This window comes from Emydura macquarii, unplaced genomic scaffold, assembly GCF_026122565.2.
Source record: "Emydura macquarii macquarii isolate MOO-44397 ecotype Brisbane River unplaced genomic scaffold, CSIRO-AGI_Emac_v2 contig_509, whole genome shotgun sequence".
NCBI lineage: Eukaryota > Metazoa > Chordata > Testudines > Chelidae > Emydura > Emydura macquarii.
This window is the reverse complement of record NW_027130646.1, coordinates 213,676-447,066: the sequence shown is the minus strand read 5'-3', so window position 1 is coordinate 447,066 and position 233,391 is coordinate 213,676. Positions and strand designations below refer to the sequence as shown.

The following is a 233,391-nucleotide window of genomic DNA, read 5'->3' as shown; positions in this document are numbered from 1 at the left end:
AAGAGGATCCAGAAGATTATAAACCAGTCAGTCTAACTTTGATTCCTGGAGAAATACTGGAACAAATTATTAAACTATCCATTTGTAAGCCTCTAGAGGGTAAGAAGGTTATAAGAAATAGCCAGGATGGATATTTGTCAAGAACAAATCCTGCCAAACTAACCTTACTTCCTCCTTGGACAGAGTGACTGGCCTAGTGGACACAGGGCAAGCAGATAGGATATCTTGAGTTGAGTAAGGTTTTTGACAGTCCCACGTGACTTTCTCTTAAGCAAACTAGGGAAATGGGGTCTAGATTAAATTACTAATCGGCGGGTGCACAACTCTTTGAAAGGCTGTATTTAAAGAGCAGTTATCTGTGGGTTGCTGTCAAACTTGGGGGGATGTATTTAGTCTTTCAGGGCCTGTCCTGAGTCTGATACAAGTCCATATTTTCATTAATGACCATGCTTAGAAAATGTACAGATCACCCGAAGCTGGGAGGGGTTGCCAGCACTTTGGAAACAACTCTGACAAATCGGAGAACTGGTCTGAAATCAACCACATGACATTCGATAAAGACCAGTGCAACGTACTCCACGAGGAAGGAAAAATCAAATGCACAACTGCCTAATGGGGGATGAGAGAGGAGGGGGTAGTATTGCTGCAGACGATCTGGGGTTTATAACGGAGCACAAATTGAACATGAGCCAGCAATGTGATGGAGTTGCACAAAAGGCTGATGTGATTCTGGGGTGGATTGACAGGAGTGTCTCGTGTGAAGCACAGCAGGTAATTGTCCTGCTCGACTCAGCACTGGTGAGACATCAGCTGGAATACTGCGTCCAGTTCTGGGGGACCACACTTTAGGAAGGAGATGGACAAACTGGAGACAGTCCAGAGGAGAGCAGCAAAATGATCCCAAATGTAGAAAACCCGACCTATGAGGAAAGGTTAAAAATACTGGACATATTTAGTTTTAAGAAAAGACGGAGGCAGAAGGAGACCTGATAAGTCTTCAGATATGTTAAGGGCTGTTCTAAGGAGAATGGTGATCAATTCCCCCCCTCCTCCCCGCCCCGCGTCCCACCAAAAAACACCAAAGAACAAACAAACGTGGCTGATTACCTGCCTGGTGGGCGGGTGGCACACGTGTGCATTCGATGCGGGCGTTCCTGGCCCTCAGGCTCTGCGTCCAGACTCTGGGATCAGAGCAGCTGATCGGCAGGAGCTAAAGGAGAAAGAGAAGTACACAGAGGAGATTTTCAGGAACACGGCCGAGCGGTCCCACCCCGGGTCTGACCACCTCTGCTGTTGAGGAGGGTGAAAGTCTCAGGGAAGGAGAACATCAAACTGGAACAGAGGGAAACAATCCCATAGTTGGGGGCCTCCCTCCAGATGGTCTCCTCTCACCCTGAGATACCCCTCCTGGGGCAAGGAACCCCAGTGATTCGGAAGAGGCAGGTAATAGTAATGGGGGGTTTGATTATTAGAAAGATAGCTGGGTTTGCGATGAACCGCGTGGTGAATTGTCTGCCGGGTGCAAAAGTTGTGGATCTCTTGAGACATCTAGACAGACTTTATGTGTAGTGCTGGGGAGATGGTCATGGTCATGGTCCATGTGGGTACCAGTGACATAGGGAAGGATGGGGGAGAGGTCCTGGAGGCCAAATTTAGGCTGCTGGGTAAGAGATTGAAGTCCAGGACCTCCATGGGAGCATTCTCTGAAATGCTTCCAGTTCCCCACACAGAGCCAATTAGACAGGCCGAGATAACTGCAGGGTCTCAATGCGTGGATGAGACGATGGTGTAGAGAGAAGGGGTTTAGATTTATTATGAACTGGGGAACCGTTTGGGAGAGGGGGAGCCTATATAGGAAGGACGGACTCCACCTAAACCAAAACCTGATTGCTGGCTTGTAACATTAAGAAAAGGTTGTAGAGGAGTTTTTAAACTAAGGGCTGGGGGAAAGCCGACAGGTGCGGAGAAGCACGTGGTTCGGACAGACACATCCCTTAGGGAAGGATCTATTAATGGAGATTCTCTGTATCCCAGTAAAGAGGAGAAGATAGAAGTTGATAATGTATAAGTAGGAGGTGAAAAGAAATAGTCAAATGAAAGAGTCCCAGTCAATCACGTTATCTTTTGGCAGACAAGTAAATATTGATAAATTTCATAAGAACAGCGATACTGGGTCAGACCAATGGTCCATCTAGCCCAGTATCCTGGCTGCCGACAGTGGCCAACGCCAGGTGCTTCAGAGGGAATGAACAGAACAGGCAAGCACTGAGTGACCCATCCCCTGTCACCCATTCCCACTTTTTGGTGAACAGAGGCTAGGGACACTTCAGAGCATGGTTTTGCATCCCGCCCATCCTGGCTAATAGCCATTGATGGACCTATCCTCCATGAACTTACCTAGTTCTTTTTTGAACCCCGTTACAGTGTTCTGGCCTTCACAACATCCTCTAGCAAAGCGTTCCACAGGTTTTCTGTGTGTTGTGTGAAGAAATACTGCCTTTCGTTCATTTTAAACCTGCTGCCTATTCATTTCATTTGGTGACCCCTAGCTCTTGTATAATGAGGAGCAAATAACACTTCCTTGTTTACTTTCTGCACACCAGACATGATTTTATAGACCTGTATCATATCCCCTCTTAGTCGTCTCTTTTCCAAGCTGAAAAGTCCCAGTCTTATTAATCTCTCCTCACATGGAAGCTGTTCCATACCCCTGACCTTTTTTGTTGCCCTTTTCTGCACCTTTTGCAATGACAATATATCTTTTTGGAGATGGGGTGACCAGATCTGCAGGCAGTATTCACTATATGGGCGTACCATGGATTTATAAAGAGGCACTAGGATATTTTCTGTCTTATTATCTATCCCTTTCCTAATGATTCACAACAGTCCGTTAACTATTTGACTGCCGCTGCACATTGAGGGGATATTTTCAGAGAACTATCCACAGTGACTCCAAGATCTCTTGCTGGAGTGGTATCGGCTAATTAGCCCCCATCATTTTCTATGTATTGTTGGGATTATATTTTCCAATGTGCATGACTTTGCATTTATCAACACTGAATTTCATCTGCCATTTGTTGCCCAGTCACCCAGTTCTGTGAGATCCCTTTGTAACTCTTCACAGTCTGCTTTGGCCTGGACTATCTTGAGTAGTTTTGTATCATCTGCAAATTTTGCCACCTCCCAGTTTACCCCTTTTTCCAGATCAGTTATGAATATGTTGCACAGCACTGGTCCCAGAACAGATCCCTGGGGACACCACTATTTACCTCTCTCCATTCTGAAAACTGACCATTTAGTCCTACCCTTTGTTTCCTCTTTTTCAACCAGTTACTGACCCAGGAGAGGACCTTCCCTATTATCCCATGACAGCTGACTTTGCTTAAAAGAGCCTTTGGTGAGAAACTTTGTCAAAGGCTTTCTGAAAATCTAAGTACCCTGTATCCACTGGATCACCCTTGTCCACATGTTCGTTGACCCCCTCAAAGAAGTCTAGTAGATTGGTGAGGCATGATTTCCCTTCACAAAAACCACGTTGACTCTTGCCTGACAAATCATGTTCGTCCGTGTGGCTGATAATTCTCTTCTTTACTATGGTTTCAAACAATTTGCCTGGTACTGAAGGTAAATTAGTTGAAACTATAGCAAAGATTGTTGTGACGCTCTTCTCACCTGGCTTCTGAGAGTCTGTCTGCACTGCAGCTGGGTGTGTGATTGCACCAGTGATTGCTAGCGTTGAGGTAGCTAACTCAGGTCTCCCTAGCAGTGACACTGTGACATGGGCCTTCACTGATGGTGCTGGCATTAGACACGTCCTTATCTTGCTGTAACACACTGCTTCCCAGCCTGGGCCGGACACTCTGCTAATACCTTGCCCTGGTGCCATCCCTCTGAAGGACCCTAAATATTTTACAAACATCAGTGAAGCCTGGGAGGTGGATCAGTATCATTCTCCCCCATTGTACAGGTGGGGAAACTGAGGCCCAGTACCCCACTGAGGGTGCATCTACACTGCAGCTGGGAGGTGTAACTGCAGCTCAGGTGGACCTGCACACGTCAGCACTGATCGAGGCCGTGGCCCGGGCAGCGGCTCGTCTGAGTCCGTACCTAGGATCTCTGACCGGATTGGACTGTCCCAGCCACTGCCTGTGCCGCCACGGCCGGGCTGTTGTTTTTATCCTACTGAGCTAGTGCACAGACGTCTGCCCGGCCTGGAACTTACACCATCTCTCTGCTGGAGCCACAAGGCCGTCATCCTCTCTGTCAGCCCCACAATGCCCCGTTGGTGCATCGGAAACACCCAGATACCATGGGCACATGTCCCCCTCTCTGGGCACTCTGCACTCTCCAGGTGGGCAAGCTGGGTGGAACAACAGGATGGGGCAGGCAGACCATCAGATTGCAGAAAGACCACCTGCCACCAGCCCTTGGAGGAGATAGGGGGCAGCTTTCCAGGTTTCTGCCCTCCGTTTTCCCCCCGTGTCAGAGGCTTTTTTCACCACCGGCATCACTGGTGGGGTGAGAGCACCCACCCAGCTGTGGTATGTTATTCCCCTTTCTAGTCCTCCTGCTAAGCAGATCATTGCATCCCTGCCTGGATAATTTCTCCTCTCCCCCCTGCAGCGAGAGGAAAACGGATGCTCCAGCCCCCTGCATGTGCTTTCTTCCCAGCCAAGGGTCTGACTTCTCATGTGGCTAACGAGCCCCTCACTTGGGCTGGATCCATGCGGGGGCACCTGGCGCCTGTGAGCTGGGAGGTCCCCGGGGCAGAGCCGGTTAGCGTGGCCACAGGGCAGTCCCGTGAAGCAGGAGGGGCTGCGTCTCTTGGACGCTGAGGGTCCTTCTGCCCGCGTGCCTGCTGGTTCGGCTGGGAGCTGGAGCCCTTGGCTCTGCCACGGCCCCATTTCCCAAGCGCTAGCCCAGAGCGACAGGATCACGTCTCCCACACGCGGCAGGGGGGGATGAGGGGGCCGAAGGCTGACTCCTGCTTTTGTCCCTTCTGCCTGTTTCCAACCTGCAGGCCTGTGTTCCCCTCAGACATCTCAGCCAAGAGAGACTCCAGAACCCTAACGAACGGGTGAGTGACCCTACAATAACAAACCAGTGTGCGTGGCATTTCTGAGTGGCTAACAAACCGGTATGCCCAGCCCTTGTGAGTGACCCTACAATAACGAACCCGGGCTTACAGGCCAGCACGCCAGACCCTACAATAACAGTGGGAACCCGGCACTGAAAACCCCGCGATAACCAGTCAGGCTATCCCTGGCAACGTTGACGACCCTTTGATACCAAACCAGAGGGGCTGAGCCTAGCGCTGGGGTCATGAATGACCCACGTCTACACCGGTCATGTGCAACCCAATGCAGGCGACTGACTCTGCAACACCCAACCTCTGCGCGCACCCCGGGAAGACCCTACGATAACAAAGCCCGGCATGCCGCGCAGTGGCCCTGAGGAACCCTGCCACAAGAAAGCCGCGCTCCCGGCCCTCCTCCATTTTTCTCAGGGTGCTTTTGCAAACTAACGAAGGATCCCAGCCGGGAGATCTGATCCGCTCCCACCCGGCGCTGCATGCGGGGGGCAGAGAATTTGGTGGTGTCCATAGCGCTGGTCTGCAGCACCTGGTTGTTTACAAGCTGGCTCGGTGGAGCCGATCAAAGGGAGGAATCCACCAGCGCTCAGGAGCCTTTCCACAGGGGACAGCGAGGCGGAGGGGGAATAACCCTCCCAGATTGTTTTATTTGTTTTTAATTGTGTTTCAGGAAAAGGAGCCGGTTTGCCTTTAAGCAAACAGCAGAGGGTTAAAGGGCTCCCTGTGACAGATCAAATAAATGTGGCTCTGCAGCCGAGCCCAGAAACAATAAAACCCAGGCAGGATCTGGAGGGTAGGAACATCAGGCTGTGACGGGAGAAATTCAATTACGGCCAGCCTTCAGCCCCGTGCCGGGCTCGTAATTTGATTAGGAGCAGGCAAGCTCCAGCTAGAGAAGGGGCCGCAGAGCAGGTCCCAAGTCAGAGCTCCTCATCTGTGTTCACACAAACAATACAGCAGAAAGTCCGGCGTGGAAAGCTGGGCTGGGCGGGCTTCGGCTGTGTGACGCGTAAAGATCATGGACGTTAGCGAGGGGGTGACCCTGGCGATGCAGGATCGCGCCTGCCGGGGCGTGGCCCTCTGCTTTTCCTGGGATGGAAATAGGGTCTTGCTGGTCCAGGCGAGAGGATCTTAACATCAAAGCCACTGGGTGCACACAGTGCCGGTCCCAGGATATTAGAGAGACGATGTGGGGGGAGGGCATCTCTTTTATTGGGCCCACTTCTGTCGGTGAGAGAGACACGCTTTTGAGCCTACTCAGCTCTCGTGTAAGCACCTAAATGAGGCCCCGATTTCCAGAAGCACTCTGCACCCCACCACTTCCACCGGGACCCTGAGGGCCAGCCGCCAACCTCCCAAGCTTCGGGGCCCCGTGTCTGCAGACCCCGGGGGGGGGGGTGATGGAGCTCTTTGCCCTGTGGCGATCCCTATTGCCACGAACCTGTCTGTCGTTCTGTGAAAACCTGAGCTCAGAGCAGGTCCAAGGCTGGCTGCAGCAGGGAGCCGCCAGCTCCGGCTCTCTTTGGTGTGGGTTCGTGTGGGTGGAGGTTCTGGATTTTTAAGAACAAAAGTCGGGTTCGGTGGCAATCTGCCAGCCAGGGTATTTATGTTGGAGCTGAGCGCCCGGTGCGAATGCTGGGAACCCAACAGGAGTTTAACTCCAGGTTCACGTGGTCCCCAGGTGGGGAGGGAACCTCCTTCGTGCCCCTCTTTGTCGTGAATGTAGCGTGGGCGGGAGATGCTGGAGCCTGGAGTCTTGTATCTAGCCATGGGCAGAGTCACTGCACGCTTTCCTGAACGAGGGGCCTCAGCCGGGACCGGTAGGGACCACTTCAGGGGTGAGACTGGGGGTCCATCCTTCCCCCCTCTGCTGAGACTGCCAGCCAGGGGGACAACGGGTGCTGATTAGCTCTAAGAACTGGACTGAGACCCGAACTCCTGGGGCCACCCGATGACTTTGGCTTGCTCCTGGCCTGGGCCCGCTTTCAGCCAGCAATCCTGCATGCCTCATGTGCCTGATTCTGGCCTCACGCCGGGAGCAAATCAGCAGCCACTTTCCCAGTGTCCCAGGAGCAACACGGGGGGTGGGAGGGGAGCAGGAGCGGGCCCACTGCTTTCAGCTGGAACTTTGGGGGCAAACGGAGGATGCAAGAGCTTTCCGAAAGGCCAACGGTTCGTCTTTGATCATAGGGGCGATGGGCCTTGGGGTTGAAATCTCTGCAGGATGAGGAGAAAGATGCAATTGGAGGAGATTTTTGCCCAGAAGAGTTTGCTTTGTCAGCTCCTGGGGGGAATAGATTCTCGCCACGAGCTAAACCCCTTCTTTATTACAGCAGCGGGATAGCACCACACGAGGGATATATTTAGGGACAGAATTGTAAAGGTCTTTAAGCACCCGAAGCTGCAGATGGGCCGGAGTTACTATTTGATTTCCCTCTCACTGAGATTCGCAGCTAAGTCCTAGCTTTTGGAACCGCGTTCAGCTACTGTTTTTAACAAATGCTACATTGCGGGAAAGTCCGCCCTTGGAAAGAACTCGTTGTTCTGAAACTGACTGTGAGGAAAGGACCTGCTGCCCGTGTGTGTCGCCGTCACAGCGACTGACTTCCGGGCTAGCGCTAAGTTTGTCACTAAATCGCAAGTTCCTCCTAAGAACTTGATGCTAGTAGGAAGTTTAGACCCCTGCCAGCCCTGCAGAGTCCACAGCAGGAGCGGAGAGGGAGCTGGCATCTAATCTGGCTCAGGCATCGTCACCAGAATTATTAAGTTCCAGGCTTGTCTATCCCTTGAATCGTAACCAGCACGTATGCGAAGCTTTGCATTAGTCATCGGCCTTCCCGGAGCAGGCAGCATTTGAAAATGGCTGAGCAGAGAGTCCAGTGAAAGTCGTGGGGAAAACCTGCTCTAGGGTGAAGTATACAAAACATGCAGCATATTGAAAAGGGGATGAGTCATTTTGCTTATGACAGGGTCAGGATGATCGGCCAAGCCTGCATCACAGAGAGGTGTGCGGGCGTCCCACGCGCGGACAGAGAAAAAGCACTGGTTTATGTGTCGCCCTGGGGGTCCTTCACTCCCTCTCGCTCAGAAATAGTGGGTCTGGTTTTTTAAAAAGACCCCACTTTACACCGCTTGAGTACTGAGAACGCTGCATCACAGGCTGCAGTTTTCTGTGCGTGCAGTGACATCACGCAGACAGTGTGAAGGGCTGGCATTCCAGGCATGGGTGGCCCTTGGTAAACGAAGAAGACAAAGCTGGGACTCGAGCCGTGTGGGAGCCTGTCTGTTTATGTCTGGTGCTGTTTTGTTTCATAAATGCCTCCAGTTTAAGAGAGTCCCGTGATTTCCCGTAGTGTAACACAAGTGACAGTTGGGGTTGTCTGCTCCAGTCTGGATAAAGTAGCTGCCATCTCTGGAAAATTATCCTTTCAGCCCTAGATTGGGCAGACTTTGGGCCCTTGTTATAAGGAACTGATGGCTTGCGTAAAGGATCTGGCTGATATGCAAAGGGAGACACTGCCTCTGGGTTCTCCTGTCTTTGTCTATGAGGGGAGAGAAGTAACATTCCCCACAGCAGATGAGGAGGGCCAAGCTGTGCCTCTGCATGCAGACGTGTGCGAAAGCTGCGGAGACGCACATATAAGGGCAAGATGCGCCCAGGTTTGCACCCACAGCAGACGAGGAGAGGCACTCGGGGGCCCCGGGACATTCTGCCTGTAGCCAGCGCAGTCTGTGCCTGCAGCTCCTAAAACGCCGTCTCTCCGCAGGCAGAGCCCTCGCTGGTTAACAGGCCAGATCGCTGTGTCCAGTGCAGCTTTACTGAACTTTGTCTGGCTCCTCCGTGCGGAGTGTAAGATCCGCGGGGCAGAGCCTGTCTGTGCAGCACAGCGGGGTCCCACCTGGGCACTCTCGCCTTTCCCGTAATGCCGGCCAACGAGAAGAGAAACACACGCCACCGTGGCATGGCTGTGGAGGGGCTGAGGGACCGCCCACCACCTGGAAAGCAACAGGAAACTGAGCCGTGGCTCCAAACCCCTTTGCTGGGTCTAACGGCAGCTAACTTAGTAGCTCTCTGATGTCTGTGCAGGGGGATGGCAAAGGGCCATTGCTAGACACCTCCCGGCGTTTGCGGAGAGGCAGGACAAAGGAGACACTCCCAGTACTTTAATCCCCGCTGGGGTGACTACAACAATTCTGGGACGTCAGTTAACCCCCAAAGAGAAATGAAAACCCGCGGCAGTGCAGGGGAGTGGGGAGAGAGATTCCTGGAGGCAGGAGAGGACGTGCGGGAGCCAGGAGCGTCTGGGAAAGAGTGCGGCCCTTGGGCACTGGGGATTCGTGTCGCTTTCAGCCGTCCGTGGCCGGCGGTTGGTGTGGCTGCAGCGCCAGGAGCTGGGAGGGGACAGCAGGGGACGGATCACTCGCTGATTGCCCGCTGGTCAGTCCCATTGAAGCACCTGGCATGGGCCGCTGTCGGACGCCGGGATTCTGGGCGAGACGGACCCTTCATCTGACCCACGCTGGCCGTTCCGATGGGATGTCCTTGTGCTCCCAATGGGCAAAGCTGCTCTCAGCTGCGATTCGGGCAGGTGCGACTTGTCGCAGCCGTACCAGGGCCAGCCCGGCGTCCGTTTGGACCAGTGCAGCCTCGGCGCTGGCTGACCCGGCCTGAGAATCCCTGGCCGGACAGGGGGAAACCCAGCAGCTGCCTCTGGCAAGCATGCCGTGACGGATCCACCTCGCCCTCTTCGCCGCGGCATCGGGTCACGTCCAGTGGAGGCCCCGGCTGCATGGGGCATGTTCATTGATGTGAGGGTTTGCCTGGCACCGGAATCGTGGCAGGCCCTGCCCTGTAGCCCTCCCACTCAGGCCTGGCCCCGGGGAGCGGAGATCCAGCCAGAGTTCCTTGAGCGGCGCACACGAAGGGCCGATGCCCTGCCACGGCCCCCAGGGCCGTGTGGGGGCAGAACGTTCCCGGGCCGAGTCAGGAGCCTTTCGCACCCGGTTTGCAGAGGCGGTGACGGCAGCCCGAGGGGCAGAGCCCTGGCAGGTCAGGCTCCCCCACCCCGTGTTATAAAGCTGAAGTGGGCGGCGTAGGTCGTGCGGCCGCTGCGTTTCCCCCGGGCGCCTGCGTCGGGCCCTGTGCTTTGCTCTTGGCGAGTGAGATCTGCAGGGAGACGAGCGGGGGGGAACGGGCGCAGGCTGCGGGCCGGCTAAGCACGGGAAGCTGGAGAGCGCAGCGGAGAAATCAGACGCTGAGGGACCAAGGATCTGTGCAGACGCCGCAGAGAGAGGCTCATGTTTTCCCCGCATCTCCCCTCAGCCGTACCCCAAAGTCCTTCCAGCCAGTTTGTTTGAGTTGCCCTTGCTCCTGTCTTCTGCGTGGGCCTGACGCGAGGCTGTTTCATCCCAGGCAGGCAGGGCCTTGGCTAGGTACAAATTTGCCACGGTAAAGCAGAGGGGAGCTGCCTCCATCCCCCCGGGGCAGGGGGAAATAACAGCATGCCCCCACGGTGCCCTCGCCTGTTTGGATGGTGCCATACGAGTTCCCCCGGCTGTTTCAATGTATTTTAACCCCTTGTGGTAGATGGCCCAGAGCTTCATGACCTTCCCTCTCCGTCCTTGTGTGCTTTGATCGGCACTGACATAGTTCATCATGTGGAGATTTGCCGTGTTTCATTAGGTTTCAGAGTTAACGCGCCGTTGAGACGACCACGAGTCGTCCACGCCTCTCCTGGAGCAGGTGGTTCAGACTGTCTGCAGACTCAGGCGGGCGTCGGTCACGTGCCGTTTTTTCTTTGCAGCCCCCCACGGGCTAGAGACTTGATTCAGTTTTTCAAATGGAAGCTGAGACTCCCAGTGACCGAACTGGCGCCGCTGCCACAGATTGGCCCGTTTGGACCCCTGCCCAATTTTTTCACACACCCTCCCCCGGAGGCAGATCAGTTTCATTATCCCCATGTTGCAGGTGGGGAAACCGAGGCACAGAAGGGAGCGATGGCCACAAGTTTCTAACCTGGCTGCCTAAAGTTTGCCACTGACTCACTGGGTGACCCTGGGTAGGTCACTTAAGCCAAAATGTTGAAATCTGTGTGGCTAAAGGCAGGCCCTGAAGTGAATAGGGCCTGCTGGCTTTAGCACCAGATTTCAACTGCTGAAAATCAGGCCACTTCTTTAGATGCATTTCAGTGCCTGAGTCAGGTCTAGAACCCAGGGGTCCGGTACTCTCCCCCGAGGCAACAGGCATTACCCACTGCCTGCCCCAGGCGTCTGGCTCTTTCACTGGGTATTTCTAGGATGCTCGTTGCTGGGATAGCTCAAACCCTCCTTCTGTCCACACAGAAATCAGTCCAACTCAGGTCAGCAAGCACCCAGGACCTGGGTCCTAGGACCCTGCTAGGGGGATGGGTCAGAGCCTGGGTCCTGCTGAGACTCAGGTCCAAACCCTGTCATTTTGCAGTGTGGACGCAGCTCAAGCCGAGTCAGAAGGGCTGCGCAGGGCAGTCTGCACGTGGCTGTGAGAGACCCGGCTCGGGCAGGCACACACCTGGCTTTACAGCGCAGTGCGGATGCTCCAGCGCACGCTTGGCGAAGCCAAGTCCGCAGCCCCAGCTCCACAATGCCACGCAGCCATAGCCCGTGGGGCCGGTTTCTGCCAGGCTGTTTGCTAGATATTAACCCTTGCGCTTCAGAGCTTCAACTAGTCTCTTGTCAGGTACCAAGGTGAGCTGTAATGTGGCGGCAGATTATCCCACATCTGCTAGTGTGAGCTTCTTCCAGCTGTGCCGGCCAGGCAGGAGACTGGGCTGGCTGCACCTTTTAGCTAAGCCAGGTTAGCTGTTCCCACGGCCCAGGCTGGACTCGCTCTAAAATCTGCCTATGCCCCTGGCTTTTTCGCTCTCTCTTTTTCTACGGACTGGCTTTCTTCCCCCGGCTCTGGGCCGTCGTTTCTTTTTCTCTCTCCACCTCTTTGTCCTGCCATTTTCGCTTCCGTCCATCTTTCGCTTTGTCCATTTTTCTTTCTTTCCACCCTCCCCCCCACCCCCACACCCCCTTCGTCCTCCCTCTTCTGCCTCCCCCTCTATTCTGCCCCTGGCTCCCGGTAGCAATAGCAGCAGCTCCTCGCGTGGCAGATTGCTGCCTAATTAGTTTAGAGGGAAAACTTAATTGAATTAACTTTTTCACAACTCCGCCAGCCTGACAGTTGGGGCTCTCTTTCACCAGCCAGCTTCCATCTCCTTGATCTAATTAACTTGTTTAGCAACCTGCCTGGGTCCAGAGACAGCAGTTCCAGGCCAGCACCCAGCAGCAGCAGCTGGAGGTGGGGCGGGGAAGAGAAGGTTATTTCAAAAAAAAAAAAAAAAAAGATCTGTGCGCTGCCCTGACGGCTCGCAGGTTTTCAGCCGCAGCAGCAGCTCAGGCCCGAGAGATGCACAAAGGAACTTGTCTGGCTTTGCACAGTCGCCTTCTCCAGGCCAGAGGCCCAGGGCCTGGGTCTACGAGCCAGCTGCAGACAAGTATGCGCTGGTGCCCTTTGCAAAGGGTGGCTGAGAATGGGGGTCCCCCTAAGAGAGCAGATCTTGGGAAAGATCCAGTGGGGAAGCAGAGTAGCTTTAAGGCACGGCCGTGTTTCCTGGCTGAGGGGCGTGTGGATGCTCGGGCCGGACAGCAGGTTCCCAACCCCCAGGGAGGAAAGGATCCAGGGAAAAAGCAGCCTGCTCAGGACTGGATGGAGAAGGAGGGCAGGCTCCCGTCCCCCCTTTAAATGTTGACCCCAGCAGGATGGATCCTGAGGCTGAAATAGGATTGGAGCCCATGTGATACACCCCAGGGAGCTAGTGATTCTGCTGCTCTCTGCAATTCCTGTTTAAATGTCCCTAATACCCTCTAGCCCAGAGTGTCCCAGAAGAAAGGGGGGGAGACAGGAGGGGGGGCTTTGTGCAGCTGTGCATTGTGGGGCCCAGCTTTCTCTTGCTAGATCCTCCTGGCAGAGGGTCTCGTCACGGCAGGAAGCCATGTCAGATCCCTGCTAGTTTATTGAGTTCGCCCCCTTTGGATGCAACCCCGGGAGAAACTGCCCCATTGAACGCGCCGGGAGCTTGACTCTCCCGGCCCAGGCAGTGACAAAGCCCTTAGCCCGGCCTGTAATTAGACTTTTAAATCCTCTTTAGTGAAAGTGTTTGTCTTGAAAATGTCCCTAATCCTTCCTAATTCCTCCTCTGATGTCTCTGAAAAGGGGCAAAGCCTTTACCTTGGACTTTAACATTCATCGACGCCCAGCAGGGTATTAATGAGCAAACCTTTGGCGTTCCTGGGGGTCTGGATAAATACAGGTGGGGACAAAAGTCAGCTCAGTCTTCAGGGGACAGAGAGCGAAGGGGGTGCGCGTGTGTACGGTCATGAGCCGGAGCTTCATAGAGGGTAGGGCCAGGAGAAGCCAGGAGGTTGTCCAGTTGGATTTCCTGCATTGCACAGGCTGGAGAATTCCCCCAGTCATTCCTGCAGTGGGTGGATTTTTTTTTCCCTCTTGGGTAAGGAAAGTGGCTGCCAGCTCCTCGAAGGGCTGGCGCAGAGCGGGTTTGCATCCTCCGTTATCATACAATCAGAGAAGACGAGGGTTGGAAGGGACCTCAGGAGGTGTCTAGCCCAACCCCCTGCTCACAGCAGGACCAACCTCAGCTAAATCATCCCAGCCAGGGCTTTGCCAAGCCGGGCCTTAGAAACTTCTAGGGATGGAGATTTCACCCCCTCCCTAGGTCACCCATTCCAGTGCTTCACCACCCGCCTACTGACAAAGTCAAAACCCTGTGTGGGAAGGTTGTTAAGGTTGCAAAGTGCTGGCCTGCAGAGTTTGGACGGGCCAGTGTGACAGCCGCTGCTGCCACCCCACTGTTCCTTTGGTGTTCGTGCTTGCAATGCAGTGAGTTCCCAGCTGCCCCTGGAGCCCTCGGGCCCCCGTTGTGCCTGGTGCTGCACAAACGGAATGACAGTCCCTGCCCCAAAGAGCTAAGAGACTGACAGAGGGAGACCCGGTTTCGGACAGGCCAGGCCAGACAGAATGTGCTTCCTTTGCCTTTTCAGAAGTGATTTGCCAACAAGAGGCGAAGGCTGGTCTTGGGGGTTAAAGTGCTGGGCTCCCCTGGCGAGGTCTGAGCTCCTCCGTTCCCAGCTCTTCCATCCCCTCCTTTTATTTGCCTTCTCTGAGCCTCAATTCCCCACCTGTAAACTGAGGCTAACACTCCTGCCTGCTCCATTTAAAGCTGAAACTCTTTGGGCAGGGTTTGTCCCTCACCGTGTACGTACAGCACCTTGCACAACAGGCCCCCGGTCTCAGTGAGCTGCTACCACATTACAGGGATTGATAATAGTCATGGTGCCAGAAGGACTGACGCGGCCCAGAGACACATCTGTATGGCAGCGTCTGAAGGCAGAGTGCTGTTAACAAGTGGCTGTTCTGCACACAGGACAAGCGATAGCGCGTAAAAAAAATAGCTAAGATTTTTTGGGGCAGGGGACCTCTCTCCAAATCTCTTCAATCCTCATGCTTCAGGGCATGAGCCAACGCTAACTTAATGGGGGTCAGGCCAGAACTTTCCCTGGTGGACGATTATCCCCTAACTGCTTGCCGCAGGCTTTATGCTGCCGGCCGTTCTCGGATGCTCGCATTACTGGCTGCCGTCAAAGATGGGGCGCTGTCTAGATGGACCGGTGGGCTGATCCAGTCTGGCAGTTCCTGTCTTCCTAGCAAGCCTCAGGGAAAATAATAACGGTTGTGATCCAATCAAAGGCGCAAGACTCTGGGGAGCTGGGTTCTTGCGCGGCGCAGCCGTTGACCGGCCCAGCAGAGGTGCAGCGAGCTCGCTGGCATACAACGGAGGGAGGGGAGACAGCGCCGAGAGGGAGATGCAGATGTCTCTGCCGACATGAACCAAGACAGATTTCTCATGGATGCAAGAGATGCCGTCAATAGACAGGGGGCGCGCAGGAAGATGGATGGATGGATTGATGGAGGGGGAGACTGCGGGGGTGAAGGGGACAAGCGACTGGAAAAGGGATGCTGAGAGCCAGACTGAAACAAGCTGCTCCCTGCGTGGCGTTACGGGCGTGGCTTCTTCCCTGGACCATGGAACACATTCTTCTTTTGCTTCTAGGGTACCATTCCCGCTCGCCTTCACGCATGGAAGTGACCCACTTGTGTGCCCCAGCCACAGGGACCCCTTCCCCTCTGCCTGGGGCTTTTTTATTGTCAACACAGAATTAACGAGGAAGCAAAGAACGCAATGGGTATACTCCAGCCCAGCACCAGATGCCAGGGCATTGCTTGACAAGGCTTTGACAAGTCTGGGGGGAGTGTATTAGCCCCTCCGTCCATGCTGCATGGCACGTGTGCATGCACACACACACACAGTACACACGTTTTCTCACACACACACACAGCACGCGCGTTTACTCTCACACACACACACGGCAGACATAGCTACACCCCACACAGACACACCCCAGATATTTTTCCCCCCTGGATATTCCTGGTCTGTGTTGATTTAGTGCTAAGTGGCAGAGACCCCCCAAGAATTTTGTAAATGGCGTTTGGTTCCCTTCTTTCTTTCCAGACAACTGAGTTTCAAGCCCACCCCAAGCTGAATTCTTCACTAGGCAGGTGGTGAAGCACTGGAATGGGTTACCTAGGGAGGTGGCGGAATCTCCATCCTTAGAGGTTTTTAAGGCCCAGCTTGATAAAGCCCTGGCTGGGATGGTTTAGTTGGGTTTGGTCCTGCTTGGAGCAGGGGATTGGACTAAATCACAGAGTCATGGAAGATGAGGGTTGGAAGGGACCTCAGGAGGTGTCTAGTCAAAGCAGGACCAACTCTGATTAAACCAGCCCAGCCATGACGTCCTGAGGTCCCTTCCAACCCTCATCCTCTAGGATTCTCTGGCTGACCCTCCCGCGATGGATTATAATGTAGCTATAGCTGGGAGAAGAGGGTGCTCCAGACCATGAGCCAGCCCCTCCCGGATAGGGATGATGGAGAAATATTCCCCCTGGTTAGCCCATAGCTCTTTCGTGCAAGGCTTCTTGTACCATCCGTGAAGCAGCTGGTCCTAGCCCCTGGAGAGAGGACACTGGATCTGCTCTGTGATTCCCACGTTCTCAAGAGAACTGAGTCAGCTGTCATGGGTGTTTTATTGCCGTGTAGACAGACCCTAATAGTTAGAGATGGTTAGCCGGCTGTGCTGGAGGGAGCAGGGATGCCGGGCCGGGTGCCGGGGGGCACAGGGCAGCCTGCACCATCTGTAAAGTCCTCTGGTGCAGCAGAGCCATGGACCGGCTCCGCCCGGCTCCCAGGACAGGTGTCGGCCCGGCTCTGGTTCCCCTCGCTCGGTCCCCGGCCCTGGACGCAGCCCGACTCCCCCGGTGACGCCCGGAGCCAGGCCAAGGGAGGCGCACGGGGCACCTCAGCCCTGGCAGAGCTTTTCAGGGGGGGCCCGTGTCCTTCAGCTCCTCCGGGCTCCCCCGCCGCGCCCGGAGCCCCAGACACGCGTGACATGAGTGGGGAGATGGGACCAGGGCCCTGCCTGCCCCCAGCACAGCACTGGGCTAAAAGTGACCAGAGGGGGAGGCGCTGCCCCCCACGTCTGCACGGGGGGGGGGGGGGCTCTTCCTTCAACTGCCCCGGCTTCTCCCTCCATTTCCACCCCGGCTGGGTCCCCTCGCCCCTCCCCCAGGAGAGGGGCATCTCTCCCCCATCCCCCACCCCCCCGTTTCCCTTTCCTTTGGGTGGGTGGGTATAGCTCCAGGCCGGGCAGCCCCCCCCCGGCTGACCACACACACCCGGCCCGGGGCTGAGGAGGGGCAGGGCTGCTCCGAGGGAGATCTGGTTTTGAAAGGGATTCGTGGCAACAGGAACCAGTTCAGGACCGCGGGGGGGGGGGAGATAAAAAAAATCCCCCAGAAGAGCCAAATATCCCGCCCCCCCTCCTCAAAATCACCCAGACAAACCCCTTCCCCACTCGTCCGCCCCCTCCGCCGTGTAAACAGAGTCCGCTCCGGTTCCCAGGGCCGTGTTCTACCGCCCCGGTTCCGTGTGTCTGGACCCAGATCGCGTGCCCCCCCAGGCCCATGGGGCACGGGTTCGTAGGGGGGGCTCGCCTAGGAGGCATCAGCCCCCCGCCCCGCTCCCCTGGCTGCCGGGGGGCCGAGATTTGGTTTGCATCGCAATTCCCACCCGGTTTCGCCTCCGAGCCGCGTGGGAACGGTCCAGGCTGGCCCCGGATCAAACCCGCTCGGGCTGAACAACGAAATCAAACGGACCCGCCGCCGCCCCGCGGAGCAGGGGCCGGCCGGGCGCTGGTTTTGTTTGTCGGGCCGGGGGGAGCGTCTGAATCACGGGAGCCGCGCAACGAAAGCGGGGTCCCGGGGAGCCAGGGCAGGGGGGAGCTCGGGGGTGCCTCTGCGGCCCCCCACCCAGCCGGAGCAGGTTGGAGTTGGCCGAGCGGCTCCCAGCGGAAGGCCCCGATCCGGGATTCCCGGGGTCCTCCCGTCCGAAAACTCCCATTGACCTGACCCAGGATCGGGCCCGGGGGGGGTGTCAGCCCTGAGCGCTCTGCGGGGGGGTCTAGCCGGTGTGTCCCTGGGCTGGGGGGGTAAGATCCGGGGCGCCCGCGGGGTCTCTCGAGTTCCCAGCCCGGCGGGCTCTGCCCGGGGAACCGGGCGCTGCAGATTCTGTTCACCCCGACGGGGAAGGGCCCGTGTGAACGGCTGCTCCTCGCTCCGGCGCTGGGCCGAGCCCTGGACACCGACCCCCCCTTTCTCGGCTCCGCTTGCCCAGGCAGAGGCAGACCCCTGCACCCCGGGGGACCCCCCCCTCCCCACCTCAGCGGAGCCGGACCCCGGGGGGGGGGGGCCCGACAGCTGCTGGGGACCTGAATTTCCCAGCCAGCCCCTTCAGCCGGAGCCTTTCCCGAAGGGGCAGGGCCGGGGGGGGGGGTTAAAAAGTCTTTCGGGGGCTTGGGGGACCAGCCCCCCGGAAATCGAGCGGGGCTTCCTGGGCTTGGAGCAGGAGCAGCCGCGCCCGGCCCCGCGCACCACAAAGGGTTAAGGGGTGAGGTAGTGGGAGGCGCTTTCCCAGCCCCCCCCCCCCCCCCCCCCATAGACATTGTCATGCAAAAGAAACCAACGCCTCAGCCATTGTCTGCCCCGGCCCCGGCCCCGTTATATCGGCCCGCCCCGCACCTCCAGCCAGGCAGGCGCAGCGCGGCGGCCGGGGGGCAGCCGGGGGTGCATGGAGAAGCCCCCTCCGACGGCAGCCGGGGACCAGGGCGCGGGCCAACTTGGGCAGCCGGCCGGGCACGGGGCTCAGCCCGGGGGTGTCTCGCCAAGGGCGGCCGGGCAGCCGGGCGCAGGCTCCAGCCGGCCCCTCTCCTCCGCCCCCCGCACCCCTCGGCCCCCTCCAGCCCCCGGCCGGGCCCCGCTCCATGTACACGATGGATTACTCCTACCTCAACTCCTACGACTCCTGCATGGCCGCGATGGAAGCCTCCGCCTACGCCGACTTCAGCTCCTGCAGCCAGGCCAACACCTTCCAGTACAACCCGATCCGGAGCGGCTTCGGAGCCAGCCCCGGCTGCCCGCCGCTCACCACGACCAACTGCAGCCTGGGGGCCCTGCGGGACCACCAGCCCTCGCCTTACTCCACAGGTAAACCCAGCCGCTCGCACCACGGGCGGGGAGGAGGCGGTGAAGGCGGCCCCGGGGTTCTCCAGCCGGGTCGGCGGGGGATGGACGATCCCGGGCCGCCCCGATCGCTCGGTGGAAACGGCCAAGTGGCGCAGATCAAAGCGTGGCCCGGCTTGGGCGGCTCTCCGCTGGGCGAGGGGCCCCGCGATCTCTTTCTAGCCCTTTGCCCTCCGCCCCCCGGCCCGGATTTGTGTGTTCGTTCGTTCGTTTTATTTTAAAACCCAACCCAGGTGTAAACCGATTGCTACGAAGATCTGAGATTGGCGTCTAATCCGGTTACGGCCCGCGTTCGCAGCCAGCCCGAATTAGCGGGTAATCGGGTTAGCGCCGGCGGAGGGGCCGACCCAGAAACCGAATCGAGCCTTTGCAGAAATGGCTCCTCGGGGTGTTTATCCGGTTAGGAAATGATTCGTTTTGCGATCTGGGGGGGGGCTGTGTGGGGTCGGTTTGTGTCCCACCCAGACCGGCCAGCGCTGCCAAGCCGACACCGCCGGACAGCTTCCCCCGCTCCGGTTCCCGGCAGCCGGCACCGGCTCGGCTGGTGCTGGTCATTTACCAACCCAAACCCGGTCCCCAGCTCCGGCCGGCCCGGTGCCGTCACCGGCTGTGTCGGTCCAAGACACAGACCTAGCCCGCTGCCGCTTCCGACAGCACTAGATCTCACTCCGCTTTCAGTCCCATTCCTGAGCACATGCGGCCCCCAGATTCGGCGCAGGGGTTGGAGGGACCCAGGGGCTGCCTAGGAGATATTTCAGGAGTTGCACGATCCTCTGCCAGCCCGAGAAACCCGCCTGTGTCTGGAGCAGGGAGCCCCGCATACACCGAGTTAGAGGGCTACAGACCCGTACAGATGTGCGGGGACAGGTGCCGGTCCCGGAGCGAGGGACACACGTAAATAGCCAGACAGAGACACGTTTAGATACAGCCGCCCAGAGATGGGAACAGCAGAACCGGGCACATTCAGCGTTGTACGCCGAGAATCTCGCTCTTTATTTAACAACCGATTTACTCCTGAACGAATCGGTGTCAAACCGGTTTTCTCTCTCTCTCTGGAGTAAGTGGCTGGTTACTGCGGTTGGTTTCCTCCCTTTTCTCCGTTGAATCGTGCCGCTCTCTGCTCTTCCTGTCGCCCGGCCAGCCCGGCCCGCTCCCCGCTTTCCCGCGGTGTAAACGCGGCGTTGGAAGAGCCGCTTTCGCCGCTGAAGCGGCGTCGCCACTTCACGAGAATAGTTTGAGACCCGCCGGTTTTACATTTCAACCGGCCGCTCCCGCGTCGGGCCGGGGCATCGCTTCCCGGACTGTCCGGAAAGGAGGAATTCCTTCGAATTCCGCTAATCCGAGCCCTTCCCACGGGCACAAACCGGAGCGATGTTCAATCCCCTTGTCCAGATACCGCCGGCATCAGCCAGAAATACTCCTGGGCTGTGTTCTTCACAGAGACCTTAGGGTAGTCATGCAGCAACGAATGGGGTGAGACGGGGAATCTTTCGAAAGGCAGATATATAAACATCTCAGTGAATTAATGTGACCAACTAACTCTTACATGCCCCGCTAATTAACAGCGCAGTAAATAATCATAATACTGGAAAACTCCGCTCTGAAAAGAATGAACGCATTCAGACTGGAGAATAATGCAGAATAATTCATAGTGGATCGGTCATCAAATAATAGCGGTGTAACATCGAATACACCAATCCAGCAATTGATAACATGGAAATAGTTCTTCTCTGCATAGTAACTGACAGCCGGCCATGTAATAATCCTTAGCCACTGCAATCTGAATACCTAAATAGCAACCAGGAACGGTGATATTATGACAAGAGAAACAAGAGACTCCTAGACGTGCAGGTATTAATATTGACCTGATTACTAGTCAAACGCACAATAATTAACCAACAGCCAACAATGTAATAATTGTTAGCGAATACAATGTGAATACTGTGGTTATTACTACAATTAAAACAAGTGTGTTTGCTTCGGCAGCACATATACTAAAATGATTAATACAATTAAAACAATCATTAAGGCTGCGTGTCTCATAAAATCTTAAGGGAGTTAGGAACCAAAGTCGATGGGAACTGGGTGCAGGTCCTTTGTAAATGCCAGTCTGAATTGCTCTTCATTGTCCATAGCGATCTCTAGCTCTGGCTAGATCTAGGGGATATCTGGAGCTAGATACAGAAATATTCCACCTTTAGCTGCACTCTCTGCCTTTCAGACCTGCTGACATTTTCCTTTCCCTCCTTCAGTTCCCTACAAGTTCTTCTCCGACCCCTCGGGCATCAACGAGAAGCGAAAGCAGAGAAGGATCAGGACCACGTTCACCAGTTCCCAGCTGAAGGAGCTGGAGAGGGTCTTTGCTGAGACCCACTACCCAGACATCTACACGCGGGAGGAGCTGGCACTGAAGATAGACCTCACTGAAGCCAGGGTCCAGGTAAGAACAACCCAGTTACACCTGATGTGGCTGGCCTAGTCCTTACCCATCTCTGTCCTGAACTGCAGCGTAGCCGCTGTGTATTATAATGAATTCACAATAGAGAAGTGCCGCCTTTTATCTAGCGCCGTCCATGCCAGCATCTCTAAGTGCCCTTGTGGGGTCGAGCTTCTCACCAGGTGGGATCGTGGCGTTGCTCAGATGGGGAAACTGAGGCAAGGCGCAGGGCCGTGACCTGTCCAGGCTCACGCAGTGAATTAGTGGCAAAGCCAGGACGAGAAGCCGGGAGTCCTGGCGCTCAGCTGCATGCCAGTTGTGTTGTGTCAGATTTCCTTTGTGTAGAGTCCCTATTCAACACTGCTCTTCAGCCGGTGCTTCATTTTAAGCAGATGCCGATAGTTTATTCACTTCATTGGCGCCTGCTTCAGTGCTTTCCTCAGCTGGGGATCTCTGCGCCCTCTTTCCCACCCGTAAAATGATAACATTTCCCTACCTCCCGGGGGGTTGATAATCATAGAACCTCGGAAATGAGGGGCTGGAAGGGACTTCCAGAAATCATCTAGGCCAGCCGCCAGTGCTGAGGCGGGGCCAAGTAAAGCTGCCTTAGAAAGGTTTCCCTAATATCTGACCTACAGCTCCTTTGCTGCTGATCATTTCTTATCCTACCATCAGTGGACAGGGAGAACAATTGACCCCCTGTCCTCTTTAGAAGAGCCCTGCACAGAGCTGAAGACTATCGGGTTCCCCCCGCAGCCTTCTGTTCTCAAGGCTAACCAGGCCCCGGTTTTTTAATCTTTCCTCTCAGGTCAGTTTCTCTAAAACCTTTGATCGTTTTTGTGGCTCTTCTCTGGACTCTCTCCAGTTGTCCACATCCTTCCTAAAGCGCGGTGCCCAGAACGGGACACAGCACTCCAGCGGCGGCCTCACTGGTGCTGAGTAGAGGGGACAATTATCTCCCGTGTCTTAGATACACTACTCCTGTTAACACACCCCAGAACGATAGCAGCCTTTTTTGCAACTGCATCGCACTCTTGGCTCATGTTCAATCTGTGAGCTATTACAACCCTCAAATCTCTTTCAGCCCCACTATCGCCTCGCGAGTTATCCCCCTTTTTGTGGCTGGGCATTTGATTTTTTCCTCCCGAAGTGTAGAACTTGGCACTTGTCTTTATTGAATTTCAGCGTGTTGATTTCAGACCCATTCTCCGATTTGTCGAGGTCATTTTGAATTCTAACCCCGGCCTCCGAAGTGCCGGCAGCCCTTCCCAGCTGGGTGTCACCTGCGGATTTTATAAGCCGCCGCTCCACTCGGTTATCCAAGTCAGTAATCAAAGTATTGAATAGCACTGGACGCAGGACAGACCCCTAGTAGATCCGTCCGCCTGGTGTGACAGCAAATCATTGATAGCTACTCTTTGAGTACGTTTTTTTTTCAGCCAGGTGTGCGCCCGCAAAATAATTCTATCTAAACCACAGATCCCTGGTTTGCTTATGAGACTGTCATGTGGGACTGTGTTAAAAGCCTTAGTAAAATCAAGCTGTGTCACGTCTGCTGCTCTCCCCCCTCCGCTGGCAAAATAATGAAGCTTGAGATGAGAATAAATCCCGAGCGGCTGCCTGGCGTGAGGCCATCTAAGTCACTAGATGTGATGGTGCATTATGTAGGGCCGGGACCGGGGGGTCAGGACTCCATCCGCTCGTTGTGTAACAATGTACAAGTCGCACGTCGCCTCTCCCTCACCCTGCTTCGCCAGCTGTAAAATGGGGGAGACCAGTGCCTCCGGCGCAGGGATGGCGCCAGGGGTAGAGGTTTTGAAACGGCAGCTTGACAAAGCCCTGGCTGGGATGGTTTAGCTGAGGTTGGTCCTGCTTTGAGCAGGGGGTGGGACTAGATACCTCCTGAGGTCCCTTCCAACCCTCATCTTCTCTGATTCTGTGATGGTCTGTTCCTCGGTGCTCGCAGAGCTCTGCGCGCAGTGCAGAAAGCTAGGGCGATGGCTCCCACAGCGTCAGATACAATCAGCCGGATTCTAGGTAGGTAGCCGGCCAGCTCTGGGCCCCATGGTGCCAGGTGCTGCACAGAGGCATCCGAAGATGTGGGCCCAGCCCCCCAAAGATTCCAGAAGAGAAACACCCCGAGCGAGCAGCCTGCAGTTCCAGGCCCCAGTTCAGGAAAACATCCCTGCTGAGGCGAGCACGTCAGCACACGTTTAACCTTAAGCGCGCGCTTGCCTGACTACGGTGCACGAGGTGCGCCTTGTTTTCGCAGGGAGGGTAATTAACCATCGGAACAACTTGCCTAGTGATGGTGGATTCTCCATCCCCTGGCTGGCTTGCTAAAAGAGACGCTCTGGAGCCATCCGACGTTGCGGGTCTGGTGCCAGAGTCCCGGGGCGTGGCTCTCTGGCCTGTGCGCCAGGCGGGGCTCAGACGACATGAGCACAGGGGGCCCTGCCAGCCGTAGACGCTATGAATTTCAGAATGCGCCTCCTTGCCTCAGTCAGGTGCAAAGTCACGGCTCAGCCCCTGCCCCGCCAACACGCAGAGTGTCCCTCCCAGACGTGGCGACCCCAACGGGACCTCAGCCCGCGTACCAATGGTCCCGTGCGGCGCTGGCTGGGGGGCCTCAGTGCAGACGAGGTCTCTGCGTTTCAGTAGCACGGCAGGTCGCTTTCCCCGCCCCCGGCTCAGACACACACAGAGCCTGGTGGGCCTCCTCCCCCCCGCCCCGGCGAGCGGGGCTTTACCAAACCACTGGTCGTGGGGTGGCGGAGGGACACAGCTGGGCTTCAGGGCAGGTGAGCCGTGGGAGCAGGGATCTGAAGGAGAAGGGGGCGGGGGGGGCACCAGGGCGAGGAATCCAGGGGTGCAGGAGCAGGTTGGGTGGAAGCATTGGCCAGTGCGAGGGGCTGGGCAGGGCAGGAGAAGGAGCTTGCCCTGGGTGCGCAGAGGGCGGCTGAGCCAGTGGAGGGCTCGGGGTCGGCGCAGTGGGCGGGGACAAGACTGGCAGCTGGACGGCAGAGCCCGGTGGGCGTGTCTGGCTCAGTGACGCTAACGGGCGGGCTGGGAGGGAGGCGAGACCGGCCGCGGTTGCTCAAGGGAGCATCTGTTGGTTTTTTCCTGGGGATGAAGCACTGGGGGATGGGGCTGGCCCGACGGTGCAGGGGCCCTGAGTCCGTGCGTCACCCCAGGCAGCAACTCCTGGGGCTGTGCCGAAGGACCCACCTCTAGATGCCCTGGAAGCATTGGCCAGCGGACGCCCAGACTGGGGTTAGCGCCGCTCGGCCCCCGGAGCGCAAAGCGCTTTACCCAAGTGACACGTCCCATGAGCCACATTGTACAGATGGGGAAACTGAGGCAGCAAGAGGGGAAGGGACGTCGCTAGGGTCATGGGGCAGAGCTGGCAGAGCTGTGTCTCCTGACTCTCATGCTTAGTCCCTAAATCACGGGGCCCCTCTACAGGAGGCTCCTCTTTTAATTCGGCACCAGGAGCTTGTTACAGAGTCACCGCAGGGTCTCTGTGCCCATCCTGTCCTTGTCCTGTCACGCTCTGCTGAGACCCCCAAGAGAGGTGCAAATTAGGGCAAATTAGGGAGGCAGGGGGAAGGGAGGGTTAAACCCTACCCCTTGCAAAGTCCCTCCCCTAACGCACCCAGCATCAGTGGCCGTTCTGGCACAATGGCCTGGCTGGGTGATCACGGCCTGCCCTCCTCTGTCGTCCGAGGGGCCAGCAGACCCGGCAGTTGCGATGTGGACAAGTCTGTCTCCACCCCTCTTTAGTGCCCCTGTGTGCTGTGATTCCCTGGTGCCCCCGGAGACATTCACATGATAACGGGGGTTTTTGTCTGCTAAGACTCAGCTTCTGCCCTTAGACACACGGACGTGCCGGTCCCACTGGCCTGCGTCCCCCCACGAGGCCGTCCGCTCCTGCTGCTTATTTCCCTGTCTGAAGCCGTCCCGGTCTGCGTGCGAGCGTGCTGCTCTGCTGTGAGCGGCCGTTCCCGAGCCCGGTGGCGTCAGAAGAAGTAGCAGACGCAGCCAAATCCGTCGGAAGCAAAGCTCCGGTCTTTGTGCAAACATCCCTGTGTGTCACGAACTACGCCCGGGCTCTGCAGGGGCCCGACCCAGGGCCTTTAACACCAGCCTTGACCTGAAAGGTCTTCTGGTGGGGAGTAGCCGCCTCTTAGCCGTCCCTGTGTCCACCATGAGAGGGAGCCGCGGCCCCACAGCGTCAGTTAATTTAAGCCTAGCCATGGACAAACGTAAGAAGTAGGACCCGCAGAAATGCCGGCACATTGTGATTTTATTTTCCAGCGGGTAGCAAAATGCGTCTTGAGACAGGCAGGGAGAGAGACAAAAGCCAAAGGGCTTGATCCGCCCCCTGCATTCAGGGCTCTCCCGGCAGGTACCAAGCACTAAGAATAAAGGCTGGGCAAGGAAAGGCCTTTTCGTTGCCCTAACGGTAATTTCTCGGCGGCCCAGCTCTGCTTTCCGCGACACCGCTGAGAAGCCAGGCACCGCCAGCGGTGACGCTGACAGGGGATCTGGTGCCCAGGCTGCAGGGCAAATCAGCCAGCAGCGGTGCCGTCAGCCAGGCGCAGCGTGGAACGGGCAGGCACGGTGACCCCTCACCAACCGCCCCGTGGCACAAGACATACGCCTTTTAGCGACAGGGACCGTCCTTATGTTATCGGTGCACCCAACGCATGTGTGTGTGTGTGTGTGTGTGTGTGTGTGTGTGTCTCTGGGCACTGTTGCACTACAGCTGTGGGCGTGCCACCCCCAAGCATTCAACAATCATGTGTCAGGCCCCCACAGCATTAGATTTATTTTAAAAAAAAATTCAGGATCTGCTTATTTGCCTGCTCCTTTCTGAGACTGCAGCGTGCTGTTGGAGGGGGGGACGTTCATAATCGTCTCTGCAACCGTGAAGGCTAAAAACTTATTTATTTATTAAAAAAAAAGAAGAAGAAGAAGAAAAAGAACGAAAGCTGAGATTCTCACGCAATCTCCTGACTCCAGGAACTGGAGCTTTTAAGGGGCAAACACGAGCTATTGAGAGACTTGGGCAAGTCATTGCCCTGCCCACGAGGAGATCTGTTCCTGGCTGTTATAAAGGGGATGGTGCTCAGTTGTTCTCTGTATCCACTGAAGGGAGAACAAGACCCAGAGCCGGCTTAATCTGCAGCGAGGGAGCGTTGGCTTAGCTAGGAAACGCTGCCTAATGCTAAGGGGAGCTAAGTTCTGCAATAGGCGTCCGGGGGAGGTCGTGTATTGGCAGAGTTTGAATAGTTAATTTGGGGGGGGGGGAAGCGGTAGGGAGGTTAGGGCATCCCATGGGGGAGCATGACCACCCCCCATCGGCGGCGGCGTGCCGCGGGGGGTGTTTGCGGGCCCGTTTCCTGCCCTCCCCCGTGGGGCTGGTGGGTGCTGGCCGGGGGAGGGGGGGGTAGCCAGGACCTCCTTGGCGGAATCACCCCTCCCCACGGCGGCCGCGCTGTCCTGGCCCGCAGCTCCTGTCCCTAGTTGAGCCCAGCGTGGGGCTGGAAGTGGAGGGGCCAGGTGGGCATGCGGGGATGTCAGTGGGGGGGGGGGGGCAGCTGCTCCACCAAGAGCCTGGCTGGTGCCTGCCCATGCCAGTGCCCGGGGGCATGGCCCCCTCCCTCCGTATGCCACTGAGGCTGGGACACCTGGCAGGGGCGGGGGCAGTGCCGGGCGGCGCACAGGGCGGGGATTAAAAAAATCATCATAAATTTGGGGGGGGGGGCATTGCCTCTCCAGGCATCCCCAAACTCCACCCACGAGGCTGTGGAATCCCCTTTATCGGAGGTTTTTAAGCCCAGGCAGGACAGACACCTGCCAGGCCTGGTCTGGGTTTACTTGGTCCCACCTCCGTGCAGGGGGCTGGAGGTGATGCCCTTTTGAGGTCCCTTCCAGCCCCACATTTCTGTGATGCCATGAACACTGCAAATAGCAATAATTATACAAGCACTAAACGGATGTAGTCGGGGCTGGTCCTGCTTTGAGCAGGGGCTTGGACTAGACACCTCCTGAGGTCCCTTCCAACCTTCCTCTTCTCTGATTCTAACCAACAGCCTGTCAGTGAAATTAACGGCTGATAAATTTCCAGCGCTAAAGAAAAGGGATGGGAATTGGACAGCGAATATGATCACCCTGTGTAGTCAACAGCCACCCAGGCGCCCCTCAGATCCCTCCTTTAAACTCGGCCCCCCGACGCCTCGCCCGCCCCAGATAAGACCACACCGAAGGAAAGGCCCAGCCATCAGCCCCACAGATTCCCGTCTATCACTGTTGGGCCACGGCTGGGCCTGATGCTTTAGCGATCAGCTTAGAAGTAGCAGCACTGAGCCCCTCCGTTAACCTAGTCCCAGATCCTCGAAGGCATTTGTTACCTCCATGGCATGCACCCAGCGACGTTAGAGAACAACATAAATCCGCTTGCTGGGGGCTTGCAATGTAACGCTGCGTTATTACTTAGACTTCAGAACGCTGACGCGCAAGAACCAGAGAGAGAGAAAGCAGGCTGCTCTCTGAGGCAGGGCCCACCTCACCCCGCCTCTTTGCAGCCGGATTGCTGCTGGCTAGCCCAGATTGCAGGCTTCCCGGCCGAGCCCCCTAGGCAGCAAGCAGGCTCAGGAAAACACCCTAAGCATTTAAAGTGACAGCTTACCATTGCAATAGAGTTTTCAATACACTGCCGTATTCAGGTCCCAGTGAGAACCGTGGGAGTTAGGTCCTTAAACACCTTCAAGGATCTGGGCCCTACTGCCTTTGGGAAATCGGATCGAGAGGTGGGGATTTATCTAGGCTGCGGGATGGAGATCCTCAGCTGGGCGGTGTCCGAGAGGTGCTATTAATCGAGACTAGGAATCCGTGGTTCAAGAGCCTGCTGGCTAGGGGGCTCTTTCCTTGCCTGACTTGTTTTTTCTGTCCTCTCCGCCCCGTTTCCTGTCACCCTCCCATCCCTCGCCCCATCCAGGTCTGGTTCCAGAACCGCCGCGCTAAGTTCCGCAAGCAAGAACGGGCCGCCAACGCCAAGGGGGTGACGGGCGGCTCCGCGGCCAGCAAGAAAGCCGACCCGCGCTCCTCTTCGGAAGACGACGAGTCCAAGGAGTCCAACTGCAGCCCCACCCCGGACAGCACCGCTTCGCTGCCCACCACGGGCAGCCTCAACAGCCCCGGGAGCAGCCTGAGCCCCAGCCCCGGCACGGGGCAGGGCCTGGGACCCAGCCACGCCGCCCAGTCCTTAAAGGCACCCATCTGGCCAGGGGTCAGCACCAGCAACGGCGCCACCAACACGGCGGAGCTGCTGAAGGCGTGGCAGCCGGCCGAGGCCATGCCTGGACCTTTCTCGGGCGTCCTCTCCTCTTTCCACAGGAAGCCCAACGCCCTCAAGACAAACCTGTTCTAGTGCCTGGGGCCTGACCGCGCCAGACAGACATTGCCAACTCCTTCGTGTGCCATCGTGTGCAAGATCCACTAGCCCCCTCTACCCCTCCCCTAGCTATTAGTCTCCAAGGATCCTTTCTCTGGCCGCAGAGCTGGGTGGACCCCCCCGCATCTCCCCAAAGCAAACCCGGCTGGAGGGATTTACCGACGCAGCTTGTCCGTGTGTAGAGCAGTAGCCAAGAAGACAAACGATGCCCCCCCTCCTCCCTGCACTGACCTGCCCCGCGCCCCGCATAGCCCCAGGGACGTCCACCTTGCCCAGCCAGGAGGCGGGCTGAGCGCCCAGTCGTCAGGGCGCAGCTGTCTGGTGGATCAGCTCCTGGGGCAGCCGTGCCTGCCCCCCCGCTAACGTACACTGGACCATCACCTTCTGCTGCCACCACTGATCTGGGCTTAGCGCACGCTGGGGGAATGGCCTGGCCCTTTGAGCTGGGACGCCAGGGTCCCCCTGGGCCGGCAGGGGTCTCCGGCGCAGGCCGGGCATGGCCCCCTTTTAAAGTCTGCACCGACGTCTCTAGCGCTAGGGCAGGAGGGTGCCCCGAGGGCCAGCAGCACATGCAGGGCAGCTAATCCTTCTGCTGTGGGACCTTCCCCTCGCGTTCCCCTGAGCCTTTTCCCACGCCAGCTGGGGCCGGACAGGCGTGGCAGGCAGGGCATCTCGTGGCCGAGCTCTTGAGTGAGACAGAGCAGCGCGAACGTCACGTCAGCTGCCCGGCGGCCTTTGAGAACTCAAGGAAGGGCTAGAACTGCCCGCGGAGTCCCGGGGCTGCAGGTGGGAGTAGTGGGAAGCTGTGAGCAGACAGCCCCCCTGCCTCCACCCAGGTCAGAAAGAGCCAGCGTCTCTCCCCCACAACCTCCATTGACCTTGACCCCCCTCCTGAGAGGTAGCTGCGGCTGGAAACCTGGCCTCACGTCACCACCACCTCGCCACGGGGAGCGGTGGGTGGGCACCAAGGGAGCCTCTTCTGCGCCCACCCCACCACTGCCGGGGACCACCAGGCCAGGCCCCTGGCAGGCCCTAGCACCCTCGACACGTAGCCCCCACCCAGCCTGGCGGGGCAGCCCTGTTGAAAGACTAGCTCCGGCGCGGCGCATCACCACCCAACTGCAGTCTCCTACAACGTAACACTGTGATTGAAATACTGCGCGGGGGGGGCAGCCAGCCGCCCGTGGCACCGGACTGGTTTCTCCTTCACGCCAAGCAGCCGCTCATTCGCTGCATCGTTGCGGCTCCTTCTGCGTCCGGCCGAGGGCAGATGTCAGACCCCGGGGGGGGGCGAAGGAGAAGCACGTTCTTCCCCCGGGGGGGTGGCCCGTTGCTCATCATATCTGTGCTGCTCAGCACTGAGTTTAAAGCGAGGGGGCGCCCCGTCGCGGAAGCAGGAACGAAAGCACTTTATGGCCAGCTGACCCCCCCCGTCTTGGCATCCAGCTCGCTGGGTGAGCGAGACACAGAAAGACACCGGCCCGGAGGCATTGCCTGCGCTTCTGCAGAGAAAATCGCCAGCAACGTCCGGACCCGCTGCCCCAAACTCTGCTGCCACAAGGACCCCCGGAGCGCCAGCCGGCAGTGCCCCCCATTGCTGCCCGGGTGCAGACAGGAAGCGAGGCCAAGCTGTTTTGCTTAGGACCTTTCCTCCCGCCGGCTCTCAGCGCGTTGCCCAGCCCCTCACCCAAGCGGCTGGGCCAGGCCGTGGAGAGGAATGCAGTGACCACACAGCGCCCCAGAGGGCAGTTGAGGGCGGTGGGACGTGCGGACTGAGAGAAGGGCCGTGAGACCGGCATGGTTTTGCATCGTGCCAGCAGCCGGCACGGCTCACTCGCAGGCGGGGTCACGGGGAGACCCTCCCCTCAGACGCCGTGGCGGGGCATTGAGTGACCGTCCCGCAGCGCAGCACCTCACGGTGGCGTCTTGTGTCGCCCTTGGACGATCTGCGGAGGACTGGCTGCAGGCTGCGGACACCTCAGACACTGACTAAATGTCCAGGCCGCATCTGTGCTTCTGGGAGCTAGCCCCTCCTTTTGAAAGACGCCTGTGGAGAGAGACGTGACTTGTGTCCCTCTTCCTTTGGGGGAAGTTGAGGGGGGGGCCCGCACGGCCTTGACAGTTCAAGAAGAGGATCCTGGTCAATATTAACACGTATTGACCGCCTGGGAGCTTGCAGAGCAGAAGCGGCCGAACGGCTGCTGCGGGCGGGGTTGGGTTGTAAACAGAGCTGGAAAGGGGCCGGTTCCCTGAATGGGTATCGCCGGCCCGGAGCACACAGCCAGCGCTCACCACCGCTGGGCCTTTCCAAGGAGGCTAATGCAGTGAGGTGCCCAAATCCCACAGGAGTACTATGGGAGTTGGGCACCAAGGCCAGCCGCAGGCATTCCTGTGCCCGGGGTGGCAGTGCTGCTTTTTGGGTTGTCAGCTGGGCCCGGCCCTCCCTCGGCTGCGGGAGAGGCGAAACAGGAAGTGGTATTTAGCCACGCGCCAGTCACTTGATGTTATTGTGTTTAGCCGGGCCTGGGGGGGATGGGGGCTGAGATTCCATTCCCGGGGAACGTAGCTCGTAGCGGCCCCCACCCGAGATGAACCTCACCTCCGGGGAGGCTTATGAGCCAGTAAAAGGGTCGTTAACGTGGGAGACGCAAAGTCAGGACAGTCCCCTGCAGATCTTAGCAAAGGGCACGGGGCCGCGGGGGCCACCTCTGCTGACTTCAGGAGAACCCGCTGCTGTGAGGAACCGAGCCCTTAACGAGCCGCACTGAAAGCAGACAAGCCCAAAGCGCCGGCGTCGGGGCAAGCTCATGAATTCAGTGAGTCCCCCTGAAAGGGGCAGCGTGGGATCACCGGCCAGCCCCCTTCCACTGAACGCTCACTCCGCGAACGCGGCGCGGCCCTGCGGGAGCCCAGACTTCCGTGCCGCCCAGGGGCTCTTCTGTTGCTCTCCTGCCGTCTGCCAGGCCAAAGAGGACGCGGCAGGGGCCAGCGGAGAAGTCCTAGATCTAGTGGCCCAGGGGCCAGGAGCATGCCCGTTGTTAGCAGAGGAGCGGGACGCTTGGGACCTTGCCAGGTGGGCTGGTTACCAGGCATGGGGCGTCTGGCTGACTGAGCCATCTCCCACGGACCGGCTCTGCAGCCCCGGTGGAAGCCGAGGTCCCCGCTCGTTGGACGCTGTATGACCTTTGTTTTTGTTTTTTTAAACTGTTCTGTAATTTATTGAACCCATTTGCAAATGATACTAATCCAAATAAAACTTAATTTATTGAAGACGCCATTGGCCGTCTCTGCTCTGCGGGAAGCGGGCCGGGGGGGGGGGGAATCCCAGTTTGGACGTAGAGATGGGAAATGGGGGGGCTCAGGCGGGATGTTAACGGCCACAGCTCATAACCCAAGGGTTAGGAAGGACACTGGGTGTCCTGCCCGAGCGTATCTGCAGGCACCCTTCCTCGCCAAGGGCCGCAGAAGACAGTTAAGCCATTGCTTTCTTTGGGGCAGTCAGGCTATATCGTGCTTCAATGCCTGGCGCTGTCACAGGGCTAGCCTGGGCCGAGGCCCGTGAAGCAGGTGCTCCTGAGTGCCAATCCCAGCACTGACACCGTCTCCCTCTGTGGAATTGGTCAAGTCCCAGCACAGCTCTGTGCCTCAGTTTCCCCAGTAAGGATCCTGCCCTGCCATACGGGGGGAGGGGAGGGGGGGGGAAATTAATGACTGTCTGGAACGCATCATGCTGTGTGCGCTGAGGTAGCCAGATCTCTCCATATTCAGCCTCCCCACAACGATGAGAAAGAAGGGCTCCTCCTCTCGAAGGGTGAAGTGAATTTCCAGTCTGGGTGCAGGAGGGGCCTCCATAGAGAGAGAGAAGCACCCAAAAATCGGCAGAGGTGGGCTTGAAATATCAGCTTCTTCTGCACCTTTCTTAGCGATGCTGTACTATGCTTTGACTGCTGTAAGGTATTGGACTTGTACCTCACAATATTTTGATTAAAAAACTAAAACATCATCAAATTAACATGACCAGGCCGGTGAGGGAATATCTTTTAGTGACCCAACTTCTGTTGGTACGAAAGAGATGCTTTTGAGCCATAAGAAGAACTTTGTATGGCTTTAAAGCTTGTCTCTCTCATGAACAGAAGCTGGTCCAATGAAAGATATTCCCTCACCCACCTTAGCTCTCTAGTAGCCTGGGACCAACATGGCTACCCTACACTGTATACATAAAATTAACATAGCACACATTAACTGGATTAAAAACTGGCTAACTGATAGATCTCAAAATGTAATTGTAAACGGGGATTCATCATAAAGCAGGTGGGGGGGTCTCACAGGAATCAGGTCTTGGCCTTACCTTATTTAACTTTTTATCAATGACCTGGAAGAAAATGTAAAATTGTCTCTGATTAAGTTTGCAGATGCTGCAAAAATTGGAGGCGTGGGAAATAATGAAGAGGACAGGTCGCTGAGTCAGAGTGAGCTGGATGGCTTGATAAACTGGGGATAAGCAAATGATGTTTGTTTTAATACAGCTAAATGTACATGTACACATCTAGGAACAAAGAATGAAGGTTATACTTCCAGGCTGGGGACTCGGAAAAAGATTGGGGGGGTCATGGTGGATAATGAGCTGAGTGCGAGCTCCCAGTGTGACATTGTGACCAAAAGGGCTAATGCGATCCTGGGATGCATAAACAGGGGGATTTTGAATAGGAGCAGAGAGGTTATTTTACCTCTGCATTTGGTCCTGGTGTGACCGCGGCTGGAATCCCGGGTCCAGTTCTGGTGCTCACAGTTCAAGAGGGATGTTGATAAATTGGAGAGGGGGTCACAGAAGAGCCACGAGAATGATTAAAGGATCAGAACACCTGCCTTATCATGAGAGACTCCAGGAGCTCCGTCTATTTAGTTTAACAAAGGGCTGGGCAAGCGGTGACTTGATTGCAGTCTGTAAGTATCTACACAGGGAACAAACATTTAATAATGGGCTCTTCAGGCTAGCAGAGAAAGGTCTAACACGATGCAATGGCTGGAAATGGAAGCTAAACACATTCAGACTGGAAAGACGGCATACATTTTTAACGGTGAGAGTAATTAACTATTGGCACCATTTGGCAGTTTTTCTAAAAGATTTGCTCTAGGGCTTATTCTGTGGCAATTCTCTGGCCTGTGTGATCCAGGCGGTCAGATTAGATGACAACAGTGATCCCTTCTGATATTGGAATCTCTGAATCTCTGAAATGCAGCCACCTCTGGGGAGGAATGTGGCAGCTGTTTAGCAGCCATGCAGCACCACAAGACAGCAGTTTGGGACAGGTGGGGTGACGCCTACTGTATGTGACTGGGACTGAAGGGGGAATTTTAGGGAAGCACCATGGAATTTTACAAATGCGAATTGTAGCAGGAATGTGGGAAACCTCCGGAGAAGATGCCCTTGTAACAGAGTGGACTGGCTGTTTAAGGGCCCTGTTCCCACCTCATCCCAGAACCAAGGCATTCTGGGACTGGTAGTTCCCAGGACTGAGGGGAGTGGTTCTAGGCAGCAATGGATGCTGGGAAATGGGGCAGTACATAAAAGAGCTCTTTTTTCCTGGTCTGGAGATGGCCTGGAGAGGAGACGATTTGGCATCTTGTCAGCATCCTAAGCCACCCACCCCTGAAGGGAACAAGGTGATTCCTGCCCTGGTGCCGGCGGGTGGGTGGAGGAGCTGCGTGAAGAGTGGAATGGCTGGCGAGGAAAAGCCAGGACACAAGTTTAATCTCTTGCTGCTCTCTCTTGGGGCTCAGGGCAGGAGCTGCTGACAGGTTCCCCAGAAACGTTGGCTTGAGCGGCTCCCTATGGCAGAGCAGTCCCTCCCAGGTTACCGGACCAGGCGGCAGAGCACGGTGCCGGCAGAGCGGCCGCAAAGCCGGGTCTGTCTGCGCGCTGGCGGCTCTGGAGAGAGGCAGCTCTTGTCACCGAGTGGCCTGGCCCGGGGATGAGGGAGGCTGTTTCTATTCCCCGGGAGAATTGGGGGTTGGGGTGTCCTTGTCTCCAGCGGGCTGGGGGAAAGGACTTTGACTATGGGGGGACCTTCTGGGGCGACTCCAGCACCGTGGGCTGTCACCGCAGCCCATGTTCATGCCCAACCGGCCCTTCTGCCCTGGATAACAGGAGTCTGAGATGAACCCTTCCACTGGGCTGTCCCTTGGACGGTCCCTGCAAGACACAGCATGCTCCATACGTCCCTGTGGGCCCCCCCCCGGTATATTCGGAGGTGCAAGAAAAGGCCCCTCTCCAGGCTGGGCTCCCTGGCCAGTTGACACCAGATCTCTGAGGTACGTGGACCCCTCGGTGCTGGAGTCCTTCAGCATCTCCCAACGGACGCCAGGAAGGGCTGAATTTCCCCCTTTACGCGGCCCACATCATGGCAAGAACTAGAGGGGGTGTAGGAGGGGGGAGATGCCCCAGTGACATCAGCTCTGCACGCCACAGGAAGGCGACAGCCAGGACCCTGGGCTGGGGGGACAGTGATGTGACCCCAGAGGTGCGTATCAAGTCAGCCCGGTGCACAGGAGTGTGAGATGAGGGCCCTGAATGGCCACCGGGGCATCCCAGCGACTGCTGGCTCCAAGTGCAGTGGGTCACTAGCCCAGGGCATGGTAGGTGTCTGACTGGTAGGCAGCGCTGTCAAAGGAGGACGTGGCGGAGAAGAAAGGCCGGTGTTTCTATAGCACCTGCTGTGCTGGAGGATCCGAAATGCTTGATAAACCGTCTGTTAACTACAGCTTTTGTCTGGGGCTAGCCGGAGATAAAGATCCAGTCCTGCCTTCCATCGGTGACCGGGGGGACCCTTTGCAGAAGGACCTCGCGTGAGTAAAGCGTGCGTGATCAGGCTTTACGTCAGCCAGCAGACGCCAGGGCTGGGAAAGAGCCATGAGGTCAGCTCGTCCCCAGCCCCAGCAGACGGTGGTTTCTGACGGTGCCTTGTCAAATCTAGTCTTCATCTCCCAAGGAACAGGGCGTCCATCTCTCCTGGGGCAGATTCCCCAGTCTCAAGGAGCTCTCCTCCTTGTCTACACTGGGGCTTTCTGCCATTGGCGCCAGCCAGGGGGGCAACTGCACCAGTGCAAATACCCAGTGTCGACTCCTGGGGTATCTCCATGGCCATTACACCCCTTGGCTGGGCCAGCCGCGGGGATTTAATCGCTGTGTGAACATCTGCCAAGACACTATTTGCTTTGCCCTGGGTCAGCTGGCCTCTGCTTGGAACCAGGTAGGACAAACTAATGCAAATCCCGACTCAGTCCGTCTACACCAGGGCTGGCTGCGCTGGCGGAAACTGGAGCAAATCACAAGTGTAGACAAGGGCTTGGCTGTCACCCCCTTCTCCTTTCTGTGCCCCTTTGCCCATGCCTACGTACGGCGATGTGAACGTAAAACCAGGCGGGTGGAATATGGCCATTCTAGAGGGTCCTTGGATTCCAGGATGTGGGGGATTAAGGCTCCAGACAGAACCTGACCCCATATCCCCCATTCCCTGACCAGCTGATGGACACAGTGGTAGCAAGTGCTAACGTCTCATTCTGAGGAAGTTAGAGAGGGTAGGGTGCAAAGTTGGCCTTATAAAAAGACTTGCTGAGTCACTATCTTGGCAATAATGGGAGCCATTAGACCCAAAATAGCAAGGCAGCCACCTCTGGGGAGGAACATGGCAGCTGTTTAACAGCACACAGTAACACTGCTTGTAGGTTTGGGGCAGGAAAGGAAGGCGAATATCCTATCCCCTTGAAGCTGCAGGGGGAGTTAGGGCAGGTGGTAGCGAGATGGAATTTGAGCAGGACGTGAGAACTAACGTGTTGTGGGAGCTTTCGTACGCAGAAACGGTGAGGCCTTTCCCCCTTGAATGCAGGCACTCCCCTGCCAACAGCACCATGCGAGGAAATTAAGTCCGTGCAGCGTCAAAAGGGAGCGCGCCAGCTACTGACTCACCAGCAGGATTTCTGCTGCATCCAGGTGCGTCTCGCCTGGGTCTCCCATCTGGGTAATGACCCAGCCTGCGGCGGAGGGAGGGAGAAAACACGGGTAGCCATTTCTAAGCAAACAAGCCCTTTTATTGCTTCAGACTGGAATAATCCTGGACATAAAAAGTGAACATCTCGGAAAATCTGCAGAGCCTAACACAATTTGCATCTCCTTCCCTCCCCCGTCATATTAAGCATTAAAATGAGTTTCAAAGAACAATTAAATTAAAAAAATATCTCATGATTTAAACCAAAACGAAAAAAAAAAAACACCCCACAACACAACGGTATTTTAGTAGGATTAAAGTCACACCAAACGCCTCACTAAATAACAAAGAGACAAGGTGGGGTGCAGAAAGATTGCCGGACCGCACGGGCACCATCTCTTCCCTCTGCCTGATAGCTAAACCGCCTGGGAAACCAAAACACATCCTTCATTTCAGCTGGCTGGAGCAGGCTTTCCCCTGGACAGCTCCAGAAAAGTTTACAAGGATCACTGCCCCCATTTTACAGATGGGGAAACTGAGGCACGGATGGGGTGAAATGAGTGGGCCAAGGCCAAGGAAGTGAGGCTGTGTCAGAGCTGGGAACAGAACCCAAAGCTCCTGGCTTCGAGCCCGGTGGGCTTCTCCGCAAGTCAATAGCCCAGAAGAGCCGCTGGCCCCAGCAGGTGACGCCGGGGCTGGGGGTGGGGAGGTATTTTGCCAGTTCCAGTCCACCCTGGCATGGAGACAGCTGTGTGAACACAGAGCCAACAGCACGCCCCGTTTCACTGGCGCCGGAGGGAGGGAATGGGAACCAAATCACAGTGATGATCCCTTTGATTTTATGCCCAGCATGGAAATCGGCGAGCAGGGGCCAGCCAGGGCCGCTCCCCATGGCAGCTGGTGGGTTTAACTGAGAACTGTGCTTAAAACATAACCGAGGACACACCGGGTTGGATTAACCCCTTCCTGGAAAGCGTGCGGGGCTTCTTTAAGGCTGGAGCTCTCCCTGGGCCACTTAACCCCATCCCCGGGGATAGCCCTGATGGCCAACAGGGAAAGGGGCCTGGAGAAACAGGCAACTCAGGGGCCAGCCCCAGAGTCTGTGTCTCCGCAGCCCATGGCCTTTCCCCGGAGACTGCTAGCCAGGGGATGAAACGCGCTAGCCTTGCCGCCGAGTTGGCCGCAGCCCAGACTGCCAGGGCTAACCTCATCGCGCGGTCGCCACCCTCGCCTCTGGCCGGATTCAAACTCTCCCCGAAGCGGGGAAGGTTCTCGCAGCCTCGCATCAGTCCCTGGGGCTGCCCCCCCTGGGCAGCAGGCCCCAGCCAGTGGAGTCAACCCTCTACGTAGCCCAGCATCCGGCTGGGGCAGCGGCAACCGGGGTTAATGTGAAACGCTGGCGAAATGCGTGTGGCTCCCCATTGAGTGGCCAGGCCGCTGAGATGAACGTGTCAGCCAGTCAGGGCCAGCGTCCAGCAGCAGGCCCCAATAGCTGGAGGGGGGCAGAACTGCGTTCCTTTTCACTGCTGACGGGATCAGGGGAGAACCTGCCCCCCCGTTTCCATCTACCCCCTGCCTCCTCCGGCAGCTCGTCCCCGCCCCACCCCAGGGCCTGGCAGACCAACTTCTTGAGTGCCACCAAGGGATCCCCAGAGACCTGGTTCTAACGTGGCAGGTGAAGCAGGGCGGCCAGCCGGGAAGATGTTACTTGCTTCCGCTCCGGTCCCTGAGAAATTGGTTACGCCCCAGCAGCTCGAGACTGTGTGTGGGGTGGTGGGGGGTGATCTAAGGGAGCGGAATGACCCACCCTGGCTGGCTTATTTCACAGGCACCTGGAAAGGCTCTGGGGGTGCTAGGGCGCTGGAGTTCCTCTCCCCAAAGAGGATCTGCTTATGGTCCTGGTGATATACGGGCTCCTTCGCCGGCGTTCGTGAAATCGCCTCCCTCTGCCCTCAGCACACTCAGTCCTGCCTGGCCTGGCGGGGGGTGGCTGGATTTGTTCAGCAGCCGGCGAGGACGCTGCAGCCACAAGCCAGCACTTTCCCCGTTGTGATTTCAAACCGATTCCATTAAACTGGAGCAAAACCCAGCGTGTGCGCTCTCAATCCGATTGCAGCCCAGTTTATATCAACTTAGCTTCAGTCGGGAAGGAATCCATCTAACCTACATGGATCTAAACCAGACTGAATTTGGATTAAGGGCATTGACGCTGTTTTCTCCTCTGGTTTAACTGAACTGGGTTGAAATAACGCTTTCAGTTGAAGTGACGCAACTTTGCTGTCACCTGCTTCACCCTGCTCTCTGCTGGCATGGCGGCGTGATGGGCAAAGACGCAACGCCAGTGGGGTGTCTTGCTCTCCAGAACGCGCCGTGCCAGCCCCCAGCACAGGGGGCAAGGCGCACACAGGGCCCTGAACGCCATCCTGACGGCCTGCAAGGCTGACCTGCCACCGCTGACGCAGGGGAGGCATTTCGCGGGAACGCTCGCGCAGGGCTGGCCTTCGCCGCAGAGGTACCTCGGGTGGCGCCTCTATTTTGAGCCCCACCCATTCGCTGGCCCCCGGCCGTGTGCTGAACTCCCGCCGGCCGGCCCGCAGGGGGCGACAAGCCACAGCTCCAGGGAGCTGAACTCATCAGCTGCGAACGTGAACCCCTCCGCCGTGCGGACGCAGGCTAGCACCACGCCAGAGCCGGCACTTCTCCGGGGCCTTTCCACGGGCCGTGCCCCTAGACGGCACAGCACCAGCCGTGAGAGTAGCCCCGCTAGTACGTGGCTCCCGCGAGCCGGGGCATGTGCTCAGAGTCCCTGGCGTGCAGACCACCCACGATAACCCTGCAGTGAAGGCAGACCCGCGGGGGGAATAAGGCACTGGGGACGAACATTGCACCTTGCTTTCACAAAGGGTGGGCACGGATTAAGGCAGGACCCGTGGGTCCCACGCCCGGGGAGAAGCACCTTGAAGAGAGGGGCAGCGGGCAGCTGGACGTCCGATGGGAAGGGCTGAGCTGGCGCTGGGGAAGATCGACCAGTGGCGGGAGCGACCGGGTTCAATTCCTGCTCCGCTCCAGACTTCCCCTGTGGCCCTGGGCTGGTCCCGCAGGCCCGGCTGCCGCCGGCCGTCCTCTGAAAAAAACCAAGCCAAGCCCAGGCTCCCTGGCAGTGAAACGAGACGAATGTCCTGCCCGTAGCTCAATAAATACGCAATAACTTAGGTAGCAGAGCGCTTTGCTCCCAGCCGCTTCTGCCGCAGAACAGCCACTTCCTCCCCCTTGCTCCGGGATGGCCCTGCCCAGCCCCCGGGTGGCTCTCTGGCCTCCTCCCACCCATCGCCCCCTTGCTCCGGCTTGGCTCAGCCCCGATTCCTCCAGGAAGGCATCCCGTCCCCCCCCGGCAGTCGCAGCGCTGAGCCAGTGTCTCACGGAGCTGCTGCAGCTGGGGGAGGAGGGGGGACTGGAGCGCTGCCCTGCACTCCAAGAAGGTCAGCGGCTTCCTTGAGCCCCCTGTTCCCTGCCGGGGTATGGGGGGCACAGGCCAGCCCTGGGGGAGCCCCAGTGATCCCCACACAGCGGGCGGCCGGAAGTGGGGGCTGGCAGTGGCGTGCAAGAGCGGAGCGGCACGCCCGGGAGCCCGGCAGGCAGGGCGCCCCGCTACTTCCGGAGCTTCAGCAGGTTCTCCAGCAGGAGGCGCTTGTGGTTGGGATCCAGCACCCCGACCTCGTCCAGGTCCTCGTCCGTGATGTCACTGGGGGGGGAGAAGACAGGAGCTCAACGCTGGGTCTCTGGAAATCAGGTGAGTAAACAGGCCCCCCCACTGATTGGTGGAGCACACACGCCGCCGTGAACCCGTGCAGCCCCCTGGGAGCTGGGTGCGTGACACCCCCTCCTCTTCCCCTGGGAGCTGCAGACGGGGGACGTTGGTGATCCCCCACGAGCCAGGCGCGGAGCCCTAAATGGAACCCAGGCGTCCGGGCCCCTGCTCTAACACTCCTCCGACCCCATCTCACGTCCCCAAGGAGACCCAGGCAGGGGTGAGATTCCCGCTGGCACATGCGGCTGACTGCCCCCCTCTCGCTGGGCTGGGCGAGGCGCTGCAGTGGCTGGAGACCCCTGCCTGGGATCGGGGCCCCGGGCAGAAGGAAGGCGGGCGGCGTCTACTCCGTGCCCTTCCCTGCAGAGCAACGGCCTGGCAGAGATCTCCTCGGCGGGCAGACGTGTCACCGGCACAGGACGGGGCGTCGGGCGACCGGCGCCACGCTCCAAACCCGTGCCAGGCGTCCGCGCACGGGGAACCTCGCACCGCGCAGCACACACCTGCACGAGAAGGGCGGCGCCCCTCCAGGGGACCCTACAGGCCGCTGCCCCGCTCAGCTGGTCCCGCCCGGGCTGGGGAAAGGGACCCGGTTCTGCAGGGCCCTTATCGGCACGAAGGCCGAACTTCGCCCCGCGCTCCAACCCGTTGGCAAGCGGAGATGGAGCGCAAGGGCCTCGTTCTGTCCCCCCTCCGCCAGCGCCGGCGTCGCTCTGCGTGGCGGGACGGGGCGAGCTCACCAGCCAGGCTGACGGCTCTGTGCAGGCGGCGCCCGCGTCACCGTCCGCTGCCCCGTCACAGACGCCGACCGGGGCCGCCTCGGCCCTTCCTGCACCCTACATTCCTCTCTGCCGTTGGCCATCTCCATCCCCAGCCTCTCTCGGGCCCCTTTAGATTCACCCGCCCCCTCCCCCCAACCCGGACGCGCTGCCCCAGCCAACGGAGCGACCCCTGGGTGCGCTGGTCCCGCGCTCCGGCGCCTGAGTGGCAGCGGGCCCCGCTCACCTGAGGAACTCCAGGTCGTCCCAGCCGTTGTGGATCAGTCCCTCTTCGTACCTCTCCAGCCCGATGGCCTGGAGCCATTCGCCCACGCTGCACTCACTGGAACCGCTCCTCCCTCCCTGGCCCAGCGCCTGCGCGGAGCAGATGGGCCCAGTGCATCAGACACACCCCCAGGCTCCCGCTGCCCCCGGGACCACCCCGCGGGACCACCCCAAGGGGGGCTAGTTCCACGGCTTTCGTGCCTGCTCCGGGCATGGGTCAGTCAGAGCAACGCAGGGTATCCTCCTTCCCAGGATCCCCAGCAACGGGTGAATTAATGCCTGGGGGAGGAGGTGAAACTGAGGCATGGAGCAGGCCCGGGACCTGCCCGCAGCTGTGCAGCGAGTCAGTGGCAGAGCTGGGAGGAGGGACTCAGTTCCCCTGACACCCGCTGGCAGGACCAGGTGGAAGGCTACTACAGGCAGGGGACATAGACCCCAGGGTTGCTGAGACCACACGGCCTCCAGCCATTTAAACCTGGGGCCTCTTAACCGGGGCGGCTGGGCTGAGCCGGCCTATCCCAGTGGGGCGTGGGGCAGAGGGACCCCTGATCCCACCGGGCCTGCGACAGCCGGCCCCAGACTGACAGCTCTGTGCATGCCGCAGCCCTGTCACCGCTGGCTGCCCCATCAGACGCCCCGCGTACCTCTTCAGCCAGGTCCTCCTCGATGCTCTCCCGGATGGAGCGGGGCGGGAAGGTGATGGGCCGGCTGTAATCGGGGTGCATGCACCTGGGGGGCAGCTCCAGCCTCCCTGCGCCGAGGAGATGGGGGGGCGGCCGGCCCTGCTGCTCCCGCCCCAGGCCGCTGCCCCCTTTGTTGCCTGGATAATCCACCTCGCTCAGGGTCTTGGCCATCTGCAGCACGGAGCAGGAGCGATCGTCCAGGAGGCCTCCCTGGGTCTGGGGGGTGCCGGGGGGCTCCATCAAGAAGCCAGGTCCCGGGGAGAGGGGGGGCCTGGGGTGCAGCTTGGGCAAAGGCAGCCTGGACTCCAAGGGGTCGCCGAAGGCCACGGCGGCCCACGGTTTGGCGGGGCCGGGCTCCTCCCGGCCGGCCGCCCCGCCCAGGTCCTTGGCGCTGGCGTAGAACGGGTTGTCGGCCATCTCGAACTCCACCGCCTTGGGCAGGGGCGGGGGCGGGAAGTCGGGGGGCGGCAGGCTGAGGGTGCCCACCTCCTCGTCCGAGGCGCTCTCCTCGCCCCGGCCCGGGAGCGGCTGGCCGGCCGAGGGGCACCGGCGCCGGTCCGGCTGCCCGGGCACCGTGATCTGCACTTTGTTCTTGGGGGCCGGCGCTTTGGCGGGGGCCGGCGGGTCCCCGGCCAGCAGCTGGTGGGGTACCCCCTCCAGCACGTAGTAGGCCGGGTTGTTGAAGCTGTTCTTCGTGGGGCCGCCGTCGGGCTCCGAGCCCTGCTTGGGTCTGAGGGCACGAAACGGGAGAGTCAGGGGCGGGCGCGCGCCAGGGGCAGGAGCAGAGGCTGGCCCGGGGCTGGGGGGGGCACCTCGCTGAGAGGCCGCAGGCATGGGGCAAAGCCAGGGCGAGCCCAGGGGGTGCACAGACCCACGGCCGCCCGGCACTGCGCAGCGGCCAGCGGGGCATGGACCAGGAGTGGGGACTTGGGAGACGCAGGATCCGATCCCAGCCCTGCGGCTGGGCGGCCTTGGGCAAATCACACGGCCCTCCGCTCCCCGGCGCAGCTAAGGGGACCTGCCTCTCGCTGTGGGGTACGTACGATGCTCCGGACCCGCCCCTCACAGCTGTACACGCACCCTCTGATCAGCCCGGCTCTTGAGGACCCCTCTACCCCAGGCATCTCTCCCCAACGGACGGTCCCCTCCTGCCCCTGGGGACTTCACAGCCAAGGCATTTCCCGGATTGAAGCCGCCCCCCCCCGACCCCCAACACAGGGGGATCCCCAGCCCCCAACACGGGGGGATCCCCGGCCGTTCTCCTCCACCGGGGGAACGTCCTGCCAGCTCTGCGGTGAGAGGCTGCCTTGTTCTGCCCAGGTCACTGCAATGCCCAGGGGGCAGGGAGCCCGGCCTGCCCCGCACTGACCTGCTCTGGGAGGTCTCCTCCTTGGAGGTGCTGCGGAGCGGGGCCGGCAGGCGGCCGGCAGTCAGGGCGCTGGTCTTCTCGGGCTCGTCAAACAGCTTCCCCAGGGGGCCGGCGGGCGGCTGCTCCCCCGGTAGGTGCTTCCGTCCGGCGGATCTAGGGAGAGGGGGAGACCGTGAGCAGGTGGGGGCAAGGCGCTTCCAGCTGGAAGCTCCCCGGTTCTCTGCAGGGCTCCGTGACCGTCCCCCCCCCCCCGGCCCTTCCCGGGGACGTCAGCAGCAAAGCCAGGCCCAAGCGCCCGCATCATTCCAGGGTGCTCCGAGAGCGACTCCTCCGCTGCGGCGCCGATCCGTCCACCGGGAGGCACATCCCAGCTAGGGGCTAACACCCAGCACCGGGCCCGAGGAGGCCAGAAAGGTGCCGTGCCACCCCTCCCCGCGGGCCGGTCCAGGCCTGCTCCCAGTGCATCAGACATCGACGGGGATCAACCCCCCGCCCAGCCTGGGGACGGAGCTGTGATCTCCCGCACTCAGCCAGCGGGTGGGCATTTGCCCTGCAGGGCGATGCTGCTGCAGCCCCTTCACCCAAAACCTTCCAGCCCCCGCCAACCCGTCTGTTCCTGGGAAGCTTCTCCAGCAAGGGCCCAGCCTCAAGAGCCCCCCGCCCGCCTCCAGGCCAGCAGAGAGGGTAACAGACCTTCCCCATGAGTGACTGGGCTCAGCAGACAGTCACGCCCCGTGGATCCCTGCCCCAGACGGAGACCGGCCCCGCCCCCCGAGGCGACGGAAGGATGCTCCACCAGCCTTGCTTTTCCCCAGAGAGTCATTGCCGCAGAGGGACCCCGCCCCCCACTTACTTGGCGTACTCCTGGCTGGCCCGGGAGACCGACGGCGGCTTCCCCTTGGCAGCTCCTGTTTCGTCCTTGTCGATGCTGATCCACTCTGCGGGCAGGAGACACGCACGGGCTCAGCGGCGGAGCACGGCTCCTCGAACACAAGTTCGTGGCGGCAGATTCCCAGGCCAGATTCCCCTCCATCACCCCACCCAGCCGGCAGGTCTCTGCCCTGGGCTGGCAGGACCAGAGATCCCCTCTTTGATCCTTCAATGCCTTGCCCGGGCCGGCGGAGATGGAGACGCCCATCTTCTTCCCCACCGCTCCCGGCTTGGCCCGGATTCAAACCGGCGCCTAGGCGCTGAGACGTTTCATAGCCAGTTCCCGGTGCCCTGAGCCATTCAACAGCAGCAACCAGGCTCCAACCTGGGTCTCTACTTAACCGTGGAACAATATCCCAGCTTCTTTTAGGCAAATCCCCGCCCCATCTGCCGGCTAACGGCTCCACCAGACCCTGCAGTCGGCAGCAGCCGTGGGGCCCTGCGTTCCCGCGGAGTGTAGCCCCTCGGAGACCCGGAGGAAAGAGCCCCCCCCCTCACCGTAGAGCCTCTCCCGGGTGCCCATCCGCTCTGCCGGGACCCGGACCTTCATGGAGCCCCGGATGTTGCCCGTCTCCTCCCCGCGGTGGGACAGGAAAGTGAGGAACTGCTGGGCCGTGCTGCCGATCATGGACTTCAGGGCGATGACGCACTCCCCTGGAGGACAGGCAGGAGAAGGGGCGTCGGCAGAGCAGTCAGAAGGCAGGCACCGGTCGGGGGCAACGGGGAGAGGTAGGGGTGGCAGGGAAGAGAGAGATGCTCCTGGAACTGCCCTGGCCCGTGACCCCAAAGGAGAGTGGTGGAGGAAGAAAGCAGCAGCGGCAGCACCACTGATGGGAGACGGGGCCGGACTCCTGCATGGGGGAGCAACTCCGCGATGGCACGCGGGCGCCATGCCCGTGGAGCGAGGGGAAAGCGGGCTGAGCGGCCAGGGCTCTGGACCGGGGCTGGTTCAATTCCCAGCTCTGTACCGCACTCCCTGTCTGGCCGGGGGCACGTCACTTAATATCTCCGTTCCCCAGCTGTGAAATGGACATAACGATGCTTCCCTGCTGCCAGCGGGGCGGGGCAGGGCGAGGCTAAACCGCAGTGTGGGTGATCAGATGCCATGGTGAGGAGAAGATGAGCAAGGCAGGAGATGTTGCATTATACAGCAAGAACATATACATTTGTTCTGAGCTCTGGTGGGAGGCAGAGCAGAAAGTCTCTGGGTAAAAATAAAAGGGGGAAAAATAGGGGTGACATCATGGTAAGGGTCCACTATAGACCACCAGAGAAGGAGATCTTTCTACCACAAATAACAGAGATATCCAAAATGCAAGCCCTGGTGATAACAGAGGGACTATAACTACCCAGACATCTGTTGGAAAATGCAACACACAGATTTCCAGCAAGTCCCTGGAACGTACGGGGGACAACTTGCTGCTTCAGAAAGTGGAGGAAGTAACCAGGGGCACCAGCCCTTTTAGACTTCATTCTAAAAGCTGATGGTCCAGGGAGAAGGGTTTTAAGTTTATTAGGAACTGAGGAACCTCCTGGGAAAGGGGGAGCCTATATAGGAAGAATGGGCTGCACCTAAACCAGAATGAAACCAGATTGCTGGCATGTAAAATTAAAAAGGAGTTTTTAAACTAAGGGCTGGGGAAAAGTCGACGGGTGTGGAGGAGCATATGGTTCGGACAGAGACATCCCTTAAGGGAGGATCTATTAACAGGAATTCTCTGTATCTTAGTTAAGAGAAGAGGATAGAAGAGAAGAGGATAGAAGGATAGAAGGAAGAGGATAGAAGCTGACATGAAGTACATGAAGGCAGACAACTAAATATGGAGAAGTTTTATAAATGCATGTGTACAAATGCAAGAAGTCTAAATAAGTGAACTTGAGTGCCTGGTATTAAATGAGGATGTTGATGTAATAGGCATCATAGAAACTTGGTGGAATGATAATCATCAATAGGACCTGGTAATACCAGGTACAAACTATGTCGGAATGACAGAGCAGGTCATGCTGATGGGGCAGTGGCGCTGTATGTGAAAGAAAGCAGAGTCAAATATCGTAAAAATCTTAAATGAATCAAACTGTGCCAGAGAATCTCGACGGATAGAAATTCCATGCTTGAATCAGAGTTCAGCCAAGACTATAATGGGGTTCAGAAAAGACCTAGATACGTTCATGGAGGATAGGTACAACAATGGCTATTGTTAGAAGCTGGGAATGGGCGCCAGGGGATGCATCACTCGATGATGACCTGTTCTGTTCGTTCCCTCGGAAGCACCAGGCATTGGCCTCTGTCGGAAGACAGGATGTTGGGCTACATGGACCATTGGTTTAACCCAGTGTGGTCGTTCTTATGTTCTTATTGAGCAGAGTTTCAGAGAACTATCCACAGTGACTCCAAGATCTCTTTCTTGAGTGGTATCGGCTAATTTAGACCCCATCACTTTGTATGTATAGCTGGGATTATGTTTTCCAATGTGCACGACTCTGCATTAGTTAAAACTGAATTGCATCTGCCACAGTGTTGCCCAGTCAACCAGTTTTGTGAGATCCCTTCATAACTCCTTGCAGTCTGCTTTGGATTTAACTCTCTGGAGTAGTTTTGTATCATCTGCAAATTTTGCCACCTCCCTGTTTACCCCTTTTTCCTGATCAGTTATGATTTTTATGAACAGCACAGGTCCCAGTACAAATCCCTGGGGGACAGCACTATTTACCTCTCTCCATTCTGAAAAAGGACCATTTATTCCTACTCTTTGTTTCCTGCTTTTAATCAGTTACTGATCCAGGAGAGGACCTTCCCTCTTATCCCATGACAGCTTACTTTGCTTAAGAGCCTTCTCAAAGGCTTTCTGAAAATCTAAGTACCCTATATCCACCAGATCACCCTTGTCCACATGCTTGTTGACCCACTCAAAGAATTCTAGTAGATTGGTGAGGTATGATTTTCCTTTACAAAAAACTTATTGACTCCTATATGTCTGAAAATTTTATTCTTTACTATAGTTTCAACCTCTTGGACCAGATCCTGTGCTCCACTTAGAACTAAATCAAGAATTGCCTCTCCTCTTGTGGGTTCCAGGACGAGCTGCTCCAAAAAGCAGTCATTTAAGATGTCAAGAAACTTTATCTCTGCATCCCGTCCTGACGTGACATCTACCTAGTCAATACCGGGATAGTTGAAATCCCCCATTATCATTGAGTTTTTTATTTTTATAGCCTCTCTAATCTCCCTGAGCATTTCACAGTCACTATCACCGTCCTGGCCAGGTGGTCGGTTGTATATCCCTACTGCTTTAATCTTATTATTCAAGCATGGAATTACTATCCATATCATGCAGTCAAAAAAGCTAACAGAATGTTAGGAACCATTAGGAAACGGATAGATAATAAGAGACAATATCAATAATGCCACTTTATAAATCCACTGTATGCTCACCCCTTGAATATTGCCCGCAGTTCTGGTCGCCCCATCTCAAAAAAGACATATTAGAATTGGAAAAGGTACAGAGAAGGACAACAGAAATGATTAAGGGTATGGAACAGCTTCTGTATGAGGAGAGATTAATAAGTCTGGGACTGATTATTTTGGAAAAGAAACGACTAAGAGGGGATATGATAGAGATCTATAAAATAGTGACTGGTGTGGAGAAAGTAAACAAGGAAATGTTATTTACTCCTTCACATAGCAGAAGAACCAGGGGACACCCAATGAAATGAATAGGCAGCAGGTTTAAAACAAACAAAAGGAAGCACTTCACACAACACACAGTCAACCTGTGGAACTCCTTGCCAGGGGATGTTGTGAAGGCCAAGACTGTAACGGAGTTCAAAAAGGAACTAGATCAGTTCATGGAGGATAGGGTCCATCAATGGCTCTTAGCGAAGATGGTCAGGGATGCAATCCCATATTATGGCTGTCCTTAGACTCTGTTTGCCAGAAGCTGGGAATGGCCGATGGGATGGATCACTTGTTGATGACCTGTTCTATTCGTTCCCTCTGAAGCACCTGGCATTGGCTACTGCCAGCAAACAGGACACTGGGCTAGATGGACCCTTGGTCTGACCCAGTGTGGATCTTCTTATGTTTCCAGGTCATAGCACATGGGAGTCAGTGACCGAGCTGGGAACATCTAAGACAGCCAGGACTAGAACCCAGGGCCTCTAGCACCAAAACCCAGAATGCAGCCCTTTGAACCAAAGGAGAATGCCAGCCACCGTAGTAGCTCCCCTCCCTCAAGCTCTCTGTGACCCGGCCACTGGCAGCCAAATTACCCCACGCAGCGTCCCCCACCCACTCCTTACCGTAGGATTCATAGCCATCGAGGGACTTGACTGTGAGCAGCAGGTGCTGGTCCTGGAGATACTCGATGTCGGACAGAATTGGTTTCAGCTGCAGACGGGGCAGTCAATGGAGAATGGACATTTAAAGACAGCCCCACAGGGGCTATGGGGCACAGCTGCACAGCGGAGCAAGGGGCAGTAATACAGGGATCCCACTCTCCCCTCCAATCAAACCCACTGCCCCCATTCTCCCACCCCAACAGGAAGGCAGTGTGGTCTAGTGCATAGAGCACTGAGCTGCTGGGTGACATTGTGTAAGTCAAGTCTCTGCTCTGTGCCTCAGTTTCCCCATCTGGAAGATGAGAGATAATGCCACTGACCTGTTCTGTAAAGAGCTAGGGATTGCTACTGTTATTAACAAGGGGCATCTCCTCTGCACAGAGGGGGTGGCAGGGTGGTGGGCTGGGGAAGTTCTCACCGTGGGCAGCTGCCTGGACGACCACTGAACCTTCAGGAAGTTGATGTTGTCGCTGCTCTGCATGTCGTTCTCGAAGCTCTTCTTAAACTCTAGGGCAAGGAAGTGGCAGGTCTCAGGTTACGCACACACTCCCCCTGCGTTCACAGTGGAGCAGTCCCACGGTATGCATCCCCCCACCTCATCCCCATCCAGCCCGAATGGACCTGTCTTAGGACTAAACTGGCCCTCCTGCCCTGCTCCACAGAACCCAGGCCTCTGCTGCTTGAGCTAAAGGAGAATCTCCACTAGCACAAGCAGAATTAGGGCTTTTATATCCTCTGCTGGCTGTAGCCGCTGGAGGGTGACGGGCTCGCACACAGCAGGTGGCAGCGAGGCTCCCATCTACATGAGAGGGATTCTGCAGGAATCTGTTCTGGATCCGATGTTATTTAACACCTTTATCAAAGAGCTGGCTGTAGGAATAGAGAGCAGACTGACCACATTTGCAGATGACGCAAAGCTGGGGGCCGGGGAGGTTGCAAACACTTTGGAGGATAGAGCTAAAATTCAGAGATCTTGATAAATTGGAGAACGGGGCTATAGACAACAAAATGAAATGCAAGAACACAAGAGTAAGGTGCTACACTTCGGGGGAAAAACCAAACGCACAAACACAGGATGGGGGATAACTGGCTTGGCAGCAGCAAGGTCAAGAAGGATCTGGGAGTTGTGGAGGATCACAACCTCAACTGGAGTCAGCAATGCGATGCTGTTGCAAAAAAAGCAAATGCAATTTTAGGTTGCATTAACAGAGGCACGGCAGGCAAGTCACGGGTAGTGATAGTACAGCTCCATTCAGCGCTGGTTGGGGTTCAGCTGGAGAACTGTGTCCGATTTTGGTCACCAACGTATAGAAAGGACGTAGAGAAACTGGCAAAGATCCAGAGCTCAGCGACACAGATGATCAAAGGCACAGAACGCAAGCCCAGATAAGCAAAGGCGGAAGGAACCGGGTATGTTTAGTTTGGAAAAGAGGAGGTGACGGGGGATATGATAGCGGTCGACAGGTACTTGAAAGGCTGCCATAAAAAAGATGGAGAAAAGTTGCTCTCTCTTGCCGGAGAGGGCAGGGCCAGAGGCGATGGGTTCAAACTACAGCCTGTGAAATTTAGATTAAATCTCAGGGAAAACTTCCTAACTGTAAGAACAGTAGGACAATGGACTTGGGAGGTTATAGAAGCTTCTTCACTGGAGGTTTTCCAAAGGAGGCTGAGTAGCCACCTGTCTTGGATGGCTCAGACAGGACAGATCCTGGTTCTTGGGAAGGGGTTGGACTAGTGGACCCTGGTGGTCCCTTCTAGCCCTGTGGGTCCCTGATTCTGCACTAGCCAGTGGGCGCCACGTAACGTGTGAAGGCAGGAGAGCAGGGGGGCCGGGCACTCACCTTCCAGGCAGGTGGAGTAGAACTCGATAAAGAACTTGGTCCTGCTGGCCGTCTTCACGATGGCTTCGATGTTCTCAAACTCAATGTAAGCCTGGTCTGAGGACTTGGAGAGACCTGAGAACAGAGAGTGATAATCAAACATCTCGCCGGGCTAGCGCTTACCTAGCACTTTTCTGCCAGCGCTGTACAAAGGAGGGCGGGGTCATTCTCCCCATTTGACAGATGGGGAAACTGAGGCACAGTCACCCAGGGTCACCCATCAGGCCAGTGGCGGCGCTGGGAATGGACACCAGGTCTGCTGTGTCCCAGTCCAGTGTTCTAGCCACGAGGCCACACCATGGAGAGGGCCCTCGCTGACCGAAGAGGGCAGGAATCCCTCAGGCCCAAAGGCATCTATGAGGGACTACAAGGGAGATGTCCCTGGCTTGGTTTTTACTACAGCCGGTCTCTCGCATGGACAGCTACCAGGTGTGCCGAGCCCCAAGCAAGCCCCAGGGGCAGCCGTTCCAGCAAAGGGGCAGCGAGGAAAGGAGCCAGGTCCGTCTCCCTTCTGCGGGTGGGGTGATGGAGCCGGGGGCGCTCCAGAACGGCCACTGGGCACAGCCGAGGGCAGGAGAGGAGAGCAGGGCCTAGGCGGGGGTTGCCTTCTTCTGGAGCAGCGAGACGGGACCACGCTGGGGTCAGGCAATCCTGAGGTGGTGACATCCAGGCCTGGGGAGGTTGCTATTGCCTTCGCAACCGGGTGGGAGGCTGAGGATGGGCCGTTCGCAGCGTGGCGGGGAAGGAGATCAAAGATAACCGAGCCACGGCTCCAAACCCGCACGAAAACTTCGCATCGGTGTGCACGAGCGATGGTGATGGCATGTGGACGGAGGCAGGACGGCTGCCGGAAACGAGCGTCTAGAAATGGCGTTTGCCATAGCTGAGGCGGAAGAAAAACTGAAAGAGCTTAATGGGCTGCGGTCGGGGGGACCGGACCGTTTCCCTCCCAGGCTACTGATGCTAGTGCGGCAGGAAGGGGTTGTTAAAACATCCCGCTGTTCGGGGTAGTGCCGGGGTATGACTGGAGACTAGCTAACACCACACCTGGACGTAAGAAAGGGGGGAAAAGTGAGCCGGGCAACCACAGACCTGCTCGCCGGACCTGAGCAGCGTGCCAGGCTTCAGAACAAATTGTGAAGGAAAAGAATAATTCAATTCAGGGGGGTACACAGCAAAGGGGTTGTAACGGACCATGGGTCTACCAAAGGTAGATCATGCCAGACCAGCCCAATTCCCTTCTTTGAGACAACAGCGGATTCTTTAGACGAGGGACGTGCAGAGGACCTAATATCCTTCGACTCCAGTCAAGCGTTTGACTCAGCGCCCCGTGGGAAATGACTAAATTAGGGGAAATGGGGATCAACGCAAGACCCGTAAGGTGGGTAAGGCACAGGCTGAAGGGGTGAAGGTTACACTGAAAGATGAACCATTGGAGGTTCCTAGCAGAGTTCTCCAAGGACCTGTCTTGGGACCAGTCTTATTCAGTGTTTATTAACGACCGTGACGCAACCAGTAGGTGCGTGTTGGCGAAATCTGCTGACTACACAGAGTGAGGAGGCAGCGTCAGTACAGAGGAGCAGCGGGACGTCATCACAGGAAGATCTGATGACCTTGAAGACCGGAGCGACAGGCGTGGGATGAAATTCAACAAAGCCGAGTGCACGGTCACACGCGCGTAGGGGCTAAATAAGAATTTCTGCGCCAGGCTGGGAGCTCGTTGGCTGAACGTGACAGAGAAGGAGAGACCTGGGTATAAGGGTCGGTCCCAGGGTGACCATGAGCCAGCAGTGTGACGTGGCTGTGAAAAAGTCAAATGGGATCCCAGGATGCATTCGGAGAGGCAGAGACAGAGAGAGAGAAGTATGAATCCCACTGTACAAGGCACAGACCGTATCGGGAATATTGTGTGCGATTCTGGGCACCCGTGTGCAGGCAAGAGGAATTCACACTGGGACAGGTGCAGAGAAGAGCCACTAGGATGAGGGGAGGGAGGGCCTGTCTTAGGAGAGGACACTGGATGAACTTGGCTGGGTTAGCCCGGCAAAAAGAAGGCTGAGAGGGGATGGGGTTGCTCCATAAATATATCGGGGGGGGGGGGGGGTGCAGTGAGTACCAGGGAGGGAGAAGAGCTCTTGAAGCCACAGGACAACGTTGGACAAGAACAAATGGACACAAAACTGGCCATGAACAAATTCAGGCTGGAAATTTCTAACCATCCGTAGGATTTGCAGGGGAAACAATGGAATGAGTTTTAAGAGCGGGAACTGCATCCTGGGGTTGGTGGGGCTCACTTCCGGTCTCTGTCCTAGGTTCCCAAACCTCATGCTTCAGGGTTTCAGCCACTGGCAGGGGTCAGGAAGGGATTTCTCCCCCTCCCCCAATGTATTCTGGGCCTTTTTTTTTTATCTCCGTCCTCTGACGCATGAGGGATGGCCAGGGCTGGAGATGGGACATAGGACCGGGGGGGGGCAGGGTTATCTGGGTGTGTCTCGCTGACTCATTTCCCCACCACTGCTGGGGCCTCGCGCACGGCCCGCGGCACATCTAGTCTACACTCAGTGACAAATCAGGGCCAGGCAGAGTGTCGCCTGGCCAGCGCAGGGCGCGCCCCCCCTACCTTTCTTGGAGACGAACTGGGACGTCACTCCGACCTCAAAGGCTCCGAAGACAGGGGAGTGGTCGCTGGTCATGACGTCGTCGGTGCATCCTGCCAAGAAGCAGGCGCCACTGGTGAGCTAGCCCGGCGCCCGGGGCTGGGAGCGGGCAGAGCAGGGGCCGCGGGCCACCCCTGGCTGCCCTGCCCACGCGCCCGCCCCAGGCCGAGACGGGAGCTCGCTCTCCCACAGCATCTTCAGCTCTGGGCAGCTCACGGGGTGGAGACCCCTGCCCCGGGAACAGATCCCACGTCCCCCAGGGAACAGATCCCACATCCCCCAGGGAACCGGACCCAGACCCGCAACTCGCAGGCCTCAGCGACTAGAGCCGTTTGGGCTGGATTTGAACCCGGGGGCTAGCAGGGAGAGACGGCAGAGCTGGTTCCCAGCCCCGGTCCCACCCTGTCTGCCCCCCACCAGGAGGGCTTTCCTCTAGAAACCCCCACGGAGGGGCCCCCGCCCCGCATCACTGCCGCCTCGCCCAGCCGCACGGAGGGAGGCAGTGCCCGGGAGGTCTGGGCTAGCCAGCGCGGCGGACACAGCCTGGGGGTGGGTGAGCCAGGGCAGCCACTAGCGGGCGAGTGAGGGGGGGGGGATCCCGGCCAGCAGGGGGTGCCGCTACCCGCCCCCCCAAAAAAACACACTCACCGTAGCTGTTGCAGGTGATGTGGGTCTCGGGGTACGACTTCCACAGGATGCGGTCACACCAGGAGGGGACGTTGGTGCGGACCTGGGCCGGGGGGCGGGAGGCACAGGACACTGGGGTGAGGCATGGCCAGGCAGCCCCCTCCCCACAGCCCATCCAGGCTCCCGGCACTGGCCCCTCACTAGCCTCCAGGGCCCAAAGATCCGGCCGCGGGAAATGGCTGGCCCTACCCGCCCCCGCCTGAAACACGCCCTCCCTTCCCCCAGCCCCCGGCCCGCCTCCAACACCTACCCCAGTGGGCTTCTGCTTGTGCCAGACGTAAGCGTCGCGGGAGCCCCGCTCGTAGCGGTAGGTCGGGGGGAAGGTGATCTCCTCCTCGCCTGCGGAGACACGGCCCAGGGCGTCAGGGGCAACAGCACCCCGGGAAGCCTGGGGCTCAGCGGGGGGCGAGACACCAGCAAACTGGACCCCCGGCAATGAAGAGCCAGGAGCTGCTGATCCCTGAAGGGGAGACACCCTCATCCCCCGCCCACAGGTCCCCCCCCCCAGCCGGGAAGCGGCCGAGCCGCTGGGCGAAGCAGCCAGCACCCCGCCCGTGGCAGAGCCGCCCTCACCGAATCGCAGGAAGACCTTGTGCTTCTCCTTCTCCAGGTTGAGCTGATCCACTTTGAGCAGCGGCTCGAACTCCTTGCGGCTGATGTAGTTGAGGATCTCCTGGGGGAGGCAGGGGCGGGCAGGCAGGTTGGAGCGGGGGAGGACCAGGCCATCCTCCCCCGGGCCCCCCTAATGCCATTCCCCCCCCCCAGCCCCGGGCCTGTTTGCCCACCCCTTCCCATGCTGCACCCCTCTCCCGTCGGGCTGCCCTTCCCCCCGACAGACCCGCGCCCCCCTCACCTGGATGTCCATGTCCAGGCGGTAGTTGAGGTCCCCGAACCAGAAGAGATGGGTGAAGCGGAGCGAGATGTCGAAGGAGCTCAGCTGCTTGTCGCCCAGGGACAGCAAGCGCAGGATATCCAGGTAGTTCTGGTTCCGCCTGGGGGGAGAGGGGAGCTGTGGGCCGGCAGACGGGGAGCCAGGGCCAGGGAGGGGGCACAGGGCAGAGCCTCCGGGGGCACGGCCCTTGGAAACGCAAACCCAAGGCCACGACGGCTCCTAGTTATTAAAGATCCCCAGGAGCGTCCCACAAGAGCCCGGTGTTTGTCTCAGTGCCCTAGTTTGAGTGCTGCCCGTCCAGTTCAACCGCTCCTCCCCAGAGGCAGACGCACTGACCCCGTTTGTGGGGCTTGTTAAGCGCGTACAGGCCTCTAGGATCCATCAGGAGGGTGCTAGATGGCAGAGGTTGTTAATACCACAGGCAGTGGGTGTTTAATATTCTCAGCGCATCTACCAAAGAGAAGGCTTCTGGAGAATTCATGCTCTCCCCGGGCTAATGGCTCCTGGCCTGACAGACAGACCGGGGTGCAGGCGAGGGTGGTTCTCCAGACGGCAGACCCACCGGAGCGCAGCTCCATCCCGGCAGCGCTCGCTGCTTAGCAAGGGAACATCTGTGCTTGCAGTTTCCATCCAACAGGGCCGGAGCGTGCGCGCTAACAGCGACCATCGCCGCGTGCCAAGCGCCAGGCCCAGGACAACGCGGCCCCAAGGAGCACGGCGTGGGACGGTGCATGGGAACACGCCGGGACAGGATGAACTCAAGCGTGTCGGGGCATGCGCAAGCATGCAAGGCTGAGCCCGAGTCCGTCTAAGAAAGCAGGAGGGAGCATGCAGAGGTCAGAGCGAGCAAGAGCGTCCCAGCGTAGGCGTGCGAGGGGACGAGCCTGTTCGAACCAGCACACGGGTGCAAGGCGCGCCTGCCCCAGCATGACTTCGGGAGTGCAAGCGGGCTCGGGCGAACGCTAGTGCGCCAGAGAGAGCACGAGCATGTCAGAGCGAGCAGGAGCGTGTCCGGGGGCAGGTGCGAGTGTATCCAAGGGGAGCGTGTCCGTGTCCAAGAACGACAAGTGTGCACGAGCGTGCGAGCGGCAGCACGGCAGACGGCCTGCACGTCCCGGAGCAGGCTCGGCTCTCCCTGGCGACGCAAAGCGACTCCCCCTGCACCGCGCTCTCATGCCTCTGCCTGGAGACCAAGGCGGCGCCTCTCCACGTTCCCGTTCTGCCCACGGCCAGGGGCAGGAGGTCAGAGCAGGTGCTACCAGCAGCTCCCCTCTTAGCCCGGCTGGCAAGACCCCCCACCCTCCCGCTGTGAAGGCGGCTGCCCTGCCCCTCGCCCGGGGTGGGCGCCCCGCACTCACCTGGCCGTCTTTTCGTTGCCCGAGGTCAGGTGGCAATTGACGAAGCCGAAAGAGGTGCCGTTGAACATGAAGGAGACGCCCACGGCCCCTTTGTTGCCTGCAAAACAGAGACGGGGACCGGGGCGAGCCCCATTCAGGCCGGGTTCCCTGGCCGCTCTGGAGCAGGAGGGAGACCCACCAACATACTTCACACAGGCCGCTGAAGAGGCATAGACATGAGCGACTCACGCCGGGTCAGGATGGTATTCCAATCCCCTGAGCCAGCCAGTCCCCGCCCCCCATGCTACAGCCCCCCCCCCAGATCTAACCCCGCCCCGAGCATCGGAAAACGCTCATTTCTGGATGCCAGCCCCAGCGGCGCTGGCGGGCCCAGAATACACAGACGCGTTGCAAAGGCTCCGTGTGCACCCACACAATTGCGGTGTCAATCACACACGCACAGGGCCCTGGCCCAGAACTCTTGACGTGCAGCCCCACAGGAATCTACCGCTGGGGTAGAAAAGGACCATAGATTCTGTGGTCCGGAGGCTAGCCGGCACAACAAGGGTGAGTGCGGAGGGCTACGGCCGTCTGTCCCAGGCCCCCAGGCCATGCAGCACCTAGACTGGCCCTACCCAGCGTGTTTGCAATCCCGGTCTTCACGCTCGAGGTGCTGACGTGACTGATCCGGTTCTCGTGCTCCGGTTTCACCAGGACGGCGATCTTAATGTTCCACAAGGACTGCATGGCAACCTGGCAGGGAGTCAACCAGACAGCGTCACACCTCGGCTCTCCCCAGCGAGAACCACGCAGGCCGAAACCGCCAAGATGCAGGAGCGCTTGCAAAGCCGCTATTGGTCGGTGCTTGCAAACCGGGGTTTCGGGGAAGTGAGCGGAGGTTGAAAGTGGTCGGGGGGCTGCTGGGAATCTGTGCCCAATGGCAGACACGTTGGATAGCTAATTCCCCCACCTTCCCTGCTCCAGTAAGGATATTTCTGAACAACCAAGGTTCAAGCCAGATGTTTACAGCAGGCTTCTCTTCCTCCTAAGTTTTTTCTGCGTCAGGAGTCCCTAGGTCTTGTGTTATATTAACAGCTGCAGGTTTGTCCCAGTGGGAAGAGAGTCAGGGACAGCATGATTTTCTTATTTGTTCACGACTTTATTACGTGTTCCGGACTCCCTCTGGAGCTGGGCCTGGCTCCCCGCTCCGGGCGCTGTCACCAGGGACGTGGGGTCAGAGCAGCGCTCAGGGTTGGCGTCGCCAGCCCTCCATCATGACGGAGGAGTGGGGGACCCCTGAGCAGGGCTGCAACCCGCACGGCAGGTGGCAACGCTCGGAGTGGGGAGACAGGCCCGGCCCGGCTGGCGGGACACAGGAGCTGCCACCGGCTGGAGTGAGGGCAGGGCGGGCTCGGTCTCCAGCCCTCGGCCCCAGGCCAGGTTTGAGGTTGCTGTGTCAGGGAAGAGGACACTGCTGCAGGCGCCTGGGGCCCCTCATTTTTCAGGACATCTTTTTTTTAAATCAAAAATCACCGAGCAGTCACTAAAGCCGGGACCGCACTGCGATGCCTGATCCAAAATGCTGTGTCAGATCTAGTTAGGTTTCCCCCAGGAGGAAAGGGAGACGAGCCCCGTGAAACGCGACGGCTCACGTTTCCTGCCACTCCGCTGGTGCTGAAGGATCCCGAAGCACAAAGGGGGGGAGCCTGATTTTCAGATCCCCCCCCCACAGCTCCCACTCAAATCTCAGGCACGCACGAATCATGCAGCCACCTCTGGGGAGGGGCAGGGGGCATACAGCCACCAGTGCGCAACACTCCGAATGCTAGCGGGCGAATGGAAAATGCTGGCCAACGACACCCCGCCTGCCAGCCCTCACTCCAAAAGCGAAGCGTGTGGGAGCTGACAGATCTACCTCAGAAGGCTAAAGGGCTGAGAGGCCCTGGGGTCAGAGGCTTTCACCGCACGGTCCCTGAGCCGCCCCCCACATCAACTGTTCTAGGTGAAAATGGCAAATCCAGCCAGGCTGAGGATTGGGGAGAATGGTAACCACGGCAACCGTCTCCCCAAGCCTCTCTGCTCTCCCGTGCCCATCCACTGCCTGGGAGCGCTCTGGATTTGGAGGCTGGCCCTAAAACAGACATCCTGGGTCTGCATGTGGGGGGCAGCCCCTGGAGGCGACAGCTGCCCAGCAGGCAACGCTCCACCTCCGGCCGAGCGGCATGGCCAGAGCATGGCATGCGGGGGAGCCGCCGCCGTCTCATAGAAACATAGAATATTAGAGTTGGAAGGGACCTCAGGAGGTGTCTAGTCCAACCCCCTGCTCAAAGCAGGACTAACCTCAGCTAGATCATCCCAGCCAGGGTTTTGTCAAGCCGCAGTTTAAAAACCTCTAAAGATGGAGGTTCCACCACCTCCCTAGGTAACCCATTCCAGTGCTTCACCACCCGCCTAGTGAAAAACTTTTTCCTAATGTCCAACCTAGACCTCCCGCCCTGCAACTTGAGACCATTGCTCCTTGTTCTGTTATCTGCCACCACCGAGAACAGCCTAGCTCCATCCTCCTGGAACCCCCTTTCAGGTAGTTGAAGGCCGCTATCAAATCCCCCCTCATTCTTCTCTTTTGCATCCGCTCGAGACAGGCGCGGTCCAGCGCGGCCGCAGCGTAGAACCGCACGGCATTGGGCTCCTGCCCCTTACCGGGCGATACTCGATCTCCGTGAACTCCTTCAGCACCCCCCGCAGGAAGTCGACCCACTCCTTGTCCCCCAGCGAGTTCTCCTGGGTGCCGAAGACGTAGATGTCATGGGGAATGGTGACCGTCATCTCGTCCAGGGTCTTCCCCAGGCCCTTTGACGTAAACCAGGCCGTGACGCTCTTCGGTGGAGGCACACTTCCTGTTGGGAGAGGGCATGGCCCAACAGAGCTGCGGTCACGGACGGGGTCACTCTGCTCAGTCCCAGAAGGATAGGCCCCTGGATGGGCCGCAAGCCTGGGACTTAAGAGACCAGGGTTTAATTCCCTCCTCTGCAACGGGCTCCCCGTGGTGACCTTGGGCCAGTCATTTAGCCTCTCTGTGCCTCCGTTTCCCATCTCTACAGTGGGGGTCATGACCTGGAGCGGGTTTGCGAACGGGCGTCAGGAGGTCGCAACCAACCTGCCCTGCCCATGTTGCTAAAATTGGAGGGGAGCCTGCTACAGAAAAGATGGAGAATGACTGACTTAGAGTAGCTAGAATAATGGTACAGTATAGTCACTTGCAATAAGTCATTCAGCCACTAGATGTCACTGTGTATTGCATGGGCTTCCCTACAGGTGTGGTTCCTGGCGAACAAGGCCGACAAAGGCAGAACGCGAGAGGCGTGGAAGCCTGCGTGTCCGTGCCTGGAGATGGCAGCTGTTTCGTTTCAGACGGACTGTGATTCCGTCTGACATGACAGCAGGGGGCTGGAGGATAGCTGGGCAGGGTATCTGGCTCGCGAGTGGGATCACAGACTTCATGGCATCCAGGTGGGAGGTGTTTAGTGGGGCTGGACACTCCCTGTGATGCTGGGCCATGCTCCCCGGGCTGAGAGGAGCTCCCACAGGGCTCTGTCCTGAGCGCTCCACATTGCCCTTTCCCACGTTCCCTGGGCCACCTGAAGGGCAGCGCCCGAAAAGGCCTGCCCCGGGCACCCCATGGCACTGACCCATGTTCCACGTGCCGATGAAGATGGAGATCATGTCCGGCTCATCCTGGTTGGAATGTTTGTTTTTCATCAGCTGCAGCAGCTGGCAGAACGCCTCCCGCTTCTGGAGGAAAGGCAGACAAAGGAGGCAGGTTAGGCCGCAAGAAGAGATGGGCTCTGGACAGGAGACCCGGGTACAATCCCTGGTCCTGGCCATCCACACGTGAGCCAGCAAGGGCTCGGACAGGTGAGGACCATACAGGGAATTGTTCACCCACCATGGAAATGCAGCCACCTCTGGGGTGGAATGCGGTTTCTGTTTAACAGGCCACAGCAACATCATGCAGCAGTTTAGGACAGGAAGTGAAGAATTCCCTAACCAGTTTACAGGGGGGAATTTGAGGCCAGGGCATCATTAATGGTCATGAGTGGTTATGGCCTTGGTTATTACACGTTAGCTGAAAGGCAGCCGCCCTCCGTTCAGCCCACAGACTCATCCTGGACTTTGCTGGGTCCTTTACTTCCACCGCATCCTCACTAGCGTTAAGATTTTGCAGTCAAACCCTGCCCTCAGCGACCGCTCCGCAACCCCTTTTAACTGTGCCCTCGGTGACCCTCGGGACAGCCAGGCTGTGACACCCCTGGGGGCGTACTGGGGCCCACTGCGTGTCTCTGCAACTGACATCCTGCAAACAGCCTCGCCGATGATGCAGAAGCAGGAGCAGGCCCACGTCCCCCTCCCAGAGCGGGGCTGGCTTTGCAGGAGGGAAGCGGTACTGCTGTCACTGCAGCCCGCTGTCCTGGGAAGATCTACTGGGGCGGGGGGAGTTTTTAATGCAGTTTCTTCCCAGAACAGAACTGCACTTTGATGCTTTAATTTAGCTACATTCCCTTCCATCCTGCGGCCTCAGAGCTGCGTGGGCAGGACCACAGCAGACACAGTAATAATAGACCCATGACTCACCCGGGCGCTGACAAAGACGAAATCTTTCCGCTGAGTTTTATCCTTCTCCTTCTCGAAGACGATTCCCAGTTTATTCTGTACCCGCTGGGACTTGATCAGCTGCCGGACTGGCGAGCGGCACGGAAAACCAGAGCAGACGTGAACACTAAACGGCAGCCACGCTCCGCTCCCACCATCCCCGGGGAAAGCCAGCGCTCTGCAGGGGCAGGAGGACGGGGAAGACCAGAGGATCCGACTCCAGGGACCCCCAGGGCTGTAGGGAAGGGCAGGGTGAGATGCTGGGATGGGAGGGTGTGACAGGCACACACTGTATCATGCGTCGTAGGCAAGTGGTCGGTTCCTGAGTGACGCCGTTTTGGGGCCAGATCTAATCATTTAATACCCCCGCACGCGACGTCCCTCCTCTAATCCCACCCCGGTCACTGAACTCCCCGCAGAAATAACGGCGAGTGGGGTCCCAGCAGTGCCAGGGACGTGGCTGGTCCCCGGAGGCCCCCGAGGGCAGGCGGGTTCTGCGTGGAGGAAGAAGAGGGAAGGACTCAAGGGCCGGGCGCAGCATGCGGCGCGGGCTCTTCGCTCTTACTCTTCTCGTGGGTGAAGGTGTTCCAGTCCTCCTGGGAGTCCTTCTGCTTCTTGAGCACCACCAGCTTCCCGCCCTCCACGTCCACGCTCAGCGTGTACTTCTGCGACTTGCCGATCTTGGTGAGGTCCCCCAAGGTGACGTCCAGCTTCACCTGCAGCGGAGAGACGGCTGCAGGTGGACGGGACGCTTGGCGCCGCCGGGGCGGGCCACACCCAGCCCTGGGCTAACACCGGGGAGGTCGATGGAGCCGCGCCGGGCCGGGATCTCACCCCGTGACTAGTCTAACAGAGCCACGCCGGGGAGAACCAGCTCCACCGGGCCGAGGCTGCTGAAAGGTTTGTCGCTTTCCATCCCGCCTTTGGCTTCCCCCTTTGAGAGCCGACAGCCCGGCGGGGCCCTGCCCATTCTGACCTCCTGGGACCACGGGGGCCAGGCCCCAGGCTGAAGGTGAGCAGACGCAGAAAGCGGGCCCGGGTGGCAAAAGAGGAACCTCTGCCTGGACTATCTGCTGGGCTGCTCCCAATAGGGTCCCGGGCCGGGATCTGGTGGAGCAAGAGAGCCCAAGTCCCCCTACCCCACAAGGCCCCAGCGTGGACCGAGACTGTGTCCCGGGAGGTGATAGCACCGCTCTGCTCAGCGCTGGCCAGGCCTCAGCTGGAGAACCGTGTCCAATTCGGTCACCCCAGTACAGGAAGGATGTAGAGACACTGGCACGGATCCAGAGGCGAGCGACAGAGACGATCAAAGGGATGGAACCCAGCCAGAGGAGCAAAGGCGGAAGGAACCGGGTATGTTTAGTTTGGAACAGAGGAGATTACAGGGGATATGAGAGCAGTGGACAGGTACGTGGGAGGCTGCCATAAAGAAGATGAAGAGAAGTTGTTCTCTCTGGCCACAGAGGGCAGGACAAGAGACAATGGGTTCAGATTACAGCGCAGCAGAGTTAGAGGAAATCTCAGGAAAAACTTGCTAAGTGTAAGAACAGCAGGACAACGGCGCAGACGGCCTGGGGAGGGTGCGGAAGAATCCTCACCGGAGGTTTTCCAAAGGAGGCTGGAGAGCCGCCAGTCTGGGATAGTTTAGACACAGCAAATCCGGCACTTTGGCGGGGGGTTGGCCTAGTTGACCCTTGCGGTCCCTTCTAGCCCTGCGGATCCATGATTCTACGACACCTCCGGCTTCGGGATAGGAGCCAGACATCTTTACCCGCCTCTCCGGGGCAGTGTGAGCCAGGAAACTGGGCGCACTAACCACTAGGCCCCCTGGCGACTATCACAGCCGGAGTTTAGTTCAGAGAGTTATACGGCAAAGAGTGGCCAACCCACAGCTCCAGTCACCAAGGTCCTTGTCAGGACTAGTTCCTATCTGCTGTGCTCGGGCCAGTCCAGTGTGAAACTGGTGGGTCTGGACTAATATATGCCAGCTAGCATATATGCATATCAGATTCATCATATGTGTTTCTGTGTTTCTATCTATCTATCTATCTATCTATCCCCATACACCCCGTCTATCTCTCTCTCTCTCTATATATATATATATCTGTACTAGGATGCATTAAGCACCAATATTATCGCAGTTACATAGTTGTATATAACCTCGCTCACTTATGCTAAGTATCCCATAACCCCTTGCCCTCACTGAAGTCAATTTTGGCATGAACAAACAGGGAAGCTGCCGGGCTCTGGCTGTAAGAGTATTTTATCAGAGCGCCAGCTAGGGAGTTATTCTGCCAGGCCTGCACAAGAAGGTCTCAAAGAAAGAGGACAAGCTCGGAGATTGTTCTTCCCGAGTACAGCCCTAGTAGATGCCTTCGCGCCCCTTGGCACCGGGGATGCATGTGTGCAGTATGAAGCGATAAGGGGCACACACCATGGGCCCAGAAAAACAAGGCAAGAAGCGGAGTGATTCACTCTAGTTTGGAATGACACGCACTGTGCCTTTTACTTGTAAACAGCAGAAAGAGACGGGACGTTCTGGACCAGCCTTCCAAGGGGAGCAGTCGGGGCAAGAAACCTAGCCAGCTTCAAGAATGAGCTGGATAAATGTATGGAGGGGATGGTGTGATGGGACAGCCTATTTGGCCATTGACTGATCTCTGACTATTGGTGGTAGATATACCAATGGCCTGTGAAGGGATGTTAGAAGAGGTGGGTTCTGAGTTACTGCAGAGAATTCTTTCTTGGGTGTCTGGCTGGTGAGTCTTGCCCACATGCTCAGGGTTTAGCTGATCGCCGTATCTGGGGTCGGGAAGGAATTTGCCCCCAGGGCAGATTGGCAAAGGCTCTGGGGTTTTTTCACCTTCCTCTGCAGCGTGGGGCATGGCTCACTTGCTAGTGGATTCTCTGTACCTTTCAGTCTTTAAATGGTGATTTGAGGACTTCAGTAACCCAGTCACAGGTCAGGGTCTGTTACAGGAGTGGGTGGGTGAGGTTCTGTGGCCTGCGTTGTGCAGGGGGTCAGACTAGATGATCACAACGGTCCCTTCTGACCTTATAGTCTGTGAGTGACTTTGGGAGCTCATCTTCTGCGTAAGGTGAATGTGAGATGGATTCTCGAGGCCTGGGATCCTACAGAACCTTCCCCCTGTACTATCTCCTTGGGTCACAGCAATAGACCTGACTGACGCTCGGCATTTGGTCTCCTGAGCGTATCTCGTAACGAAGCAAAGAGGGGTCCACATCTGGCCGCACAGGATTCCCACCGCTTTACTTGGCCGAACAGCTACTTGGTTTGCCCTCAACTTTACGGACCGGGAATTGCTCCGCAAACGTGTCGTTCCTGATCACCCAGGAGCACGTAGAGAAGCGATACGGTAACAGACACCGGGTCTGCTTTGCTTCTCGAGGGCCAGAGACCGGCACGTCACATCTGAACCCCTTCAGAGTGCCATGGGGAGAGGGAGATTTGAGACCGAAGCCCCCAGATGCAAATCCACCCCCCGGCTTTGGTTCTGGGTTGGGTGTGGAGGAGTGTCTGGTTTAGAGACGGTCAAGACCCTTCTTGTGAGATTTTGGTGCTATCAAAATTGAACCCAAACCCCAGCTCCGATTCCCCCCAACTCATGGGTCCAATTCCCCCTCAAATAATCCCAAACCCCGGCCCTGATTCCCCCAGAATAATCCCACATGCTGGCTCCGATTCGCTCCAGTAGACCCCAGAACTCCAGATCTTAGCCCTGATCCCTCTTAGATACCCCGATCCCAGCTGTGATTTGGCCAGGAGCCCTTGGCGAACCCTAACCCCAGCCCGGGACACCAGCCTCCCATCAGCCCGTCTCTGGGGCAAACTGACAGCGGCCAAGTGTCGTTCCAAAGCCAGGGGACCGGGAGCTTCAGTGGCCCAGGCTGCCACCCGACCCCAGGTGCTGGGAGGGGGGGATCCGCCCCGGGGGCCGAGGAGAAAAGGCTTTACCTCGAAGGCTTGCACGGGAATGCTCTTGGCTTTGGAGGAGGAGGAGGGCTGAGCCGGGGCAGACTGGGCCGTGGAGCTCATGTCCTGGAGAGCTTTCAGAGCCTGGCGGCGGGGGAAAGAATCGACACGGCCCGGTCACACGCAGCACCAGCGGGGTCTCCCACCCACCCCAAAGCCTGGGGTCCGGCGGGCCGTTTGGCCTGGGCTGGTCCCGGTCCCAGCAGCACCTCCAGAAATGCCAGGGCTGCGATTCCTGGAGCAGTCACTACAACACCCGGGAGACCCGGCAGGGCCCAGGGCAGGACAGGGAAGGTGGGGGTCAGACCCACTGACCCCCCTGCACCACCCGTGGGGCCTCAGTCCCCAGGGAAGTCGATGGCATGGCTGGCAGGCAGCTGTGGACGTAGGTGGCGAAGTGACTCGCCCACGGCCCCAGAGTGAATCAGTGTCAGAGCCAAGAGTTGACTCCAAGAGCTCTTTGTTCCCAGCCTGAAGCTCAGACCCCGGGACCCCAGCTCTGGCCAGCGGCATGGCCCTGGCCCTCCCCTCCCCTCCACAGAACGCAGCTGGGCTCAGCGTGGGGGAGCCTGTGGGGGCAGGAGCATTTCCCAGTGGGGGACGTCACCAGCCGGCTCCGCCGCATGCTCGGGGGTAGCGCTGGGACACAGCGACCCCACCCGCTGACGCCAGCCCATTGCAACACAGCGCTGGGGCATGCGCATCCACGGAGCCCAGGCCCGTCCCGCCGGGCCGATATGGGCCCACGCAGACCGGATGGGTTTGTATCCCCAGCCCCGTTCTGCACAGGGTTGCGGGTGCCCAGGGGGCTGGGCCAGTTCACCCACCTTCTTCTCGATGCTGGACAGGAAGTCCTTCAGGACAGACAGCTTCAGCACCAGGTTCTCCAGCTCCTGCTCTCCCGTCTGGCCGGCGCTCTGCAGCCACGCGAGGAATGACAGCGGAGAATGCTCAGACGGACAAGACAGGGTCAGCCTGACGGCCGCAGCCTCACAGCCCCAGCCAGGCCTACCACGCGCAGCTGGGGCACAGGATGGGGATGCAGGGGCCGGAGGGGCTCCCGCCGGCCCCACAAAGAGGGCTTGGTTTGTTCTCCTGGCCGAATGCCGCCGCGTCCCCCTTCAGGTGAGCGGGTCCCAGGCATTAACCAAGAGCAGCATGGCCCGGCCCATGTGCTTCCCAAACGGAGGGGGGGGCAGGGTCCCCTTTTTGGAGATGGGGAAACTGAGGCACAGAGTTGTTGAACCAACCCATGTCAGGCCACGTCGCCAATCAGCAGGGGCGTGAGGCCAGAACTCAGGTGCCCAGATCCCTAGCCCCAAGTCCCCTCGGGCTCTGGGAGCTGACGTGTTCAGGGCGTCTCGTTTCATCGGGAGGCTGGGGGGGAAAAGGCATTGAGCCGGTGAAGCTGGGGGGCGAGCTGATCCTGGCAGGGCCGGCAGCAGAGGGGCGAGCGGCTCCGGGTCCCACATCCGCTCCGCCCACACGCTGCATCTCCCCCAGCCGCATTTACCTCCGAGGATCCTCCCCTAGGGCTGGTCCCCCCCACAGCCCCGCCAAGCTCAACCTGCCATGGGGGGGGGGGGGCCCGGCTCATGGGCCATCTCAGCTGCTGCCGGGGGAGCGGGACGCCCAGCCTGGGTCACATCCAGCCCCCAGCTACAGCGGGGGGCCTGGCCCCTCCCCTGGCGGGTCCCCCGGAGCAAGACACGAGGGAAGGGGCAGCAGACGTAGAGGAGGGGCCCTATGTCCCGGTGGGGCTCTCGGCAGCTGTTGCTCCCCTCCCCTGGCCTTACCTGCTGGAGGATCCGGGAGACCACGGGCGAACTCTGCTGGTCAAACACCTTGGAGAGGATCTCCAGGCCCGCCAAGACCTTGTCCACCTCGCTGCAAGGCAGACGGACATCAGACAGACCGCCCCGGGGGTAGGGAATCGCCCTGGCACCTCCACCCAGCGGGCGGGCAGCTGGGAACGGGCGACGGCTGCAGACGTCAGACCCCGAGGGATGAGATCTGAGCAGGGGTCCAGGCGGAGAATTAAGCTTCCCCCCGCCCCCCGGATCCTGCAAATCTCCCCAGGGCCTTCCCCACACCCCACCACAATGGCAGGCCCCCCAAGCGGGGCGCTGCCGTCCCACACTGTCCAGGGGCCTGGAGACGCAGCAGGGAATGAGCACCGAGGGGCCAGCCCCGGCTGCGCAGTGAAATGCCCATGGCGCCTTGCGTACCCGCTAGTGAGAGCTCCCGGTCCCGGCCCCCCTGGGCAGAGACAGCCCCAGAGAGATGGGCACCCGCAGCCAAGATGCAGCGTGAGCCACGGGGGGGTGTGTGTGTGTGTGTGTGTGTGTGTGTGCTCCAGGCCAGGCCCTTACCTGTGCAGCCGTTTGCAGGAGGTGACCAGGGTCTTGTTGAGATGGGGCAGGCTGCTGGCCCCGGCTTTGACAGCCTCCAAGTCCAGGGTGTAGCTGCCTTTCAGGTACTCGTGGGAGACGGTGCTGAGCCCGTTCGTGGCACTGCCGGGAGCGCGCACAGGTCAGGCAAAGGGGAAGGGGGGGGATCTTGAGCATCAGAAACGCCCGCTGCGGCCCGGGCCGTCCACGGAGAGTGAGTGCCCGTGGGCGGGGGGGGTCTGAGCTTCAGCGCTTCCATGGGACCCCCATCAGGAGGGGCACGTCGCTGCAGGGGTGGGGCGCGCCGGCGGGAACAGCCCGGGGGCAAAAGTGCACGAGGAGGGTCTGAGTGCGAGGGCGCGCCTGCAAACCCAAGCGTGCAAAAGGGCACCAGCACGTCGCTTGTGCAAGCGTGTGCGCGCGGGGGGGGGGAAAAGCCAGCCCGAGCATGCGAGGGCAGCAAAGCGGGAACGGGTGTGCAAAGGGGAGAAGCAGCGGGATGCCTCTGGGGAGCGTCGGAGAGGAAGGATTCTCTCCGTTCCCGCCGTCTCCGCCCGGAGCCGCCTCCCCACCGCCTTGGGGTCGGACTAGCCCAGCCGCCCCAGGGCACAGCGAGGAGATCCCAGCGGCGGGTGAGCTGGATGGGTCCCAGGTTGGCTCGTGTCCACATGACGACATCACCAAGTCATCGCTCGCTGGCTCCCTGCTCCGACCAGACCGAGGAACAGAGCCGGGGGGGGGCTCCGGGTTAGGAGCGAGGGGCCCGGGCAGAGCAGGGGGCTGCCGGTCGGGAGTGAGGAGACACAGTCTCTTTACCTCTCGACTGCCCCGTCCTGGGTGGCTGGTCCGAGGCTGGCGGGGGAGAAGCTGGTGGAGCCGGAGCGCGGCGGTAACGGGGGCTTTTCGTCCTCCCCATCTGGAAGGGAGGAGCAGAGCCAAGTCACAGGCGGAGCCGAGATCAGAGCCTCGTACAACAGCTGGGGTCCCCGGCTCATCCCGCCCTGGAGGGGCAGGGAGGCCAGTCACCTTCCGGTGGGTCTTGCCTTGACTTGCCGAGACTTTAGCCCTCAGCTGAGCCCTGACAAAACTCATTGCTGGACACCCGCCTGTTTCCCCGGCGTGTCAGCGCAGCTCGGAGGGGCTGCAAGCCGCTGCCTGCGTGAAGCTCACTGATCATTTCTTTATCAGCTGCTCTAGGGGAACATCGACGGGTTTGTTCTCTCGCCGTACAAGATGTTTGCTCTGGACCTGCAAAGCCAGGCGGGCGGGACCGTCTCCTGCCCACCTAGAAGGGCTCTCGAACTAGCCGGGCCATGTCACGCCTTTGTGAAGGGTCCCAGGAAGAGCAGCTGACACGGAAAGTTTTCCTTTCTCTCTGCTGCTCAGACCCTCGCAGGGCTGCAGCTAGACACGGGAGCCGAGATGCCCAGGATCAGCCAGAAAAGACCAGAGGTGACAGATGGCTCCGGCTCCGTCACCTTTTGGAGTCACTCAATTTTGCGACTCCTCCGGGTGTATCTGCTTCTTGCTTTAACCTGTAACTAACGCTCGTGTCTTTGTCCTCGTCACTGAATGCCTGGTTCGTTTGCGCTAGGACTGGCTGCCCGGGTTGTCTTTTGTGTGAGGCTGAGGTACCGACGGCCTCGGGGTAAGGGACGGGACCCGTGGGACTGGGAACAACGTGAGTATTTTGTCATCTTCAGTGTATGGAAACTGACAATCACCCAGCCCAGCTTGCCTGGGTGGCCAGACAGACTGGAGCGTCCCAGGGACTGCGTGTTACTCCACGGGGAGGCTGTCACCGTGATCCAGGAGCTGGCGTGGGGAAATCTAACTGTCAAACACACCATCGGGTGGGGGGTCTCTGCCCCATTTCTCGCCAGTCTGCCCTGGGGCTGGCACTCACGGTCGTGAGCTGCTCCAGGCGGCGTGACAGCCACGGCCCACGCTGGGAAACTGCCAGGGCCCCAGACCCGCTGGGCGGCCCAGCGCCACGTTCCCCATGCAGCACGGCGCTAATCCCTGCCAGGTGAGAAGGGGAGGACGAGGAATGCTGAGACGGGGGGAGGATCTGTGAGTGTGAGGGGAGGCAGCAGGACCACCCAATATCACCCTGCCCTGGCCCCCTGAATTAGACCAACAGGCCCATCTGCCCTGGTATCCCGCCTCCTGAGACCCTGGCTCAGAACAATGGGCCCATCTACCCTGGTATCCGGCCTCTTATCAGCCCAGATCACCCCCCGACCCTGGCGTCAGGGGAAGGCCAGCCCAGCCGGCGGGGTGCCGGGGTCCGCGCTGCCAGGCCGTACCTGAGTAGTCCCTGTCCTCGGCGTTCTCCTTCTCCTTCTCCCGCTCGACGGCGAAGAGCAGGGTGCAGACCAGGCCCTGGTTGGGCTGCAGGTACAGCGCGATCAGCTCGCTCAGAGTCTTGAAGCGCCTCACCTGGACTCCCTGAGATGTCTGGGGGCACAAGGAGGGGGGGGGGAAGCCGTCAGTGTGGAGAGGGGCCAGCCCGGCCCTGAGGGCCCCGGCACGACCCGCCCCGGGGAGCAGCCTGTGCCCAGCTGGGGTGGAGCAGCGAGAACCAGGCAGGGCTCTGCCCCCGGGGCAGCGCATCCACACACGGACGCCGGATTAACCCCTCTCTCCTGCTCCCAGCCTTCGTCACGCCAGTGCCACATAGAATCATGGAAGGGACCTCAGGGGTCAGCCGCCCTGCGGCTAACCTCAGTCTCCCAGCCCAGAGCTCCTAGCTGCAGCCTCTGAATCTCTCTCCTGCCCCGCTCCCAGCCTTCACACCCGTTCAAATGTGTGTCGCCTTCCCGTGACCCCAGCCCCAGGTAGGGCTTTTAACCCTCCCCATGGTCAGTCCCTGGTGCATTTCTTCTCTTCGCCAGTAGAATTACAGCCTTGGCTAAGATCAGGGCCCCACTGCGCCGGGCGCTGCACAGAACCCCGCCCGAGGTCTGCATGTACAACCAGGCCAGCCCCGGCCCCGAAAAGGATGGGAGGGGAAACTGAGGCACAGAGAGGCGCAGAGACTTGCCCAGCAGGAGAGGGAGGGAAGCGGCAAGGCTGGGCACAGACCCCAGGGGTCCTGATGCCCAGGCCAGGGCTTTACCCACTGATCTTGCAGTCTCTCTCCGGGCGAGCCCAGCGTGGTGCCCGCGGTCCCTTGCGGCCCAGCGGACACCACGAAGGTTTTTTACTGAGCCATGCTCGAGGACCTGCGAATTGGGGGGCATGGCCCTTAACCAACGAAACACAAACCTCTGGCTCTTGGCTGGCCGGCTGGGGGCCAGGGAGGTGGGACACGCACCCAGCGGCTTCTGAGCGGTTCCCTATTAACCTGTGCGCTGCTGCTGGGTTTGCTTTGCTTTCCCCTCCGCCGGGGCTCTTCGAAAGGCAGCCCCCGCCCCAACCTCCAGTACCCTCCCCTGGGCCGGCATCAGGGCTGGGCGTCTGCATTGGTCCCCTACCGGAATCAACAGAGCAACCAGCCAGAACAACCCGGGGCTGAATCTGAGCCACCTTGCTCGTTATCTGGGGGGTAAAGGGGTGGCATGCGCCCCCTGGCCGTTTCCCCGCTTGCTGGAGAGTGACACATGCTCCTCGCCTCCTGCGCGGCTCTAGGACAGCTGAGGTCTGGCTGTTTTACCAACGTGGTTAAACTCTGGCCTCGGGCCCCTTTAAACTCCCCTGACGTGCAACCCCAAACCTCAGCCCACTGGACAGGGGACGGGAGAGCACGGCCAGCCGTCCGAGTCAGTTCCCCCGTTCGAGTCAGCGGAGCCGGCTGCCCCGGGAGATCAGCTGGTAATAATTCAGCGGAAAACCCGTTTGCTCTCCCGGCTGGTCCGGTCTGCCCCGTCCCAAGCAGTAAAGGAGCCTCCACTGAGATCCCCGCCAAAGCGCTCGGGGAAGAGACTTCACAGCTTGGGAAGCTGGACGGGGCAGGGAAGGAGCCTGGAGACCGATCACCGGCGCGCAGCGAGACATGGCGTGAGCCGGCAGGTGGGGTAGGAAAACCGCCCAGGACGTTGTGAAAGGCAGCAGGGCACCCTGACTACCAGGCCAGCAGGGACCGCAGTGAACATCCCAGCACAGGGGTTGTCCCAGCTCATCCCTGTGTGCGCCAGAGCCAGCAGGGCTCCGGCTTCCCACCCCACTTGACAGGCCGCGCCGCTGGCCAGAGAACCGGGCCCGGACTAACTGGGAGGGCAGGGCACTCCGATGCCCACGGCCGTCCCTCGGTGGAGGTCTCCCCTCCCCGGCCGCCCTGCTCAGCTTGAGAGGAGCTGGTAAACAGCCACGCAGGCCGTCACCAATGGGCCCGGACGTCAGAGCAGCACGGAGCCTGCGCTGCTGGGGCTGTGGAGGGTGGGTGGTGGGGGCACCCCCCACGCTCACTGCCAAGCAGGCCCCACCATGCCCTGCCCTGTCTGTCCCATCCCAGGGAGGGAGAAAACCAACGTCCCCCGGGCCTGCCTCCTCGTCAGCACAAGCAGGCCCCACCGTGCCCTGTCTGTCCCATCCCCCTGCTCCCTCCTCCTCCTTGGGGGGCCCATCCCCCAGCTCCTCCTGCAGAGGGAAGGGTGCTGCCCTGCCCCTCCGCTCCCCCTGCCTGAGACAGCCCCCGACCGCTCTCCTTCTCCCACACTGCCCCCCACCCGCTCAGGGCTGGTGGCCTTCTCCCACCCCCACTTCTGCCGCGCAGCCGGTCAACGCTAACACCCCCCAGCGATTGCTCCCACGCACAAAGCGGGGATTGAACCGGGGCCGTCACAGCCCCCCCACGCATGAGCCTCTGCCCCTGGAGCTAAAGCGAGAATGCCTCTAACAGGCGGCTACTGTAGGTGCAGGGGTGGGCCGCTCAGGGTGACATGCTCTGGGGCAGTGTTTCTCAACCTTTAAAGTAGCAAGTACCCCTAGCTTCTGAAGATTTTAATAAGTGCCCAACACTCAATTCTCCACAGGATTTTGTATTTGCAGGCTAATGTGAGCCCTATGTTGGAAGAAGGGCTGGGTATGCAAGGCCGTGATAGGACAGATGTCAGATCTAGTGTGGGCAGGGTTACCGCCTTTACACCAGAGGTGCGCAACTCAAGTAGGTACCTGGGCTAGAGGTGATGTTGGCCAAAGCCAGGCGGCTGTGAGCGGGATGCCAGTGCTGGGGAACATAAAGCACTGAGCCAAATTTCATGCCATAGATTTGAGAGGAGGAAGGGGCGAGAGAGAGACGGGAAGAGAGGGTAACTGGGGAAATCTGGGGCTGTCACAGCTGTCAATGTCACTGATCAGCTAGAGCAGTGAAATTGACAAGTTTTCTGGGCACCGGATTTGAGCCAGGGAGGGGGGCTGCCACCTGGGCAAGTTGCAGGCGGCTGCCGCCTGGCTGCCAGCCCGGGAGGTGGGCGACTGCCACCCCATCCGAGCTGGGGCAGAGGAGGTTTCCGCGCCAGCTGGGACCCAGGGATGTGGGCAGGCAGCTGCTGCCTGTCTTCAAGCTGGGGCGCTGGAGGCTGTCCCTCGACTCAGAGCCGGGACACGGGTGGCTGCCACCCATCTTCGAGCCCAGCTCATGAGACGCAGGAGGCTGCCGCCGGGCTCCCACTTGGGAGCTGGGACCCAGTGGGAAGCGGGGGGGCTGCCGCCCGGCTTCCCCAGAAGTCAGCAGCTGCCGCCTGCCTCCCCTTCACTCTGTTTTTCCCCAGGTACCCCCTGCCTGTGTCTCGCGTACCCCCAGGGGTATGCATACCACAGGCTGAGAAACTATGCCCTATGGCATCAATCAGCCCCCCCTTCCCCACCACGGCTTTGGATGCCTGCCCTGTATTGTCCGCCCCATGGCACCCTAGACAGCGTGGTTCGTCCAGCTAGTGTTTCCGGCGAGCGAGCATGCTCCAGGTTCGGACGGCCTCCGTTAACCCCGCCGCCCGGGCTTTCCCTGTGCTAAGGCTCACCCCACGGCTGATCAGACTGGGCGTGGCTGGGAGGAATTTGAACAGGAGTTTTTCCATATCCCCATATCCCAGCCGGGGGCCGAGGGCTGGTCTTGGTGCCGTCCTGCCCCCTGCATCTGTTCCGCCAGCTGTCCCTGGCACCCTGCCAGAAATCCCATCTCAAGAAGGGGGAAGGAGGGCTCTCTCTGGCGAGCAAAGGGGCCCCTGAGGAACTGGCCCCCAGGGACAAAGACCGTCACGATCAAACACACCAGGCTCTCAAAGGCACTTTGCTAATAGCAAACGGATCCTGGCTTCGGCTTCTCACGTCTCCCTGTAAATTCAAAGCCCAGGCCCCTGTCACTGCTCCACCCTTTGTCTACGCTCCCTGTCACCGCCCCAGAATGGCCTTCAGCCACCTGGCCTGGCCTCTCTGCAAGACGAGAGCTAGCCCACGCAGGAACCGGGGATCCTGGCGCTGCCCGCGGCCACACTTTGTGCTGTAACAAAGACCCAGGGCATGGTAGGTGTTGGCCGACTCCCTCCGACGGAGGACGGCTTTACCGCGAGTGCAGTGTGCGCAGCTGAGATGGGGGCGTTCAAAAGGATTCACAACGCAGCCTAAAGGCCTGAACACAGCACTGGGAGCCAAGAACTCCGGGAACACTCGGCTGCTCTGTGCCTCAGTTTCCCCAGCCATAAAACAGAGCAAAGAGCTTTGAGCAGTTTGGGAGGATCCCCCAGTTAAAGGCTAAGCCACCCCGCGGCCTTGGGAAGGTAGAAGACGACGCCATCGCTTGACGTAGCTGATTTGACCGGCCTTCATTCACAGAGGAAGGGCGTGGGGCAGGTCAACACGGCCGGGAAACCACGCTGCGGGGCCCGGGGTGTCCCTGTTACAGCTGGGTCAGGTTGGCGGCAAGTTCGAAACGTTGGGGAAAAAATGAGTTTGGGGTCAGAACAAAAATGAAATGTTTTGGGGATGTGAAAAGTTGAAGAAAGGCCCGTTTCTGGGCGACCGGAACGTCCTGCGCCACCAAAAGCCAGGCACTGCCTTTCGACCGCGACCCTTTTGTGACGTGGTCGATTTCTGAACCAACGAGAATCCAAAGCAATTTGGAAAGGAAAAGTCGTTCCGAATAAAAAAAATCAAAACATCTCGATTGTTTCCGGAGCGGGGGCGTGTTCCACACGATGAATTCAGCAAAACCAGCCTGAACTCGTGACACCTTTTGGTGTCCCCCGCTCTGCATTTTTTGCTGGACAAAAGTTTTGGCCAAAAAACGTTGCCCAGTTCTAGCTGCGCCGACCGAGGGTAAGTGCAGCGGCCCGACGTGCCCGGCCGTGTGCCCCCCTGCGCTGCATTCAGGGACTGGGTGGCACAGAGGGCTGGCATGGGGTCTCGCTGGCCCCAGGCCATTGGTCTTTCCTCTCCTGTGCCCATTTGGTAACCCACGCGAGAGTGAATTGGTACCATCCCGCAGGCAGCTCCACTTCGGCTCTTTGTGGCAAGTTTCCGTCCCCCTTTGGGGATCTGCCCCGGTGAGCCAGGGCAGCAGAGCATTCTGGGGGAAACTCGCCCCGTGCTGCCTATCTGGTACCTGCTCCTAGGCCCCGTCGGGGCCCCAGGAGCGGCGCTGGCCCAGGGCCCTCGGGTGCTGCCTGATCTCGGCCCAGCTCCGTGCGGGGCGGGCCTGGTTTGGGATCCTGGAGCTGTCACTCTGGGGCAGGGAAGGCCGGGTGTGCCGACTCGGCAATCCGGAGGGCAAGGCTGGCATGGGGCTGGGGTGCACAACGTCCTCTTGTCTGTGGCCGTCCCTCCCCGGGGGCTGCTTTCCCCTGTCTGCGGGACAGCACAAAGGGGTTACTGTTGGTCTATAAATATGTCGGCGCATGGACCAGCCTGACTTCCTGCCAAGATCAGCAGCGTCTGCGCCGGCCAGACGCTGCAAAGCCCAGCGCACGCAGCTGCATTTTGCACTGCCCCCAGCCCTTGGCTAGATCCCAGGGGCCTTGACACGGCCCTCCCTGTACCCCGAGGGTCCTCTCCCCAAATGTGGGGATCCCTGCTGGTGCTAAGTTTGCTGCCCGCGGCAGCATCTGTGTGGGAAGGGGGGACCCCAGAGCAAACTGAGCCCCCGAATCCATCAAAGCAGATGAAAGGAGAGAGCTACGTGACCTGAGCAAAGGGAAAGGAAACGGAGACAGGGGAACTAAGCGCCCTGGGCTGGGGTGAAGCTTACGCTCCAGTACGGAGTGGGGTGGCTGAAAAGAGCTCCAGCGATCCCTGCGGCCCAGCTGTGCACATCTGGAGGGGGTCCCACGGGCGGGGCTCTTTCACCAAGGCAGGATGGCTGGTCCCTTCCCACTCCGCTCGGCCTCTGTTGTCACACCTGTAACTCCCACAGATGCCTCATAGCCAGCTCCTTCACGGCCCTGCTCCATGCCTCAGTTTCCCCGTCGGCCTGCCCAGGGAAATGCACCAGCCCCGTTATACAGCTGTAAGTCCCCACGTGGATCCTCCTGTTGCAGGAAGAGCAGAGTTTCTTGCCGGGTCAGCTTCGGTTGCTTTGGAAGCGGTACAGGCTAAGCCAGAACAAGGCCCTGTGACCCCAGGACGAGCGACCCTGGGGGCAGGTCCATCAGCAGAACTCTGGCGGCGTAACTTTGCCAGTAAAATTCCCCATGTAGACCAGCCCTGAGACAGCGAGCTCTGGGGGAGGTGGGGGTAGGCACCGTCTCCCTCTGTGTCTGGGGCACCAAACTCAGCCAGGGGCTTCCAGGCCCTAGATGCAATACACTAGCAAGAGACACTCCATCGCACTGAATACACATTTGTCTTCACCCTCATCGCCCTCTCCCCCAGCTGCTATTGCACGGTCCCACTGTCTGCTTCGCCCCCAGGAAGGGTCCTGGAAGATTCCCAGTACGGAAGGTGCTACGCAAAGTCCCCTTGTAGTATAGGAGCGGGTGTGTCGCGGGTGTGCGCTGTGATGAATGTATTGTGCATGGAGGTGTCCTGTTGCGTATTCTGGGTGCAGGACGTGTCGCATTCTGCGGGGGGTTGTTGCCCCGTTGTGCACTGTGTGTGGTGAAGGTGTGGGTGTTCCCTGTTGTGCACGTAGGAACGGCCACACTGGCTCAGACCACTAGTCCACCTAGCCCGTGATCGCACAGCGGCCGGCGCCGGGTGCGTCAGAGGGAATGCACGGAACAGGTAATCGTCGGCTCCGTCTCATCGCCCACACCCAGCTTCTGGCAATTGCCGATTCAATGACGTTCGGAGCATGGGGTTGCCTCCCTGACTATCTTGGCTAACGGCCACTGAAGGCCCGATTAACCACCATCAACTTATCTGTTTTGAACCCAGTTCCACTTCTGACCTTCGCAACAGCCTCTGGCAGTGAGTTCCACAGGCTGACGGTGGGTTGTGTGAAGAGGTACTTTCCCTTTGCTTGTTTTAAACCTGCTGCCGATTCATTTCACTGAGCAACCCCTAGTTCTTGTGTTATGAGAAGGAATAAATAACACTTCATTCTTCACTTTCTCCACACCAGTCTTGATTTTATAGACCTCTATCACAACCCCCTTCGTCGTCTCTTTTCCAAGCTGAACAGGTCCACTCTTTTTAATCTCTCCTCATACAGAAACCGTTCCATACCCTTAATCAGTTTTGTTGCCCTTTTCTGTACCTTTTCCAATACCAATATATCTCTTTGGAGATGGGGCGACCAGATCTGCACCCAGTGTTCAAGATGTGGGCGTCCCATGGATTTACAAAGAGCTGATAGGATATTGTCTGTCTGATTATCTCGCCCTTTCCCAATGATTCCTGACTTCTGTTCGCTTTTTTGACTGCTGCTGCACGTTGAGCAGATGTTTTCTATCCCCAGTGACTCCAAGATCTCTTGCTGGAGTGGTAACAGCTAGCTTAGACCCCATCATTTTCTATGTAGAGTTGGGATTATGTTTTCCAATGTGCATTCCTTTGCATTTATCGACATTGAATTTCATCTGCCACTCTGTTGCCCAGTCACCCAGTTCTGAGAGATCCCTTTGTAACTCTTCGCGGTCTGCTTTGGCCTTAATTATCTTGAGTAGTTTTGTATCATCTGCAAATTTTGCCACCTCCCAGTTTACCCCTTTTTCCAGATCAGTTATGACTACGTTGCACAGCACTGGACCCAGTACAGACCCCTGGGGACACCACTATTTACCTCTCTCCATTCCGAAAACTGACCATTTATTCCTACCCTTTGTTTCCTGTCTTTCAACTGGTTACTGATCCAGGAGAGGACCTTCCCTCTAATCCCATGACAGCTGACTTTGCTTCAGAGCCTTTGGTGAGGCACCTTGTCACAGGCTTTCTGGAAATCTAAGAAAATCTATATCCACTGGCTCACCCTTGTCCACACGCTTGTTGACCCCCCACCAAGAATTCTAGTAGATTGGTGAGGCGTGATTTCCCTTTACAAAAACCATGTTGACTCTTCCCCTACAAATCACATTCATCTGTGTGTCTGATCATTCTGTTCTTTACTATAGTTTCAACCAGTTTGCCTGGCACTGAAGTCAGTCTCTGGTGGATGATGGGGGGACTGTGGCTAGCACGGCAGTGCCCAGTGGCTGGGGCGAGGGGCTGAGGCTAGCACGGTGGTCCCTTCAAGCCACGTGTGGGGAGTGTCGGGCTCCGCACAGCCACACACTGGTGTGATCACAGCTATTCTGTCTGAGGAAGCCCAGCCCGGTGCTCTGAGCGCTGCAGGTACTGCGGTGGGCGACAGGCCGTGTGAGTGGAGGCCTTGCTCTCCGACCGCTAACCACAGCTGCTAACCACATCCACGGCCTGGAGAGAGCCCGTCGCCCACGAGCCTGCATAAGAGCTCTTCAGAAATGCAGCCAGCTCTGGGGTGCACAGCGTGCTGCGCAGCAGTGGGGAGTGTGGCCGGGGCAGCAGGGCAAAAGCCCCGCTCTTGGGAAGAGCCCCCTGGGACCTGCGATGCCTGCTCGGAGCAGACGGGCCTCCGGCATGTGAGGTCTCAGCCACCAGACACCCCGGATTCGTGGAGCCTGCTGATTGGCCCCAGGGGGTGGGGTGCGAGGCGGATCCCAGCAGGATTTCAATGCCTGGCTTGCCAGACAGGACAGACACACGCACACCCGCCACGAGCCTCTGACGGCCCGGTGTGTGCCAGGGCTTACACTGGCTAGGGCCAGGTCTCCTCGGAGCCACTGCACATCTCAGCCCCTCCTCCGTCCCCTCTGCCCATGGGGATGGTGCCCAAGCTAAGTCCCCCACTCTCTGTAGCTGCCCCCCCGACAGCCACCGCAGTCAGCAGCCCGGCACAGGGGAGCACTGAACTCGGGACCCGCAGCTTCAGAAGCGGCAGCCTCTCTGGCTTGAGCGAAAGGAGAATCTCAGCCAGCACCACTAGTAGGGCTTTTATCTTCTGCAGGCCGCCGGCCTCGGACAGTGTCACGTGCTCACCGGCACCACGCAGCTCAAGAGCGTATGCCTGCATGGCCAGGGAGAGCAGGGGCCACCCCCTGCCCCATTGCTTGGGCTCGAGATCTGGGAGCAGCAGCGAGAACGGAGCCAAGCCTCTGCCGGGAGCTGCTAGCCCGGCAGCCTCCGGGTGCAGAGAGGGCCTTTTCTCAACCGATGGCAGCGTGGCGTCCCTACCTGCACAGCCAGGAAGTCATCCTCATCTGGCAGGATCCGGTAGGTGTGGACGTGCTTCTGGAACCTGCGGCCAGCCAGAAGGAAGAGGGGTTAGAGAGCCAGTCGTGGAGCGGCCGTTCCGCTGAGCCCCATGGGGCCAGGGCTATGCAGGATGCAAGGATGGGCGTGTGGTTAACGCACCGGCCAGGGACTCAGGGGATGGGGGTTAAATTTCCTGCTTTGTCGCTGCCTCCCTCTGACCCTAGCCAACCCCTTCGGTCCTGATCGTCAGATACTAAGATGCCTAACTCCCCTGGGTCTCAACAGGAGATGCCTAAATACCTTGGAGGATCTGTGCCTGAATTTCTCTGTGCCTCCATTCCCCATCTGTGGCCTGCGGATAAGACTTGTTTATAGGGACCGGCTCTCGCTGCATGTCCGTACAGCACCCAGCACAAGAGGCCCCGACCTCGGCCCCAGCCAAGGGTCTCAAAGCCACTTAGAAACATCACGTGTTATTCCGGGGGAACACGAGGCCCAGAGTGGGGACTTGCTCAAGTTCACATGCCAAATCAGCATCCTATATGGGGAGGGAACCCAGGAGTCCTGCCCAGCGAAGCCAGAGGAAGCCAGGTGCAGCCCCCAAGTGCCCGGCCACCTCGCTGGGCTCTAGCCCCCTGCCACGGCGGGAGGTCCAAAGCTCGGCACCGTTACCTGCATGGAACGCAAACCCCTAGTGGCTGGAGGGGGAAAGAGGCCAGGGGAATGTTTTCACCCGTGTACAATTCAATCACCAGCTCAGGGCACTTGGCTGGAATGCTGTAAAACGCTGTGCGCCGAATGCAAACATCACTGGAACGCCCCCAGCGATGTTTTTCAGTGAGCAAAGGAGGTTACGACTGAAACCACTTAGCAACCTTAAAAAAAAGCCCCTGCTGGTGACCTTGGAGCAAACTGGCTAATATGTGTATGTACAGCACTGCCCTCTGCTAGCTGGATTCCCATTGCTCAGCCATGTGCCAGCAGCCCTATACTGCTAGCAACTAACGGAGAGTCTCTCTTGGCTTGGGTGCTAGGCGACTGCCCTTTTGGAGCAGAAAGATCTGGGCGCTATCCTCGCTGCTGCCGTGACATTCTGGATGGCCACAGGGTGACTGTTGGTATGCAGGAAGACCTAGAAGCACCATCTGACAGCAGAGACCCATTGTGCTAGGCGCTGTACACACACACACATACACACACAGTGAGAGACAGTCCCTGTCCCAAACAGCTCACGGTCTAGAAAGACAAGACAGACAAAGGGCAGTAGGAGAAACTGAGTCACAGGAAGGGACGGGACTTGCTCAGCGTCACCCAGCACGTCAGTGGCAGAGCTCGGGGAAGGCCCCAGGTCTCCCAGCACCCAAAAGACGGGCCAAAAGAACTGCCGGAGCCCTGGAAACCAGGGTGTCTTTTAAAGGCAAGTGCTTTGTGTTCGGTGTTGTGTTGCCAGAACGGCAGGGAAAACGCACCCGCCGGCTCTGACACCGCGCCAGGCAGCCGGGTTTATTTCACCGGGAACAACGCGCCAGCTCCAGCTGCAGCTCTGCCCGGGAAGCTACCAAACCTGCAGCGGGCCGGTCAGAGGCAGAGCTGGGCCGATGCCACAGCCGGAGGCACCGGCTCACAGCTCAGCCCGGCGCGGGCGGGGCTCCGAACTGCTCTGCGCTACCCTCGGCCCATCTGTCCTCCCCGCCCCATTCCCAGGCAGAGTTGCCCCCCGTGCGGAATCTGAGCCCAAGGGCGGGAGTGGGGGAGGCTGGAAAGCTTTGCCCCTCGTCTGTCTGCCCAAGAAATAACGCTCAGAGGGCTGGATTCGTGGCCCCTCCAGGCCCACAGAGCGTGAGGATGGGGGCTGCGTATAGGATGGACATCAGCTGCCAGACCGAGTCAGACCAGCAGTCCATCTGGCCCAGGATCCTGCCTCTGACACAGGCCCCGTGCCCCAGTGTCAGACAGAGTGTCCAGAATAGGGCAGTTATGGAGACACCCGCTCCAGTCGTCCACTCCCGCCTTCTGGCAATCGGAGGGTTAGGGTCACCCTGGGAAATGGATTGCAAATCTGACCACCTTCGCTAATAGCCATTGATGGGTCTATCCCCCCAGGAACTTCTCTAGCTCTTTTTTGAACCCAGTTACAGTTTTGGCCTTCACAACATCCTCTGGCAAGGAGTTCCACAAGTTAACTATGTGTTGTGGGAAGGACTTCCGTCTGTTTTTTTTAAACCTGCCACCTATTAATATCATTGGTGACCCCTAGGGATGACTTGCTCTTCCCCATTCACTTTCTCCACCATTCTATAGACTTCCCTCAGGCGTCTCTTTTCTAAGCTGAGCAACCCTCATCTTTCTAGTCTCTCCTCGTACGGAAGCTGTTCCAAACCCTTGATCATCGATCTTTGTGGCCCTTCTCTGAACCTTTTCTAGTTCTGCTATATCCTTTTTGAGATGAAGCGACCAGTGGCATTATGATCTGATGTGTGTGTGTGTGTGCCACCAATGCCCTCTACTGGGGAGAATCAGAACTGTTCTGCTGTGTGTCATGTGCCCTATACTGCTCTGGCCCCAGAGGGCCTGCTAGGTCTGCGGTGAGGCACACTGGCAAAGGGGTAGCAAGTGCAAACCTTAATGCCCTGGGCAGCCAGCACGTGACCGCACGGTGCTGTGAAACGCAGCCCCAGGCCCCCGAGGGACCACACCTCCCCACTGCTGCTGCCAGCAACCTCCTGCTCCGCCCCAGAGGAAGCACGGCACACTGGGACCTGCGCTCCCCTTGGTGCTGGAGATGAGGATGGCTGCAATTTGCATGGCTCCTGGCAAGCTGCCAGCAGGGCAAAGACTGGGCACCCCTTAGCTGAACGTACAGCATGCCGGGGCCGTGGGGTCCACGAGGAAACTCCAGAGCATCCTGTGCCCACACGCATCACCTGCCTCGTGTTCTCTCTCCTAAAACGCTCCCGGCTCCAGGCATTCCCCAGCACAGCCCCACTCTGCCCCTTCCAGCCCCACCCCCTCCCGCTGCATCTGGGGAAACAGCTGCTTCCTCCTCTCAGCTGCCCGCTGCCTTCTGTCATCACTCCGGGATCAGGAGGCCGGTCAGACACGCACATTCATGCCGCTGCTGTTCTCCTAGGATTCCCCGGCCTCCCTGCATGCTGGGGAAAGATCTCCTTGGCTTGCGCTGCCCACACGCCTTTACCACCCCCGTGCCACGGTACAGTGGAAGGGACAGAACGCAGATCGCCCTGTTCCACTGCCCCGGGCCAAGGGGCTGACGTCGGGTCCTTGTTTCCAGGTCCTTATCCATGGGATCGGCTCCTTATTCGTGGGTCTCGGCTCCTGGCTCAAAGATCAACGTTATTTTAAAACACATCTGTGTAAAATGAGGTCGTTTTTCATTTCGCCGGCTTCGTGCGACTGGACGCGATAAAAATGGGAATGACTCGTTACTGATTGATTCGTTAAGTCCATCAGAAGCGAGGTTTCGGCGGCCAGCACGTGATCAAGTCAGCCGTGCGTCGCCGGGACTGTCATGTCCCCACGAGCACCAGACAGTTCTGAAAGAGCCTGGCCATGCCGCTCGCCAACCCGCAGCTTCGTCCTTCAGCCACTTGTCACGCCCCCCGCCCCGTTTCCTTCTCCTCCAGCCCCGCAATCAGTTCCGCGGCTCTTTCCTGCACCCTGTTCAATTTTTCAACATCCTTTTTGACGTCCGGACACCGGCTCTGGACCCAGGATTCCCACAAGCGTCTCAACAACATCATATAGAGAGAAAAGCACCCGGCTCCTTCTCCTCCGTTTGCACATCTGTGACAGGGCGGGCTGCCCGCACCACGCCTCCAAGAGCTGAATTAGGCCACATGCGCCCAATCGGCCAATTAAGCTGCAGATGGGGGAGATTTAGGTTGTGTGGCGGGAGCTCATTAGAAGGAAACTCACGGGCGAGGGAACAGAAACTGGGAGTGGATGACAGGGGGTGGATCACTCAATGATCGCCTGGTCTATTCGTTCCCTCTGCAACACCTGGCATTGGCCGCTGTCCGAAGCCAGGATACCGGGCTAGATGGACCCTTGCTCTGAGCCAGCGTGGCCGTTGGAAAGCAGGAGGCTGGAAACAGCGTGGGGAAGCTGGGGGGAGGAAGCCTGCAGCCCGTCTCCCCGAGGTAAGGGAGAAGGAAGAGGAGAAGACGCCCAGGAGGAAGGAGTCATGGGGTGAGAGCAGCCAGGTGGTGGAGATGCAGGCCTGACGGTTCACTAGAGGGCCCTGGCCTGGCACCCAGAGTCGAGCTTGTGCCTGGGTCCACATACCACCCCTGTGAACTGGTGTTCCACGGGCAGCGGATACGAAGGCTGCCGCAGTCCCTGCTGGAGTGAGGCAGTCCGGGCAGTGGGCGTGAGGACTGCCGGATGCTGCGTGAGGACAGAGACCTTGGAAGACCAGCCCGGGAGGGGAAACCGCTGAGTGACCTGGCTGGAGGGCTGAGTCCCAAAGGGGAAGCAGCAGTGAAGAAGGGCAACTGCAGGAAGGGGCATCGGCCTGGCAGAGCTAATCCCCAGAACGGCCAGGAGGAGGCGCCATGCAGCGGCGAGCGGAGCACCCCGTCATAACGTCCAGAGATTGCATGAGCCCTTTTTGCCACAGCATCACCCTGGGAGCTCATGTTCAGTTGCTTTCCACGTCCTTAATGACTTGATGCGGATAACACAGCCAGCTGGGAGGGGTTGCAAGCACTTCGGAGGACAGGGTTAGAATGACCTGCTCTGAAATCAACAAGACAAAATTCCCCAAAGACAAGCGCAAAGCGCTACTCTTTGGAAGGAAAAAATCAAATGCACAACTACAAAATGGGGAATAAATGGCTAGGCAGCTGTCCTACAGAAACGGATCTGAAGGTTACAGTGGCTGACAAATTGAACATGAGCCAACGAAGCAATGGAGTGGTGAAAAAGGCCAACATCATGCTGGGGTGTCTGAACAGAAGGGCCATATGTAAGAGGCGGGAGGTAACTGTCCAGATCTACTCAGCACTGGCGAGGTGTCAGCTGGAGTTGTGCGTCCAGTTCTGGGCGCCGCGCTTTAGGAAGGACGTGGACAAATGGGAGAGAGGCCAGAGAAGAGCAACAAAAATGATCCAAGGTTTAGAGAACCTGACCCGTGAGGCTCAAAAAAAACCGGGGCATGTTTAGTCTTGAGAAAAGGAGCCTGAGGGGGGGACTTGATAACAGTCTTCAGATCTGTGACGGGCTGTTATACGGAGCATGGGGATTCATTGTTCTCCATGTCCACTGACGGTGGGACAAGCGGCGATGGGTTTAATGTGGAGCCCGGCAGGTTTGGGCGAGATGTCAGGATGAACTAGAAGGATAACGAAGCGCTGAACGAGGCTGTCAAAAGAGGATGTGGATTCCTCAACGTTCTGGAGTCCCCGGCGGTGGAAGTTTTTAAGAGCAGGTTAAATAAACACCCGTCAGGGATGGTTTAAAGTTTACTTGGTCCTTCCTCAGCATGGGGGGATGGGCTAGATAACCACATAAACTCATAGACTCTAATGTCAGAAGGGACCATTATGATCATCTAGTCTGACCCCCTGCACAACGCAGGCCACAGAACCTCACCCGCCCACTCCTGCCATAGACCCCTAACCTATGGCTGAGTTACTGAAGTCCTCAGATCATGGTTTAAAGACTTTAATGTACAGAGAATCCACCAGCAAGTGACCCATGCCCCATGCTACAGAGGAAGGTGAAAAAACCCCAGGGCCTTTGCCAATCTGCCCTGGGGGGAAATTCCTTCCCGACCCAAATATGGCGATCAGCTAAACCCTGAGCATGTGGGCAAGACTCACCAGCCAGACACCCAGAAACAATTCTCTGTAATAACTCAGAACCCACCGCATCTAACATCCCTTCACAGGCCATTGGCATATCCACCACCAGTAGTCAAAGATCAGTCAATGGCCAAACTAGGCTGTCCCATCACACCATCCCCTCCTTACATTTACCAAGCTCAGTTTTGAAGCCAGCTAGGTTTTTTGCCCCCACTGCTCCCCCTGGAAGGCTGGTGATGGTTAGAAACCTGCGTCTAATTTCATGTCTAAACTTCCTATGGCCAGTGTATATCCATTTGTGTCCACATGGGCGCGGGACTTAAATCATTCCTATCAAGTAATGGTGTCTGGATCCATTTACTGTGACAGCACCGTGCAGGTTGAACTTTGGCACCAGCATGCCCTGCAGCTCAGAGCCCAGCACCTTGCCAGTGTCTGTGCTGGGGAAGGGGTCACGCGGCCAGGCTGGCGCCAGGAGCTCTCTCTGGCCGGTCTAAGTGCCGGGTGGCCAGGCCCTGCATGCACAGGAGTGGCTGCTGAGGGAGGGTTTTCCCCTCAGCCTTCAAGAACTCTGTCCCGCCAGCGAAATGAGCCCAGGCTCTGGCCTGCGCTGGCGGCAGGGATCCTACGTCCTCTTCTCTGGGCTGGGGCAGGAGCTGCCCTGCTGCCAGTCCTGGCTCAGAACTGACGGCAGGCCTGAGATCTGCTTCCCGACCTGCCGCGTCTCTGGACTTGGGGCTGTCTGGGGGCTGCTGAGAGAACCACAGGCCAAAAACCTCTGGGCAGGCCGGTCCAGGGCTACTCACTCCCTGCCTGGGCAGCCCAGATCCCTCCCTCTCTTGGCCAGGACTAGCCACGGCAGCCGGAGCCCCCAGGGCTCCAACTTGGCTCCCTATTTTGGGGTGCCTGGGCCAACAGCCTTCACCCCCCTACTCAAGCTTCCTGCGCACACACGTCTGCCAGGTGGCGTTTGTTCCTCCCTCCGCTCCCCAGGACGGCCGCGGGTGCAGTGGTGTGTTTTGACAGGGGGCGAGGCTGGGTTCTGCAGTTGTTAAACAGAGGGTTGGGTTTTTATTATTTAAATGTACCTGTTCCTCTGTGTTTCTGTTGGGGAAGGCCAAGGCAAAGAAACCCACCGGCGCAGAAGTGGGGGAGGTCGGTGAGTCCTTCGTTCCGGGGGGGAATTCACTCCATAGTCTGGGACCAGCAGAAAGCTCAGTGTACCGCACAAACGAGCTTCCTCCATATCACTGCGTGCTCCGCTGGGCTGCGGCGTGAAGGAGCTGACCACGGCCTCTGTCCTGGAGCCTAGGAAATCTTTTCGATCCCGAGCGCCTTGAAGATAAGGGCTGAGACCTGGGACTCGATCTGAAATTCTCCGGGAAGCCAGCGAAAGGAGTGGCGGGCAGGTGTGATGGGTTCGCCCGTGCCGGGGAGATGCCCTGCAGCATTCCGGACTCAATGGAGTCTCCAAAATGCTGAAAGCTTCGCGCCCGGGAATGTCCAGCTGAGCATGAATAACTGAGGCCAGGTCATTGTCCACTCCCAGCCGGCGGCTGCTGCTGCCGTGAGAGGTCAGCGAGGAAGCCAAGAGTGCTCCTAAATGATGCATCTAATAGACTCATCTTGGGGGTGAGCCTCCAACCACAGGAACCTGCACAGGGGCTGCAAACTCTTTATCTATCAAACTTGTACCGTCATCAAGGAACGAAGGCAGGTCTGTTTGACAAGACCTGTTTTCTAGAGAGCCAGACAGACTGGACTTAATTATATCCCTGTCCTTTCATTCTTCCTCGGTTGAATCCTGTATCTGCTTTTCCATTCCACCCCCGCCTCACAGCCTATAGGGAACTAAGTAACTTATAGTTACCCCGGTCCAGTGTTGGCACAACATAGCACCCCTCCAGTCTTCAGCAGTATCCCTGGGACAGAGATCTCCTCCGCTACCTCTTCTAACACCCTCTGTGTTAGAAAATAATCCGCTCTAATTTTTAGTAACTGGAACAATGCTTTATTCCTGGCCGCAAGGGACCTCCAGCTTCTGTCTCCCAGATCAGACTCTCCCTTGGCAACACCATTCCAATAAGCAATCCTGCACCCGTCTGCAAAGGAGTAACTCATCCTGGTCTCCGGTTTGACCCTGTGGCCGGTAATAGCCCCCACCAGACCCCATCCTGGGCTTCGCTAGTGAGCACATTGATCCACACGCATTCAAGATCCCGCGGGTCTGAGTTATCTCAAACGATTAATAGTGTCTTAAATGTCGAGTGCCGCTCCCCCCGCACACACACACACCACCTCTTGTACCCACTCTGTCCTTCCCAAGAAAATTATAACCAGTCCCGTGGCTTGTCCTGCCAGGTTTCAGTAATGCCAATTTTTTTTTTTTTTTTTTTTTTCTGATCAATGAGAAATTCTAACTCCTCTTACTTGTCACCCAGACTCCTAGCCGGGGGAGATAAGAATTGAAAAAGTATTCACAGCAGTTCAATTTGTTTCTGACATCCTGAGTTTGCGTTTGTACCACATTTGCCTCCTTAGCAACCTCTCCTTGCACTGATAGTTTAATCATAGAATCAGAGAAGATGAGGTTTGGAAGGGACCTCGGGAGGTGTCTAGTCCAGCCCCCTGCTCAAAGCAGGACCAACCCCGACTAAATCATCCCAGCCAGGGCTTTGTCAAGCCAAGCCTTGAAAACCTCTAAGGATGGAGATTCCACCCCCTCCCTAGGTAACCCATCCCAGTGCTTCACCACCCTGTGATTCTAAGTGATGAGTCCCAGTTTCTTCAGAAAAGTCTAATGGTCACGGAGACGTGTCACTTGGGGATGACACAAGACTCACTGTGTCACGTACATCCCAGCAAACCCAGCTCCTCCTTTTATTAGAGTTTGGTGACATTTCTAAAAACGTCACCTCCGATAGAGAGATTTTGTAACGATTTTGGCTTTTGACATTACAGAATTATTCAAGACAGTTAAGTCCAAAGCAGACTGCAAAGAGTTACAAAGGGGATCTCACAGACTGGGCGACTGGGCAGCAGAGTGGCAGCTGAAATTCAATGTTGATAAATGCAAAGGAATGCACATTGGAAACGTAATCCCAACTCTACATATAAAATGATGGGGTCTAAGTTAGCTGTTACCGCTCCAGCAAGAGATCTTGGAGTCAGTGTGGCTAGTTTTCTGAAAACATCCACTCAATGTGCAGCGACAGTCACAACAGCTAACAGAAAGTTGGGAACCAGTAGGAACGGGATAGATAATAGGACAGAAAATATCATAATGACACTACACAAATCCAAGGTACATCCACACCTAGAACACTGTCTGCAGCTCTGGTCACCCCATCTCCAAAAAGATGTATTAGAACTGGAAAAAGTGCAGAGTGGGGCAACAAAGATGATTAAGGTATGGAAGAGTTTCCATAGGAGGAGAGATTAATAAGACTGAGGCTGTTCATCTTGGAAAAGAGACGACTAAGGGGGGATATGCTAGAGGTCTATAAAATCCTGACTGGTTGGAGAAAGTGAAGAAGTGTTATTTCCTCCTTCTCGTAACACAAGATCTAGGGATCATCCGATGAAGTTAATAGGCAGCAGGTTTAAAACAAACAGAAAGGTTCTTCACACAATTCACAGTCAACCTGCGGAACTCCTTGCCAGGGGACGTTGCAAAGGGCAGAAGAATAACTGGGCTGAGAGAGGAATTGGATAAGTAGAGCCCTGTGCGGATACAAAAACGTGGCCCTGCCTCCAATCCGCATCTGCGAGCGCCAACCTCCATCCGACCCGCAATCCGCACTCCCTGCTTTATATCCACCTGCATCCTCACCACACCCAGCCCCGGGGCCGCCAATCATCTGTCAGGTGACCACCACCCCCACAGCCCGCCCTCTATCAGCTGTTGCACTGCCAGTTGGCCTGCTCAACAGCTGATCGGCAGCCAGTCCCAGGCCCTCCCCCCAACAGCTGATCTGGATACCTGGGAAAGCGGAGGGGAAGGGGGTCCGGGTTGCCATGGGGGGGGGGGGAGCGGAGGGGAAGGGGGTCCGGGTTGCCGGGGAGGGAGGGTTGAGGAGAAAAGTGAAGGAGAGAGGTGAGGGGAGCAGGAGGCGGGGTCCCCATTGGGGGCCTCTGGGGTTGGGCTGGGGGTGGGGGGGTCTCTTCTCAGCCTCCTTTGGTCCTGGGGCCGTGCTAAGGGGGAGCCGGCTCTGGGCCCTGGCAGGGATGTAGCGAGTCCAGGATCCTGCCCCAAGGGACTGTCTTCCCCCAGGGTTGCTGGCTGAAGTAGGCACCCTGTGGTCACCAGCCCTGGGGGGGGTCCCCACCCGGCAGCTGATCAGCTGGCCCCCACCCCCGGATCCTGAAGACGGGGAAGCTAGGAGCCACAGGCAGCCACTTCCCCGCCTTTGACATCCGCATCCGATCCGGATCTGCAGGGCTCTATGGATAAGGCCACGGAGGACAGGGTCCATCAGGAGCTATTAGCCAAGGTGGCCAGGGGCACAACCCCACGCGCTGGGTGTCCCTGAACCGCTGACTGCCAGAAGCTGGGACGGGACGACGGAGGATGGATCGCTCACTAATTGCCCTGGTCTGTTCATTCCCTCTGATGCACCCGGCTGCGAGGGGGACAGGATCTGAACCTGTGAGCCAACTAACCCGCCCCGCTGGCTGCAACGCCCCAGAATTCAGCCCTTCGTGACGTTTGCCAGGTAAACTCCTGGCGCCGGTGAACGGATTGATGCCGATGCAGCTCCGAGCCCCGCCGTCCCGCCCCGGCTGGCTTAAAGTCGTGTAAATCCTGCTGCACTGCCGGATGAACCGAGCCGCGGGTTACAGAGCCAGGGCTCTGGGCAGCCAGGAAGTTATTTATGTTTCAGTGGAAGCTCGCAGGAACCGGGGGACGTGCGCCAAGGCTACGGGGTGACGAGGAGTTGTTGAGAGACGGGTTGCAGGAGGCCAAAGTGACCTGAGGAAGAACGGGCTGGAGCCCAGAACCCGCCGGGCTTCCTATGCCAGCCAATTGCAACCTGTCCTGCCTATTAACCCCCGAGTGATCCCCCCTGTGCGTGGGTGGAGGGGGTCCCTGGACGGACGGGAGCAGGCGGGGGGTGGAAACCTGTGGCGGACGCACAGTTACTATTGCAGGTCTAAGGCACGTCAGAGCCAACGCACCGGCCCGTGCGCGCGTGCTGCTGATGGCAAGATGCCCGCCAGCACCGACAGGGACCACGCTGGGAGGGCAGCCCCCCTGCCCAGCGCTAGCGGGATTTCTCCAGGCCTCAGAGAGGGGACCCGTTGTCAATGGGCCAGGAGAAGACAGCTCTGGAGGTTGCCCACAGCCACCCGCACAGAGTCAAGCAGGATCCGGCAGCGCACAGCAAACAGCTGGCCGGAGGTCCCCTCGTGGCGACTCCACCTGAAAGGGTGTGGGGAGGAAAAGGGGAGAGATAGCAAAGTGCCTTTGCCACAGGACATTAGACCGCACACTCTCTGGCTGCAAACCACACGCCCATCTCTTTCACCCTCGAGGAAGGAAGTCTAAAAATACCCACGGTATTTAAATGCACATGAGGAAAAAAAAAAAGAAAGAAAAAAAGGGAAGAGAAATGTCATGGGTAAGGCCCGGTTCAGAGACGCCGGGCAGAGGACAAGACAGAAGCTATCGTTGCTTTGTTCTAACTCAAAGGGATCAGGCACTAAAGCAGCGGTTCTCAACCCAGGGTAGACGTACCCCTGGGGGCACACAGACGTCTGCCGGGGTGACGTCAACTCATCTAGATCTTTGCCTAGTTTTACAACAGGCTGCATGATATGTACTAGCAAAGTCAGTACAGACTCACATTTCATACAGACAGTGACTGGTTTATTCGGCTCTGTATACTGTACATGGAAACGTAAGCACAACATGAATATTTATATGGTGCAAACGCGAAAGTGAGCCATTTTTCAGTACTAGCGGGCCGTGACGCTTCTGCGTTTTTAGGTCTGATTTTGTAAACACCAGACCCAGCCGCCCTGGCCAGGAGGAAATTTCGATTCAATTCTGGATCCGGATGCTGTGATTCCTAAGCGGCTGCGCTTTTCACAGGGGTCACCATTCAAAATGAACAGCCGCGGGAACAAAGCCAGGGCCACCTGTCACCAAGCCGCAGGGTCTTGCTGCTCACACCAAAGACAGAGAGAGCAGTCGCCCCTGAGGTAAAAGAGGATCTTCATCAGCTGTTCACGGGCCCAGGCCTATGACACACAGTTGAGCCATTCTGATGCCATCCATCCATGCATTCACATGCAGAGACCCACACCTGTCCCCTAGCAGCTGTTTTGCTAAGATTAACCGAGCAGCCCGACCGCTAACGGGGGAGGTTGACCCAGCGAGCATTTGGTTGCGTAAAGCGTTAGCTCAACTGACAGCCAGAGCCACGTGCTTTGAACCGTGCCTGGATCTGCCCCTAGGACGGGAAAAGCACCCCTGAGTCTAACTGCACAAGCACGGGTGAATGCTTCACAAAACCGCCAAAGGAGACAGAGACCCCCCCAAGGATCGCGCATCTGGTGGGGACACCCACTGCGCAGTGAAGGATTATTTTAGCCTGATGGGGAAGATCACCTGACAAAGGCGGGAGGGCGGCATGGTGTCACGGGCCAGCCACTCTGGCTGGATCAAGTGGCAGGAGGGTCTGATTTTCTCAGAGCACCACGCCAGGGGCAGAGTTAAGGGTATTTGGGTCCTTAACTGTGCTGTTCCACCCCTTAAAGGCCATGTCAGGGAAAGCAGGGGGCGAGAAGCGGGTGGGGCAGAACGTGTCACTGGCATAGGGTCCCCTAAACCCATCTGCCCCCCAAACTGGACAGCCTGAATACACAACGAAGCCTGCCCGCGGGGAAGCAGGCACCTCCCCGGGAAGGGCAGAAAGTGGGTGCAGGAACGGAAGTGAGAACCAGGCATGAGTGGGGATCAAGCCCCGCTAGGGAAAGCCAGGCAGGGAGCCCCAGAAGTGAGGACCGGGTGCCCCAGGAGAGACCCTGGCTACAGCAGGGATGAGACTGGGAGACCCAGAGAGTGGCTAGGAAGTGGCCCTGGGAGAACCGCGGTGCTGGTAGAGAAGCAGACCCGGCCATTCAGTACCGGGCTCTGGGCTGGCACCCAGCACACTGGGTGCGACAGGGTCCCCTACCAACCAGCCCTACGGAAAGGGAGCTGCAGATCTGAGCCCAGCTGGGGGGCTGCAGGCTGAGCCGAAGAAAGGCTGTGGAAGGGCCCCGGAGAGGGCGGAAGGATTTGGTTCGTGTTAAAGACATTCGGGATGTTTCGTTCGGCCAGCTGGCACCGCGGACAGGGTGGGCTTAAGACGGTGACCACGTCTGGAAGAGAAAAACCAGCACAGCTCTGGAGAAACCGTCGGCCGGGGTGCAAGAGCTGCTACGCCATCCCTGGCCACAAGGGGGCACTGAGCAGCAAGTGGACTTGTTGACACAGCCGCCCAAGTTAGAGCAGCCCCAAGACTTTACTCCGGACCTGTGCAGACGGATCCCCAAGGCCGGGGAGCCGTAGAAAGCTCCCTGACATCTCCCCGGGCTCCTGCAACGAGCTGAGATCACACAGGTGAGAATCCAGCCCTTAATCTCCTTGTGACTCAGCTCCTCTTCTGTCCAACGGGGATAATAACCCTTCCCTCGTGGGAAACGTAGAAAATTCCCACGCTGGCTCAGCTCTGAGCTCCATTCAGCCCAGTCCCCCGTCTCTGACACTGCCTCGGAGGGAGGGGGTAAGAACGCCGCAGCAGGCAGGTGTGGGATAATCTGCCCGTACATCAAGGTTAGGTCTGCACTAGAAACAAGTCAACCTGTCAAGGTCGACTTACAGCCACTGTAGCGGTCCATGTCCACATGACCCTCCCTGGGTCGGAGGTGCATGTCCTCACCAGTTGTGCTCCCACCGACTTAAGAGGGGTAGTGGGGGGAGCTGAAAGCCCGGGCTTCCTGCCAGTGGGAACTCAGCTGCAGCCGGGCTCCTTGGTGGGAACTGGGAGCCGCCGGGCAATTGGGCATCCAGCTGGGAGTGGGAAGCCAGGCAGGCCCAGCCCAGCTGGGGACGGGGAGCCGAGCAGTGGCCGGGCTGGGAGCAGGGAGCCAGGGGGGAAGCTGGGCTCAGCCAGAGCTCTCCACACCCCTTGGGGTGACAGCCCCGCTTTCTTGTCCATTTCCCGGCTCCAGCAGACAGCCCACAGCCGATGTACGTAACCCACAGCGTCCACCCGGACGCTGGGTCGCCCTACCCATGCCGACACGAGCCTCGCGTCTCTCGGGGCGGCGGGACACCGGTGTAGCAGGGCGCTTACGTCAGCGGGAGCGAGGCTGCAAGCGTGCCCCCGACACGCTCAGCTCGACGCCAGCGGCCTTACGGCGACCGAACGCCGTGGTGCAGAGCAGGCCTCGGTCCCGCCCCGGCGGCTGATCGGCTTGTGTTGGCTGTCATTAATTATAACTGGTTCTTCTTGTTACCCGCGGGACGGTCCGCTCCCTTCGTGGAGCTCGTTAAGATTTTGATCTCAATGACTTCCTGTAGCAGTGAGTTCCACAGTCTGCTTGCACAACGGGTGAGAAAGTGTTTCCCTTTATCGGTGTCTGGTGACAGTTCTGATCGCAGCTGCACGCTGAGCAGAGGTCTGCCGTCCGCGGTGACGCCCTGCTCCCTTCCGGGCGTGGATTCGCTTCATTCGGAGCCCTGCAAGGCGTAGGACTAATTTAATTTTCCCCTTCCAATGTGCATTACTTGGCATTTATCGAAAGCGATAAGCTTCGTCTGCCAGCACGTTGCCCATTCCCCCAGCGTGGCGACGTCTCTCTGACATTCCTCACCGTTCTCTCTAGCCCTCACTCACCTAAATAATTGTGCCCGCTGCACATTTTACCCCTTCACTGCTCACTCCCTGTGAAAGGTGGGATTTCAGCCTTTGATCTCCCCTTGAGTTAAGGCTGACATATCTCCCCACACGTCTCCCCGGTGGCCTGGTGTGAAGCCATGGGGATGCGCCTGCCTCAGTTTCCCCTAACGGACCTGCCGTCAGTTCAACGAGGCTTTTCTGCAGTGACCAGTGCCCCTTCAGAGGTCTGATTTAGTTAATCAAAGGGCAAACACGGCACACAAGCGAACCTTCACCCCCAGCATCCTGCCGGCAGGGGCCAGGTTAACCTTGTTCCGTTGGCTCCCCTGGGGCCAATCTGTCTCCTCTGTCCTGCCTCCTTACCAGTAAAGCCTCAACTCAGGACCCTCTTCTAGTGTCCGGCCTCTTGCCATCACCTGCGGAAGGATGCCCGCTCTGGACCCGGGCCCTGCAGAACTCAAACCGCGCAGTGGAGTGGCGGGTAGTTCCCCTGGAGCTCCTCGCCTAGGTTCCCACATGGGGAGCTCCCTAGCCATTTCTCGTGAGAGGCCCTTCTTCTCAGGAGCTTCCTGACTGAGCCCTCGTAGCTCTCCCCCAGACCCAGACGTCCCTGTCACGCCCAGTGGCCCAGGCGGGCTAGGGGGAAGCCCAGAGCAGTAGTCATGTGTGCACGAGCAGCCAGAGAGCCGGGAGGTTGATTGGTATGAGAGGCAATCCAGCTCAGAGTTCTCACGCTGAAGGTCCAGAGGTCCTATGCCAGGGCTCGGTGGGTTGGAGAGGCAGGACCAGGCGGCACGGCCAGGCCAGGCAGCCACCCACAGACAACGGTCCGTTGCTCAGTTTCCTCCTGGGGCCTTTCTATAGTCCCGGGACCCAACGAGCGTGCTGTCTGTCCATGAAGGCCGGTCCCGCACGGCGGCCATGGTCTGTAGTGCTAAGGCTGCTGGTCCGGGGCCGCAGTTTGGCATGCCATCCTGGTGCAGCAGCTAATTATGCCCTGGTTTGATGCTTAGCTAATTAACGGCCCTCCCCTGCAATGACGTAGGCCGGCTCCACACTTACAATTCAGGCTGACGTCGCTACAGCACTCCGGATGTGGAAAAAAAAAAAAAAATCAATATCCCAGAGCACCATAGCCATACTGACCCCACCCCCAGCGTTGGTGCAACAGAAGCATGCCCGATCCTGGTCGGGGTCCGTACAGCGCCCGGCACAAATGGGTGTCCCGATCCCGGGCGGGGTCTGTACAGCGCCCGGCACAAATGGGCGTCCCGATCCCGGGCGGGGTCCGTACAGCGCCCGGCACAAATGGGCGTCCCGATCCCGATCAGGGTTCGTACAGCGCCCGGCACAAATGGGCGTCCCGATCCCGATCGGGGTCCGTACAGCGCCCGGCACAAATGGGCGTCCCGATCCCGATCGGGGTCCGTACAGCGCCCGGCACAAATGGGCGTCCCGATCCCGGGCGGGGTCCGTACAGCGCCCGGCACAAATGGGCGTCCCGATCCCGGGCGGGGTCCGTACAGCGCCCGGCACAAATGGGCGTCCCTGCACTTAGTAACGGCCCCAGGACACGTGAACTCCCCTACCGAGCCTGTCGCTGGCCCCGCCAGCTCAGAGCCGAGGCCGGTTGGCAGAGCAAGAGCTTGTGCTGTCACGGACGCAGCTCAGCCAAGGCGTGGGAATTAATGAAGCCTAGTGGGTAAAGCACTGCAGCGGGAGTTAGGAGACCCAGGTTCTAGTCTTGGCTCTGGCAATGCCACGGGTGAGTCCCCCCCCTGCTCTGTGCCTCAGTTTCCCCGCCGGGACGACGATACTGGCTTTCCTTTGTGAAGTGCTTTGAGGTCCACAGACGAAGAGAGTTGCTGTCACGAGAGGAGGGGTTTAATCCTGCAGCGCTGGCGCCTTTCGCTTGGATTTCAATTTCAATTTCAAAGTCAGTTTCTAGTTTAACGATCTGTTTGCTGATAAGAAACTGCTGGGGGATAGGAGACGCCCCCTTCCAGTAACGATCTGCCTGAAACATGACAAAGACAACCCTTCTGCTTTCTATTTCCTGCCCCTCTCCTTCCCACACCCTGCCCCAGCTTCCCTTTTCACCCAGTTAACACAATCCCAGCCGTGTTTCCCCCCACGTGGGAGGCGGGCGGCCCTGAGCTGTGTTCTCACGAGCTCTCCGCAGGGTCCTGCCAGGGCTGGGAGAGAAGATTTCCAAGGACAAGCGAGGGTGCTGCAGGAAGCTGGGCGGGTGACTCAGCACCCGGCTCTCTGACTCAGGGCTGAGCCAATGACGGCCGCTGTTCAGCCCCTTCTTTGCAGTCTCTGCGTGTGACTCAATGACCCGGGAAGTCGTGTTTTGAATGCGAAGGCAGAGGCGGCTCAGAGGGCAGCAAGGGATCCTGGTTAGGGGGCGCTGTTCTTGGAGAAGAGGGCCTAACCCCCTGAGATTATTCAATCCCCTGGACCTTTCCCCTAGGTCGCAACATCCTGGCCAGTTTGGTTAATTACATCCTCGATTTCCACTGCACTTTTCAAATGGATCCAGTACAGTCTTCATCCCTTCCCGTCCTGGGTTGCTGTGTGCTGGGACACAATGATTATGCTTCACCCCAGAGGTGGCTGCATCGGGGCTGGACATTCTTTCAGCCCCTTCTATGAATCAGAACCCACAGCTGCACAGACCGCGAGAGACACACCCTGCCTGAAGGCTAAACAGAGGGAGGGTGAGAGAGGGAAGAGGGGCCCAGAGAGGAAAAGCAGCCAAGGTCACCCAGCAAGTCAGCGGCAGAGCCACGGATAGAACCAGGGGTCCTGAATCTCCGTCCTGATCCCATGTACTAGGCCACGCCGCTGGAATAAGGAGCCTGGATCCACTGCAGTGCTGGGAGAGAAATTCCACATTCAGGGCAGGAGGGAAGGCAATATTTTCTGGTACCCTGAGCTGTGAAAACAAGACGCTGGGCCAGATGCCAGCTCAGCCTGTGCAAACTTCCCTCCACCAGCTCCAACTCCCAGGGGCGTCCCATCGGCCGGCCGCGCCAGAACTCCCCGCTCTGCGCCGGCACCATCTCCTGCCCAGAGATCCACGGCGGGCACGGCCAGCTCACGGGATCGGGCCCAGGAGAGCAAGTGCAACAGAGCGCGCTCCACCTCCGGGGCCCCACCAGCACAGAGACGCACGGGCAGGGGGCGTGGGAAAGATGGGGTGAGCGACGAGTCGGCGCCCCATGTCCCTAGCTCCATGCTGTTGAGGAATCTCCGACATCAGCTGTTCCCAGGGTTAAAACTCGTAGACATTAAGGCCCAGAAGGAACCATCATGGGCCTCTGTCTGACCTCCTGCCCATGGCAGGCCGCAGAACCTCACCCACCCGCTCCTGTAACAGACCCAGACCCTCTGGCTGAGGGTGTAAAGACCTGGAGTTGCAGAGAATCCACCATTTGCACTATAAACCTGTCAGTGACCCGGGTCCCATGAGGGAGAAAACTATTCCCCGGCCCTTCCGTGCACAAGTCTCACCCCGCTACCCGCACGAGCCCTCCCAGCCCTAGTGGCGGGGGAAGGGGGAGATTCCCCATTTACACAAGGGTAAACTGAGGCACGGAGCTGAAAGAGGCAGTGGAAGAGCCTCCAGCTTGGAGACCCGACACGGGCAGCAGGCTCACCAGTCTGGTACAGCCCAGAGAGCTGCGTTCCCCCCCTCCGTGCCCACACTGAAATACGAGCCAGGCCAGGCCAGATGCTGGGGGAGCAGCGATTGATTCCCGCAGGCTCCAGCTTCTCCCGTGACTCGGGGGCCCGTGGGACCTGTCTAAGTCACGTGCTGCTCGGGGCTCCGGGAGGGCTGGGTTATTGGTGACTAATCCCACCCGACAGCCAGGGACTCGGCCCCAGCGGGGTGGCCGGGCAGCCCAGCCGAGCAGCACAAAGAGCCATTGTGCTGAGTCGCCAGCTTCCAGCCAGTGACCTCGGCGCGGACGGGGGCACCCCGCAGGCTCCGCTGGGCTATTTATTACACCCCGATCTCCCAGGGCTGGAGACGGCTGCAGCGGGGGCAGGGGGACTACGGCAGGGCCCAGATGACAGACGGTGCCTGCCGCCGTGCCTGCGCTATTTTAGACACTTGGAGGAAAGCAAAGAGAAATAAGAAGCCGCTGGGACCGGTGGAGCCACACAAAGGAGCCCTGGGCCCCGCTGGGTCCTCTAGTCCAGGGGTTTTCAACCTTTTTTCATTTGCAGGCCCCTAAAAGATTTCAAAAGGAGGCACAGACCCTTTCGGAAATCTTAGACACAGCCTGTGGAACCCCAGGGCTCCACGGACCACAGGTTGAAAACCTCTGATCGAGTGGCTCTGTAATACGAATGATATCAGTCAGCGGGGAAAGGAGTGAAACAGCTCAGTCAGACCGGGACGGCAGAGAAATGACAGAGCTGCAGCCTGGAACTCTTTGCGGCACTAGAGTGTAAGCCAGATCGTGGTTAACCCGCGGAACTCACTGCCGCAAGAACTCAGCAGGAGTAAAGAAAAGGGTTAGAAGAATCTCTGTGGTTACAGTAGATAGGATTAAAATGCATCAGGGATATAAATCCTCAGGCATTAGGGCTTAGACCAGCCACTGCCTGTCAGGGTCAGGAAGGATCTCTCCCCGGTATTTGCCTATTGCTGGGAGTGTCTTGCATTTTCCACTAAAGCAGCTGACACTGGTCGCTGTCAGCACCTCAGCTCTGCTCTGGGGCCGCATGGCCGCGCATGCCCCTGCAGTTAAAGGTGCAGGGGGATACCGGGCTGGGGACGCAGGGGTTTGGGAATGGCTGGATCTTGGGGAGATGAGGCTTGGGACAGTCCACACCGCTATCCCGACATCAGGATCTCATCGACGCCGGATAATCTGTGCAGCCTCCCTGAGCCGTCGCTTCCCCCGCTTGCCAGCCGGATTCCTTGTTCCCGCCGCCAGCCGGCAGATGTGGGCAGATGTTTTACTCACACGGCCCAGCTGGGCTCCATGCGGTGGAGGGCTCCTGGCTAGCGCAGACAATGATTCAGTGAGGGGGGCGAGGAGGGAGGGGCGTCCCTTAAAGGCCCAGGGCGACCGGGCCGTAGTTGAGCGCTGGAGCTCTGCAAATCACAGAGCGTTAACCACCCGGCCGGCGCAGGCACCTGAATTCACAGGTCCCCAAGCCAGAAAGGATCGCTGCGATCCTCTCGCCTGCCCGCCCCTGGGTAAGCCAGGCCAGAGACCAGAGCTTCACCGCCACCAGACGCCACAGCTCCCTGCCCCTCGGAGAGGAGGCAGAAAAAAGATCTGGTCTCCTGCTGGTTTCAGGGCTCAGCTGCGCTCACCCCCGCCCAGCGCTCGGCCCACCAGCCAGCGGCAGAGCTGAGCAGGTCTCAGATCCCCGGCTCACATGGGCTCATCTGACCCCGAGAGGGGCCATCAGCAGGTTAGGAGCTTCCGGCCTCTGGGGATTTCGGCAAGTGCTGGGCGCTGCATTATTGCTCCATCAGCAAGACCAGCGCCGGCACCGGCAGCAGGGTCAATACCTGCTCTATTAGCCAGATCGATGCGGCGGATCCGGCGCGGAAGGACGGAAAGAGACGAGTCAGAGCTGGACAACCACGGGCGAGGAAGGACTCTGCCCGGGGAGAAGGAAGCGGGGAGAAAGGGAGAGACGGGATTCCCGCAGGCACTTCCAGGATGCTCACAGCCCTACACCCCGGCACGGGACCAGCTGCCCGGAAGAGGTCAAGAAGCAGGTGTCCCTGCAGCCATGGGAATCCTCCCTGCACCCCTCCCCACATAGAGGTAGGCAGATCCAAAGCACCGATAAGGCCCCTATTCCCGTCATTGCGGAGTGTCACACTATCTATAACGTATTTAGCCTCCCTCCACGCGCGGACGCAGGGGCATGCTGGGACTGCCAGCTCTTTGGGTCAGGATCTGTCTTTGCTCTGCGTTTGTACAGCACCTAGCACAATGTCTGTGCATGGGACACTGCGATGCACCACCCTACAGCTAAAGAATAACAACGTTATTGTTCCCACTGGACACCTGGGAAACTGTGGCACTGCAGACATTAAGTGACTTGCCCACGGTCACATGGCGTCTGTGGCAGAGCCGACTGGGGGACTCCCAACCTAGCAGCATAAGCCCCGGGCCAGCCTTCCTTCAGGGCCAACCCACCGTTGCAGGCTCCAACAGCTTGGCTCAGCCAAAACCTTTGAGTTACGGCTCCATCGATAAAGGGTTAAGAAGCCGTTAGCAGATGTTTAATCAATTCCTGAAACCCTCCCACACGCCTTCCCCTGAGGCGCTCATAACCATCTGCAGAACGGCGCAGCTCAGGGCTGCGACACGCCCCAGCCGTCCATTAATCATTAGCCAACCCATCAGAAACGGAACCCCCTGAGCAGGCCGGATTTTCCCACTGACCCCCACCGGGCTGCCGGCTCCTCCCTGGGCAGAGGTGTGAGAAGCAGGGCAGGGGCAGAGGAGGAAAGGAATTCACTTCTGTTTAAAGATCTCCCCTGCGAGGGCCAGTGCGTCTCTGCGGGTGCAGCCCGGCGAAGGGTTAAGGAACCCGCACGCCTTCCTGCAACCCAGGAACACACCCTGCCTTCTCTCGGCACCAGTTATTTTTAGGTCCCGGCAGTGGTTTATTTTCCCTTCCATGTCTCACGCCCACGCTCCGCAGGGCCAGGCAGCCTCCACGCACCCTGCCCCGGGGGAAAAGACCACACAGCGCCGCTGGGATCCGGGGGGCAGGCAAGAGACCCAGGCCCGGTGAGCCTGGCCTTCGGACCGCACAGCGGAGGGCAGGTCTCTGCCAGCCCTTTGCCCGGCAATCAGCCAATGGCTGCTGGGCCGGATGGAAACAGGGAGAGCGGGCCAGGCGGAGGCAGCTAGTTAGAGGATGCAGCCCCCTTCGCTTCTAAGCCGCCGGTTTGAATCCAGCTCAGGGCGGCAATGATTTACAGTCAACACCAGCCCAACCGCTCAGGGGGCCCGGCTGACGTGATTCTGAGCATCTCAGCCCAGCGGACACGCGCTCCCAGGAGAAGCCGGGCTGGGGGGAGGTCTCAGCTGAGGGGCCAAAGAGCAGTGGAAGCCAGCCTGCCCGCCCCCGCAGGGGTCCACTAGGGCTGGGTGGCTTCAGCAGGCCAGGGGAGAAGGTGCAGTCTAGCACCTGCAGCGCAATCTCCGGGGCTGTCCTTAGTCCCGAAGGAGACACAAAGCTGCCACTGAGGCAGCGGCCTGGCGGTAATTAGCCAGGGGAGAGGAGGAAATCCACAAAGGGCGCTGGCGGGTTGGCAGGGAGGCCGAAAGCCTGCCAGGGGAGGGGGGCTGCTCCTGGGCTCTCACGGGGAAGCGGCTGTGCAATTAACGCTGGCCCTTCTCCGTGTGGCGCGAAGGGAACAGAGTGTTCTCACCACAGCACAAAGGCACCATGCACCAGGGGAGGGAGCGGGCGTGCTCAGCGCGGGCACGTCTCCCATGACAGCCAGGGCAGCTGCCGGAGCTGAAGCGTGTTTGCAAAGAGAGGAAATGGTTCGTCCAGGGCCAGCCCCTCACTGTCTCCCAGGCCGGGAGGAGCTCCCCCGGGGGGAGGCAGGCAAGCAGTCAGGGTGCCCAGCGCACCCAGCCCGGCACTGCACAGGGAGAGGATCGTGGATGGGGAGGCAGCATGGGCTAATGGTTAGACCACCGGGCCAGCTTTCCCATGTGGCTTTGGGCAAGACCTGAGCTCCGCCCACCCTCCAGCACAGTAGTTTGCAAATACTTTTCATGCCAGGTCGTCCTCCCCGCTAGCCCCCCCACTCCAGAACTCCCGGGGCCTGGTTCTCGGCTGGGATTTCCCAGTCTTGCTGCTGTCCGAGCCCTAAGACTTCCCTGGACCGGCCGGGGCGGGTGGGATTTCTCCGCTGGCTACAGGGCAGATGTAGAGTGGCATGACTGCAGGCCACGGGCGCCGTGCTGAGAACGGAGATTACCAGACCGTTCTGCGCGCCCACACCGTGCAGCACAGCGACGGGCAGATGTAGAGTAGCACGACTGCAGGCCACGGGCGCTGTGCTGAGAACGGAGATTACCAGACCGTTCTGCGCGCCCACACCGTGCAGCACAGCGACCGCTGAGCAAATCCCCACGTGCTCCCTCCTCCCCACCCCCCACGAACTGTCCTTGCAAATCTCTGCGTTTGCACCGCGCCGCAGAAACGCCCGGCACCGGAGCCGCGCTGGCGAGACAGGATTTTGAGAATCACGGAACTGGCCCACAGAGCGACAGGAAAAAAAACCCCCGCGTCATTTCCTCCATTGCTACCGCGTGAGCCGACATCGGTTCTTCCCACCGTACCCAGACCAGCCAGGGTCACCGACAGAACCGGTGCCAGCTGGCGCAACCCAGAGGATATTTTCCCCTCTCTGTTATGGAGGGATCTGCACAGATCCCAGGCGTTTGCGAGGAAGGCGGTCGTGAGCGGATGACAAGCGTGGCTCGCGGCAGACGGGTTTGAAATAAAAGCACAGAGTCGGGGGATGTGCTGCCTGGCTCACGAAGGAGACGCAGGATTAGCAGGGATGCCAGCCTGAGCCCAGACTACTCCAGGAGGGTTTTGCTGAAGCTGCAATGGGCGTTTCTGCCATGCAGGAAAACTCTCCAGTCCCTGAGCTCCAGCTGCATCTCTCTCCCGGAGCCCAGACATCGTAGTCTCCCTGTTTTATTAGGAAGTCGGGGCCCAAATGGCCGGCTGGCAACATGCCCAGAGGTCACTAGATTCCAAGGCCGCTAGCAGCCGCCGTCAGCACCCATGCATCACCTCACTACCATCCAGCACGGCCGGGCTTCTTCAACAGCTCTCCAGCCACACCCCACAATGTGTTGGGAGACCGTCCCCAGCTGCCCGAGCCACTTGAACGATAGGAGAATCCCCATAGTAGCAGTAGAGGGGCTATGACACAGTTACTATCTGGCACGCAGCCCGGCCAGGACGTTACGACATGAACGTCCCCTTGGCAGAGCCGTGGCAGAGAAGGGAGCAGCAGCAGTCACAGCAACTGGGGGAAAACAGACGCAGCCCTGGAAAACCGTGATTCACCCACTTTTCATCATCAGAGCTTAGCTCCGCCTCTTAATCCCGGCCAAGGAACTGTGCAGAAGGTTAATTCCCAACCCCCACCTTCCCGTCCTCCCCACTCTCGGCAGGGCGGGAGTCAGCGCACGGCAGCCGGGGGGGACATGAACACCTGCTCATGGCAGGTTGCTCCCCGCTGCAGGGCTGGCCTGCCCCCGAACCGGGATGCTGAGCTGCCCGTCGGGTCAGCAGGAGCCGGGAGCTGTCATGGAGCGGCAGGGGCGCCAGCCCAGGGCCAGGCGGGAGAATGGAGTGGGCAGGGGCAGCGTCCCGGTGAGGTCCACAGGCATCCAGCCCCAAGGGCGAAACCAGCAAAGGTGGCCCGAGGGGCCGATGGCAAGGGAGGCCGTCCCACGAACAGTGCCCCGCACACGACACACAATCTCCTCCCACGGCACCCGCTCACTGCTGGATTCTCAGACCAGATGTGGGCATCCGTAGGGAACCTGGCAACCGCCTCTGTGGGCAACTCCCCCGTCGGACATCTCGCTGCCCCCGTCTCCCTGGCCGGCCGGCGGCCAGTGACAATTCTGTGTGGCAGGGAGTTTGGACGGGCAGCCCAAGACCCGGGGTGAACTCATGACACCCCTGCAGGCTCGCGTATTCACTCGGCCTCGCTAACGCCGTCCAGCTGGAGCCGTGCTACACAGGCCTGGGAAGTGAAGCAGGGCCCGGTCAAGTCACTGCCTGGATAGGAAGCCTCTGAAACACCGCCCAGGCGCAAGGGGGAGCGTGCCAGGCCGCTAGAGGTGCACCGCCTACAACGGAGATCCTGCCCTCTGCGTGCACGTTAACCGTCACCAGAGTCTCCGCGGGACAGCCTGCACGGTGCCGCCACGCAGTGAGATCCCGGCATCTCTCGGAGAACAGCCGGCCTGGTCGGCCCCCCGCATCCCCACCCGCCAATTGAGGTTACACACAACAAAGGGATGGAAGGACTGGCTTGGGCAGGCTGGGTTACGGCACCGGTTAACCAGCGCTGGTGCTTCTGGCTCCCCCTCCCCTTCCTCACGATGGGTTACCAGCAGCCACTGCCCAAGACTGGCCTACTACAAACACCAAGTATGACTTCACGCTACCTAGCACCCACTAGGTGCAGAGACAGGCAGGGATTCACTCGATACTGCCGGACACTGCCCTCCTGCAGCCGGCTGACCTAATTCAGATTACAGTTGCCTGTACTAAGCACAACAGTGGGACCTTCCTAGCAGGAAACGGGACAAATCCCTCCAAGAAGACATTGCACCGGGCCCAGCATTGAGACCTGCCCAGTGAAAGGACGGGGAATATTCATGCCTCTGCTGCAGGAGAGAGCAATCAGCCTTGATCCAAACACCGGAACCGAACAAGTTTGAAGGACGTCCAGAGGCCGCTCTGAGTTTTGTGGCTGGCCTCTATTGCTGTTGTAATACACGGGTGTATGTGTAACACTGCCCTCTAGTGGATGGAATCAGAAATCCTCCACTGTGTGTCATAGGCCCAATACTGCTAATTCATGGGGATTCTCCTTTAGCAAAAGTGGCAGGACTCTGGGCTTTTGAAGCAGGTGGATTTGAGTCGCCGACTTGCTGTTGAGAAATTCTGGGTGCAGCTTAACAGCAAAAGGGAGGGTCCCAGTTGGCCAGAGATTTGTTAGAGAGTAATGGGCTGAACCTACAACATAAAAACAGCCACACTGGGTCGGACCAACGGTCCATCTAGCCCACTATCCTGGCTTCCGACAGTGGCCAATGCCAGGTGCTTCAGAGGGAATGAACAGAACAGGTCATCATCAAGAGACCCATTCCTTGGCGCCCATTCCCGGCTCCTGGCAAACAGAAGTTAAGGACACTTCAGAGCATGGTTTTGCATCCCTGCCCATCCTGGCTAATAGCCATTGATGAACCTATCCTCCATCAACTTATCTAGTTCTTTTTTGAACCCCGTTATAGTCTTGGCCTTCACAACATCCTGGCAAGGAACTCTGGCAAGGAGTTCCACAGGTTGATTGTGCGTTGTGTGAAGAAATACTGCCTTTTTTTTTTTTTAAACCTGCTGCCCATTCATTTCATTTGGTGACCCCTAGTTTTTGTGTTATGAGAAGGAGGAAATAACACTTCCTTCTTTACTTTCTCCACACCAGTCATGATTTTATAGACCTCTCTCATATCCCCTCTTAGTCGTCTTTTTTCCAAGCTGAAAAGTCCCAGTCTTATTAATCTCCCCTCATATGGAAGCTGTTCCATACCCCTCATCATTTTTGTTACCCTTTTCTGTACCTTTTCCAATTCCAATATATCTTTTTTGAGATGGGGCGACCAGATCTGCACACAGTGGATTTATAAAGAGGCAATGCAATCTTTTCTTATTATCTGTCCCTTTCCTAATTTTGTGACTGCTGCTGCACATTGAGGGGATGTTTTCAGAGAACTAGCCACAGTGACTCCAAGATCTCTTGCTGGAGCGGTAACAGCTAATTTAGACCCCACCATTTTATATCTCGAGTTGGGATTATGTTTTCCAATGTGCATTCCTTTGCATTTATCAACACTGAATTTCAGCTGCCACTCTGTTGCCCAGTCACCCAGTTCTGTGAATCCCTTTGTAACTCTTCGCAGTCTGCTTTGGACTTAACAATCTTGAGTAGTTCTGCATCATCTGCAAAGTTTGCCATCTCCCTGTTTGCCCCTTTCCCCAGATCAGTTATGAATATACACGTGTGTAAACTCGGCCAAAGCTCTGAGCTGGACCTTGCAGCCCAGAAGCCTGGCACTGGAAGGCGTCTGGCGTGTTGGCGCTGACCCTACATGGGCTCCAGCAGATCCTCCAGTCCCAGCCTACTGTGAGTTAAGTCGAGTGTACAGCAATTGGAAAGGGGGCTTGCTGGGGGGATTAATGATGGAGAAATGCCTCCCCGTCACGCTCCCTGAAAGCAGGCGCTAACACCTTTTGTCCCAGAAAATATACCAGCTTCCTTGGAGCAGAGACAGAGTACATTAGACCCTCTGGGAGCGAGCTGGCACGGCACGTAAAATCACCAGGCAGCAGGCTTCTGGAGGTGCTGAGCACCCGTTCTAAAAGTCAATGGGAGCTGCAAGTACTCAGCACCTCCGGGCGGGGGAGGGAAGAGAATCAGGCCCGGTGGTTATTGTAAAAGGACAAAAGACACAAGCTAGTACAGTCTGGGGTTCGGGCCAGGAGGGAAAGGGGATGGCGAATCGACATCTTGTGGCGTATGAAGGGGGGCAGCGGGCTCCTGAATGGCCCCCAGCGCCATCCCGGGGACAAGCAGACAAGGCAGCAGGAAGGCAAATGAGTACCCCCACTTCCACGTTTGGACACCCCCAGGGGTTACAAGATGCCCACTTTCCTTTGGACAGGACCCCATCCACACAGAATCGAGTCCATTTCACAATCAAAGCCTTAAAGGTCATTTCAGGTCCTGACCCATCTAACCCGGCTCATTACAGTCACACCCATCACTGGAGCATCCAAGCACCCGCCCCAAAGACCCGCTGCCAACTGCAGGGGGTTTTCAATCCTGGGTTCTGAGTTTTCTCCCCATCCTGCTGCGCGTGAGATGGGAACGGCGGATTCCACAGGAGACGGGACCCAACTGCTGTGGGACACACACTGCAACCAAAGAAGGAACTGCCGTCTCGTCTCTTTCAGCTGCAGATACCTTGGGTTGTACCCGCAATTCCAGTTAAGGAACAGCCTGTGTCTAGCACTTTACCTAGTAAACCAGGCCTGCACCCCTGGGAGGCAGGATCACACCCTCACTTTACAGAAGGGGAACAGAGGTTATGTCTACACTGCAGTCACTACACTGGCCCAGCTCCGGTGCTGTCGCGTAGATGCTTCCTACATCAACCGAAGGGATTTTTCCATCCATGTAGCAAGTCCGCCCCGCCGAAGATGAATGGGTCAATGGAAGAATTCGTCATCAACCTAGCCACGTCTACACAGGGGGTTAGGTCAAGCTAACTGCATTGCACAGGGCATGAATTTTTTCACAGCCGTGGGTCATCTAATTTTTAAGTGTAGACCTGGCCTGAGACACACAGGGGTTAAGGGACTTGCCTCCGGGCCTCAGCAAATCAGTAGCAGAGTCAGGAGTGAAACCGAGGGCCCCCATCTCCCAGTCCTGTGTTTATTTTACCTTAATTTGGGGGTTTTCCGTCACTCCCATCACTGAAATACCTTTCAGCAAGAGACCCTGCCAAGCAATTTAATTCAATCCCATTCAATCCGGCCTGACCTCGGGCGAATCACGTCACTACTCCATGCCTCAGCTCCACCGTCCCATCTTTCTGCCAGTCTTTGTCCCCTCCAGCAAATCCTGCCAGGCAGGGACAGCCTCGGGCTATGTCTGCGCAGGGCCCAGCCCCCTGGGGCCCTGATCTGGGCTGGGGCTGGCTCTAGGCATCAGTCACAGTTAGACTAAATCCCACTGCCCAGGAGAGGGGTTTCAGGCACCAGGGCACGGTCAAACAGCTCGGCTTGGGCACGGCGGCCGGCTGTTCTACCAGCAGTTGCGTGCAGGGGTGTAGACACACACACACACACACACACACACACACACACAGAGTAATGGCCTCTGACTTTGTCCAACTCTGACTGTTTGTCTGTTCTGTACAGCACCTCGCACACTGGGACCCTACTCCATGCCTAGAACTCCTAGGCCCCCGCCATACAAATAACCAGGAGCGACAGGAACCGGGGGGGGGGGGGGCGGTTATTCCGGCCCCGATCTGGATCCGGCCTTCCGGCCGCTCTGACTTTACCCGAACCGAACCCGACCCGCTGGTCGGAGAGCCAGTCCCGCCCGGGGCAAGCCCGGTCCCTGCGGAGAGGAGCGCCGGGGGCTCGGGCCGGAGGGGGAAATCACCGCCCGCCGCCGGTCCTTACGCGGCACGTACAGCCCGGGGCAGCTAATGCAGCCCGGCCGCAGGCAGCCCCCGGGCCGGGGCCCCTTGCCCGGTCTCCTCTGCACAGCCCAGGGGCCGCCAGGCGTTGCGCCTCCTCCCCTCCGGTGCCCACCCCCGTGGCACCCGGGCGCCCACCCCCGTGGCACCCGGGCGCCCACCCCCGGCCCGGCCCGGCCCGGCGGGGCGCGGCGCTGCACACTCACAGCACGCAGAGGGCGTAGGCTCCCGCGACGCTCTCGCTGTCCCGCACCAAGAAGCTGCCGTCTCGCCCGGCTCTGGCCAGCAGTTCCTCCGCCGCCGCTCGGCTCAGGTCCCGGTGGTACCAGAGCGGGGCCGGGCTGGCGGGCCCCGGGCTGGCGCCGCTCGCCCCTCCGCACGCCATGGCCGCCGGGCTCCCCTGGCCCGGCCCGGCCCGGCCCGGCTCGGCTCAGATTCCCAAGGGACCGGAGGGCGGGGGTGCAAAAAAAAAAAAAAAAGTCCAGTCCTTGCAAAAGTTCAGTCCCCAAAACGGCCCCGGAGTCTGGGGCGCGGGGACCCCCCAAATCAGAGCCGCCGGGACCCCCCGCGAGTCAGGGGCGCCCGGGCCAGGGGCAACCGCGGGGTAGGCGGAGAAGCGCCCCCCGCCCAGCCCAGCGCCGGGCGAGCATCACCCCTGGGCAGCCCGCAGCCTCCCCGCTTCCAGGCCGGGGTCCGGAGTCTGCGGCGTCCTTCTCCTCCCGGGGGTGCGGGGCAGCCCCCCTCCGCGCAGCCAGCCCCCGAGCCCGCCTCTCTCGGCCCCAGCGGCCCGGCCCGGCCCGGCCGCCCCCTTAGTTCCCGGCCCCCCCGCGCGGCGGAGAAAGTTTCCTTCCCCGCCTGCGGCGGAACAAAAGGGGAAGAAGAAGCAGAAGTTGCCAGGAGCCCGGGCGGGGGCTGGGCCGGGGCCGCCGCCTCCAGGAAGCCCCCTCCAGGCCAGCCACTCCGCAGCGCAGGGCGAGGGTTCCCCGCTCCGACATCACCCGGGCGCGGGCGGCGGGGGGGCGAGGATCCCGGCCCGATGGGGCATCCAGGCAGCCCGGGGGGAGCCGCCGCAAAGTTGCTCCCGAAGAAACAAAAGCAGCCGCCGCGTGTTTGGGGTTTTTTTTTTAGTTTGGGGTTTTTGGGGGGGGGGGGTTTCCCCTTCCCAAAAAAGGAGCCGGGGGCCAGGCAGCCGAGCGAGCCTAGCTCGCGGTGGGGGCTGCCCCCGAGAAACGAGGGTGTTGCTTTTCCCCCCCGCTGCTGCTGCTGCTGCTCCTGGGGATTGTTGCTGCAAAGTTCTGCTGGGTTCCCGGGCCGCCCTCCGCTCCCATGGCAGGCGGCTCACGCCTCCTTTCTGCCGGGTGTCGGTCTGTCCGGCCGCCCTGGGCTCTTTCCCCGTTCACAACGCCACGTCCTTGCACCCAACTCTCTGCGGGCGCAGCTCAGCCGCCTTCCCTCGGGGACTGTGCTCCGAGTCCTTCATCTGGCAGCAGGCAGGCCTGGCTCTGCAGAGCAGATCGGCTCGTCTCTTCCTGCTAAATGCAGTCCCCGCCTGCCCTTCCGAGCATGCCTGCCTGCTCAGCCTGTCTGGACGGAGGGAGAGGGAAAACAAAACCTCCCAGGCCAAAAAATGTAGCTAGTGGCATAATAAGTCATGAATAAACTTCCTAGTGCAGCCCTGCATGACAACTGGTGTGTGTTCTTAAAGGGACAGTGCCTGAGTCTTTGGTTCCTTTACTGGCGGGGCTATCAAAACGCCTTCAGGAATAATAACCAACTTCCTAGAGCTGTGTTTGTAGCACCTACCTAAGAGATCTGTGTAGCGCCAGAGCTTGCCTCTCTCATCAACAGAAGTGAGTCCAATAAAATATAATACCTCTGCCACCTTGTCCCTTTTAGCGCTACCGTCACTTTCCACCAAGAAGGATCCCAAAGCACTTCTGTTTAAAAGGATCTCTGCATGCAGCTGCCGTCTCTGGGGTGGATTGCTGCTGCAGCTTATCACCAGGGATCCTAGTTTTCTGTGAGTAAAAAAACCCTCAACATTTTCCAATAAAAACCCCATAAAAATCTGTGGTTTTCCACCATTAAAATTAAACACTGAATTTTAGTTTCCTTAGGTACCAGCTGAACACAATGTTGTATTGATATACAGTAGAATCCCGTTTATCTGAGCCTTCATTATCCATCTCTCAGTATTAACAGAACCACCAGCCGCCGGGGGCTGACCATCCAAGCCCCACCGCTATCAGCCCCGGGGCGGCTGGGGGTTGGTTAATACGGAGAGCCGGATAACGGAGGCTCGGATCAACAGGATTCTACTGTATACGTTTTTATTTTTTCACAAAATGTCAAAAACTAAAGATTCTCTGTAAAAACACAAACCCTGAATTTTTGGATTTCTAGGATCCCGGCTCATCACCACCCAGCCCCTGCTTGCGTGACCTTGGGCAAATCACTTAAGCTCTGTGCTTTGATTTCTCCTCTGTAAAAGGAAGATAATAGATCTGGCTTGTCTATTTAGCTTGCAAACTCTTCACAATAAGAACCGTTTTGTGCTCCGACATGTTTGTACAGTACACAGCTAGCACAATAGGTCCCTGATCTTGGTTAGTGGCACAAGATGCTGCTAAATAAATAATCACACTTCGTATTTGTTTAGCGCTGACAATGTGCTCACCACAGTATAACAGAAGTAGGCAGGAAACGGTTTATTTCCTCCCATGAAAAATGTTGATGAAATTTTAAAAACTGTTCATCAAAATTTTTCTTGCCAAATTCCTCAGGATTTTTGTTGAAAACCTGAAAACCAAACAAACAAACCCAAACCAATCAGATTTGGCGTGTTGGGCAAACAGTTGTGGGTTTACCGAAAGTCTGTGCTCCAGCGGCTGAAATCTTTCCGTCTTACCAAAAACAAAGTGGTTTTTTTTTTTCCCCAACAAAAACCAACCCCCAACCCCCCCCAAAAAAAGAAAAAATGGTCAAAACCAAATGTTTCCTGGGGAAGTTTCCATTTGGAGAAAAGAGGGTTGTTGGGGGGTTTGGGTTTTTTTGGAAAAACGTTTGGAGTGAGAAAAAATGTGACCGTTTTGACCGGTCAGTACACACAAAGCCAGTCACTGCTCAGAGGGGCACATGCAGAGAGAGAAGACAGAGCAGCCTGGGGGTTGGTTGCCAATTTTGGTTGCCCGTATTCCTGGAGGTTTCATCACGTGACATAATCTTTAATTAAAGATGAATCTTCCATTCCTGGAGCCTCCAGGATTCTCCAGAGGAGAGAGAGGGGAAGCCGCAGCCCAGCAGGGTGCTTGGTGATGGGAATTACCCCTCCCTTGGGTCCCAGGGGTTGCGTACCTCTTGGATCCCTGTTGATCCCCTTCCCCAGCTGAAGAGCCCTGGACAGGCCTCCACGTCCATGCTGCCTCCTGACCAGAGGGAGCGTGTCACGGCTGCTTGATGAGTCACGACCCCTCTATGCCAGGGATGGAATCAATGCAATTGTACCCCGTTACCGGAGCAGTAAATTAGGCCAGGTCACGTCTGCTGGCATAGCTGTGTGGGGCAAGGGGGTGACCCCTGACCTGACCCCTGGTGTAGACACAGTGATACCGGCGAATCTGCACTATTGTTGGTATTGCTTATTTTGTACCAGAGGAGTTGTGGGGGGGAGGGCTGGACCAAGTGCTAGTGCAGACAAGACTTTAGCTGTATCTGCAATAGCACAGCGTTGCCAGTATCAGCTGCGTCCACACTGCAGACAGGCGGTGTGACTGCGTGTAGACGTAGCCAGCCAGCGTTGCTCTAGCTAAGTACGCACCCAGGCCACTCAAGCCCGGTGCCCAGGTCCTGGGCGGGCGGGGCTAGTCCATGCCGTTGCAGCTTCATTGCAATTGTTACTGCTGTTGTGTGAGCTAGCTAGATCAAAGTTTGCCTGGGTACGTCTCCAGGTGCTGCAGTCACACTCCCGATTGCCGTGTCGCCCCACCCTAGGAGTACAGCAGGCCAGCATGGCCACTCCAGCAATGCACGTCCACACAGGGTGTGCTGCCCCCGGTCTCTACCAGGGCTGAGTGCAGGACTCCTCCACTCCTGGAGACAGTGCCCGAGGCGAGGTTCAGGACCACGGTGGCGAAGGGATCTGAGGCCGCCCAAGGGCCCTGGCTTGTTTTCTCTTCGTGTGTCCTCTAGCCTTTTCCCCAGGGAAGCAGCCCACGCCGCAGCCATGCAAAATGTAAATGCGGGCAGAAGAGAAAGAGGAAGGCAGTATTTCAAAAGGCAGCTGCAGGGAGCAGTCGAGCGAATCCCCCGCTCAGAAAGGGAGAGCTGCACAGCGAATTTGAGACTCCGGGTCCAGAGCCAGGCAGCTGCGAAGTTGCAGATCTCCTCTGGGGGGAAAGGAAGTGGGGTCACTGCAACTTCCTCCGGGCTTCCCGCCTCCCATGAGCCAAGTGGGGCAGGAGGGGACAGACAGCCGTGAGACCTGATTTAGGGAACACATGCTCTAGAGGTTGCCAGAGAGAGGAGTTCCCAGGAGGCAGCAGGTTCTTGGGGCACCCAGCACTGAGGGGCACCTGGCTAACCCCTACCCCTAGCGAGAGGGAGCCTTGCCCGTGGTGGCTGGGGCCAGCTCCTGAATACCACGGCCTGTCAGCCACTCAAACACCCTCCTCTGGGCTGGGCCAGTCCTGGCTTTGCCTTGCAGGTTAACAATAGGCCCACCCCAAAGCCCTGAGTCCCTTTGAATCGTTCCCTGTGGTATCCAGCCCCTGACGCTGGCTACTCACAGAAATCCCCCGTCTTCTGTCCCCAGAGGAGCCATGTGCCCCAGTTTTTCAGTTTTACCTTATGCAACCTCACCGGTAAACCACACAGCTCTTGCAGTGAAACAAAGGCAGCTTTGTTGAAGGAAATATAGAGATTCTACTAGAACCGAGAGAGAGCATGTTGGAAACAGACGGTTACAATATAAAACAAAATCACAAAACACAAACCTGGGTCTACACTTATCAATGGTTTCCTTGCCTAGCTAATACAGTAGGTTTCCACCCCCCCAAAGCTCAGTCTGTTGTGGAGCTGACTGGCTTCGCAGGAACCAGGATCCAATTTTTCATGAGAACACCCCTGCCCCTCAAGAAGTTCCTCAGTGAATGGATCTGGAGGGCCTTTTCCCCCTGTGTTACACTGGAACAGTCTTTGGTCTCTATTCCTAGGCAGGGCGATCGCCTGTCTGCTGTAATGTCCCCTTTTCACCTCCAAGTGGTGTCGATTGTTTGCAGTTGTCTCTGAGGGTTTCCATTCCCAGGCTTGGGATGGAGCAAGACGGGACAATTCAACCTTCCATTATATCCCCGGCTAATCCGGGCCGGGTGACAACTCCCTCCTGCTAGGATAGGCCATCACCGAGACACACTATCCCCTGGTGACTAATTTCTACTCCAAATCCATAAAGCACTCTGTAAGTATACATTATTCCTTAAATATTACCCAGACAGACATCTCGCATTGGGTCTTGACAAGTCACGAGCTCTCTGTAGATACCTTACATGTTACTCTTTAGGGGTAAATGTCCTGCAAGACGTGTGTTTGGTGTAGTGAGTTTGCCAGGTCTGAGGTAGGAGTTGCTTGCAAAGAACAAGGAGCCTCTGTGTCACAACAGCCTAGTGCTCATCCCAGGAAACTCCACAATACCTGGCCCAGAGTGGCCCTACAATAACACACCAGCGTGTGCAGCCCCGTGCTTAGCAAGACAACCCTATGAAAACAAATTAGTGTGCACAGCACCAGACAATAACAACAGCCACCAGGGTGCGCAGCCCTAGCTCGACTCTATGATAACAAACCAGTGCATGCAGGCCCTACAAAAACTAACTACTGTGCACAGGCCCAGACCACCCCTACCATGACAAACCCCGGAGTGAAGCCCCCAAACTTCCACAAGACCCTACAATATCAAGCCAGCGTGTACATTTCCAGAGTGACCCTACAAGCCAGCGAGACCAGAAGAAGGAAAAACGTTTCAGTAAAGAATACGGATTTCAGAATCGGCGCACGCTGCTGTTCCCTTGTGCTCCCCCATTGGTCTGTCTGGGGCAAGGTGGGTCCCTTGTCTTACCCTGTTGTGGGCAGGCACCACCTTTCGTTCTGTGTCTGCACAGTGCCTCAGCGCGGGGTCCTGCTTCGTGGCTGGGGCTCGGAGGCGCTCCCGGAACACAAAGAGAATTAAAACAGTGGAAAAGGGGTGGGGGCGAAGCTGCCGCCTCGTCTCAGACCAAGGAGAAGCTCACACATTTTAGTCTGTTGGTTGACAAACTGGAGCTAGTCGTATACTTATAGATTCATAGGCTTTAAAAGTCATCAGGGATCAATGTGATTGTCCACTCTGATCTCCTGCGTAATGCAGGCCAGAGAAGCTCACCCAGTGATTTCTGCCACATGCCCTGTAACTTGTGGGTGACCTAGAGGGCTCCGTTATATCCCAGGCATGCCCACCCTGTCCATCAGCTTGGCATCTGGGAGGCCTCCAGCACCGAACAAGGTCCGTTGATAGGATCTCTTGCTTGCCCTGCACTGGTGGGCTGCGTTGCTTTTCTACTCTGCTCATTTTTTTAAATCAGAGTCTCACGTGGTATGAAGTCAAATGCCCCACAAAAGTCTGAGGTCTGGTTTACGCTTTAAAGTTAGGGAGACGTAGGTCTGTTGGTTGAGGAGGGGGGGAAAAAAACCACATCCCTAACTGACGTAACTATGGCAACCTCACTACCGGTCCAGGCCCAGCTGTGGCAGTGGAAGAATGCATCGGTTGAGGTAGCTACCGTCGCCCAGGGAGGTGTTGTTCCTACAACACTTTTCTGTGGGTGTAGGCTGCATCTATGCTACGGGATTATCCCAGCATCGATGCGACGACCTACCTATGCCGGGATAGTCTCTGTAGCACAGACATACCTGGAGCCTGTCACGTGAACACCGTTACCTTTGTCACCCAAACTTGTGATCCCGTCACACAACAACCTCCGGACTGTTCCGTAAGGCCACGGAGAAGCACAGTCAGCTCAGAGAGGAGCAACACAAGTCAACAGGCGGCGCCTGGGGAGAGATGGGTTTAGGGGAAATCAAAAGCACTAACCCGTGACCCGTGAGCGCTGAGGAAGGCTGAAAAGCACCGGACTGACGTTCTGGATCCTCGCCATCTTCGTCAGCTGCTCCGTGTTGAGTGGCAGGACAAGATCAGAGAGGAGGCTATTCAAAGCTGATCTCAGCACCCGCCTCCGTCAGCGCCGGGTGGGTTTTGGCAGCTCTTGCTATTGACAGATGGCTGGAGAGGGACATACACTGAGCAGATGGCCGGAAGGACCTAGCCAGAGATCGAGCCAAGATCGATCTGCAAGGAGAACACATCCCTTTGGGATTTGCCATGAGGATGATGAACAGAGCCAAACTCACACAGCTTGGCGGTGAAGAGCTGAGGGCATGGTTGTCAGCGCGGGGGGGCCGCAGACTACGTCTGGTTGGGATGGTTTAGTCGGGGTTGGTCCTGCTTTGAGCAGGGGGCTGGGCTAGACACCTCCCGAGGTCCCTCCCAACCCTCATCTTCTCGGATTCTGTGATTTCCAGCGGGGTCCACCCCGCCATTCGAAATTGTTCAGAGGTCCGCAGATGGAAAAAAAAAAGGTTGGAAACCACGGGGTGAAGGGCCAGGAGAACCCAGCTGATAGATGCTCCAAAGGGAAGCGACCCAGGAAGAGGAAGAATTACTTCAGGAGGCGCCAGGGGGTGTGATGAGGAGCTGCAGGGTGGGGTGAAGACGTGGGTTGGAGTAGCAAGGGAACTTCCTGGCAGCGAGATGGATGCAGCTGTGGAACGGTCTCTCAGGGGAGAGGGGTGAGGACACAGCCTGGGACGCCCGGTCACACCCACTGCTGCTTACTACGGACGTTGTTTTGCGCTGACTGGGTGGCATGACCCGGATTCACAGCGGAGGCTCCCTGAAGCAGTCAGCTCTGCGGCGGGCGGGGGCAGATCTTCGATCCTCGCGGCGCAGGGCAGGCCTGCCCCGTCCTATCCTCCTCCTGGGGCATCCGCTGACTGGGAGCAGGCTCCCCTCCCTCAGCCGGACGGGGAACGAACTCGGCGAGCGAGGCCGCAGAGCTGAAGGCAGCGGTTGCAGCCTGCCGGCCCGACCGCATGCAACGCCGGGGCGATCGCCTGGCACATCCTGGCGCTGCCTGGCGTACGGAGGCTGAGCAGCGCACGCCCCAGGCTGCGGGGCCCGCTCACCCCCCAGGACGCCGAGTGCACCCATTCCTCTGGGCCCGCTTACCCAGCCTGCAAGCCGCTCGCAGGAGTCGCTGCCCTCGAGATGTTCATCAGTGTTGATTGTATGCCGTCACTGGAGTGGGCCCTGCAGTAGGATCGCTTCCCCTTTGAGCTCTTGAGTCTCCCTCCATTGAAAATATCTGCCCCCCACTCCGCCCCATCCCCACCCGCCCGTGCTGTTACATCCCCTTTGCTGCTCTGTCCTCTTTGGGTGCTCGGCGTGGAGGGCTGTCACAGCTGTTGTGACACTTTGGGGAACACTGATGCTTATGAATTGCATTGGGTGTGGTGAGTAACCTTGATTGTAAACCCGCATTGCAGGTTAGGGTCCAACCCCTCTGCTGGGGTTTGGCCAGATGGTGCTGAGCCCCAGCTTGACCCGGAACACACATAGCCCACGGCGCCGTGTGCAGGGCTGGAGAAGGAATGGGACGGTGCCCAGCCAGTGACCGAGAACCGCAGCGGAGCCTGCTGCTTCATGTTGTCTTGTTGTTCCCTTGTGCTCCCCCTGGCTGTCTGGATCCATCAGTCATCTCTTGGCTCAGGTAGTAAGTTCTTTGGGGCAGGGACTCTCTTTTTGTTGTTTGTACAGTGCCTAGCGCATGGCTAGGATAATACAAATAATATCCTGGCTGCTAGAAGAATACAAATAATTTGCTACTGATGCTTATCCTCTTTCCCCCCTTCTATGCACCAGGAGTGCTGGGCTGAACGCGGAGCCTCAGACTTGGGGCTGAAGACCAAAACTGAGTGGGGGTGGGGGAGCCAGCCAGCAGCAGCAGCAGGAAGACAAGGGAGTCTCTGCCCAGCCTGAATATAGATGGTGCTCAGCCCAAACTAGTGGGGTGAGAGCAGTGGGGAGAGGGGGAGAAGAGGGAGACAGAGCTACACGCTTGCAGCCTGGCGTCTGTTTCCTCGTAGATCTGTACCACGCCTGCGCTTTCCGAGCCCACGTGTACACTGCAGTGCTTACAACTGCACCGCTTGTGGTAGATGCTCTAAGCCAGCGGGAGAGAGTTTGCCCGGTGGCATACCAACAGGGGGCCATGCCCCCAGGCGCCGGCCTGGGGGGGGGCACCGGCCAGGCCCTCCTTGGAGGAGCCACCCCTCCCTGTGGCAGGTGGCAAGGGGCCACCAGTCTTTGACATCCCTGGTGGCCGCGCCGACCCCAGCTCAGGCGTGTTGGCGGCCAAGGGGCTCCCGCTGCAGGGGGAACAAGCGTCCTTCCGGCCCCTCCGGCCTCACACGGGGTGCAACGAGAGAGCCCCTCACGCCCCTCCCCTGCCACCGGGAGGCCTAGAGGAATCTGCCCCTGTGACTCCTGCTGCCCCACTGCCCCCACAGCGGGTTGGGGGGGGGGGGAAGAGGGGAAAATAGGCCTGCAGACCCTCCCCCCTCCACAGGGCGCTGCTGCCACCGGCAGGGTGCAAATGCAAGTATTGGTGCCCGGGTGCTGGAGCCCCACGGTACGCCATCGGGTTTGCCCATCGCCTCAACGCCCTGCAAGAGGTGGTAGGCATGTAGACGCCCTCCCGCCGACATAGCACGGTCTACACCAGCGCCTCGGGGCGTGGCTTAGTCCTGCCCATGAGCAACGTATGTTATAGCCCAGTAATTCACAGCATAGAGCAGGGCTAAGGGTTCGTCTGCACAGGGAGCGATCCAGCAGGCCTACGGGCGCCGGGTGTATTTAGGAAACTCAGTCGCAGAGGCCCATGCGCTGCTTCTTATAACTGGCAGACAGGCCCCAGCGAGTTCAATGCTCCAGCGCGCCCCAGAGGACGGAGCTGGGTGGGAGGGGGCAGATTTGGAAGAAGGGGCTCGCAGGAGGGGGTCTTAGGGCCAAGAGAACAGAAGTCGCTGCTCAGCTGCCCCCCCAAGGGGTGTCAGAGAAGGAGTCTGCGTGCTAGGCGTGTGCCTGAGAAGCCAGAACTAGAGGCCAGGGCCAAAGCCTGTTGGCTTGGGCACAGACACGGTCTCAGGCTTGGGTCCGGTGAAAGAGGCTGGAGCTCATGCAGCAGGGGAGAGTTCACACGGCGGCTGGGCTGCTCCCTGCCCACAGCTTCTCCTTCCGCAGTCCCCTCGGCCAGCGCTAATCCCACAGCTCTGGGAGTCGAGGGGCAGGAAACCAGGTTCTTTGTATGCAGCCCTTGGTCATTTCCCCATTCCAGGGAGACGTTGTCGTTGTGAGACCCACGGCCTGGGGCGGAACACTGGTGCTATACCGACAGCGCTGGGGGCATAGCCCTGAGCACCGTCGTTAGACCAGCCTTAACAACCCCCCCAGACAGCGCTCCGTCAGCAGGGGAGTTTCTCCCACGCCCTAGCTCGCGCCTCTCAGCGAGGTGGTGTAACGCTGCTGCTGGGAGAAGCTCTAGATAGCGGCTTCTTCGCCCCCTCCCCAGGGCAGCTGTGTGTGAAGACAGGGCCTGCCAGCATCTTTGGGGGGGGGGGGGTCCTAACAGGAGAGGAGCAGTTCAGCAGTGCCACAGCCAGCCGGGCCCTGCGTCTGCACACCGCGGGTCCCCCCCTGCACCCACGCCCAGGCAGAACATGTGACGAAAGGTTTTGCAGAAACATGGGGCTTGACACAGAGCTTCCTCCTCACACATTCCCCAACCTGCAGCTCCTTGGAAGGGAGCCAGCCCTTGTCACAATTCCCTCCTGCAAGCATCTGAAAGGTTTTGCTTTCAGCGGCGTGGGGAACAGACACAGATTATGCCCCCCCCCCAGGTGGGGCCTGGAGGGGCTGTTGTACAGCCTCAGGTTTTGGGAGTGGAGGAGGCCCCTGGTTCTTGAACACCGCTCCGCCGGGATTCAGCGAGCGGGGGAGATGCCTGTGCCCCCTTTATGGGCAGAGTATCGTTCCTCCTGTGTCTGAGTGGTGGGAGAAGGGGGAGCGGGGTTTCTGGCTCCTGCATGAGAGGACGCAGCAGAAGTCAGCATTCACCAGACCTGGATCTGAAACCCCCCTACAGCCCCAACATTTAGGGCATCCCTTGGGCTGTAGCAGGGGCGGGAGCTAGCCCCAGCTCCTGCTCCACCCCACACCTACTCTTAGAGCGAGTTCTGCCCCCCAGGTACCAAGGTACCCTATTGTCAGACAACCTGAGGGCCATCCACAGCCCAGCTGGGCCCTTCCCACTACCTTTGTGGCAGTGGGGACCCGGCCGAAGGACATTTTTCTTGGTCTATCAAGGAGGAGCCAGGCACAGAGCAAGTCTGAGAGCATTTATTGTGTCAGGTTCTGGTACATAAGCGGGTGAGTCTCCCAGGGGCACCGTGGGAACTGGCTGCAAGGGAGACATGGGGTAGGGAGGGTGAGAGCGCACACCTGAGCATTGCTCCAGCGGTACCAGCTCACTCTGCCTGCAGGCAGCGCGGGGAGCAGCCGGCACACAGTGCGGGCAGGCAGTGCAGGAGACTGGCTGCGGCCCAGAGCGAGAGCATTGCTGCCAAGACAGCCAGCGCTTCCCCTCCGGCCTGTGCTGACAGCAGAGCCAGGAAACCAAAGCCTGCCGGGATCCAGGCCCGAGGCTGTGACAGGAGAGGCATTCGAGCAGATGTCCAGGGGTTCTCTCCCTGCTGGACAGCAGCATCCTGCAGCTCACAGGCAGTAGCTACTATCTACACGCACCTGTGCTCCTTCCAGCCTCCTCCCCCACCTCTAGATACACCCCTCCATTTAAGAGGGAGCCCCTCTGCTGAAGCAGAGACGGGAGCGCAGGCTGGGAGCTAGGGGAGGAAGGGAACAGCCCCGTTGCCCAGAAGCACGAGATGGCAGGGATCAGACACCAGAAGATGAAGCCGGCCCTAGCAGATGGACTTGGAGACCAAACCAGGCAGGACCAGATGGTCCAGTAGCCGTGTTCTCCTTGCACTTCCCCTCCCCTGCAGCGTCCCACTGCCTTTTGCTGGCGAGATTGTGCCCTCCCTTTCCCCAGTCTCAAAACTGCTCTTGGCCCCTTACATCCCCCCTGCATCTGCACATTAAGGTAGTGCCACCACTTCGCACCCAGTGAATGGAGGGACACCATGATTAGAGGGCTCCTGCCCTGCTCTGGAACCTGACCGAATAAGTGCACCTAGCCCCGGAGTCCCTGCATGTTAGAGCCGAGAGGCCCAGGGACAGAGGGCATCCCCCCCGGAGCCGCTGCATGAGAGGAGCGTGGCAGGAGAACAGACAGACATGGAGGGACATTCAAAGAGTGCATGGGGGGGGGGGGGGGGGAGCTAATCTGGTTCTACTGTGTCTTGTCCAGGCTAGAAGCAGCCGGACAGGATCCTGAATCTGCTGCCCAGAGCCCACAGCAGACAAACACACCCCGTGCCCAGAGCAAAAACGCGTCCTGGAGAAGCCAGGGGAGCTCCCAGAGTCAGAGTCCAGCTAGGGGGGGCCATAGCCTGGCCCCTTCAAGCAGCCACCAAGCGCTGCCCTTTCCAGACCCCCCCCCCAGAGAGCGAGGTCCAGCAGCTCCCGGCGCCTCAGAGCAGGGAGCGGAGAGCAGGAGGCAGCAGCAGCAGCAGCAGGACGGCCCACGGCACAGGAGAGGCGTCCGCCCCGTTCTGGGCGTAGTACTTGGCCACGGCCACGTTGGGGTTCCCGTGGGCAGGGTCGAACCACATCTGGATGCAGCGCCCGCTGCCCTGGTGCTCCGTGGTGTATTTGTACGAGCCGCTCCAGATCTTCTCGCACAGGTCCGCCGGCCGGGGGAAGACGTACTTGAACGGCTGGCACATGAAGCCGCGGGGGCACTGGTTGGTCCCTGGAGAAGCAGAGAGGGCGGCTGTGAGCAAGCAGTGGCTGGCTCCATCGAGTGAGCCTTTCCCAGCTCTGGCAGCCAGGTATCAGCCAGGCCCAGGCTACTGACTGAGCTGGCAGGTGGCCACTAGCCCAGCCTAGGTGCCCCGAGTCCCAGGCACACCTCCACCCACTGACGGGGCATTAACATCCCCCACCATCCATCCAGCCCTGCTTTAAACCCTCCGGCTCCTCCCCCAGGCCACCACTGCTGCGATGCCTCCTCCGTGGTCAGGAGACGCTGGAGCAGAGCCGGCTGGATCCGCAAGTCTCTACAGAGGGGCGCCCCACACATGGCAGCCGGTGGAGGAAGATCTGGAGCCACGTGGTCACCTGCTGAGCCATTCTGCGAACGCAAGAGACTTCCCAGCTCAGCCCCTGCCCTCACCCCAGGGCCATCATCATCTCCACAGCAGGAGACGTCCCGGGTTTGCTGGATGCTATGCTCAGCGCGCACGCGCGCAGTCATCCAGGGGCAGGGAGAAGGCATCCCTCCTCCACCATCTCCTGGGCCTCCAAGCCAGCCCCAAACCCGTACAGCAAGGTGGGACCCCCTCCTCCAGCCAGGGGCCCCTCTGCCAGCCCCGCCCCGCCCCAGGCTGCAGTCACTTCGCTCTGCCCGGCAGCCCGCGCAGAGGGGGCATCTCACTGACCCGTGGTCCAGTTCCAGCCCTTGTGCCAGTTCTCTTTGCAGGTGAGCGCGTCCTTGCAGTCCTCCCACCACTGCTCGCAGTCCTGCCTGCACAGCGGTACGTTGAGGATCCGCTCCCGGCGCCAGCTGGTGTCGGCCTGCAAGGACATGGGGCCGGGCACATCAGGGGCCAGCTCCGGGCCCCAGGGAGGCAGCATCAGCCACCCCCAAGCTGCCCCCGGGAGCAGGGCTCAGAGGCATACTCTCCCCACCCCCCACCCCAGCTCCACTCCAGTCACCAGTGCTTGACCCAGCTGGAGCCAGGGCCAGGCCCAGCAGAACCAGCCCCAGCCCCAGGGAAGGGAGGGCCTCACCTCAGCCTCCCTGCAGCATCCAGCAGCTCACAGGTATCCCCTGCAGACACCCCTCCCTCCCGCGGCAGACAGGCCAGCTCAGCGTCCAGGGAAGAGCTGTTACCTCCCCTGCAAACACGCTGCAGGGCCCACCCCTCACATCGGGGCAGAGGCAGCGTCAGTCCCACCCAGACGTCCGGCCCCACCGGGTGCTTTCAGCAGGGCAGTTCGCGCTGGCACCAGGCTCTCCGGAGTCCTCGGCAGCAGTGGGGAGGGTGTGACCCAAGGGGTTCTGCATGGGGTGGGGGGACAAAGGAGCCATTCATCCATGCAGCCTCCAGCCTAGCCACAGGCCACGGGCCCTGGTGGGATACAGGGACGCCAGCTGCCAGGGGAGAATTGAACCTGGGACCGTCGGCAGCGAAAGCCCAAGCCCCTGCCACTCAAGGGGAAGGAGCAACTCCTTGGGGTGTCCATAAGGACCTGCCACTAGAGAGACATGAGCACATGCACCACGCCAGCGTTCTCCACAGCGACCCCCTGACCTGGTCGATCCAGGGCCCCAGGTTGGGCGAGCATTCGTACAGACACGTGTCCTGGATGAAGTGCTGCTTGCACCGCTCCGGCATCACCCCGCAGTGGTTCCAGTTGAAGTTGTACAGGTGGGACCGGTCCTGGTGAGCCTCGGCGCTGGTCTGGGCCGTGCAGCAGGCGTGGTCCTTCCAGGGGGCGCACTGCGAACACAGCAAGGGACCAGGACGCAGGGATTCAGGCTGCTCGCCCTGGTGGCAGAGTTCATCCACAGCATCCTAGCGGCAGCCGCCTCTAATGGTGCACAATGGGCCCATGCATAGGCAGCCCCCGGCTACGTAGCTGGGAGTGAAGGGCACACATGAAATAGGGATGCTATGGACAGGGGCCGGAGCCACCACACAGCTGTTAAGTGAGGTTTATTATGAGGGCCTCCAGATCTACCCCAACTGAGAGCTCACCTGGGAGACGCTGGATACCTTTAAAGGGTTCCATGCCCCTGGAACGAGAGGGCACGGAAAGAGGTTCAGTCTTTGCCTCCCTTTCTGTAGGAGGCCAAACTAAAACGCCTACTAATCAGCAGAAGGTCATGTTGCGGTTGGGCCTGGTAAGCCAGAGAACCGGGGAACCAGAAAGCAGCGAACTGGAGTTAGTTTGCAAGGCTGCGAGCCGGTGACCAGAAAGACAGCAAAAAACAAGACCCCCTGCGGATTCCCATTTGCCGGGTCTCGGAGGGGCTGACCAGACCGAGCACGGGGCTTGTGTTTCTCCAGCAGGGAGGTTGCAAGAACGGTCAGCACTGGGGCACAGACACAGCAGATCCTCTCTTTGCTGGTCTTCTCTGCCCTGGTGTGTTTGGTCTGCCAGGAAATGGGCTCACACGTAACAGCTCCAGATCGTTTCTATTGATGCCTCTTTTTCCAAAAAGAGGGTAACCACCATTTTACAGCTGTCAGACAGGTGGGGGGGGGGGGAGGAGGAGAGAGACTGCCTTCTGAAAACTGCTACAGCTAAAAGGAAAAGGACCAAAGAACCCGTTAAATTAAAGGCTTGCTTGGTCCTTTAGGTTTCAAATGCTCCACCCTTTTCACTGCCTTTCCTTCAGCTTTAATAAAAAAGGTGTGAGAGATTTTTAATGCTGGCTGTCGCCATGGATCTAAACCGGCTGAGGTCACGGTACTCAGAACCCCCAACCGCAGTCAGTTACACGGTGACAGGATCACATTAACACCTTCCATTCTCCAGGCCCATTATGCGAATGAAATTAACCCACAGAATCCGTGGCAGAGCAGGGAATGAAAGGCAGGAATCCCGGCTGCCTTGGTTCCAAAACCAGCCTGGTGGGATCAGCAAGGGACAGGCCTCTTTTTAGAGGGACAAAGTGGCCCAGCTGGCACGGGCTTGCTTTGCCCCTGAGAGAGGGATGGGTCTCATTTCAAGCCCAAGGATGTGCAACAGCTTCTGGGAGAGGCAGGAGACAGCATCAGCAGCCTGCTAGGACAGTCCTTTCAAGAGCTGCCTATGAGGCTGGCTCACACCGGGACCCTGCCTGCCTCTGTCTCCTAGAGCAGAGAGAACACACCCAATTCTTGGGGTGTTGCAAACCCCTTCAGCTCCAGTCCAAAGCACCAGGCACAAGCCTGCACTGGAAGGAAAGGCAGGTCCAGGTGACCCCGTTATTCTTCACCCAGAGTTCCCAGTGGTACTGGACCAGCCCGACGTGTCTCACTAGGAGAAGACCATACCTGGCCATGCAGCGCCCCCTCCGGGCCCGGCTGGGTTTTGTGGTGCTTGGCGTCCATACACACGTTCAGCACCGATTCCTTCGCAGCACCGGCTATGCAGGCAGCCAGCAGCCCCAGCACGAGCCCCCGCGCGGCCATCTCACTGCAGACGGAGCAAGGCGGGGCTGGAAGAGGAGACGCGTTAGAGCAGCTGCACGGACAGGGCCTCGCTGTGGTCATGAGAACGGGCACTGCTCAGGTGCGTGGCTTCCAGCAGACGGAGGGAATCCCCAGGCCAGGGCGTCCGTGGGGACGTGCTACTGAGACATCTGCTCTGCTGGCAGCGTTCGCCATCCAAGTGAGGCACAAGCAGGGCAGGCACATCTCCAACCCCTGACCCAGCTTGACCGGCTGGCCTGGGAAGCCTGGCTAGACGCAGAGCGGCGCACCCAGTCTGACCTCAAGGCGGGCTGGTTTCCACCCATGCTGAGCCCCTCTCCACCCTACAGCCACCCACGGGGACCCTCAAGCCCCTCCACTGTACAGACCTGAACACTGGCTACTGGTTGCCTCTTCTGACCCTTATCCAGGGAGTCACAGCGATTATCACAGAGTGTGACCCACTGGTACCCTGGCCAGCCAATCCCACTAATCACAAGCACAGGCTCCCCTGCCTAGAACCACTCCGTACTTCCTGGCTTGTTAGCGCCCTGCGTTCTTCCAGCAGGGCATTATACAGTCTGATTACACCCACCTTCCCATCAGCGGGGACAGGATAAACAGACTGGGCAGCTACACACCCAGCCAACATTGGGCTGCGTGGGTCACATGCTGCAAGAGTGGACTGAGTGCACCCACACCTGGTCGTAGGAGATTTTTAATCAAAGTGATTTCTAGTCATTTCAGGTTACTGGACTCTCTAGTCCCCGAGAGGGGGCTTTTACAGCCCTTAGAAGAGATCAGGAGGCCTTGTACTATTCCATTGTCACCTCCCCTTCTCCCTTATTAGCCCCCCCCAGACTAACTGGGTTCCTCCACTATTAAGTGTTCTCCTATAAACTACATATTACAGGCCCAATTCAGCAGCCGTGATATGAGAACACCACCCCTGAAGTGCTGGCTAGACAACACACCAAGCACAGAAACAAGGCACACAGGGCTTTGAAAGCCATTTACACCCCTCTAGAAGCAAAAAGCAGCTACAAAGCAAATTACATTTACACCTAAACTCTAGACCTAGAAGTTAAACCAGCCCCCAGCACACTAGGGGAAAACCTTCCTACCTTGCTGGAAAAATCCCTTCACAGCAGCTTCAGGCAAACGCACAGCACAGCACAGCAGCAGACAGCCTGCTGGAGTCAGGTTTAATAGTCAAGCCCCCTGAGCCACAGGTGTTAACACTTCCCAGCAAGGAGGCGAGGTGCTTAATGAGGCTTGATTCTCACCCGGGCTCATTACCTTTAAAGTAGCAGTTTTAATACCGGGCCAAGAGCTGGGTGTGTTTGCCTGAAGGGCAGCTTAACCCCCTGTTAAAAGAACAATCCAGCATTTCATTTCAGAGATCAGCTGTCTGATGCAGGTCCTGGCCAGAGGATGCCAAGGACTCCCACCTAGCGGGCATTCTTTGTAGTGGCCTTTTTTCTTTGCTCTGTCCATTACATCAGGTAAAGGGGTCACAGGATGCCTTGTCCAAAGCTGGCCTGTCTAACCGGCGGCTGGGAGTCCATTCTACCTTGGGTGTGCGATGACCTGGCCTGTCCCGAAGGGGAGGGAAGGGCCTTGCTCCTGAGACTGCTGTGTCAATGGGAGCTGCAATTGGCAGGTGCTCAGCACCGTTCACGCTCATTTCCCTGGCATCTCTGCTCCTCTTTTCCTTCAACTCTCCCACAGGGGCAGCTCCATCGGTGCTAACAACAGTGGGAAGGCGCCTTCCCGGGGCCCAATCCCTAGGTCTTGCTGTGGGTTTGTACAGCCCCTAGCACAGGCGGTGCAGACTTGGGAAGGACGGGGATCAAGATGTGTGGGCCCGTGCCGCATCCTCAAAAGGGCCACAGGCATTGCAACATCTAACTCGTGGGTGCCTGGAGAACGCCTGCTATCCGCCTTGGGTTAGCCAGCTAGGGTCCCTCGGGAACGAATGGGGAGAGAGAAGCTGGAGCCAAGAGGGTGGGCTGCACAGAAGCCCAGGCACTGAGCAGAGAGCTGCCTATGCTAGCCCAGGGGAGATGCTGTGTCCTCAGCCTAGCCCTGCTCCTGGAGACGGGTGCCTAAATCCGAGGTTAAGGGAGAAGTCCAGCTCTGCTTGAGATCTAGCTGCCGGCAGGGCTCCTGGACTCTCTCCTGGAGAAGCTGTTCCACTCTGTATCAAATATTGCTTGGGCCAGAGGAAGCGAGAGTGACCCTCCAGCCCAGTGAGTTGGGTAGGAAACCCCTATTCAAATCCCTTTGCCATAGCAGGCAGAGGGGAGAACTGAACTAGCTTCTGACTGCGCCGCAGGTGGGTAGGTTAACCACGGGGCTAAATAGTATATGGAGAAACACGTCCCGCATCCTGGCTATTCTCCGTGGCGCTAGCTGGGCTCCGAGCGGGGCCCGGGTCCGTGCGGCTGAGCCAGGCACGTCCCGGCTTAGCTCCACCTGGCTGGAGGTTTGCGCTGAGACTTGGGCGTGGGATGGCTGCCCTGAAGCAGCGGCAGCGCAGGCGGAAACCGAGGTGCCTGGGGGACATTTTCAGGGGAAATTTGGGCAGCGAAGGAGTTGAGGCCCCTACAGTCGGGCGGCAGCTGAGCTGGGGTCCGTGGATCACAGAGATGCCTGACAGTGGGATTTAGGCACCTCAGTTCCTGAGGCTGCCATGGACCCATTGTCAACCTCTCTGAGCTCCCGTCACCTGCTCCCAAGCCACCTGGCACTCACTATTATTGATCAGGGTGTTATATTGCCTCCAGGCCCCCGCCGAGCTCAGGGCCCCATCATCCAAAGCCGCAGCAAGAGACAGCCCCTGCTCCAAAGAGTTCACGGGCAGGGGACAGAAGAGCAAGCGGTGCCGTAAACCAGTCGGCAGACCCAGGGCTAGAACGCAGGTCTCCCAAGTGGCAGGCCAGCGCCCGGCCCATCAACCCGCATGGCCTCTCTCTAAGCTGCTCTTTAGACGCTGCTTTGGATGAGCTGTCCTAGCCCAGTGGGGAATACGCGAGGCAGCGTAGGCTAGTGGCTGGAGCCCAGGACTGGCAGCATACTAACTGAAGGTTGTCCATTTCCATAGTTGTTTGCAAATTACCCATTACATTCAGGCTTTGGCCATTGGCTGCCGGGACCACCGCCGTGGTCTACGTACGCTTTATTGCTGGCTCACCCTTTGCCCACATGCTTGATGACACCCTCAAAGAATTCGAATAGATCGGTGAGACATCATTTCCCTTTACTAAAGCCGTGTTGACTTTCCCCCAATTTATCGTGTTAACCTTCTCTACTGACACCTCAACCTGGGACACTTCCTCAGATTTGTCACCTCAAAAGAATGGCTGAGATGTGGGAATCTCCCTCACATCCTCTGCCGTGAAGACCAATGCAAAGAATTCATTTAGTTTTTCTGCAATGGCCTTATCTTCCTTGAGTGCATGTTTAGCTTAGGTTAGCCCTAAAGGATCTCCAGAGCTGGCTTGTTAAAGATGCTTCTATTGCTTTTTGGACCCTAAGCCTGTCACTCACTGGTGTGTGTATGTTTACCCGCTTTAACCTTGTCAAAACCCCTCATTTCCTTCTCCTAATCAATAACTCTTTAGTTAGCCTATGACAGGATTGGCGACAAACAAGGAGACATCCTGGGTACAATTGACCTGGGGTAAGTGACTGGTCCTGTGTCCCAGGCAGTAATCTGAGCATTGTTGTGACTGGCGATGGAAGGGAACATCTGTCTCAAAGGCAGCCTGGCCTGGGTGGGAGATAGACCAGCCTGCCTGAGGGGCCTGGCTGTGACACCACGGTGAGGAGTTCACACCTGATATTTGGGGGGTGAAATCACAGTATAGAACTCACAGCCAGGCTCGGGTTTGTGCCCTGGTTTGCCACAGTCTGCCCGGAGGTTGGGCTCCACGCTCGTGTGCCGCTGTAGACTAGAGTGACCTGATGTCCCCCTTTTAGAGGGACTGTCTTGATATTTGGGGCTGTCTTACAGAGCACCACGTTACTCCCCGCTCTCGGTCGTGATTGTTCACACTTGCTAGCTGGGCCCCCTGCTCCAGACAGCCTGACACCTGTCATAGCAACATCCTCATTTCATACCAGGCAGTGGAGTTCACCCCTCAGTATTTAGACTTCTGGCATTTGTCCACTAACACCGATACAATGTCTCAATAGTTAATTGCCTGCTTCCTGTGATGTAGGTGAATAGCACTCGCATTAGACTGGTCCTATTCTTTATCAGCTTCTAGCCTCTCCTCTCTGCTAGATACATGATGTCCCCTTTAATGGATCCTCCACGACGGGATGTCTGTCCACACCACGTGCTCCCCCGCACCTGTCGGCTTCCCCTCACTCCTAACTTTAAAAACTGCTCTACGGCCTTTTGGATTTTACGTGCCAGCAACCCGGCTCCATTCTGGCTCAGGTGGAGTCCGTCCTGCCTGTGCAGGCTCCCCCTTTCCCACACGGTTCCCCACTTCCTAATACATCTAAACCCTTCCCCTCTGCACCATCGTCTCATCCACGCATTGAGACCCTGCCGTTAGCTCGGCCTGTCTAACTGGCCCTGTGTGTCGAACTGGAAGCATTTCAGAGAATGCTCCCATGGAGGTCCTGGACTTCAATCTCTTACCCAGCAGCCTAAATTTGGCCTCCGGGACCTCTCCCCCATCCTTCCTTGTGTCATTGGTACCCACATGGACCACGACCACCGCCTCCTTGCATGAACTGCCATGCAGCCCCCCCCCCCCAACGTGGCTAAAGTTCTGGGGGTACCGGCCTAGGCTATTGAGGAAGTGCAGCATGTGTCTCCGGGCCTAGGGACCCCAGGGGCTGACATCCTGAGAAGGGGTATTAGAGAGGGAGTCTGGAGCCCAGCAGCGTGCCCAAGAGGCCACAACCAGAGCTAGCGTCTGGACACTGCCAGGAGCCATGGCTTGCAAGCACCTCGGCTCCACTGGTGGGGTCCAATACAGCCCCCTGGGGACCACACACCCAGGGATCTGACTGGCATGGCTGTACCTGCTGCCAGACAGGAGCCGGGAGCTCACATAAACTTTGCCTTCCTCGCTGCCAGCAGTTCCCCTTCCAACCACCCTTTAGCTAAGTTACTTCGCTGCCTTCCCCAGTGCCCCCAGCCCCTGCGCAGCGGAGCATCCTTGTAATGCTAGCGGAAGGAAACCATGGTCTTTGTACCCCGCCGTTAGCCAGTCCCCATTCAGCAACGTCTCAGTCTCCTTCCCCCATAGTGAATACCAGAGATCAGTCGCTCATAAAGGTAACGGAGCTGGCAGTGGATGGCCCCCCACTTGTTTAGAGACAGGTAACTCCCCTGGGGGCCTGACTGCAGGGAGAGTGGGTTGGGACATGTGCCAACAGGGAATTTCAGCACAGCAGGCTTTTTGTTCAGATCCGAGGTGGTGTGCGGAGAGCTCTGCTTTGACAGAGGTTGCAGCAGGAAGGTTTTTGGGGGTCACTTCCATCCCAAGAGCCCCCCGTCAGCGCTCTCAGCTTCCTGCTCAGACAAGAGCCATCTCGGTACAACCCCCTTTCACACACACAGGGCAGACGGTTTGGTTTCATGGCCCAGCAGGCTGCTGGCAGCAGCTGGGAAGTTGTTGCAAAACTGCATGGCGGGGCTGGGTGCAGAGGGCATCAGCTCAGCCCAGCAGCTGACAACGTAGTGGACGCTCAGAGCTGCCTGCTTGGACCTGTAGCCTACATAAGGCAGACTGCCAGGGTGAGGGGTGGTCTCCAAGGGACAGCTGACCAGCACAGCTAGCCCAGCCAACTCCTTGGGGTGGCATCAGGCTGAAATAGAGTGACTTCACTGCAGAATAATTACACCCCTGAGGCAGCAGAATAATTATTTTGGACTAAAGAGTGTCCACCCAGGAGCTATTCTACAAAAGCTGCCCTAGCCCGATCCCTCCTCGGGAGCCAGGGGCAGCCGGGCAATAAGGCAGAAGTTTTTAAACCGCTGAGAGCAATTAGCTAGGGGAACAATTTAGCAAAGTGGATTTCCTCCCCCGGCAATTTTTAAAGCAAGATTGGCCATTTCCCTAAACACACAGCTGTAGGAATTAGTGGGGGCAGTTCTTGGGCTTGTGGGATGTAGGAGGTCAGCGTGGATGATCGCAAGCTGCCCTGGGGGCATTGCATCGCTCACCGAGCCTATTCCCTTTTATTAGGATTGGCACCAGGAGGTGGCAGGTGCTTCCTTTACACAGCTGAGTTTGTGTTGACAGGGGCTAGCGGGTGGGTTGAGCTATGTGCAGGGAGGACAGGGGGAGAGGAGCAGGGTCCCGTTTATTTCTGCCCCTGGCCCAGAGAGGATCCTGCAGACGGCAGAATTAATCGACCCCTCCTCTGAAAGCCACCTGCAGCCCAAGCCTTCAGGGGCTGGTTCTGAGCAGACCAGCTGGACGGCCAGAGTCACGCCTGCCTTCCCTGCGAACAGGAGTTATGGGAGGGTTTGAACTCACCCTCGCTCAGTTTAGCACAGAGGTGCACACCTGCAAGGCTGCACGAGAACCAGCAGGGACCTTTGGATCAGCCCCCTGCTGTGTCTGCAGCCCTAGGACGCACCCGGCAGCAAGTTTCTCCCCGTGGAGAGTTTATTTATCCAGAGAGTCACATACGCAGGCTCAGATTTCCAGCCAGTCTCCATAGTGGGCTCCGGGGAGTCTGGCTGGCACAGATGGGTCAGCAGTTGGCCCGTAGGCAGCAGGACGGCGTTCCCCTGCGTCGCTCTGGTTCTGCAGGCGGACCGAGGTCAGCGCCCCTGCATCCACAGCTGGGCGCGTTAGTCCCAGCCACACAGCTCCCGCACTGAGCGGGGCACAGTCCCGGCCGTCACCAGAGGGTGCATCTGCCACTGGCCAGGCAGCACCCCCTTGTTGCAAGAGCTGGGAGCGTTGCAGCCAAGCCGGGCCACGCTTCCACTTAGTTTTCTGCCAGGGCAGGGGCCAGGGAAGCCGTGCCCGCCAGGGAAGGGGCACAGAGGCGGAGGGAGACCCAACTCGACAGCAGAACCCAGCAGCTAGGTGGGATGGCTACAACCTCCGGGCTCCCATAGAGTTTGGGGGGGGGGGGGGGGAGGCCCCAGTCACCCACCCCACAGGATGGTCCCAGCAGCTGAAGCAGGGACACCAGGGCAGGTTATGAGGTGGGAAGGGGAGGAAACCCCTGGAGTTCCCAGGAGTGCTGGATGGCAGGGGTCAGGCAAGGAAGGAGCCTGGAAACAGAGCAAGGCTGGACCAGAGGCTCCCATAGCCCCATTCTTCTTGCAGTTCTCATCCCCCCCAAGAGGTCCCCCTGGCTTTCAGCCTCCCCGTCCCACCCAGCCCCACACAATAGCTGTCTTCCCTGTGGAGATTTCTGCCCCTCTGTACCTTGGAGTGCAAAGATGGTAGCCATCCCCATCAGGGGGGCACCAGCCCCCCGCTGGCTGTGGGCACCATGGTTAGAGGAGACCTGCCCTGCACACATGGGCGCACACCCACCCACACACACAGAATAAATGCGCCTGTCCCGTGAGTTACGGCCGGATGCAGGGCTCAGATCCCCAGGGACAGAGGGCATCTCCCCCCAGAGCCGCTGCAGGAGAGGAGGAGAACACAGACAACAAAATCACGGAGCGACATTCAAAGCGTACGTGTTGGGGGGGACAAGGGGAAACGGGGACTAGTTGGGTTATACTGTGTCTTGTCCAGGCTAGAAGCAGCCAGACAGGATCTTGAATCTGCTGCCCAGAGCCCACAGCAGACGAACACACCCCGTGCCCAGAGCAGAAACACGTCCTGGAGAAGCCAGGGGAGCTCCCAGAGTCAGAGTCCAGCTAATGGGGCCATAGCCCGGCCCCTTCAAGCAGCCACCAAGCGCTGCCCTTTCCAGACCCCCCCCAGAGAGCGAGGCCCAGCAGCTCCTGGCTCCTCAGAGCAGGGACCAGAGAGCAGGAGGCAGCAGCAGCAGCAGGACGGCCCACGGCCCAGGAGAGGCGTCCGCCCCGTTCTGGGCGTAGTACTTGGCCACGGCCACGTTGGGGTTCCCGTTGGCAGGGTCGAACCACATCTGGATGCAGCGCCCGCTGCCCCGGTGCTCCGTGGTGTATTTGTACGAGCTGCTCCAGATCTTCTCGCACAGGTCCGCCGGCCGGGGGAAGACGTACTTGAACGGCTGGCACATGAAGCCACGGGGGCACTGGTTGGTCCCTGGAGAAGGAGAAAGAGAGGGCGGCCGTGAGCAAGCGGTGGCTGGCTCCATGTAGTGAGCCTTTCCCATCTTGGGCAGCCAGGTATCAGCCGGCCCCGGCTACTGACTGAGCTGGCAACAGTCCAGCTTGTGGGAGAAAGCGTCCTCCCCTGTGACGTTGAGACTTGTAACCGCTTCACTCACTGCCTGGATTGACCCGAGAGGGGCTCCCTGGGCTGTTCTCCCCCGCCCCCTCCCCGGGCTGGTTTTTGTTTGAGCAAGGAAGATGGAAGGTTTAATGCTAGTAAGAATGAAGACCCTAGAAGCACGAGGGCTGGGGCTGGCTTCCCTCCACAGCTCTCCCAAAGCCCCTCGATCCTTCTCCTGGGTAGTTCTGCTAACACAAGAATCGGAGATGCCAAGAGCACCACTGTTTCCTGCTGGCCATGTAGCCTGACCTCCCGCTCTAGGAATTATTTTGGCGCAGCTCTAGGCGGATCTTTCAGAAGCAACAGCCAGGCTTAATTTGAAAATGGCCCGTGATGGAGAACCCACCTTGTTGCAATGGTTAATTACGCTCACTGTCAAAAATGTACGCCTCACACCCAGCCTGAATTGGTCTAGCGTTAGCTTCCAGCCACTGGACGGTGGGAGACCCCTCACTGCTAGATAGACCAGCCCGTTACTAAATATTCGCTCCCCATGCAGATGCTTCTAGGCTGTGATTAAGTCACCCCATAGCCTTCTTTTTTTTTTTGGGGGGGGGGGGGGAGTGGGAGGAGAGGGGTTAAGCTAAACAGATTCAAGGAGCTCAGTCACTGCAAGGCGGGTTTTCTAATGATTTAAATCACTCTCGTGGTTCTTCTCCGAGCCCCTCTCCTATTAACACCCTTCTCGAATTGTGGTCACCAGAACCGGACACAAACACGTTCCAGCAGTGGTCACCCCAGTGTCCAACACAGAAGTAAAATAACCCGTTTACTCCTACTCAAGATTCCCCTCTTTAGCACCCCAGGAGCGCATTAGCCTTTTCCCCCCCACAATATCACTCTGGGAGCCCATGTTCAGCCAATTGTCCACGTTCCCCCCTGCTCTAAGTCTTTTCCAGAGTCCCTGCTTCCCAGGACAGACCGAGTCCCCCACTGAGTAAGTCCGGCTGACGTTCTGTCCCTAGAGGTGAACATTTGGCTATATTAAAAACGCACATGGATTGCTTGGGCCCAGCTTCTCGCTCTGTGTCCGTGACCCGGCCTCTTCGTTATTTATCACTTCCCCTGATTTTTCAGTCATCGGCCAACTTGATCTGTGAGAATTTGATTTCTTCCAGGACATTCACAAAAACACTAACGAGCGTAGGGCCAACCACCAATCACTGTGAGACCCCACCGGCAATACACCCATTAACAGCTGCATCCCGAGACCTGCCAGTTTTTAAATCAGTGTCCCCTGTTCGTTTCCTACCCGGTTCTGGTTTTTTTTTTTTTTTTTTTAATTAAATCAAGCGGCTCCTTTGCATGTGCCAGCCCCATCCCGGGGATCACTTGCACTGCTAAGATGCCAACACAGGGTCCTCAAAGCATCCAGGGGATCAGAGGGCAAGTCGCCCCCTCCCCATCAGAGAAACTGGGGATAGCACAGGGAGTAGTTCAGACTCCAACCCTCTGCCCCTCACTGCCAGGCGACTCCTCTCGGGATCCCAGCCCCAACCCCTCGATAGCCAAAGAGCAGCTTTCATCCAGGGCAGGGAGAAGCAGGAGCCCTTGAACCCGTACCACAAGGTGGGACCCCCTCCTCCAGCCAGGGGCCCCTCTGCCAGCCCCGCCCCGCCCCAGGCTGCAGTCACTTCGCTCTGCCCGGCAGCCCGCGCAGAGGGGGCGTCTCACTGACCCGTGGTCCAGTTCCAGCCCTTGTGCCAGTTCACTTTGCAGGTGACGGCGTCCTTGCAGTCCTCCCACCACTGCTCGCAGTCCTGCCTGCACAGCGGTACGTTGAGGATCCGCTCCCGGCGCCAGCTGGTGTCGGCCTGCAAGGACACGGGGCCGGGCACATCAGGGGCCAGCTCTGGGCCCCAGGGAGGCAGCATCAGCCACCCCCAAGCTGCCCCTGGGAGCAGGGCTCAGAGGCATGCTCTCCCCACCCCCCAACCCAGCTCCACTCCAGTCACCAGTGCTTGACCCAACTGGAGCCAGGGCCAGGACCAGCAGAACCAGCCCCAGCCCCAGGGAAGGGAGGGCCTCACCTCAGCCTCCCTGCACACCTGGGCAGCAGCATCCAGCAACCCACAGGTATCCCCTGCAACACCCCCCCTGCCCACGGCAGGCAGGCCAGCTCAGTGTCCAGGGAGAGCTCCCTCCTCTCCCAGCCAGCGCTTTGGAAGAAGTCAAGCTAAGGCAATCGAAGGCTGGATCCCCTGTATGCAGCCAGCACCAGCCCCATCCCGCTGGGACAGAGGCAGCCTGCGGAGCCCTGCATCACAGCTGTGCTGGTGTGGCCCCAAGAGGTACTCCAGGGCGGGGGGGAATGAAACAGACGGGAGGTTTTTTCATTGTCAGCCTCCTGCCCCCGGGAGCCTTCGGAGGAAATTGTCCTACCCACCTGCAACAAGCCCTGGCTGGATACAGAGTCATTTGTTGTTGGAGGGGAATTGAGCCTGCGGCCTTTAGCACTACAAACACCCACCACTACCACTGGAGCGGAAGGAGTGACTCAGCTATGACTATCCTCAAGAGAGGAAGGTGATTGGGAACAGTCAGCATGGCTTCACCAAGGGCAAGTCATGCCTGACCAACCTGATGGCCTTCTATGATGAGATGACTGGCTCTGTGGATGTGGGGAAAGCGGTGGACGTGATATACCTTGACTTTAGCAAAGCTTTTGATACGGTTTCCCACAGTATTCTTATCAGCAAGTTAAAGAAATATGGGTTGGATGAATGGACTCTAAAATGGATAGAGCACTGGCTAGAGCATAGGGCTCAACGGGTCGTGATCAATGGCTCCATGTCTAGCTGGCAGCCGGTCACAAGCGGAGTGCCCCAGGGGTCGGTCCTGGGGCCGGTTTTGTTCAACATCTTCATTAATGATCTGGAAGATGGAGTAGATTGCACCCTCAGCAAGTTTGCGGATGACACTAAGCTGGGGGGAGTGGTAGATACCCTGGAAGATAGGGATAGGATACAGAGTGACCTAAACAAACTGGAGGATTGGGCCAAAAGAAATCTAATGAGGTCCTAATCCAATGAGTCTTGCACTTAGGACGGAAGAATCCCATGCACAGCTATAGACTGGGGACCGATGGGCTAGGCAGCAGTTCTGCAGAAAAGGACCTGGGGGTTACAGTGGACAAGAAGCTGGATATGAGTCAGCAGTGTGCCCTGGTTGCCAAGAAGGCTAACGGCATATTGGGCTGCATTAGTAGGAGCATTGCCAGCAGATCGAGGGAAGTGATTATTCCCCTCTATTCGGCACTGGTGAGGCCGCCTTTGGAGTATTGTGTCCAGTTTTGGGCCCCCCACTACAGGAAGGATGTGGACATGTTGGAGAGAGTCCAGCGGAGGGCAACAAAAATGATGAGGGGGCTGGAGCACAAGACTTATGAGGAGAGGCTGAGGGAACTGGGCTTGTTTAGTCTGCAGAAGAGAAGACTGAGGGGGATTTGATAGCAGCCTTTAACTACCTGAAAGGGGGTTCCAGGGAGGATGGGGCTAGGCTGTTCTCGGTGGTGGCAGATGACAGAACAAGGAGCAATGGTCTCAAGTTGCAGGGGGGGAGGTCTAGGTTGGATATTAGGAAAACCTTTTCCCTCGGCGGGTGGTGAAGCACTGGAATGTGTTACCTAGAGAAGTGATGGGATCTCCATCCTTAGAGGTTTTTAAGGCCCGGTTTGACAAAGCCCTGGCTGGGATGATTTAGTTGGGGTTGGCCCTGCTCTGAGCAGGGGGTTGGACTAGACACCTCCTGAGGTCCCTTCCAACCCTAATCTTCTCTGATTCTCTGACTACGCAGCCAGTTGTCAGTCACTGGGACCTGCCACTAGAGAGAGACATGAGCACATGCACCACGCCAGCGTTCTCCACAACGACCCCCTGACCTGGTCGATCCAGGGCCCCAGGTTGGGCGAGCATTCGTACAGACACGTGTCCTGGATGAAGTGCTGCTTGCACTTCTCCGGCATCACCCCGCAGTGGTTCCAGTTGAAGTTGTACAGGTAGGACTGGTCCTGGTGAGCCTCGGCGCTGGTGTTGGCCGTGCAGCAGGCGTTGTCTTTCCAGGGGGCGCACTGTGAACACAGCAAGCGGCAGGTAGGCAGGGGATTCAGGCAGCTCGCCCTGGGGCGAAGAGGATGCTGTGGATGTAGCAGCATCACCAACCTCTAGGGGTCATGGGGATAGCATTTTGCCCTTCTATCTGAGGATCTCAAAGCACTTCCCGAGACTAATGAATTGAGGACCATGCCTATGAAACAGGGGATGTATCTGTGGGATCAGCAAGCGGTGGGCTTTGTTTCAGAAGGACAAAGCAGCCCTCTGCTGCCCGGCTTAAGCGGGCTGGTTTTGCTACTGCAAGCCGACCGGGTCCAAAGCGGCAAGATCAGGGGAGGGGACGGAGCATGCCCCATAGGGCAGCGTCAGGGACTTGATGCTGCAGCCCATCCAGGAGCTGCCTCGTGAGGCTAACCCTGTGGGAAAGGGCCGCAGAGTCAGGCCCCAGGAGAACACTTGAGGCATCACAAACTCCTTCCCTCTAGCACATTTGGCAGCCAACACGGGGCATCCGCTGAGGCACCTGTTTCTAGCGGAAAGGAACAAGCCTGCACGGGACATGATGGCAGGACCAGGTGACTCACTCATTCTCCACCCACCAGCCCCCAGAACTGCAGGTGGCTAGGACCAGCCTGACGTGTGTCACTAGGACAAGACCATACCTGGCCATGCAGCGCCCCCTCCGGGCCCGGCTGGGTTTTGTGGTGCTTGGCGTCCATACACACGTTCAGCACCGATTCCTTCGCGGCACTGGCTATGCCAGCAGCCAACAGCCCCAGCACGAGCCCCCGCGCTGCCATCCCGCTGTGAACAGAGCAAGGCGGGGCTGCAAGAGACTACCAGTTAAAGCAGGCACACGGATGTGACTTCGCTGCCGTCATCAGAGCGCACCCTGCAGTGCGTGGGGGTCACAGCGGCATGCCGGGAGCTCTCCAGATCCAAGCATCAGGGCGAACATGCTAGTCCGGTGCGCCATGAAAACTCAAGAGAGACACACCAGGAAACCACCTGCGGTACCTGCAGCTTTTATGTTCTAACATCTCAGCGAGACACAAGCCATGCACCCACCTCGGACTTGGTTTATCTTGCAAGTCTCTGAGCTGAGCCCCCCCACAGTCTCCCTTCAAGATTTACTGGTTTCCACCCTAGCTCTGAGTTTCTCTCCATCCTACAGCCACCCCAGATGCTTGTGTTCCACCCCTCTTGTATTAGCCCATGTTGTGAATCAAACTAGTCGCTACTGGTCACATCTTCTGACCCTTGCCCCGAGAGTCACACTATTGAGGACCCCTGAGTTCGACCCAGCGGATTCCTGGCTGGGTGACATTAGCCAGTATCACAGCCTCCCAAATCTCATTCTGAACATGAGCAGGTTCAGCCTTATAGACCCCTGTGAGGTAGGGGTGAGTCTCCCCCGGGAGCTGTGGAATGGGGATAAAAGCTTGATCGTCAGCTCTCCTGCAGGCAGATCTTAGACAGGACTCTGAATTCACAGTCCTGTCTACACACATCAGCCTCTACTTCTTGAGTTAAGAGAGACACTCTTTAAGCAACAAACACCAGGCCCAGAGTTCTCTGTAGACCAGTCATTGGATCACTTCTTCCTGGGTCATTACCCCTTTCAGAGATGGGGACACTGCTAAACTCTCTGAATACATGCAACCACGGCGTGAGCCCAAATCCCTCAAGTCTACCTAGGGGAAGAAGTCGTAAAGCCCGAAAGGACCAGGGGGATAGTCAGACTTCCTGCATACCACAGGCCAGAAGACTGCCCTGAATTAATCCCTGTTTGAGGAAGAACAGAGCTTTCAGAAAAACACCCAGTCTGGATTTAAAAGTTGTGAGTGATAGATTTCACTACTGAAAATTTACACCTTGTTTCCAGTCTGAAGGTATCTCCTTTAGCTTCCTGCCATTACGTCAGGTTACCCCTTGGTCTGATAGATTGAAGAGCCCTCCATCATTACATTTCTGTTCCTCCCGTAAATACTTGTAAACCCATCAAGTCACCCCTTCATCTTCACTTGGTTGAACTAAACACAGCAGCTCCTGGAGTCTCTCTCTGTAAGGCAGGTTTTCCACTCCTGGAGCCACTCTCCTGGCTTTTCTCTTAGCCAGCTCTTATTGATCAATAAGCTATTCCTAGTAGCCCTTTCACTGGGGGAGGAAATTAAGGCTATGTCTACACTACAATTTATGCTGGCATAATGTGTGTCACCCAGGGGTGTGAATAAACATAAGCAACATAAATGACAGCAGCATAAATGCCACAGGGGAGCGTCTCCCACTGACCTAGCTTCTGCCGCTCACAGAAGTGGGGTTTTTTTTTATGCGACTAGGAGAACTTGCTCTCCCTTTGGCATAGAGCATCCTCACCACACGCGCTGCATGGCTAACACGGCTGCACCTCGCATTCTCTGATTACTGTTACCTTCTATTCAGCTGGGACAGGGAAACCAGACCAGTCAGTTACACACCAGCTCAACCTTGGGCAGCCTGGATCACAAGCAGCAAGAGCAGGTGACACTCACAAAACACACAAAAGCCAGGTCCCAGGGAAACGTTCAAGAATGGAGTAAAAATTATTTCTTTTCATCTTAGGTTACTAGCCTCCATGGCCCCTGAGCCACAGTTTCTACAGCCCTTTGAAGGCAGAAAACCTGAGAGCAATGCTATTAAAGCGTCCCCTTCCTTTTATCTAAAGGAATACAAATATTGGTCAGCCTCCCCCTTTTCTGCATGAAGTGATTTCCTTCACCTGCAAGTACCATCCTACGAACTACAGATTAAGGGCCTTCTGCACCAGTCTTTACATGCCAAAGTATCCCCGGGTGCAAAGTACAGGAACAAAGTGCACATTGTTTACCATCCTTGACAGTGACTTGCCCCCGTGTAGATGCAAAAAGCAGTTTTGAAGCAAGTTACATTTATGCCTAAACTCTAGATGTAAGAGACCAACCAGCCCAGCCCAGCCCACCTCCCAACAGAAAAACCCATGAAAACATCAGCAGAGAACATACCTCACTAGAAAAACCAAACAAAAACCAAGTTCTTCTCAGCACTTTCAAGCAAGCATTTAACAGAGCAGATACACCGCTGGGAAGGGTGGGAGTTTGGGTCACAGCTAATAGTAAAACACTCACAGGTGTTCATGCTTTCCAGGAACTCAGGGCTGTGGTTTACCAAGCTTCATTTCAATCAGCGCTCGTTACCCTCAGAGTAGCACTTTGAGCAACACACCAAGAGCTGGCTGTGCTTGCATGGGGGGCAGCTTAGACAATCACGAGCTCTTCATTTCAAAGATCAGATGGCTGAGCAACCCTTGGCCAATGATTAGACATGCAGTCCCACCCACTGGGCACTTTTCCTTTGCTCTGTATCTTGCCTGAGATAAAGGAGTCACAGAACAGCTTGCTCATGCCTCTTCTGTCTAATCTGTCAGTCCTTACCCCACTCACCTGGGGAATCGACTTCACCCGGGATGCCCCAACAGAGGCCAGAGGGTTTTGCTGTGCATTGAAGTCAAGGAGAGTAGCAGAAGGTTGGGAATCAAGACGCCTAGGTTCTGTTGCTGACTCTGCCGTTGCTTGTTGGCTAAATGCTCGCTCTAGTACCCCCCATGTTATGGCTCCCCATGTCACCTGCGGGAGCCAGGACTCAAAGCCAGGTTGTGTACCAGGCCGGCCCCCTGTGCACTGAACCAGGCTGCCTCCCGCCAAGCTGCTGTTTGGATAGTGCTTTGCACCCCTCGCATGCGCTGTAGTGGCACAATGGGGAATGCATCAGGCACAGGGGGCTAGTGGTTAGAGCTGGCCTGCTCCCCTTTGAGCTCTGGGTGGAAAAGCACCATCTAAGCACAAATGGTTCTGGTTATCTTTGCTCCACGGAGGTGTTATCAAGCAAGCAACAGTACCTGATAAAATGGCAGGAGACACTCACTGGGGTAAACTTTAGGGTGACCTCTCTGGGATCTGAAGGAAAATAATTGCCTGCTTGACCCCCCCTTCTGTTTTGTCCTTATAGTGTTTAAACTTCTGCCAGGGTCAGAGAAAGGTTTCCTAGAGGAGGCGAGGAGACAGCCCCAACTGGTTTTAATTAGTCACACAGCCTTGAGAGATAGACCATGCAACTTTGATAGATAAGCTGAAATCTTCTGTTAACATGTTATCTGTTATGCATACCTTTATAATTAGTAGAAGTAGAAAAGTATAAGCCAATAGCAATAGTAGTAATAATTTGAATATACCTATAAACATCAAGAATTTATGCATATGTAATTTCTTTGTCTTGTTTGTATAAATATGCAAAAGAGCATGCCTTCGGGGTCTCACACTGACCACTTGCTGGGAAGTGTTTGACCTCTGCAGAAATAAAGTTTGGAGACTGCCCAACTACCTGCTTGGATCTCTTTTTGGTGCAGGGTAAACGAACCTCAATTGGAATCTTTTTCCAACAGATCCCGATCACGGCAGCTGATTGCAAAGGAGAAGGACTGGCTCCAAGACATGCTTTCATACACAAGAATAGCAATGACCAGAGGACAAGCTGCCCTCAGGGCGGACTTGTCATGTAGAGGCATCGGGGAACGCAGCTCGTCCGGTTTTCCTCTTCCCAGTAAAGCCTCCCCCCCGCCCCAAGTCTGCTACACTGCTCTTTTTCGGTGTGAGGGCGAGCTGTGTTTTCCTTAGTATCCCTCGCACCCTGGGCTTTGCACTCCTGGTCGGTTGTTGATCTTCTCAAGGGCAGCCACCCCTGGATGTCCAGCCAGGGCGGCTCGTCCGCCGGCCCCAGAATTCCCATTTTTCATGGTTTTTTGGGGTTTTTTTACGGAATGGCCAAATAGCGCCGGGTGAAAGGGCATGTTGTGGTTTGGCTTAAATGTCACAAAACTCGTCCGCCCGCCTCAGCGACGCGCCGGCCCCGGAAATTCAAAGCACCTGGGGTGGCGGGAGGCTCACCTCGTGGCGTGGTGGACGGGGCCTCACGGAGCTGCCTTGTTACCACGGCAATTCACCACGCCCAGGGGTCATTTGAGAAGGGCACTGCTGTGATAACCACGGCATGGTGAGGCCATGGCGGGCGTGCAGCTGTTAAGCCTGGGTGGCCTGGAGTCTGCAGCCGGTGGGGACGGGGCCTGGGCCCCCCGCCCTCCAGCAGCCCCATTGCATGGGCAGAAGGAGGTGACGCCGACACCCCAAGGCACCTCGAGTTCTGCCCCCCGGCTCCGACGGCTCCTGCTTCCAGGCCCACCTGCTGCTTCTTCCTTCCAAACAGCGATTACATTATACGTGGCAGGGGGTAGCTCTTTAGTGATTTGTGCCTCACCTGCCAAAAAAGTCACGCACCACCCCAGCCAGCACAGCCAGGAGTCCCAGGGGGCGCCCGAAAAGCAGAGTGGAGGCTCCGGAGACGGGGCTGGCGACGGCTGGGGGGGCTCCAGCTGCAGCCGTGATTTTGTGAAATCACGTCGTGAGATGACTGGGTCGTGGGAAACCTCCGTGCCCAGAGAGCCCCCAGGCCAGAAGTGAGCCAGGCTGGGTCAGGCCAGAGACCAGGGGGAGCGATTGGCACCCAGTGATCATCCATTCACAGGAAAACAGCTTCGCGACACCGGGTCTGCTCTAGCTGGGAGAAGACGCTGCCTCCTGGTGCCTGATGGGCGCTGGGAGTGATGGGAAGTTACCAGAAGTTCCCACAGGCAGGCAGGGTCCTCCACCCACGCCCCTCCACTCCTACCCTGCCTCTGTGAGCCCTCCCCAGGAGCTGTGCACACAAATCAGCTGTCGACTCCTTGTTCTCTTGTAGAAGTGAGATAGAGAGAAATGTTTCCTTCCCTGTTACGATAATGGTACAGCGCTGTTTAGTGGGGCATAAGTGGACTCCATCCTGTTAGTTTCCTGAAGTGAGCTCTGTCCTGAAACTTGCACTATTGAACTGAAAAATATCTTGATGAATTCCCTTTGTGTGAGTGAGGAATGTATGTGCAGGGCATCAAAAGACACCAACCGAAACTGCTCTGACAACAGAAAGCGGAGTAAAGACACCGGCTGCCATCCTGCCCCTGAAGGCCGAAGAAAACCTATCAACGACCCTAAAGTACAGAAGGATCCACCCTGGGAACAAACAAAGTATAGAAATAAGAGTCTAGTCCTGCTTGCAATTAGCTGGTGATTAACAACTATACTGAACCCAGGGGCAGCAGGACACAGCCAGGCCATAGACTGACAGGAGAGCCAGCAAGTATCACAGATGGGTAAAAACATGGAAACTTTGGGTCTCGTTCTGCAATCGTCATCTTGGAGCATCGGATTCGCGACTGACAGAGGCCACTGTTGGCACTAGGCTGGCTCGAGCAACGCATAAAAGGACTGGTCCTTATATCACAGCAGCTTGCAGAACTTTATGAATGTGTGTGTGAACGTGACTGCTTTTTGATATTCTTACACAGGGCCGTTTTAAGACCTTCGTAGGCCCTAGGCACACTTGCCTTCATAGGCCGCCTGACCGAAATAACTAATTTGATTTTAAGTTATTAATAAATAGTTTTTTATATAAAAATAAAAAATTATATATTAAAATTATTTTCGTAGGCCCTGAAAGTTTCGTAGGCCCTAGGCACTGTGCCTAATAGATAATACGGCCCTGTTCTTACATGTACAATAAACGTGGTGTGTTGCCTTGTCCCCCTGTTCTTACATGTACAATAAACGTGGTGTGTTGCCTTGTCCCCCTGAATAAGATCCTGCCAGTCTTTTCTTTCACAAGTATAACACTCCTGCCGCCTGCCTCCCGCATTTTAATCCGATGCAAAATGGCTCTCTCCCAGTTAGTTGAGTCCCTTTATAGACTGGTTTTCTTGTTTTCTGCAGGGGCTGTGCTTTGTCTGTTAAGTGAAGAGCAGCAATGCTACAATCGGAGCAAAGCCTGGCGAGCGGCCTGAGTGTTCACAGGAAACCAGCAGCGTCACACTTTGGGGTGGCATTCTGGGAGAAGGGTAAGTACCTAGGAGTCTGAAGGGTCAGCCCTGAACCCAGGGGGGGCGGGGCGGCTGGCCAGCGGGTTCCAAGGCTCAGAGGGTGTGCAAGATAGAAGGGCTGTGTCCTCAGAGTGTGCTGAGGGACCCCGAGATTGGGGCAGTGGCTGGACTCCAGAGGCTTGAATTCCCCTCCCAGCCGGCCTACGTAAGCATCATGGCAAAGGAGAGTTGGGAGGAGGTGGTTTTGTGGGTACTTCTAGGGAATGACTCCTGCGTGTGAGGGGCAGCGAGGGAGAAAGGACCCTAACCATTGCACCATCCTGCCTCACCCCAGCTATCCATTGGGAGACGTTCAAGCCCCACAATCATCTCTGAGGAGTAAAGAGCGTTCTGGACAAGACACCATCCCGCTAGCCCTCCTAACTTCGCAAACCCAGTGGGGCTCCCCGACGCTGAAAGGGGGCACAGTAAACCCCGGGAGGCTGTTTCTGTCCGAATGAGCCAAGCTGTTGATTCATAACTAGCCCGGATCTTTAGAAGCGCTTTGTTAACTGACTGATCTCCACCGCTCGCCCAGGAGGTAGGGAATACGGCTTCTTGCTCACGCCCAGCTCACCTCTCTGGGTGCAGGCCGGCTGGCTCCCTTGCACCTAAGCGCACACCAGGTCTCAAAGCAGCCCACGCCTTCTACAAACAAGACACCAGAATCCAGCCAAGGGCAGACTTTTACAATGTCCCCTGATTGCCACTCCCTGGGACTTTGATGGGGTTTATTGCATTATCGCCTTGACTGCAGCAAAGATTTCTGGCTTTTTTTATGACAGCGGTAACATTATGCTGTGGTTGGCTAAAGAATGAAAAGGAAATTGCCTGACGTGTTAAATTACCGTTAACTCTTTCACTGGCCAAGTGCTGCCGGGACAGATGATGGAAACACCTTTAAAATACCAAGGCTCCACTGAATTTCTCTTTGATGTAGCTGTGTACCGGATGTTTCTACATCAATATTAATAATCACAGTGCACTCCGTTTCTGGGAATCAGTGACATAAGAATCAGCCGCATGTAGTGATCAAAACCACTGGGACCAAATCATTCCTATACTAACCTACGCACCGCTTGTAAGAATCAAATCATCCAGGACGGATGTGATTCTTACAAAAAGAATGCACTGTAAATTACAGACTCACAAACCTGCTCTGAGGACTTCTAGTCATTGTTACTAGCGTGACCTAGTGGATTGCACATTTCTAGTAGGAAACAGAAGAGGTGAGTTCAGTTCTTGGCTCTGCTGCTAAGATGTGTCATTTCGCCTCCCTTTGCCTCAGTTTCCCCATCCATAAAATGGGAATACCTGTAATGATACTGACCTTGGGACCTCTTTGGCCACACTGATCTAGCCATCTAGTCCATCTTGGCCTTCACTCCACTGGCAAGACCTACTGATTTTAAACCTGCTGCCTATTAATTTCATTTGATGCTGTTTTTCTGTACATAAGAACATAAGAATGGCCACATTGGGCAAACATCAGATCCAATGGTCCATCTAGCCATCTAGTCCATCTTGGCCTTCACAACATCCACTGGCAAGGAGTTCCACAGTGTGTTGTGTGAATACTTCCTTTTGTCCATTTTAAACCTGCTGCCTATTAATTTCATTTGATGACCCCTAGTTTTTCTGTTATGAGGAGTAAATAACACTTCCTTATTTCCTTTCTCCACACCCATCATGATTTTATAGACCTCTATCATATGCCCTCTTAGTCGTCTCTTTTCCAAGCTGAAAAGTCTCAGTCTTATTAATCTCTCCTCATATGGAAGCTTTTCCATACCCCTAATCATTTTAGTTGCCCTTTTCTGTACCTTTTCCAATGCCAATAGATCTTTTTGGAGATGGGGGGACCAGATCTGCACGCAACAAAGCAGACTGCAAAGAGTTAAAAAGGGATCTCACAAAACTGGGTGACTGGACAACAAAATGGCAGATGAAATTCAACGTTGATAAATGCAAAGGAATGCACATTGGAAAACATAATCCCAAGAAAACATACAAACTGATGGGGTCTAAATTAGCTGTTACCACTCAAGAAAGATCTTTGAGTCACTGTGGCTAGTTCTCTGAAAACATCCACTCAATGCGCAGCAGCAGTCAAAAAAGCTAACAGACTGTTGGGAATCATTAGGAAAGGATTAAATAATGAGACAGAAAATATATCGTCTTTTTATAAATCCCTGGCACGCCCTTTGCACCTAACTATCTTGAATAGTTTTGCATCATCTGCAGATTTTGCCACCCCACTGTTTACCCTTTTTTCCAGATCAGTTATGAATATATTGAACAGTACTGGTCCCAATACAGACCCTGGGGGACACCACTATTTACCTCTCTCCATTCTGAAAACTGACCATTTATTCCTGCCCTTTGTTTCCTGTCTTTTAACCAGTTGCTGACCCAGGAGAGGACCTTCCCTCTAATCCCATGACAGCTGACTTTGCTTAAGAGCCTTTGGTGAGGGACCTCATCAAAGGCTTTCTGAAAATCTAAGTACATTATATCCACTCGATCACCCTTGTCCACATGCTTGTTGACCCCCCACCAAGAATTCTAGTAGATTGGTGAGGCATGATTTCCCTTTACAAAAATCATGTTGACTCTTCCCCTACAAATCACATTCATCTCTGTGTCTGATAATTCTGTTCTTCACTATAGTTTCAACCAATTTGCCTGGTACTGAAGTTAGGTTTATCGACCTGAAATTGCCAGGATTGCCTCTGGAGCCTTTTTTAAAAACTGGCATCATGTTAGCTATCCTCCAGTCATCTGGTACAGAAGCTGATTTAAATAATAGGTTACATACCACAGTTAATAATTCTGCAATTTCACATCTGAGTTAATTCAAACTGGGTGCATCCCATTTGGTCCTGGTGACTTATTACTGTTTAATTTATCAATTTGTTCCACAGCCTCCTCTAATAACACCTCAATCTGGGATAGTTCCTCAGATTTGTCACCTAAAAAGGATGGCTCAGGTTTGGGAATCTCCCTCACATCTTCAGCCGTGAAGACTGATACAAAGAATTCATTTAGTTTTTCCACAATAGCCTTATCTTCATTGAGTGCTCCTTTAGCATCTCAATCGTCCTGTGGCCCCAGGTTCTGATGTACTTACACATTTTTTTGCTGTTATTTTTTGAGTCTTTGGTTAGCTGTTCTTCAAATTCTTTTTTGGCCGTCCTAATTATATTTTTACACTTCACTTGCCGGAGTTTAGGCTCCTTTCTGTTTTCCTCAATAGGATTTAACTTCCGCTTTTGAAAGGATGCCTTTTTTGCCTCTAACTGCTTCTTTTACTTTGTTGTTTAGCCACGGTAGCACCTTTTTGGTCCTCTTACTATGTTTTTTAATTTGGGGAATACATTTAAATTGAGCCTCTATTATGGTGTCTTTAAAAAGTTTCCATGCAGCTTGCAGGGATTTCACTTTTGACACTGGACCTTTTCATTTCAGTTTAACTAACGGCCTCATTTTTGTGGATCTCATTGTCATTCTGATGATTTTCTGGGCACCTGAACATTAGGCACTGCAATGCTCAGTGTCGCAACACTGAAGTTCCTTTGTGGATCTAAGCCTGAGTGCCTTCAACACCCATTCCTCTCAGCTCCCACTGAAAACAATCAGCACCTTTCAGGATCAAGGCCCTTAGTGCCCTGGCCCTTTCAGTCCTTGGTCTCATGATGACTTCCCCAACCCCACCTGAGAAGCTCCCGTTACAGTCTGGGCAATATCTCTGTGTAACTCCTGAGAACTGAGTAGCAACTTTCAGATTCATTTCTGTCCCGTTCTACAAATCCAGTGCTTCTATGCCCCTGTCAGCTGTACTGGACCGCTAAACTGCAGTATACTGTTCAGCGACTCGGTGACAATGTGTGTAAAATACCTTACTTAAGCTAACTTCAGCCAGACCCAGCAGAGTATTAAAGGCTCGTATACATGCACCAGATGTGTTTACTGTCTCTCTGAGAAGGAAGCTCTGTAACCAGGCCACATGTGGTACAGGAGCATGACTTGGTGTCAGAACTGAACTAGGGCCAGAGGAGAACAGAAGGAGCAAAGCAACAAAGGCTGCGGGATCTCATCAACATGCCACTTTTCAATGCCTCCAGAGAATTTCAGGCAGCTTTGACAGACCTTCCAACAGGACAGACTGGAAGCAGCATTGCGCAAGGTTTTAAATGACTGCAAAACTCCATGAGGAAAATGGAACCATTTAGGTACCTTTAATTTATGCTACAGAGAAATAGGCAGAGCAGATCTTCAAGTCCTTTGACTTTACTGAGGACAGTCACAAAGATGATAGAAGGGGTCGTGGCTATGTTTGATACATACTTTATACCTCAGAGAAATGAGGGTTATGGAAGAGCATGTTTTCACCAGAGGATTGAAGAACCAGGTGAAAATATTGAACGTTTTATGAGGACTCTGAATGCATTGGCTGAAAACTGTGATTTTGCTGTTCAGCCACCACATGGCGCTGTGCATAAAAATACCTTATTTAAGCAAACCCCAGCCAGGCCTATTTCTGGCAGAGCATTAAAGGGATCCTAAAGTGAAGACAGCTGGTGTGTTTCTCTCTGAGAAGGAAGCTCTGTAGCCAGTCCTTATCTAGTACAGGAGCTCAGGGATGCCAATCCACCTTCCCCACCACTCCTGCTGCTCTGCAAACACTCATCAGCATGGCCATCCCCAAGCATCCAAAATCACTTCAGAAAACATCACAAAAGTTCTTTTTGTCTTCTGCTTTCTGCACCTTTCAGGTGCACTCTGGTTACCTTTTCAAAGTTTTCTCTGAAACCATGAGGGCTTGAAACTTTTTTTAAAAATTAAAGCTGACCTTCTCATGTAATAACATGACTCCAGGGGCTGGGGCTTTAAGAAAAAACACCAAATATTGTCAGACTTGCAATAAAATCCTGAGTTAGCAACATTGACTCATACTCACAAAATACACACTGATTGTGGTAGTGACAATTTTCTCACTGGCATACTTTCAAATGCAAAATACATATGAATAAAAGAGAGACAAGGTGGGTGAGGGGAATATATTTTATTGGACCAACTTCTGATGGTGAGAGAGAAAGGTTTCAGTCACACAGAGCTCTTCTTCAGGTCTGGGAAAAGTATTCCCAGCATCACAGCTAAATACAAGGTTTAGCATAAGTAGTTAGCACATATTCATAGAATCATAGAAGATTAGGATTGGAAGGGAACTCAGGAGGTCATCTAGCCCAACCCCCTGCACAAAGCAGGACCAGCCCCAACTAAATCATCCCAGCCAGGGCTTTGTCAAGACGTGCCTAAAAAATCTCTAAGGATGGAGATTCCACCACCTCCCTGCTAACCCATTCCAGTGCTTCACCACCCGCCTAGGGAAAAAGGTTTTCCTAATATCCAACCTAGACCTCCCCCACTGCAACTTGAGACCATTGCTCCTTGTTCTGTCATCTGCCACCACTGAGAACAGCCTAGCTCCATCCTCCCTGGAACCCCCCTTCAGGTAGTTGAAGGCTGCTATCAAATCCCCTCTCATTCTTCTCTTCTGCAGAGTAAACAAGCCTAGTTCCCTCAACCTCTCCTCAGAAGTCTTGTGCTTCAGCCCCCTCATCATTTTTGTTGCCCTCCACTGGACTCTCTCCAATTGTCCACATCGTTCCTGTAGTGGGGGTCCCAAAACTGGACACAATACTCCAACTGAAACCTCATCAGTGCCAAATAGAGGGGAATAATCACTTCCCTCCATCTGCTGGCAATACTCCTACTAACGCAGCCCAATATGCCATTAGCCTTCTCGGCAACCAGGGCACACTGCTGACTCATATCCAGCTTCTTGTCCACTGGAACCCCCAGGTCCTTTTCTGGAGAACTGCTGCCTAGCCCGTCGGTCCCCAGTCTGTAGCTGTGCATGGGATTCTTCCGTCCTAAGTGCAGGACTTTGCCCTTATCTTTGTTGAACCTCATCAGATTTCTTTTGCCCAATCCTCTAATTTGTCTGTCACTCTGTATCTTGTCCCTACCTTCCAGCGTATCTATCACTCCATCTATTGTAAGATCCATTCAACGTAGAGTGGGCCCACTAACATCTCTGCACTCATAGGATAAAAAGAGGGGGTTAGTGGGTCTTCAGTTTCTCTGAAGTCCATCTGCAGAGGTCCTCAGCATATTTGTAATTGTATGCAGTGTTCAGAGAGTTATAGATGGTGACTTCTGGGGATGGTGTTTTATGTCTTGCATTTGCTCAGGAAGTAGTCACTCTTAAGTTTGCTTCCTTTTTCTTCATGTCATGGAGTTTCCATTTCAGAGGGCTAAAATCGATATCTTCCATGGTTGTACGCAGTGTTAATTGTAGCTGTGTAGCCCAGGATATTAGAGAGACAACATGGGGATTGCCTTTTGCAACTGTTTATTTTATTACTGCTTTTTCGCATACTCTTGACTGTGAGCCGAACTTAATTATCAAATATTCCAGAAGTATAGTATTGTGATAGCCTGTGGACTATCAATGACCATTTGTAATCTTACTGAACCCATATTCTTGACTTACAATAAATATCATATGAAATCTGACATGCAAAGTCTCTCTTGTACAGTCATGGTTTGCTACGATAGATAATAATGTTTATATGTATGTGTCAGCTTTCTATGATGAGCTATAAATATGTATGAGTAACCCCCAAGGACATTACTTACATTCCTATGGCCTAACCCTAATCCATGCTTATTTCTAACTTGGTGTGAGCTGCAGGGAGCTGCCCCTGAATGATACTTCACGCTCACTACTATTCCCGGTGAAATGCTGGAACAATGGCAAAAGAAGTGTTGACAGCAGGACTGGAAGTCCGTCATCCTGAACATGATCCGACAGAAGAATCTTGCGCTACAAAAGTAAGTTAAGGAAGGTAGAATGAAAAGTCACAGTAAGAAGAAGAGGAAGTACAATAATAAAAAGGCAGATATCCTTGCAAAAAAATGATACCACTTCCTTAAAGACATATATTGAGGGTAAGTATTTGCAATTAAAAGAAGTACTGCATGGCACGCTGACACGCGGCCACACAGCGATGATGCAGGGACATGCTGACCTGGTAACAGTATTCAGAGTGAAGATAAAATAGAACATCTGCGAAGGAGCAGACGTCAAAGGTGTGGCACTCTGTCATGGAATCCGTCCCCCTGTAGTGTGATGTGTCCAGGTGTTGGGATGCCTGTGCCTGTAAGAGCCGAGTCTCCCTGAGACAGAGAGAAACAAAACAGGGCAGGTCACAGGTGGCCCATCCCAGGGGGGGGTCACTGTGACCCCCTCTGCCCCACACTGGGCTGGGGTTTTGCCTCTGCAACGGGCTGACAATGCCTCCCCCGCCCCCCCGGGCTAACCCTGGCTGATTCCCTGGTTTTGGTCCTCAGACCCTCTCCTACTCCCGCCTACACCGGCTGCACAGCACAGACCAGTAACACTGTGTCCCCTGATTACACCCTGCCCACCCCCCTCCAGGGTGCCCCCTTTGCCCCTTTTTTGCCCCTCTGAACAGCGGGCAACGCCGTTGGACTCCCAGCAAGGGCAGGGCGAGGGCAGCGGCTTCAGAAAATGTCACTGCGCATGCGCCGTTCTTCCGCGCAGGCTCAGTACAGCCCGTCACCCACTCGGAGGGCACACGCCACCCCCCCAGTCAGGATGCGGAAGAGCGCCCGGCTGGGGTCCGGGTTACGGCTATAGCTGCTCCCCTCCGCCACGGCGGGCTGCGACGCTACACACAGATAGAAGGCGCCAATTTACTCTTGTTCTTACTGTGACTTTTCATTCTACCTTCCTTAACTTACTTTTGTAGCGCAAGATTCTTCCGTCGGATCATGTTCCAGGATGACTGACTTCCAGTCCTGCTGTCAACACTTCTTTTGCCATTGCCGGGAGAGGGCGGAGCTCCGGGCCCGACGGTGGCAGCTGTGGATTGGGGAGGGGACTTGCTCGGGCGGGTGCGTGTTTTTTATTTGCTCTACCCCTTTCGCCTTTCGCTCATGGTTTCTTTCTTTCTTTTTATAGTACATCTTTGCTTGTAGTTACTAAAGGATTGGCTGGCAGCGTGTATTTTAGGAAAGATCCAAAGTTATAGTTAAATGGTGCTGGGACTGACCCCTTCGGGTCCCAGGGATCCTTGTTACTAGACTGCATGGACTGCACAGACTGTCACTACCTTGTCTCTGCCCTGCTGTCAGTCTTTTTTGGAGCTGGGGTGGGAGACCAAAGTTTGTATTTTTGCTGGCCTTTGTTAATGTGCACGTTGACCATTGCATCCTTTTCTGTTGAGGAGGAAATCCTGGTACGAGAAGGCCCCTGACGACTGCATGAAGAAGTTCCCTGCCAGCACACACCAGCCCCTCTGAATTGACTGAGGACTCCACAGTCAGCTCTCATCGTCAGGCTCAATCCCGGAGTTTGTGAGTGCACCACCACGTAAGTGCATTTAAAATAATTCTTTAAGAAGTTTCGCCATGCTCAGTGGTTGGCGGTAATCCTTAAGAACCACGGCCTGCCCAAAACAACCTGAAACCATATAGGCATTCGTGAGTAGATGACATTGAAGTACCACACATAGAATGCCTGTCTTTCAAAAATCCGGTTTGTTTGTGGGTGACATCCCCAGTGTCAGGGGGGAACCATCCCTCTGGACCATCAGTGCTCCACAGAAGCAGGTTCCAAAAGCCCCCTTAATCTTGGCTTTCTGTATGGTTTCAGTATTGCGTTGTAAGCATGCAATATAACATATGTAAGGAAGGTTCTTACATTTAAAAAACCTATTTTGCTGAACAGACATGTTTATCATTAATGCATTTTCAGCTGTGAGACTTATAGTGTTTGCATATTTAACTGTTCTGTTATATGCTCACTAAGTTTTGTACGAAGGCAGCTGTCAATGCACAATGTGGTCCTCAGAGACTATTTTCCTCCAGGGGACTGTTAGCAGTGCTATTACCAATGACACCAATTACAACTATGACACTTGCGCAAGCATCGTGCAGGGCAACTACGCAGCCTGGTGTTTTGAGCCACAGCCCACCTATTTGAACATGCCTCTTTGCCACACGTCCACAAGATCGCGATTAATGGATAGAGACTGCTTCCCGGTCTTAACTGTTTATCCTGCCACCACCGATGAGGAAAGGTATGCAGAAGCTGCAAAGCATACACCTTCACAAGAAAGCGGATCCAAGCTTCAGTAAAAAGTTGGGCACAGAGAACTATAACACACTGTGTTTTGAAAAGTGGTTTATGTTGATGCTTCCCTCAGTTACTTAGCATTCTCCACTTAAATAAGTATCCTGGCATGCCTAGTTCTCATCAGCACTGTGTCCCCTCCATTCCTGGACCTTCACAGAAACTTAGTGGTTCCTTTATGCTTTCAAAACAGCTCCCAGGCCTCTGTTCATTTGTATGCTGACCTTTGTATGTAACACTGGGTTTCCTTTTCACAGATTCTGTACCATTGACGGCAATTGTTATCTTCAAACCAGCTGTCCAAGGCATAACAAAGTTACTCTGCTCAACATCAATATGGCAGGTAAGAAGAGGGTTTACTGTACGGATGTGACAGGATAAATGTTGTGGTGGTGACCTGCACTCTCCACATTTTACAAACTAATGTAAGGTTGAAATGCGGGGTAGTGGACTACATGCTCATAGAATCATACAGTTGGAAGGGACTGGACGAGTTCAGCTACTCCATCCCCCGGATCAAAGCAGGACTGACCTCAGATAAATAATCAAAGCGAGGGTTTTGTCAAGCCAAAGGTTAAAAACATGTAGAGATGGAGATTCTACCACCTCCCTAGGTAACCCATTGCAGTGCTCCACCACCCTCCTATTGAGAAACTTTTACCTAATGTCCAATCTAGATCTCCCCCACTGCAACTTGAGACCATTGCTCCTTGTTCTGTCATCTGCCACCAGTGAGAACAGCATAGCTCCATCCTCCCTGGGACCCCCTTTCAGGTACTAAAATCAACCATCACATCAGCCAAATCCCTGAGCACCGTCAGGTGCATTGATTCTGGCACCATGACCAATCTTTCGGAATAGTGTTGGACCTCTGCCTTCAGCACTGCGGGATGTTCACCTCCTTCCCATTCTGTGCCGCCCCGTGCAGTAGTGTGTGACCTGACCTTGTCTTTGAAGACAGAGGCAAAGAAGGCATTGAGTACCTCAGCTTTATACACATCCTCTGTCAGTAGGTTGCCTCCCCCATTCAGTAATGGGCCCAAACTTTCCCTAATCTTCCTCTTCTTGGTAACATTCCTGTACAAAACCTTCTTCCTACCCTTCACGTCCCTTGCAAGCTGAATCTGTAATTTTGCCTTGCCCTTCCTGATTTCCTTCCTCCATGTTCGAGCAATATCTTTAAAGTTTCCCCTAGCCATCTGACCAAGCTTCCACTTCTTGTAAGCTTCTTCTTGGAGTTTCAGTCAGCCTAACTGTTACAGGTCAAGCAAATCTGAACGTCTACCATATTTGCTGTTCTTTCTGAACATCTGGATTCTTTTCTCAGGTGTCCTCAATAAGGTTTCTTTCCAATACAGCCAGCTGTATTGGATTCCTTTCCCCCTCATATTAGGGACATAATATTAGCCTCCCAGGGGATCCTAATTACAAACCATAGAGTAATTGACTCTACAATCAAAAGGCAACAGTACGATCATGTACTATGAACCCTGTCACTAAGCAGGCCACAGCACCTCAGCCACCCCTTGTCAGAAACATCTAACCTATGAATGTTCTATTACAGTGCTCAAATCAATGTTGTCAGACTGCAAGCTACAGGGAAACCAACAGCCAATGATACCCGGGTATGATACAGAGGAAGGAAAAGAAACACACAGTGTTTGTCACTGTGATGGTTACAAGTCTGTCTGTAACTTAAAGTCTACAGGTTCCCGTGTCCACTTTACACAGATGTCACTCTAACCAAAGTTTTACATCACTATTTTCCAATTATGTCTCTCTTTCTGTTTAATACATAACATATTGGTTTCTAACACAGCAAGATTCATTGCCTGTTCTGTTTCATATGCCGATATACTGTGACCGTACTTGCTGAGCATCTTATAGCTCACCTCAGCATTGGGAATGAAATATCATCTGTACTGATCAAATACAGCCTTACTGTGTATCACGCCAAAGCTTGAACTTTATGGAAATTATTCCCTTCTGTATGTGGTTCCAGAGGGGTAGCCGTGTTACTCTGTATACAGCAAAAACTACGAGAGTTCTGTGGCTATGTAAATACTAAGTAATTTCATAATAGCTGACATAAGCTTCCTAGAGACTTCAGCTCTCTTTTTCTCAGCTGCAGTAACATACCAAATAGGTAACAGAGATGCATCATATAGTAATCAAAGCACAGTGAGAAGAATGGGGGAGAGAGAAGAGGGGAAAAAGGGGGGGGTGGTACTTGAGGACTGAGGACGACTATTGAGTAGAAGGTAAGAATAGGTGAGAAAAGGAATTTCCTCTGATACTGAGACAGCCACTCAAGGGCTCTGTTTAAACACAGTTTGAATGTGTCAACTTTGCAGATCATTTCTAACTCAGCAGTTTCTCTTGGAATTCTTTTTTTATAGGTTTTTGGAAGAAGTACAGCCACTTTCAGGTCAGACACAGAATGCCCTTGGGAATTGAAATGGTCTCCCACTGGTTTATGGTTGTTTTCATTTCTCATGTCTGATTTGTGTCCATTTATCCTTCTGCGTAGCGACAGTGCAGTTTGGCCAATGTACATGGCAGAGGGACATTGCTGGCACATGATGGCATATATAACATTAGTGGATGTGAAGGTGAATGAGCCCCTTAGGTGTGATTGAGGTGGTTAGGACCACTGATGATGTCATTAGAGATGATGTGTGAGCAGAGCTGGCAATGGGGTTTGTTGCAGGGATAGGTTCCTGGGAAGGATTTTATGTAGGCTGTATGGTTGCTGCTGAGTAATTGCTTCAGGTTGGGTGGATGTCTGTAAGCCAGGATGGGTCTTCCGCCCACTGCCCAGGGGAGAGACGGATCATCTGCTCGGATAGGTTGCAGATCTTTCATGATGTGTTGGAGAGATTTTACGTGCGGACTGTAGGTGATTGCCAGTGGTATTCTGTTCTTTTCTTTGTTGGGTCTGTTCTGTAGTAGCTGACTTCTGGGTACCTGTCTGGCTCTGTCAAGATGTTCCTTGATTTCTCCACGTGGGTATTGTAGTTTTACTAATGTTTCATACAGATCCTGTATGTGTTTGTGTCTGTCTAACAGTTCAGACCAAATCCGGTTCTATCTTAAGGCTTGGCTCTACACAATGTATCGTGTTCTGTGTTTTGGTTGAAAACCGGAGGCATAAAGATATGTATTGTGGTCACCTGGGTTTCGGTATAGGGTGGTATTAATGTGCACATCCATTTCTTTTCTTTTCTTTTTTTTTTTTGTCTCCATGAAGTGGTTTTCTTGTCTGGACTGGTCCACGCTGAGGTTGATAGTGTGATGGAAATCACTAAAATCCCCGTGAAAATCTTCAAGTGACTCTTTCCCGTGTGTCCAGATGAGTAAAACGTCATCAATGTAGCGTAGGTAAAGAAGAGGTGTTAGGGGACGAGTTTTGAAGATGCGTTGTTCAAGGTCAACCATACAAATGGTGGCATACTGCGGGGCCATGCGGGTGCCATAGCTGTGCCACTGAATTGGAGTTATAGATAGGTTCCAAATTTGAAGTCGTTGTGGGTCAGGACCAAGTCTCTAGGTTCAGCTGTCAGGTGTCACATATCATCATCTGGGACACTGTTTGGGATGGCTTGAAGTCCATCTTCATGTGGAATCTTACCGTAGAGAGCTTCCACATCCATAGTGGCTAGTATGGTATTTTATGGGAGATCAGTGGTGGATTGTAGTTTCCTCAGGACCTCAGTGGTATAAGGAAGATAGCTAGGAGTGTTGGTGGCATAGGGCCTGTGGAGAGAGTCAATATAGCCTGATAGACCTGCATTGAGAGTGCCAATGCCTGAGATGATAGGGCATCCAGGATTCCCAGATTTCTGGATCTTGGGTAGCAGATAGAATTACCCTGGTCTGGGCTCAGGGGGTGTGTCATTGTAGCTTTTATCCCTTCTTTCTTTAATAAGTTTATGAAGTACATGTTTTAGTTTATGTTGGTATTCTTCAGTGGCATCGGATAGTAGTGGCTTGTAGATAATGGTGTTTGAAAGTTGTTTGGCAGCCTCCTGTTCATAATCAAATCTATTAATGATGACAACGGCGCATCCTTTGTCGGCCTCTTTGATTTTAATGTCAGAGTTTTCTTTTCGGCTGTGGGTGCCTTTGGTTCAGCAAGGCAGAGGTGATGGGAGAAGTGGTGTAGCTTGTCGAGCCGTTTGAAATGTAAATCCACACACTCCATGGAAAAACTTGCACAGATACAGACAGACATCATCTTCCTATCCAAGTGCAAAGAAATGGACATCATATCAATCCATACCATATCGTCATCAGGCCTCAAGTGCCAGACTCAACCACTCCCCTCCCCCTTTTCCCCCCCTCACCTCTCCACCACTGTTCTCAATGTGCTTGGATTTCTATAAGATGCCTCCCTGTTACCTACTCTGTGTATTACGGCATCTGAGGAAGACAGCTGAAGTCTATGGAAACCTTATGTCTGTTGTTATTAAATTAGTTACTCTTTGAAGTGCCACAGAACTCTCGTTGTTCCTTCTGTATCTGTTATCATTGTCCAAACATTGTACAATTTGCCTTTCCTTGCTTATATGTCAGTACTGTACATGTCATTCATAATAGCACAAGTCTGCTGCTGATATGGATAGATCATAGATTTAATAAAATATGCACCTGTTCACAATTTAAACCTTTATTTCAATGAACACTCAGGAACATCCTTTGAGGAAAAAATTGCGAAGGTTTTCGCATATAAGACCACCAAGAAATACCCAGAAGGGATAAGTAAAGGACAATGATTTTGTCTGCGTAGACTTGCTACAAAGTTCTCCTTGGAAGGCAAGTAATAAGTTCTCATGTGTACTACACATACCTCTGACAGTCCAATCATTGTTCAACATACATTTCAGGTACAAGTACCTGAATACCTATGTAGGGGATGGAAATAAATATGTGTTAACTGCATCATCTATTCTCCATCACTGCTACGTGTACCCACATGAAACACCCAGGGGTCATCCGCTGCAAACGAGACTTCAGGGGGATGCGGGTGGCGGATATCTACTTCTTGGAAAGTGTTGTGGCAGCAGCCCACTGCCCAGCCGTGCCCAGCTCACAGCTTTGTGGCGTGTGTCAGCAGCCAGCTACTGTGGAAGGCGTGCGCCACCACTTCACGCACTGTGTCTTCTCCCAGCTGTGATGCGGGTGGTAGGCACCCTGTTCTGTGGGAGCTGGGCTGCATCCACCCGCTTGATGCACTGTCCCAGTTACCATTTGTTAGCCCAATCTTATCCTCTTCTGTTTAGAGAAAAGGTTCGCTGTCATGATGCTACATTCACTGCAGCACTAATAGGTCTATGTTCTTTGATTAACAGGAGGAACCCTTTTTCATTCCTCAAAAGGAAGAAAGGTAGTTGTTGTCCGCACCAGGAAGGAAGCGTTTGATCTTTTTACCCAGTATCATGCCAGTCCACAGGGTGGACATCAAGGAATTCACAAAACTAGACTTGCTATGGGCTCCAGATACTATTGGCCAGGGATGACCAATGACATAGCAGAATGGGTATGTTCTATAATATCACAGAAATATGATTTATGTAATTAGAGTGAAAAATGCAAACTGTTTCTGTACATGGGAAATGAGGTTACTGTCATCATACTATTTGATCTAATGTAGGTTGCACAGTGTCCGGATTGCCAGAGACTAGAAAAGGGACTGACTGCGGATACCACCCTGAAAAGCATTAAGGTGAATCTTTAAGAGTTCTCATTCTGTGCATAACAATTGTTATATGGCCTTTCATTGTCATTCTGGAACTAAGATTACGAGAGTTCTGTGGCACTTTAAAGACTAACAAATTTAATATTTGAAGACATTAGCTTTCGAGAGACTTAGCTCTCTTCTTCAGATGCAGTAATACAGAAAATAGGAAACACAGAGGTATCTTATATGTTTCCAGGTGCATTGAGAACAATGGGGGAGGTGGAGTCCGGGGGAGGTGGAGTCCGGTACTTAAGACCTAATGACGACCATTGAGTAGAAGGTGAGAATGGGTGAGCAAAGTAATTTACCTTCGGTAGTGAGATAGCCATTCCAAGTCTCTGTTTAAACCCAGTTTGAATGTGTCAAGTTTGCAGATCAATTCTAATTCAGCAGTTTCTCTTTGAAGTCTGTTTTTGGAGTTTTTTTGGAGAAGTACAGCAACTTTCAGGTCAGAGACAGAATGCCCTGGGAAATTAAAGTGTTCTCCCACTGGTTTATGGATGTTGTTATTTTTATGTCTGATTTGTGTCCATTTATCCTTGTGAGTAGTGATAGTCCAGTTTGGCCAATGTACATGGCAGAGGGGCATTGCTGGCACATGATGGCATATATGACATTAATGGATATGCAGGTGAATGAGCCCCTTATGGTGTGATTGATGTGGTTAGGACCAGTGATGATGTCATTAGAGACGATGTGTGGGCAGAGCTGGCAATGGGGTTTGTTGAGGGATAGGTCCCTGGGTAGGATTTTTTGTAGGGTGTATGGTTGCTGGTAAGTATTTGCTTCAGGTTGGGTGGCTGTCTGTAAGCCAGGATGGATCTGCTGCCCACTGCCTGAGCGAGAGATGGATCATCTGCTAGGATAGGTTGTAGATCCTTAATTATGTGTTGAAAAGATTTTAGCTGGGGACTGTAGGTGATGGCCATTGGGGTTCTAAAATCTAAAATCATATAAGATACCTCTGTGTTTCCTATTTTCTGTATTACTGCATCTGAAGAAGAGAGCTAAGTCTCTCGAAAGCTAATGTCTTCAAATATTAAATTTGTTAGTCTTTAAAGTGCCACAGAACTCTCGTTGCTGTATACAGACTAACACGGCTATCCCTCTGGAACTAAGATTGTTTATGACAACAGGCTCTCTGGGAGATACATTCCTGTCCATGTCCCTTAATAATCATTCTCACATCCTTTCAGAACAGTGTCCAACAGTACTTGGTATCATGAGTCCTGTTCCACATTTGTGTCCGAAAACACCTTGTTTATTATGCAACGTGTGCTATGAATATGGATAGCGGGGATAAATATAATTTTTTTCTATAAGCTGTCATGGGATCCCTGTTACACTGGGTTTTATTATCTTTTCTCTTCTCCCATTCATGCCTTCGTTTCCGTTTTCCCACATCTCATATCTTTCCTTCCTGCTTTCTCTTTATGTTGTCACAGTGGTACAGAACATTACGCTGGAGTGGCTCTTTGAACCACATAACTGTGTTCAAGGAGCATAGTGAAAATGGGCTTCTCCAAAACGGTCTGTACCATACATAAAAAGTATGACTCACACCTGTTCCTTTGCACATAGGTTACTCGTCAGTGGGAAATGCTTGGAATGGATTTAATAGGGCCAATGCCTGAGACAAAGAGAAGATACAAATATATTCTGACAGTGGTAGATTATTTTTCAAAATGGGTGGAAGCATTTCCACTTCGAAATAAGTCTTCTTCTGTGGTGGCAAGGAAGATATGGAAATTGTTCCTTAAATATGGATGTCCTCATCGGATTCTGACAGATCGCGGATCAGAGTTTAATAATACGGTACAGATATCTTTCAGGAGTTCTTCTTACTGTGTATTAAAACAGTCTTCCATGTCTCTGATGCTTGATGATGAAGAATACTTTTGTTTCCCTGATAATATTTATGGAATGTGGATTGGTCATTGAAAGGTTGCGTAACCAGCCATCTTTTCTTGGGCAGGCAACGGTGTGGGTAAAGACATTCCCTGTTCTCAGCACGTTCTGAGTTCTACTTCCAGTGCAAGCTCATAGCCATTGCAAAGTACTTGACAGTACGCCAATGTTCAGTGCTAACGGCAACTTTTCTCTACGTATCAGACCACATACTCTGGAAAGAACTTTCAATTTTTACATCTTAGCTGTGATTATTTGTGCGTACTTAGTTACTTGTCCTGTACTATGCACTGTTGAATACTGAAATGCAGTATTTCACACTGTAATATTATGTATCATTTCGGTTTTACTTTCCGTGCCATGCAAGGTTTCTCTGCCTTTAATCCTTGCGCCGTGCATGACAGGGTCCCTAAGCTGGCAAAGGCCGTGTGGGACCCGCCGGCCTCAGTCGCACAGAGTTCCTGGGGAGCAGAAAATAAATCTTGCGTCCCAGAGTAAGGGTTCCATATGCACCCTCTGTCCCTGCAGTCGGTGTTGGCCTCAAGAAGTGCCTGAGGGTAATTAGGGTCTCTGTTGCCACAATCAGCTGCATTGGACTCCATATCTGAAACACATCTCGAAGACATTCAGTTCCTGGGAGGTAACCATGGTCTTTTGTATCCTGTGACAGAAAGTTATTTATCCACAACATGTTATTGCTGGATATACTTTTGACAGCACGGATAGGACAGCTAAGCAGTAGCAGATAACAGCTATGCGTACTAGGAAAAGTAGCATTCCTTGTAATGGGTGTATATTTACATAGATTTGTTTAATATTTCTCTTACAGTTGAACCTTGAACTTTGCAATAGATTTAACATTCAGCGTAGCTTCACCAGCCCCTATCACCCTCAAACAAACGGACTTGTTGAAAGCACAAACAATTCCATCAAAACGTAAGTTTAGGGAATGTAAGCAAGAACATGCCAAAAGGAAGTTGGACGGACCATGCGAGAAGGTGAATCGCACCATTCAACACTTACACAGTCTATCTACTGTGTCCCAATGCTGTAAGGCGACACTGCACAGCAGCTGTGTCCTGACAGTTCCTCGGGAAACGTCTCAGATAGCACACCCATAAAGCACATTCGGTTATTGTGTACAGTAAAGATGTTCTTATAATGTATCCTCCGTGCACCACTTTGGTTATGTATACATTGAATCCAAAAACAGTGATTTAACCCTTGCTTTATTTTACAAATAAATCAAACACCTTTCTTAACAGAGGACTGGCGAAGTGTGTTGGCGATAAACTTAATACTTGGGATGAGTATCTTCCACCCGTTCTGTTTTCACTGCGCTCAAAACCAAACATGAGTACCCAAATGTCACCAATGTTAGTAATGATGGGACGGGAAGCGCTATTTCCAGACCAAGTTCCAGATAATTGAACGGTACGTGTATTTGATGGCCGTAACTTTTCTTTCAAAATGTTACTGTGTGACTATGAGTCTTAGTAATAGAACACCATGACCCTTATTTTTAAAAGATGGCTGACGTCATTGAACCCAGTGAAGAAGAGGTATGGCAGTCCATGGCGGGTTGGCTGGGGATGGGGCAGGCCTCGAGCAGCGCAGGGATGCTTATCTCAGGCCAGGTGCCCATCCACTGTGTGGCGGGTGGTGTACGGAGCTGAGTTCAGGGTGGCTTCTGAGCTGTGGCCATTGTGGATTTCATGGGGGGGGTTCCCTTCCACTGTGTCTGTGGCACAGCTCAATGTCTAAATGACCTAAATATTACTGACACCTCAGGAACACACACCCCATGTTGGAGCAAATATGTAAGTTACGTTCGTTTTTTTGGAAAACACAAACTAAGATAATGGAGCAATCTCACAAGACTTGCACATACACCCCACCCCATACCCTACCTAAGGCTCAGTATTCTTGTATTAATGCGAGTACAGTACTCTGTCACCAATGATGAGAGCAATCTCCTCAGTAATGATTATACGTATAATTAATATTAGTTATGGAGTAGTACCAGTCAAGAGAAATTACATTTATCATTATCTGGTCAGTGATTTCATACTCTCATCATTACTTATCACAGGTCCAGTGTGACTCTTGTAAGAGGTGGGCATGTATTCCCTGCATTCCTGGAGGAATAAATGAAGAAATCCTACATGCTGAGCACAAGGAGTACAAGTGCAAAAAGTGTGCATAGTTCAGATGTTTAAAGGAATATTACATTGTATAACTGTTGTTTTAAAATACATTTTTGAGTTCTGTAGGAGTGACATATCTGGCATATCAATGGAAGATAGGAAAATTTGATATTACTGTCCAAGCCAGTAGAGGAAAGAAGATGTTCATAACTCTGATTCATGTGTTTACATACCTGTTTTTTAATACTTTTTTAAGAACTCATTGTTCTTGATTCTATTCAGTTGTGTACAATAATAAAGTTTAAAAAAAAAAAAAAATTTCTTGCTACTATAGGGGAAACTGAAAAGTTGACATGGGATAAAGAAATAACGGAATAAAAGAATTGTAATAAGACAAAAGGTCGGCCGGGGGGGAGGGGGCTCTACTGGAAAGAAAGCAGATAACACAATCAAGGAAAACGTTACAATGAACAAAATATACACTAGAAAGTCTCTGGCTAGCAACTCCACGCTTCATGAATGGCGATAGCGCGGTAGGGCTGTACTCCGACCCCCCGGACACTACACAAGTAAAGAAGGTAACACAACTTGTGGATGACAAGCACCCCCGTGCTGAGTTTCTGTGGGATAGACAGATAAGATCTCCATCCACCTTGCACGTCAGCTTCTTGGGGCAGGTAGTCGTGAAACAGACGCCAGGCGGCGCAATCTGTGCCCTAATGGTGAGGGGAGCGCGGGTGTGGGAGAAGAAGTCAATACAGACGAAGGGCTTGGAAAGAGGGGCAGGGCCTCACGAGATGAAAGACCCACTGGTCCGAGCGCGGGGACAAGTGTGCCCCCCCGGTGGGGGCTGTACTGATCACGCGCGCACGGCGCTGCGCACAGGTTTACCCGTCTGCCAGTCCAACGCCCGAGAGAGGTCGGGGGCAGCCGGTCCGAGGGCACGGGCTGCGCCACACGACGCCGGCCGCCATCGCACGTCACAGCCGCGAGCCCCCCCGAGTCCCCTCACCCCCTTCGCACACGGCACTGCGCATGCGCGGGGGAGAGGCGGGCTCCCCTTCCCGCCACCGAGTCACTTCCGGTGCGGGCGTGCGCGCGCACTCAGCAGGAGGAGGCGCTTCCGGGTCAACCTCCCCCTCCCCTGCCCTCCCCTCCCCCCGCGCGATAGCGGCGCGGCCACGCTCCGTGTCCGGTGAGTGGAGCCGCCGGGTGCCCCCCCCCCCCAAAACACACACACACACACACGTGACCTACGTGCCCCCCCCCCCCCGCCGCCACCGCCGCCCCTCCCCCCCCGGGCCATGTCCACGCTCTTCCCGTCGCTCTTCCCGCGCGTCACCGAGTCGCTGTGGTTCAACCTGGACCGGCCCTGCGTGGACGAGAACGAGCTGCAGCAGCAGGAGCAGCAGCACCAGGCCTGGGTGAGCGGCGGGACCCCTCAGCCCGCCGCGGGTGCAGCGCCGAGCACGTCCTGCTCTCAGCTGCTCGTGTCTCAGGGACTCCAGCCCTGGGGGGGGGGCTCCCCGCTCTTGGCCCGGGAGGCCCGGGTCTGTGGCCGGCAGGAGGCTCATCCGGACCTGGGTGCTGAGTCTGGGGTGCACTGCCCAGCCCCCGTGCACAGCCCCCTGCACTTCCTCTCCTGCACGGGGGTTCACCTCCTGGGGTTCCCCCCCCCCGGTAAGCTCTCTCCTGCTGTCCTGCGCACGTTCCCGAGCAGAGCAATGCTCTGTGGGCAGTCACCAAGGGTGGGATTGCACAAAGTATTTAGGCCCCTCGTGGGTTTTCCGAAAGGATCGAGGCGCCTGATTCCCACGGAGGGCAATGGGTGCGAAGGTGCCCCGGATACTTTTGAATCTCTCACTAGGGACCTAAATACCTTTAAAAATGTGGCCCACTTTCTTACTTCAAATGAACAAACCAGAACATAGCCGTGAAGTTAGTGACCGTAACTGAACTGAGGGTCGCTAAAGGGACCCCGTCAGATCAACCTACAGTCACCAGGAATGGCTGTGACTCTTTTGTAATTCCACTGATCTGTCTGTGGTTTTGATGAGCGTTAAATGTTCCCTTATAGCATTTGCCATCCAAACACTACAGCTGTATGTTGGTCCATGAATCCAGTCACGAAACTGGCTGGCTTTATTTTCATTGTCCTGCCTGAGTGAAAGGTAAACGTTAAAAAAGCAGCATCAGTGGTGATACATGAACTCCATGCTCCTCTCACTGGATTTCTGATGCATATGTCACAGGGTGATTGAGGTGCCACAATTACTGTTTAAAAGGAGGTTTACTAATCTGCAGTGGTGGCATTAACCCAGCTAAGGAAACCTGCATTTTTAAATTCAGATTCTTTTAGTGATTCATAATAACATGCTTCCTCCAGCCCTTGGATCACTTTTGTAATTCTCTCTGAACTCTTTCCACTTTCTCAACATCTTTCTGGTCCCCAGGTGCTTGGAACTGATCAGGGTGTTGGGCTGTCCCCACAGTACCTTTCCTGCCATTTCTGTCACTGGTGCAGCTCTCCAAGAGTTAGTGCAGGCATGGCACTGGTGCTCTACCCACCACGCCACCTAGCCTTGCTCGGAGCAGGTCTGGGTGGCGTAGTAGTTACAATACCGGTGGCCGTGGATGCCTTGGCTATGCGATGTGCTCACAGTTACGTACATTGGTTGTAGCAGTGGAAGGAAACTTTGGCAAACTGAGACTGGAGTGCACAAGGCTGAAGTGTGATCGCTCTGTAAGGGACTTGGGTGCGGCAACTCTCCGAGAGGCAGATGGGAAACCATTGCAAAGATAATTAGGGAAACCCTGGCAGTGAGATTGGATAGACCATGGAGCAGTCTCCAGAGGGATGTGGCGATCCGTTAATGTCTGTAAAGTGTGTGGAAGGTGACAGAGGTGTTACAAAAGCCAGGGATTATGGTGAAAGCTTCATTGCCTGAGTCACTTAAAACTAGACTGTTCAGAGCATTGGAGAAGTGACATGGGGAGCTGGGACAACTAATAACAACGGCCTTTCTAATGTTCCTAATCCTTTGACAGAGCTGTAGATAGGCGACAGCTAAACCCAGATTGCCGATCTTAGACTCTGCTCCGAGTCCTGTCCCACTGAGCCATCCTCAAGTAGAGCAGGGAGCAGCATTCCTTATGCTGCATTAGCAAAATCTTGCCTCCTTCCTTGTGGGCAGCCAGCAGCGCGGTCTAGTGGACAGATCCGACAGTCAGGTTCTGACCCTGCCTCCTCCTGCGGCTCCTCTGTGCTTCAGTATCGCCATCGATTGTCACATGCTTAGCAGGGTGGAGCCTGGCCGGAGTCCGCACTCAACTCGGTTGGGAGAGCTGGAAGGAACAGCCAGGGTTGTGCTGCAGGGACTGGTGTCAGTGACACAGTCGAGATCGGTGCTGAGCTGCTGGTGTCTGGGTGCTGGGCTGCAGGAAGAGCCCTCTTTCGGGTGAGGTGTAAAATCAAGGGCCTGGGCACTTGTGGATATTAGATTCCCCCCAGCAGTTTTTATGCGTGTTGTTTTGTTAGCCCAAGGCCTTGTGGGGAATCTGTGTAAATTTAGCCTGTGGTTTCAGTTGGGTACAGTCTTCTCCACTTCCTGTCCTAAGCACATAGCACAAGACGACTTTTTAATCAGCGGCCACCCAGAAGTGGCTGCATTTCAGCAGCAGGTGAAATGATCTTTATCCCTGACTCCAGTTAGCCCTTGAATCTCCCATGACCTGAAAGCTGCAGATTACTTAGCAACTGAATTAGTCAATTGTTCCATCTATTGTGGTGTCCTGCGGTCAGTACCATTGGCCACTCCCAGCCCTTTTAAAGGAAGGGGCATAAACTTACTGTGCAATACTTTCCCAGGGAAAACCAAAGCTGATTTTTATCCCCCTCCACTCGTTGTTTTGCAGGGTACAGTGCTGAGGTATTGTACGGCATCAGCTTTCTCAGACTGACTTTCCTCTCTCTCTTTTGTTTGTCTCCCCCCCCTCCCCCCACCAGCTGCAGAGCATAGCAGAAAAAGACAATAATTTGGTCCCTATAGGAAAACCTGCCTCCGAGGTAAGAATCCTGATGCCCTTTTTCTGCACCGTAGGGTTTTGGTTGTTAAGAAGGGAAGACGGAGATCTGGAGGTTGTGCGGTTAACAAACCAATGTGCTGTGTTTTTCACTGGCTAAACAGGCGCACACAAATTCCAGCGGAGGATTCTGGGTAGTGTAGTCCAGTAGAGCGCTCCCCTGTACTGAGGAGTACTATAACTAGAGCCCCGTGACATTATTTGTATTATTTTTTATTTTATTTTGGGGGAATTTAGTGTTGTTCCACCCCACACTCACCCCACAGCAGCGCCTCCCGTCCTGCACGACTGGGCCTGGATCCCTGCGTGGAGCCTGGCACGGTGGCACATGGGGTCACCGCACCCCTGGGCTGGCCAGGCCAAATTCGAGTGAGTGGCACCACAGCCCTGTGTACCAGGGTTGAATGTCCAGAGCAGGGAGCCGGGCCCAGCCCGTGGGGAAAAGAGACGCCTCTGCGGTTGAGTTTTCCTGTTTTATTTTGTGTGAATTCCTATCTGCAAAAAACCACGGGGCCTGCCTATAACTAGAGCTGCCACTACAGGACGTTGGAACACTCCGTCCCCGGGTGACTGCCGGTGCTCCTGGGGGGTCAGTTCCAGTCAGAAGCTCTCCATGGCCAGGTGGCTAATGAGCTGCACCATTACATCTGCACCCTGGGAGCACCAGGGAGGCCATGTGTTCAGCCCACAAGGTGCAAGGGGCTCACTCTACTATTCCCCTTTCCTTCCCTCCCGGGAAAGGAGGTCCAGCGAGACCCTGGAGTGGGGGAGGCAAGGAGGAACATTTCCTGTTGGCAAGAGGGCAGCTGTCTGCACCTGTCCTGTGTTGTCTGGGGGCTATGGCGCTTCGTGGGGAGCAAGTGTCTGCTGTCCCTCACAAGGGGTGGTGAGCTGGTAAGGTGGGGGTGGAACGACAGGCTGTGGGAGATCGGTGGGTGAGCTGTGAGGGCTGCTGCGATGGGGAGAGTGCTCTGGGAGCTGAGGGCGCTGCGTGCTGGTGCAGGGGGCTCTTGGCCCTGGGACGTGTTGATCCCTAGGGGAGGGGACGTGCCAGGCCACGGGAGGCGAGAGCAGCAGAGACAGGGGAACGTCAGGCCTCGAAGGGGAGTGAGGGCTGGCTAGGGAGCGGTGCTGCGGCGGGCTGACAGCTGTGGGTTGTCCTGGCGTCTGCAGCATTACGATGAGGAGGAAGAGGAGGATGACGAAGACGACGAAGACAGCGAAGAGGATTCTGAGGACGACGAGGACATGCAGGACATGGACGAGATGAACGATTACAACGAGTCCCCGGACGACGGGGAGATCAATGAGGTACGTGGGGGTGGTGCCCGGTGAACCTCCGCAGCCAAGCCTCCTCTGACATCCGCAGAGCCCAGTGCGAGGGGAGGCTCACACAGAGGTGGTTGGGGAGAGCCAGACCCCCCAGCTACCTCCATCCCCCAGCAGGGAAAGCAGCGATACGGTCGCTCTGTCAGCTTCCCTTTCCCTGAGCACTATGTGGTAACGAGGCTGCCTATCATCCAGCCCGAGCTCCAGTCTCTGTTCCTGATACTGGGCTGTTCCCTGGAGGAACAACTTGCACAGATCCCTCCCCAGCTGTGCCCGGGACCCCCCCATCTCAGGAGGCTCCAGGCAGCCTCCTCTTGCTTTCTCAGCCGTGAGGACAAATCCCTCCCCCGTCGGGAGCTGGGAGAGCTCCAGGGGTGGGTGTTATTTCCAGAGCCCGGTAGTAATGCCGAGCCAGCCCGGTGAGCTTTCCAGTCACGCCCCGGGTGCTGGGAAACGTCACTGTCCCAGTTTGACAGACGGAGGCGCAAAGATGGTGACTTGTCCCAGGTCACTGAGCAGCAGAGTTGAGAGTAGAACCCAGGCGTCCTGACTCCCATTTCCTGTCTCTCCCTCCCGCGACACATCCCTTCCAAGGGCCGTCCTGCCCTGTGCTAGGAATGGACTCACTCAAGCTGCGGGAATAGCCTTCCTCTTTCCTTTTCCCAAGGTGGACATGGAAGGAGCTGAGCAAGACCAAGACCAGTGGATGATCTGAGCCGGTTCCGTCTTGACCCAGGTTAAAAGCTGCTGGGCACCCACTCACCAAGGAGCCGAAGGAGGGTGGGAGAGCTCTCCCTTCTGGCTTGGCATTGTCTGTGGGCGTCGGATGGGACGGCTCGGTCAGCGCCGGGGCTGAGACCAGCAGCACTGGGAGGCCCTGGTTAGGGAAGCTTCCTGCTCCAGGGTCCCCGCTGCCGCCTGTCTCATGATTCTGTTGTGAACGATGCACGGAACAGAATCTGGTCCAGCCTCAGGCCGCACAGTGGAGCCAGCAGGAGAGAAGCTTTCGGTTTCGGCGCCTGCCCATGTCACCAGCTGCTCTGTGCCAGGGCAGCCCCTGGTAACGTACAGGGCTGCATGGGATCACGGGTGGGACAGAGCAGCCTCTCTGGCTCTCTCAGAAGTGTGGGGTATTCCCCCAATAAATAACACAAACAATTCTTTGAGGCTGTTTATTAATAGCATTGCGGTAGTGCCTAAAAGCCCATCCAAGATCAAGGCCCCATTGTGCCAGGTGCTGTGCATATACCTAGTAAGAGACAATTTGTCACTTCACATAAAGGTGCATCTCCCCAGCATTAGACCCAGTGACCCCGAAAGCAGTTCCCATTTCACCTAATGGAGAGCAACTGGAATGCTCGCCTGTCATTTCATTCCCATAGTGACATATCAGACAGCACTTTACAACCCCGCGTGTCGCGTGAGAGGGCTCAGTTCTGTCTCACTGGGCCCAGGAAGTCCCCCGCGGCCACTGGAGCTCAGCAATGAGTGGGATGTCAGCGGAGCCGTGGAATTGTTGCAGTCTAAACAACAGACACAACCAACATGCTTCTCCGTGTCCTGCTGGCTCCATCTTTCCGTGGGAAGTAACCCTTCCTGGGTGTTCCTTTAGCGTAAATAATGTAATGAACTGGCTACCACTGCCTTCTACTGGAGCGAATCAGCACTGCTCGCCTGTGTTTCATAGAGCTCCTACTGCTGCAGCGAGCAGCGAGTCCTCTCTGGTGGGAGTGGCAGGCCACCGCTGTGCTTCTGGAGCAGGAAGAACTGAGTCTTAGTTCCATGTGGCCATGAGTAAAGTGTGATAAGCAGCAGTTGTGCCCTTCCTAGCCAGCCACCAGTCCGTACACTAGAGCATAATTTCTCAACCTATGGTACACGTACCCCACAGGGAGGGGGTCCGCGGTGAAAAACCCAGTGAAGGGAGGCGGGCAGCAGCCGTGGCTTCCCAGCCGGTCCCACCTCCTAGCTGGGATGCCGGGTGGCAGCCGCCAGCTTCTTGGGATGCCAGGCAGCAGCTGCTGGCTTGGGTGGCAGCTGCCTGTGTCCCGCCCAGTCCCAGCTCCCAGGTGGGAGCCCGGCAGCAGCCTCCTGCACCCTGCAAGCTGGGCTCACAGCTGGCTGACTGCCACCCATGCTCTGGCTCTGAGCCAAGAGACAGCCTCCCACGCCCTGGCTTGAAGATGGGCAATAGCTGCCTGCCGCCTGCCCACATCCCCGGGTCCCAGCCAGTGCGGAAGCCTCCTCCACCCCAGCTCAGAGCAAGTGGCAGGTGCCTGCAACTTGCCCAGTGGCAGTTCCCCTCTCCGGCTCAAAGCCCGGTGCCCGGAGAGCCCAGCGGCTTGCCCGGTCCTGGAGCCGGGCTCTACAGGCAGGTTTACTTGTCAATGTCACTGCGCTAGCTGGGCAGCTATGACAGCCCCAGATTTCACCAGTATAACAATGTTAAGAGGGGCCCACACTGTGTGATTTGCCCCAGACCCGCACCCCCCTGGGGACGGCCATGGGCAGCGCCGCTATCCACTCGGGGCGCTAGTGCCTGCTCAGACCTCACAAGTTCCCCTGTGTGTGAGGAGAACACCACGTGACCCCGTCATCAGACCATAGTGATTGGCTGGTGTTGATCTTTGCTCCTGTGTGGAGGAAGGGGAGGAGGAAGGAGGGGAGAAGCAGCAGGGGTTTTGTGATCTGCCACAGCTGCACCACACTGCAGAACTCAGAGCTCTCCTGCTGTACGAGAAATGCAGCCGCCCAGCGGTACAGGGGAAAGATTGTATTTCTCAGAGTGGAACATGGAGTGTTGGGGACTTATTAACATTTTCAGAAGTTAGGAGGCACTTGCTACTTAAAAGGTCGAGAAACACGGCCCTGGAGTAGCCTTTCCTCTCGGTTCCACAGGGTCGAGTCAGTTTCACATCTCAGGCTGGAGCGCACAGAATCTGGATTATCCAGACCTGGCTCATCGGAACCGGCCTGTCCGTGAGGCGTGGGTTGGCTCCCCTAGCCGCATCCGGCCAGCAGCCTTTGCACTCAGGGTGCCCGGGATAGTTCTCCGATTGCCGGGAGGCCAGCATGCAGTGCACAAGTCCCTTAGACATGGGCCTCCGTAATAAAACTCACTTGGGGACCTGAATGTCTGTTTGGCTCTGTCCATTGGAGAGGGTGGGGCGAGACACCAAGTTTGGCTCCAGAGCCGAAGTGAGGGGGTGGATGTGGGGCTGGGTTCCTACTGTATCTTGTAAAGCTCCCTCCAGCCTGCAGAAAATACTTGGCACTTAGCCAAAGACTTCAAAGAGCTGTCAGGGCAGCAGCACAAGAAGGTACTTATCTGCCCCCAGTTACAGGAGTACCTGAGCTCATCCCAACCCATAACGTATTGATCCTCCCACACCCCTGCACACCGGTGCAGTTATCCCCAGTGTACCGAGGGGAAACTGAGGCACCGGACGAGTGGGATCTGCCCAGTGGTCACAGCAAGTCTGTGGTAAAGCAGGGACCTGAACTCAGGTCTTAAGTCCCGGGTTAGCACCCTAACCACTGGACCATCCTTCCTCACTGTAGGAACCCAGCACCTTCCATCCACAGTAGATCATGTCTGTGTTTCACTCCACAGCTCTGCCTTATGTCACCATCCCGGGGTCAGAGTTAAGGATCCAGGGGGTCATTTGTGTGATTTATTTAACTATTCTGTCCGGATGAAGTGACAAAGCATGAGAGAGGAGATGTTCCCCCTGGCTTTACAGTCTGGGTTGTGTAAATGGGTTCAGGAATCTTTTAGCGCACACAAATGAAGTGACTCACGTACTGAGCCGGGAATGGAACCCGGTGTCCTGCTGCCTTGGCCGCTGGTGGCACCTGCTCTGGCCAGCTTGGCTCAGGGCACCCAGCCACTAGTCCACGACTCTGCACAGGCCCATCTCCAAATCCCAGCTGAGCCAAAGGGGCCAGGTAGCCCCGGTAACCAAACCTGCCCCCTACGTGAAGGGTGCTCGTAGTAACCAGCCTGGGGGAGGCAGAGCCACAGAGCTTGGCGTCACTAGAGGGAAAGGTGCAATGCCTGGTAAAACCCCCGTCGTTTCCTAGCACGGACGCCCACCCGCCTTCCAGGCCGTGTCGCTGTGCGCTGATGGTGAGACAGCACTGCATAGGAACCAAGGAACGACCAAGGCCTGGCCCCCAGGAGACACAACATGAGGCTCCCTTCTTGCCCTTTAAATCTCAAGGGTGGGAAAGTTTGGGGGAGGGATTTGAAAGGGTAGGAGGGGGCTAATGCATGGGGGCAAGGGGCTAGGCCAGGGGTCCCAAGTGTAGGAGAAGGCAAGAAGACAGGAGCGAAGGGAGGGGGCAAAAGGAGGGGTAAGGTGGGGGCAAATGAAACCTTTTTGACGCAGTTGAAGTGCAAACAGTGTGTGTGCACATCTGGGGGTGTGCACATCTGGGGGTGTGCTCCTGCTCATTCAGACAGTGCACGTGTCCAAGCAGGGAGACTCACAATCATTCACAAACAGTGCAGCCGGCGCGTAGCTTGCATGGGACTGATTCTCACCTCGCATCCGCCGGTGTAAATGCAGAGGACTCCACTGTCTTCTCTGGAGTGACTCTGGGTTTTACACCAGTGGAAATGAAAACAGAATCTGGCCCGTCTGCCCGCATATACACACAGCAACGACGGGCTCACCTGCAGAACTGGTGCAGCCCGGCGATGCCCTGCGCAGGTGTGCACACACCCACACGCCAACCACAGGGTTTGTGCATCGCTACGCAGCACCGCAGGCCCCACCGTGGCCGCGAGCGGTCAGTCCAGGCCGGTGTAGGTGAGCTCGGCCATGCCGTCGGGGATGGCCCGGAAGTACTCCAAGCTGGTCCGATGCATCTTGCACTGGTACTTGGCGCAGGTCTTGACATACTGCAGGAAGTGGGGCGCCCCGGGGAAGACCACGTTGTCGGCCACGATGGTGGCTCCCTCGAACAGCAGGCCGTGGGCCTCCAGCAGCTGCAGGTCCCGCAGGTAGCAGCGCTTCCAGTGGTCCATGAAGACAAAGTCGGCCTTCAGCAGGCCGTGCTTCTCCTTCAGCTGGGGGATCACCTCCTCCGAGGCGCCCACGATCAGCTCCACCTGTGCAAGGGGAGAGATTGGGGGGGGGATCAACCCGGGGGCTCACGCTGCATGGCACCCCAACTAACAGCGCAGCCCTTCCTGTGGGATCTCACGGCAGGGCGTGAACCCAGGGGCCAACCAGTCTGGGCTCGGTGCTTTAGCATGCAGCTGTCTCTGGGGCAGAATTCCGCAGCTTGTTCAACAGCCAACAGCAACGCTGCACGGCTGTTTGAGACAGGAAGTGGAGAGGAGTAGCTCAGCCCGTTGAAACCGCAAGGGACCAGAGGCAATTGGCACACAAATGGTACAGTCCGGGGAAGCAAAGCTACGAGATTGGACATTAACCCGTGGCTGGGCCAAATTCTGAGCCCATGAATTCTCTTCTCCCTCCTGAAATTCCCTGGGGCCGAAGCTGGGTGCTGGGACCCTTCACTTCCAGGCCCCCAGTGCAGGTGCAGACAGGCTGCCGGGTTCTGCCCCAGAGATGCTCTCTCCCGGCAGCCTGGCTTCACTGAGGCTAGTTCAGAGTAAACAAGGTTAGCCATGGGTCTGTAGTCCCCGGAGGGCACGGAGGGTGGGTGGAGAGAGCCACTCACAGTATCCTCGTCGAAGCCTGCCAGGCGGATGACCTTCTCGGCCACGGCGGCATTGCGTGGGTCCATCTCCACAGTGTAGAGCCGGGCGCCCACGGGCAGACACTGGGCCATGAGGATGGTGGCGTAACCACAGTACGTGCCCAGCTCTAGCACGGTGAGCGGCGTGTTCTCGTAGATCAGACGGTCCAGGATCTTGCCTAGAGGGCAGAGGGACCCTGGTAAGGTCAGCTCACCTGGAGACACATCCCACCTCCAGCCCCACGCCACGGGGAACCCACCCAGGAGGTGTCTGCCCATGGGCACACTTGGCCAAGGCAGGATTGTCCCCTGTGGTCTGTTCCCCAGGGCTCGGTCCTCCCCGGTTCTGAGCGCCCAGGTAACAGGGTGGACTGATTTGAATCAAAGAGAATTAAGTCACCAGTTTTAATCTGCAAGCAGGAAACCTTGATTTAAATCATCGATTTCAACACGAAAGATTGAGTCTCACTGGTTTGCAACCATTAAAACATGTTGATTTGCAAATAAATCTAGCCTCTACATTAACCAGGGTGCTTCTGTTTTCTCACCAGGAGGCTAAGCTATCGCTGTACGCATTTACTTAAGCAATTCCTTAGTTTCACTGACTTTTATTCAGAGTCTTAATTTTTTACATTTTTTAATGTTAGAAAAGGGTGAATGATGCACATCTTTTTACTAGATTCATTTTTTTACTCGTGATTTGTGTGAAGCGCTGTTCGAATAGAAATTAAAATTCAATTAAAAATGCACAAAACCACAGTTTAATTTTTTTAAATGAACGAAAACTTCCTGAAATGTGCTGGATACGTAAGAAAAAATGTATCAAACCGTATTTTGCATTGAAAACGAACTGATTGATTAAACAGAGGAAGAAGGACGTGTAGTTAGTGACAACCTGATTGTTTCTGGTCGCCAGGTCCTTCAGGATTTTAGAACTAGTTGATTTCATCCTCTCACAGACCTAGTTTTTATTCACAGATTGGAAAAGGAATCCAAGCGTTCCTGCTTTTCCAATTCCCACCTGGTTTCTTAACTTTGACCCTCGTCATTGAACTGAATAAACTGAAATGAAGAAAATATTCTCTGTGCACCTACAGAAGAGACTACTGCTGTCAAAAGTTGGTCTAACATATCAACAAACTCTGGGGCCAAGGTATTTAGCCAGTGACTTTCACCAGTTCAGTAATATGACTTTCTTCAAAACTTGGCAGTAAACATGTACTGCTTAATGTGTTTTGTAATTAATTTACATGATCTGAACAAATTATAATTAGTTTAGGCCTTAATCTAGGTTGTCAGTTTCATAAGAAGATAAGAATGGCCACACTGGGTCAGACCAATGGTCCATCTAGCCCAGTATCCTGGCTTCCGACAGTGGCCAATGCCAGGTGCTTCAAAGGAATTAATAGAATAGGGCAATCACTGAGTGATCCATCCCATCGGCGATTCCCAGCTTCTGGCAAACAGCAATCCCCGCCTATCCTGGCTAATAATCATTCATGGACCTATCCTCCATGAACTTCTCTAGTTCTTTTTTGAACCCCATTATAGTTTTGGCCTTCACAACATCCTCTGGCAAGGAGTTCCACAGGTTGACTGTGTGTTGTGGGAAGAAATACATCCTTTTGTTCATTTTAAATCTACTGCCTATTAATTTCATTTGGTGACACCCCCCCCCCCCCCAGCTTTTGTGTTATGAGAAGAAGTAAATAACACTTCCTTTTTTATTTTCTCCATACCAGTCAGGATTTTATAGATCTCTGTCATATCCCCCTTTAGTCGTCTCTTTTCCAAGCTGAAAAGTCCCAGATTTATTAATCTCTCCTCACATGGAAGCTGTTCCATACCCCTCATCAGTTTTGTTGCCCTTTTCTGTACCTTTTCCAATACCAATATATCTCTTTGGAGATGGGGCGACCAGATCTGCACACAGTGTTCAAGATGTGGGCGTCCCATGGATTTATAAAGAGGCGATAGGATATTTTCTGTCTTATTATCTGTCCCTTTCCTAGTGATTCCCCATGTTCTGTTTTGACTGCCGCTGCACATTGAGTGGATGTTTTCAGAGAACTATCCACAGTGACTCCAAGATCTCTTGCTGGAGCGGTAACAGCTAATTTAGATCCTATCACTTTATATGTAGGGTTGGGATTATGTTTTCCAATGTGCGTTATTTTGCATTTATCAGCACTGAATTTCATCTGCCCAATCACCCCGTTCTGTGAGATCCCTTTGTGACTCTTCGCAGCCTGCTTTGGCCTTAACTATCTTGAGTAGTTTTGTATCATCTGCACATGTTGCCACCTGTTTTAAATATATATAAAACCCCAAACAAACCTCTATTTCATTTACATTAAAATATCCGATTTAAATTTTTAAAAAATCAGATTTTTTTTTTAATCATCGATTTTTATCCGCTGTGGTTCCCAACCTCACCATCCGGGAGTCTCCCCCCGTCCCAGAGATCCCGGTCTTGGGACACTGTCCTTGGGAATCTACCTAAATGTCCCGCTCCACCCCCTTTGCTCCCAACTGTTTCCAAGGAGCGGGATTGGCCTTGTGGTCGGAATCAGAGCTCCTGCGTTCTGCTCCCAAGTGCTGCCACTGTGACCTCAGGTGAGTCACGGCCCCACGTGGTGCCTCAGTTTCCCCAGCTGCAGGGAGGGAAGACAGTGCAGGCTAGTGTTTGCTGTGTGTTTATACAGTGCTATGGCTGTGTCAGTGCTGAATAACAATAAACATTTGGTGCTTCTTGAAGGGAAGCTGCTGAAGCAGGACAAGCCCTGAGTTTTCTTCACCACCTGAAACCAGCCCTCGCACTCCTCGGCTCTGCACACCAGGGTGGCTGGAACTCAGCGTACAAGCGGCTTTGCTCAATTCCTCGAGGAGATCAGATTCTGTCCAGCTGAGGGCGATGGCGACACATCCATCCCAGCCACTCTCACAGCCCTTATAAAACAGCTCCCAGATCCCACTCCTCCTGGGAAAGCTTAAAGACGCGGGAGGTGCTGCAGGAGAGATTCCTCTCCCCCCCTCTGCATGGGAAGTGTGAGTGAGCCCTGTCCCAAAGGGGAGAAAACCAGCTAGCAGGGAATGTAGCCCCCACGGATGACGTCCAGCGGGGATAAGCACTGCCATGCTCCCCCAGACGCCACCCCCGCTGGGACCCCGGCATCGTGTCGGCCCACTAGACAGCAGGCGAGTTCTCCCGCAACTCTTAAACTCGCTCGCTCGCTCCCTGAGGACGCAGCCCCCTTTCTCAGAGCATGGCCGGAAGGTGGGTCCGTAGCCAGCGACCGCTCTGCTCTGCGCCGGGGGGTTCATGGCAGCGAAGGTCAAAGGGTTTTGCGGCCCAGCGGTGTCGGGGCAAGCCCGGGTGCAAACTGAGCACTGCCTTTGCCTCTGGGACTCCGAGGCCAGCAGTAACCCCCCGGGCCACGTACAGTCGCAAAGTGGGGGTTCAGTGGGACTTCTGGGGTGCCGGCCTTGGGTGAATTCTAGTCTGCAGGACCCCACCCATCGGAGGGGAAGCCGATCCACCATGGGAGGGGACATGAGACACCCGGGGCTGGTAGCGGGCAGCCGCGAAGCGCCAGCCCGGCACTAGCAGGGGATGGAGCGGATCGTGGGATAGGATTTTTTCTCTCTCTGCTTTAGCCGCCCTCTTCCTTCCCGCGTAGAACCGCAGCCTCCCAATTCCCAGAGCAGGCCAGCCAGCCCAGGAGGAAATGCCGCAGCCAGGGGGCGCCCAGCATCTGGGGTCCTGCATGCCACGAGTTTGTGACGCCTCAGCCTGGGCGGCAGGTGGTCTACGCGACTCGAAACTCCACCGACACCCTCTCTTGGCCCCCCTTTGCCGTAAGTCGCAGCAGCACAGCCAAAGACTGAATGGGCCGGGCAGGCGAATTCCCCTCTCCCCTACACGGGGGGCCCGGCAGGTCCGGGCCAGGGAGGGGGGCGTTCTTCACTGAGGCTGCTGGACACAGAGACCTCATGGCTCTCGCTGGCTCCCGACACAGCCTGTGTGTGCTGTTTAGTTTCCTGGCACAGACCCTAAGGCCTGGGCTGGGCTGGCAGCTGTGGACAGGGGCCCCGGGCCCCGGGCAAAGGCTGCCCTGGTGGAGCCCTGTTGCCCTCCAGTCCCCCGAGGAAAGCCAGGGTCTAGGCTGGCCCTGGTGAAATCAGTGCTGGGCTGGGCGTACTGGGCTCTAACCTGGCGTGTTCCCCGCTGGGGCATGAACGCCAGAGCCTACCCCCAGAGCAGGGGCTCCTGACAGCAGCCTGGGGCGGCTCCGTCCCCTGGGCCCAGCAGGCTGGAAACGCAACCCTCCGCCTGCAGCTCCCGCTGTGAACCAAGGGACGCTCCCACCTCCCCCCCAGGGAGCAGAGCTCGCTGAGCAGGGAACCAGGGACCCTGCCAGTGGGGGCTAATCCAGGCGCCCGCAGGCCTGGGCTGGCTCGTTCGAGGGGGGGCTCGGGGCCGGAGCAGGAAAGCTTCCTGGAAGTCAGTCTCAGGCTCCTGGCCAGGAACTCTCCCTCCTGGCGTGGGGCTGGGGGCTAGAGAAGCTCTCCTGTCGCTTAAGCGGCTCAGGTCTCAAGATCCTCACCTGGGTTAGCTAAAGCAGCTGCTCTAACCACTAGGCCACATGCTCCTGGCTGTCAGAGCTCCCTCTCTGCCCGGCCATTGCTTTCTCTGCGAGCCTTAGCGGGGAAAGTTCCGCTTGCAAGGGCAAGAATCCCTGCACAGGCCCGGCACACTCAACCAACGTCCACCCACAGCTCGGAGTTCGCGGCAGAGCCTGCATTCATTCTCTCGCCGCCAGGTGGGGTCCCCGGCCTGGGTCAGATGGAGTCTGGCTGGGCTGAAGAGAACTACAGCATCTGTGCGGTAAACGCTAAACCCCTGCCCCGGTGTGTGTGTCCAGCCTGCCGACCACTGCTCCCCACAGCGTCCAAAGGGAGCGCATCAGCACAAGGAGACCCTGCTCTAGCTGGAGTCCGGGCCGCTGCGTGTCATAAGCCCTATACTGCTGAGCTGTTCATGGAGATTCTCTCTTGCTCACTTGGCAGGGGTTGGAGCAGGAGGGTTTGCGTCCCACGCCCCGTGTTGGAATTCTGAACAGTCACGCTGGACAGCGCAGGAATGTAATAGAAGTGACAGACATGAGGGCGACGCTAGCACTGGGGCAGAAGCCCTCCCGTTGTCACCCCAGCACGTGCTACAGCAGGGAACACTCTGGGGCAGCGCGGAATAAAGGCCTCAGGGGGTGGTGAGCGGCTGCTAGGGCAGGAGGGGACATAAAACCAGTTACTTGTGGCCACTAAAGCTCACCCGGTATTTCTCACAAGAACCGGGGTGTTGAAGCACTCAGATACTAGGGATGGGCACGTATCAAAACCTAACACAATGGGACTGAACCCCTGTGTCCTGGCCAAATTCTAGCTGTGGTAATTGCAGCACTTCTTACACCTCCCTACATTTCCATTGGATTTGCTATTTCCCCCCTCTTCTGGTCCCAAACGGTCATGTGATGTTGCTGTGCGCTGTTAAACAGCAGCTGTGTTCCGCCCCAGAGGCGGCTGCATTTCAGTGCCCCTCCCCCCCCACCTCTTCTGGCTGGGCGAGCCCTTACCTTTGTGGGGCCCCACGTTGCTGAGGTACTCGCAGTGGTAGCACCACTGGTCGAAGGTCTCGAGGATGTGCTGGGGGTCGCCGGGGATGGCGTGCGCAAGGACGTACTGGAAGGCCCTCTCCTCCCGGGAGATTCCGGTCAGGCAGTCCTGCACCCGGCGCACTAGCACGGCCCGGTAGAAGAGCAGGAAGTAGTGGCGGTAGCGGATGATCAAGGTGACCAGGAAGGGGATGAAGGCCAGCGCAATGGCTGGAGAGACCATCTCTGCAGCAGGACAGAGCAGGTGGTGGGTGCGGGGGCTCCACAGACCTAGAGAGCCACGAGCAGGTGAGAGGGACGGAGCACGGATCCGGCTGGATGCGTGTAACCTGCCGGTCCAGGTGTGTTCCATGGCCCCCTGGAGCGGCCGGCCCACAGCAGAGGATAACAGCCTAATACTACTACCAGCAACCCCCCCCCACGCCCTTCGCTTGGTGCTTGTGAGCTATTCGGGGCAGGGACCGGCTCCTCGGGAAACATTCAGAACTGCCCTAATACAGCTGAGGAATAACCTACCTAATGGGGGCAGGCGGGGATTGTTAAGCCCCATTCACCCTCCCACCCCACCCTGCGGCCGCCGCAGAGCCCAGCTGCTTCATGCCAGCGGCCGAGCAGAGCAGACATTTCACAAGGCACGCTCGGCCATAATAAATTGGGAACCTGGGGGGGCGATTGGGTTCCCAGTCTAGGGAGAGTTTGGGCTGGTTGGGACTCGTCTGGCACTTTACACCTATTAACTACTTAATTGCCATAACCCCCCCCAGGGAGGTGCAGTCCCTCCATGTTGCAGATGGGGAAACTGAGGCCCGGGACCATTACAGCCACGGTCTCCAGCCTTGGGTGTCTAAGTCAGGCACAAAAGCCCACGTTTAGGCTACATAAAAGGGGCCCGAGTTCCCTAGGGACTGATCACCCCGTAGAAGCCGAGCGGCGTGGGAGGTCCTCAGCCCCTCGGGATTTCAGTGCCTGTCTCTGGGCTCCCGTTTGAACACCACAGGTCGGTGGCTCCAGTTACAGCAGGGTCGGAAGCCACCGATGCCAGCGGCTTCTGTTACAGGCATCAGCGCTGGAGTCCGTCCCTGGCTCTGCCCTGTAGCCGCGCGGCCTCTGGCGCTGGCGAGTGGCCCCTCCCGGGGGGGCCAGGCCAGGCTGGCCGCTCAGCAGAGGAGCTGGCTGGCTCAGTGGCGGTAGGAAGGTCCCTGCAGCCCTATGCCCAGGGGACACCGTCCCCTATAGCTGTCACCTGCCTCCGGGGGGGGGGGGGTCTCCCCCAAAACTCAGGGCCTGTGGATTTCCCAGAGCCCAGACCCGTGGGGACGGGGAGAAGGTTTCAGCCCGCACAACCCGTTTGCGGAGTTGCACCCGCCCGGCTCTTTGCCGGAAAGGGCCGGGTGACGGCTCAGGCTGCTCTGCTCTCCCCGAGAGGATCCCCAGCCCACGGCGCATTTGTGCGCGTCACAGAGTGCGGGAGCTCCCCTTCAGCTGCTCAACTGAACCCGGAGATCTTCCTTCGCACGGTTAAGGCCTTAGGTCCCCCAGTCTTTCCCCTACGCACACAGGCCCCAAGTCTGGTTTTTTCCATCAGGAAAACCGCTCACCAGCCTCTCCAGAAGTTCCTCCAGTCTCGGCGCCTGCCCCCCGGGGTGGTGCTGCCCTACGCCGACCCATGGTGCAGGGGCTTGCCCAGAACCCCCCGGAGCCCGGGTGGGGCTTGGCAGCCAGGCGGGAATTAAATCAGCCCTGGGCAAGCCGGCGCTCAGACGGGTCCCTGAATCCGGAGGCTGACGAAGGTGGCATAGAGCGCACAACTCCCTTCGCCTCTAATGGGCCAAGCTTCGCTCAGAACCAGCGTCACTGGCTCCCTTTCTGCCCCCCTCGCTTTCTGACACGTTCATGCTCCCCCGCGCCCTTCGCGGGGCCACGCTCTGGGCTGTCTTGCGCCCCTCTCCCGTCCCGCTGACAGAGGCGTAGCCAGGGGAGAATGCCGCCTCATGCCCCGAACTCCCCCAGGTTGCCAGTAGCTACCGTGAGGCAAGAAAAGCTCCTACCTGTCTGTTCCTCGACCGCCTGCAGGCAAGGGGCTTTTCGAAGCTCGCCCAGGCACCGCTGGCCCTGAGAGCCCAGGAACCCTCCCTCCGCCTCGCTACCCACTCAATTATTGATCGCGTTACCTGAGACGCTGCAGGAGCGCAGCCTGGGTAACAAGCGGAGCAGTAACTAGCTGGCAGCCGGTCACAAGCGGAGTGCGGAGGATGGTGTGGATTGCACCCTCAGCAAGTTTGCAGATGACACAAAGCTGGGGGAGCGGTAGATACATCCTGACGTCCCTTCCAACTGTAATCTTCTATGATTCGGGCCCAATCCTCAGCCAGGATCTCTGCAGCTCCACTGATGTCACATCATAGGCTCATAGAAGATGAGGGTTGGAAGGGACCTCAGGAGGTGTCTAGTCCAACCCGCTGCTCAAAGCAGGACCAGCCCTGACTAAACCATCCCAGCCAGGGCTTTGTCAAGCTGCACCTTGAAAACCTCTGAGGATGGAGATTCCACCACCTCCCTAGGTAACCCATTCCAGTGCTTCACCACCCGCCTAGGGAAAAACTTTTTCCTAATGTCCAACCTAGACCTCCCCCACTGCAACATGAGACCATTGCTCCTTGTTCTGTCACCTGCCACCACTGAGAACAGCCTAGCTCCATCCTCCCTGGAACCCCTTTTGAGGTAATTGAAGGCTGCTATCAAATCCCCCCTCACTTATCTCTTCTATAGACTAAACAAGCCCAATTCTCTCAGCCTCTCCTCATAAGTCTTGTGCTCCAGCCCCCTCATCATTTTTGTTGCCCTCTGCTGAACTCCTTCCAATTTGTCCACATCTTTCCTGTAGTGGGGGGCCCAAAACTGGACACAATACGCCAAATGTGGCCTCACCAATGCTGAATAGAGGGGAATAATCACTTCCCGCGACCTGCTGGCAATGCTCCTACTAATGCAGCCCAATATGCTATTAGCCTTCTTGACAACCAGGGCACACTGCTGACTCATATCCAGCTTCTTGTCCACTGTAACCCCAGGTCCTTTTCTGCAGAACTGCTGCCCAGTTCGTTGGTCCCCAGTCTGTAGCTGTGCATGGGATTCTTCCATCCTAAGTGGAGGACTCTGCACTTGTCCTTGTTGAACCTCATCAGATTTCTTTTGGCCCAATCCTCCAATTTGTCTAGGTCACTCTGTATCCTATCCTGCCCTCCAGCATATCCAGCACTCCCCGCAGCTTAGTGTCATCCATGAATTTAAATAATTAAAATTTGACCGGTGAGAAACTCGTAAATGCACCCAGGTTACAGCCCTGCATTGGGCCCTGTGGGGAAACCAGACAGGCTAACAGAGCTCGCTGGTAAGTGCCGGGATTCTCTGGTTCAAAGAGTTTGGTTGTAAGCTAAATGAAGGGACTGTTTTGCTCGTAGCCTGCGTTCCACCTAACACGCCCGGCTGGCTCTGCCACGCAGTGACGTGGCTGGGCAGTGCATTGCGGGCTGAGCCCCGGGAAGATAAAGTCGGTTCTGGGTGGGATGTTGCACTCATTTCTAGGCTCTCCCTCACACTCTAGGGGTCCTGGGACGCTGCTACAGCCCCCTTGTGCCAGGCTCAGGCAGAGCCATGTACAAGGGAAGCCGTCAGTGCACGAGCTGGGGGGGAGAGGTGACGCGTCCCTGGGGTAGTTGTCAGGCAGGTAGCAAAGGCTGCCGCATGTCTGGTGCTGCCTGTGACATATGTGCACCGGGCAGCCCCATCACGCCTGCCGGCGGCCTGGCTGGGGACCTCAGGCACCCAGCGGGGCGTCAGGGGCAGCTGTGTTTGCTCCAAGGGGGCTTGCTGAGCTTCTTCGTCTGCCAGCAACCAGAGACCTCGGCCGCTCCTCTCACTGCTCCATCCGTTGGGTGCCAGGCAGGAACGGGGGGCAGCAGGCACCCAAGGGAAAGGGTGAAGGGTGGTATGGATCCAGGCTCCCCCACGCCCGGGCAGCACCCCCCGCCCCCAGCTGCCCAGGCATCCTCATGTGCCCTAGGACAGGCCATGGGACAGCTGGGGGGTTGGTGCTGGTGCCTGGGGGACCAGGTTCCCTCTTGCGGGCATGTGCCTCTCCTTCTCCCTTTCCCCAGTCCCCCGCCCCTCCAGCCGTGCAGGAAGGACATGGCGCCAGGGGAGAAAGAGGAGGTGGCTGGCACGGGCTGCTGCACGTCTGTCACTGCAGGGAGGGAAGGAGGCCGGAGGAGAGAGAAGCCAGTTCCCCCAGGAGGCCATCCCTCTGCTTCAGCTCCCAAGCGAGGGACAAGCCAGCAGTGGGGGGTGGGGGGGCTGAACCTCTGAGGCCAGGCTCAGGAGACGCCCGCACGGGTGACCCAGGAGCAGACGCCGAAGCTCTAGAGTCCGGACTGGCTGCGTCCTGAGCGGCTCCAGAGCCCAGGCCCTGGCGGATGGCGGCACAGGCTGAATCCCCCACCCTGGTTCCGGGGCTCCTCACCTCACACAGCCCCCTAGTCATAGGAGAGGTTCACGCCTGTCTCATGCACACACTCACTCACACACACACACTCACACACACACTCACTCTCACTCACACACATACACACACTCACTCTCACACACTCACTCTCACACACACTCACTCACACACATACACTCTCACACACATACACTCACTCACTCACACACACACACTCACACACACATACACTCGCACACACACACACTCTCTCACTCACACACACACTCACTCTCTCTCACTCACACACACACATACACACACACTCTCACATACACACAGCTCATCGGTGCTGACACGTGCTCTTTCGACAAAGCAGCGGACACTTTTTCATCGTCTCAAAAGCTTAGTTTTAAAACAAGAGCCCTCGGCCCCCGGCTTACGTCGATCTCCGCCCTGTAACCGGTGACTTCCCAGGAGCGCACGGCGTAACAGACAAGAAGGTGGATGTTAACCAAACAAAAGTAGCTTTCCCCCAGCCTTTAATGCACAGACAATATTAATATCACTGTTACTATTAAACCCGGAGAGGGGGCTGTTCCCAGGTGAGGATTGGCTGGGATGGGAGAGAGAAATGAATTTCACTCAGCAGCGCTGTCAATGAACAGTGTTAATGAGCTTGGGGGGATTTCCCGGTGGCCTTGCCCCTTTCTGACACCTAGTGAGACCGGGAGGAGAGGGACATTTGTATGGGGCTCAGCAGTGCCTCCTTCAGGGCAGTGCAGCAAATGGTGCTTGCCCAAACTCTGTCTTTCTTCTCCGGGCAGAGGGTCTCCAGGCAGGCAGTAAGAGCGGGATGGAGGGAATGGGGTCGTGGGAACCGATCACATGCCAGTAGCATCACGGGGGGGTTTGAATCCTCCAGGAACCGGCAGGCTCGTTCTTATCACGCACGCGGGGTGGGCTCCACACTCTCTCACCCCCTCGCTGTGCGAACCCAACCGGGCGTGCCGTGAGAGCCGGGGGAAAGGTCAGCTGTGTGAACCCGCCCCCGGGGGACCCCCCACTCAGGGATTCTGGGCCAAGGGAGCGGCTCCTCCGACACCGTCCAGCATCACGGGGTCGCCCAGCAGTTTGTAGCAGATGACGAAGTAGGGGTAGCACTGGCTGCTGTCGAAGATCACGTAGACGTTGGGTTCTTGGGCACCATTGCTGCAGGAGTCATAGCGCCGCCCGCCGGGCTCCATCTCCGGGGGCCAGGCGTACTCGTGGCGCCCCAGCGCAGACCTGCCCACCAGGACCTTGGCCAGGAACATGTGGCGCTGCCCGGCACGGCCGGCCAGAGCGAAGCCGTGGGAGCCGTCGGCGTGGGAGGAGAAGTAGCAGCCGCGGCCGTAATGAGCGCCGTGCTTTCCGGAGAGGCGGGGGTTAAAGTTCACCCGGCAGATGGGCGCCACGTTTTCCGCCGCGGTCCCATGGAAGAGGTGCCGCTCCAGGAGCCGGTTCTCCTGGGCTGAGCGTCCTCGGGACATCCGCTCCTTCTGGCTGAGGGGGGTGCAAAGGGGAACTCAGGGGCGTTAGCCTCACTGCTCCCCAGACCTGGCTCACCCCCTGGCCACGGAGCGCCTCTGGGGATCCAGCCGCGAGACCAGTTCCCTCGACGACACGTTCATTCTCCTCCCCCACCCGGTCCTGCCCCTCCAGCCCCAGGGGACTCAGTCCCTCTCTGCCTCAGTTTCCCCTCAACTCCCCCACCCCCAGGACCCCTGCTTTCTCTGCTCAGGATTCTTCCAGCTTCGGGGCCACCCCGTGGGAACTCTCTCTCCTCTCCTGGCCCAGCCTACCCAGCTTCCTCCCCTCCACACCGCGGTCCGGTCCGGCTGGGAGGTGTCCCTCTTCTCAGCTTCCAACCCCCATGAGCTGCCTCCCGCAGCCCCATCCCCCGCTGGACTCCCTCCCCCACCGTCCCTCCCTCCTCTGCCTCCCTTCCCGCGCTGTCTGCCCTCCCCAGCCCAGAGCAGACGGTTCCTCCACCCCGACCTTCCCTCCAGCAACCAGCCCGTGTCCCTTCGCCTCCTGACGCCTTCATCTGCCTCAGCTCCTCTTCCTCTCCTCCCAGCCTTAACCCCCCCACACCCTACGTGCCCCCCGAGACGGGCCCTTCCCACGGTCACAGATGGCTCCTTCTGGCTCATCCTCCTGGATGTCTCTCCCCCTCCCCTGGGGTCTCTTGCTCCCCTGGGCATCCCTGATCCTGTACAATCCAGGCACCCCGTTCCTCTGCCTTCACACCCCTCCTCACAGCACCCATCCTCTTTCCTGACGCCCACTGACGTCTTTCCGTCGAGGCAGGCCGTGGCTCTAAAGGACAGACTCCAGCTCAACCGCGAGACAGGCGCCTTGGAGTCACTGGGGAAACGTCTGAGGCCAGGCGATTGTAATGGTCCTGCAGACGGGTGATTCCAGCCCCTCGGAGAGTGCTGCAGCCCCTGCCTGAGGAATCTACCTCCTGGGGCCCCAGCTTTGTGCCTCGCATCCTTTGTCTGTGTCTAGCCAGACTGTGAGCGTCCCAGGGCGGGGACCTTCTCTTCTCCCACTTCTGGGCAGAACGGGGCATGCAGATTAGTGCATGAGATAATGCTCCGAGGGGACCTCTGCTGAGGAGCTATAGGATGAGCCATGCTACACTTGCACAGCTACAGACTGGGGACGACTGACTAGGCAGCAGTTCTGCAGAAAAGGACCTGGGGGTTACAGTGGACAGGAAGCTGGATATGAGTCAGCAGTGTGCCCTGGTTGTCAAGAAGGCTAACGGCATATTGGGCTGCATTAGGAGGAGCATTGCCAGCAGATCGAGGGAAAGGGACTATTCTCCACTGTTTGGCACTGATGAGGCCACATCTGGAGTATTGTGTCCAGTTTTGGGCCCCCCACTACAGGAAAGATGTGGACAAATTGGAGAGAATCCAGTGGGGCAGCAAAGATGATTAGGGGGCTGGAGCACAGGACTTATGAGGAGAGGCTGAGGGAACTGGGCTTGTTTAGTCTGCAGAAGAGAAGAATGAGGGGGGATTTGATAGCAGCCTTCAACTACCTAAAGGGGGCTCCAGGGAGGATGGGGCTAGGCTGTTCTCAGTGGTGGCAGATGACAGAACAAGGAGCAATGGTCTCAAGTTGCAGTGGGGGAGGTCTAGGTTGGATATTAGGAAAAAGTTTTCCCTAGGCGGGTGGTGCAGCACTGGAATGGGTTACCTAGGGAGGTGGTGGAATCTCCATCCTTAGAGGTTTTTAAGGCCCGGCTTGGCAAAGCCCTGGCTGGGATGGTTTAGTTGGGGTGGGCCCTGCTGTGAGCAGGGGGCTGGACTAGACACCTCCTGAGGTCCCTCCCAACCCTCGTCTTCTCTGATTCCCAGCTCCCATCCCCTCTGCGACTCATTCCACCTTCACCCACCCTCTGTCCCCTTGTCAGAGGGAAAGACCCTCAAGTTTGGATTCAATCTCAGACCCTCTGGAGTGGTCAATGGCCTGGTCTGATCCCCCCGCCCCATCTCTCACAGCAGCCGTTCCTCTTCCTACCTGCGGTATCTTTCCCAGAGTGCATCGTTCCGGATCCTGTAAATCCTCAGCACCAGCGCGGTCTCCTCCGGGACGGATGCGTGGAAGAGCTCACAGATCTGGCGGTACACCGCTTCCGAGGAGGCCACCTCTGCAGGTAGGAAGGCCTGGCCCTGGGGCGGCTGGGGGACCCAGGTGGCGGGATACGGGCCCCGGTACCCGTCTGTGGGTCTCTCCCCGGGGACAGGATGGAAGAGGCCCATGGGGCCCCTTGGGACTGTCCTAAGGAGATAAGGAGATAGGAGCTGCTGTTCTGTCACAACACAGCTCTGGTCCCCACGGCCACAGCATCACTTACCACAGATACCGCGCCATGCGGCTCAGCGAGCGGTAGGCAGGCCGGCGCTGGATCGGGGTGGGGCGAAGAGATCCCAGGTCTTCAGTGCTCTGCTGGGGGGCCCTCAGATCCATGGTGTAGAGCTGGCCCTGGAACTCCCAGGTGGGCTCCCCAGAGCCCCTCTCAAAGGCTGCCAGGAGGCCGCGGGGGACGGGCTGAGCAGAGAGAGGAAGAGGAGCTGACCCCATAGCATGACTGAAAGAGGGAGACCCTTACACATGCTGCTCCTCGCCTCGGGACTCGGCCCTGCCCTGGAGGGACTGGCTGGTCCTGGGAAACCAGTCTCCATCTTCATCCAACCCTGGGCCGACCATCTCGGCTCCCAACGACGCGCCAGCCAGACATTAGAGGGCTTTCCTGCCCCCCCTCTTGGGACTCCCCCTCCTCCAGGCTCCCTTTACCTCCTCACAAGGCTTCCACGTGTGCCCGTCCCTCCAGTACACCTTCCAGCGGGTGTGGAAGCGAGGACTCTGCTTCCAGTCCGAGGTGGTGCCCAGCCGTCTCGCCCTGCTAACTCCGCCCGAATAGCTCAGCTCCATGGTGTGCAGGTCCAGGAGCCCCATCGCTCTGCTCCTAGGCAGGGGAAATAACGTCTCCCGTCGTCCCTAGGGGGCCCTTTGCTGGGAGAGCTCGGGACCGGGATAGGTGGGAACTGGGCTGTTCCCCAAAATGCCTCCTGCTCCTGCTGACTGGCAGCGGCTGAGACTGAGATGCCGGGACACCTGCACCCCCAGCACTCCCGCCCTGGCCGGGACACGTAGGATTGCCAGCTTTCTAATGGCTGAAAACCGGACACCCTGTCCCGCGCTTGCTCCAGGGCCTTGCCCCTGACCCCGCCCCTTTCCCTGAGGCCCCGCCCCTGCTCTGCCTCTCCCCCTCCCATGTCGCACGCTCCCCCCAGCCCGTGGGACTCACCTGCCACCTGCAGAGCCGGGCTGGGAGGAGCTGGCGTGGAGCCTGCCTGCCCAATCAGGGCACGGCAGGGGGTCAGTTCCCAGAATGAAGGGCCGGAGCGGGGGAATCGGGGCCCAGCAGGGTGGGGATCTGTCCCTGCAGTGAGGGGCTATGGCAGTCTGGGCACAGCAGGGCAGGGAAGTTGGTCCCTGGAGCAAGGGGCCGGAGCAATCAGGGCATAATAGCTTGTCAGAAAAGGACCTGGGGTTACAGTGGACAAGAAGCTAGATATGAGTCAGCAGTGTGCCCTGGTTGCCAAGAAGGCTAATAGCATATTGGGCTGCATTAGGAGGACCATTGCCAGCAGATCGCAGGAAGTGATTATTCCCCTCTATTCGGCATTGGTGAGGCCACATTTGGAGTATTGTGTCCAGTTTTGGGCCCCCCACTGCAAAAGGATGTGGACAAGTTGGAGAGAGTCCAGCGGAGGGCAACAAAAATGATGAGGGGGCTGGAGCACAAGACTTATGAGGAGAGGCTGAGGGAACTGGGTTTGTTTGGTCTGCAGAAGAGAAGAATGAGGGGGGATTTGATAGCAGCCTTTAACTACCTGAAGGGGGTTCCAGGGAGGATGGGGCTAGGCTGTTCTCAGTGGTGGCAGGTGACAGAACAAGGAGCAACGGTCTCAAGTTGCAGGGGGGAGGTCTAGGTTGGATATTAGGAGTAACTTTTGCACTAGGCGGGTGGTGAAGCACTGGAATGGGTTACCTAGGGAGGTGGTGGAGTCTCCATCCTTAGAGGTTTTTAAGGCCCGGCTTGACAAAGCCCTGGCTGGGATGATTTAGCTGAGGTTTAGCTGAGGTTAGTCCTGCTTTGAGCAGGGGGTTGGACTAGATGATCTCCTGACGTCCCTTCCATCCCCCATCTTCTAGGATTCTGTGATTCGATAATGGGGCAGAGGGGGGTATTGGTCCCCAGAGCGAGAGGCCAGGGCAATCGGGGCACAGTGGGGTGAGGGGGGTCGATCCCCTAGTGATGGACCAGGGCGGGGCCATCGGGACACACAGAGGGGAGGCAGACAGGATCCTCCTCCCGGCACTGATATTTACCTCTCTGCCGGAGAGGCTGGAGCAGGGCCCAGGAACCAGCAGCCACGTCTCTGCGTGGCCCGTCAGGTGGCAGGAAGTTGGCTGAGCAGGGAGCAGCTCCTCCAGCAGCCCCGATGGCGGAGGCCGGTTTCGGTGGGTAACCGGACGTTTGAGTGTCCGGCCAGCGGTTCTGACCGGACACTGCCGGCTTCCCTTGGTGACCAGACTCGCCGGTCGAAAACCGGACACCTAGCGGGAGCAGCGGGGAGAAAGCTCCCCTCTCCAGGCGTGGGCTCCCGGGGGGAGAGACGGGGCGGGCGCGCGGCCGTCGCTTACCTGCCCGAGACCTGCACCCGGCCATTGTGAGCGTCGCTGTAGAGCTTCTCCAGGTGGCGCTGAGATGAGTCGTTCAGGCTCTGCCATGCCGCCCTGCGGCTCCACGCCACCTGCCAGTGGAAGGGGTAGCGGGTGTGGTGCAGCGGGCAGCTCTCCCGCCGCCGGCACTGCCCCAGAAGGAAGCTGTCACAGATCCGGATGCCCTCTTCCTGGTGGACGTGGAACGGGACCCCTTCCTGGCTGACCCACCGCTCAGCGGCGGGGGGCGAGCTGTGCCAGCGTTTGGCAGGGACAGGGGGTGGACTGTCCTGGCCTTCAGCCTGTCCCGCCTGTGGGGTCTTGCCTGGCCCTGGATGGACCCGTTCTCCTGGGCACCCAGAGGGGAATCCACTCCACCTCCGTTTCTGGCGCTCCGTTTCCTGCTGGGGCTGGCTGTGGGTTGCGCTGGTCCCTTCAGTGACGGGGCCATGGTCAGAGTCAGCCGGGGAAGGTTTCCTTTGGGGGCTCCCCCCCAATTGGCCGAGGACCCCTCTGGAGATCCTCTGGCCCATCCCCTCCCACGCCCGCCATCTGCTTCTGTTTGAACGGGAAGGTTCTTAGAACGGTGGGTGCCCCCTGCCCCCATTGGTGGGCTTGTCAGGCCACGAGAAGCCGCAGGAGAAGCCCAGTCACCCCAGAAGGGCCCCCCATTTTTTTTCCAGAAACAATGTGGCAAACGCCACTCGGGTCATCGTCAACGGGGAACCAAACAAAATAGAAGGAAGGTGGCGACAGGTGACCGCCCCCCAGCTGGCACGCAGATGTGCGGGTGCTGTGCACCGTAGAAATGCCACCCATAGTTCAGATTTACGTTTGCAATATGATCTGGGGTAAGTCAGCCCATCTCTCTGTGCTCGGGCCCTCCGGCTAAGCACTGGAATAAATTGCCTAGGGAGGTCGTGGGATCTCCGTCATCGGAGATTTTGAAGAGCAGGTTAGACACACAGCTGTCAGGGATGGTCTAGGTAATACCTCGTCCTGCCATGAGTGCGGGGGACTGGACTAGATGCCCTCTCGAGACCCCTTCCCGTCCTACGACTCTATGATCCGTACGACGGGGCGTCTCGCGCAAATCCATCTTTGCGAGGGGCCTTGAGATCTATCAGTGAAAGTGCAAAGCGTCACGACCCCTTCTGAGCCGAGCCCTTCTCCGCGTTCGGGGCAGGGCAGATTGTTCGAGCTGGGAGGAGAAACTGAGGAGAGCGTCAAAACCACCTGCCTCGGGCTTGTTTATTTCCAAACAGAAGGTTCTGTTTCCCCGCACGCAGCGGGAATCAAACAGCCAGAGACGACGGTTCCCTTGCTCGCCGGTCCAGGCCTGCCCTTCCCGCCTGCACTCTGGGCCCAGAGATCTCTCTCTCAACCCCTTCTCTTAGGGCCACGTTACCAGCACTTCTCTGCTCGGCTTTCTTACTCAACTGCCCCTGTTTTCACTCACCCACACGCACTCACCCCTACTCAAACAAGTCTCAGCCAGCCCCCACCCCCTAGTTCAAATCCCTGAGTGGCTTTGCACGGCCCTTTGGTTTGGCCACAGACATGGGTCTGCTCAACTGTTTCAGCCCCTGGTTACCACGGTGTCTTTACACTGACTTCACCCATCTCATTGCACTACTGCTATTAACCCTGCCTGGCAGCTGGAAAGCCTGAGACACCAGAAATTGCCTGGCTTGGCTGGTAGTGAACCAGGCCTGTGTCTGATGTCGTATCTGAGAACTGGGGTGAGATTACTGAAGTGGTTCCTGCTAGGCAGGTTTGTTAAGCTGCAGAAAAAGGGAATGATTTGTGAGACAATCAGGACGTCTAACTCATAGTTTCTCAACCTGTGGTACTCCCTGGGGGCATGCGAGACACAGGCAGGGGGTATGCGGTGAAAAACCCAGTGAAGGGAGACGGGCAGCAGCCGCCAGCTTCCCGCCCAGTCCCAGCTCCCAGGTGGGAGCCCAGCAGCAGCCTCCTGCACCCTGCAAGCTGGGCTCACAGCTGGGTGGCTGCCACCGTGCCCCAGCTCTGAGCCAAGAGACAGCCTCCCACGCCCTGGCTTGAAGATGGGCAGCAGCTGCCTGCCCACATCCCAGGTCCCAGCCTGTGAGGAAGCCTCCTCTACCCCAGCTCATAGCAGGTGGCAGGCACCCACCTCCTGGCTGGCAGCCAGACGGCAGCCACCTGCAACTTGCCCAGCTGGCAGCTCCCCTCCCCGGCTCAAAGCCCGGTGCCCAGAAAGCCAGGCGGAGAGCCCAGCCGCTTGCCCGGTCCTGGAGCCGGGCTCTACCCACAGGTTCACTTGTCAATGTCACTGCGCTAGCTGGGCAGCTATGACAGCCCCAGATCTCACCAGTGTAACAATGTTAAGAGGGGCCCACACTGTGTGATTTGCCCCAGACCCACACCCCCCTGGGGATGGCCATGGGCAGCGCCGCTATCCACTGGGGGCGCTAGTGCCTGCTCAGACCTCACAAGTTCCCCTGTGTGTGAGGAGAACACCATGTGGTCCTGCCATCAGGCCATAGTGATTGGCTGGCGTTGAGCTTTGCTCCTGTGTGGAGGAAGGGGAGGAGGAAGGTGGAGAGAAGCAGCAGGGGTTTTGTGATCTGCCACAGCCACACAGCACTGCAGAACTCAGAGCTCTCCTGCTGTACGAGAAATACAGTCGTCCAGCGGTACGGGGCAAAGATTGTATTTCTCAGAGTGGAACATTGAGTGTTGGGGACTTATGAACATTTTCAGAATTTGGGGGGCACTTGCTACTTAAAAGATCGAGAAACACTGGACTACTCATTTAAAACCGGCTGTGCTGGCGAGAGTACCGGAGGATACCTCCCAGCTGGAAGAGATGGACACAGAGGTGATTCAACGGGTCTTTTCTATTGATACCGTTTGCTTGACCGTGCACGTGAGGGTCCTTTGTTGGTCTGATGTGGCCAAAGGTCAACAAACAGGCTGATTAGTGAGCACAATATTTTTATTAAAGCAAATTCTGAAGCTGAGCAAAAACTGCAAATATATTTGCCATCCACACACGCATGCACTTGCATAGGCAGTTATTAGGGTTGCGTGCACAGTCACGGTAATTGTGCATGCAGGTGGCTAATCAGCCGTGTAATTGGTCGTTTTGCACCGAGTCACAGAGATTATCTACACAAATTAGCCTGGCCCAGAGGTACAAAAATCTGGCTTTAGATTTGCCGGAGGCGCGCGAGATGGAGCTGTGTGAGCTGGAGATGGAGGTGGAGACAGAGCATTTTCGGAGCCTCTTGGGAGGTCATTCTGAGCACCCATTTCCCCACTTTGCTGCTGTTTTCTTTCCCTCATTTCCCCCCACGAGGTTCTTCCTTCTCTGAAACAGTAATGAAGTCATATGGTAGTTTATGGGGATGTCGGCATCTCACCCTCTCTCCAAGGCACCAGCATGTTCTCCCTACAGCTTTTCTGCTCACCACATAGCCCTCAGGTATGGGGACTGGCTTGCCTGTGTCTCTGGTCTCATTCGGGTGCAGCACACACCCTCCTCCGGGGGAAGCTTGACTCAGCCGCTTCAGGGTTGAGTGTCTGGATCCCTTCCGAGGGCTGTATGGACCTGACAGCGATTGGGGGGCCTGGTTTCATGCTAAGAGCCTGACTAAATCGAATATGTTTTCCGGCTTGAGTGTGAAATGGGAAGAATTCAGGGCGCAGGCGGCAGGGACGCGTTCCCAGCTCAAAGCGCTTCCCTTCCCTTTAGCACTGGAACTTCCGCACAGCCCTGGTGAACTTCTTCAGCTCCCTCTCTCCTCGCTGCCACCTCCTCACCCAGGAGATGACCAACCGGCCAGCCACCTTGTGGCCCATGGCAAGGATCACGGTGCCCTGGCCGCGGAGTTCTTCACAGGCACAGGTGTCTCCATCTGCCAGCCACAGGACTGGCTTCTTCAGCTCTTCTTCCGACCAGCCGTCCTGCTTGTAGAGGGTCCGGCTCTTGAGCGCTGGGACCACTTTCAAGTCTCCGTCCTCGCTGGACAGAGCTTGGATGCTCATCTTCAAGGCTGCAGGAGACAGGGATTCAGCGGGTGTTTAACAGAATGCAGTAAAACGAGGCGGCCCGCGGCAAAATTGAAGCGGTTCGAAGGAAAGACGAAGAATTAATCTGTGGAACTTGCTGCTGCAGGAAACTATGGTTACCAAGACATATTACTAAGAAGAGCATCTGATTCTGCAGGGACCCACACTTGGGATATAATTACAAGGGCGACTGTAGCAGGGTTGCTGGCCCATTTAATGAAGCAGGGTTCAGCTCTCCTGTTGCAGTCCTGGGTGTACCCAGCTGGGCTAATTAAGAGGCAGGGCAGCACTATACGAGGGGGACTATATGAGGCCTTGTAGAAGGAGCTGCCAGGGACAGAAGATAACTCCTGGGAGAGGGCTGAAGGCAGGTGTGACACAATGCACCCCATGTACACCCTTAAAGTGTGATTGTGCATCATTGATGTTCACCTTTATAGTGTAATTGTGCAGTGTTTAATGCAAAGTGTGTCATGTAAGGTGTTTTGGGAATGCTCACATTATTGTTATGATAGTGTGCGTCTTGCAATGGCACGGGCGTGGTTATGAAGCTCTGCTCTGTAATATTCCCAGATAAGTGTCTCACATTGTTCGGAGCAGATCCAGGTAATTCACGCCTTGCTGAGACATGGAACAATGGATCGGCCTAAGTATCGGATAAGGGGATGCTCATTTGTCTCAAGTGGAAGAAACCAGGCGGGACATGCCGGATCACCTGACCTCAGGGGGAACGAGGAAACATGTTAAAGGCAGAGACGTTTTGGTCTCCGGAGCTCTCTCTTGTATTCCATCTACAAGACAAATCAAGCAACTGAGAGACTGTCCACAGGGCCAGGGCCTGGCAGAAGGAGTCAGCCAGCCTGTGGTGAGAACCAGCTAAAGACTGTACGGCGACTGAAAGTGTTCAGGTGAGTTCAGAACACGATTGGCTTTTATTTCTTCCTGATCAAACCTGATTTACATTCTTCGGGCCTATAATCACTTTCTGTACTTAATAAACATATCTGTTTGTTCTAGCTAAAGCAGTGCACGTGGTTGGGGGGTGTGCAGAGACTTCACTTAGGGTGACAGAGCTGGTGCATATCCATTTCTTTGATAAACTGACTGACCAATGAGCCTGCAGAGTCCAGTGGGCAGCACTGAACTCTGGAAAACGGCAGTTCCTAGGGTTGCATCTGGGACTGGGGATGTTCGTGGCGGGGTCATGAGTGGCTGGCCAGAAGCGCTCCTTCACTAGACTGCTTGCTTGCAAGAAGCTGTGCTTGGGTTGAGCCAGGAGTGGGGGTTCACACAGCGAGGCGAGTGCAAGATGGCCCCAGGAGTAGCAGGATTGGGGTGACACAGCAATATACCAGACCAGGTTGCAGCGGAGAATGTCACAGCAGGATAGCAACTGAGGGAGATGCCCACTGGCTGTAAGCCAGAGAGTGGGAATCAAGGGCCAGAGAGGGCTGAAGGAAGGGGAGCAGTTGAGGGACTTATCTGCTGCGGTCTCCTTGTCCCAGAGGAACCACGGAAGGCTCCCGGCAGAGAATCATAGAAGATGGGGGTTGGAAGGGACCTCAGAAGGTATCTAGTCCAACCCCCTGCTCAAAATAGGACCAACCTCAACTAAATCATCACAGCCAGGGCTTCTAAAACCGCTAAGGATGGAGATTCCACCACCTCCCTGGGTAACCCATTCCAGTGCTTCACCACCCGCCTAGGGAAAAAGCTTTTCCTAATATCCAGCCTAGACCTCCCCCACTGCAACTTGAGACTGTTGCTCCTTGTTCTGTCATCTGCCACCACTGAGAACAGCCTAGCCCCATCCTCCCTGGAACCCCCTTTCAGATAGTTAAAAGCTGCTATCAAATCCCCCCTCATTCTTCTCTTCTGCGGACTAAACAAGCCCAGTTCCCTCAGCCTCTCCTCGTAAGTCTTGTGCTCCAGCCCCCTCATCATTTTTGCTGCCCTCCACTGGACTCTCTCCAATTTGTCTACATCCTTTCTTGTAGTGGAGGGCCCAAAACTGGACACAATACTCTAAATGTGGCTTCTCCAGTGCTGAATAGAGGGGAACAATCACTTCCCTCGATCTGCTGGCAATGCTCCTACTAATGCAGCCCAATATGCTATTAGCCTTCTTGGCAACAAGGGCACACTAAGAGGCTGTGGGGGTTCCCGCTGGGAAGAGCGGGGCCGTGCCCCAGAAGGAAGGGCTGGGGTGGCTGTCCCAGCAGAGGAGGACTGTTAAAGATTCCAGGTCTGGCGTAAGACACCAGGATGGAGAAGGAAGCCTGGTTTTCAAGACCACATGCATGGAGGTGACATGGACTCTGTTGTTTGTGGACTTAGGCACTGTCTTTTGCTAATAAGCTGTGAGGGACCAGAGGACAGGCTTGTCCTGAAGTTAGCGGGAACCAAGAGGGAAACTGAAGCAAGGGGACACTTGCAGAGCTGCCCTGAGGCCACAAGGGAAAGAGACCAGTTGTTTACAGCAACCATCCCTCATGCTTCTGGGCATAATCTGACTCTGGGCAGGGATCAGGAAGGAATTCTTCCCTGCCCCTGGTAGAGACTGCAGAATCAGGCGCTTTGCGGGGGGGATTGGGGCCTTATGATGACTCAACTGGCACTGTTCCTGGCTGTTCTCTGCCACTGACACAACCGTGTGTGTTGTAACAAGTCCCCACTGCACCGAGAGCTGCGATATACCCAGTGCCCCTTGCGTGGGGCATGAGCTTGCCCCATGCGACTGCCCTCCGTCGGTGAAAGTCACCCCTGGACTGCGGGCCGGCACAAGTCCCAGGCAGTGCTTATGCCCCCAGTGGGCTGACTTGCACCCTACCGCGGCATGCGGAGGCAGGCCTGAACAGACAGCATCATGCCTCTCGGCTGCTGGGTCTGGTTTTCCTGGCGTTTTCGAATCCAACTTGGCCACGCTGAACTCCGCTCCCCCCTTAACCGTGCGGGGCTGGCACGGTTTGATCAAGGACATCCTTACCTTACCCTTCCTTACCCGGCAGCCCCAGCGCTGGCCACAGACGTACCAACTGCAATGGCGAAGAACTCACCAAAATCGTGGCTGCAGAAGTTTTCCAGGAACTCCTTTTCGCTGCGCCCTCGGCTGGTGCAGGCTGCGCACGCGGCATCTGGCAGGGAAAGAAACAGCTGTATTGAGACCTGGGAGGCAGGAACCAGCTGTGATGGCACAGCCGAGATCAGGGCTGGAGAACGTTTGTTCGGTTTGTATAGAGCAGAAGTCACGTCTGCCTCTCCTGTTTTCCCTGGAAGACTCTATGGATGGCTGAAGAACTGTGCAACGAAACCTAATTAACCGAGGTGGAAAGGGATTTTAAGTCAGATTTTTAAGATCTCTTTTTTTTAATGTTTGTGTTTTGCTACCACCTAATTGCCTCAAATGCCTGAAAACGCTTCGGCGAAATCTCTCTCTGTTAAGGATTCGACACTTCCGTGCCTTCGGATACATCTTGTGTGGGCCTACAAGCCACATTACCGAGCCCTTCGGTAGGTTTTCCAGCAAAGCTGTCATTGACTTTCCTGATCTTTGAAGGTCAAATACAAAGAGAGAAATAAATCACTTTTTAAAACCGACTTCGCAGGGCTTCTCCATACATAACGGAGAAACGAAAAATGGCAGAAATAAACCAGGTCTTGCCTTTGGTTGGTCACCCAGAACAGAACTAAGCCTGGAAAAATTGGAGTTCAGAGTCGGAAGGAGAACTACCAGAACGCTTGATGCTCTGGAAAACACCCCTTCCCACTCCCTCTGCTCAGCTTCTCCGCGAGAAGGCTGATATTCAGGGCAGCTGTGAATATTCAATAAGCCATTGCAGCCCATGGCGACATCCCTCAGCTGGGCACGGTGGATTTAAAATAAGGTTTGCCGGGCCTGGGACAATAGATATGCTCATTAACCTGCTGGACGATCATGACTTTTGGAAGAAGGCTATAAAAGTTGCCCGCCCCAAACAGGGAAATATTAGAAGAAGGGAGACAGGTGAGCTGATCACGGCCATAAGCACCTCCAGGAGGAGAAGGCTGCCGATACCAGAGAAGTGTTTAATCCAGCAAAACTCTAAGAGAGCCAATGGCCAGAAGCTGAAGTCAGCAAAGGTCAGACTGGAAATGAGACACGGATTTTTCACCGAGAGGGTAAGTAGCTATTGGAACAGCTCTCCGAGGAGCGGGGGAAATTCTTGGAGCCTTTACATCGAGATTGGCTGTCTTTCTACAAGTTAAGTTCTAGTTCAACCGCCAAGTCTCTGGTTCGAGGCGGGGACAGAGACAGAGAGAGCAGGGCATGTCTCACAGGTTCTGCTGCACTCTGCCTGGCCCACGTCATTTGCAGAGAGATGGAATCAACCGCTTTAACTTTTTTTTTTTTTTTTTGGCGGGGAAGAGAAGAAGTAACATGATGCAGAAGCGTGCAAACAGCCTCAGGCTGCCTGGTTAAGCAGGAACAGGCAGAGGGATGGTGGTCCTGAAACGGAGCCAGAGCCCGAGCGCGATGACCTGACGTCGACCCTACCGCCACCGCCGCAGTGGGGCCGGCGCTCCTGTTCCCAAGCTCTCCGGGCTACCCCCCGAGTGCCGCACGGCCTCACCTTCCTTCGGGAGCTGCGGCCTGTCGTCCGGGCCGGCCGGCGGGACGCACAGCTCGTTCCCCCGAGGGAACCTGGTGCAGTTGAACATCTCTGGCCACGGGAAGCCAAAGGCCGCCATGACAGGGGTGCAGCCGTCTCTCACCGCCTCGCAGAGGGACCTGCAAGGGTAGACGGGATCCTCCAGGTCGCTGATGCACACGGGGGCGAACAGGGAGCACAGGAATTTCTTGGTGTCGCCGTGGCACTGCTTGGTGAGCAGGGGCACCCAGGAGGCGGCTTGCTGCAGCGCTTCCTTCATGCTCTCGTGGCCCAGCAGGTTGGGCAGCCGCATCTCGCTGTACCCCGCCCCGTGGCAGAGGGTCATGCTGCTGGAGATGGGCTTGCAGCTGCTCCGCTGGGAGCTGCGCCGGGCCAGCTGATAGGTGAAAGGAGCAGCCAGGGAAGGGGAGCACCCAGCCGACGCCAGGAGGGCCAGGAGCAACTGGATGTCCATCGGGCACCGGGACGGACCCGCTGCGGGAGCAAGAGGAGGATTCGTCACCAAGGACAACTGCAGTTAACGAGAGCCACTAAATCTAATGCCTCCCAGGGACTGGGCAGCTCCCGCGATGGGCCCATCCTCCCTAGAGCACCAGCCCTGCTCCAGCTTGGGGCACTAGCGGCCCAAAGTCACCACTGTCGTGTGAAATGGGGTGGGAGGTCTCCAACCAGCCTGGTGCCCATCCCCCCCAACCGGTTCCCTCCAGCGCCCCGCACTGCAGGCAATCTCAGCCAGACTCTGCCCCGTTTCCCCCCCACAGAGGTCAGGCACGTACAGCACCAAGCACAGGGGGGCCCTGGCCTGGGACTGGGGTTCCAGGAGCGACTGCAATACAAACAATAAATAGAAACAATAATAGACGGGGCAAACCTAAGGGAAGCTTGTACTAGATACGCTGGGTGAAATCCTGACCCCACTGAAGTCTAGGGGGTTTTGCCATTGACTTCAGTGGAACCAGGATTTCACCGACGTGTCTCGCTGTGGGGAATACGTCAATCAAACGCCACCCTGGTAAATCATGGCATTACAGAGGCTCCCACGGCCTAGTGCAATAGTGTGGACGTGCTGGCGGAGCAGATCAGCGGCAAAGCAGCTCGTTTCATGAACATTTTAAACTTTGCTCCCTGCTGAAGTGCAGCCACCTCTGGGGTGGAACGTCACAGCTGTTTATCAGCAAAGCCTGGCACTACACCACCGTTCAGGAAAGGAAGAGTAGCCCTGTATCCAGAGGAACCTGCCAGGAGCACCTGGAGGCCACATTCAATGACCCAAATTGCAACCTGGCCCGCACACCTGGGCTTAACCACCCCGACTCTTGCAAAAACTGTTCTGGGACTTTTAACCACCATTAGTGGTAGCCAGAACCTCAGGTTTCCTGCCCGTCCAGCAGTTCCAGTATCCCAACTCCTCCTAGACACCCCCTAGCCCCCTGCTTCAGTCCTGACTCGGAGGGCCATCTCCAGACCCCCTGGATGCTGCATGTTGGTGGTTCTCCCTGCGAGAACTAGCCCAAACCATCTTGCCTGCGAGAGCTAACAAGAGCACGGCCCTAGGTTCCCGCTGCATTGCCGCTTCTCCCCTCAAGTGGCAGCCGCCCTGGTGTTTCCCGTGGCATAAGGGCCAGCAGAGGCAGGACGCGGGCCCTGCGGGACAGAGCCGAAGGACCTCTGAGCCTCAGATGCACCCGTTCTGGGACGGGGGCACTTATCTTCTAGGCGAGGCTGAAGGGAACCGCTCTCCAGGAAACCCGGGCTTCCCAGGCCACGCAGCAACACGCTCAGGCGAGAACCTAGCTCCTTCGCTCTCCTGCCCTCCCCGCCCCATTCACCTCCCTCTCTAGCGCCCTCAGAAGGGTCCCTCTCTTCGTTCGTGTCATTTCAACCAGGAACGACGCAGATGCGAAATAGGGAGAGCGCCTGCAACGTGGACTCCCGTGATCTGATCCGAGCACCGACTCCCCGGGAGAGCGTGGGCATGTCTCTGCCCCTCCCTGTGCCTCAGTTTCCCCCGGTAATAAAGGGATAATGAAACTGACCTCCCCCCTCCCTGGGGAGATGCGAGGATTACCTAGTTCGTGTTCGTAAAGCACTTTGAGATCTAGCGTAAAGGGGCCGGAGATGGGCCATCTTTTACTGTTCTGAGCAGGCCAGAAATCCTGCCTCCCCGGCTTTACGCTTTCCCCAGCCCTGTTATATTTCTCAGCTTCCTCGTTCTGGAGCCGTTGCCCCACACTGCATCCCACGGTTGATTCTCCAGGGGGGTTGTTTCCTTGTGGAAAATCCTGTCATGAGCAATGCACATCGCCCGGCCTCTCGATCTCCATCCTCCCCTTCCCATCACCCGACCTCAACTCCTCAGCCCCTCCGTTTCGGAGCTAGTGTTTCATGCATGCAGCAGAAAAAACTAACCCAAGGCAAAGCCTCTTCCAGCCCCCCAGGTTGATGTTACCTTCTCGGCTGGGATCCAGGCAAGACAATCTGGAAGCAGAGTCACACCGTTAGCCTCTTGCTTTAGATCCTTCTGGATTTAAGGCCGTAAGTGCGAAATGTCTCCTGCAGGAATTCGGACCCTCTTATACAAGTCACAAACCCGTACCTGGGAGCTACGGCTGGCTTTGTGAGCTTGAAACCAGGATGTTTATCCTCAGAAAATTATAGGGTTTTGGTAACCAGAGCGTAGACCACAGGGATGTGTTTGGTCTTGACTACACAAGTCCATGAATTTAACTGCAGGAAATCCAGGGCCTAGGAAGGGGCTGTAAAATCCTACCATGTAATTATACCTCCTTTCCCCAGCACAATAAAATCAGAGCTGCAGGCGCTGCTTTTTCTAACCCACCCCCTTCCTCCAGCCCTCCTGGATAAGAGCCATTGAAATGTTAAATGGCTCCGAATTGAAAACCAAACACTTATCTTCTCAGGCATCAGAGAGGGGGTCAACGCCATCCTGAGCTGCAAATGGAGACCAGGAAACAGCCCAAGGCCCCTCGCCAGCAAAGGAAAGCAGCAAAGAAATTGATGGAGATGAATTGTTTATCGGGGGTGGGATTTTTGTATGATGGTTTGTAACCAAGTAGCAGCAAAGAAATTCAGACCCAACTGATGGTGGTGACTCCCGAGGCCGAAGATGTTTCTATAATAATATACTTTGCATTTCTATAGCATCTTTCATCCAAATGATCTCAAAGCACTTAAAAAAAAGGGGGGGGAGGGGGAGTCAGAATCACCCCTGGGAGAAGTTCCCACCACAGAGATCAGTGACTCTCCACCAGGGGATGAAATTGGCCCATTAAGTGATGTAGGCAAGGAAGAGAGGATGGGCTTGTTGTGAGGTCACTGGATTGGGGAGAAGTCTAGGCTCAGTTCCTGGCTCTGCCACAGGCTTTTGGGGTGACCTTGAGCTAGTCACTTTGTCAATCCGCGCCTCAGTTTCCCCATCTGCAAAATGGGGCTACTTCCCTTCCCCACAGGTATGTCGAGAGGATAAATCTATACACAGCTGGGAAGTGCTCAGATCCTACGGTAATGGGGACATTCTTCTGCCTGAGTCGGCACTGAACTGGTGTCCCAGTGGATGATTAGGGAGTCCTAGGTGCTGTACAGCCATTATAGGAGGCGTCGTTCCTGCTCTGGAAACCTTACCACCCAGGTGAAATTTTCCCCCTGCCCAGTCCCACCCTGCTAGCCCGAGCTTTGGGGTATTCCTGCTTTTTGCACATGCTCTGGTGTCAGACGACGGGGATTTTTGTGCAGCTTTGCTGGAGTGTGATGGCTTCACACAGAAGAGTTCAGTCATTTCTAAAAATGTCACTGATTTCTAGAAACCAGTAAATTAGACCCTCTACAGTTATACAACAGCGGTCACACACTTTAAAGAGACGTTCTATAGTCACAACTCCAGAGCCTGCTAGGGATTTTACTACTGTCACCAGGCTGTACTCATCTGAAACTCAGATCCGACTGCTCCAACAGCCAGGTCCCTCCCACTTGATCTAAAGGAGAATCCCCATCAGTTGCTTGCAGTATGTGGTCTAAGACACACCGTCAAGCAGTTCCGATTCTCTTCAGCAGAGGGCAGTGTTGATGCACACACCCTAAGCAGTTCATTACAGTAGTAATCAGAAAGGGCCCTTAAAAGAGCCCAGCAATGCAAGGTCAGTCAAGAGACTCCATTCGTGTCTGCCTATTCCTGCATCAAAAAGCCTCAGCCTCTTCCTTCCAGCCGCTAACATCCCTCCCACCCTCAGCAGCAGCTTTTCATTTATTCCTCATGATGGGTGGTTTGGAAAACCAGCCGCCGAGAGAGATTAAAGGAAACGAATCTAATTCGTTTATCGATGGGAAGGTTACGAGGCGATTTAATCCTGCTCCATAAATCCCTCCGGGGGAAGGAGATACCTGCGATTAAAGGGCTCCTTGCTTGGCTGACAAAGGCACATCAGATCCGCTAGCTGGAGGCTGACGTCCGCACAACTCATGCTGGAAATAAGGAGCACGTTTTGAACGGGGAGGGTAGCTAATCACGGGAAGAGACTGTCACAGGACCTGGTCAGTTCTCTATCACTTGGGTCTCTAATAAGGCCTGCCTGGCTCTTTCTCAAAGATCTGCTCTAGTTCGGCCCCAGGTCATTGGGCTGGAGGCAGGAATCACTGGCTGAAACTCTCCAGTCTGGGCTGGGCGGCGGGTTAGATTAGATCACAATGGGCCATTCTGGCCTTAACATCTAGGCTCCTCCAGTGAATCCCTCTGCTTGTAAGCAGCTGCTGCATCCTGTCCCATCTCCCTCGCAGGTGTCGCCTGTTAGGTAGTGCTAGGCGTGCTGTCTCCGCCAGCTCGCCGCCCGTTAGGAATAGCGTAACACACCCAGGGCTCTGAAAAGGCTTCTCTCTCCTCACCTGCGGCACCCTCTGCTACTCCAGGCTCTGACTCCCCACCCACTGTCCTGCCCCTGCACCTCAATCCTCACTCACACCGCCTCGCCGGCAGCCTCTCCTGAGCAGAGCCGAGCCATCACACAGCACTGCAGGGCAGATGGAGAGCAGCATCCAATGAGGGAAAGACGTTCAATTGCCCAGAGATTTCCTATACGGGTCATTTAATCAGGACCAGAGCCTGGGTCTGCAGGGGCGACTGGATCAGTGCATTCAACCTCTGCCCCCACAAGAGAGAAGGTGAAGTTTTAGCAATGCTGCATCCCAGACCTGGAACACGCCAGGGTTCAGATAAGTTGTACTGGGACAGAAAGGGAAATTCACAGAAAGTGCTGCCGGAGGAGCCAATCTGAGTCGGTCTGAACAAGCCAGCTGTATAATTAGTCATTATCTTGAGCCCAGCCGGCAGTTACATCCTCCCCCATGCTCTACGTGATCATCATGAAACTGAAATTGCAGGCAGAGGAGACATTCCCGGCACCCGAATCTCTTTGCCCATTTACTCCCTGACAGAGAAATGGAGAGAGCCTTTGGGTAAATGCTTCAGGCAATCACAGACATGAGAGACAGAGGGGACTAGAAGGTCACATGGCGCAGCAGCAAGGGGGCTCGGGATAGCTCTCTGCAGTGTATTTAACAAGAGACAGGGTTTGCATTGCGGCCCTTGGGCCAGCTACCCAACCTCACTGCTGGGTAGAAAATCCCTCTGCCTCCTCGGTGTGCATCCTTCGAGGAGTATCCAAAAGGAAGGATGGCCGTGTGGGTGAGCCTCCGAGTTGGGAGACCTGTGTAGGGTGCCAGACTCTGACACTGATGCACCGTGTCACCTTGGGCCAGTCACTTGAGGCCCCGCTTTCAGAAGTGGCCACTGATTTGGGGCGTCCGGCACGAGATGCTGTGGGTCTGATTTTCAGAGGTACCCACCCCTCTAACCTAAGCCTATGGCACCACCCCTGATCTTGAAAAGGGAATTCAGCCACCAGACGTTGGCCTCAGCACTAGACTGCCAACCAGAGATCCTAATTTGCACCCCAGTTACACACACAAACTAGGGGGCTGCCCTGCAAAGAATAAACCCCTTTGTATGTTAAGGTACAGGAACTGTGTGCAGGGAAAATCACACAGTTAGCTTTTAAAAACAGCCCACACTTTGATTCCAGTTCTGCTCCTGCTGGCATAAGCAATTCCCCCAGGGTTCCTTCGCTCTTTTGCTCCATCACCAGGAAGTAAAGAGGTTCCAGCAGGAATGGGTGGGGCGTGAGCCGGACTAGATTCCAGCTGCTGCTTCCAGAGCTGTTTCAGCTCTCCAAGACTAACAGGACTCCGAGCTTGTTGGCCATAACATCAGCTCTGCAGAGATGACTTGAGGATACACCAGAAGAAGCCGTTTTCAGACCGTCACTGCGCAGCCTCGGGCAGCTGTGACAGCAAGTTACTGTCGGAAGCCGCCTCCAATGATCATTACCAGGCACAATACTGGAGTACAAGCTGGTCAGCTGAGTGCATGCGCACAGTGTTGGGGAACACAACTTGCAACCTTCAGCTCCGAGATCATTGGACTCGTCGGAGTTTCCCATCGCTTCGACGGACAGGTGCTCAGCCAGCGTTGACTTGAGTTCTGGGTTTATTTTTACGACTTCTCAGCGGGGAAACACATCTGACCCTGGATTTGCAAATGCGGCTGCATGTCTTGCAAGTGTGACTATTGCTCGGTGGAAGGTCTGAGGCAGCAGCTCCTCTACCTCAGCCAGGGGAGGGGATGGGCAGACCCACAGAGGTCTGTGATGCCATCCAGGAGAGGGCAGTCGTCTGCCCTTCCAGCATATGCACCTGCGCACCCATTTGCATCTGAGACTAGGGTAATGATACAAACAACCTGACGGTGAAACTAATAATGCTCAAAAACTTAAATTAATTCCCTATGACCAGCATGCAGCTTCCTGGGAAAAGAACATGACGTAGCTAGGGAGCCCACACAGTAAGGTAACTCTAGTACACTACCTTTCAACAGTGAAATATGCAAAGCGCAGGCAAGCTGGAAATAGAAATCAAGAGACTCAGCCCATCTGGAAGCCTAAAGAGGAACAACTCTGTAGTTCATGTGATGGAAGAGAGATTAAAATTGAAACACATTTTCTACTCCACTGTTCAAAATATGAAGCAAGAGGGGAAGGCAGCTTCCTCAAATTCTCTAAGAGAACGTTAAAAAGCCAGGAAGAAGAACAGAGCTGAGTTTGGTTAAGAGTAGTGAAAGACAGCAAAATTAGCTTCACAATAAACAACAAACTCCTATCAGACTGGAAAAGAACGGCAGTGAACGGATGTGTGATACAGAAACTCGGTGTCACTGTGAAGCTGAATCCTAGACTGATACTTCAGTGCACTTCATTTAATTCTGGCAGCAGCGGTATCCCTTACTGTTGGGACCAATACATCAGAAGGATAAACACCAGGGAGGGTGAGGAGTTATTTAAGTTCAGCTCCAATGTGAGCACAAGAACTCATAGATATAAACTGGCCACCGGCAAGTTTAGGCTTGGAATTAGACCAAGGTTTATAACTATCAGAGGAGCAAAGTTCTGGAACAGCTTCCCAAGGGGAGCAGTGGGGGCAAAAAACCTAGCTGGCTTCAAGACTGAGCTTAGTAAGTTTATGGAGGGGATGGTGTGATGAGACTGTCTACAACGGTGTGGAGCCGATCTGCGACTGCTAAGAGCAAATATCTCCAACAGCCGGTGATGGGACAAACACTAGATAGGAAAGACTCTGAGTTACTACAGAGAATTCTTTCTTGGGTGTCTGGCTGGTGGGTCTTGCCCATGTACTCAGGGTCTAACTGATCGCCATATTTGGGGTCGGGAGGGAATTTTCCCCCCAGGGCAGATTGGCAGAAACCCTGGAGGTTTTTCACCTTCTTCTGCCGCATGGAGCACAGGTCACTTGCAGTTTAAACTAGTATAAACGGTGGATTTTCTGCAATTTGAAGTCTTTAAACCATGATTTGAGGACTTCAGTAACTCAGCCAGAGGTTAAGGGTCTATTACAGGAGTGGGCGGGTGAGGTTCTGTGGCCTGCATTGTGCAGGATGTCAGACTAGATGCTCATATTGGTCCCTTCTGACCTTAGAGTCTATGCGTCGATGTTGGAGCTGGGTGAATCAGTTGTTCTGAGCAACTTTTCCAACCTGCTCTAACACAGGCCACACAACAAAGTTCAAGCTTCTCCCTCTTCTGGGATTTGACTTTATTGACAAAGAAATTAACAATCAAATAATATCTAGCTCAGCTCAAACTTTTCCCGAGCTTTGCGTGCTCTTATGGTTCCTCCTTCAGCACCCACACCTTTGGTCCTCTCTCTCTGCAGAGCACGCCCACTTCCCTCATGTCCTGACGAAGTAACCAGTCACCAGAACCTACTGGATCCTACTGGGAAACAGCTAACTTTTGCTGACAGGATGGAGTGTTTCAGGCAGACACTGCCAGCCTGGTATAACAACGTAGGCTTTTGAACTGGAGAAATATACTGTGGTTAGAAATGATACAGCTGATAGAAAGGGCCCTTGGGCCTACACACAAGAGTGGCGATCAGTTATCAGCCGGGCAACAAGGAGTGCAAGATGCACTCAAACACATCTACCAGTGCAGGCAGAGTCCACAGAGTGGCAAACAGTTCTCCCGCAGGTGTCCCAGGGTGCACTAGGCGATAAAGAAGTGGCCTGTCTGGTCATCTTTCTGCATGTCACTGCCCAGGGGTCGACACGGTGGAAAGCTCTGCACAGGCAGCGCTGTGCAAAGCATGGGGCTCTGCGACAAATTATTTTCAGAGCAGGCCGTTTCATCTGGAGACAGCGCTTCCCCAGCCACATCAGTGAATGTTCCCCAGAATCCACCTATCTGAAAGTGCCTGGTGGATAATTCGCAACTCTGGCGACATTTTCACGAATGAATGAACTATCCTGAGGATATTCGGGACCGCCCACGGCTAAAAGCCCATCCCATGTGGCGGTCCTGTTTGGGTTCCCGGAAGTGGGGCCACCGCTAAAGGCCCCTCCCACAGCCTAAGGGGTGGAGTCACCAGGCCCAGGACTCAACTGAATGGGGGGACAACAAATGAGAAAAACAGGAATGGGCGTCGGGTTCAAAGGGTCAGACGGTGGGAAAACGAAAGGGGCACTGAGCAGAGAGCCCGGACAGCGCCCGCTGCTCCCGGAAGGTGTCTAGGGAGCCAGTGGGCACGGCCCAGGGGAACCCTGCCCGGATGCGTGAGCGGACGGAGGAACGGAAGTAGGCCCCACCGTCGCCGGGCGCCCCCCAGCCACGCTCCCCTCCCTGGTCGTGTAGCGGGCCGCGTCGGCCGGCGCTAGGAGGAGGCTGGCCAGGAGATCCCGCGACTTCGTGGGGCCCCGGCTGGGGCGTGCGTAGAGGAGCAGGTGCGGGGAGCCGTGCGGCCAGGCCCAGCAGGCGGCTCTGGCGGAGCCGGACGAGGGGCCGCAGCCGGGCGCAGTGAGGCAGACGTGCGCCAGGGCCTCCCTCCCGCCGCAGGAGGGGCAGGCGTGGGGGTGAACCGGGCCCAGCCCAGAGCCGGGCTGGCAGCAGGGGCAGGCCCCACCTCGGGGCTGGGGATAAAGGGGGAGCCCAGGCCCCGTGCTCAGGGGGGGACAGAGGAGGGGTCCATGTCCCCTGTCTGAGATGGGGGGATGGGCGGGGTCTGGTCCCCATGAGGGAGGGGGGGGAGGGGCGGTCCCTATAGCTGAGCCGGAGGGGGAGGGGCGGTCTGAGCCCCGTGTGTGGGCTGGGGTGGGGGAGGGGGTGTTGTCTCTTCCTGAGCGCTCATTGGCTGGCCGCCCTCACGTGACGGGGCGGTGACTGGCCGCTTCCTCTGGGCCACCTCCCCCCCCGTCCCTCCGCGCCCGATTGGCTCGCCCTCGTCACGTGCCGCGGGAGCGCCCACCCCCGCCCCCGCCGTGCCGCGCTCGTCCCCCGGCGCTGCGTGAGTCACGTGTCCGGAAGCGGCGAACGGGAAGGGCGAGTGGGGACTCCTCCCCTCCACCCGCCCCCCCCCCCGCCGGGTTGTTTTCTTGGCTGGAGCAGCGGGCGCTGCTGCTCATGTGACTGGGGCGGCAGGGCCCGAGCCGGACACCGTACCGCGCCCCCTCCCCCCCTTCCCTTCCCCGCCGCGCCCGGCCATGGGGTGCTGCTACAGCAGCGAGAACGAGGCCACCGACCAGGTGAGGGCGGGGGGTTGGGGGTGCCCGGGAGCGGTGTCAGTGGGGGAGGGGCTGGGTGGGGGTGTTGGGGTCTGTGGGAGGCAGGGGGGGCCGGGTGGGGCTGTCCAGGAGGGGGTCAGTGGGGGAGGGGCTGGGTGGGGGTGCCCAGGAGGGGGTCAGTGGGGGAGGGGCTGGGTGGGGGTGTCCAGGAGGGGGTCAGTGGGGGGTGTCTGTGGGCAGGCTGAGGGTGTCAGCAGAGGGAGGGCTGCGGTTGGGGGGAGGCAGGGGCTGGAGAAGAGAGATCTGTGGCCCCCCTCTCCAGGGAAGCAAAGGGGAGGGGTGGGGCCTGCTGTGGAAAAAGAGGGCCTGGGCAGACGATGACTGTGGGGTGGGGTGTGGGGGGCTGGGTGGGGAGTGTCCCCTGGCCCGGCTGTGGCTCTCCGGAGGCGGGGTCCCTCCCTGCCCCCCAGCAGTCCCGGTGGCAGTGTGTGTGTGTGTTTGCTGGCTGAACTCAGACGGTCCCTTGGGGAGGAGAAGGCGAAGGCAGGGCACTGACTGGTCTGTCCGTTCTTGGGAGACTTCCCCTTGTTTGGGTCCCAGGCTGCTGGGCGGAGTAGGGAGCCTGCCTCTGTCTTGTGATTCGGCTTAGCGACGGAGTTACCCATCCCAGAAGATGGGAAACTAACTCTTTCCAGGGGAAATTCCTACCCCCGTGGCCGTTTGTCACCCTGTTTGGACTGGGTTTCATGACTGCCTCCAGCCAGAGGCCGTGGGTCTCCAATGGTACCACGCAGTCACCTGCTGCTGGTGGGATGGGAGTGAGAAATGCAGCCTTTCTCCTGCAAAATCACTGGTGCAGATTAGCACCTGTCTGATGGGGGGTTGGTTCATGGACTAGAGCAGAAAGTTTAGCAGCCTTCTTTAAACACCAGTGGACGGCGGTTGACCTCCAAAGCCCCACCAGCGTTAACTGGCACTGTAACTGTTCCGGTTGCTGCCAGTCTCAGCAGAGAGGCCATGGAGACTGAATTTCCATCTCATGCCCACCGCTGGCTCTTTCAGAGCAGAGCAGAGCTCAGCACGTTGGAAGGGTGTGGGGTGGTTTCCCATGCTCTTCCCATTAGGTAGCTAAAGGGCTGTTCGGCTGCCGCTTCTCAACATCTCAAAATGCACCCCCATGCAAGTGAGAGACTCAGGAGAACTGCAGACCGCCACCTCTCTCTTCGTTTTATGGGATTCATGGTTTGTCTTGGTATTTGGCCTGTTTCCAAACCATAATTGACAAACTACAAAGACTGAGTCATCTTGGGGTCCTGTCGCTTCAGTGGAAGCTTTCATTAGAGCCATCAGCTCGTAGAAATATGCTTCTCATGCTTGGTCTGCTGTAGTGCCTGTGAAGACTCTGCCAAATAGTAACTGTCTACCAAGGTGTCCCTTGGGAGTTTCCGAAACATGTCTCAGTGTGTTTTAGTGTGCAGCTGTGGCTAGAGACGCTTCAGAAAGAAGTCAGTAAAGATCTCCGTAAATGCTGGATTTGCAAAGAGTGTCCCTTGTCAGAAAGATGATAGAAGTGGGACCTGGAGGGGTGAGGTGGGGCGTATGGAAGAGAATCCACCTGTCCCAGCAGGGAGTGGGAGGCTAATTTTGTTGCCTGCAAAGCCCAGGACCTCCATCATATCCTTAAGAAACGGGGCCCTACGGGCTTGCAGTGATCGTCCCACTAGGGGATGGCTGGAGAGAGGATTTGGGCCAGGAATAGTGGCAAACCCTTGCTATTGGACTAGTGAGGGTGTGTGTCAAAAAACCTGGTAGGAGCTGGGCCTCACCATCCGGGAATTAAAGGACATGGTTGGGTTATTAGAGGTTAGGATTTAACCTTGTGGGGTCAGAATGTGTTAGCTAACCAGCATGGTTGAGAACTTGAGCAAGGCAGCGTAGGCTTTAACACGTGCTACACTGATTAGAGGGGCGCCTCGGCTTCAATTTGGACTTCAACTCAACCAGCTTGATGCATGCTAAGCACAGCTTGCCTTGCCTAGAGTTCTCAAGCGTGCTCACTAAGCCTTTCCCCCAACCTCCCTTGAACCCTAGTCTAGACAGAGCCCTGGCTGCTAATGTAAGGCAAAGATAGTCAGGTTTTGTCTCCCCTCGGGTTGTGTGTAACCACGTCGCTACACAAAAGTCCTGATGTGGATGTGCTGTACTAGTGTACTCCCAGAGTGGCAAGGCCCCGGATAAAGTGGGTGAGCCTGTTCCCAGTGTGGATTCAGCGTGGGAATGAGAACCAGTAATTCTGTCTTCTGAAGCTTTCAAAACACTGGGCAGGCAGGAGGAACTAAAATGATCTGCTGAATTCCACCAACCATTCTCTTCTTGTAGCTGTCTAGCCCTCTCCCGTTCATTGGTTCGCAGCCCAGGCAACACTGTACACAGCTATCCAGCGAAAGCCGAAAGGTTATGCAGCTGCTGGTGTGACAGATACTAGTATCTGAACTTCAATTAAAAAGTCTCACCATTGGGCACAAAATGAGCAGCTGCTCCTCAGGCTTTGTTTACTTACCCAGCTGATGCTTAGTGCTAGTGGACCTCGGGGTCTAAGGAAATCTTCTGTTTTCAAGTGTTTGTTAAAACTTGTTACTTTTGCTGGGGTGCACGGCAGTCATGCGCTGAGAATGCAGCGGAATCACCACGTAGAACTGGCTTTTTTCCAGTAGATGGCAAACCGGATCCGAAATCACGCATAGAAGCATAGAAATAAGAGCAGAGACTCGTGGGATGCTTCCCGCCCCACCCGATCAGTGTCAGATTATTCCCTGCAGGGTAGTTGCTGCCACCTTGCCCAGTCTAGTCTAAGGGCTGGTCTTGAGTAGGATGTAGCTAGCATGTGTTGGCTCAAACTGATCTTTTCCCTTAGTCAAATGAAATGGCTGTTGTCTCAAGCTATGGAGTTATCATTACTTCCCCATGGATGCTAGTGACCAGCTGACTAGATCTTATTCTTAGGAAGGCTCTCCCTGAGATTCAGCTGAAATCTTTCACGTCCTTATTTTAGCCTTGTGGAATCACCATGCAAATGTAGCAGGCCTGGCACTCACCCTTTGCCATGATAAAAAGCAAATGTAGCTTCGTCGATTGGCCGAGTCATACGCGCCAGACAAATGGACGAGTAGAACTTTCCATGGCAGCTTTCGTCTGGGGTTGTAACCCTAAGTCCCTTTGCATTCCTCTCCCTCTGTGGGGCTTTACACCGCCCCAGAGTTGTTTGCATTTGTCAGGAGGAACCCCTGCAGACACACCCCCTGCACCTCTGTCATTCAGCCAAGCTGTGCAAATTGAAGGCTGACTTCTCCCATTGCAGTAAATGGCAAAACTTCCATGGATCTGGCCCTTTAGTCTTTAATCTCTCCTCATAAACTAGCCTCTCCCTTAGTTCACGTGTGGTGCTGTGTTTTGCATTAGGTACTTGGGCCGATGCACCTTAACCTTAGCTACCAGCATCCCAATCTGCACAGCTCCGATGAGACTCCATTCAGGTCTGGACAACCCCGGAAAGCCTGACAGACAGAGGGAAGAACAAGCTGATTAAAGGAGAGTAAACAAGCACTGCTAGATGGTTTGCAGTGGCAGCAATGTGACTCCACACGTGCAGTGAAATGCTGCCAGCACCAGTGGCGTAGCGAGGCTTTAATTGTCTCTTCCACTGCACAGTTGGCTTCTCCCCAGAAAGATCCCCTGTCCTCTGCAGGGGTTGACATTTGTGATAGGATAACCTAGGCTGGGGCAGTGTTTCCCAAAGCCTGCGGCGTGTCCCCTGAGGGCAGTGCAGAGGACTAGCCAGGCAAGTGCAGACAGATTCCTCCATTGTTCTCCAGAATCTCCACTTTCATGTATAAAACAAACAAGTCTCTGGCTGGGATGGCTGCAGAAAAACTCTCCAAACTGTGAAGTGAGTTTTACAGGCATGGCTGTGAGTCTGCCGAAGGTCTGAAACAGTAGCTCTGAGGTGGGAGCTGCCCCAGGCATTTCAATGGGTGCTATTTCTAGAGCCACAGATACTTTACTGTATGCTATTCACTGCTCATCTGAGCACCGGAGGGAGGAGCATGCTATGAAGGGCTACACCAGTGTTTCCTAAGTGAGGAAGAGGAAGGACTAGCTACAGAGGAGCAAAGGAGATATGAGCTAAGATGGGTCTAGCGAACATAAGATCGGCAACACTGGGTCAGACCAATGGTCAGCCTAGCCCAGTATCCAGTCTTTCGACAGTGACCAATCCCAGGTGCTTCAGAGGGAATGAACCAAACAGGGAATCATCAAGTGATCCATCCCCTGTCTCCCATTCCCAGTTTCTGGCAAACAGAGGCTAGGGACACTTCAGAGCATGGTTTTGCATCCGTCCATCCAAGCTAATAACCATTGATGGACCTATCCTCCATCAACTATCTAGTTCTTTTTTAAACCCTCTTATAGTCTTGGCCTTCACAACATCCTCTGGCAAGGAGTTCCACAGGTTGACAGTGCGTTGTGTGATGAAGTACTTCCTTTTGTTTGTTTTAAACCTGCTGCCTATTATAGTGTGTGTGGGGAGGGGAAGGGGGAGGGTGTTGTGATTGCTTCAGACCCTCTTCTTACAGGGGTGCTCAGCTTTGGAAGCTTGGCCTGGGAGCTGGCTGGCTCTGCTGAGCCTGTAGGCATCCAATCACCCACTGGTTGCTCCAGGTTAAGTAAGTCATTGCTGTACTAAGGCGGTGCCGTTTTCTCCTCCCTCTGGGATGCTGCCTTTGAACTGTGCTGTGAGCCTGCCTAGTCACGGGCAGCTCAGCCCTGGTGTCTCACGCAGCACAGCAAGGCGTACAATCCGCAGACAGCCTGAAGATGGGGACTGTGATGGCTTCTCTTCCTCAGAGCGAAGAGTTGCTGATGCTCTTGTCTGTAGCCGTGGTAACCCTTGACGACGGATGCTCTGCAGGAGCTGCGCTTGGCTGCCTGGTGGTGTGGAATCTTCCTACTCGATTGTGTCGGGTTATTGGCAATAACTTGAATTGAATCCAGAAGTCTGTCCATCCTCCTGGCTGCAGGAAACTGACTTGTAGGAGTTAGAGCCGGAGGAGACCTAACAGTTCCTTTGGTCCAACTCCCTGCAAATGCAGGACTGCTTCCTACAGCATAAATTCCCCCTCTGACCTCATGTTACCCTAGTTCCAGTAACCTCCCCCCTCTTTGGTGTCTACCTCTTAGCTACCTGCAAGCTGTTACCAGGCTTCTTTCCCCCTTAGTCATCGCTCAACCAAGCTGATGTGTTTCGCTCGCTTCACCTTCCTTCCTATGGTCCCTCCTGCTCTCTCATCACTGGGGCTGCTCTTCTTTGAGGTCCCTGCAATTGGTCCGTGTTTTCCTGGTAACGAGGTGCCCGATGGTAGCTGCCTGCCTTCTGCAGGGCTGATGCTGAATGAATGCCTGTGCAGTGGTGCTGCTGACGGTGATGAGATGCTGCTGCTAGTAGCTAACAAGAAGCTGGAGGTGAAGGGAAAATACGAAGTTTGAGGCAAGGCTGGTCGTCTTGAGGTCAGTGCTATACTGAGTTATTGCCGACCTGAAAATGGATGTTCTTCTTACAGATTGACTGTTGGATTTGATTTCCCAGTTTACACTATTCATCCCTCTGCTGCAGTATCTTGCCTCCTGTAGTGGTTAGTACCGGATGCTTTAGAGAGGCTGGGGGTGTGACAATGTAATGCAATACCATGCTATCAGGTGGGGTGGGGAGAGGCAAATGTTCACCATGGCCATCAGAACAGCAGCTGAAGCTTGACCCCATTTACCATGACCATATTTTATGGAAGACATTACATTCTCCAGCTGCAGTATCGGACTCTGCATCCTGTGGCAGGGAGTTCCACAGGCAGCTGAGTTAGGGGCACATTTGCCTTTCCATCCCTGGTTCAGAGGAGAGTCATGGAGTTCAGTAGCTCACTGTCTGTTGTGAACAGCTTTTATTTTTCAGCTGAGAGTCAGTTAAAAACAGAGGCCCAAATTCTAGGACCCTTAAAATCAAGGAATCCGTGCTGCCTTTTTAGAGAAGTGCAGGCTTGCCGTTATGGCCCATCTAGGAAATACTTCCCCTGGGAAGTGGTTGGCAGTTTCATTGCAATTCAGCAGGACTCGCATGTTCGTCGGCTGCTGCAGAGAAAGATGCTGGAATTCCTAGGAGGGCGCTTTCCCTGGACTACATCTCATATCTGCCTCTGGCTAGTTGATGGCTGATACGGGTGAATTGCCGCCCCCCTCTCGTCACTGGAAGAGCTTTCTGCCTCTTCCCTGGCTGCTGGGAGTAGAGTGGGAGGGGGTCTCACACTGGCAACTGGCATTTCTGAGCCATGGGCCAGAGATCACCTGTGTGTGTGAATTAGGGCACAGTGAGTGGAACTCGGCAGCATCCCTGGTGTGAAACGTGCTGGCTTCAGTGTAATGAGCCTATTCAGCAATGGCCTCCCAGGGACCCTTCCCAGCACAAGCCACTGGGCAGGAGTAGGGTCAAATGCAGAAATGGCCCTTTCTGAAGGCAAAGCCCCCGGGGCAGGAGGCTGCGATATTGCCAGTGCGAGCCCTCGAGGTGCTCCCAGCGGCCTTCGCTAACGAGACTGAAACAGCGGCGAATGGAAACCTGGACCCCCCCCCCCCCCCCCGCCCTTTGAGCAGAAAGTGATGCGCAGAAAATCAGCCCCAATGGAGTAAGGAAGCCCTTGGCTGCCCCAGTTGGTTTAGAAACTGATCTAGTTTGCCGGATGGCCCCCCCTGGGGAGGTCAGAGGAGGTCTTAAGGGTGAGCAGAGAAGGAAAAGCAGACGCGTAGTCTTGTCCATTGTCCCCTCCCTTGCAAAACGGTGGGCCCAGCCTGTCCCTGAGCATTAACCCGGTGTCCGTTCTGCGTGGAGGGGCTGCCTCATGGACCCCTTGCTGCAGCCACTGCCTGGCCAATCTCCTTTTCACTCTCCCCAGGGCCTTCCCTTCGCTCCCTGTTTTAGCCCCTAGCTACGTTTGATCCCTGCCCCTACGTAAATCCCTCCATCAGTGACCTTCTTTTCCCTCCCCCAGCAGTCAGACTCCCAGCCCCACACCACACAGGCCTGACCCCTGTGGGGCCCAAGACGGGAGTGAAGGATGGTTGTGTGGGCACTGAGCTCCAAGTCCGTGGAGGAAGACAGTGGGCGTGGTCATCACACTGTCGCTCTCTCTGTCTGCGAGGGGAAGGGGAAATCTCCCTCTCCCAGATCTGAACACAGCGAGGAAGGAAAATGTTTCTGATTTGATGCAGCGACTCCTGTACTTCATCCAGCGGCGAGTGGGGCCGGAGGCTGTCAAACAAATCAGACTGCATTCCGTACAAGGGCTTGGCTCACCTTCCACACCAACAGCTTGGTGTGAGTGTCTCTGCCTGTTGCTGAGTGACCTCTTCTGAGCCCCCGATCCTCCTGCTGGTGGGCATGCAGAGCTCTGTTCCAGTGGCTCTCGAAGCCAAGAAGCAACTTCGTCTGTTTCCAGTTAGGACTGCTGCCTGTATTCTGACCCTCTCTGGTGTTGGATTTCCATCCCCAGAGACGTGGCTATGCTTTGCGTGAGGCCTGCTCTGTGGCCTTACGAGCAGCCCTTTGCCTGAGGCCTGAGCTAATAAAAGTCCCGATGAGCAAGTTGTGCCCCTCCCGTTTGGCGGTCTTGGCTCATCAGTCCCACGCAGCTGTACCCCACGTGTCATCGGGGGAACGGACGGTGTAATTACATCTCCCCTTCTCGCCTTGCTTCGGCTGGAACATCTGCTCCCAGGCACAGTCATTGCTGATTAACCTTGCTTGCTTCAACAAGATCATCGGAAACTAGATGCCGGGCAGCACTGTCAAAGGCTGCCTAGCTCCCAGAGAAAGAGGGATCCAGGGGACCGTTTGTTCAATTGTGGTGCTGCTGGAAATGTTAGAAATGGAAAAAGCCCACTGGGGCATTTCCCAGTGAGTGCAGAGTTGTTCCAGACAGTCCATTCTCCAGTGTCTTGTTCTGCAGTCTTCGAGCTCAGGCTCGTGCTCTAAATTTCCCTTTCTTCAATTTTTTCCTCTACCCCTAATTACACGTTAGCGTCTCACCCCAAATTCTGTATGTCTGTCGGAGCTCATGGATGCTTCTAACTGGTGGTCTCCTTCCCCCTTCTTGTTTTTGCCAGGCAGGTACACACGCTTCTAATCCCTCCAGCCCCCTTATGATTTAAATGGAATTGCTCTATGATTGTGCTCTGGTCTCTGTTTAATCAGATTAATCTGACACCAGTGGTACAATAGCCTGTTCTGCCCCCTGCTGACTGCAGGAATGACCCTGCTGGATACGTACAAGGGCCTTAGTCAGCCTTCTTTCAGCTATCTCAATGCCTTGCCTTAGAAAGAAGTGGTGGGTTGGGGCATCTTCACGTTATAATGAGTCAGTTCTAATTGAGTGGTCTGTGCTTGGGATGGGCTGGTATCAACCAGACTAAAACAAACTAGCAAAGAGGTGGGTGGGCTGCTCTCGACTGCGCAATCGCTCCAGTGCCGCTGGCTGCTTGGAACACGCGTCATGTCTTTAAATAGTTGCTGGTTCATGTGGTGAAGTAGATGATGTAATTGGGACTTGCACCAAACGTGGCTGATATCAAACCATCACAGGAAGGGTGAAGATTAGCAGGGAGTCTTGAACAGTTGTGTTCCCTAAATGCCTCACTTTGGAGACCAGCCTATGCCGCTTCTGGACATATTTAGGGAGGAGGCCCCTAGTTATGCCCACTGGTGGGGCATGGTGGTCTGTGTCCAAGCTAGGATGAGCCTTAGAAACGGGGTGGATTGACTTAAATCAGCAAGCAGGAAACCTTGATTTAAAACATCAGTTTTAATCTTGCGTTGCATTTGTATTTTTGTGTTCTTTTCCAAAAGGGAGGCTTGGTGCTTTTTGCTATCCAGGAGAACACGCTATCTAGGCACTTATTTAAGCAATTATCTAGCTTAGCATCAGTTTATTCAGAGTCCTAATTTTTACTTTAATACATTAGAAAAGAGTGAATAACACTATCTCCATTTTTTTACTTGTGATTTGTGTCAAGCTGGATTTGGATGGAAATTGGAACTCAGTTAATTCCATAAACAGCATTGTAAAATGGTTTGTATTCAGTAAAACTACTTTGAATGTCCTACATATGTAAGATGGAAAATAGGTATCAACACAGGTTTTGTTCTTAAAGCTCCATAATTAATTGAAAGATATTAACTGTAGTTACTGAATTTAACCATATTCTTCAAGTTCTTAAAGCTGGTAGATCTCATCTCACACAACTTGTTTCTGTTCAGAGATCAGCAGAGGGAAAACAAGCTTTCTGCTTTTTCAACTACCAATAAGTTTCTGAACTGCAAACAAACAAACCAGTCATTGAACTGAAGAGAATATTCTCTCTGCACCTGCACATGAGGCTACTGCTGTCAAAAGCTAGTTGACCACTTCAACAAACTCTGGTTCCAGGTGCTTAGCCAGTGACTGCCTCCGGTTGAGTGGCTTGACTTTGGCAGCAGTCGTGTCCTGCTTGGATATTTGTTAATGATTGTACAGGTTTAGGCCCTACGTTGTTGTAATTTCACATTTAATGTTAAATAGCTTTGTTTTTTAGTATTGAAATGACTTTTTTTTTTAAAACCAGTTTTTGTCCAGCCTGCCTAGGAAGTGTCCGAGGAAGGAGGAAATGTCTCCATGTGAGACCATCCGTGCTTTCTAGAGCAGTTTTCGTTGGAGAATGCAAAATCTGGGATTATGATGCTGTTTCATGTGCCCAGAGGGATCTTCTCCCTCACCCCCACCTCCTCCGGGGTCCTGTACTGGTTGGTGTTTCCAGATCGCTGCCATGCTGCGTCCCTCTGAAACGAGCAGGGGAAGGGAGTCTGGCGGCTGCTGCTTTGGTTACCGCTGTTCAGGCTGGGACTCACTGGCCAGCTGGTCTAGTCCTGTAACAGGCTTTTCATAGATGCAACGTCGCCGCCAGCACCGTGGCAGGCGCAAGGACTGAACCGATGTTGAGCTAATGAAGCATTTCATTTGTAAGTCACCAGCCCAGGTGCTGCATGGAAGCTAGAACCATCTGGCTGTTAGCTGAGGTCAAACAAACCGGTGATCTCAGTCCAGGTGGCCAGTCTTGGTGGACACTCACCCATGTCACACAGGCTGCAATCACGTCTCCCTGCCCCACTTAGTTCTGGGCCTCAGACTGACCTCACGTCTCCTCCCAGTGTGGCTGCTGCAGGTTAACGCTGAAGTGTGTTGTTGAATCAGTGCGGGGGGGAAGCTTGCTGTGCCAGCTGACACCTTCCACCTAAAATCACAGACTCAGACCAGGTCTACACTTTAAACTTTTGCTGATATAGTGATGTCTGTTAGAGGGGTGATTTTATTTTAACAGCGCCTCAGACAGGCAAAAGCTCTAGTGTAGACACAGCAAGAGTATTTTGCCCATAGAAGAGGGCTTGTGGTTGTAGATAGACTGGTATAGCTGTACAGACAAAAACCTCTTCTAGTGTAGACAAAGGAGTTACTCCAGATCACTGTACCTCCTGAGCGGCTTAGATAAGCAGCGATCATCTGTAACATCCCATCTGGTTGGCCACAACTGCTCCTGTAACCTCCTGGACAAATTCAGCCTGGAAATGAGGCATACATTTTAACAGTGAGGGTAATTAACTATTGGAATAGTTTGCACAGGGTTGTGGAGGATTCTCCGTCACTGCCAGTTTTGAAATCGAGATGGGCTGTCTTTCTAAAAGATCTGCCGTAGGAATGATCTTGGGGCAGGTCTCTGGCCTGTGTGATACAGGAGACCAGAGTAGCCGCTTACGGCCTAGGATTCGATGAACCTCCCTGTGGGACTGCATAGCTCATCACTGGGGGGTGGCCTGGCTTTTCCTGTCACGCTGGGGCATTGCAAAGATCTTCAGCTATGAGAGTCGCTTTCTTACTGCATCTGAAGCGGGTCTTGTGGGGCGGGGCGTGTGTGTTCTAGAGAATGTGGCATGGCAGAAGGTTATTGCCTCCCTTTTTGCCAGTGCTTCACTCCTGCGTTCTCAGCAGTGCACCGGCTCCGTGCTGGGGCCTGGCATTCAGCTGGTTGTGAACTGAAATACTCCAGCCAAAAGTCTCCCCGTTCACAGGATGGCGAAGAGATCCTGGTGGCAAGGACAGAGGCATTGGACATGTTGGGGTGGTCCGTGTAATCTCTATATAAATGTCCTTAGTGTAAAGTAACCCATTCCAAAGGCTTTGGGAGGGCTGCTTTCGCTGAGCCATTAGGCCCGTATGGAACAGGTGAGTTTCCTCTAAAACCAGAGCTGATCTTTCTACTCCCCTTCCTCCCCACCAGGAAGAGGAGACAAAGCGACTGCTGGAGCCTCCTGCCAGCCCCCCCAACAAGGTGATAAATGGAGCTGAACAAAACTATCACAGCCTCCCGTCAGCCCGCACCGATGAGCAGGCCATGCTGTCGTCCATCCTCGCCAAGACGGCCACGTAAGTTACAGCCTGGCGCTGTAGCCCTGCTCTTGCAGTAGAGGCGTGAGCTGGATTGCGGGACAGTGGTGGAGGGGCCTCTTCCAGCAGCAGACAGGGCATGTGCCCACGGGCGCTTTCCTCCGCCAAGTCAGGGAGCCTGAATGCTAGTGCTCGGACATTACACCCACGTCCCTCTGTAGCAAGTCACTTAGTTTGGTCTCGAAACGTTATCGGGACATGTTGTCCTACCATGGTGTGGTCTGGTGGATGGAGCAAGGACTGTAGGTTCTGGTCTCCCCTCTGCTGCTAACTTGTGCAGTCTCGATTAGGTCTCTTAACCTCACTGTGACTCAGTTTCCCTGGTAGCCAACGGGGGACGAGGGGAGGTTGTGTTGACTGGTGAGTAGGGCACTGGGCTATGACTGAGACCTGGTTCTAGTCCCAGCACAGCCACTGACCTGCTGGGTGACCTTGGGCAAATGACTTCCCCTCCGTTCCCCTCCCCCTGCCTTTGTCTTGCTTAGGTTGTAGGTTCCGTGAGGCTATCTCTTCTTGTGTGTTTGTGCGCGGTGCCCAGCACAAAGGGCTCTGGGCTCGGTTGGAGCTACTGTGATGATAAAACCAGTAATTCTACAAAAGAAAAACGTAAAAGACTCTAAAATTACAAGTTCTCTGTAGAAGAAAAGATAAGTAAGAGATCAACATTAGAGCTCCTCCGTCAGAAGCTCTTTAATGAGCTGAAAATCAAAAAGGAATCCTACAAGAAGTGGAAAGATGGATGAATTGGTAGGAGTACAAAAGAATAGCACATGTATGTAGGGACAAAATCAGAAAGGCTAAGGCACAAGATGAGTCACACCTAGCAAGGACGTAAAAGGCCATAAGTTTCTTTAAATACATTAGGAGCAAGAGAAAGACGAAGGAAAGTGTAGGTCCTCTGCTTCACGGGGAAGGAGAGCAAGAAACTGATCTCATCAAGAAGACGAAGCATCTAGAGGATGATAGGTTTATAAGGAATAGCCAACGTGGATTTATGAAGAACAAATCATATCAAACCAACCTAATTTCCTTTTTTGACAGGGTGACTGGTCTAGTGGATGGGGAGGGAAGCAGTAGATGTGATAGATCTTGATATTTTAGTAAGGCTTTTGACACAGCCCCACATGATACTCCTATCAGCAAACTATGGAAATGTGATGTAGAAAAAGTTATTGAAAATGGGAGCATAGCTGGTTGAAAGACTGTACTCAGTAGTTCTCAAATGGTTCCTTGTCAAAATGGGAGGACTAGTGTCTAGTGAGGTCACGCAGGCAGCAATCATGGTCCGGTGCTAGTCAGTATTTTCATTAATGACTTGAATAATGGAGTGGAGAGTGTGCTTATAAAATCGGCAGACGACACCAAGCTGGGAAGGGTCGCCAGCACTTTGGAGGACAGGGGTAGAGTTCAAAAGAACCTTGAAAAATCAGAGCATCGGTCTGAAGTCAGTGAGATGGAATTAAAAAAAGACAAGTGCAAAGTACTTCACGTAGGAAGGAAAAAATCAAATGCATAACTGCAAAATGGGGAATAACTGGCTAGATGATAGTCCTGCTGAAAAGGATGTGGGGGGTTATAGTGGACCAAAAATTGAATGAGTCAGCAATGTGTGGCAGTTACGAAAAAGGCTAATGTAATTCGTGAGCGTGTTAACAGGAATGTTGCATGTAAGACACCGTAGGGAATTGTCCTGCTCTCCTGAGTAGTGGTGAAGCCTCAGCTGGCGTACTGTGTCCACTGGAAACACACCTGCTGGATGGTGATTCCCTGTTAAAACGTAACTAATCAGTTAGCCAGTTTCTAATCCATTAAATGTGTGCCATGGTACTCTTAGATTTGTTTTTAATCAAAATGTCATGCGGTACCAAGTCCAAGTGTGTTATGTCAACACTATTGCCTTTATCAACCAAATTTATAATAGCCAAAAAAATTCAAAGTAGTTTGAATATTGATTAATTGAATATTGAATAATTGATTTGCATTAATTACATTACTCTCCTTCAGTTGATGTCAGGCTGAGAGGCTTATAATTACTCAAGTCATCTCATTTACCCTTTTTAAAAATTGGCACAACATTAGCTTTCTTCCAGTCTTCTGGAACGTCCTCACTGCTCCAAGACTTACTGAAAATCAACATTAACGGTCTAGCTGGCTCCTCAGCCAACTCTTTTCAAACTCTTGGATGCAAGTTATCTGGACTGTTGATTTTAAAATGTCTGTCTCTAGTAGCTTCTGGTTTAACAACCTCCAGTGATACTAGTGGAAATGAAGAATGTGTTATCTGCATCATCGGTCTTCCCCCAAATACAGAACAAAATTATTTATTGAACACCTTTGCCTGTTCTGTTTTATTATTGATAATTCTACTATAAGTATTTCCATCTAGTAATGGACCAGTGCCATTGTCAGGATTCTTCTTGTTCCTAATATATTTTTTATAAATCCTTCTTACTGTCCTCAGTTCTGCTGGCCATAGATTTCTCCTTGTGTCCCTTGACTTCCCTTATCAATTGTCTACCGTTCCTAACTTCTGACTTATATTCATTACCATCAACATCCCCTTTCTTCCATTTGTTATATATACTTTACATGAGCCCAGCCTGCTCTGCTTTAGAATGGCATCCTTACTATTTTATGGACGCTTAAATTGCCTAGAACATGGAAATTGTGCAGACACCCTACGGTTCTCCGTACCTTGCCCTCCGAATGTAAGCCAGGTTGCCAAGCTGGATCACACCAAGTGCATTGAGCGTGTAATTCCTGACTCTGACGATGGCAAACGCCTGTCACGGATCATCACAACCTATGTCAATAGGCTGCCGAGCTCCTTGAGCGCACGGAAGGGAGTTCTAACCCAGCAGAGGTGCCCATCTGTGTGTCGGTTTAGCTATAATGCAGCCTTCAGTAGCTCCAAAGTGCCTTACCATCGAAAGCAATGACTGTAGACAGGGCATCAAATATGACTCCATTGTGGGCATTTGGCTCGTGACGCTCTGTCTGGAGGAGGGTGATCCGGGTGGGGCTGATTTGGCTCGTGACGCTCTGTCTGGAGGAGGGTTTTATAGATCCGGAACGTGGGGCTGATTTGGCTCGTGACGCTCTGTCTGGAGGAGGGTTTTATAGATCCGGAGCGTAGTTACTGAAGGTTCTAGACCGTTTCTGTCTGGTAAGCAAAGTATGCTAGCTGGATTGCCAGCTGGGGGGATAGGGCAGAAGAGTGGCTGAGCTGGGATCGGTGCTGTTCACACGGGCACTTGAGGTCCCCCAAGAACAGGCCCTCCGCAGGAATCACTGGCTGAGATTCGCTGGCCTGCTTCCTGCAGGAGGTTGTGCTGGATGGTTGTGCTGGCCTGGATCTGTGACTCTCTTACCGTCCTGGCCACAGTACGAGAACTAAACAGGTCTGGAAGTCAGGAACCCCTGACTTACTCTTCCCTGCCCATCTGTAAAATGGGGGAATCTGAAGATAGTCCTGGCTCAAACAAAAGATTGCCCTTGGTTTAACACCCCCAGCCCTGACCCTCCCACCTGCCATGCTGCAGGCTACCAGGGGAGAGAACGCGGGGTTGGGGGGTTTGATATAGTCACAGGCTCTGAATCAGCGCCCAGACATCCCTCTGCTTTCCGCACAAGCTGCAGGCGGCAGAGAAGCCCTGCTAAGAGGATGTCGGGGACTGAAGCTTGCTGTGGGGCTCCCCCTTAGGAAGGCACTAGAGAGTGAGGCTTGGTCTGGAATTGTTTAGGGCGTTGGTGACAAGCTCATGCTGCGTGGAAGGGGGCAGGGCAGTCGGACTGTGTCACTCTATCAGCTGCAGCCCGGGCGTGGTGTGTTGGGGGGGACCTGGCGAGAAGGAATCTGCCCAAGGACACAGTGCTAGTCTCTGGCAGAGGCAGGAGAAGGATCCAGGTCTCCTGACTCCCAGCACCCCACTTTAGCCATCCAGGGCCGCAGGCTGAGTCTGATTCCAGGGCTGGTCAGAAGTTGCAGTCTGCTCCATGATGTGTCCACCTAGCGAGCTCACCTGGATGCAGCTGGTCTCCGTTGGAGTCAGCGAGCGACCGTACAGGTTGAGAACGCTTCGCTTCACAATAGGACTTAGCTGTCCTGGCTCCATCAGGGATATCAGGGCACGGGGCAGCCGCCGCCTCCTCTTCAGGGCGTGAAGGGCGTTCCCCAGCTGCGGTGCCCAGCTCTCGGCGTTGGCGGGTGTTTGATCCATGGGCACGGGGGGTCCGTGATGGCTAAGGGAGTTGCGGCAGGGGACTGGAGCCACACGCTAACAGCAGCCGAAACGGCATCTTCTGTTCCACAGTAACATCATTGATGTGTCGGCAGCAGATTCCCAGGGAATGGAGCAGCACGAGTACATGGACAGAGCCAGACAGTACAGGTAAGGGGCTGTCTCGGTTTGGGGTGACTGGTGGCTTGTGCAAGAGGATCCCGGGCTGCCTGGCTGGAGGTGGAAGAACTGGTGCTCCTGAGCCCTCTACGTGCCGTCAGCGGCTCTCTCCTGAGCCGCCGTGATGAGCAGTGGGTTTCTGGCCAGGGAATCCCAGCCCCATGTCACGGGAAATGTGGGGCAGCACCCCCGTGTAGTGGGGAGGCCATGCTGCAGGAGCACCCTGATCCCTACCGTCCCTGTCCTGGGACGGTCACTGCACTGTGTGAACGCAGTCAGCCTCCCCGCGCCCCTTTCCCTCTGCCTGCCCTGCAGAGGGGATAATCAGTTCAGCACTGCCCTGCAGGCGGCTGTGCCCGCTGGGAGCTCACTGCCGGCTCTCTGCTCTCCCCTGCTCTAGCACGCGGCTGGCAATGCTGAGTAACAACCTGACGCACTGGAAGAAGCTCCCGCCTCTGCCGTCTCTGACCAGCCAACCGCACCAAGTGCTAGCGAGCGAGGCTGTGCCCTATCCAGACTTACAGCAGGTGAGGAGCCTGAGGCGCGCCCTCCTTCATGCCAAGCAGGGAGACCAAAGGCCTTCGAGTCCCCTCGCCCGTCCCAGGGCCACGGCAGACTGTCTCTCTCTACAGCTTTGTCCTGGGAGATGAATCTCCTGCCCCAGAGATCTTGCTCTTGGCAAGCTTCCCCTGTGATTCGGCCTCAATTTTCCTTTGCTCAGTTTCATCCCGTTCCTATCTTACTCCATGAAAGCCAAAGCTTCCTCTCCCTCTGTGCTGGTTACGCCATTCCAGTACCCGGTGGTAGGGACGTTCCTCCTTAGACGCTTGTCCAGGCTCTACAGATCCTGTTTCTGTTCATCACCCCCGTCTCTCTCTCCCCTGCCACCCCCATGTCAAAATGTGGATCTACTGACTGTAAAAGTGGCACATGGCCTCAGTGTTTCCTTCCACTGCAGATCAGATTTGTGCTGTTGCAATGTTAGACGTCTCTGACTGCTGCCGCCACAAAGTGCCCTGGGTTCTTCCCTCCTTGTGCATCGCCTCTGCCAATACAGGCTCCGCAGAGTCCAGTGCTGTCCTGGTACGATCAGTAGGTTTGCATAAGTATAGCTGGAACTGGGTAGACAATTCTCTTGCTGATGCACAAGGAGGAACAGACCCCGGAGCTGGACTGGATCAACAGGATGACAAAAAACCAGCAGTTGCTACGGACAGCGACTCAGACCCTGCTCCCTGTATGTGTCGTGGAGCTGGCACAGTTAAAACCATCCTGTTTTAGTTGCCCTCCAGACCAGCGTTTCCACTGCCGTCTAGGTCAGAACCCAGGACCCGATGTGATACGAATGCCATGGTGTCAGCGCTAACCTCGCCAGATCAGGCTGGCTAGGAAAGCACATGGGGTTGGGCAGAATGAAGCCAGCTACGCATGTGCAAACCACCTGGGTTTTATAGGGCCCCCTATAGATACGGTAGCATTTTAAACCAAACCCGTCCACGTGTCCCTGCTGTAGGAACGGCACACCAGCTGCCTCGCCACGCAGCGGGCTTTATTCCCTTCCCAGCTGGCTCCGTAAATCACTGTGCGTGCACTGACAGTGCCCTGCAGCACCCCCATGCCTGCTGTGTAGCGTCTATGGATCCCTGTTGACATGTACTTAGGAACAAGCACACCAGGAGACCGCACAGTCTTTCCTTTCTAAGCCCCTGGGTACCTGAGCCTGGCTAGCAGGTGTGAGCTACTGGCTTGTTAAAGGCCAGGGTTCAGTAATGTACAAAGACTTTCTTCCTAGCTGGCTGAGGGCGGGGAGTCTCTCTGGGCAAGGGTGAGGCTGAGCTCCCCGGCCTTCAGTTCAGCTAAGTAATGGCCATGAGCTCACAGATTAGCCAGGGACTTCTAGAAACAGAGATGCGCTGAGTTGGCCCACCTCAACTCTGCTCTTAGCAGATTTCCTACCTAAACAGGTCAGTACCCGGCTGGGACATCTCCCAGGAACAAATGGTGAAGGTGTCACAGAAGGATGGCATTTGTCATTGTCAGTGCTGAATCGGTCCTCCAGCATGGTGTGAGAGGCACCATGCAGCTGGAGATGTCTCCTTGGGGATAAGAGAGACACACTGAGGCTTTGACAAAAGATGGGACGTGTGAGCATCCGCTCCGATGTTTAGGACCAATTCCAACTCTGGCAACTGCATCCCGCTTCAGTTCCATTTGGATACATTGTGTCCCTCCCCTCCTGCCCTGCGCTGCCCTGTGCACCACTAAATAGCTGCCTCGTCGCACTCCAGAGGTGGCTGCATTCTCGTAGTGGGTGAATGCACTCCCTGGGGAAAGCCTGTAAGTTTGTAAAGCACTTAGGATGAAGCTTGTACATTTCCCACAGATGAACTTTCACACTAAGGTGCTGCTGTTCCTTGGAAACGTAGCTCCCATAGATAGCAAGCCGCCATGGGATGTACAATGTCCACACCTCTTAAGATCGGTTCCAAGGTCCCATCACCTTGTGGGGGTCTCTCCCTCTAGTGTTGGTTGGCGGTTCTGTAAAACTAGTCTCTGGGCATTGAGCCGACTCAGCTTTGCATGATGTGGGATCAGTGTGGCTAACCACTGGCGCTGTTGAAAAGCTCCTGCTAAAAACGAGTCGGGGTTTTTGGACTAAACACGACGTTCTGCAGCAAATGTCTGCTTTTTGTGGAAAACTTCCGCTCTGGTTAAAAAGCCAGACACCTGAAAACCAAAACTTTGCATTCAGAAATGTCTAAACGTTGCTTGATACTTTCGGATCAACACCATGTTCTGGAATTCCCACATCAGGATATTTCTCTTAGCTCTGTTTGATGCTAAACCATGTTCTCCTGAGTTGCCACAGTGCCTCATGGAAGTTGTAGTTTGGGTGCCTTGTACCCCTGCTCTCCTCTATGGGCCGAGCTCCTTGGCTGGATATTTCCCATGATGCATCACAGTGGGTCAGCAAGAGGGAATACTGACACCAGGCAAGCCATCCCAGGGGGACAATGGAGTAATTCCCATGAGGCAGTTCAGGTGGACCCAGTCTCACGTCACACGCTGACTTGAAACCAAGGTGGTGATTTGGTCTGACAGACAGAAGTGTTTTAATTTGGGTTGACACAGTGGAATGTTTCACTCTGGTTTCTGACCAAGTTGAATTTTTCCCAGGGGTGGGAGGGACCCATTTTCTGACCCGCTCCACTAACCCCGGCTAAAGGCTCTAAAACTGCTGCGAGCCATGGAATTTAAAGCCAGCGAGCAGTCAGCTTTGTGACCAAGGATTCTCCTCTCCCGTGGCTCTAGGGTGCTCTGCAGGCCTCTTGGGCCAGTAGCCACGTGGAAACCCTGCTTCAGTTGCCATGGCTGGAAGGCGGGGGTGGGGAGGGAGGGGCGGTGGGGCTTCCCTGTTCCGAGCTTTGCGGGGCGAGTCTGCTGCTGCCATCGTTTTGTTTGCATTGACCATAGCAGTGTGTGGACGCTATTGGATCGTCTGCCTGCGTCGGGAAAGGGAAAGGTGATCTCCCCGCAGGAGACCTCTTCGCACCTGCGGGGACCTTACTCTTACCAGTCCAACAATCAACGGAGCGACCCTGGGAAAAAGCTGCCTCTTCATGATGAGTGCGGCCGGGGCATCGGCAGTGCGGCCTTCCCCCAGGCTGCCTGGCCAGTGTGCCCGCAGGTGTCACCATCACGTGCCGGGTGCCCCTCCCAAAGAGACCCCCATGCTCATCTCAGCAGAGGTCACCCGTTTCCCACTGGGTTGAGACCCTTTCCGTTCCACAGGCAGTTGCTGTCATGGCTCTAGTGGGCAAGCGATCCCCCTCCGAGCGGTCCCTCACTACTGCCTCTGTTCTGCCCTCAGGTCTCCCGGATAGCCGCCTATGCCTTCAGTGCGCTCTCTCAGATCCGAGTCGACGCGAAAGAAGAACTGGTTGTACAGTTTGGGATCCCGTGAGCACGCTCGCCCGAGATGGCCGCTTTCACTCGTTTTTCTTTGCTTTTTTTCCTCTCCAGGTGGCGTCTCGCCACAACAGAACTTGTACATATCCCAGAGTTCCTACTAATCACAAAGGAGACGATAACCACCACTTAGAACCTGCCGCTGTAGGGCAGCCCTGCTCCGGGCTTTCCTTTCTCTTGTGTGTGTGGGGCAGGGCAGACCAGCATAGATGGGTGCGAGGGAGGGGCCTTATCTCATAGGAAGCCTTTATTGCACAGTGTTGACCACAAAGGGAAGAATCTCTCTAGTCACTGAAGTGGCCTTAGGAAAGGAGTTGGGGCAGCGTGGTTTCCTGGCCCTTCAGTCGGGGCAGATTGCAGTATTTGTACCTACTTGCCACCTGCTATGCTATCGGTTGGGGGAAAATGATTGCGTTCAAGGTGACAGGCTGGAAATTCACACCCTGTAGTATTGGTTTTAAAGGTTTCCACGGTGATCATGGTTCGTTTCAGGGTGGGGCTGTGTTGACTGATATTTTTAAAGGAAGCACCACAAAGAATCGGCTCCCGGATCGGAGGCTCTGCTTGCAGGGTTCTCTTTCTAACACCACTTGTTTTTACATGGTTGAACCTTTTGTTTTTTCATTTTTTTTTTTTGCCACCGTAGATAAAATACATTCATCCAACCCCTGTCTCCTCTGTCCATTCTTTCCAAGCCACATCCCAGGAGCTTGTGTGGGGATCTTGAGAGGAGAAGGAAGCTGGCAGGTTCTGGTCACCTCATCAAGCAGTCTGGAGCGTGGAGCTAGTTAGCAGCATGGGTTGTGGTCAAACCTCATGCGATGGGCTGTGATTTAGTAGAGGCATGGAATAACCTAGCTCCATGGCTGGCACTGTCTGACTTGGCTTCCCTCCTTCACCTTGCACCGTTGTCTTGTTCCTGGACACCTCTGCGATAAGCTTTTCATATAAACGCTGAGACTCCCAGCTGGAGGGCAGTAACGAACGCCCCTGGCGTCACTCATACAGCGTCCTCCCCCCGCAGCCCTGGGGTGTGTTAGTGCTAGTTGGCTCAGCTTGTATCAGGTGTGAATTGCCTGCCGAGGACGTGGTCTCAACTGTTTTGCTCAAAGGTGGCAGGAATGATGCCTTCTGCAGAGTGGTGAGTCTCTCACTTGGGCTCCGGGTCTCCCGTTCCCATCCAGGAGCTGTGGGACTTCTCAAGGGTGTGCTTGTCTCTTATCATGCCATCTGGGCGTGACTCCCTCCTACGTACAGATACAGACTACAGATACAGACGCAGGGCCTAGCCTGGGGCAAAGCAGGCTGTGCTCTTGGAGGTGCTGTGTCCCAAATGAGAGGGCAGATGGCTACTTGTCCCTGAAGAGATCACTGCAGTTTTCACCAGAGACGGGCAGTTAATTCAGCCATCCTGCCCCAAATTCTAGCCTGGTTAACTGCAGTCTGCCTCTCTAGATTCCTCTGCCTAACCAGAGCTGGGGGGAGTAGCCTGCTACCTACCATGGCCGCCCTCTCCCATCCCAGCTCGAGGCTGGGACCTTCTGATTTGGGTACGTGGAGTTCAGAATTCAAGGCCAGCTTTCCCCTTGGGCGCTAGTACCTCTCAGTGAAATACACTGCCATTCTATTGCATAGCCTTGCTAAGGTTGTCCAAGCAGGGTCAGCTCCCCATGTGCAGTAGGTTAGCATTAACCACTTTCCACAGGGGGAAACTGAGACACGGGGGGGATGTGGAGGGGGGGCATTAACTGACTCCTCCAAGCACACCGACTCCCAGTCCTGTGCACAATTATCCATTCTCCCCAAGGCCAAGTTGCTGCCAGCCGACTTGTGCTGGTGTGTGAAGATCTCACTGGCGGTTCTTGGTGCCAGTACGCTGCTTTGTGGGAATCTCAGAGCCGCCCTGTCTCTGTCTGGCTCGTACGGCTCATCATGCAGGCTGCGGGGCTGACCAGCTCCTTGCACTTAAAACTTGGCTGTCTTTAATCTGACGCACACCCCTTCTGTTCACCAAAGCAGGCAGGCATGGGCCACGTTAGTTTCTTCGCAGTTCTAGTTGAATGGGAAGGGTTTCAAAATCTTCTCTCTGGCGCTGGCTGGCTGCCTCTGAACTCTGGTTCCTATTCAGCTTTGGAGAATTGCTTGTCAGCTCTCAGCGTTGCTCCCAAATAACCCAGCCTGACTTCGTCCCAGGCTTCCCACTCCTTCCCCCTGGCTGCTTTGGCCAGCAATCAGAAATGCGTCTGATGTAAAGTTGAGACTGAAAGACTTTCTTTCCCCAGCCTCTCTGAGTATGTCTACAAGGGCCACAGTCAAACCTTGGATTGCAGCGCAGACAGACCTGAGCTATTTTGATCCATCCAGCTTGAATAACAGTAGCATTGAAACCACATCCTCGGCGTCTCAGAGGGGTGGGTGCAGCCCGTGCTGCCCCAGCTTCTCTGGTACTATCACAGCTCGCTCCGGCACCTCTACCCGGGCAGCGGTCGCACCTCTGACTGCTGTGTGGACACCCTCGGTTGTTATCAATGCCCACGTTCCAGGTGGCCCGTTAGATCGAACGGCTGCATCCAGACGGCCGAGTTGATGGGGAAGAGCTGCCCTGGGTTCAGATGGGGTCTTCCGTGGAAGCTACCGACGGCGTGTATCTGTCAGAGAGGAGGGATGATGCCCCTCTGGGAGGGGTTGCTTCACGATCTAGAAGTTATGCACCTGCAGCAAAAGGGCATGAAACTGCATCTCACGGCAGCTGGCCTGCTCCTACCAAAAGCTTTGTAGAGCCAATAAGCCTCTTGGAATGTCAAATTCTCCTATTTTTTCACTCAGTTGATCCAGTTGTGAGCAAAGCCCTGCACGAAGGTGCAGATTTTTAACAGGGGGGGCCCTCGGAACAACTTCCCGGGGGCTGGGGTGGATTCTCCGTTTCGTAGTCTTTAAATGGTGATTGGCTGGCTTTCGGGGAGCTGCTCAAACTCACCCACACCTTACTGGCAGAACCCCGGGGGGCACTTTTCTAGCCTGAGCTAGGCACGAGCTGATCCGTGCTCCCTTCAGGCATTAGCCGCTGCAAATCACGGAGCAGGGTCGAGAAACTGGACCACTCTCAAAACTCTGAAACTACAGGTGGGAAAGAGCTGATGTGTTTAATAGGGCGTCAACAAAAGGGGCAAGGAACTCTGCCCGTTAACGCAGGAACCTGTCTCTACCCGATGCTCCTGGCATGACTGGCGCACCTGGGTAGTTGTTCCTACAGAGCAGGACTGGGGATGACCATGCACAAGGGAAGGACGGACGCAGGGCGATCTCCACCTTCTTGCTCTGGTTTATGGAGCTGACCTGAGTGTCCCTTGCAGGCAGGTGACATAGCAGCACTAACCTATCAGGGGCTCTTGGGAGAGGATCGAAACTTCACAACTCTCTCCCCACCCCTGCCCGCTCCCCGTACCATCGCTAAAGGGGTTGTCTTAAACTTCTGCGTTAGCAAAAGCTGGGAGCTGTTTGGGTCTTAAGCCCGCTGCAGCACAAGGACCATGGGGGGCCGGGGGCCTTGCGTTAAAGGATAGCGGGGAGGTGCGGTCTTGCTGAAGGGTGAAATTCAACCTGGCAATGTTTTTCCTTCACAGCGTGAGGAGAGTCTGTCTGGGGAAAGGCACATCCACAGGGCTGCATGTCCCTCTGGGTGGCACAGACCTGAGCAGATGGAGAAGCAGGTCATAGGCCATTTTGCCCACGGGCAGAGGGAAATGACACAGGTGTTGTGCTACACCCCTCCTTTGTGTGGCAGATGGCTCCTGGGGCACGGTTAGCAGCCGGTGTCACTTAGAGCAGCCCTGAGGTTGCTCTCAACTACGTCAGACCCAGTACCGAGCTAGCCACAGCTGGAACTCAGGCCCCCTCCCCCCACTGTGGTTACGGGAGAACCTGGCCCCAGGCCTGATCTATGGCACTACAGTATCTACCCCAGTTTAGTCCTCACTTAAGCAGAAGCTGTGTCCGCTGAACAGCTGGCAGTGGAGGGGGGTGTCGGTCAGCTGGGCGAGGGGTCGCTGCTCTCCCCTAGCTGCACCCAGAGCCTGGGATGCTTCAAACGCACTTTGCCTCTTATCAGCTGAGCTGGCTGGGCAAACTCTGCCTCTGTCACGTCTCCCTTTGTCTTCCCAATCTCCTGCTGGGGTGAGGGAGGAGCTGGGAGGGGGCGTGAACAAAGGGGCTGGGGCAGGATGGCCCAGGGGTGCTAGAAGCTGCT

The 233,391-nt window shown here is 56.0% G+C and overlaps 8 protein-coding genes, 1 long non-coding RNA gene and 1 pseudogene across 9 annotated transcripts; 4 read left to right on the top strand and 6 right to left on the bottom strand.

The window, feature by feature from the left end:
- The first annotated feature begins 18,565 nt into the window (after positions 1-18,565).
- PHOX2A (paired like homeobox 2A) lies at positions 18,566-28,696 on the top strand. The gene is made up of 3 exons (XM_067539052.1): positions 18,566-18,788; positions 21,077-21,264; positions 28,265-28,696. The coding sequence occupies exons 1-3, from the start codon at positions 18,566-18,568 to the stop codon at positions 28,694-28,696; spliced, it is 843 nt and encodes a 280-aa protein (XP_067395153.1).
- An 8,101-nt stretch (positions 28,697-36,797) lies between these two features.
- Positions 36,798-109,335, bottom strand: INPPL1 (inositol polyphosphate phosphatase like 1). The gene is made up of 28 exons (XM_067539079.1): positions 107,971-109,335; positions 78,989-79,052; positions 69,673-69,823; positions 68,180-68,279; positions 67,346-67,486; positions 66,770-66,860; positions 65,801-65,890; positions 64,956-65,057; positions 61,545-61,695; positions 60,962-61,068; positions 60,019-60,121; positions 59,030-59,226; positions 56,965-57,082; positions 56,351-56,447; positions 54,954-55,092; positions 54,674-54,773; positions 54,351-54,439; positions 54,062-54,143; positions 53,377-53,466; positions 50,718-50,831; positions 49,295-49,383; positions 48,838-48,925; positions 45,037-45,192; positions 44,462-44,546; positions 43,609-43,761; positions 42,201-42,969; positions 41,519-41,646; positions 36,798-40,447 (listed from the first exon to the last, which is right to left on the bottom strand). The coding sequence occupies exons 1-28, from the start codon at positions 108,147-108,149 to the stop codon at positions 40,354-40,356; spliced, it is 3,867 nt and encodes a 1,288-aa protein (XP_067395180.1). The 5' UTR covers positions 108,150-109,335; the 3' UTR covers positions 36,798-40,353.
- A 9,958-nt stretch (positions 109,336-119,293) lies between these two features.
- LOC137147194 (folate receptor gamma-like) lies at positions 119,294-125,451 on the bottom strand. The gene is made up of 5 exons (XM_067539076.1): positions 125,401-125,451; positions 124,139-124,302; positions 122,408-122,596; positions 121,532-121,667; positions 119,294-120,843 (listed from the first exon to the last, which is right to left on the bottom strand). Exons 2-5 carry the CDS (start codon positions 124,274-124,276, stop codon positions 120,563-120,565), a joined length of 744 nt encoding a protein of 247 aa, XP_067395177.1. The 5' UTR covers positions 124,277-124,302; positions 125,401-125,451; the 3' UTR covers positions 119,294-120,562.
- A 5,814-nt stretch (positions 125,452-131,265) lies between these two features.
- Positions 131,266-137,580, bottom strand: LOC137147195 (folate receptor alpha-like). Its single transcript, XM_067539078.1, has 4 exons — positions 137,417-137,580; positions 136,583-136,771; positions 134,381-134,516; positions 131,266-132,513 (listed from the first exon to the last, which is right to left on the bottom strand). The coding sequence occupies exons 1-4, from the start codon at positions 137,552-137,554 to the stop codon at positions 132,236-132,238; spliced, it is 741 nt and encodes a 246-aa protein (XP_067395179.1). The 5' UTR covers positions 137,555-137,580; the 3' UTR covers positions 131,266-132,235.
- A 2,577-nt stretch (positions 137,581-140,157) lies between these two features.
- On the top strand, positions 140,158-141,579 carry LOC137147185 (uncharacterized). The gene is made up of 2 exons (XR_010918163.1): positions 140,158-140,295; positions 141,211-141,579. It is a non-coding gene; the product is annotated as an uncharacterized lncRNA (long non-coding RNA).
- Positions 141,580-164,073: 22,494 nt separating this feature from the next.
- ANAPC15 (anaphase promoting complex subunit 15) lies at positions 164,074-169,362 on the top strand. Its single transcript, XM_067539051.1, has 4 exons — positions 164,074-164,214; positions 166,797-166,856; positions 168,047-168,184; positions 168,870-169,362. Exons 1-4 carry the CDS (start codon positions 164,095-164,097, stop codon positions 168,915-168,917), a joined length of 366 nt encoding a protein of 121 aa, XP_067395152.1. The 5' UTR covers positions 164,074-164,094; the 3' UTR covers positions 168,918-169,362.
- A 3,504-nt stretch (positions 169,363-172,866) lies between these two features.
- On the bottom strand, positions 172,867-179,809 carry LOC137147183 (transmembrane O-methyltransferase homolog). The gene is made up of 3 exons (XM_067539050.1): positions 179,548-179,809; positions 173,897-174,093; positions 172,867-173,318 (listed from the first exon to the last, which is right to left on the bottom strand). The coding sequence occupies exons 1-3, from the start codon at positions 179,807-179,809 to the stop codon at positions 172,998-173,000; spliced, it is 780 nt and encodes a 259-aa protein (XP_067395151.1). The 3' UTR covers positions 172,867-172,997.
- Positions 179,810-185,133: 5,324 nt separating this feature from the next.
- On the bottom strand, positions 185,134-190,887 carry LOC137147205 (protein mono-ADP-ribosyltransferase TIPARP-like). The gene is made up of 5 exons (XM_067539093.1): positions 190,337-190,887; positions 188,420-188,591; positions 187,980-188,173; positions 187,643-187,903; positions 185,134-185,611 (listed from the first exon to the last, which is right to left on the bottom strand). The coding sequence occupies exons 1-5, from the start codon at positions 190,885-190,887 to the stop codon at positions 185,134-185,136; spliced, it is 1,656 nt and encodes a 551-aa protein (XP_067395194.1).
- Positions 190,888-193,319: 2,432 nt separating this feature from the next.
- Positions 193,320-205,571, bottom strand: LOC137147204 (secreted frizzled-related protein 2-like; annotated as a pseudogene).
- Positions 205,572-209,076: 3,505 nt separating this feature from the next.
- LAMTOR1 (late endosomal/lysosomal adaptor, MAPK and MTOR activator 1) lies at positions 209,077-230,315 on the top strand. Its single transcript, XM_067539075.1, has 5 exons — positions 209,077-209,221; positions 220,610-220,755; positions 225,090-225,167; positions 225,577-225,703; positions 229,048-230,315. Exons 1-5 carry the CDS (start codon positions 209,180-209,182, stop codon positions 229,138-229,140), a joined length of 486 nt encoding a protein of 161 aa, XP_067395176.1. The 5' UTR covers positions 209,077-209,179; the 3' UTR covers positions 229,141-230,315.
- Positions 230,316-233,391: the final 3,076 nt, after the last annotated feature.

Excerpts from the sequence above, each read along its gene's own strand:
- PHOX2A (XM_067539052.1), top strand. The coding sequence starts at position 18,566 with ATGTACACGATGGATTACTCCTACCTCAACTCCTACGACTCCTGCATG. Across the intron at positions 18,789-21,076 it reads GCCCTCGCCTTACTCCACAG|TTCCCTACAAGTTCTTCTCC; the intron begins GTAAACCCAGCC and ends TCCCTCCTTCAG. Across the intron at positions 21,265-28,264 it reads TCACTGAAGCCAGGGTCCAG|GTCTGGTTCCAGAACCGCCG; the intron begins GTAAGAACAACC and ends CGCCCCATCCAG.
- LOC137147194 (XM_067539076.1), bottom strand. The coding sequence starts at position 124,276 with ATGGCCGCGCGGGGGCTCGTGCTGGGGCTGCTGGCTGCCTGCATAGCC. Across the intron at positions 122,597-124,138 it reads AGGGGGCGCTGCATGGCCAG|TGCGCCCCCTGGAAGGACCA; the intron begins GTATGGTCTTCT and ends CTGTGTTCGCAG. Across the intron at positions 120,844-121,531 it reads GGGCTGGAACTGGACCACGG|GGACCAACCAGTGCCCCCGC; the intron begins GTCAGTGAGATG and ends CTGCTTCTCCAG.
- LAMTOR1 (XM_067539075.1), top strand. The coding sequence starts at position 209,180 with ATGGGGTGCTGCTACAGCAGCGAGAACGAGGCCACCGACCAG. Across the intron at positions 209,222-220,609 it reads AGAACGAGGCCACCGACCAG|GAAGAGGAGACAAAGCGACT; the intron begins GTGAGGGCGGGG and ends CCTCCCCACCAG. Across the intron at positions 225,704-229,047 it reads CCTATCCAGACTTACAGCAG|GTCTCCCGGATAGCCGCCTA; the intron begins GTGAGGAGCCTG and ends TTCTGCCCTCAG.
- LOC137147183 (XM_067539050.1), bottom strand. The coding sequence starts at position 179,809 with ATGGTCTCTCCAGCCATTGCGCTGGCCTTCATCCCCTTCCTGGTCACC. Across the intron at positions 174,094-179,547 it reads CAACGTGGGGCCCCACAAAG|GCAAGATCCTGGACCGTCTG; the intron begins GTAAGGGCTCGC and ends TCTGCCCTCTAG. Across the intron at positions 173,319-173,896 it reads CAGGCTTCGACGAGGATACT|GTGGAGCTGATCGTGGGCGC; the intron begins GTGAGTGGCTCT and ends CCCCTTGCACAG.
- LOC137147195 (XM_067539078.1), bottom strand. The coding sequence starts at position 137,554 with ATGGCAGCGCGGGGGCTCGTGCTGGGGCTGTTGGCTGCTGGCATAGCC. Across the intron at positions 134,517-136,582 it reads TGGGGCCCTGGATCGACCAG|GCCGACACCAGCTGGCGCCG; the intron begins GTCAGGGGGTCG and ends GTGTCCTTGCAG. Across the intron at positions 132,514-134,380 it reads GGGCTGGAACTGGACCACGG|GGACCAACCAGTGCCCCCGT; the intron begins GTCAGTGAGACG and ends CTCCTTCTCCAG.
- LOC137147205 (XM_067539093.1), bottom strand. The coding sequence starts at position 190,887 with ATGGGCCAGAGGATCTCCAGAGGGGTCCTCGGCCAATTGGGGGGGAGC. Across the intron at positions 187,904-187,979 it reads CGCATGGCGCGGTATCTGTG|GACAGTCCCAAGGGGCCCCA; the intron begins GTAAGTGATGCT and ends TTATCTCCTTAG. Across the intron at positions 185,612-187,642 it reads CTCTGGGAAAGATACCGCAG|CCAGAAGGAGCGGATGTCCC; the intron begins GTAGGAAGAGGA and ends CACCCCCCTCAG.
- INPPL1 (XM_067539079.1), bottom strand. The coding sequence starts at position 108,149 with ATGGCGTGCGGAGGGGCGAGCGGCGCCAGCCCGGGGCCCGCCAGCCCG. Across the intron at positions 69,824-78,988 it reads ATGACTTCCTGGCTGTGCAG|ACATCTCAGGGAGTCCAGGT; the intron begins GTAGGGACGCCA and ends TTGTGCCCCCAG. Across the intron at positions 67,487-68,179 it reads CAGGACGGGGCAGTCGAGAG|TGCCACGAACGGGCTCAGCA; the intron begins GTAAAGAGACTG and ends CGCTCCCGGCAG.
- ANAPC15 (XM_067539051.1), top strand. The coding sequence starts at position 164,095 with ATGTCCACGCTCTTCCCGTCGCTCTTCCCGCGCGTCACCGAGTCGCTG. Across the intron at positions 166,857-168,046 it reads TAGGAAAACCTGCCTCCGAG|CATTACGATGAGGAGGAAGA; the intron begins GTAAGAATCCTG and ends TGGCGTCTGCAG. Across the intron at positions 168,185-168,869 it reads ACGACGGGGAGATCAATGAG|GTGGACATGGAAGGAGCTGA; the intron begins GTACGTGGGGGT and ends CCTTTTCCCAAG.